This window comes from Garra rufa, chromosome 22 (genome assembly GCF_049309525.1).
Source record: "Garra rufa chromosome 22, GarRuf1.0, whole genome shotgun sequence".
NCBI classification, from domain to species: domain Eukaryota; kingdom Metazoa; phylum Chordata; class Actinopteri; order Cypriniformes; family Cyprinidae; genus Garra; species Garra rufa.
Window position 1 is genome coordinate 10,928,599 of NC_133382.1, and position 232,433 is coordinate 11,161,031.

Sequence of the window (232,433 nt, forward strand, 5' to 3'; positions counted from 1 at the left end):
TGTGTGCTCACCTTTGCTCGTGAGGAGTTGATGTTCTCCATGTTCTCAATGCTGCTTATGCAGTTATTGGGCACTTTACTGCAGGCTAGGCGGATGAAGTCCCAAAAACTGCGCTGACCATCAAACCAGCTGCCAGAGCCTGCAAAAGACACAATGTTACATCACTGGCTTAAATATGTCCTTAATGTTCTTTTCATGTTAAAATGTAACACTAGTGTAAGTATACTAGTAATAGACGTTCTTACCTTTAAAACGGTGGCTGAGTATGTGTTCCAGAATAGCAGCGAAGTTAATGAACTCCTCAGATGAGTCATCGATGGGCTCTGCTGTGTACTTCTCCAGCAGTGTCTTCACAGAAAACCTGCCATACAAACACAAAAATAAAATGCACTTCAATATGGAAAAAATGACCTGGTTTCCATTTGGTTTTAAGACCTACAGTACGCCACTGATATGGTGGAGGGTTTTTCTGGTTGATTTCATCTTTATCCAAGAAATTGTCTTTCTTATTACATTAACTTTAACTGTGTGTTGTCTGTATTGTGGATCATGATTGAAATCCAAAGTGGAAATAAGTGCTCTTTAGCATACTTTCAAAAAGAGTATATACCTAAGTGTGGACTAAATATATTGTTTTCAGACACTTAATTAAAATGTTTTATAGTAAATGTGTGACCCTGGATCACAAAACCAGTCTTACAGTAGTACGTGTATATTTGTAGCAATGGCCAAAAATACATTGTATGGGTCAAAATAATCTATGTTTCTTTTATGCCAAAAATCATTAGCTTATTAGGTAAAAATTATGTTCCATGAAGATATTTTGTAATTTTTCTACCGTAAATATATCAAAACTGAATTTTTGATTAGTATACATTGCAAAAACTTCATTTGGACAATTTTAAAGGCAATTTTCTCAATATCTAGATTTTTTGGCCACCATCAGATTCCAGATTTTCAAATAGTTGTATCTCAGCCAAATATGAATATAATATTATCATACCAAAGATTGTCCTATACTAACAAACCATACATCAATGGAAAGCTTATTTATTCAGCTTTTTGACCCTTATGACTGGTTTTGTGGTCCAGGGTCACATTTATAAAACAACATATTGAATGAAGTTACACAGAACAAGCTTATATTTACATGTAATTTTACAGTTAAGTCTATGGTCTTCGAAATATAGTTAAAGTGTACTGTTATGTTATGTTATGGAAACTTGACTGTCATGTATTTAAATATATTTAAATATTACATATTTGTAATGATGAAGTTGAATTTAGTTAATTTAAATTATGTTAACTTTAAACATACTTTCAAATAACATTATAACATAACATCTTGCATATGCTTTAGTGTGTTAATCAACACATAATATAGATATTAAAACATTTGAAAATTAACTTTTTTATATTTTATTTTGACATTATTACAAAGTGAACTATTTAGAAGTGCTAAAAACATGATCATGAAAATGTACTTTCTCTAAGTACATTAAAGTGGCCATTTACAGTATTATTAAGATATTATCTGCAAGTGCACAGTCAACACAATCAAGTGCACTAACTTCTCACAAGGGATAATTAAAAAAAAGATTGGTTTCACAAGGTAATCTATAGGTAAAGCGTTACCACAATCTATATTAAAGAGCATTGTAATATTTGTCCGTACTAATACATTGTATCATCTCAGATAGAAAATCTTTGAAATCTTTGAAATATACTAAGTCTGCTCATTGAAAGCCTTTTGCAAGAAGCAATGGTGAGATAATAGCCAATGATGATATGATGAGTGTGTTCCGCTGAGCTGTCTGGATCAATGCACTAAATGAATCTTTCTGATAAATGACTAAACCATTTTCTACTTAACTATTTACTGTACTTACTGTACCTCATCCATAGAAAGGTCACTTATAAATGCTTCCAACTGAGGTATTATGGTATTATTTTGTCATGTTGTTAACATAATAATCATCTTTATAATGTTTTGCAGGACCGAATATCACCGGCTTTCTTGGCATGAATATTTTTAGGCAAAATATAATAAATGGTGCTTTTTAGAATTAAATCTGGGTTACGTATATGTATCACACTTTTAAAAGACAGTACCTGCATTTACCCTGGGTTATGAAGCACCTAGTATTAGAAAAAAATAGGTAAATAGAGGGAATCCATTTCAGACCATTCTAGAGTTATCTAACCTGAACATGTAATTGTTCCAATTACAAATAATTTGCTTCTACTTAAATAAGCATGATGGTTCTTTTAATTCCAATTAACTCTGTTTTTTATTCTAAACATCTGATCTTTTGCTTAGCCTATGTACGGTCATGACAATGCTGGAGCCTAATCTAATTTTTGGGGCTGAAGGTAGGGAAACACCATGGGTGGGTGACTTCAAAAAATAATTGTGTTTAATTAATAATATTTCTGTTCTGTTCTGTTGCCATAATTTTAGTATCATTTACAGTGTCCCCAAAACTACACAAAATATAATTTTATTGAACGCATAATATGGCATAGTCATACATGGAGCAATGTTATTCCCTGCCTATTGCAAAACCAGTAGTGACTTCACCATCAATTGTTCAGATCACAACAATGACTCTTTCAGTACAGCCCTCCACAGCAGTACAATAGGCAGAGTATGAGATGACAGCCAGAAGCTGGAGGGAAAAACCTTGGTCATACTTTATACTGGGTGCCGTAACTAACATGTAATTACATTACCGGTCAAAAGATTTTTTATGTTTTTTGAAGATTTATTTTTAATGTTTTTTGAACATTATAAATGTCTTCATCATCACTTTTGATTAATATTAAGCTTCCTTGCTAAATAACAGGTTAGTGACTCCAAGCTTTTGCATGCTATAGTGTAGAATGTTACAACAGCTTTTTATTTCAGATAAATGCTGATTTTTGGATCTTTATATTCATCAAAGAATCCTAAACTAAATTGTTTTAAATATTGATAAAAAATAATAATAATACATGTTTCTTGAACAGCAAATCAGCATATTAGAATGATTTCTGAAAGATCATGTGCCAATTAAAAATTTTTATTAGTTTTGATCACAGGAATAAATTATATTTTAAAATATATTCAAATAGAAAAGAGTTATTTTAAATAGTAAAAATATTTCAACATTTTATGGTGTAATAATATGTGTAACTACAGAAATTAATTACAAATTTTAATTACATGCATGTATTTTTTAAAATATAAGTACAATGTAAAAAAAAATGTCACGATGGACAACAAAAACAGTAATAAGTAGCACGGGTATATTTGTATCAATAGCCAAAAATACATTGTATGGGTCAAAATGATTGATTTGTCTTTTATGCCAAAAATCATTAGAATATTAAGTAAAGATCATGTTCCATGAAGATATCTTGTAAATTTTCTACTGTAAATATATCAAAACTTATTTTTTGGCTAGTAATATGCACTGCTAAGAACTTAATTTGGACAACTTTAAAGGTGGTTTTCTCAAAATTTCGTTTTTTTTTACACCCTCAGATTTGAGATTTTCAAATAGTTGTATCTCGGCCAAATCCTAACAAACCATATTAATGGAAAGCTTAATTATTTAGCTTTCAGATGATGTATAAATCTCAATTTAAAAAATTTACCCTTATGACTGGTTTTGTGGTCCAGTCTCACAAATGTGTACAATAAATGTTTTTAATTTAAATTATTAAGTACATTTTAATATAAAGAACTCATATAAAGTAAATCCAAAACCATCAATGATTTACATCTGAATTTTTATAATCAAGTATTTTTTTTTTTTTTTTTGTGTGTGTGTTCATTGTGACCCCTATTCTCTGTAAAGCACAGTAGATTCCCAGCGGCCCCCTGTCAGCCCTGCTGCCCTTCGCGGGAGGAAGGTTGTCGTCATAGCAACGACATCATCCGGGGAACAGACATAAATCACATTGCGTGCAATGTCCGGTTTTAAAATATAATTGTGTACACACATTTATTAAAACACCCTATCAAAAAGTAAACAGTACACAACCAAACATTTTCAGCAAACCAGACCTCCCTATTCAGTGTTTACGATGTATCTCGGTCATAAACCTGACGAAACAAAACTCTAATCTACAGATTTCTTTGGGAGGATGGTGAAACGTGACATTTACTTGTGGCAAGCCTCTCTATACATAACTGACACGTTTTCTAAAGAAATAAAATGAACAAATCAAACAGAAAATGCAGATTTTCTGACGCGCCCCTGTTTACGACTAAGCTGCAGGCCATAAACATTGCAACATACATACATACAGACATACGTGGCTTTTAAAAAGCTTCTCACTCACCTACAAACAGTGATGAGGTTTTTTCTTTCCACGGCGATGCTCCTGGAGAAGCCTTTCTTGGACTGTGCACCCATAGCCATCGCGGACTGCATGAAACTCTGCTCCATCCCACTGGACCCCTCCCTTTCGCCACAAACACACACACAACCGCATTCAGAGATGAGGCACGAAAGATGAAGACAGTCGGTTTGAAAACGCCATTGTCCACTATCAAAGTGCAGGTGAACAGAGGCTTTCTCCTTGAGCGCTGTTAAAGAGAGACACTGATGGCGACCGTCTGCACCCCTCCTCTATACTGACCTCATCATGATCTCAGCATTCACCGGATCAGCAAAATCATTTTAGGATGATTCACATTTCTTTCAGCTCCGCGAGGAAGCACTTCATATGAAGCAATAATGAGGTTAAATTCATTACATTGATTAACTGGAAATGTTATTCCAAGTGGGTCATATATAGAGCTGCAGGGATGCGCATGAAGGACGCGCAGACCTTTCCAGCGCCGCTGAGACGCAGTGAACCAAAATGGCCGCTAGATGGCTTCAGTCACAAACTAAGCGCGTTTGAAATCAGAATATAGCATGACGTATTTTTGTAGGCCAAACCTCATAAAAGAGCATCCTGTTCCATAGTCCTGAAGTCAGAGTTTTTAGTTAAATGCATTGTATGTGGTTTATTGAAGCTAGATATTTTCACATTTTATTCTACAACATAAAATACATAAATAATTCAACTCAAAATGTGAAACTCTTGTATTAAATAAATTAAATGCAAACAGACTGAAGTAGTTTAAGTCTTTGGTTCTTTAAATTGTGATGATCTGGCTCACATTTAACAAAACCCCACCAATTCACTATCTCAACAAATCAGAATACGTCCTAAGACCAATAAAAAACATTTTAGTAATTTGTTGGCCTTCTGGAAAGTATGTTCATTTACTGGATATGTACTCATTAATATAATAATTGGCAGAGGCTCCTTTTGCTTTAATTACTGCCTCAATTCAGCGTGGCATGGAGGTGATGAGTTTGTGGCACTGCTGAGGTGGTATGGAAGTCCAGGTTTCTTTGACAGTGGCCTTCAGCTCTTCTGCATTTTTAGGTCTCTTGTTTCTCATTTTCCCTATTGACAATACCCCATAGATTTTCTATGGGGTTCAGATCTGGTGAGTGTGCTAGCCAGTCAAGCACACCAACAATACCATGGTCATTTAACCAACTTTTGGTGCTTTTGGCAGTGCTGGCAGGTGCCAAATCCTGCCCTGCTGAAAAAAACAGCTAATACCAGCCTAGGCTGGTTGGCTGGTCTTAGCTGGTTTAAGCTGGAAGTGGCTGGCTTTAGCTGGTCTCCCAGGCTGGTTTTAGCTGGTGGTTTCCCAGCCTGACCAGCCTGGCCAGGCTGGAAAAGTGGACATAACCCCTCTAAAACCAGCCTGCCTTCCAGCTATGACCAGCTAAAACCAGCCAACCAGCCTAGGCTGGTTTTAGCTGTTTTTTTTTTCCACCAGGGTGGAAAATAAAACCAGCATCTTTAAAAAGCTGGTCAGCAGAAGAAAGCATGAAGTGCTCTAAAATTTCTTGGTTAAAGGGTGCAGTGACTTTGGTTTTCAAAAACACAGTGGACCAACACAAGCAGATGACACTGCACCCCAAATCATCACAGACTGTGGAAACTTAACCCTGGACTTCAAGCAACTTGGGCTATGAGCTTCTCCACCCTTCCTCCTGACTCTAGGACCTTGGTTTCCAAATGAAATACAAAACTTTGCTCTAAACTGAAAAGAGGACTTTGGACCACTGGGCAACAGTCCATTTCTTCTTATCCTTAGCCCAGGTAAGACGCCTCTGATGTTATCTGTGGTTCAGGAGTGGCTTAACAAGAGTTAACAAGAGTTCCTGTACTCAGGAAACCTTTGCAGATGTGCACATGTAAGTAGGCCTAAGATCTACATGGTTTTCTAAGCTTTTACTTGTAGCACTAATATATGGCTAAACTGGACTACAGAGGTAGTCAGAGGTCATACAGTTGAAGTCATCTACTCACAAGTCAAAAGGTGTTTTATTTCTAGTGTTTGTCTTTATCTTTATGCGTCTTTAAAGGAATGGTTTAACTAAACATTAAAATCAAAATTTACTCAATTCAATTCAATATGTGCTTTATTGGCATGACAATTGTTAGTGTATTGCCAAAGCAGAGTGTTTACATAAAATGTAAAACAGATATATATGCAACAGAAACATGCATGTATATGCATTTAAAAAGTAGAACAAATAATTAACATTTTAGAATTCAATGAACAATTTAAAATTCAATGTGGTGTGTGTGTTTGTGTTTGTGTGTGTGTGTGTGTGTGTGTGTGTGTGTGTGTGTGTGTGTGTGTGTGTACCTGGTATTCATCACGTTGTGGGGACCAAATGTCCCCACAAGGATAGGAATATCAGTAAATTGTGACCTTGTGGGGACATTTCTTAGGTCCCCATGAGGAAACAGGCTTATAAATCATGCACAATGAGTTTTTTTGAGGAAGTAAAAGTATGCACAATCTCCTGTGAGGGCTAGGTTTAGGTGTAGGGTAGGTGTAGGGCGATAGAAAGTACGGTTTGTACAGTATAAAAACCATTACGCCTATGGAATGTCCCCATAAAACATGTAAACCCAACGTGTGTGTGTGTGTGTGTGTGTGTGTGTGTGTGTGTGTGTGTGTGTGTGCGCGTGTAGGTGGGCGCATCACTGATTTGTTGACTCCTCCCTCTTTTTGTGACAGGCATCAATGTATCTTGCTGCTAGTAAGATACAATCTTGCTTTTCACCTAATAAATATTGAAGTTGTGTTTTCTTGTTTAACATTTTAAAGTCAGGGCAAAGTGTTTCAAATTTTGGATAAAATTTTGTTCTAATTTCTTGATAGTTAGGACAGCTGGTGAGGAAGTGTTGCTCTGTCTCCACTTCCCCATAATTACAGTATGGGCAGATGCGGCTCTCTTTGGGCAGCCAGTGCTGTCGATATCTGCCCGTCTCTATAGTCAGAGTATGATTGCTCAGTCTGTACTTCGTCATTTGTCTTCTTAATTTACACTGTACTCAGATAATCTGCAGTGCTCTCTATGTAGGGCCAAATAACATTCAAGTTTACTTTGTTTTTCTGTCGTTTCATTCCAATAGGATAGATAATTTTCTTTGTTTGCTTTTATAATTTGGTTGGGCTGAATTTTGTGAATGGATATTTTATTGTCCTGATTCTGGATGTTGTTAGTCATCCAGTTAGCTTGTTTTTGCAGCTTCAGGAGCATCTGAATCAGGGGACTTTTTTCAGGGTTCACTTCATGGTTTTTAAGGGCTTAAAAATGGTAAGAGTTGGGGTCACTCATTTTTAGGTGTTTCCAAAATTTGATGGCTCATTTTTCATTAACGTTACTTTTGTTTTTGAATAGAAAGTGTCAATCCCGATCTACATATGTGTCTATGTTCATGCAGATTGTTCCTGATGCAGCTTTACGCAAGTGAATATAAGGGTTTTTTATGCATCTTTGCAAATGGCCTTTCTTAATAATGTGCTTATTGGCAAGCTTCACCACTAAACGTGGCTAAATAAAGCTAAAGTTAACATTACGGCTCACCATCCCAGGCAGAGAGGGGCGGGGCAAGCAGAGCTCATTAGCATTTAAAAGCCCATGCAATAAAATTTGTTGATTTTTTGCAAAGCTGATTTTGACAAGGAAAAAGAGTGTTTTTTACACTACTATTGAGAATTTTTAACCAAAGTATATTGTAGACTTTCCAATAAGTGATTATTAAGCTTCGGCCATGTCACGGCAGTAAACTTTCTTGACTATTAAGCCGGAATGGGAGTGTAATTCCTAATCTTATTGGCCTAGAAAATCGCAGCTTTACATTTCCCACCAAAATTAGTACAAGATATATAACTACAGAAGAGTCAAGTTTTAAATAGGACAAATACTGAAACTCGTTGGTCATTTTTGAATGCAATGCTATATTGGTCTCATAGGATTCAATGATCTATGCTAAGCTATACTAAAAGTGATATCGCCAGAACAGGAGAACAGCTGAATGGATTTCAAAACGGTAAAACTCAACTTATTAACTTGGGGGGAGTTGAAGAATGAGCCTATTTCTAAAAAAAAAAAAAAAAAAGTAGAGTGGTCCTTTAAGCTCAGTGTACAATCAAAAACAAAAGTTCAAAATAGTTCTAAACAATAATATTATTATGTTGGTGAATTGTGAGGTGAGAGGACAACTAGGGATTTTTGTTTACTGGAGAAAGCTATGTTATGGAATACAAACTGGTATTTTGGCCAGAAGTAGCCTAATGGTTAAAATGATAAAATGCCCTAATAATGGATTGTCTTTAATACAAACACGCAGCTTTTTGCTTCTCAAGATAAAAATTGGACTACATGGATTACTTGTGGATTGTTGTGTTGCTTTTATCAGCTGTTTGGACTCTTATTCTGACAGCACCCATTCACCAGGATCCATTGGTCAGCAACTTCTCAAAATATGTTTCAATGAACTATTCCTTTTTATACTCAAAGCCCACATGTTTATATCAATCCAAAAACTTGACTGAGATGCAGTTACCAATATATCCACTAGAGGTTCTCTTGTCAGCATCGTTCGAATTGGAAACATACACCAGCTTTTTTTGTGAGATGTACATATGAAAATGTGTCAGTTATTGTTCACTGGATGTGCATTGGAGATTCATAATGCCAAAAGTATTACAAACAATGCATAGCAGACAAGTTTAATGTGCTTGCACATTTGTATGAGGCAGGCCGAGACTGTCCTGGTCTAGGTTTGGATCTGAAGCTCTGCTGTGAAATTCCTGACTGCGACGAGAAGGCATCTAGGCCAGACTGCTGAAAGAATGTGAAATGTATAGTTTTAGAGTGGACGAAAGACTACAAGGGAAAGAACAGATTCATAATAGGACAAAATGTTTTGAAGCAAAAAATGTCTGTCAGTCGAACACATGCATCATTTCACATCCATTTCAGAAAATTAATATCTTCACTTACATTATGGACATTTTGTCACTGATTTGCACAGGTAATTAATATAAGTACTGGTTTAATTGGTGAACTTGTTTACTGTGCTCATCTTTAAGTTTACAATGATGCACACATTTCAGTGACATAACTAAAGCATTTAATAGCAATTACAGTTTTTTACAGACGCTAGGACACATTTCTCAATACTTAGGTCACTTTTGCAAAACTCTTCACACAATTCTCCTAACCGACTTTCAGCTTGGCAAAGCAGTTCATTTCATATTCAAAATGCACTACAACTACCAAAACACTTTATTCAGGTCTCAAATAAACTCATTCTTCCAGAACACTAGCAAAGGTTGACAGCTGACAAACACACTTTGTCACCCACAAAACAATGACCTAAAAAACACTAACAACATGTAGCATTACACAGTGTTTTCTTGTGTAAAACAAGGAAACATCTGTTTATAATTGCAATATATATTGTTTATAACTGCAATATATGCTACTGGAATGAATCAGACATGATGCAATATTTTATGTTGTTTATTTATTTTTATTTTTTTGCACTAAGTCATTTCCAAAATACAAGAATTTGTATACACACCATCCACTGATACAGATACAATAGTAATGCTAATCTACTGCATTTTTAGATTTGAAATATGTTTCAATAAAATATTGCTGTTGAATTTTGCTGTCTTATTCAGTTTTGCATTATGTTATTGTTTTGAACATAAGTTTAACAGTTTTGAAAACAGTATGTAAGCATGTGCAAAATGTCCTGTACGTACAAAGATTTTTGGCAGTTGTTGTGTCTGAGTGAGAAAAGAATTCATGAAATTTGAGAGATGTAGTCATTGAATGCATTTTGTGCCAAAACAATGATAATTGACCCTCAGTTTAGCCCACATAGACTTCTGTTGTGCTCACTGTGTCAAGAGTTTTGCAAAAGTGACCTAAGTATTGAGAAATGTGTCCTAGCATCTGTAAAAAACTGTAAAAGAAGATGATAAAACATGTTCTAAACATTCCAGATTTTATCGAACACACATTTTAAACAATGACATTAATAAACACAGCATGGTCCACATTTGTCATAAGTAGGTGTATTTCTAAATATAATATTACTTTAGTTTATGGAAGAAGCAAAAATATTTCAAGCATGTTCATCACTGAGAGAGAGTGTATGAAAGAGGAGTATGATCTTCTCTTGTTACCCAATACTAATCAAAGCAACAACAGCAATCCAGCATGCTAACAAGCATCACTTTAAAAATATGTAGGCCTAAATTTAGAATGTATTTATTTGATTTGTATATAATTTTCCATGGATTACATATTTTATATATTAATATTTTTTGTATATACACTACCAGTCAAAAGTTTTTAAAGAAGTCTCTTCTGCTCACCAAGCCTGCATTTATTTGATCCAAAATACAGCAAAATCAGTAATATTGTGAAATATTTTTAATATTTAAAATAACTGCCTTTTATTTCAATTAATTTTAAAAATGTAATGTAAAAGCTAAATCAGCATCACTATAGAAATTAATACTTTTATTTAGCAAATATGCTTTAAATTGATAAAAAGTGATGTTGTCACGACCACACACAAAGGGAGAAGGTGAGTATCTTTCAAGGTATTTATTAACAAACGTGCACAGTTCAACACACGTGCAATCAGGTGAGTAAAGGTCTCTGTGGTCTAATCTTCAAACAAACACAACAGGTGAGTTCAAGTTCATAAGGATCATAGCGTTAGCAATAGTCACTTCCCTCTAACACGATTCACGTGTTTCACAGGAGAACATCAGAGCAATCCACGAGGAGCACAGGAGAACATCGGAAGAATCCACGAGGAGCACAGGAGAGATAACAGGAGGGGGAGAAGATCCACAGAGAAGCATCCATGCAACTTCGATACCAGCCGGTGAGTGAGTGGCAGAGGTAGGTATATAAAGGGTGTGGTGATTGCTGGTGCAGGTGACGGTGATTAGTATTCTGGTGATGGTTCACGGGTGTGCTGTGGTGGTGATTGGCTGGTTGGTGGAGGATCGTGGTGATTGGGGCTGAGGGAACGTGCAGAGGGTGTGACATCACCCCCTCCTCCACGGGTGACTCCTGGCACCCAAGAACGGCGACGGGGACGACCACGACCTCTGGGAGCTGGGCGTTCGGGATGTTGGCGGTGGAATTCCTCGAGGAGAGTCGGGTCCAGGATGTCGTCACGGGGTATCCACGATCTCTCCTCGGGTCCGAACCCCTCCCAGTCCACTAGGTACTGGAGCTGGCCGTTCCGCCGCCGGGAGTCTAGGATTTCTTGGACTTGGTAGATGTTATCTCCAAGGATCTCTGGCGGGTCGGGAGGAGGAGGTGACTCCGATTCTGTGGAGGAAGGGAACAGGGGTTCAGTGTGGCGTTTGAGTAGGGAAACGTGAAACGAGGGGGCGATTCTGTAATGTGGAGGTAGGTTTAGACGGTAGGTGACAGGGTTGATCTGTGAGTGCACGGTGAAGGGCCCTATGTAGCGGGGACTCAGCTTCCTACTGGGCAGCCGGAGGCGTATGTCTCGAGTGGACAACCATACCTGGTCCCCGGGGAGGTAAACTGGGTTGGGTAACCTACGGCGGTTGGCATGTTCCGTATGCCTCCGTACTGCCCGCTGGAGATGGACGTGCGCTGAGTCCCACACCCTCTCGCTCTCTCGGAACCAGTGATCTACCGCGGGCACCTCGGAGGACTCTCCAGTCCATGGAAACAGAGCTGGTTGATAACCTAGAATACATTGGAATGGGGTTAGACCAGTAGAGGTTTGACGGAGGGAATTTTGCGCATACTCAGCCCACGGTAGATACTGGCTCCAGGTGTTTTGATGTTGGGAACAGTACGTCCGAAGGTAGCGGGAGATTTCCTGAATTTTCCGTTCGGTCTGCCCGTTCGTCTGAGGGTGATATCCGGATGACAGGCTGACTGTGGTACCCAGAAGTTGGAAGAAGGCCCGCCAGACCCTGGAAATGAATTGGGGTCCCCGATCGGACACGATGTCTTCTGGGAGTCCGAAGTTCCGGAATACATTGTGGAACAGTGCCTCTGCGGTTTCTAGTGCTGTGGGGAGACCTTTGAGAGGTATTAATTTGCAAGCTTTCGAGAATCGATCGACTACCACTAAAATTGTGGTGTAACCCTGAGAGGGGGGCAGGTCTGTGGCGAAGTCAATGCCCAAGTGTGTCCAGGGTCGGCGGGGAATAGGTAACGGTTGTAATTTACCTTCGGGTAAGCGGCGTGGGGTTGTGTTGACGGCGCAGACCGAACATCCTTGGACGTACCGTTCCACTTCCCTGCTCATGTTGGGCCACCAATATTTCTGCTGGAGGAGCGAGAGGGTTCGCCTGCTGCCAGGATGTCCTGAGCCGGGGGACGTGTGCGTACTATCCAACAGAAGGGGTCTGAGACGGCTTGGGACATAGACACGACCCGGGGGAAGCTCCGGTGGTGCAGGTTCCTCGAAGGTGGCGGCCCGTATATCTTCATCCAGCTGCCATAGTATGGGTGCGAGAAAGACAGATGGGGGTAGAATTGGATCAGGATCGTCAGAGGTAGGTTCAGGTGAGTGCATACGTGATAGGGCGTCTGCTTTGGTGTTTTTATGGCCGGGTTGGTAAGTAATGTTGAAATTGAATCGGGCAAAGAATAATGACCAGCGAGCTTGGCGGGCATTTAGTCTCTTGGCGTGCTGAATGTACTGGAGGTTCTTGTGGTCGGTTATTACGGTGAAGGGGAACTGGGCTCCTTCCAACCAGTGCCGCCACTCTTCGAGGGCGAGCTTTATGGCCAGCAGTTCGCGGTCTCCAATTCCATAATTCTGCTCAGCTGGGGTGAGTTTTTTGGAATAGTACGCACACGGATGGAGGGATCGGGGTTCATCAGACCACTGGGACAGCACAGCTCCTACGCCCACGTCCGCCGCATCTACCTCCACCACGAAGGGCCTTGAAGGGTCGGGGTGCTTGAGGATGGGAGCGGTGGTGAACATTAGCTTTAGACGGTCGAAGGCTTGCTGAGCCTCTGGAGTCCACTGTAGTACCCGGCGTCCTCCCTTTAAGAGGGAAGTGAGTGGAGCCGATAGGAGGCTATAGTTCTTTATAAAGCGTCGGTAGAAGTTAGCGAAGCCTAAGAAACGCTGAAGCTCCTTCACCGTCTTGGGCTCCGCCCACTTGGCCACTGCGTCCACCTTGCCGGCTTCCATGCGAACTCCCTCCGCAGTGATCACGTATCCGAGAAAGGAGATGGAGGGCTGATGGAATTCACATTTTTCTAATTTTAGATAGAGTTGGTACTCACGGAGGCGTTGGAGAACCTGACGGACGTGGTCTTGATGTTCTTTGAGGTTACGTGAGTAAATGAGGATATCGTCAATGTAGATGATTACGAATCGATGGAGGTAGTCGCGGAAGATTTCGTTCATGAAATTCTGAAATACGGAAGGACTGTTAGCCAGGCCATAGGGCATCACCTGATATTCATAGTGACCGGTGGGGGTGATGAAGGCGGTCTTCCACTCATCTCCTTCTCGGATACGGATCAGGTTGTATGCACTGCGGAGGTCGAGTTTGGTGAAGACGCGGGCTTCCCGTAGTTCCTCCAAGGCAGCTGGCACTAGAGGAAGTGGATAGGCGAATTTCACCGTGGCGTCGTTGAGCACCCGGTAGTCTATGCAAGGTCTGAGCCCACCATCCTTCTTGGGGACGAAGAAGAAACTGGATGCTGCTGGGGACGTGGAAGGTCTGATGAACCCCTGTTGGAGAGCCTCCTGGATGTAATTCTCCATGGCTTCCTGCTCAGGACGTGAGAGGGGGTAGATCTTCCCGTGGGGTAGTTTGGCGCCTGGCAGCAGGTCGATACTACAGTCCCAGGGCCGGTGCGGTGGTAGTTGTGTGGCCCGTTCCTTGCTGAAGACATCGGTGAAAGACTGATAGACGGGGGGAATGGCGGTGGCGGATTGAGTGGCAGGGCTCTCTATGGTGGTGGCGTGCAGAGGGATAGGACGGTATGGAGACTCTGCATCTGACGAGGAAGGACGGTAGCCGTGGTCCTCACACGTCTTGCCCCACTCCAGGACTTCTCCTGTGCTCCAATCTATGCGGGGTTGGTGCTTAATGAGCCATGGTCTGCCCAGGATGACATCCACGTTGGCTCGCGGGAGTACCAGGAGGGTCAGATGTTCACGGTGGTTGTGTTGGGAGACGAGGGTCACTTTTCTGGTCCGGCGAGATATCTTACCATCGCCCAATGGTGAGTTTTGGATTGTGGTAATTTGGTATGTGACCTCATTTTGAACGGTGGGAATTCGATGTTTAGCAATGAAGTGTGATGAAACAAAATTGCCAGCCGCTCCGGAATCCACGAGCACATAGATGGGGAGAGTACGAGAGTTTACTATTAGTTCAGCGGTAATATGGGGTAAGAGAGACATGGTCGGAGTAATAGATACGGTACTCACCATTGGACGAGGCGGGCGGACTGGACAGGCACTGATGAAGTGAGAGGCTTCTCCACAATATAGGCACAGACGATTATTAATTCGTCGTTTCCTCTCCGCAGGATCCAGGCGATAGGAGTCAGTAATCATAGGCTCTTCCGCATCTCGTTGGGGTGACGGTGTTCGGAGTGGAGGGAAGCTGGGTACAGACTTTGTAGAAGGACACGCTGAGAGATGTTGAGAAATGCCTACTGCCTTCTTAATAAAGGTTTCCAGCGGCACGTTGTCATCGTAAATAACCATATGCTTGCGGATCTGGGGTTTAAGCCCCTTACGGTAGGCTGCTAGGAGAGCTACTTGGTTCCAACCACTGGTGGCCGCTAGGGAGCGGAAGCGCAGGGTGTATTCATGGATATTGGACGCACCTTGATTCAGAGTGATCAGTTCGTCGTGCACGGAAAGGGGAGTGAGCGCAGCTCCAAACACGTCCTTGAAGTGGGCAACGAAAGCATTATAGGAGATTAAAGCGTCGCTCCGTGAATTCCAGAGTGCGTCTGCCCATTGGAGTGCCTGCCCAGTGAGGAGGGAAATCATAAAAGATATTTTAGAAATTTCGTTAGGAAACTGGTGTGCGTTGGCTTCAATATAGAGGGAACTTTGCAGGAGGAAACCATTGCAACCACCCGGGTCTCCGGAATAACTCATGGGGCGAGAGAGGGGCGTGTTGGAAATCGTCGTTGGAGCAGCAGGTAGAGATTGACGAAGGACGTTTACCATATCCGCAAATGGATCGGGGGTGTCTTCGGTGATAGCGGCGCTCGCCTCCATGAGTGACGCGGTGAGTTAATATTTTATGGGCTGGTATCCTGTCACGACCACACACAAAGGGAGAAGGTGAGTATCTTTCAAGGTATTTATTAACAAACGTGCACAGTTCAACACACGTGCAATCAGGTGAGTAAAGGTCTCTGTGGTCTAATCTTCAAACAAACACAACAGGTGAGTTCAAGTTCATAAGGATCATAGCGTTAGCAATAGTCACTTCCCTCTAACACGATTCACGTGTTTCACAGGAGAACATCAGAGCAATCCACGAGGAGCACAGGAGAACATCGGAAGAATCCACGAGGAGCACAGGAGAGATAACAGGAGGGGGAGAAGATCCACAGAGAAGCATCCATGCAACTTCGATACCAGCCGGTGAGTGAGTGGCAGAGGTAGGTATATAAAGGGTGTGGTGATTGCTGGTGCAGGTGACGGTGATTAGTATTCTGGTGATGGTTCACGGGTGTGCTGTGGTGGTGATTGGCTGGTTGGTGGAGGATCGTGGTGATTGGGGCTGAGGGAACGTGCAGAGGGTGTGACAGATGTAAAGTAACATTTATAATGTTACAAAATATTTTTATTTCAGAAAAATGCTCTTCTTATGAACTTTCTATTCATCAAAGAAACCTAAAAAATTCTACTCAGCTGTTTTCATGATAATAATAATAATAATAATAATAATAATAATAATAATAATAATAATAATAATAAATGTTTTTTGAGCACCAAATCAAGAATATTAGAAGGATTTCTGAAGGATCATGTGACTGGAGTAATGCTAAAAATTTAGCTTTGGAATCACAGAAGTAAATTACATTTTTAAATATATTCAAATAGAAAACAGTTATTTTAAATAATACAAATATTTCAAAATTTTACTGTTTTGATGTACTTTGGAGCAAATAAATGCAGGCTTGGTGAGCAGAAGAGACTTCTGAAAACTTTTGTGTTATATTCATTTTTCCATCACATATTTCTCTGTGTCATACATAAAACGTTAGATTTCTGCATTGAAAAAATGTCATCTATTTGATTTTATTAATATAATATTTTCAAGTTTCACATTATCCAAATAATTTAGAATCAGTTATACATGTTTTAATTGTAAAAATAATAGGGGTGGGCATAGATTATTTTTTTTAATCTAGATTAATCTAGATTAAAATGGCTAATTTGAATTCTGCTGAAGGCATTCAGAATATGTGTGCTACCCAAATAATGACTAAAAGTAAGTCTTTGAGAATGGATCATAAAGCTCATAAAGCTGTTCTATGATAATTTGTTGATGAAAATAAATTATGTTCAATAAGATGTACTGTTTACTAACTAACTAACAATGAAATTATTTTTTCTACCTATTAGATTGTGTTTTTTTAACGTCAACCCTACCCAACCCTAAATTTAGCCCTTACTGTAATAAAAAAAAAACAGTATTATTGTTGTACAGTGTGATAAAAATATACATCTACGTATGTATATCTATGGTAGCCAGTGTTTCCCCTACGTTTCCACTACTTCTACATTCATGTTACACCGTACTTTTATTTTGACAGGTTGCCGTGAAGTTTCTGTGTATACAGTATGATATGATGCTAGTTTTCTCAAATGAAACGGTAAAAGTGACACTCACAGCAGTTTTGGAGATTGAGTTTATCTGTTCATGTGAGATGCAAATGCCAAAAATTACCGGGAGCGTCACGTGTGTTTCAGTATGTGTGTAGTAAAAGCTCGTCTCCATCATTCATACATACAGCTAGGCAAACGGAACATACCGGATTCATATTAAAACGGTCTTTTTGCATTTCAGTTTTCACATACACTAGTCCATATCGCGATTTGAATTAAGTGACAGACCAACATTTGATTTATGAATCCAAAAAACTACGAATTTACGTGGCATTTCGTTATAGTAGATTCGGTTTTTATGAATGGAGGACGACGCGACCCCGTCTGTGTTTTGGCGGAGGAGACTTGAACGCGCGACCATATTCTATAGTCTTCGCTCTTCGGTATACATCCGCGTTAAACTATCAAGGTGAAAGTCATCATAGCTTGCGTAGTTTAGACCCAGCTCCCAACCCAAATTTGAGAATAGATTAACGGCGATATTTTTTTTTATCGCACGATAAGAGTCTCACGTTAACGCAGCACGTTAACGCCGATAACGGCCCACCACTAAAAAATAATCAAATTTATTAAGTAAAATTTTCAGATTAAAGTAAACTGGATTGATTGATAATAAATAAACCTAGTTATAGTGTTCACATACATTTAGTTTAAGTACTACTACAGAAATCTTACCCGTTTAATTTATATATTACTGACAAGTATGCTTTACATTATATTGATTAGTTTGTTAAAAGTGTGTAATCCAAACGGATGAAAATTTTATATGCAATTCAAAGTCTTTGATTGTGTGATAAACGATTGTCATGCTGAACTGATGTAGTTAGTAGGACTGATTGGTCTCTTATGACAAATTCTTTTATCGTTATCATTAAGGAACATTTAGAGACCAAACATTTAGAGACCGAATTCTGAGATTTAACACAAATAATAAGTGAAGGTATGTGTATGTTTGTGTATGAAGCACAGCGATTGACCAAGTGACAAAATATTAAATTATAGGCATCACAGTCTAATGAGTTTGGTTAATAATGCATTTATATGTGGAAAAATGTCATTTCAGACATAATGCCTCTAAAATTAGAGCTCATTTTCCAAATTCAGATTAAAGTAAGCATCATACTATGTAATCCTGATGGCTTGGGCAGACATTTGAAGAAATATTTTTCTGTTTATGCTGCCTGTATGTTATCTGTCAGGTACAACATAAACTGTGTTACAAACACTGAAGCAGTTTATTATGAGATTCTTACTGAGCATTACCTAGACACTGAGTAAAGTGAAAGATAGATTCAGAAATATCTGAAATGTTAAAAGAGGCAACTGATATTAAGCATTCACTTTTACATTACATTCCAAATGTTTTTCAAATATGCAATAGGTAATAACAACTTAAAGTCTTCTAGTGGCCTACTTGTTCATTACCTGACTTACTAAAAGGTTACATGTTCAGACCCAAAATGGAATGAGACAGGACCTAAAAAATACTTTAATGATCCATTGTGCCCTTTAATCCTTTAAAGGGCACAATGGGTCATTAAAGTATTTTTAGTTCACTTTGAGAATAAAAAAAATCCTGACAATTTACTGACTCCTATGTCATCAAAGATGTTCATGTCTTTCTTACTTCAGTTGAAAACAAAATGAAGATTTTTGAGGAAATCTTTACAGGATTTTTCTCTATATAGTTGAACAGGTTGTGGTTAAAAAGTATACCTACTTTATTTTCGGAAAATTGCCAATCGTTTTGCTAGATAGGACCCTTATTCCTCTGCTGGGATTGTGCAGATCCTTTTAAAGCTTCACTGAAACCGCAATTTGGACATTCAACCCATTGGCCACCACTGAAGTCCACTATATGGAGACAAATCCTGGATTGTTTACCTTAAAAACCATCATTTCTTTTCGACTGAAGAAAGAAAGACATGTACATCTTGGATGACATGAGGGTGAGCAAAGTATCAGAATTTTTTTTATTCTAGAAGTGAACCAATCCTTTAAAATACTGTACAAACCTTTCGACTAATGAAAGTATGAAGTGGAAAACATCAAATTTTAGAATTTAAATTTTTTTTATAAATTATCCCTTGTAGTTTCTAACCGTAGCCATTTATCGAGCCAGGTGACCATCAAAGCATTGTTTCCAGTTCTTTCCATGACACGGAACCAGACAGTTCATCATCTGCTACAAAATATGGCTCAAAACTATGTTCACTTTCTTCTGCATTCCTGCTGGTCTGCTTGGAGAGAGACTCTTTCCCATTAGCCTGCCTCAGAACCAGCTCATGCTGCTGCACTGTATAAAACACAGTCTCTGTGTCATGAGGCGCATCGCCAGGTAAGTTTCCTGAATGGTGGAGACGTGATTGTCCTTTTGCCCCTATGATCCCCAGAGGCAGGCCTTTAGTGCCACTGACACTGAGACACACGCTCTGTGTGGTGGTGTGTGACATCATGCCTCCATAGTATCCGCTCCCACATCCCGCGCTGCTGTTGACACGAGCCTTCTGCTTCAAGTCTAATGCAAGACTGCGTCTCAGCCATGCCTTCTTAAGCTCTGCCTGCACCTGGTCATGATGGAGAGATATGAAGAGAGTGAGAGAAAGAGAGAAAACGGACCAAGATAGTGGAACAAATACAAATTTACAGGTGATGTGTGTTAAAATACCCTTTGCTACTCATAATGCATGCAATGGCATCTTTGATGACAGTATTCTAAAAATGATTTGTATTCCAATTTGACATCTAAAAGCACAACAATACATTTTCTCTCTTATTCCATAAATTTTACCCATTTCCCTCCACTTGTTACCAGTGTTTTTCTGCCATCACAATACATGTGCAGCTGTGAATTGAGTGTTTTTTCATGACATGTCTGAATGTACTGACCTGAAAGTAAACAATGCCACTAAACCAAATGGAACTCACAAATTTAGCTGATTACTGCTGTTAAAAATGGTCAGTTATTGTCATGTTTTGGGCTGTACTAATCGGTCGGACTGGACAAAACAATTGAAGTTTAATAGACTGGCAAAAGTTGTCACGCCCCGTTGGACTGTCTGTGCAACCCTATAGCATTACATCAGCTTCATACTGTGTGCATGTCGTTCAGCGTACACAGTAGGCAAAGCAGAGGATGACAGCAACCTCGTTTGCAGCAAGACCCAGAGACCAGCCAACCCACACCCCGACTCACGGAGCCAGAGCCAAGCCCACCGTGGAGGGAGAGCCAGAGCTGATTGTGACAGAGCCATCACCGAAGGATGTGACAGCGTGTGAGATCGCTACGGAGCCTGAACCCATGAAGTGTGACCAGGTGTCGGCCCACCAGCTCCACCGGGCTTCTTCATTCCTCCGGCTCCGCCTTGGTCGGTCTTCGTCCCGTCATCGCCTCAGGACTCCTCTCCTCTGACTGCACCGGCTCTGTTGGGCTCCTCCCTCCCTCCGGCTCCACCTCAGACCTCTGTCACTCCAGGTCCACCACGGACCTCTGGATCTCCACCTCGTCACCAGAGCCTTGAGCTCCGCCTTGGCCCTTCGAATGTCGATGTCGATGTCGCCCAGGATCATTGGCTCTCTGTCTCCACTTCTGCTCCGCCTTCGTCGGTCGGCCCCTGGAGTCATCCTCCACCATGGTTCTTCCTTCCATTGGTTCCGCTGTGGGCTACCACCATGGCTGCGGCCTGGGTCTCCCCTGGCTCTTCCTGCTCTGGGTCCCTTCTGTGCCCCTTATGGCTCCTCCCTCTTCTGTCTCCTCCATGGCTCCTTCCTTGTTGGAACCACCCTGGACATTGTTGTTGTTCTTCCTCCTCCCGGATGTCTGTCCTCCACCAAAACCTCCTTCAGTACAGACTTCCTGATTCCATTTCACGTCCATCTCCAACGTCGTTCTGTCATTTCCTTCCACCAACCAGGAGACGGCATCTGGTTGTCCACCCGGGACTTCCGCCTCTGGCTGCACAATAAGAAGCTACTCCTCTCCGTCCATCCATGTCTCTTTTCCACGGCACAAGGTCACGCCTTCCAGGAGGGGGAAGTGATGTCACGCCCCGTTGGACTGTCTGTGTTGGTTTTTCCCATTGTCTCACCCCTTTGGACTTTTCATGTTGGTTTCTCCCTCTTATGCCCATAATTGGTTGTTCCTGTCATCATTAGTTATCACGCACACCTGTTGATGTCTGATTACCCTGTCTATATTAGTTGATCTCTGTTCAGTGTTTCTTTGTCCAGTCACAAGTTTTCTTTGATGTGTCTTTACCTACCCTATTAGGATTTATCTGTTTGGATTTAAAAAAAGACCTGCCGTTTCATTCTTGTCTCTGTGCACTTTCCTATACACACATCTGTGAGACTGTGACAGAAGAGTGCAAAAAACTAGGAATAAAAGACGTTTGTGGTTGGCCAAACTGAACCAGGATTTCCAGGGCAAGAATCTTGACAACATAGTGCTTGTTCTTATTATTTCTGGTCAGATTGGTAAAATATTAGGCTAATATCTTAAATAATACTACTTGTACGTATCTTTACCACATATTAACTTTAGTTTGTCAAAATATTGCGTCCTTCTATATAAGGTTTAACAACTTTTACTGTCTTTGTTCCACAGTTTATACCGCATAAATTATCAGAACAATGTAGTACATCAACTGTGCAATCAATGTTGTTGTTTACATCTGCGTATTTCCAACATGGCCGCTCATCCGAGTAACTGACCAAACCATGACGTAAGTGCAAACCCTCTATTAGGCAAATAGTTTTTGTTCGATTGTGCATATAAATACAAACAGTTTACAGAATTATTAGTGAATAAGACCTATTATTTTTACATTTACAATATGTCAGAAATTACACTCTGCACCTTTAAACACACACTTTTCAATAGCCATGAAAGCCTATTGAATTGTTGAAGTTCACAACAATCAGAGCCACACTTTTAAGTTTTACAGTACACAGATATATTATTAAAATGTTAAACACTCACCTCTCCATTGCAGAAGCAGTAAATAAATGCCACAAAGAAACCCTGTGGAAATAAAATTCATAATTAAAGAAGCGTACACAGTTTTTCAGGGCAGCAGCCATGTATGATATTTCATAGGGCCTAGCCAGGATCAAGTTCCAGAGACAAGTCATTTGTATGGTTAAAGTTGTTTTTGCTAATATTATATAACGGACCTGAGACATGCAGTTACAATGAATAGTTATTAACTGATGTTAACAAAGATGAACAAATACTGTAACACATATATTGTCCATCGTTAGTTAATGTAATGTCAAGGTAATGCATTAACTGATGTTAATGGGACTCAAATGACCAATTCTGATTCAAAATTAATTATTCGGGTTGCCTTGTCCCCAGTGTAAATCACTGACACTGTGAACATAGCCAATAAAATATCCTTGGAGAAAACTGGTCAGGTCTAAGGAAACCTGACTTCAGCTGGCTGGATCTGTTTTTACCTGTGAAGAGTTGAAGAGCATCTCATAATGCATCTGAATTTGCCACAGCAGACCTGTGACATCAGTGTATGGAAGGGCCATAAACAGCATGTAATGAACTCCAAACAGCGGCATTAGCACCAGGGTTGACTTTAGCAGCTTCCTATACAGGCCACAGTAAACAAATCACTACAAATCACAAGTGTATGTGTTTACATGTGAATGTGTGTGTAGTAATTTATAACCTGTACTGCTGTCTAGGGTCCAGTTTTCCTGTGTTTGTTTCCCACAACTTAGAGGCCAAAACCCTGATGATATTGAGGAAGAGGAAGAAGTTTACCTAGATGAAGAGTTTTAAGGAAAATACATGATTTTCAGCAGGATGTTTGTGTAATTTAAGTGTTTATAAAATAAGGATTATATATTTTGTATTTTATGAAGTACAGTTTTTTGTAACCGCATATGCATATACAGTGCATTGCGAAAGTAATCATACCCCTTCATTTCACATTTTGTTATGTTGGCCTTGTGATGATGTTAAACTGCTTTAAATTACTTTTTTCCACATCAATCTATACTTCATACACCATGATGGCAAAGCAAAAAACAGGTTTTTAACATATTTGCAAATATATTAGAGATAAATATTTAATTGCATAAGTATGCATACCCTTCTCTGGAACAGGTGAAATTTAGCTCAGGAACATTCTTATTGCTTGTAAATGTTACTACACTTTGAGTGAAGTTAACCTGTGGCAAATTCAATTGAATGTGTATGATATGGAAGGGCACATATGTACTGTAAAAAAGGTATAACAGCTGAAAATGCATATCAGAGCAAAAACCAAGCCATGACATAAAAACTGCCCATAGAGCTCTGAGATAGGATTGCATCAGAGATAAGTTTAGAAAAAATTCTGCTCCACTGAAGACTTACAGAAGCATAGTCTCTGTTTGAAACAATTATGACTCTTCTAAGAGCTGGCCTTCTGACCAAACTGAGCAACTAATTGAGAAGGGCCTTAGCTAGAGTGGTGACCAAGAACCCAGTCCAAGCTTTCTGGAGAAACCTGAAAATGTCTGCCAGACCCCATCCAAGCTGACAGAGCTTGAGAGGTGAAGAGGTGAGGAGAAGAATGGCAGATAATTACCAAATGTTGATGTGCAAATCTTGTTGCATCATACCCAAAAAGACTTAAGGCTGTAAAGGTGCATCAGCTAAGTATGCTTATGCAATGTACTTATGTTTTTTATTGTAATAAATGTATGAATTTGTTACAATTCTGATTTGCTTTGTCATTATGGTGTATGGAGTGTAGATTGATGTGGGAACAGTTTAACATAAGGCAGCAACATAAAACGTGAAAAAAAATGAAGGAGTATGAATACTTTCGCAAAGCACTGTATTATATTTAAAGATGTAAATTAATCAAATGATCAAATTCACAGGAGGAAAAAAAAAATCTTACAACAATGGCTGCCAGGATTGGTACTTGATAGATCCATTTCAGATTGCCTGCACTTATATCCCAGCACCTAGAGATGAAGAAATCCAGCCTTCAATGCTAAAATGACATGTTTAAGTATTAAACTGTCACAAGGAGGAGTCAGAGACGTGCGGATCCATTTGCAAGGCTTTATTAGAATAGTCAACAAGCAGGAGTAAACGCCAGGAAACAGGAACAACGTAGGTAATCCGGGAAACAGTTCAATAATCAAACAGTGGTCGCAAATGGCAGGCAGCAGGAATCAAAAACGGGGTACACAGTCCAGAGTCATACACAGGCAATCCAATCCAGAGAAACACGCTTAGAATAATGACCATGGGAACAATTGACTTCGCAAGGTGGCTGTGTGTGTGAGTGGCTTAAATGCAGTCAGAGTGATGAGGTGCAGCTGTGAGAACTAATCAGAGCAGTGAAAAACAAGGGCCAGGTGAATGCAGAGATTAGTGCAGTGGCTGATGGGGAATGAAGTCCATGAAGTGTGGTGCAAGAGTTTATGATGACAGGGAAGACCAGATACATGACAGAGCCCCTCCACAAGGAGCGGCTTCCAGACGCTCTAACCACCTATACAATCTTGAGGGTGGTGGAGCGGAGGCGGAACAGGGGAAGGGATGGAGGGCCAGGTCCATGTAGTGGTACTGGAACCACGAAATGAGGCGGAGCCGACGGAGGGAGAAGCCATGGTGGAGGAAGGGTTGGCTCCTGCATGGGGCCGACCGACGGAGGTGGAGCCGGTGGAGCCCGAGGCGGAACCGGAGAGTCGATGGTCCTGGGCGACACAGAGGATCCGGAGGGCCACGGCGGAACCCAAGGCTCTGGCGACCCCGGCGGAGATGGAGGTCCGGAGGTACGCAGCGGAGCCGGAGTGACAGAGGATCGAGGCTGTGCCCACGGGAGGGAGGAGGTCCACAGAGCCGGCAGGACGGAGTGACGAGGCGCAGCCGGAGGAGTAGAGTCCAGAGGCGAAGGTGGGGTGACGACTGACCGGGGCGGAGCCGGAGAGACGATGGAGCCCGGAGGAGCTGTTGGGCCGATGGCCGACAATGGAGACGAGGGAGCACAGAGCCGGGGTGGAGCCGCAGGGTCGGAGGACCGAGGTGGAGTCCAGGACTCTGAGACTGGAGGTGATGGTGAGGGATCCTTCAGTCTGAACACCGATGGAGACTGGCAGTCCCACGGCAAGTCCTCTGCACCGAAGGTGGGATGTGGGTGAGCAGAGGGACTGTCAGGAGACAGAGGTGGCAGGACTGGAGCAGTAGGGAGGGTGGGTGGGAACAGTCCATGCATGAGCTCCGTGACCAGAACCGGGCAGACAGGAATCTCAGGACGACTGGATGTAACCAGCGGAGTCTCTGGAAGGCTGGGCGGAACCAGCGGAGGCTCTGGAAGGCTGGGCTGAACCAGCGGAGGCTCTGGAAGGCAGGGCTGAACCAGCGGAGGCTCTGGAAGGCAGGGCTGAACCAGCGGAGGCTCTGGAAGGCGGGGATGAGCCAGCGGAGTCTCTGGAAGGCAGGGCTGAACCAGCGGAGTCTCTGGAAGGCAGGGCTGAACCAGCGGAGTCTCTGGAAGGCTTGGCGGAACCAGCGGAGTCTCTGGAAGGCTGGGCGGAACCAGCGGAGTCTCTGGAAGGCTGGGCGGGACCAGCGGAGACCCTGGAAGGCCGGGCGGGACCAGCGGAGACTCTGGAAGGCCGGGCGGGACCAGCGGAGACTCTGGAAGGCCGGGCGGGACCAGCGGAGACTCTGGAAGGCTGAGCGGGACCAGCGGAGACTCTGGAAGGCCGGGCGGGACCAGCGGAGACTCTGGAAGGCTGGGCGGGACCAGCGGAGACTCTGGAAGGCCGGGCGGGACCAGCGGAGACTCTGGAAGGCCGGGCGGGATCAGTGGAGACTCTGGAAGGCTGGGCGGGAGACCAGCTGCTCGAGCCGACAGCAGCGGTGGGTCCTCCACGCTAGACATTAATCTTTGCCACCCCGCGGTAAAGTGTGGCTGCTGTGGTTCTGGGCTAGCAGACCTCTTGTGCTGTGGCTCTTTTAAAACATCCACAGTTAACTTAGAGCCACATAGCAGCAACGCATACTGCATATAGTCCTCCACTGAACATTTAAATTCTCCTCCTGGCAACATTGACTTAGTGGGCTCATTAAGTCCCCGGCGGAATAAGTCCTTAAGGTAAGCTTCATCACGAAATGGTAAATTAAGTGACAACTCACAGAATCTGTGGACATATTCCTTAATGGGGAGATTTCCTTGTCGGAGGAGCAGAAGCTGGTCGACTGGGTCCATGTTGAGATGCTGGTGGATAAAGCCGCTGGATCCGGGTGTGGCGAAGTCTTCTGTCACAAGGAGGAGTCAGAGACGTGCGGATCCATTTGCAAGGCTTTATTAGAATAGTCAACAAGCAGGAGTAAACGCCAGGAAACAGGAACAACGTAGGTAATCCGGGAAACAGTTCAATAATCAAACAGTGGTCGCAAATGGCAGGCAGCAGGAATCAAAAACGGGGTACACAGTCCAGAGTCATACACAGGCAATCCAATCCAGAGAAACACGCTTAGAATAATGACCATGGGAACAATTGACTTCGCAAGGTGGCTGTGTGTGTGAGTGGCTTAAATGCAGTCAGAGTGATGAGGTGCAGCTGTGAGAACTAATCAGAGCAGTGAAAAACAAGGGCCAGGTGAATGCAGAGATTAGTGCAGTGGCTGATGGGGAATGAAGTCCATGAAGTGTGGTGCAAGAGTTTATGATGACAGGGAAGACCAGATACATGACATAAACATAATATTCAAAGCTTTCTAAAAAACAAAACTGGTCCGAGAATAGAACCATGTGGCACACCACTGCTTAATGTAACCAATTGATAAATACATGAACTATTAAGCAATTGCTTGCTCGCATCATAAATATCTTGATTCAACTTACTGGTTCAGCCAGAGACTATTTTTAGAAAGACATTAGGTCATGCTGGAATTTTCTAAAAATGATGTGACAAAACCTCAACCTTTTGGAAGAAAATATTGTGGTCTAATAGGACCTTTCTGGCCTGAAAGTGCAAGCCAAAGCCAAGCAAAGTTCAAAACCAATGTGATCATACATTCTCTAAACCACATGCAGGGTCATGGGATGTTGGGGCCTATCCCAGCATCTTGGGCCAAAGGCAGGACACAGAGGTGATCATATTCCAAAGTGTTAACATTTAGAAGTTTAACAGAAAGCTTTACATGTTGGCGTTGAATGCATCTGTGCCACCTGTTTGTGTGTGTAAACCTACTGTGTGTCTGCCAGAGACACCCGGGCACTGACCCATATGGATACAAACACTGCCGGTATCCCTATGAGAGAGGAAACAAGAGAGACTGAAACAGGATGTTAAAGAAAACCCTATTTACAAACTTTGTCACATTACTGTCAGCTGCTATTTTCAAACAAAAGTGCCAACTCACCCCAGCCTATGATTGTTAAAGCCCACAGGCAGTTCTTATCAGACAGGAAGGCCATGAAGATCAGACTATGCAAGTACAGACCCTCCACCAGGATCCAATAATGATTGGTTGCCAAGAGATACAGGAAGAGGGTCACAGCAACCTTGCAGCCCACCTGATAATAAATAACAGGACTGATAAACTGATATTGAGCTCTGAAGAATAATTCATGTGTATTCATGTGCAAATGTGTCTTTGTGAGTACCATATAGGGTCTTTGTCCAACGGCCCCATCTTCTAGCTTGCCCTCATCTGTGACACCATAAAGAACAGCGTCTTTCACAAATATACTAATTGCTCGGAATATGAATGAGGTGAAGAGGTGGATGTGGATGTAGTTACGGGTGCAATGGAGACGTCTAGAGAAAAAAAAAAAAGAAAGACAGTAGAATCAGGGAACACATAACTCTATAAAAGTATACATACACCTTGCAGAATCTGCAAAATGTTAATTATTTTACCAAAATTAGAGGGAACATACAAAATGCATGTTATTTTTTATTTAGTACTGACCTGAATAAGATATTTCACGTAAAATAGGTTTACATATAGTCCACAAGAGAAAAATTACCCCATTCAAAAGTTTACATACTCTTGATTCTTAACACTGCATTGTTACCTCAATGATCCACAGCTGTTTTTTGTTTTGTGTGTGTGTGTGTGTGTGTGACAGCTGTTCATGAGTCCCTTGTTTGTCCTGAACAGTTAAACTGCTCGCTGTTCTACAGAAAAATCCTGCAGGTCCCAGAATTTTTGGGGGGGGGTTTTCAGTATTTTTTGTGCAATTGAAGCCTTTCCAACAATGACTGTATGGTTTTGAGGGAATGCTTCAGGAGGAAACACAATGCATTAAGAGCTGGGTATGAAAACGTTTTGAATTTAAAGGTCAGGGTAAATTTCACTTATTTTGTCTTCTGGGAAACACCATGATATTTAAGAAAATTAAGAAAAAAGTACCCATCTTCATTCTGTTCAAAAGTTTACACCTCTGATTCTTATTGCATAATTTTTCCTTCTGAAGCATCAGTGAGCATTTGAACCTTCTGTAATAGTTGCATATGAGTCCCTCAGTTGTCCTCAGAGTGAAAAAATGGATCTCAAATTCATACAGTCGTCGGTTTGGCTTCATATACATAGAACAATGGGCAGTTTGTTTGTTCAGGACAAACAAGGGAAAAGCTTTCACTAAACAAAAAACCCTCTGGATCATTCAGATAACAGCACAGTATTAAAAATCAAACGTATGTAAAGTTTTGAATGGGGTCAGTTTTATATATTCAACTGTTATTTACTCTTGTGGACTATATTTAAACGTCTTTAATGTGAAATATCTTATTCAGGTCAGTACTGCATTTTTTACAATCCCCTTACTTTGGTAAAATAATTTACATTTTGCAGATTATGCAAGGCCAAAAGTCCATCCACTGTGATTTGACAGTTACTTACATTGTCTTTGAAATATGGTTAAAATTAATGTAGTGCAAACGGAATGTACTGTTTGGGTTCTGAATGTGAAACTGAAACTGCAAAAATCTTGATGCATTTATTCTCAGTTTTTTCCTCAAACTACAGAGAACCTGCTGACAGTCTGATAAGATCATAGCAAAGATATCTAAATCAACAAAAATGTGCTATCTGTACACATGGGCATCACATGGATGCAGATTGGCATCAAGACACTCATCAAAATAAATCATCCACAGACTAAGAGGACATGGAAACGTAGCATCCTGCTGGATTAGGTTTGTGTGGATATTTTCAGTGCTACTATTATATTTAAAAATGTGATATCTGTTTTGTTGAAATGTTCATTTTTCCTTACTTACTTGAAATAGCAAAGGATAAAGACAGCCACCAGTAATGCCGCTAGTGATATGGAGTATCCAATAGTGTACATGAGGTAAAGACGCTCAAAGACCTCCTGATTAAACACAACAAAATTGTACACAGGTTTTACACAAACGTTAATACATTTCAGTCTATTCTCTTGTTCTAGACTTTCAGACAAAAAAATATATATTTAATTTTCACCCATTTTGTCCATCTGCAGGTGATAAAAATCTAATCATTCAGAAAATGGTGGTTGTACTGAAGTTTAGCACTTACAAATCAGGATATGTTTGAATCACTAGCCTGGTGTATGAGAAATAGTACAAGAAATATATGCCACCAATTACATAATGAGTTATGAAAAATGCCCACACCTCCTGATTGCTGTGGTTGCTGTGCAGGTAAGTGGTGCATTCTGTGTAGTTGGCCCATGTGCGATTTAGTGTGGACACCTGCTCCCAGTTTCCTGATGCATCACAGTAGCGATATGCGTGTCCTAAATCCATGTAAAACAGGAAAATCAAAACCAGATTATATCTTATCAGATATATACAAAATTATAAGAGTATACTTGGCTGAAGTTAAGGTTTTTGAGGAAAACATTCTAGGATTTTTTTTTTTTTTTGTTTCATCTGACCATAAAACAGAAGACCAAAAGTCTTCTTCTTTGTCCAGATGAGCATTTGCAAAAGCCAAGCAGGCTTTTGTGTGCCTTATCTGGAGAAGTAGTATCCTCCTTGGTCTGCGTCAGTGGAACCCAGTGGTGTGCAGTGTCCGTTGGACTTTTTGCCTTGAGATGTTGAAGAGCCCAGATTCATCAGGATGGCCTTGGTGGTCATCCTTTGATTCTTTTTATCTTTCTCACTATCCTCCTGGCCAGCACAGGTGTCACTTTTGGCTTCTGACCAAGTCCTCTGAGATTTTTCACAGTGCGGAATGTCTTGTGTTTTTTAATAATACTTTGTACTGTAGCCACTGGAACTTCAAAACTTTTAGATATGGTCTTATAGCCCTTTCCTGACTTGTGAGCAGCCACAATGCGCAGCCGCAGGTCCTCAGTGAGCTCCTTTGTCTTAGCCATGACTGTCCACAAACCAACAGCAGAAAGCCTTTTTCACCTGTTGGGTTGATTAAAACAGCTGTTCCCAATGAATCAGGGTAATTAGGATGCTTTAGAACAGCTTGGACTATTTGGAATGGTATAGAACTTTGGATTTTCCCACAGACTGTGACAGTTTGCAAAGGGTATGAATAATTTTGGACATGCCACTTTTTGTTCAAATGTAAATAAAAGCTGAGAAATATATTTTTCCACAATGATGCCTCTTGTACATTGTCTTACTATCTTTTGGGAGAAGCCTGGGTCATTTCCAGTCAAAAAAAAAATAGCTGGTTGAATAAAAGTAACTGTAAGTCAGAATTTGGCAGGGGTATGAATAATTTCGGGCTTGACTGTATATATATATATATATATATATATATATATATATATATATATACACACACACACACACACACACACTATTTTTAGAAAATGACGGATAGTTTTGTTGGATAAGACCCTTATTCCTCAGCACGGGATAATGTAGAGCCCTTTGAAGTGGCATTGAAACTGCAATTTGGACCTTCAGTCCGTTGGTTCCCATTGAAGTCCACTATATGGAGAAAAAAAAATCCTGGAACGTTTCCCTCAAAAACCTTCATTTCTTTTCAAATGAAGAAAGAAAGACATGAACATCTTGGATGACATGGTGATGAGTAAATTATCAGGATTTTTTTTTAATTCTGGAAGTGAACTAATCCTTCAACACCAGAAAGATACACACCCTTAGACAAAAGAAAATGAACCTGAAACATACAGAAGAAAATGAACCTGAAACTTCAATAAAATTCAAGTATACACGTATTTTCCAAGTATACTTTATATAGTAAGTAAATTAAAATTGGTGGAATAGTAGTACTTGAATTTACAAAATTCTGTTACTCCAAAAAAAGTAACTAATTCTGTTACTTAGTTACTTTCCATGGAAAGTGATGTACTATGTTACTTTTGCATTACTTTTTGTCACCTGGGCTGGGCTAAAGATGTATATTTGGCAACTGTAAAGGCCCTTTCACACCAAAAGTAAAAATATTAACCTTCAGGCTAAAGGAAGAAACAATATGGCCTCTGCAAATCACTCCTGATTTCTCTTAAGATAGGAACAGGAAAGGTGTCAGTGAATAAATGTGAAAACAAAGTTACTTGTGTCACTTCTTTGAAAAAGTAACTTAGATATTTTGTTGTAAATGTAAAAGTAATGCATTAATTTACTAGTTACTTGAAAAAAGTAATTAGTGTCACTTGTAATCCATTGAAACACTGCTTGTCAGTAAACTGAGTACAGAGCTTTTTTACATCTAAGATTGTAAAAAACTATACTGTGAAGGAGTGTAGTTGAGGGGCTTAACAGACCTCTGTGGTTGAAGTCATAGATGTACTCAGGACACAGAACTGCAACCATCTGACTGGGTTTTCCTGAGGGCCAACAAATGATCCCATCCCACTCAGGAACACAGTGATCCTCTATCAAAGAACACAAACATCAGATTCATACATTTTTACATGACATGGTATGACTATGGTATGAATCCTGAATATTTTCCTGTAACCCAACAGCAGTGAATCCGTAGGATATTCATCCCATGGTTCTGGGTTCTTTAGTATCCTGCTATAAAGTGACTCATCCCTATGAATAACAAAGGAACCTGAGCTCAAATCGATACACCTTATCGTAAAATCTTTATATAAACAGGGCTGCAGTCTAATTTACCACATTCATAAATCCTGCTGTCGTCCGGAAATTGAATCTGTAAGGGGTAAGAAGATGCAAGCTTTTGATTGTGTCTGTAGCTGTTGGTTTGCAGCAGATATTTTTGTTAGATTTATATTATGCCCAACATATCACGTTTAATTTAACTGGTAGAGCTAGATATCAGCACATATGTGTCATATGGAATTTTTCCAATTTTTCCATTCATCCACCAGGTGAAAATTCTTTAAAAGTAATAGCACAGTTTTCCTCAACAAGCCACATAAATGGATGTGTCTAAGCTCAATATCTAAGGTTGGGTTGTTACTGATAATTATGACATTGTATAATGGCCCTTCACACACAAACGATATGCATTTCTTAGCAAAGCAGTCACAATGAAGTCTATCTATCAAGCGGAGATATACATTATAATACCTCTGACCACATCTAACTGTGCACGGATGGTTCTCTCACACCTCGCCCGTGCACCAATCAGAAGGAAGATCTGCTCATCTCTGGTGATGACATCATCAGAGTCAATCTGTAAAAAGAGCAACAGACAATTCTTTTATAAACAACTAGCTTATATAATGCAGGTCACAGTACTACATACAGTTAAAGTCAAAGGTTTACATACACCTTGCAGAATCTGCAAAATTTTAGAGGGATCATACAAAATGCATGTTATTTTTTATTTAATAATGACCTGAGTAAGATATTTCACATAAAAGATGTTTATATATAGTCCACAAGAGAAAATAATAGTTGAATTTGTAAAAATGACCCAGTTTAAAAGTTTACACACACTTGATTCTTGCTACCTGAATGATCCACAGCTGTGTGTGAGTTTTTTGTTTGTTTGTTTTGTTTAGTGATCGATGTTCCTTGTTTGTCTTGAACAGTTAAACTGCCTGCTGTTCTTCAGAAAAATTCTTTAGGTCCCACAAATAATTTGGTTTGTCAGCATTTTTTGTGTATTTGAACCCTTTTCAACAATGACTGTATGATTTTGAGGTCCATCTTTTCACACCGAGGACAACTGAGGGACTCATTTGCAACTATTACAGAAGGTTCAAAGTTTCACTGATGCTTCAGAGGAAAAAAATGCATCAAGAGCCAGGGGTCTAAACTTTGAACAGAATGAGCATATGTACATTTTTCTTATTTAGCATAAATATCATAGTTTTTTGTTTCCCAGAAGACAAAATAAGTTAAAACTACCCTGGTCTTCAAATTCTAAAAGTTTTTACCCCCTGGATAATGCATAGATTTTCCTTCTGAAGCATCAGTGAGCATTTGAACCATCTGTAATAGTATGAGTGACTCAGTTGTCCTTAGTGTGAAAAGATGGATCTTAAAATAATATAGTAATCACTAGAAATGGTTCAAATGCACAAAAATGCTCAAAAATTAAATAATTTGTTGGACCTGAAGGATTTGCTAGAACAGTGGGCAGTTTAACTCATAAACAACTATCACTAAAAACACACACACACACACACACACACACACACACACACACACACACACACACACACACACACACACACACACACACACAGACAGCTGTGGATCATTCAGGTAACAGCACCGTATTAAGAATCAAGTGTATGTAAACTTTTGAATGGGGTCATCTTTATAAATTCAACAATTATTTCGTATTGTGGACTATATGTAAACCTCTTTTATGTTAAATATTTTATTCAGCTCAAATCAACATGCATTTTGAAGGATCCCTCTTATTTTGGTCAAATAATTAACATTTTGCTGATTCTTTAAGGTGTATGTAAACTTCTGACTTCAACTGTACTTAACCCAGATCAGTGTTTTTGAATGCGGTAATGGCACACAAAGTAAAAAACACAGTTGACACAAAAGTCAGTGTTTTTAACATTTCATCTTCAGTGCAGATGAAATGTGTGTGACACATCAGATCATAACCTCTCTTCATTTCTAAGCTTATATGTGTTGGTTTTTCCATTTTCCACGATCTCAGCTGAAATCATTGACATATCATCCATCCATCACCACATCTGGCATACCTTCTTTTAGGCTGATGTGCTGCCTCTCAGTGTTGTGAAATATTTGCACTGTCCTGTGGTATGTGACGAGCTCTCTTCAACCTTCAAGATGAGAGAGCATATCCATTCTTACACACCCCACACCCATGCCCATCCCTCACCACCATCCCACATTATGAGCCCTGATGGTTGGATCCTCACGAATGAAGAGCATTTGTGCCCTGAATACATTCATAACCACCAAACAAAACCTCAGCCTCTCACACCTAAAGTTACTGACATAGAAAAGAAGAAGAAGAAGGTGTCTAAAACGAATGATCATGCAGACAAAATTAGAGAACAACCAATTTTTCTAAGTGGTCAAATATGGTTTTAGCTAGTGGTACACCGAAACTCATAATATTTAGCTGAAAATTTAATTTTGTTTTAAAGGGCTGAAATCATTAACTGAAACAGTCATGCTTAATTAGTGATTCTCTGACTGTCAGTGTCTATTTCATGCACACAAGGCGGGTATGCTTGTGATGCTAGATTTGTCATATTCAGTGGCTGATTGCATACTTGCTAGTTAGCCAGACTAGTTGTTAAGACACAGTGTTGACATACACTGTAAACAAAATCTGTAGAAATTACAGTATTACTGGCAGCTGGTTGCCAGTAACTTACTGTAGATTTAAATTTATGCTATTTACTGGCAACAGTTTGTTCAAAGTTAATTGAACATTAAACATTAACAAGTCTTTATCTTTACAGAATAAAACTAAAATAACAGCCTCATGCAAAGCATTCTGGGAACCAAAATCTGAAGGAAAAAAACAGAAAAAGGTTGATGAAGGTTTCTGGTTCCCAGAATGCTTTGCAGTAGGTTGTTATTTTATAGTTTTATTCTGTAAAGACAAAGACTTGTTAATGTTTAATGTTCATTTAACTTTGAACAAACTGTTGCCAGTAAATAACATAAATTAAAAATCTACAGTAAGTTACTGGCAACCAGCTGCAGAACTACAGCAAATTTTTTACAGTGTAGACTTAAAAACGATCACTTTTGATGTGAATGTACAGTATAAACAACTTACTAGCAACCTTCCTGAACAACCAAATAACCACTTAGTGACTCCCTAGCAGCCATTTAAAACACCCTAGAATATTTATTGTGAGTTCTGCACAGACAACCCTAAAATGTAATTGTTTTAATATGATAAATGAAGTGGTGCTCTGAAATCAAATAGAAATTCAGGTCCCATTTTTTGGTTTTACACTATCCAAAGAAGCAGTTCTATTTTATATTTTTACCTTAATAATGTATTTAATAGTATGAATTAGTGTTTTGATTTTTTTTTTTTTTTTTACATGTATTTCAAATAATAACTCAAAGCAATAACAATTTAAGCTATATAATTTATTTCTGAACTTATGTCGGGCTATTCTTTTCATAATTAATTTTTAACTTTTTTTCTTGGATCATCAGTCATTAAACTCGATAAATATTGGTCACAGACATGGATATTCACTCACTAAAAACTCCCAAACATTATGTTTTCAGGTCTGATTTTGTCTAATCAAAGTGGTTATATCTAAGTTTTAGTTAGTTTTTATATTTTGTGCATTCAGAACAAGAACCCATCACAATATAAAAAGTAATATCCAATCATATCACAACAGAGGTACTTTTTAATGTTATATATTGTAATATTAGGTTCCCTTGCAGGCACTGGACATCAGTATAACCTCAGATTGACATGAACCTCCGACTTTGGAAAGACGTTGCATTTTGGTTGAAAATGAAAATCAGATTGATGTCAGAATCCTGCTTCAGATTGACGTCTATCTCCAACGTTGGACAGACATTGCATTTTGGTTGAAAATTAAAATTGTGTTGATGTCAGAACCCAGTGTAGGATTGATGTCAACCTCCGACGTTTGATTGATGTTGCAGTTTCATTGAAAATGAAAACTGAGTTGACATCAGAACTCAATGTCAAATTGACATCAACTTCTGACGTTGGACAGTCAAGTCAAGTCAAGTCGAGCTTTATTGTCATTCCACTACATGTGTGGACATACAGTGGAATGAAATGTTGTGTCTCGCAGGACCATGGCGCTACATAAATAAATATAACATACAACACTAGACATAAGAGCAATTGTTTAGACTTATACATAGCTAACTAAGTGAAACGGTAATCTAACTATACATATACAGTACTATAAATAGTTGACAAATAACTTGAGACAGACTATAGTACTTTACATAATACTATAAGTACTTTACATAATACTATACAATATTGTGCAAGATATTGTGCAAAAGAGGTATTAAGGTTAAAGAAGCAAGTAGTGCAATATGACTTGTGGTGCATTCACAAGTAAACATTTGTGTTATCTTGTTGAGTCTTTGTAACATGGAGTGTTTGTAAGAAAGTGTATGGTGCATAAAGAGGGGAAAGATTGTGTTTTCTACAGGTGGTTTGTTCAGCCCACTCGTGTGTAGCACACTCAGAATTGCACTAATGTTTTTGAGGATTTTCAACAGTTTTCATGTGGTGGGGGATCCTGGTTTAAGTAGGTAGGGTTGTGGATGAAGGTTGACAGATGTTGCACTTTGGTTGAAAATAAAAATCAGATTGATGTCAGAATCCAACGTCAGATTGATGTCAACCTCCGATGTTGGATTGATTTTCATTGAAAATCGTCAAATTGATGGTAACCCTTGACATTGGGTCGGTCATACCGACATACAGCACCATTACGCTCCAGGCATCCTGTGTTCGAATCCCGACTTGAGGACCTTTCCTGATCCCTGATCCCTGATCCCGTCCCCTATCTCTCTCCCACTTCGCTTCCTGTACTTTCTGATCTGTATCACAATAAATGCAAAAAAATAAATAGTTTGATAATAAAAAATCAGTTTGAAAATTAAAATCTGTTTGATGTCAGAACCCAATGTCAGATTAACACTAACCTCCCATGTTGGACAGATGTGGCATTTTAGTTGAAAATTAAAATTAGATTGACTTTAGAACCCAATGTCGGATTGATGTCAAACTGGGATGTTGGACATAAATTGAATTTTTGTTGAAAATTAAAATCAGATTGATGTCAGAATCCAATGTCAGATTGGCGTCAACCTCTGAAGTTGGACAGAAGTTGCATTTTGGTTGAAAATGAAAATCTGTTTGATGTCAGAACCCAATGTCAGATTAACACTAACCTCCCATGTTGGACAGATGTGGCATTTTAGTTGAAAATTAAAATTAGATTGACTTTAGAACCCAATGTCGGATTGATGTCAAACTCGGATGTTGGACATAAATTGAATTTTTGTTGAAAATGAAAATCAGATTGATGTCAGAACCCAATGTCAGATTAACACTAACCTCCCATGTTGGACAGATGTGGCATTTTAGTTGAAAATTAAAATTAGATTGCCTTTAGAACCCAATGTCGGATTGATGTCAAACTCGGATGTTGGACATAAATTGAATTTTTGTTGAAAATGAAAATCAGATTGATGTCAGAATCCAATGTCAGATTGGCGTCAACCTCTGAAGTTGGACAGAAGTTGCATTTTGGTTGAAAGTGAAAATCTGTTTGATGTCAGAACCCAATGTCAGATTAACACTAACCTCCCATGTTGGACAGATGTTGCATTTTAGTTGAAAATTAAAATTAGATTGACTTTAGAACCCAATGTCGGATTGATGTCAAACTCGGATGTTGGACATAAATTGAATTTTTGATGAAAATTAAAACCAGATTGATGTCAGAATCCATTGTCAGATTGGCGTCAACCTCTGAAATTGGACAGAAGTTGCATTTTGGTTGAAAGTGAAAATCTGTTTGATGTCAGAACCCAATGTCAGATTAACACTAACCTCCCATGTTGGACAGATGTTGCATTTTAGTTGAAAATTTAAATTAGATTGACTTTAGAATCCAATGTCGGATTGATGTCAACCTCTGACGGATAGATTTTGCATTTTCATTGAAAATGAAAATTGAGTTGACATCAGAACCCAACCTCAAATTGACGTCAACCTCTGACATTGGACAGATGTTACATTTTGGTAGAAAATTTAAATCAGATTAATAACAGAATTCAACGTCAGATTGGCGTCAACCTCCAACATTGGACAGATGTTACATTTTGGTTAAAAATTAAAATCTGTTTGACGTCAGAACCCAATGTCAGATTAACATTAACCTCCCATGTTGGACAGATGCTGCATTTTGGTTGAAAATGAAAATCAGGCTGACGTCAGAACCTAATGTCAGATTGACGTCAACCTCCGATGTTGGACAGACATTGAATTTTGGTTAAAAAAAAAATTGGATTGATTTTAGATTCCAATGTCATATTGACGTCAACCTCTGACCTCCGAAGTCAACCGATCAGCATCTAATGATGTTGTAACATTGTGTGGACGCTACCATTACAATGTTTAGGAGACGTTGGGCTTTGGTCACCATACCGCATGACTAACTGTATGTGTTTGACGTCAATATGACGTAGCTTGACATTGGATTTTGGTTACCTTGCAACACAACCTAAAAACAATGAATATCAACACCAGCTATTGTCAGTATTTGACGTCAAATTTACTTTGTCATTAGATATTGAATTGATATTGAATTTTGGTCACCTGAAGTTGCAACCGAAATTAACCAAATATCAACGTCTTATGACGTTGTGTTCCTGCTGAGACTGCTTACCTTGCCTCCTGGGAAGTAACAACCCTGGATAAATGAGATGTTCTGGTTTGCAGTGCTCATATTTCACATTCCAATAAACAAACATCTAATTTTACACTCATTTGTTCTTATTAGTTTTCTAAAGAATAAAACTTAACATCACAATGCATAAATGTATGCTCCCTCTTGCTAGCTTTAGTCACTGAATGAGTGGTGAGTGGCGACAAGGCACAAAGATGCTTTCCAAAACCTTTTTTAACATGTTGCTATGTGGTTTCTGAGATATTACGTTTGGTTGCTTGCTGGCCCAAGTCAAGAGCCCACCTCCGAGTCTCTATGATATTGACAGCCACTTTATCAGAAAAAGAGAAAATATCCATCGAGCAGCAGTTCATGGGCAAACCCGCCTTGTTCATACCAGAGGTGAATGACCTGACTGGTTTGAGTTGATACAAAGACAACAGTAACTCAACTACCCACTCGTTACAACCGAGGTATGCAGAAGAGCATCTCTGAATGTGACTTTAAAACTTGGGCTACTTAAGCAGAAGACCACACAAACAACATGAAAGCATGGAACATCCTGCTTTGTTGCTGGTGGTTGTGGTGTAATGGTTTGGGGGATATTTTCCTGGCAGACTATGGGTCCCTTATTATTAACTGGACATCATTTAAACACCACAGCCTATTGCTGTTGACCATGTCCATCCATAGTGTAGCCATTCTGGCTACTTCCAGCAGGATAAAGTACCATATCACAAAGCTAAAATCAAGTCAAACTGGTTTCTTGAACATGATAATGAGTTCACTATGCTCAAATGGTCTCTACAGTCACCAGATCTCAATTCAATAGAGCTGTTTTGGCATGTGGTATAATAAATTGTGGTAATAAATTGGCCAGTGAGTGTATTACAATAGATTACAGGTGAAATCCTTCCACTGAAAATGCAATAGTCAATTAACTGTCTCCTTTGATTTGTAGTTTTTAATCTGGGAAAACACTGATGAACAACACTCTCAGATGCTCTAATGTCATTGATTTCTAATAATTGGTTTGTGTTACTGCCCACTGTTCTAACAATTGTAAGGATGTCAGGTAGATATAGATGAAGATATAAATGCAGGTTGTTGTTTTTTTATTTCACATTTCATTTCTTTTTTTTTTCGGAGGGTTATTTCGTTTCAGTAGTCCATAAGTACACTTATTAAAATTCTTTAAAATCTCTTTAAAATATTTAAAATCTTAAAACATCTAAAATATATTGAAAATTTATTTCACTAGGATGTTCAAACAGCTGTCTTCTTCAGTGCAATTAAAAGTGCAATTAGTGGCATGACAGTCCTCTTGATCAATGGTGCATTCAGGGTCATCTTAATGCGCTTTCTAAATTGTCTGTTATCAAGCGTTCATCTCTCACTGACCAACTCATTTTCTGATTCAATGAGCATGTGCTTGCATTAGCCAGTAAGTCTTTCTGAGGGTGACAGCACAAACAAAGAGACACACTTTCCTTTTTTCATTGGCATGAAACACAGTACATGCACACCCTTGAAAAATACATATCTACAAACTGAAAAAAGGACCAAATCTGTACATTATGTACTAATATATATCTTTAATTATTAATATGTACCTTTAAGGTACTAATAATTTTTATGTAGGGGTAAGTAAAATACAAAAGTGTACTGCTAGCTTTTGTAGGGTAAATTTTGTAAAGGTAAATTTCAGAACAGAATTTCTTAAAAGAATTGAGCTTGCTTTTCACGTTTTTAGTTTGCAGATACCAGTTTAAACAAAAGACTAAGGTTTGCTACCTATAATAAAAAAGGAAAAAAAGAGTGAAAGGTGAAAAGGGTATTTTTTCCTTTGCCTGGGTGATTTCTTGGCTGGGGAATCTCACACACACACACACACACACACACGGCTCTGTCTGTGGTCTTCTCACTGGCTACTCAAACCAAACAAATCTATTACTGGCTGATGAAACATCGATCCAACTAGACAATTGGGAAAGCTGATCAAGTAAAGATGATCACCTGTGTTCAACTAATCAATAACTTTGAATATAATGAAATAAGATTACGTTTAATATATTTTAGCATTTGTTTATATTGATTACTATTTTTTTGTAACCTGTGATAGTTTTTTCAGGATTTGATGATGAATAAAATGTCCAAAAGAACAGCATTTATTTATTTTTGTACCAATATACAAAAACTTTTAACGTTTGAGGGTCATTTTTTTCTTTCTTTCTTAAAAAGAAATAATACTTTTATTCAGCAAGGATGTGTTAAACTGATCAAAATTGATAGCAAAGACTTATATTGTTTAGAAAAAAAAAATCAACATTGAATAAATACTGTTATTTTAAACTTTTTTTTCAACATGAAGTTAAATTAGCCTATTAGAATGATTTCTGAAGACCGGCATAATGGCTGATAAAAAATTCAGCTTTGCATCACAGGAATAAATTATATTTTAACGTACGTTAAAAAGAAACCTTATTTTATATTATTTTACTTTTTCTGCATTCTTGATTAAATAAATGCAACTTTGATGAGCACAAGAGACTTCTTTAAAAAACATAAAAAAAACTTTTGAACGGCAGTATATTTGCACTTATTTTGGTCTTATCACAACATTTTCTTTTTATTTCACATATACTAATAGTATAGTAATTCTGTGATTATTTAGGCGATTGTATAATTCAGAACTGTTATCTATATACAGTATATTTAGAGAAAAGAACAAATAGAAAATAACCACTGTTTGATTTCATTTTTAATAATAATGCATTCGGTTTGATCGGCCGTTAAACAAACGTTATACAACTCTGGTGAAAAAGAAGTACACTTTTGCATAGTTTTAAAACGAGTACTTATTACAGAAAATGATATACTTCATAAGAATTCTTAAGTATAAATTAAAAAGTGTTACAGTTTAAATCTATATTAAGTGCAATTAGTTGAAATTAGTAATATTTATAATTACTTCTATCATCCTAATAGTATTACAACATGCATTCATGAAAAATTTAAATATGTTTTTATGTAATTTCTGTTTAAACTTGTCATGTATTTAAATGTGTTTGCAACTGTACAATTGTAATATAGTATTTAGTACATTTAAAATATATTAACTTCAAATGTAATATTAAAAACACACTACAGTTCGAATTAAAATCAAGTACTTCACATGTTAGTGAACACACCAAAATAAGTGCATTTTCTTCAAGCGTATATAATGCATACAATTTTCAAATGTACTTTAAAGTAAACCTTTTAATTTGACGTTGTTACAATGTACACTTTTTAAAAGTATTCTCGCCCTTTTATTTTATTAACATTATCTATCTCTAAAATATATTATATATATTCTTTTAAGATCTGAAGTACACTACAAGTGCGCATTCATCTTTTCACGATGGAAAGATTAGACAAATGTGTCCAAACTGGCCCCAGTGTAGATAAGTTAACATTTCTGCTGTAAATAAAGCGTATGTCAGTAGAGAAACACTCACCAGAGCTCTGGCTTTCATCAGCACACTGCACAGCACAAAAGCCACAGAGACCTCCACTGACAACATGCTTAACCCAAGACCTTTGACCTCTTCCAGAACTTCTGCTCACCAGAGAGCTCCTGTTTCTCTTCAGGACATGGCGGTCTCATCGAGGTGCAGAGAAGTGAAGTATGTAGCCATTATTGCTTTGTTGTGTTAAAGCTGTTGCTATTCTGATGTTGTTGCGTCCACCAGCAACTCATCTGTTGGAACATGACAAGTAATTGCTTTAGATTAATTTATGGAGTATCTGGATATTTATACGCAGATTTCAAAAAGTAAAATCCTTTGTTGTAATCTTTTTAAAGTTAAAAAAAGTGGAAGATGACAATTAAATGCTGTTTACCCATCACAGAAGATCATTTTCCATTTCTGAGATTCTTAGTCTTTTTTCTAAACTCTTATCCTTAATTGAAGATGAGACTTGGTGGTCCATTTGGAGATCTGTTAGGAAGAAACTTGTCTGCCAGTGTAGAGCTGTGATCTCCTGTGTGTGAGTATGTGTGTTGTGAGAGTGTTCAGCGAGGTTAGTAGTGTGATGGTCATCACTGGCCCTCGGCTCTTGGGCTCCACCACTGTTTATCGTGTGGGTTGGGCATGAAGGATGTTAACCCTTTACTGGCATTAACACTTCCGTAAATGTTATTTTTCAAGCCCATTTGAGCACACACATTTTAAAAGTATTTATATGTGTCTCTGTCATATAAGATTATGATTGGTCTGTCATTGCATTTAAATATAAATTGTATAAGCGAGTTTGTTGTTTTGCTGCATGCTCCCAATCTGTAATGAATCAGTTTAAATCCTAGAACATATTTGTATATATTTGGTAAACTTAGCAGTGTATTGTAACACATGAAACCAGCAACCTTCCCTCTATTTTGCAATTATAACTGGCTTACAGTACCTGCATTATCATTTATCATGTATCTTAAGAAAACAAGACAAATCAAGGTAAACATAATTTGAGACTAGAACAGAACAGTTTTCTAAGTGTTGTTGAGTCAAAAGTTTTTGAACAGTAAAATTTCAGAGATTTTTAACGGATTTTCTTCTGCCCTCCAAGCCGGCATTTATTTGATCCAAAATACAGCAAAAGCAATAATATTGTGAAATGGTTTTACTATTTAAAATAACTTCTTTCTATTTAAATATATTTTAAAATATAATGTATTTCTGTGATCAAAGGTACATTTTCGGCATCATTATTCCAGTGTCACATAATAACTCTTCAGAAAAAATTCTAATATGCTGGTTTGCTTTTCAAGAAACATTATTATTATTAATATTTAAAACAGTTAAGTTTTTTTTTTTTTTTTTGATAAATATAAAGATCCAAAGATCAGTGTTAATCTGAAATAAAAAGCGTTTGTATTGTACTGTACACTATTTCATATTTTTTTTTGGGGGGAAAAATTATAGAAATAATTACTTTTATTTAGCAGGGATGCTTAAAGTTAATCAAAAGTGATGATAAAGGCACTTATAATGTTACAACAGATTTCTATTTAAAATAAATGCTGTTCTTCTGAACTTTCTGTTTATCAAAGCAACCTAAATCTACTTAGCTGTTTTCAATATAATAATAATAATAATAATAAATGCTTTTTTAGCAGACAATTTGAATATTAAAATAATTTCTGAAGGACCATGTGACGGGAGTAATGATTCTAAAATTTCAGCTTTGAAATCACAGGAATAAATTACATTTTCAAATATATTCAAATAGAAAACAATTATTTTAAATAGTAAAAATATTTCAAAATTGTACTGTTTTTGCTGTACTTTCAATCAAATAAATGCAGACTTGATGAGCTTCTTAAAAAACATAAGTAATCTTACTCTTCAAAACCTTTTGACTGGTAGTGTATAGTTTGTATTAATATTATGAATTAGTTTTTATTTTGAAATCTTTATGTATAAGTAATATTAAATACAATTATTTTAAATATAGTTTTATTTAGTTTTTTAGTTCAGTTTTAATTATTTTAGTACACCAAGTTACACTAAAAGAAATTAAGAAATGTTATGGCATCTGAATACGATAAAATAAGTTCAATTTAAAATAAGTTTAATTTCAGGTAATATTATTAACAATTTTTTATTCTTTTATATATAGTTTCGGTTAACTAAAATAGCCCTAGAACAGAAGAATGAATATATCGTATGTGTCATCAATCAAGTGATAGTTTTATCTAATTGTCTAATAATTATGCACAATAGCCTTGAATAAAATTAGTTTTGCTAGGACAAAGTTCACTTTTGTAGTCCATTTTTGTACATTATTAATAGACCAATTAAATACTATAGGGCTGTAAATAGACTTTGAAGAGAGTGTGTGCTTTAAAAGCCCACAGGTCCGAAACTGCTTAGAGTTAAAGAAACACTCACATACTTTAAGACTTCAAATTTTTTTTTGAAAACCTCAGAACGGTGCATATGATAATAATGCTTTAACGACTTTTATTTTGGCATTCGTTCGTTCACCGGTAATGACGCTTATAGTGTAGCTGTCTGTTGGCTCGTGTGGGGTAAATTAGCCCAGAGTCACAGAAGAACTATGGTATAACTTGGTAATTTGTCGCAACCATTTTGTTTATTTTTTGCAAGAAACGAACACGGGATATATAGAATATCGTTTTTGCAACTCCGCGGTTAAAACGTGCATGTTATGAACTAAAGACAGCATGACATTTTAAAATGTGACCTAACGTTAGGTCATTTGCTAACTGAGCATATATCTATAGTGAGAGAAGTACAATGTTAGGAGATATGATTCTGAGGGCTTTCAGACTGACAGCGAGGGTGTCTGCAGTGGTTCAGAGCCGCTGTCAGTGTCCAGCCGTCCATTCGTGCAGAGCACTGCACTCCAGCCCTGCGTTTTGGGCAGGACACAACAAATGGTCCAAAGTTAAGGACATTAAAATACCCAAAGATGCTGCTCGAGCCCGGATGATTGGCAAGTACACCATGATGATCAGGATTGCAGTCAGAGGTAAATGCATAAGATTTGACAGAAGAATTTAGATTATCCAATCTGGCACTGGCCAGCAGTTAATATCCATACCAAGGTATTGTAGAAACCCAAGATAAAGGAACCTAAGACTTTGTGTTTACCTTGAGATTTCTCTGATACTGTCACTGTACCATGTTACTATTACTACTACAAAGGTCAGTAAGATTATGTGTATGCGACCCTGTGTTTATGTTTCAGAGGGAGGAGCCAATCCAGAATTTAACATTGCATTGGCACAACTTCTAGAGCAGTGTCGGAACAAGAATCTACCCAAAGCCACCATAGAAGGAGCTATAAAAGGAGCCGTAAGACTTTACAATTCTAAATATCTACTACTAATGAAACTGTAATTTTTACATCGTTTAAGATTGTAAGATTTGGAATGTTTTCAAAGAATCTTCTGCACACAGAGCCTGGATTTATTTGATCCAAAGTACAGCGAAAACAGTGAGATTTTGAAATATTTTTACTATACAAAATAACTGTTTTCTATTCAATATACTTTAAAATGTAATTTATTCCTGTGATTTCAAAGCTGAATTTTCAGCATCATTACTCCAGTCTTCAGTGTCACATGATCCTTCTAAAATCATTCTAATAAGCTGATTTGCTGTTCAAGAAGTACTTTTTTCAGGATTTTTTGATGAATAGAAAGATCCAAAGATCATTTATCTAAAATAAAAAGCTTTTGTAATGTTATGCACGATACCATACAAAAGTGTGGAGTCAGTATACATATATGTGACCCTGGACCACAAAACCAGTCATAAGGTAAAATTTTACAAAACTGAGATGTATACATCATATGGAGGCTCAATAAATAAGCTTTCTATTGATATATGGTTTGGTAGGATAGGACAATATTTGGCCGAGATACATCTATTTGAAAATCTGGAATCTGAGGGTGCAAAAAATCTAAATACTGAGAAAATCACCTTTAAAGTTGTCCAAATTAAGTTCTTAGCAATGCATATTACTAATCAAAAATTACATTTTGATATATTTATAGTAGGAATTTTACAAAAAAAACTTCATGGAACATGATCTTTACTTAATTTCCTAATGATTTTTGGCATAAAAGAAAAATCTATAATTTTGACCCATACAATGTATTTTTGGCTATTGCTACAAATATACCCCAGCGACTTAAGACTGGTTTTGTGGTCCAGGGTCACATATTTTTAATTAATTAAGACATTTATCATGTTACAAATGCTATTTCAGATAAATGCTGTTCCTCTGAACTTTCTATTCATTAAATTAACCTGAGAAAATCTACTCAGTTGTTTTCAACATAATAATAAATGTTTTGTTTTTGTTTTTTGTTTTTTGAGCAGCATGATTTCTGAAGGAAAACAGTTATTTTAAATAGTAAGATTACTTCACAATTTTACCATGTTTGCTGTACTTTGGATCAAATGAATGCAGGTTTGTGAATAGAAGAGACTTCTATAAAAACATAAAATCTTACTGTTCAAAAACTTTTGACTGGTAGTGTATGTACACAAACACACACACGCAAACACACACACACACACTTCTGTTACAAAATTGTAGAATTCTTAATATTGTTTAATTTTTAATGTTTCACCAAGGTTACATTTATTTGATCAAACATACAGGAAACTGTAATATTGTGATATATTATTAGAAATTTAAAATAACTATTTTCTATTTAAAATGTAGATTTTTTTCTGTAATGCAAAGCTGCCAATGTTCAGTGTTAAATGATCCTTCATTTGAAAAATTGAAAAAAATTTTTTTTTTCGATGAACAGAAGGTTCAAACAAACAGAATTTAATAAAAATAGAAATCTTTTGTAAATGTCTTTTACTGTAATTTAAAAAAAAAAAAAGTCTTACACCTAACTTTTGAATAGTAGCATATCAGTATTTTCACAAAAACATTAAGCAGAAAAAAAACTAATGTTTTCAACATAAAAACTGTTTTCAACATCAAAAAGTGTTTTCGACATAAATAATAATAATAAATATTTTTTGAGCAGCAAATCAGCTGACTGCAGAAATCAGCTTTTCCATCACAGGAATAAATTGCATTTAAAACTATTTCAATAGAAAACCATGTTTTGACTGCTTTTATCACTTTTATACTTTCCATTCTGTCGTGCATCGATGAAATGTCAGTATTATTATTTTTTCTTTTTTAATGAATAATAGAAGTTAAAGCCAGGAGCACAGTATATATATGAGGCCACGGGACCGGGTGGATGCATGCTTCTCATTGAGGTTTTGACTGACAACAACACACGTTCCCATCAAGACATTAAACGCATCATGGTAAAACATGGGTTAGTACTAATGAGTTGTGTGCTCAAAAAAAGTATTTAAGATGTAATAAAAATACTCATGCACAACTAAGTGCAGTTTTTTTTCTGTTTGTCCACAGCGGGGCGCTGTGTGAAGGAGCTCGCCGGAACTTTGACAGGAAAGGGATTGTGGCAGCAACCAGAGATGGGATCTCTTCTGAGAAAGCTCTAGAGCTGGCCATTGAGGCAGGAGCTGAAGATGTGCAGGAGATGGAGGACGAGGAGGAGAAACCCATACTGCAGGTCTGAGCGCACTTTCTTAACTGGATTGGGCAAAATTCTGTGTTTAAAGGGTTGAATGTTTATTCCATAATAATTTCCTGATAATTTACTCACCCCCATGTCATCTAAGATGTTTATGGCTTTCTTTCTTCAGTCAAATTAGGGTTTTTGAGGAAAACATTCCAGGATTTTTCTCCATATAGTGGACTTCAACAGGGACCAACAGGTTGAAGGTCCAAATTGCAGTTTCAGTGCAGCTTCAAAGGGCTCTACACGATCCCAGCTGAGGAATTAGTGTCTTATGTAGTGGAACAATCACTCATTTTCCCCGATAAAAAGAAAAAAAATCTATACTTTATAACCACAAATGCTCATCTTGCACTAGCTCAACTTGGCGCATTATGTAGTTACTTTGGACGTAGGCAAAAGTACCGACCCAGTGTTTACAAAGCAAATGTGCAAACAGTCAAACACCCTTTACAAAAAAGGTAAAACAGCGATGTTGGGCAGTTTTTAAAGTTGCAGGAGAAAATGAGATGGGAGTTTTTTACCCTACCCTACCTTTTTGAACTGTAGTACACTGACAGGGGTGATAGCGTTCCGGCACCACGCCGGATTTCCGGCGTACTGTGGCTGTGGGGGAAAAAAAAATCAGGTTCGCGGATATTGCTCTGTCATTTCTCTAAATCTGAGATGTGCAGGTCAGAGAGCAGCTTTAACGCTCAACGACTCAAACAAGTCACATTCTAGCCGATGAGCCAATCAGAAGTAGGGAAGGGGCGGGTCTTGTGTCTTTGTCAAATAGATTGATACAGGTTAAGGCAATGCTCCATGCGCGAAGGTGTTTTTAGCTCCCATACTGTACAATTGTCTCCTACTGGCAACTCAAACCGTAAGTCATGGCTATGTTTATGAAGCCAGGGGAAGACATTAAGGATTTCGATAAAGGCATATTTACAGGGCTCGCAAAATCGCTAGCCCGACGTCCCGGAGCTATTGGGTTTTCCAGTCGGGCTACCAACATTATTTGACCGGCTGCCCGACGGGCTATCCTGAAGTAGAGGGCTCATGGGGTCCTTAAAACTCCTCAATTTAGTTGTATCAAATTTAAGGCCATAAAAAGTGGTAAATATTTTAAATAGTAAAAGAAGAGGATTAATTATTTTAAGAGGTCTTACAGTTGGGGACGGAAAGACGAGAATCGCTATAGAGCTGGATTAAACTTTAAGAGGCAATGATTTCATTGAATAAATATGCTCACTGCACGTTTCAAAGTCAAAACGTGGCACTGTTGTCTTTATATGAATGTATCTGAAGGGAACCGACTGTCCTCAGAAACGTGTCGTTGGCATTTTCATTTCATGACTGATAAAACAGCGTTAATGCTGCTTTGCTTTCAGCCATTCTTAGGGAAACCGTAATATTTCAGCGCTCCTAAAGCGCCCCCTCGTGACATAGAATTAATTTGCACGTCCAAATTTTTAGCTGTTTTAGGTCAGATTATTGCAAATCTCGACCAATGTTTTTTATGCAAACACAGAGTTGTAAATGTGAAAGAAGTTAATGTGCTTTCTAAAAATCTAAACAATTAGGACATTGTTTTAAATAAATGTTATGCATTATATACTTGATTTATTCATTTTAATGGGATAAAGGCTGAAATGCCAATCTATAAGCTTTTTTTGTGAAAAACCTTTATCTGACTGAACTGAACCAACAAGTTATGTGTAAAAGTGCGTCGCATACATAGTATCTCCACCCCACTCACCTCGGGGGCAAGGGAAAAAAAAGTTCAGGCTCAGGAATTTTTTCCACTATCAGGCCTGCACTGATGAAGAACTAACCATCTTTTAACTAACTGAATAACCAATCGTTTTGCTAGGTAGGACTATTTTCCCTTGGCTGGGATAATGTAAAGCCCTTCAAAGCTGCATTGAAACTGCAATTCAGACGTTTAACCCATTGGTCCCCCGAGAAAAATCCTGGAATGTTTTTCTTAAAAACCTCAACTTCTTTTTGACTGAAGTAAGCCCTGAACATCTTGGATAACATTTGGGTAAGTAAATTATCGGGAAATAAAAACTACTCCTTTAAATATTTAATTCTGCCTTTGGGTATTTCCGTGTCAAATCAACCAAATTTCAGAATCTTCTCCGGCTCAAATTTTAGATTTTGCTAATATTACACATGTATAATGATGAAAGATACACATGTATAGTGACGAAAGGCAAAATCTTAAATGCCATGGACGAATATTTACTGAGTAATCTACTATTTTGTAGAGGGAGGTCAAAATGGCAATTTTCACCTGAAATTCAAAGTCAGAGTTAGAAGCACACAAATCTTGGAGAAAAAAAAATATTTACGAGACTCAAACAAAGTGATACACATTCTATCCCTTGATAGAGGGAAACAAGATATAATTCTAATTACAACATTATTTTTTCATTGTTTAAATAAAATAACCATCGGCTGCATACAAAGTGACCAACATTTGGTTTTCAATCACTGAAAATGGATAATATTCAACAAACTGAAAATAAAAGATTCCAAAAGAAATGTTCATGAAGACACTAGAATCTAAAATCATATTGTGAATACTTCTTAAGTTATAGGGACGCAAACTTTGGAAAAAGAATATTTATGGCACTCAGACTGGTATTTTCAGTGCAGTTTTCTTGACAGAATGAACCGAGATACATCTCTAGTTTTAACATTATTTGTTACCCTGAAGGTAACACTTTATAATAACGTTCAGTTGTAAGTCATTTATAAGTGGTTGGTTAATGATAAAATAATGATTTGCAAAGCATTCATAAATGTTTAATAAGTGATATGCTAACAATTTGTGTATGTTTTGCTAATTCATTTACAAGTTATTTACAAGTAATTAGTTAATGATGAACTAATCATTTACAAAACATCACTATGCATTCATAAGTGATTAATAAGTGATATGTTAGTATTTTTATATATGTTTTGTAGATTAAGTTATAAATAATTTACAAGTGATTAGATAATGATGAACTAATAATTTACAAAACATGATTATACGTTCACAAATGATTATTAAGTAATAGGCTAACAATTTACAAATCTGTCGTAATTTATCTTAAAAAAATAGCATCATGAAATAATCAAACAGATCCTTAGTAAGTGGTTAATCTGTTACTAGTTAATATGTGACCCTGGACCACAAAATCATATGAAAGTTCAATAAATAAGCTTTTTATGGATGTATGGTTTGTTAGGATAGGACAATATTTGGCCGAGATACATCTATTTGAAGATCTGGAATCTGAGGGTGCAAAAAAAATCAAAAGACTGAGAAAATCACCTTTAAAGCTGTCCAAATTAAGTTCTTAACAATGCATATTACTAATCAAAAATTACATTTTCATATATTTATAGTAGGAATTTTGCAAAAAATCTTCATGGAACATGACCTTTACTCAATTTCCTAATGATTTTTGGCATAAAAGGAAAATCAATAATTTTGACCCATACAATGTATTTTTGGCTATTGCTACAAACATACCCCAGCGACTTAAGACTGGTTTTGTGGTCCAGGGTCACATATATGATTTGTCACTTAAAATAATTAAAATGTCAATCATTTAAATGGTTATCCTTCACTGAAGATCGCATCATGAATAAATCATTTACAAATCTTTCTGCATCCCCTAATCTAAAGTGTAAACAATTCATCAGCTGTAAATGTTTTACTCATTATTCAAAGATCTTTCACCCAGTGTGTATACCCACCTGATACCCAAACATTTACAACTGATGAGTATTTTACACTTTAGATTAGGGGATGCAGAAAGATTTGTAAATGATTTATTCATTATTTATTCATTAACAGCTTTTAAATACTTTGTAGTGTGTACTGCAATGTAAGGGCTGATTGGTGAGGGTAAAGATGTTTTCTTTGGCAAACATGATCTGCGCCCCAAATGACGCACTATACACTTATTCACTATGTACTTATGCACTAAGCACCATGTAGTGTATGAATTATATAAGGTTATTTAGTATTTTATTACGCCCTAAACAAACTTTCACAGGAACTTCAAATTTGTTTTCATATCAACTTCAAATTTGGAATAACTTCTTTAGATGTAAGACTTCAAATTGATATCAAATTTAGGACAAAACCTGTTATATACAATATGTATTTTATGTAAAATATAATACCAATTGTAAAGTGTATTATCTTTACAGTAAATTTTAACTTCTGTAATTTGTTAATACTTTTTTTTTTTTCGCTTCTGCAGTAATCTGCTGATTGTTTTCTTTAAAAAGAGACCTACCTTAGATCCAAAGTGTTCATGAATTACAATTTAAGTTTGGATAAACTTAAAAAATGGGGGTGACAGTTAAGGGGTTAACTAGTAATTTTTAACCATTTACTAAGGATCTGTTTGATTATTTCATGATATGCCATTTTTTTTAGATAATTTACGACAGATGGGTAAATCGTTAGCAAAGTACTAACAATAAAATGAACATATCACTTATTCATAATTTATAAACACATAGTCATGTTTTGTAAATAATTAGTTCATCATTAACTAATTACTTGTAAATTAATTAACAAAACATACACAAATTGTTAGCATATCACTTATTAATCATTTGTGAATGTTTTGTAAATGATTATTTCATCATTAACTAATCACTTATAAAATACTTCGAACTGAACGTTATTATAAAGTGTTACCCTGAAAATTTGTAAAAATGAAGATGCTGTTTTCCCCATGTTTGAATGGTCATCATTAGGACATAATGCAACAAAGATAGCTAAAGTCAACAGATTTAACTAATAGAACTACCAATCTCTGTGTAAAAATAACATTATATTGCTGATATCTTTCTGAAGTCATTTTTACCCCCCTGTAACTTGACTGATTTGCCATTTTGACCTCCCTCTACAAAGTAGTGTATTACTCAGTACCTATTCCTTGACATTTAATATTTTGGATTTTATTACTATACATGTATATCTTTATTCAGAAAAAAATATTAGCAAATTCAAATATTTGCACAGGGGACCTTTCATTTAAAACATCACACAACAGAAATTTTGTATATTGTAGTTTAATGACAAAACAGAAATATTGTCGATTTTGATTTTGTCTTTGATTAATTATTTCTATTTATTCACTGAAATGTAGAATGCAAGCCTTGGTTTAATCAAATCTGATCAGGCAAGAAACAAGTTCCGTTTTGTATAAAAAAAATAACACCAAATCAGATTTTCACAAAATGTCAATTACTTTAGTTTCAGATAACTTTATGAAATACATTTGTTGATTATATTAAGCCATAACCTCATAGATTAATTATAAAATTGGCAAATTAAATACAAATCTCATTTGTAAATGCCGTGTTTGTAGCATTTTAAGTATTAATTTTTAATGTCTAATGATTTTTGGCATAAGAGAAAATATTATCATTTTGACCCATACAATGTATTTTTGGCTGCTGCTACATACTGTATATACCCATGCTACTTAAGACTGGTTTTGTGGTCCAGGGTCACATAATGTGACATTTTATTACAATTTAAAATATATTTTGAATATATATATATATTATCATGTTGAAGAGACATTTCAAAATCATGAAAACTTAAAATGTATTCCAAACTTGATCATCAGTGTCCATATTTTTTGTCAATTTCATTTTAGTTTCAGTAAATTTAAATTCATCATATACAGTTCAGTTTTACAGTATGCATTAAGTTCAAGATCAAGAATCTGAATAGTGCATAATGTTGCTTTGTTGTTATTGCCAGCAATTAGACAACTGTGTAGACTTTTACACAGAATCTCTTTGTGTGTAAAATTATGTATGAGAAATTGTCTTATTGAGAAGTTCCTTCTTTCCTTTCAGTTTATCTGTGACATTACATCCATGAAGGCTGTGCGGAGTGCTCTAGAAGATTTGGGGGTTCACACGTTTTCAGCTGGTCTGGAGTTTGTTTCTCATACCCCATCTCTCCTAAATCAGACTCAGCTAGAGACCGCATCCAGCCTGCTGGAGGCTCTCAATGACTGCCCTGATGTGGTCCGGGTATGGGATAACATCCATGCGCAAACCTAAAGTTCAACTGGAACGAGTTGACAATTGGATGAACACTCAGATAAATGGACTAATTAACGATCGACATGCCTTGAGAGCAGCTGAAAGAAATGGACCTGCTTGGGCAAATTTTATTGGACTTTACTTGGGTTTTTGTGTGATGGTAAATGCTTGATTAACCTTGTTGATATATCTTCATCATGAAAATAAAGAAAATATGTTAGTCATAGATGTGTATCACTTTGAGTATCATAAACACTTTTTTTTATACAGATCTCGATCAAAAGTGATAGCATTTCCCACATCCTGAAAAAACAAAAAATTAAAACATAGCTACTCTGTGCAAATGTTTACTGAACACTGAGAATCAGGGTCAGGAATTAAAATTTTAAAGGGTAGCTTTTTTTTGACTCTCGGTTTCACTTATGCCCTGAGCCACAATTAAGTGTGGGGACAAAACGTCCCCCAGCTGAATTACTTACTTGATATATTTTATGATATTATTGGCCTGTCTAGTTATGGGTTTAGTAACTCAGCAGACACTGTAGGAATATGTAGTTTTTCAAATATATAATTAATATGAATTGTTTTTTGATGAGCTAAACTCTAAATCCACTGAACATGAAAAAAAAAATTTCAGGGTTCTTTGATAAATAGAAAGATCCATATATCAGGATTTATCTAAAATAAAAAGCTTTAGTAGCAATATACACAATACCATTCAAAAGCGTGGAGTCAGTACCTGAACCTGAAAAATTATACTCGGCTGTTTTCAACATAATAAAAATAATAATAAATAGTAGACTGATTTCTAAAGGATCGTGTGACTGGAGTAACAATGCTAAAAATTCAGCTTTTAAATCACAGGAATAAATTACATTTTAAAATATATTCAAATAGAAAACAATTATTTTAAATAGTAAGAATATTTTTATTTTTTTTTTACTGTTTTTGCAGTACTTTAGATCAAGTAAATGGAGGCTTGCAAGAAACGTCGCACACACGCCCTGAAGCCTTCTTAACAAGAATTGAACCTCTTTTCTTGAAGTTCTTGGTGATCCTATAAATTGTTGATTTAGGTGCAATCTTAGTAGCCACAATATCCTTGCCTGTGAAGCCATTTTAATGCAACGCAATGATGGCTGCATGCGTTTCTTTGCAGGTCACCATGGTTAACAATGGAAGAACAATGATTTCAAGCATCACTCTCCTTTTAACATGTCAAGTCTGCCATTCTAACCCAATCAGCCTGACATAATGATCTCCAGCCTTGTGCTCTTCAACATTCTCACCTGAGTTAACAAGACGATTACTGAAATGATCTCAGCAGGTCCTTTAATGACAGCAATGAAATGCAGTGGAAAGTTTTTTTCGGGATTAAGTTAATTTTCATGGCAAAGAAGGACTATGCAATTCATCTGATCACTCTTCATAACATTCTGGAGTATATGCAAATTGCTATTATAAAAACTTAAGCAGCAACTTTTCTAATTTCCAATATTTATGTAATTCTCAAAACTTTTGGCCACGACTGTATATTAAAACAGACTTAGCATCCTGTACATAACCAATGTCATGGCTTTAGTTCTTAAAAAAGTCAACCAGTTCACATAAAAGCCTGTTTTATAGATCAACCCCACTTACTGTCTTTAGTCACTGACCTATGGATAATTCATCATAATTCTATATACAAGCCTTGAGTTAAATCTATATGTGATGTGAACATTGATCATTGATCAACCTCTGACCCTTTTCCCATAGGCATATTCAATTTTTTCCTGATAAGAGTTTGGCCCTGAGGACAAAAGCACTCCGTTGATTCAAAAGTCTGAAATCGCCAATAAGAAATAATTGCGCCTTCATGAACGCATTTGATTGTAATGTAATTGATTTGTTTAGGAGTTTCCTCCACTGCTGCAGCTGTCTGGTTCACACTGACAGGGTTTTGTCCACGTGAGGGTTTGTTTGTCAATGTTCTGGGTCGAGTCATAAGAGGACGACCCTATCAGACATTTCAATGTGTTTTCACAGGAAGGGCGTTTGGATTATGTTCCATATGAAGCTGGGCCTGTAACAGATTGCCCTGGCGGGAAACTCAACGAGAACGGACAAAATGCAGCACTTGCACGGTAAGAGAGAGTTTATTATATAACATACTACTGTGCAGCGTCTCTCAGTTCAGGTCAGATGTAGAAGCAAAGCAAGGATGGAGACCCCAACAGTGATGTAAGAGAAGCTTCTACATGTCAAGACAATGTTTCTTTAACGGATATCCAGTGGATTTTTGGTATGTTTTGAAAACGTATAGCAAGAAAACTGAACAGCATTGATGCGATGACCCCAAATAGAAAATCTCCAATAAATGGACATATAAATTGCTGAATCAAAGCAACAGATTTGCATCAGAACATCTAAAGAGCTAATTAAGAACAAGACTGCACAAGGAATTTTAATTGCATACGGACAGGACACAAAAAAAGTTATTTTTGCCTGGAGTCACAAACCACAGAACCAGTTGAAGGTGTTTAATGTCTGTTTTGTTTGTTTGAATGAAGCTACTTCATATTTTGGATACCAGGAATTTGCATTACAGGATTTGCTTTCATGAGTGGATATTGTTATTGTTCTGTTAATATTCGATGTGAAGGTAACCTGGTAAATAACACTCTATAGAACAAACGGCTACTATTTGGATTACAAAGCAAAATAGATTTTCTTCCATAAAGACGAGCAGTCTGGATCCTCTTACGGTTTATTCATGTGTCTATAGGTTATTTCATATATAAATTAAAAAAACACTCAGAGATCTCCATAATATCTCAAATGTTTCTCCTAGACAGCAATGAGATTAAAAGGAGAGCTAAAGGAGAGCTTCTCAGCTGTTTTTTTTTTTAAAGAATAAATCCCCAGTAATCTTATGTGCATCCTGTAGAGTTTCAGAAGATCATAATTTATTAAAATATGCTCAGATTTGCCAAGCATGTCTCATCTAATTCTTTTAAGATCATATTATCTGAGATCATACTAAAGTAGCCATGCGGTCTACATTAATGTTACTCTGTGCTACAACTGTATATCAACAGTTGACCCGTATGTTTACTGTACTGTTACTTCTGGAGAAACTTCTGAGACAAATTTGATATTTAAATGAAACAGCTGTGAACTAATTTTGCATCCTGACCTAATTCATTTGTACTCTGCTTTGTTCTTTCTTTTTTATATAAGATTTATGTATCAAAGTATAACGTTTTTGAGGAAAAAAGGATTAAAAAGTTTATTTTTTATACATATATGTTTTATATAATTTATATATAAAATATGTTTTATAATAAACATTTATATATTACTGTAATTACTGTATTACTGTAAATATTACTGTAAATTGATAAGTTTATAAAAATTATATGTAATATAAATGTAATATAAAATATATATTTTTTTGTTGTAAAATGCCATCCATTGAAACACTGCTCTGAATTCTAATCCATTTTCTTTTTCTTTTATCATAAAGACTTTAAGTCCAGTTTGTGGAACTCTACCTCCAGTTCTGAGCGGATGAAAGCGTTAAACCGTTTCTCTTCATTCAATCTAAACCTGCGTCGACCCACACGATTCAATCACTCCACAGCAGCTTGCAACATCGAGCTTGTTACTCCGAGGGTAAAGGAGCGCTCACAGAACGTGACAAAGAAGGTCACACAGGTAAGATACATTGTTGGCCTTTCTTTAAGGCCTTAAAACAGATTACTCTGTTCAATTGTTTAGTGCAGTGGTTCCCAACCATGTTCCTGGAGGCCCCCAGCACTGCACATTTTGCATCTCTTGTTTGTCTGACACACCTGTTTCAGGTCTTGAAGTCTCTGCTAATGAGCTGATGATCTTAATCAGGTGTGTTTGATTAAGGAGACATGGAAAACATGCAGTGTTGGGGGGCCTCAAGGATCGTTGTTGGGAACCATTGGTTTAGTGTTTAACTGACTCTTACATTTTTTGAAAAAACTTTAAGCTATTGTACTGCCATACAAAACATTCAGGTTCTCTCAAATCCCCAAAAATTGTAAATTGTAACAAAATATCATATTGAGCACTTGAACGTTGATGTGGGAATATTTATGGAAGCTGTCACATAGAAAACAATGTGGCCAAAAACCACTTGTGGAAAGATCGTTAGGACAGAGTCATGAACTCTCAGTGCAACAGCAAAAATCCATAACCCCTTTGGCACTTCTTTTCATCTCTCTGTTTTCAAAAATATCACAAACCTGTCACATTCCAGAGTGTTCAATTGACCATTTGACCCCTTTTTGAGGTTAGAATGCTGTCATAGTTTGGCAGAGCTTTATTCGATAGTAATATGAAGTCACTGCACATGCATAGATTGTAGTAAGTTTGCCTTTTACCTGTTTACACACATCTACTAAAGATAGAAAACATGACATAAAGTTCACTTTCGGTGGAATTTTATTGGACAGAGGCAAGCTATCAAGTCTGGGCTGACATAAACTCGCTACTGGCTTTTCAGTTAAAAGAGAAGTTCACTTCCAGAACAAAAATTTACAGATAATTTACTGACCTTCTTGTCATCGAAGATGTTCATGTCTGTCTTTCTTCAGTCTTAAAGAAATTATGTTTCTCAAGGAAAACATCTCTATGGTGCTCGTGAGTTTGAACTTCCAAAATGCAGTTTAAATGCAGCTGCAGAGGGCTCTAAACGATCCCAGCCAAGGAAGAAGGGTCCTATCTACAGTAGCAAAACGATCAGTTATTTCCTAAAATGATGTACAATTTATATACTTTTTAACCTCAAATGCTCATCTTGTCCAGCTCTGCGATGTGAATGCGTACTCTGTGTACTCCAGTTCAATACAGTTAGGGTATGTCGAAAAACTCCCATCTAATTTTCTCCTCCAAATTCAAAATCGTCCAACATCATTGCAGAAGTACCAACCCAGTATTTACAAAGTGAACATGCAAAAAAGGTCAAATGCCCTTTACAAAAAAAGGTAAAAGAGCGATGTACGATTTTGAAGTTGGTGGAGAAAATGACATGGGAGTTTTTCGGCCTACCCTAACTGTATTGAACTGGAGTACAGAGTACGCATGTACATCACAGAGCTAGACAAGATGAGCATTTGAGGTTAAAAAATATATAAATTGTAATTCTTTTTAGAAAACTGATTGTTTTGCTGGATAAGACCTTTCTTGGGATGGGATCGTTTAGGAACCTTTGAAACTGCATTTAAACTGCATTTTGGATGTTCAAACTCACGAGCACCATAGAAGTCCACTATATGGAGAACAATCCTTTACGACTGAAGAAAGAAAGACGTGAACATCTTGGATGACAAGGGGGTGAGTAAATTATCTGTGAATTTTTGTCCTGGAAGTGAACTTCTCTTTTTAGAAAACTGCACTTGACAAGCCATCTCACATAGACTAGAGGAATATATTTGGTTTGATTCAAAAGCTTAGCACCAAAATTAGTTACAACTCTCAAAATTTGAGCTTACAGTGAGACACTTTCAATGAAAGTGCATCCCTTCTCTTCTCTGAAGACATGTTTACCAGTGCGAAGGGAGGACAATAACCTCTATGACTTTTGTTTGAGTTTTTAAATTTTATAAAACACATTATTTCTTTTTTTTTTTAAAAATATTATTTGAGCTGAAAAGCTGTTATTTTTTTTTTAAAGCTACACTCTTACTTTTGGCTCTCTAAATAAAACACAATACATCTTACGCTTAAAAATAGAGGTGCTTTAAAAGGTTCTTCACAGCGATGCCATAGAAGAACCATTTTTGGTTCCACAAACAACTTTCTGTCAAAAGTTATTTAAAGAACCATCTCTGTCTTACCTTTTTATAATCGAATGAACCTTCTTTTGCCACAAAGAACCTTTTGTGAAACAGAAAGGTTCTTCAGATGTTAAAGGTTCTTTATGGAACCATTTAAACAGAAAAAGGTTCTTCTATGGCATCGTGAAGCACCTTTATTTTTAAGAGTGTACATTAAATTTACACTGCAAAGGTGGCACAAGAACTAGTTAAGTGGCATTTAGGTGTTTAAAGGGATAGTTCACCCAAAAATGATAATTACACCATTATTTACTCACCCTCAAGGCATCCTAGATGTATATGACTTTCTTCTTTCAGATGAATGCTACAAGAATAAGAATATTAATAGTAATAGGCTCTTCCAAGCTTTATAATGGAAATGAATGGGTGTTGAGATTTGAGAAGTCCAATAAAGTGCATCTATTCATCATCAAAAGTACTCCACACGGCTCTGGGGGGGTTAACTAAGGAAATGAAGTAAATTGATGCGTTTTTGTGTAAGAAAAATATCCTTATTTAAAACTTTATAAGTCTTGAACGCGGAAGCGCATAAAAGAGAGCAAAACAAAACACCGGAGACGTATTAGAAGTAGTATGTTGGAGGAATTTAATATAAGCCAAGAGGAGACTGCTCTTCCTTTGCTGTAAACAAAACTTGATTCGTCCAACAGTTATTGGAAGCTATAGATGATTAAATATGGATATTTTTATTACACAAACTCATCGATTTGCTTCAGAAGGCCTTAACCCTAACCCCATCCACTTCTATTCAAAGTGCCTCACTGGAACATAGTGGCTGTTGAGTTAGTTTAACTTGTATTGAACCCAAAATATCCCTTTAAAAACATAAATCAGCATAGACACCATGAAATTCCATCTGATCCTTTTATTGAGTTTAGCTTGGAGCAAAAGCATCTAAATTACTGCTTTTGGTAGCATTTTTTTTTTTTATATAAATTCTTGCTAAAACCTATTACTTCTTTTAATGCACAGGTGTGTAATGTACTGTGTCTTGGTGCTGATGTTTTACCCGAGTACAAGCTCCAGGCTCCAGACGTCCACAAGTGGATCATGCTTCACTACAGTCCTTTCAAAGCCATGTGGGACTGGGTCATTCTTCTGCTAGTGCTCTACACAGCCATCTTCACTCCATACTCAGCTGCTTTTCTCCTCAATGAGCTGGAAGAGGAGAAGAGACACATCTGTGGTTATACCTGTAACCCTTTAAATGTAGTAGACGTGATAGTGGATGTTCTGTTCATCATAGACATCGTTATTACCTTCAGGACGACATACGTGAATCGTAACGATGAGGTGGTCACCCATCCCAAGCTCATCGCCATCCATTATATCAAAGGCTGGTTTCTCATTGACATGGTGTCCGCAGTTCCATTTGATCTGCTCATCTTCAGGTCTGGATCAGATGAGGTATAATGAACTGGTGCCCTATCTAACTAGTGATCTAACTAGCACTTTGGTGAAATTTATAATAGTTATCATTTGTCTTGTTATCTCTCTGTATATTCTCTCTCTATATTTTAGTTGACACTATGCAGTTAAATATGCAATATAATATGGTATATGCAATATAATATGGTCTTCCCATCATCCAATTTGCAGACGACAGCCACTCTCATTGGCCTGCTGAAGACAGCCCGTCTGCTGCGCTTGGTCCGAGTGGCCAGAAAATTAGATCGATACTCAGAATATGGAGCTGCAGTCCTCTTCTTGCTCATGTGCACCTTTGTGCTGATTGCTCATTGGTTGGCTTGTATCTGGTATGCCATTGGCCATGTGGAGAGGCCTTACATGAAGACAGGTTGGCTGGATAATCTGGCCGATCAACTGGGGAAGCAATACAACGACAGTGATGCCAGCTCAGGACCCTCCGTTCAGGATAAATACATCACTGCACTCTATTTCACCTTCAGTAGTCTGACCAGCGTGGGCTTTGGGAATGTCTCACCAAACACAAACTCGGAGAAGATTTTCTCGATCTGTGTCATGCTCATTGGCTGTAAGTAACCTCATAAAGCTTGTTTTCTTAGTTTAAGGCTGAAATATGTAATTTTTGTACCACTGTCTTGAACGTTCCTACTGATCCTTCTTTAGACTGGCTAGTTACATTTTGACCTAAAAAGCTAATTTTGGTGACCTACTCAGAGTTGTGTAAAATCTTAGCCTAGTTGTCTCTACTTGAGGAAGTTTTTTTGATTATACAGTGCCTTGCGAAAGTATTCATACCCCTTCATTTTTTTTCACATTTTGTTATGTTGCTGCCATATGTTAAACTGCTTTAAATAGCTTTTTTCCACTTCAGTCTACACTTCATACAACATAATGGCAAAGCAAATTATTAATTAATTAAAAACCTAATGATTTCCTTGAATAAGCGTTCATAGCCTTATCTGGGACAGTTGAAATTTAGCTCAGGAGCATTCACATTGCTTGTAGATGTTACTACACTTCGAGTGAAGTGAACCTGTGGCAAATTCAATTGAATGGGTATGATTTGGGAATGCACACAAGTCTTAATAAAATATAGAACAGCTAAAAATGCATATCAACACAAAAAACCCAGTCCTGAGGTAAAAAAACTGCCTGAAGAGGTCAGAGACAGGACTGTATCATGCCACACATCTGGGGAGGAGTTCAGAAAAAAATCTGCTGCATTGAAGATTCACAGAAGCATTTAGTCTCCGTTACCCTCAATGGAAGAAGTTTAAAACAACCACAAATTTTTCTAGAGTTGCCCCCCTGACCAAACTGAGCAATTGATGGAGAAGGGCCTTGGCTAGAGTGGTGACCACTGATGGTTGACTTGATGGTCACTCTAGTTGAGCTCCATGATCATATATGCAGATGAGAGAAACTTACAGAAGGACAAACATCACCGATCTGGGCTTTATGGTGGTGTGACAAGACTCAATTCTCTCCTCGGTGAAGACATGAAAACACTTGAAATTTGAAAAAAGCATCTAAAGGACCCTCAGACTATGAGATACAAGAATCTGTGGTCTGATAAACCTCAATTTCAGGCATCATGTTTAAGGGAAACCAGGCACTGCTCATCACCTGCAGAGTACCATCCCAAAAGTAAAGCTGGTAACAGCCTCATGCTGTGGAGCTGTTTTTTAGAGGCAGCGACTGAGGGACTCATCAGAGTAGAAGAAAAGCTCAATGCACCAAAATATTGAAATAGCCTTAATGAAAACCCAGTCCAGAGCACCTTCCAGTGGCCCAGCCAGAGTCTGGGCTTGAACCCAATCAAAAATTTCTGGAGAAACTTGAAAATGTCTGCCAGACCCCAACCAAACTGACAGAGCTTGAGAGGTGAAAATGTTAGGCGAAGAATGGCAGATAATTGCCAAATGTTGATGTGCAAATCTTGTCACATCATACTTAAAAAGACTTGAGGCTGTTAAGGTGCTTTAGCCAAGTACCAATACTTATGCAATGAACTTCTTTAAGTTTTTTTTTAAATACATTTATGAAGTTGTGACAGTTCTGTTTTTGCTTTGTCAAATGGTGCATGGAGTGTAGATTGATGTGGAAAAAATAAACTGTATATAATCTTATAATAACCGTCTTCTTACCTCCATGTCAAAAAATGGTGCTGTTAACTAAATATTCTCTTACTGACTTTATCTTAGCTCTCATGTATGCCAGCATATTTGGAAATGTCTCTGCAATAATTCAGAGACTTTATTCGGGAACAGCTCGCTATCACACCCAGATGCTACGTGTTAAAGAGTTCATCCGCTTCCATCAAATTCCTGGAGAACTGAGGCAAAGACTGGAAGAATATTTCCAACATGCCTGGTCCTACACCAATGGCATTGATATGAATGCGGTAGGTCACATATTGAGCCAGAAAAAGCAACTCTGTTGTCTATATTATAGATTATTATATTATAGATTAGTGGTGTCCAAACGTGCTCCCAGAGGGCCACTCCCCTCCAAAGTTTAGCGCCAACCCCAATTAAACACACATGAACCAGCTAATCAGGGTCTTCAGATGTGTTGCAAAGAGCTAAACTCTGCAGGACTTTGGCCCTCCAGAAGCAGGTTTGGACACCTTTGCTATGGAAACCCAGTCATGTATCTTTTTTTTTATAACTATAGGTCCTGAAAGGTTTTCCTAAGTGTTTGCAAGCTGACATTTGCCTGCATCTGAATCGTAGTCTGCTGCAGAACTGTAAAGTGTTCCGTGGGGCGAGTAAAGCATGTCTGAGGGCTCTCGCCATGCGTTTCAAAACCACCCACTCGCCACCTGGAGACACCCTCTATCACCATGGTGATGTGATCAAAGCCCTTCATTTCATCTCTCGTGGTTCCATTCAAGTGTCGCAACATAACATTGTGCTGGCCATCCTGGGTGAGATTGATATTAAACCTGAGCAAACCACTGTCTGATCCACATGGTTTGAGGTTTTTTAGATTGATTTTCTTTCATAAGGCCTAATAAAAACTTCTTGTTTCACATACAGGAAAGAATGATGTCTTTGGCGAGCCTATAAATTTGTATACAGATCCTGGTCGCAGTAACGCTGATGTTACTGCACTTTCCTACTGTGACCTTCACCGTATCCAAAGAGACGACCTTCTAGAGGTGCTGGACATGTACCCTGCATTTGGAGAGAGCTTTTGGAGGAACATAGAAATCACCTTTAACCTACGAGATGTGTGTAAACCTTACATCCCACACACATTTATAAATATCCCTTACTTATTCTTGAGTATTGAGATAAAACAGACTAAAATCATGAACATTTATGAATCAAGGATTTGGTTCATTGACTATTCATTTGAATCAATTCATGGTAAATATGTTCACCTCTTCCATCTTCTCACAAAATTAAATGTATTATAAACACTGACAAATCGAACATTCACACTTAATAATGGATGAATTGAGAATACAGGATGTTTTGATAGCTACGAATAAAAACCCAAAACTTCTTTACACACAATTGGCACAATTATTTAAAAAAATTCCTGACAATTTATTTACCCCTATGTCATCCAAGATGTTCATAACTTTCTTTCTTCAGTCGAAAGAAATTAAGGTTTTTGAGGAAAACATTAAAGTTTTTTTTTTTTTTTATCCATTAGTGGACTTCAATGTTGGCCAATGGGTTAAAGATCCAAACTGTAGTTTTGGTGCAGCTTAAAAGGTCTCTACACAATCCCGGCTGAGAAATAAGGGTCTTATCTAGCAAAACGATTAGTCATTTTCTTAAAAAAAAAAAAAAAATGTATATACTTTTTAACCACAAATGCTCATCTTGCATTAGCTCTGTGATTTGCATGCGTGTCTTCATACATTGCATAATCACTTTGGAAAAGTCGCGCGCGGTTAGTTCTTCGTCTGTGTACTTAAGGTTCAAAAAAGGTAGGGTAGGGCAAAAAACTTCATCTCGTTTTCTGCTCCAACTTCAAAAAACGCCCGACATCGTTGTTTTATTTTTTTTTTGTAAATGCGTGAGGTTGAGCTAGTGCATGATGAGCATTTGTGGTTAAAAAGTATATACATTTTAATGTTTTTAATAGAAAATGACATTGAAACTGCAAATTGGGCTTTCAACTGTTGGTCCCCATTGAAGTCCACTATGTAGAGAAAAATCCTAGAATGTTTTCCTCAAAAACCTTAATTACTTTTCGACTGAAGAAAGAAAGACATGAACATTTGAAATGACATGAAGGTGAGTAAATTATCAGGAAATGTTTTATTGTTAAAGTGAATTGATCCTTTAAAAGGGGCATAACACACACAGTTTCACCCAATCTCATGTTAATCTTGAGTACCTATAGAGTAGTGCTGCAATCTTCATATCTCCAAAAAGTCTTTGGTTTTATCATATTTACAAAAGAAAGATACAGCTTTAAGATTCTCTCCGAGAAACAGCCAAGCTCTTGAGGCGCACCATGGGCGGAGCTAAAGATTGATGAGAACTCGCGCACCGATTGCCAATTCCAGCGTTGAACTGGGACTTGTTTATAAAACGTTTGTCTACAAACACTCAGTTTCTGCTCCAGAAAAACAATCTGCATCCACTGTTCACATAACGCTGGTATCTTCGGAAAGCTGAGCAAGGTTATCTTTGCCTTACAAAGAAAACCACACTTCTTTAGAGACATTCTTCCCGAGTAAGTCCCGTGCAGCAGTGCAGCTGAATGAAGCGCGTTGATGGGTGCGCGCTTGCTCTTGCTCTGGTCGATGTGTGCGCAGGCGCGCTCTTCAAGGAGAGATGCCCATACTAGGAGTTCCCCCCTTTAGGACATCATGAAGAGCCATGATCGAAAGAAACTTGTAAGAAACCCGGAAGTGTGTATTCGGCAAGGAAATACTCTGCTTTATGTCCAAATCAGTTTTTTTTTTTTTTAACTTTGGCCATGTTTAGAATGAGAATCCAACTCTTTAACAGTGTAAATAACTTAACATGCATGGAACAGTATTGTACCTCCCCTTTAGTAGGAGCTATTCTAAAACATTGAGACAAATGCTCTCTGTACAGTAATCATTGTTTTAATTTACATTTAATCAGGCTGAGGAGATGATGCCCAATGAAAATTTGGACTGTGGATACCATGTGAATGGCATACGACACCGGCAAAACTCACTAGACAGACGTAACAGGCCAGGTGAGTAGAAGACTCATAAATAAACTGAGATCTGTTGAGATTTGTGTCCAGAAGTTTACATTACTGCAATTTTTTAAAGTGAAAAGACTTTAATTGTAGCAAAGAATAAAACTAAACCATATTGCAGAATAAATTAATTCACAGTTTGCCATTATTCACAGAAACATAATTTTTTTTTTGAGTCAGACTTTTGACTAAATTCACGGAGGACATGTCAGAGGCATACTTTTATCACTTAATTCAGTCAATTAAATTATTAAAAACTGGAGGAATTCAGGATATACAGTCATGGCCAAAAGTTTTGAGAATTACATAAATATTGGAAATTGGAAAAGTTGCTGCTTACGTTTTTTATAATAGCAATTTGCATATAATCCAGAATGTTATGAAGAGTGATCAGATGAATTGCATAGTCCTTTTTTGCCATGAAAATGAACTTAATCCCGAAAAAAATGTTCCACTGCATTGTTAAGAAGGCTTCAGGGCGTCCAAGAAAGTCCAGCAAGCACCAGGATCGTCTCCTAAAGAGGATTCAGCTGTGGGATCGGAGTGCCACCAGTGCAGAGCTTGCTCAGGAATGGCAGCAGGCAGGTGTGAGCGCATCTGCACGCACATTGGGGCGAAGACTTTTGGAAGATGGCCTGGTGTCAAGAAGGGCAACAAACAAGACACTTCTCTCCAAAAAAAAACATCAGGCACAGATTGATCTTCTTCAAAAAGTATGGCGAATGGACTGCTGAGGACTGGGGCAAAGTCATATTCTCAGATGAAGCCTCTTTCCGATTGTTTGGGGCATCTGGAAAAGGCTTGTCCGGAGAAGAAAAGGTGAGCGCTACCATCAGTCCTGTGTCATGCCAACAGTAAAGCATCCTGAGACCATTCATGTGTGGGGTTGCTTCTCATCCAAGGGAGTGGGCTCACTCACAATTTTGCCCAAAAACACAGCCATGAATAAAAATTGGTACCAAAACACCCTCCAACAGCAACTTCTTTCCACAATCCAACAACAGTTTGGTGAAGAACAATGCATTTTCCAGCACGATGGAGCACAGTTGCTTAAGGCAAAAATTGATAACTAAGTGGCTCTGGTACCAAAACTTTTAAATTTTGGGTCCATGGCCTGTAAACTCCCCAGATCTTAATCCCATTGAGAATTTGTGGTCAATCCTCAAGAGGCAGGTGGACAAACAAAAACCCACTAATTCTGACAAACTCCAAGAAGTGATTATGAAAGAATGGGTTGCTATCAGTCAGGATTTGGCCCAGAAGTTGATTGAGAGCATGCCCAGTCGAATTGCAGAGGTCTTGAAAAAGAAGGGCCAACACTGCAAATACTGACTCTTTGCATAAATGTCATGTAATTGTTTATAAAACCCTTTGAAACGTATGAAGTGCTTGTAATTATATTTCAGTACATCACAGAAACAACTGAAACAAAGATCTAAAAGCAGTTTAGCAGCAATCTTTGTAAAAAATTAATATTTGTGTCATTCTCAAAACGTTTGGCCACAACTGTAGATACTGAGAGCACATTTTCTGCAGAATTTGATTTTTGATTAAAATTACTCTTGTCTTGCTATTCAAGATGGAATGGACCAGAATGACTCATACCCATCTCGGATGTGTTCGGCCCTGGGTCGCCATCATTCTCCAACCACTCACATGCACTGGGAGGAGCTGTGTAGCTGTGGAAGCTCCACATTGCAGTCCAGTGAAAACCTCAGCAAATCTCCCATCAGCCACTGTGAGCTGTACACCTCGGATGTAGATCATCTAGACTACCCCTCTCCTGTTGTGAGACTAATACCACCGCGTGGTGCCTCTGGGGTTAGCAGAGAGCCCAGCATGGATATCGGGCATTTGGGTGGGTATACAATATTTATGGAAATATTAGCATTAAGGGATGCTCAAAATCTTCAAATGATATTTAAAGGTGCACAGTGTAATTTGTTGTTTACATTTTTGTCTTGGACTTTATCTTGACATCTGTTGGTGGGGATGCAGCATTACTAAATGCAAAATTTCATGTGGATGCAAGGATGCTGTATTTCTGCAGGTCAAAACTATAGACTGTAAAAAATATGGATGTAGTGTCCGTGACGTCACCTGTAGGATTCTGAAGAGCATTTTTGAAGCTCATAGTGGGTGGGAGTCGGCCATCGCCATCTTGGCATCATTGTGCATCACTCCCCGATAATCGAAAATGGGCAAAGAGGCGGGATGTGGGTGGAGCTGGTTGCTGAAACCACGCCCACCTAGTGTGACAGTGGTGACAGCAACAGCAATCCACATGTCACTCAAATGGCCACAACCTTAATTATGCAGAACTTTAAGGCTTAATATAACTTAAATGGATAAGTTATTTAAAAAAATCACCCCCCTTACAGTTGACATGAAGGGCAAAATTAGCTATGTAGACCAAAACCACTTTTTGCACCAGGCTGTAAACATATTTTTTTCTTCTGTAAAGTCGGGCATTTTAACATGGGGAGTCTATGGGATTGACTCCCTTTTGGAGCTAGTTTCTAGCGGCCAGTTAATGAATTGCAGTTTAAAGGAACACTCCGCTTTTTTTTGGAAATAGGCTCATTCTCCAACTCCCCCGAGTTAATAAGTTGATTTTTACCGTTTTGAAATCCATTCAGCCGTTCTCCTATTGTCACTTTTAGCATAGCTTAGCATAGATCATTGAATCCTATGAGACCAATAGCATCACGTTCAAAAATGACCAACGAGTTTCGATATTTGTCCTATTTAAAACTTGACTCTTCTGTAGTTATATCGTGTACTAAGACCGGCGGAAAATGTAAAGCTGCGATTTTCTAGGCCGATAAGATTAGGAACTACACTCCCATTCCAGCGTAATAGTCAAGGAAGTTTGCTGCCGTAACATGGCTGAAGCAGGCGCAGTAATATCACGCAGCAAACTTCCTTGACTATTACACCGGAATGAGAGTGTAGTTCCTAATCTTATCGGCCTAGAAAATCGCATCTTTACATTTTCCGCCGGTCTTAGTACACGATATAACTACAGAAGAGTCAAATTTTAAATAAAACAAATACCGAAACTCGTTGGTCATTTTTGAACGCGATGCTATTGGTCTCATAGGATTCAATTTAAAAACGGTAAAACTCAACTTATTAACTCGGGGGGAGTTGGAGAATGAGCCTATTTCCCAAAAAAAGTGGAGTGTTCCTTTAAGTCACTTCTGTGTTGGTTTCAATAGAGAGAGCAGAGAGAGCTTGTGTTTTTAATATAGGTTTTTGGTTAAATGCCTAAAATATGGTCTGTGGTTAAAACAACCTTAATATATTTTTATATTTTATGCCTTGACATAAAATACATCAGTAATACCACTTGTGATTTTTAAAACTATTACTTTTCTTTAAAAGGAGGTTGCTAAACGGCTGTTGGGGGCAGCCGTGGCCTAATGGTTAGAGAGTCGGACTTGTAACCCAAAGGTTGCAGGTTCGAGTCTCAGGTCCGGCAGGGATTGTAGGTGGGGGGAGTGAATGTACAGCACTCTCTCCACCCTCAATACCACGACTGAGGTGAGTCCCTTGAGCAAGGCACCGATCCCCCAACTGCTCCCCGGGCGCCGCAGCAATGGCTGCCCACTGCTCCGGGTGTGTGTTCACGGTGTGTGTGTGTTCACTACTGTGTGTGTGCAATTGGATGGGTTAAATGCAGAGCACAAATTCCTAGTATGGGTCACCATACTTGGCCTCACTTCACTTCCTTTCCTTTCCTTAAATGGGACTTTGTGTGAATATGTTGATAATCTTGCTCTTGTAAGCTATTCTAACTCAAACTTTCATGGTAAATTTTTTTGGTTGTGGTTGTGATGTTGACGTCATGAAACCGTAGTGTAGTTCCATTGTATTTAGGCTTCAAAAATCATAAGCTCATGATTAAGAAAATTTGTAAGAATCATAAACTTGTTGGTCACAGAGATAATTTTGGAAAATTGGAAAATGCTAACTTCCCAGGTTGGCCTACAAAACTACACCATCACTGTAGCACTATATTGGAGATTTGGATCATTTTATGTTGTTTGTTTCAGTAGCAATGTTTTCACAGTTGAAAAATGACTTAGTACATCTTATCATACATTAGAACTTTAAATGGCATTCTTTAAATACAAATGCATTTCTTTTTGAATCGTTAGATTGTTATTATTCAATATCTTCTCCTAACACAAGCTCCTCCTCCATCTGGATTGTACCATTACTGGCCTGACCATCAGGCAGCTCATTTCGCTGAACAGACTCAGCGCCCCCTATCTGTCAGGACCTCATTCCCACCACCACTGTTTGACCATCAACCCAACGAACTTGAGTCTAGACTAGACCTCCTACAGAGCCAACTCAACAGGTAGGTTGTGCATCTTAAAGAAACAGTTAAACTAACTAAAACTGGCAGAACTGTTGCCACTATTGCATGAAGAATAAGAATGAACAAGAATGTAAAACGGTTTGTTAATGTACTCTTTTTTTACATTAATGCTTACAATGACCATGGGCTCTAAACTGATTGTCTAGCAAATAATTACTTATATGCTGGAGTTTTCTGCTCCCTTTTTCCTAGGCTGGAGACCAGAATGACAGCAGACATTAATGTGATCCTTCAGCTTCTCCAGCGACAGATTGCTCCTGTGCCCCCAGCATATAGCTCCGTATTACCTGACAACCACACTCCTGATCCTGCTATACTGTACGGAAGCAGTGCACCAGTACTTCACAGCATGTACCCCATCCCAAACATACAACTGGATAGTAGAAACACTGCCATTCAGGTAAAAATGCTGTCTAGTACAAGTGGTTTCAATGCTGGACAAAAAGATGCGTTTATTTGTATTGAATGTGCACTTACAGTATACTTATTTTGAAAAATTATTTTAACACATTTAAGTAAATTTTTAAATAGTGAACTTTGTAATGTCAAATTGTTAAAATGTGAATTTGTTACAGTTAATTATTACAATCAAAAGTCTACTTTATCTTCAACTCTGTGTTTCCAGAGTTCGACCCAGCCAGATTCCATATTCAAGTCAAATTCCCAGAATTCTCTGTCCAGTGGTGTTCACATGGGAGCTGCGTCAGATGACTGTGTACCCGATAAACTGGAAACTAATACTGTTTCAACTCCAGCGATGCAGCCGATTTTGATAGACGCACCGCGGCTTTGTGCGTCCCTCCGATTTCCCTCATTGCCTGGCAACTTGGACACTTCATCACACCAAGAAGAAATTCCAAAACACATGTCTGACCCTGCCTTATCAGTCAGTTAAAATCACAACACACTATCAACCGGCTTTATCATATAACTACGAAAACACATCAAAACACAATCAATAAATACCCTGCTGATGTCACCAGCTTTATTGTTTTGTGGATGTTACATCTTGGTTAAACAAGTGTTTCTGCTTATCAGCTAGGGCAGCCCTAAATCAACACTCAAAAAAAAAAAAAAAACCTCAAGATGAATGTCAGTGACCATCAATGACATGTTCTACATGCAGTGAGACTCAGGAAAAACAGTCACAATACAGTAGCTGATAATGTTTTGTAATGATACAGTAAACCTATCTAAAGAATGCCTCTGTATGTCTGGAGTATTCTGTTACTGTAATTAAAACAATATTCAAACCCTTTTTTGTAGACTTGTCTTTACAGAAAGTGTTTTTAAAAATGAAAATGAAAAGAATGAATTTAGAATAGGTATTTAAGTATTTTCACTATTTCAAATGAAATGTTGCTTTAGATTACTGAAAAGGCTACTTTTCAAATGAAAAGAGAAATAGGACCATTGCTGGTGTTCTTTAAAGATCCACCAGATTTATTGGTTTAACAGATTATTTACAAAAAAGAATCTGTGTGGTTGCTAAGGTGTTGCTATGCAGTTGCTACTTGTTAGGTTGTTTAGATGGTTGCTAAGGTGTTTCTATGCAGTTTGCTGCTTGTTAGGATGTTCTAATTGGTTGATCAGGTGTTGCTATGCTGTTGCTACTTGTAAAAGTTTGTTGGATGGTTGCTAAGGTGTTGGTATGCAATGTGTTCTGGATGGCTGGTAAGGTGTTGCTATGCAGTTGCTTTTTGTTAGAGTGTTCTGGGGGGGTTGCTAAGGTGTTGCAATGCAGTTGCTACTTGTTAGGTTGTTCGGGGTGGCTGCTAAGGTGTCGTTTTCATTGCTATTTGTTAGGGTGTTCTGGGTGGTTGTTAAGGTGTTGCTATGCAGTTGCTACTTGTAAAGGTGTTTTTGGTGGTTGCTAAGATGTTGCTATGCAGTTGCCACTGGTTAGAATGTTTTGGGTTGTTCCTAGAGTGTTGCTATGCTATTTGTTAGGGTGTTCTAGAATTGTTGCTATGCAGTTGCCACTGGTTAGAATGTTTTGGGTTGTTCCTAGAGTGTTGCTATGCTATTTGTTAGGGTGTTCTAGGCGGATTCTAAGGTGTTGCTTTGCCCGCTGCTACTTGCTGGGGTGTTCTGGGGGTTGTTAAAGTGTTGCTATGAAGTTGCTATTTGTTAGGGTGTTCTGTGTAGTTGCTTAGGTGTTGCTATGCAGTTGCTACTTGTTACAGTCTTCTGAGTGGATGTTAAGGTGTTGCTATGCATATGCTATTTGTTAGATTGTTCTGGGTGGTTGCTAAGATGTTGCTTTGCAGCTGCTACTTGTTAGGATATTTTGGGTTGTTAAGATGTTGCTATGCATTTACTATTTGTTAGGTTGTTCTAGGGGGTTGCTAAGGTGTTGCTATAAAGTTACTATTTTTTGGGTGTTCTGGGTGATTGCTAAGGTGTTGCTATGCAGTTGCTATTTGTTAAGCTGTTCTGGGTTGTTGTTAAGGTGTTGTTATTTGTTAGGGTGTTCTGGGGGTTGCTAAGGTGTTGCTTTGCATTTGCTACTTGTTAGGGTGTTCTAAGGGGTTGCTATGAAGTTGCTATTTGTTAGGGTGTTCTGGGAGTTGCTAAGGTGTTGCTTTGCAGTTGCTACTTGTTAGGGTGTTCTAAGGGGTTGCTATGAAGTTGCTATTTGTTAGGGTGTTCTGGGGGTTTGGTATGGTGTTGCTTTGCAGTTGCTACTTGTTAGGGTGTTCTAAGGGATTGCTATGAAGTTGCTATTTGTTAGGGTGTTCTGGGGGTTTGGTATGGTGTTGCTTTGCAGTTGCTACTTGTTAGGGTGTTCTAAGGGATTGCTATGAAGTTGCTATTTGTTAGGGTGTTCTGGGGGTTTGGTATGGTGTTGCTTTGCATTTGCTACTTGTTAGGGTGTTCTAAGGGGTTGCTATGAAGTTGCTATTTGTTAGGGTGTTCTGGGAGTTGCTAAGGTGTTGCTTTGCAGTTGCTACTTGTTAGGGTGTTCTAAGGGGTTGCTATGAAGTTGCTATTTGTTAGGGTGTTCTGGGGGTTTGGTATGGTGTTGCTTTGCAGTTGCTACTTGTTAGGGTGTTCTAAGGGGTTGCTATGAAGTTGCTATTTGTTAGGGTGTTCTGGGGGTTTGGTATGGTGTTGCTTTGCAGTTGCTACTTGTTAGGGTGTTCTAAGGGATTGCTATGAAGTTGCTATTTGTTAGGGTGTTCTGGGGGTTTGGTATGGTGTTGCTTTGCAGTTGCTACTTGTTAGGGTGTTCTAAGGGATTGCTATGAAGTTGCTATTTGTTAGGGTGTTCTGGGGGTTTGGTATGGTGTTGCTTTGCAGTTGCTACTTGTTAGGGTGTTCTAAGGGATTGCTATGAAGTTGCTATTTGTTAGGGTGTTCTGGGGGTTTGGTATGGTGTTGCTTTGCATTTGCTACTTGTTAGGGTGTTCTAAGGGGTTGCTATGAAGTTGCTATTTGTTAGGGTGTTCTGGGAGTTGCTAAGGTGTTGCTTTGCAGTTGCTACTTGTTAGGGTGTTCTAAGGGGTTGCTATGAAGTTGCTATTTGTTAGGGTGTTCTGGGGGTTTGGTATGGTGTTGCTGTGCATTGCTATTTGTTGGGCTGTTTTTGGTGGTTGCTAAGGTGTTGCCATGCAGTTGCTATTTGTTAGGTTGTTCTGGGTGGCTGCTAAGGTGTTGCTTTGCATTGCTAGTTGTTAGGATGTTCTGGGTGTTTGCTATGGTGTTGCTATGCAGTTGCTACTTGTTAAGTGTTCTGGATGGTTGTTAAGGTGTTGCTACGCAGTTGTTACTTGTTAGGTTGCTCTGAGTGGCTGCTAAGGTTTTGCTTTGCATTGCTATTTGTTAGGGTGTTCTGGGTGGTTGCTAAGGTGTTGCAATGCAGTTGCAATTTGTTAGGGTGTTCCGGGTGGTTGCTAAGGTGTTGCTATGAAGTTGCAATTTGTTAGGGGTTTTCGGGGTGGTTGCTAAGGTGTTGCTATGAAGTTGCTATTTGTTAGTGTGCTTTGGATGGTTGCTAAGGTGATGCTTTTTGTTAGGCTGTTCCGAGTGGTTACTAAGATGCTGCTATGCAGTTGCAATTCATTGGGGTGTTCCGGGTGGTTACTATGGTGTTGCTATTTGTTAGGGTGTTCCAGGTGGTTACTAAAGTGTTGCTATGCTGATTCTACTTGTTAGGCTGTTTTAGGTGGTCGCTAAGGTGTTGCTATGACAGTTGCTTCTTGTTAGGGTGTTCTGGGTGGTTGCTAAGGTGTTGCTATGCAGTTTCTACTTGTTAGGGGTGTTCTGGGTGGTTGCTAAAGTGTTGCTAGGGCTCTGGATGGTTGCGTGTCAGTTAATAGACTGTACTGAAGTGGTTGTGTTGATGTTCTGGGCAGTTGCTAGGGTGTTCCTACTATAATAACATTAAACATCAATACCAATAAAATGAACATGGCATATTTTGTTTATTCCTTTGGCAGTAACTTTGGCATTCAGCTCCATTTCTGCTAAAACAACATAATGTTGAGCTGCATGAGAATTATGTAATGGCCAAAAATGGTAACTTTTTAGTTTGAGCTTAATTTTTGTCTGCCTTCTTCAAGTCTTTAATATTTTCTCAGCTGATTTCATGTGGTGCACCTGGGATTCTTTTAAACAGTTCTGAGGAAATAACATTTATATAATTTATAATATATATTACATATTTATCACTATCCAATCCAATCATAAAAAGTAAAGCAATTCATATGCATGCATTTAAATGTAATACCTCTTTTTTATATGCAAAACTATATTTTTAAGCTGGCGATTTTATAATAAAACATTTTTTTACAGCAATACGATTTCAGTAAAGTGTGTCTGCTGGACACTGACCTCTGTGTGGCACTGTCTCCATCAGATCACTACAGCAGGAACAGCACAACATTTGCTTAACATCCCCTGACTTACTCTTATCATTAGTTAAACATGAACATTATCTTCTTGGTGTTTAGGAATAACTGTCTGTATTTTCCTCATCATGTAGGTCGATGGCCATATGTTCATGTATTCATCACAAGGTCACAGATTTTAGAGTGAGATAAATCAGATCAATAAATTCATTGTATATTTACCTTCTGTATATCAAAAGCTAAATTAAAATGTTATTTTTTTCATAATAAGACCTTTCATAGTGAAACAGTTAATGCAGGATAATTTAGGATAATTTATATGTAAACTGGCAACTTATAAACACATGGATTGGAGTTTATCTCCGATTTCATTTCATTTTATTATCTCAGAACAGTTTTGTTTGGTAGAATGTTTGTTCAACCCAATTTTAGGCATCAAATATACCTCTTTACAAGTAATATAGAAATTGATAAAAAATGACCCACTTGTCAAAATCTGGTTACCCAGAAGCTCTGTTTAAAATATCTCTCAAAAGATTTTTGCACACTGGTACCATTAGAGTTTTCAAAGTGAAGCGTCCAAATCACAATGCATCGAGATTACTGTGTACAGTATATTTGCAATTTGTTGGCTCACAAGAAAAATTGCATTTTTTACATCAAACTCAAGAATTACCATTCAACCACTAGCTAAGATCTCAACAGTATGTATATAAAAAGTACAACATTCAATATTAAACATTCAACGTGTATATTTTCGTTAAAATCATGGCAATAAGAGATTTTACAGTTCCTTCAATGTGCTTGCATAGACTTTGAAATCTGAAATAATTTTAGTCGGCATCATTGTTGATTTATAGCATTACAAAAGAAGCTGAAACTAAAGAAGCTACTGGTGCTTATGTCCATTGTCAAACTTCCTGTAAATGAAGGCATTTACTTCTAAAAAGGAAATATGGAAAATCTTTTCTTATGCATCATGGGAAAAGTAATAAAGCAAACATGCAAGTATAGATTTGTATACCAAAAGAAGGCAACTAAAAAGACGGGAGATAGTAGTGGCATCAAATGCAATTGTTAAAACAAGTTGGTTGGAAAACTAAAAAGAAATTCAGCCCCCCAATGCTCAGGATGTTCAAACAGACTGCTACTGAATGATTTCTGTATCTATTTCTACAAATCTGTCAAACTGAACCAACAGGCTAGACCAAAAAAACTGCGTAGACTGTGTTGGCTATGCACAGACAAGGAAGAAATTCAACAAACAGTTTTTTCCCCATCTCCTTATTCTAAAAAACAATCACGTCATTGTTTGAGCCGATGTCGAAACGCACTGGAGTGCCATTAGCACACATAATATCACTCTCTCACTCCAGCGACTCCATTCACTCACAGTTCATCATCTGTGACTTTTGTTTCACACACTCCCAAAGCCGAATTTCTCATTTCAGAATATTCAACAAAATCAACTGCTAAAGCTTGACAGATTTTCAAACATCTGGAATTTAAGATGTGGTTTAGTGAAAATAACTGCATAATGCCACCAAAGAATGCGCATTGGCATGGCAAGGACAAAACATTCACGTCTGTCCTCAAAGAAGTGACATATTAACTGGGCGCTGCAGCCGGGTAGTTAACAAAAGGCACACGTTGTGATTTGGAACAATGGAGGCATTGAAGGGGTGTTCGTCCAGCCGGAGGCCACAGCTGCTAATATATGGAAATCAGACCACATTCTTAAACATGAAGTATTTACTCCATAACACTGTGTTTAGTGTTAACCGTCTTTCTGCGTACATGTGAGGCAAATTTAAATGAGTAGGAGGTGTCGTGCCTAAAAGAAGTTCTTATAAAATAATAACAATAGACATTATGAACATGAATGATCACATCTGGGGTTAAACATTGATTTCAACATTTTATTACAAATAGTGCTGTCAAATCGATTAATCGTGATTAATTGATCCAAAATACAAGTTTGTGTTTACTTAATATTGTGTATATTATACATATATATGTAGGAAATATAGATTTGAGGTCAAAAGTTTACATACACCTTGCAGAAGCTGCAAAATTTTATTAAAATAAGAGGGATCATACAAAATGCATGTTTTTTTTAATTTAGTTCTGACCTGAGTAAGATATTTCACATGAAAGATGTAGTCCACAAGAGAAAATAATCGTTGAATTGATAAAAAAATGACCCCGTTCAAAAGTTTACATACACTTGATTCTCAATACTGTGTTGTTACTTGAATGATCCACATCATTTTTTTTGTTTGTTTTTGTTTAGTTATAGCTGTTTATGAGTCCCTTGTTTGTTCTGAACAGTTAAACTGCCTGCTGTTCTTCAGAAAAATCCTTCAGATCCTACAAATTATTTGGTTTTTCAGCATTTTTGTGTATTTTAACCCTTTCCAGCAATGACACATGGAGGACAACTTAAGGACTCATATGCAACTATTACATAATGTTCAAACATTCACTGATGCTCTAGACAGAAAAACTATGCATTAAGAGCCAGGGAGTGAAAACTTTTGAACAGAATGTATATTTTTCTCATTTTGCCTAAATATCATATTTTTTACATTTATTGCCTTTTAGAAGCTACAGAAGATAGTTACACGTTTCGCAGAAGACAACATAAGTTTACCTTGATCTTCCAACTCTTAATGCGTTATGTTTCCTTCTGGAGCATCAGTGAGCGTTTGAACCTTCTGTAATGTTTGCATGAGTCCCTCAGTTGTCCTCAGTGTGAAAAGATGGATCTCACAATCATACAGTCATTGTTGGAAAGGGTTCAAATACACAAAAAAGAATTTGTAGGATTTTTCCTAATGGATTTTTCTGAAGAACAGCGGACAGTTTAACTGTTCAGGACAAACAAGGGACTCATGAACAACTATCACTAAAAATAAAAATAAAAAAGCTGTGGATCATTCAGGTAACAACACAGTAAACTTTTGAACGTGTTAATTTTTATCAATTCAACTATTATTTTCTCGTTTAGACTATACGTAAATGTCTTTAATGTTATTCAGGTCAGTACTAAATAAAAAATAAGGTCACAATTTATATTAGGTGGCCTTAACTATTATGTACTGACATAAAAAAATAAATTTGATGGTCATATTGCATTGCAAAACACTTTTTCCTCATATAGGTGGGATATGGGTAAGGTTAGGGACAGGTTTAGTGGTAGGGGTAGGTTTAAGGTGGGTTAGGGTGTAAGGGATGGGTCAACAGTGGTAATTACAGAAATTAATTACAAATGTAATTACATATAGGTTTAAAAAAAATATAAGTACAATGTAAAAACATGCATTTTGTATGTTCCCTCTTATTTTGGTCAAATAATGTATGTAAACTTTTAACCTCAACAGTATGTAATATATATTTATATTTATATATAATCTAAATTATAGAAATATTTTATTTTGGATGTGATTAATTGATTTGACAGCACTTATTACAAATAAGTCGGTTTGATATTAAGGGCCCCTTCACATCAATTAACCCCATTGTATTCATCACTGCAAAAAGAAATTCCGTTAGATAACATTAAAAAGTATAATAAAAATATACAGGGAGATAAACATATTTACCTCAAGATATATCCAGGTCATACTTCAACCCAAAATCAAAAGGGACGAAAATAAATCATATTTTGCCTAAAGTACCAGTAAGACATTTTGCATTGTGGCATTTTAATTTAATTAAGAGCTCCTCCATTTATGCATGAAAAAAATGATACTGTATGTATAAATATATACACTACTGTTCAAAAGTTTGAAAAAAAAAAATCTTAAAAAAGCTCTTCAAGGCTTCATTTACTTGATCAAAAATACAGTAAAAACTATATATTGTGGAATGTCATTACAAATGAAAAGAACTTTGTTCTATTTTAATATTTAAAAATGTAATTTATTCCTGTGATGCAAAGTTGAATTTTCAACATCATTGAAAAACATCTTCACATGATCCTTCAGAAATCATCCTAATGTGCTGATTTGCTGCTTTTTCATGTCAAAATTTTTTGCTGCATTTTTATGGATTTTTTTTTTTTTTAGCATTTATCTAAAATAGACTAAGTACAGTCACTTTTGATTCAGATAATGCAACCTTGCTGAATAGTGTTCATCCAAACTTTTGAAAAGCAGTTCATATGTACACTAAAGGGATTCTCGGGAGGAAATATGGCTAATTATAATAAAAATAATCAAATATCTTAACACAAGCATTAGAATTTATTTTATGCACATTATGTAAAATCAGGGCGCAATATGACCTGGACACCCTTCGCTTTACATACATCTGTACAACTCTTACCCAGCCCATAATGAAGATAGTCAATGCTCAAACAAGGAATTTAAAAAAATACCCAAACAAATGTGAAAACCTGGATATGTTACAGATGAGAAATGTTGATGAATCTTCAGAGCCAGTTGCATCACTGAACACACTACGCCCGCTTCGTACGGCAATAATGTCAGTCTTTCATTCACTGGCACTGTAGCTGCTCACCCAGGGCCGTTACACAGAACAGAGCGGCTTTGATTGTGTCCGACTCTCACGCAGCGCTCTGGAAAGCAGTGTGTACGGCCCTGGCTTGGAATTGAATTGAATCTCCAGAAAAGGTAATGTTTTTATGAGATGACCAAAAGCAAAAGTCTTAAGTGTACAAAGACATTATCCAGTGTTAACATCATTCAAGCAGTCTTAAAAAAAAAGCGTACCATGTTTTTGTCAGATGGCAGATTTTTTTTTTTTGGCAAAGACTGGAAATGCATTCATTTTCAAGTTCCAACTCCAGTACAGAATGCTACATAGGTTTGCATGGTAATTTAGTAGAAAGCCATGAGAAACCATTCCCATTGAGAACGTCCTTCACAAAATACATCTTTTACTCACTCATTGTCTCACTCACTCACGCTTACACACAAAATGTACCGAAGGATCCCTCTCAAGTATACTCCATCTGACCGCTCCATGTCTCTGCTAAGCCCAGGTACTCTGGGTTTTCTGCTGTGGGGGTCATGTAGCCATTGGGCTGCCTGTGAGTCGTACCTCCATTTATGGACGCCCTGGCGACTGCCTGAGCTTTAGCTGCAATATCATGATAGTAGGGGTTGTCGAAGGCGGGCGAAGTGGGTGCGATGCTGTGCATTGGCACCAGGTACTCTGGGTTCTCGACGCTGTTCCCTGTATAAAGGCCGTTTATGAATCTCCTCTCGCTCGCTTTGCGTGGAAGTGTGCTGGGACGCTCACATGGGACGTCCTGGTTCACATACTCTGCGATTAAAGAAAACACATTAAGATACTGGGTTGAAATCATGTCATTAAATGTGTTGAAGTTAGTGTAACTTTTACTTCTCTAATGTACAGTATCTCACAAAAGTGAGTACACCCCTCACATTTCAATCATTTTAGTCATCTTCTCAAGAGACAATACTATAGAAATGAAACTTGGATATCTTTTATAGTCAATGTGCAGTTTGTATAGCAGTATAGATTTACTGTCCTCTGACAATAACTCAACATACAGCCATTATTGTCAAAATAGCTGGCAACAAAAGCGAGTCCACCCTAAGTGATAACAGCAGTATGTTGTTTAACCATGCAAAGCCACATGTCCTATTCATCATGTTTATGTTTTGTCTGCTTGACAGGACCATACAAAGTTGTGTATCTTGTATTGGAGCAGTTAAAATTAGGTGATTTAAGAACAATTCTCTCATATTGACTACTGGATGTTCAACATGGCATCTCCTGGCAAAGAACTCTCTGAGGATTTGAGAATTTGAATTGTTGCTTTCCACAAAGATAGCCAAGACTATTAGAGGTTCAGTAACACCCTGAAACCGAGTTAGACTACAGTGGTCAGGGTCATACAGAGGTTTTCCAAGATGGGTTCCATTTGGAACAGGCCTTGCACTCGTTCTGTGTGTCAGGTGCAGAACCTGGCTTCAGAAAACAGATGCATTAGTGCTGCCAGCATTGCTTTGAAGGTTGCAGAAGTAGAAGGTAAGCTTGTCAGTGCTCAGACCATACGTCTTGCCTACAGTCAAGCATGGTGGTGGTAGCATTACGGTGTGGGGCTGCATGAGTGCTGCTGGTACTGGGGAGCTGCAGTTCATTGAGGGAACATTGAGGGCTTTTGTAAGTAAAGTAAATCGATGCATTTGTGTAAGAAAAATATCCCTAGTGTAAGCTCCGGTGAGAATATGTTAATCTCGCAAGAACCAAGTTTTGTTTACAGCAAAGGAAAACCAGTCTCCTTTTGGCTTATATCGAAATCCTCCAACATTTTTCTTTACAAATCCACATTTATTACTTTTAATTTGTGACCAGTGTTTTGTTTTGCTCTCTCTACTGTGCTTTCACATTCAGAACAGTTAGCAGAAGCTAGAGATTATGGGTTATTAAGTTTTGAATATGGATATTTATCTTACACAAACGTATCAATTCACTTCAGAATAGGGCTGTGCAATAAATCGCATGCGATTGTCATGCGTATCTCATCAGTAAAGCCGGTTCTGTGATTAATAGTAAATCTCCATCATCTGCGTTCAGATGGCGCGGCATTTAAACCACAGAGCCGTAGATCACTGAAAAGCTATGCAATATTGCGTTCAAAATCGCGGATGAATCGCATTCGATTTTGAACGCGATATTGCGTAGCTTTTCAGTGATCTACGGCTCAGTGTTTTAAATACCGCGCCATCTGAACGCACGTGATGGAGATTTACTACTAATCACAGAACCGGCTTTACTGATGAGATACGCATGACAATCGCATGCGATTTATTGCACATCCCTACTTCAGAAGGCCTTTATCTACCCCCCAGAACAGTTTGGAGCTCTTTTTATGATAGATGGATGCACTTTATTGGACTTCAAAATCTCGACACCCATTCACTGCCATTATAAAGCTAGGAGAGCCAGGACATTTTTTTATCATAACTGTGACTGTATTCGTCTAAAAAAAAAGAAAGTCATATACACCTATGACTGCTTTAGGGTGAGCAAATAATGGGGTAATTTTCATTTTTGGGTGAACTATCCCTTTAATTAAAATAATTGTTCGCTAAAGTTGTTGGAATGCACAATATATTGGTAAAGTATCCGTGAATGGCCGATAACAGAAATGTAATGTTTTATTTTTTATTTATTTAGATACGATAATATAATATAGCATTTTAACATCTGCCATTTATTAATTATTGGACATTTTGAGGTGAATTTTCATGAAATTTCATGTTAAAAGAAACATAAAATTAGCCAGGCGCCAATTCTTTCAGTGCATTTGACTGCATGGTATGTCTGGATATATGTCTTTACAGTGGTGGCCAAAATTATTAGAACACTAGTATTTTCACCAGCTAAAATGGTTTTAAGTCAGTTGTTTCTATTTTTTGCTGTATTGTGTCAGTAGGAAATATCAGTTTACATTTTCAAACATTCATTTTGCCAATAATTGTAATAATCCAGTGAGATTTTTGTTTGCACAAGGAGTCTGACAACAGTCAGTGCTCCACACAGAGATCTGGTCTCATCATCATCATCATGAATGCAAAAATGATGTTTGGAATGTTTGGAAATGTAAACTGATATTTCCTACTAACACACTACAGCAAAAGATAGGAATAGCTGATTTAAAACCATTTTTTAGCTGGTGAAAATACTAGTGTTCTAATAATTTCAGCCACCACTATATAATATTTCATTAAAATTTAATCTGCTTCAAAATGACTTTCTTTTGAATGACTTTACCAGTCTCTCTTATTCTGCAAAATACTATTTTTAACCAGAAATATGTCACATTATCTTAGTAAAATGGGTTGCTCTCACCAGGTTGTGTGTGTGCTCCACGTGGCAGTGTGTGTGAAAGGAAACCGATAGGACCATCAGTCTCCAGCTCTCCATCTATGCCATTGGGGAGGGTGGGGTCTTTAGAATAGCGACACGGACTGGCTGGAGGGCCATTGTCCTCCACATAACCATCCAAAAACACTGAGTCTGACTGGCCTCCAGCTGAACGGTGTGATATACTCCGTACCAGAGGTGGGTATTGTGTACCAGGCCACATGCCATTGGATGTTGCCCTCATAGGAAGAGTTGGGTACTGACTTTGTCCCAGCGTGCTGATGGAAGAGTACAAATCCCTCCCGCTTGGCATACCATCCACCTCTAAGCCCTGGTCTGTACTCTGGAGAAGAAAAAAAATAATAGAACAAGCATTACACTAGTGACCCGAAACAACGTAATTAAACGAGTTCCAGAACAAACATTTACAGATGATGTACTTGTCATCCAAGATGTTAATGTCTTTCTTTCGTCAGTCGTAAAGTAATTGAGTTTTTTGGGGAAAACATTTCAGGATTTCTCTCTATATAATGTACTTCTATGGTGCCCGTGAGTTTGAACTTCCAAAATGAAGCTTCAAAGGGCTCTAAACGATCCTAGCTGAGGATCTACCGAAATGATTGGTTATTTTCTAAAACAATTACAATTTATATCTCATCTTGTCTAGCGCTTCATGAACTCTGTGTATTTCCATTCATGACAGTTAGAAAAGATGAGTTAAAAGGTTTATAAATTGTAAAATTTTCAAACAATAACTGATCGTTTCACTAAATGAGACTTCTTTATCAGCTGTATCGTTTAGAGCCCTTTGAAGCTGCATTTAAAACTGCATTTTGGAAGTTTAATCTCGGGGGCACCATAGAAGTCCATTATATGGAGAGAAATGTTTCCTCAAGAAACATATTTTCTTTACAACTGAGGAAAGAAGGGAGTGAGTACATTATCTGTACATTTTTGTTCTGGAAGTGAACTACCTCAACAACAATATTAAAATGTCCACAAACAGTTTCAACTGCTAATTCCCAATTTCCAGCCCCTGGTCACTAGAGAGAGCAGCGTGAACATTCTTTAAAACTTCTCCTTTTGGGTTCCACGGAAGACAAACTGGTTTGAAACAACCAGAGGGCATAAATAATTATGATCTATTATTTTATATTATTATGCTATTAATTATCTCTGACCCGGTGTGAGTGGTGTCTGCTGGGTCCGTTGGCTCTCATTTCTCCTTGTGTGTTGAAGATGCCGCCGGGCTGGGGCACCAGGTATTCTTCCGCATCCAATAGCTCCTTTACATCCCCTCCCTCTTCTGCCAGCAGCATGCGGTAGAACTCACTATCATCAGGACTCGACAGACTCATCTGATCATCATTCTGAAAAAAACAGGAAAAATGTAAAACACATACAATTGATCAACAACAAACCTCATTACTGCTCAGTTTGCACTATGCATGAAAACATCAGCACTCTAAAACGCTACTTTTAAACCATTTTTGTAAAGTATACATTATATATACATATTTTTTTTCCTTATTTATATAATTTTTTGAAGGAGATCATAGGGCAAGAGATGGAAATAATCATATATAATTGCTTTTTAATTTAGTTGTTAGTTGCAGCCCTTTATTATTCCATATTGTTCATGAGTCAAAATTTTTAAAATGCACGCACCATAATGACGACATAATGTGGGGGATCGCGTGCCATTACAGTGAACTCCTCCACAAGTTCCTTAAATCTTGGTCGACTGTCAGGATCGATCATCCAACCTGGCATATAGAGTCATATGGTCAAAAAAGTTTCCTATATATTCAACACATCTTACCGATTATCATCAGTTTTTGAAAAAGCAAGTCACTGTGCAGAAATTATGAAGAGAAGTAACAGAAAAACTCAATTTTAACAGTACAAGAACATCTGAAACACAAATTTGAATCAAATACACTACCAGATTTTTAAAGTTTTTTAAAGAATTCTCTTCGGCTCACCAAACCTGCATTTATTTGATTCAAAGTACAGCAAAAACAGTACAATTTTGAAATATTTTTACTATTTAAAATAATTGTTTTCTATTTTAATATATTTTAAAATGTAATTTATTCCTGTGATCAAAGCTACATTTTCAGCATTATTACTTCAGTCTGCTGTCAATATGCTGATTTGCTGTTCAATATACATTTATTAGTATCAATATTTAAAACAGTTGAGTACATTTTCAGGATTCTTTGATGAATAGAAAGATCCAAAGATCCGCATTTATCTGAAATAAAAAGCTTTTGTAACATTATACACTTTATATATACCTTTCAAAAACTTGGACTGGATACATTTTTTTTTTCGAAAAGAAATTATAGAAATTGATACTTTTATTTAACAAGGATGCTTTAAATTGATCAAAAGTGATGATAAAGACATTTATAATGTTACAAAAGATTTCTATTTCAGATTTTCTACTCAGCTGTTATTAATAATAATAAAAAATGTTTTTTGAGCAGCAAATCAGAATATTAGAATGATTTCTCAAGGATCATGTGACTGGAGTAATGATGCTAAAAATGATAAAAAACAGGAATAAATTACATTTTGAAATATATTCAAATAGAAACAGTTATTTTGAATTGTTAATTGTTATTTTTTATTTTTTACAGTTTTTGCTGTACTTTGGATCAAATAAATGCAGGCTTGGTGAGCAGAAGAGACTTCTTTAAAAAACATGAAAAATCTTACTGTTCAAAAACTTTTGACTGGCACTGTATACACACAAATGTCTATCCTCATCCTTATTATCATTAGAAATGAACACTAACATTTGACCATGATCATGTATACATCCGCGGTGCAGATCAACGGTTGGGGGAGTCTATCTCCCCTCTCCAGTAGGTCTGGAATATCCCGCGCTGGTATGAGGTCATATGGCTTCATGCCAAAGGTCATCAACTCCCACACAGTCACCCCTGAGAGGGAAAGAGGCAAGCCTCAAAGGTTATTTTAAACCAGAGGGTTATCAATTATAGCAGAGCAACTGTAAACCCATGCGGAGACCTACCGTAGCTCCATACGTCACTTTGGTGAGTAAACTTCCGGTGTAATATAGACTCCAGCGCCATCCACTTGATCGGCACCTATTTAACACATACACATAATTATATACTCAATAAATACAGGGTAGTGGTTTACAAACAGTTTCCAAATTCACTTTAAGCAGTTCGACCAAAGAAACATGTGAACACACCTTTCCTCCATCAGCGTGGTACTCTTTCTCATCTATGTCTAGCAATCTGGCAAGCCCAAAGTCTGTGATCTTCACATGGTTTGGGTTTTTGACCAGAACATTCCTCGCTGCAAGGTCTCTGTGAACCAGCCTGACATCTTCAAGGTAACTCATTCCCTGGGTACACAAAAAACCAGACATGAGAATATGAGCACAAGTGGCTTGGGAATAGCATAGTGGTGAGTTACAGTGGTCATGTTGCTGAGAAGAGTCTGCAAAAAAATGAACGTAACTGCAGTGTTTCCAATTAAACTACTGACTTTCATTATTAAGTAACTAGTCCTGCCAGAGTTTCATATTGAAACCGAAAATATTTTTACACTTCTCAAAATAAGATCTCTAATGTTGTATTTTGTGCTATTGCATCTAAAACAGAAATGGTGATGTGGCCTAGTGTGTGTATTAAATTGCAAAAGTCTGATAATTTGAAACATTTACAAAATTATTCTCGTAGATGTAGATTCTCGTTCACTCCCCGTAGTCTTACAAAATCTTTTGGAAAACACAGAATTTATATTCTGGCACCAACTAGGGATGCAACGATATCATAATCTCACAATACGCTAATATCTCAATATGAAGTCCATAATACGATATTTATCGTAATATTTAAAAAAAATACAAATAAAGACTTGGAAAAAAACTTTTGTGGATTTTAAAGTTTAATTATTCTATCTAATGCACTCTCAAAATCAGGAGCTCCAACTCATGTTCTTAACTAAGAAAACTTAAGTCAGAAAAAATCTTTAAATTAACTTTTACCTGTACTTTAAGGCGAGACACTGCAGGTAAACAGGGTAAAACATTAACTAATAGTTATCACCTTACTCATCCAGTTAATTAATTACATTGATAATTGCAAACATTATTTGTATTACAAGTTTTCTAAAATGTTAGGTTTAAATATGCAAATTAGGCATTATTTAATGAAATATGCGCTAATTTGCATATATTTCTAGTACAAAAATCTAAACACTGGATGAAGTCAGTTTCAAAATTCTTGTTTAATTTTTTTGACATATTAGAGTCAAATGTTTTTACAGAGGGGATTTTGGGTATCTCATTTTGTCACAGAACAGACAGAAAACAATGTATTTTTTTACCATTTTTGGGGGAATAAAATGTATATAATCATGCAAATTATATATGAACAAATCCCTCTGTAAAAACCTTCAGAATATAGACAGGAATAAAAATGTAAAGTTTGGTGTGTGTAAGTGCTACTAAAGTGGAGATTTATGGCTCAGTCAGTGTAGGAGAAAAAAATAGTTTTGAGAAAACAGCCTTTAAAAATATGGATTGTAATTGAAATCTATTGACACAAATAGATAAAGTGCTTTAAAAGAAACATTTAACAGTGTCTTTTGGGTGTTTTCTTTCCACTAGTCTGAAAAAACACTTGACAGGAGCATGAAAAAATAGTGTTTTTGCATGCAGTGTCTCCCTTTAAAGGAGACTCAACCCTCTTTGTATTTGTATTATACTGTCTCAGTCTAAATTACATTCACACTGGTGTTTTAGGAAGCAAATATTCATTATCAAATTAGAATATAACAATAGAAATAACAACTATTTTAAATTATTGTTATTCCTATGACAGAAATTGCCATATATTACAAAACAACTGCACTGTAAAAAAAAAAATGGAAATGAATATTTTATAGGTATACTACTTTTGCTTTACACTACAGTAAGGAAATTACAATACTTCTTTTTAATTTCTAAACTTGAAAAAGATATTTTGAATTTGGAGCGCTAGCAGTCAGCAATTCATACTGCACTTTTAAGCTTTTATTTAGATGAAAACGACAGTAGAGCTTTTATTTTGATGGAAAACTCCAGCTTCAGTGAAAAACAGGCTTGCAAAAACACGTCTCATCACAAATCTAGTAAAACCCACATGGAAAGAACCTATATGAGGATATATGCGCATATATGAAACCTATATGCAGTATATATGCACATATATGATAATATATATGCGTATATATGCCACATATAGGCAAAATTGAGGTGCATATATGTGCATATACAGGCCATATAGGTCTCCTGTATTGCTTCTTTATATCCACATATAAGCCCTATATGTACATACAAGCCCACATGGAAAGAACCTATATGAGGATATATGTGCATATATGTACGCATATATGTACACATATATAAAATTGGCCGTTTTCCTATATTATATGTACATATATGCACATATATGTGCATATATGTACATATAATATAGGAAAACGGCCAATTTTATATATGTCACATATATTAAAAACCTATATCAAAACCTATATTAAAACATATATGTTTATATAGGTTCTTTCCGTGTGGGAATGCTGTAATCATCTGCTGCAAAAATAAAGCATAACTGGCAAAGCACAAACAATAAACAAGTTTCACTGTGAACTGAGGTGCGGAAAACACCGGATCACGAGCTAATCGCCTAAACGAAGTGCGCACTTCGCTTTGAAACGTGCAGCAAAAACAGACTTGATAAAAGGATTAAGCCATATTGTGCATTTGGTTTTAGTTTGTTTGACAGATACTGTGCCAAAGCATAATGGCCCAAAACACAACTTTAAAAACCTTTTATGTTAGAATAAGGAGTTTAAATATATTTTAAAAACTACACTTATCGTTTCATATCATCATGTGACCACGATATCACAATACTGCTAATACCGTTACATCCCTAGAAACAACATACCACAAGTCTGCTGCCATCAGCACAGGAGACATTCTGTAGATGTCTTACCTTAGCAATCTGTACACACCAGTTGAGAAGGTACTGAGAGCCTATGCGGTCCTTGTTTTCTTTGACGTAGTCCAACAAGCACCCGTACGGCATGAGCTGAGTAACCAGCTGAACTGTTGACGTCAGACAGATACCCAGCAAACGGCAAACATATGGGCTCGCAACACCCGCCATCACATATGCCTCCTGTGGATAGATGCACATATACAGAAAAAGTCACACATATCCACATATGAAATGAACCATTATTATAAGGAAGAAGAGTCTTCTTAAAGAGGTAGTTCACCCAAAAATGAAAATTCTGTCATTAATTACTCACCTTCATGTCGTTCCAAACTCATAATACCTTTGTTCATCTTCGGAACACAAATTAAGATATTTTTGATGAAACCCGAGAGTTTTCTGACCCTGCATATTCAGCAATGCAACTAACATGTTCATAGCCCAGAAAGGTATTAAGAATAAAATAGTCCATGTGACATGAGTGGTTCAACCATAATATTATGAAGCTATATGAATTTTTTTGGTGCACAAAGAAAATAAAAATAAGGACTTTATTCAACGGATTCTTCTCTTCCAGAAGACCCAGATAAGAAGAAAGCTTCATAACATTACAGTTGAACCACTGATATTTTAACAATGTCCTCACAACGTTTCTGGGCCTTGAACATGGTAGGTCCGTTGCTTTCTATGGATGGTCAGAAAGCTTTTTGATTTCATCAAAAATATTTTAACTTGTGTTCGGAAGATGAACTGTCTTACAGGTTTGGTGAGTAACTAATGACAGAATTTTCATTTTTGGGTGAACTATCCCTTTAATCTTTATAACACAGATGAAAATAATATTACAATGTAAGGAATATGACAATGTAAGGAACACACTCACATCCAAGATTTCTTTGTTGGCTTTGGGAGAGGTGTTCTCACGCAAAACTTTGATGGCCACTGGGATCTTGACGTTCTCCCCATCAGGAGCCCAGATACCCTGGTGAGATGAGAGAAACTCTGCATGAATAGGGTTAAACTACATAAAGAATGTAAAGGTGATGAGAAGCTAATAATTAATTATATCAAATGTAAAATGAAAATAAATAAATTCAGACATAGCTTAGTGCAACTATTATCAATTCGAAAGCAACAATTTAATTAAATAATGTACAGTCTGATGCACAGCATGTTTCAGAGTGAAGCAGGGTAACTTTCATTTGTACACAAGAAGCTTACAATCCAGTGTTTTTAGCACGAATTTGCAGTGTTTTTTCACAAATTAGAATCCTTACTAAAATCAATTAAAACTTTTATCTGGCTACTTGCATGCAGTGTTGGGGAAAGTTACTTTTAAAAGTACTGCATTACAATCTTGCGTTACTCCATAAAGTAACACTGTTACTTGTTACTTTTTATGAAATGTTTTGCGTTACGTTGCTTATTGTCATCGGAGCTAGGGTTTGCTTACTTATTTTTAATTTATTTTTAATTAAAAAAAAAAACTAAAGTTATATTTTTGGCAGCTTTAAAGGTCCTTTCACACCAAAAGTGAAATGAATAAGCCTAAAGCTGAAGGAAGTGCCTCTGCCTCTGCACTTACTCCCGATTTCAACAATCTCAACATGAGGAGAGGAGAGGTGTCAGGAAATAAATGAGAAAACAAAGTAACTGATGGTACTTGTTTGAAAAATTAATTTAAATTTGAAAGTAATGCGTTACTTTTCTAGTTATTTGAAAAAGTATCTGATTTATCTGTATCTGAAAGTATCTGATTACATAACTTGCATTACTTTTAATGCATTACTCCCAACACTTCTTGCATGTCATGTGACCATTAACCAACATCAGAGAACCATGAACATGCAAATGTGTGTTAAATTATTGAAATATTAACTTAAAGTATCAGGGGGTACATCTAAGAGGTTCAGCTGACGAAAACATTTGGGAACCACAGGTTAAATGTTTAAACCTCTGTTTAATTCCTCTGTGCACTGCTCATATAAAGGCCTTTTTTACATCGATGGACATTGAAAAACATTCTACTTTGCCAGTGCACTGTTTCAGAGAGAAAAAACTTATGTAATATAATAAAAATATATTTTCCTCATCTGCTGACTTTGTATAGGCATTAATGAAGGGTTGAAGACTATGGGCCAGGTTTACTAAATAGCACAAATTAGCGTTGGAGCACAATTCCATAAAAGCACAGATGGGAGGGGAAAATGTGCACATTAAAAGAACCCAAATGCAGACAGATCATTTCCATAATGACCAGCGCAATCTACAAGAGCACAGCAAATTAACGCCTGCTTTAAGACATACTTTTTTGGGGCGTTAAATAATGGCGTAAATTCCAGTAATTTGACGAGCACAAACGTTAGTAAATCACGGTGCGTGATTCATTTTAGGGAAGGTAAAGGCAAACTCCTACAAATGCATATTCAATATGGTCAGGTGCAATAATAACTGTGTCCGCGCCTTTTCAGAGCTAATTCTTCACTGCGTGTCTTTAGTAAATCCTGACAGTACTATTTTAATGCCAAAAGGCGGTTTGCGTTGGTCTAAGCTCTTAGTAAACCTGGCCCTAAGAGTTTTTGTGGCCAGTCAGCACTGTCATGTAGTCATTTGCCAGCAGCTCCATAGGTATTAGTTAAATTGCATTCTTTGCTCAGATGACTGGATAAAAAATGTGTTTATGAGCAAAGTGCCAGCTGAACAACTAATTTTGAGATGTTGAGGAATGTTAACAGATAGCTGACCTTATAGACTGTGCCGAAGGCTCCAGAACCCAGCACTCTGAGTTTCTTTAGCTCTGTCTCCTTGAGAATACGCATCTGAGCCTGGTTTGGCATCGCTCCACTTGGGGTCAGGGGTTCCACCAGCTTCAGGAAAAAATAATTAATGCCTTAAGACTACGGTACTAAACATGTGAAGCAGTCAAATCAAACAGACAGCGTAAACAGAAGAAATAATCATCCAAATATTCACTACATTTAATAGGGCCAGAGCATTCCACATTTTACTCTTACTGTTATTTATTAAAACTCCACAACCTAGTCAGCTGCCTGCAGGCTTTTATCGAATCATTGAAATTTGAAAAAAAAAAGGTAAGCAGCATACTTATGCTGCTTTCGAAGATGCCTTAATTGGCCATATTCCATAATGCATTGTGACAAGCTCAGTGAAAATAGCCACCAAATATGCCAGATGAAAACAGAAAAATGCTAATGTTTTACTTTACTTTACGTAAATATTTAGTAAAATGTAAATGACATATAATTTTAAAAGTTGCAACATGCTGACGTCAAACTCAAAATCAGCTGTTTCTAAACACAGAATAGGCCCTTTGCTGTATAAATGTTGGCAGACAAATCCTAATGCATTCATCTAGTTGATTAAAGAAAGTTTAAAATAATAATTTTTGCCGCTTATTTTCAATAAATGCTCTTTTGTACTGAGTTTGAGTTATGAAAGTTACAGTATGTAACAATATGTATGTTTTTTGTTTTAAAATAAGCACTGAAAAGCAATCTACATGCAAATGAAACACACTGCAGAGATCTGACCTCATGCTCCTGTTGAATTCTCCTCCTGGTTTCTTTCCTTTTGTGGTGTTTCTGTCGTCGCAGGTAAAACACCAGCAGCGCCACCAAAATGATGAAAAGAAACACTCCACCAACTGTGACTGCGACTGTTGTCCCAGGCCTGCAGGGATTTTGCAACAGATTTAATATTTAAGCAAGACTGCACAATCATTAGAAAAACAGTCCACCTCTGTCAAAAAGTCACATTCTGAGTCTTTTAAGACTTTTTTTTTGAGATTAGAGGTTTGTTCAAACTGTAAGCAGAATTAAAAGTGGTGTAGGTACTACTAATGCATGTAAGTATTATACATAAACACTCATTTGATAAAGTCTTACCCAGTTTTCTTTTGGATGGGGCACCCTTTATCATCCAGTGGACACCTGATGGTAAACACCAAACAGAAAATGAATTCCAAATTTTAAATTGTTGAGCATGAGCTGAAATAAAAAAGTGGGATCACAGTCCATGGGCTCAGTGAGGTACTTACGAGACGGTGCAGTTTGTCTCACAGGGCAGACAGTGTCCCGTAGCATTGAAGTACTTCCACACAGTATGCTGGTCCTCTTTCACCCCACTGGGACAGCGTTCAACACACACATCTCCATCTTGAAAGTGCATACACTCCTTACAGTGATCTGGACCCTGCACAAGAAACCCAATGTAAACCTTAATGTAAAAGTTTTGAGATTTTTAAACTTTTTTTTTTGGTGATATATATGACCCTAAAGCACAAATCCAGTCATAACTTGAGATTTATACATCATCTGAAAGGTAAATAAATAAGCTTTCTACTGATGTATGGTTTGTTAAGATAGGACAATATTTGCAGATTTGAAAATCTGGAATTTTAAGAGAGCAAAAAAATCTAAATATTGAGAAAATCGCCTTTAAATTTGCCCAAATGAAGTTCTCAGCAATGCATTTTACTAATCAAAAATTACATTTTGATATATTTACTGTAGGAAATTTACAAAATATCTTCATGGGACATGATCTTTACTTAATATCCTGGCATAAAAAAAGCATGGCATAACAGAAAAATTGATCATTTTGACCCATACAATGTATTGTTGGCTATTGCTACAAATATACCCATGCTACTTACGACTAGTTTTCTGGTCCAGGGTCACATATTATTTAAAATATTTATGTTTGTGTGCATGTTTATCTGGTATTCCCTACATTATGGGGTCCAAATATGGTATAGTAATACCAGTATTGTGTTTGTGTAAATATTTATTAAATATTATGTATATTATATATTTGTTTTAGCATTAACATCTTACTGGGCCTGTACAGGAGGCAGAGTCGTTGACTGGTTTGCACTCTGAATGGCAAGGGACACAGTTTAATCCATCCACAAACTCCCGCACTGACCTGTGGGAAACGCATTAGATGTACAGATAAACAGTAAGAGATTAAAAACCATAACAGCATATGAATCTATATTCTATTGTATGACATAATCAGTTATTGATATATACAAAGTCTGAAACTGAAACAATGGAAATGCCCTGTTTATAAAATTCAGCATTCTAATGATCCATATGAACCCCTTGTGTATTTTAGTAAGTAAACATAAAGCACGAAAAACAAGAAAAAGAGAAAATCTGCTTATTCATACAGTACTCACCCCTGCAGGACATTACATTGTTCCACACACTCCGTCCCACGTTTGTAATTCACACATGACACACACTGACTGGGTCCCGGCCCCCAGCAGCCTGCATCCGCACACAGGGGGTCACATACTCTCCCCTCTGAAACTACACAGAGAGAGAAGAATTTCCTGTGTTTGATTCTATAGTAAAGCATGTAATGGGATATTACTCATTCTAGGAAATAAAAAAGTAGGAACAAATACATTTTTAACCTAAGCTGAAAAATAAATTCAGACAATGCATAAATACAGACAAATCTGATTGATTTTGTTTTTGAGAGCGGTTGTAAACGAAATAAATAATGTATGAAATTAAGTGTCAAACAATCAAGATAGCACTTTTTTGAGTATCATTTGATAAATCGAAGAAAACACCATTTTCTTTAAAAGCCTAAACTAACCATTTGGTTTAGTTGCTAATATTTATATGGCCAAAACAATATTAAATTAATTGTAATGTAAACCAATGAGATCTTTATAACGTTTTATATCTTTAAAATCTTTAATATCTTTTAAAATCTTTATAACTCTATATTTCCCAATAATATATCTTAGTAAGATTATATTTACATGCTTAGATTTATAAAAAATGCTACATATTCATTACAATAATAACTGAATAAACATTCCTGGTGAACAAGCCTGATGTCTCATATTTGATAAAAACATTTTAATCTAAAAACTATGTATAGACATCAAGCAAACCTTAAATGGCTTTAGTCCAGTAAGTGTTTAAATATTCCTAAGAATATAAAAGCTATTCTTACGTATCTTAAAAAAAAATCAGTAAAGATTTCACAGCAAAATGAAATACTGGAAAAAATACAACATGAAGGTGGCAATTTCAGTATTGTACTAAAAGGTGACAGAAGGCGTTAAATGGATAGTTCACCCAAAAAAATGAAAATTGGATGTTTATCTGCTTTCTCCCAGGGTAGCCCTGGATGCATCCGGCTGTTGTGAACGCGCTCAGGACAGATGGACATTGCGGTGGATCAGAGGTAAAAAATGATAGAAATACTGTTCAGTTTCTTGCACAGACAGATTGTTTCGTGTGTTAAGACTTCAATGTATCGTCACGAGCCGCAGGGTTTAATTTGGTTTTGTCTGTGTATGTTTTTTTGACTCTCAAAGCCGTGGGTCCAATTGACTGCTATTATATGACAGACAGACTGCAACGGTTTGAGTTAAAAATCTTTGTTTGTGTTCTACTGAAGAAACAAAGTCACTTACATCTTGGATGCCATGGGGGAAAGCAGATTTTCATTTTTGGGTGAACCATCCCTTTAAGAAGACTGTGTACAACAGGTCTGAATTATCTATCAGTGATAATAGATCATTCAGAGGCCTTAGAAAAGTACATGATACAGTAGGCTTTATAGGGTTTAAATGCTACTGTTTAATGGACATTTGTGTACATAATACTTTAATTATGTTGCTATGAATACAGTCAATCTGCTATGTGGCATGCTTAACAACGCACTGTATTCTTGACTGTATTTAAAATATAGCACGGCTTGTTGTACAGTACGATTGCTTTAATCGGACAAACATAAGAATGAGCTTTTACCACATGTTTGCTGGTCTTGGTTGTTACTGCTGATAAGGTTAGGTCCCTGTGTAGGGTGGAGCAGCGAGTTCCAGGGCAGAGAGGAGGTGTAGCACAGTCTGGAGTTGTTATGAATCAGTACTATGCCTCCACTGACACTGCGCAAGGAACGCAACCCGAGAGACTCGATTTTCAAAGACTGAACTCCCAAAGAGAAAACACCCCTGCAGAGAGAGAAAGATGATTAAATATACGTTTATGCAGAAAAACAGACCAGTTTGCTTGTTCAAATGTTCTTGCTATGATGCTGAATTGTTCTTGGTGGGTTTCAAGTGGAAAAGCTACTAATCTATCATAGCCCCATTTGTGCGTGTAAATCTTTATTTTGACTTCTAAAGTGTGAAAAATAACCTATAGTTTTATAAAAGAGCTAATTGCATTCTTTTCTCACATTTTGCTAGTTAGATTTGACTTGAAGCACAGAAAGGAAAGAAAACTGGTCTTGCAGCAGGTGAACAGGATAATCATTAACCTTTACAACTAACAGGAAACTGCAGGTTTGATAAGTGTAACTAGACATCAGACAAACAAGAAAAGTGGGTAAATAGTCTAGCAAATCACATGTGTTTAAAGAGAATTAGGAAATAGGAAATGGGACAAAAACAAGAGTTACATTTAAAGTAAGAACAAAAAAGAAACAGACAATACTTACTTGTAAAGCATTCTTCCTCTGATCACCTTCAAGTTCTCAAAAACACTCAGATCAGGCAAATAATCTGGCCATGCATCTATGTACAGATATCCTAAAATACAAATATAATGTTATTGCAAATGCAATTTCATTTAATGATTGACTGGTAGAGCTAGTGGTGTTGTGTAGATTTTAGTTATCAAAACACAGCTGAGGTCAAACGTTTACATACACCTTGCAAAATCTGCAAAATGTTAATTATTTTACCAAAATAAGAGGGATCATGCAAAATGCATGTTATTTTTTATTTAGCTTTGACCTGAGTATGATATTTCAGATAAAAGACATTTACATATAGTCCACAAGAAAACATTATAGTTGAATTTATAAAAAAAAAATGACCCTGTTCAAAAGTTTACATGCGCTTGATACTTAATACTGTGTTGTTGCCCGAATGATCCACAGCTTTTTTTTTTTTTTGTTTAGTGACAGCTGTCATGAGTCCCTTCTTTCACTCAAATTCTTTGGTTTTTCAGCATTTTTGTGTATGTGAACTCTTTCCATCAATTTTGAGATCCATCTTTTCACACTGAGGACAACTGAGGGACTCATATGCAACTATTACAGAAGGTTCAAACACTTACTGATGCTTCAGAAGGAAACACAATGCATTAAGAATTAAATTTAAAGATCAGGGTAAATTTTACAAAATCTTATGTAAGATACTTATGTAGCTTCAAAAGGACAATACTAAACGAAATAAATATGATATTTGTGTGATATCTGAGTGAGTCAATTCAAACTGTGTTCTTCACCTGTGATTTCTTCTATTGTCTTTAACTTCTCCAGGTCACTCAGCTGTAGTCCAGATGAATTGGTAGCTGCATTTCTGTATGAACAACAGATTTTAGTACAATAAGTGTAACAATAGATACAACAATACCACAGTCATGTATGGAAAAATTGAAAATAAAAGAAAGAAATAGTCAGCTACTTATTTACTCTTATGTCATTGCAAACCCATATGACTTTATTTGTTTAGTGAAACACAACAGGGGAACTTGTAAAAAACGCTAACGCTGCTCTTGTCCATATAATGAAAGCTTAACAGGGGCTGTCATCTCTAAAAAGTATTATAAAAACATATACATATTCAAAATTGGCATGTCAAGACACTTCATACCAAGTTCAGCATCAAACAAGGTTTCCATTAAAATTTCAGAATGAAACATTTGCAAATAAAACACTGTTTCCATTACATGTATTTAAGAGAACAACGTATTCACTTACTAGGAAACTGGCACAATGCATAAGTAATAAAATAATAAAAAAGTTCTTCCAAAGTTCTGGGAAAGCCAGTGATGCTTAATAGCAGAGCAGATGAATTGTAATAATAAATGCTCTTATGAAAGACAGTTCTGGGATGTAATTATATAATTTTGATGACTTAAGCTCAGGCATTTCAGAATGACAACAATATTTTAGATGGAGTGAGACTGATCTGCTGGTTAGTCCAGTTATTCAATCACATGATCTCTTGAAGCAAAGTCATGTGAGTTTTTTGTTGGAATTTAGTCTGTAAATGCTTCCATCGTAGTTTACGCACATTTCCTTATTGAATTTTTTTTTTTTATATTTTGCATAAAAATATGTGGATGCAAACAGCAAATGACAGTTTGAGAGCTACAGCAGAGGGAAAAAATATCTCTATTGTATGAATATAGTGTATGTATCATATGGATCACTTTCATACTATTTTGTAGCAAAATTTTCTTAAAATCTTCCAATTGAGTTCCACAGAAGCAAGAACATTTTTAGGTGAACAAGTGTCCCTGCTTACGCTTTGAAGGAGTCTGAAAGAAATGCCAAACTGCCGTAGATTTTCTCACAGCCGAGGAACATGCCAATGTTGGTGGCATCCACCACTGACACCCCTTGAAGGTTTCCCATTCCTAGTCCATAACACACTAACAGACAACACATGTAAATTAGTAGTATAAGACAAGAATAGGAGAAATGATGCTGACATATGTGACCCTGGACCACAAAACTTGTCATAAGGGTCACTTTTGAGATTTGCATTTCCATAAGCTTTCCATTGATGTATGATTTGTTAGGGTACTACAATATTTGACTGAGATACAACTATTTGAAAATCTGGAATCTGAGGCTGCAAAAAAATCGAAATATTGAGAAAATCACCTTTAAAGCTGTCCAAATGAACTTCTTAGCAATGCATATTACTACTCCAAAATTTTTACCCATGCAATGTATTTTTGGCTATTGCTACAAATATACCCGTGCTACATAAGACTGGTTTTGTGGTCCAGGGTCACATATATAGTATATGTGAAAATATACACAACAGTTATAAAGTGCCTTTTCAACACATTTTGGATCTCTTAACACTTAAAGAGAAGCTCACTTCCAGAATGAAAATTTCCTGATAATTTACTCACCCTTATGCCACCCAAGATGTCTTTCTTTCTTCAGTCAGAAAGAAATTAAGTTCTTTGAGGAAAACATTCCAGAAATAAAAATTTTCTCCATATAATAGACTTCAATGGTGGCCAGCGGACTGAATTTCCAAACTGCAGTTTCAATGCAGCATCAAAGGGGCTCTACACGATCCCAGCAGATCCCAAAAGGTAGGGTAGGGTGAAAAACTAATTTTCTGCTCCAACTTCAAAATCTGCGACAATGTTGTTTTACCATTTTTTTGGTAAAGGGTGTTTGACTTTCTTTGCACATTCACTTTGTAAACACTAGGTTGGTGCTTAGAGCTACCTCAAGTCGAGATAGTGAAAGACAGGCATTTGTGGTTAAAAAGTATATACATTTGTATTTTTCTTAGAAATGACAGATCGTTTCATTAGATAAGACCCTTATTCATTGGTTGAGATTGTGTAGAGCCTTACAAAGCTGCACTGAAACTGAAATTTGGACCTTCAATTCCACTATATTCCACTATATGGAGAAAAATCCTGTAAAGTTTTCCTCAAAAACCTTTCTTTTCGACTGAAGAAAGAAACACATGAGCATCTGAGATGACATCAGGGTGAGTAAATTATAAGGAAATTTTCATTCTGGAAGTAAACTTCTCCTTTAAAATTGCAACTCGAACCATTAGCTACATGTAGAAGCATATGTAGATTTCAGCAAAAAAACATGCACATATATACAAACTAACCTTTTGGACACTCTCCTTCACACTTTTCACATTTCTGTGTTTCTTGGCCATCTGGCTCAACAGTGATGACTTCCTTGTTAGCTTTGGGACAGACCATTGTACATGCCACTTCCATTGCCAAATAGTTATCTAAAGATGGAGAAAGAACAGCATATATCATATACACACACAGAAAGGAAAACCGCGGCCTGTGGACATACAGCATGCTATCATTTTGTTAGCAAGTTTGACATACGGGGACACTGTTTAACACATGTGGCTCCAAAGCTGAACTTTTTGTCCTTGTTGGGTTTGGACTGAAATGTGTTCGGGTCATAGATGGTGGGTGGGGGGCAGTTGTCTTTACATGTCCCACTGTCATTGAAGTGACGACAAGCCTACAGGCGCAATAACAAAATGTGGTAGAACAGATCATTTAATTTCAGTTACACATAAATGATAGAATGATATAGAATGAATAATTATGATCTTTTTACCAGACAGTCAGTGTCTTTCGGCCCCGTGCAGCCAGCAGCACATTGCACATGACAGCAGTCGTTGGGTTTCGGACCCTTACAACGCAAACACCCAGATGAGCAACGTACAGAGGTCACTGTAGAAAAAGAGGTACAAATAATTTAGTCTCAAATAAAGAATTTCATTACGTTTTACGACAAAACACAAATAATTACAAAAATTTGGTCAAATTGTTTCTACTTAGTCCCTGACAGGAGAGTAGCATTGAACTGATCATTAATTTTCTCTCGTCTAAACTAGATTTGATTTGAAAACAGATGTTAATTTTGCCATAGAGTACCAAAAATGTATTAAATAATTAACTATAAAAATAAAAAAAATAAAAAAATTGACAACAAAATTATATGATTATGTAATATTCTGCCTAAATTAGACCATTCTGGGACACGAAAGCACAAATCAATTCTAAGCACATTTTTTGTTATTAAACCCAAAAAATGGGCCAAATTGCCTGTGACACTGACATGTTTGGCAGTCCTGATTTGTTTCTCCCCAGCATCCACCATCTGGTTGACAAGCTGAAGAACAAACAGGACCTGAAAATAGATAAATATTATTAAAAAATAACAATGATGCATTAAACGGTTTACTGTATTATGGCAAAGTTGTCTAGAAGTGAACTCACAGTTCTTTGGGATGTCTTGGAGATGCAGCAGTTTGTTTTCAACTGTAGTTACAGTGTCTTTCCAGTTAATATTCCGAGGAAAGCAAAGTTGAGGATTTTCCCAAATATAAACTCCGCCAAGCAAGATTTCTGTGAAACATAGGCAAAAATTTTTAAATTAATTTATAGCAAATGCACACATATAGAGCAATTAAATAGAGCTCAGCATAAAAGTGATTTGCTTTGTGAAATTTCACAATTGAAACCCAGTCATTTCGATTGGAATATGTGCAATAGTAAGTTTCAAGAAGGAAAGAAAGAAATTAAAAAAAAAGAAATTCCCATCGTAGATTTTAAATCAGGGTCAACTTAGTTCAAATTTACTGTTTTGACCAAAAGAAAACTGCTTGATTTAAATTGACCACTTTGTGAGCTGTTCTTCGTGCAATGCAAGACAAATTCTTGTAGAAAATTCTCTTTGCCAAAAATTGGCTTTAGAAATTTCATGACTTTTCTTAATATTACATTCATTTCTATGACCTTTCAGGCCTAGAAATCACAATTTTAAAATTGCCTTATATTTTAGAATTTTCCAAAATCCTGGGAACCTTGAACAAATGACTAAATCAGGGTTCCCAAACTATTTCACCAATAAATTTCCATGTCTTTTCCATGACATTTCAGTCATTACTGACGTGATGGATAAAGCATTTTTTTAAATCATTTTGTAGCGATAGCAGAGGATTGTTAAGTAACAGTCAGTGCAATGCATTTATTGATTTCATTAATTCATTCAACTATGCCTAACGTTTATAATAAGACAAGTCAAGTCACCTTTTTTTTATATAGTGCTTTTTACAATTAAGATTGTGTAAAAGCAGCTTTACTGTATTAAACAGGAAAATAGTGTATCGATAATGCGAAAGGACAATAGTAAACACTTAATTTTCAGATAATTTAGTGATGTCATGGTCCAGCTCAGTTCAGTTCAAATAGTGTCTGTGCAATCAAGTCAACGATATTGTGGAAAAAATAAGTGTCCCCAACTAAACAAGCCAGAGGCAACAGTGGCAAGGAACCAAAACTTCATCGGTGGTGAAAATGAAGAAAAAAGCCTTGGGGGAAAACAGGCTCAATGAAAAAAAAACATCTAGTAACCTAATAAGTTCTAAGACCTTTAAAGAAAGGCCACTTTGTGTGTATAGGAAACAGTTACTAGCTCGTAACATTTGCCACCCAATGAATCACACGCAATTACTCTCAAGTAACAGACAGATGTTATCATTTGAGCAGGATTTACTCAATACACAAGTACTCACAAACAGCATGAAATATTTTAGACCTGAGCATAAAAATGTACATTATGTATATTATAAAATTTCACTTACAGAGTGAATATAAGATTATTTGCGGCATCCCCTGGTCACCATTCAAATTTTGACTTTTTAAAAAAAACTCCAGACTCCTTACCCGTAAGACTCCTGAGGCGTAGGTCTCTTAGGCCGAGTCCCGTCTGACTGTGATGAATGTTGTTATGTACAGCGAGAGCGTAGCTGGAGTTATAAAGCTGACTGCCTCGAATGATTCGCAGATTGTCCAGAGGAATTGAACGCACTGAGACATGAGCTATCAGCACATACCCCTGAACCTCCACAATCCCCTAATAACAAACAAACAAGTGAGTGGATTAAATGAATAGCAATAGCATATCAGTTTTTTGGGGGGGATTCGGAATGTTTTACTTAAAGTAGTATGTTAAGTTGGGTCATTTTTTCAAACTAGCTTTTCTCTATAAAAGAGTATTGCAGACTTATAGAAATATGCTATATATATGGGTCAAACATGTTAAAATGTTCACATAAAAAAAATACAAAGGTGATTTTATGTCTATAGAAAGAACATTAAATGTAAATAAAGTGTCTACTTTTAAAGTTTTAAATAAGTTTCTGGTAATAATATTACATTCAGTGTAACAATATATATCTAAAAATTCAAACAACATGCATATTCTTACTTGTACAAATTAAAATATATTAAAGAATAAAGGAGCATGTTAAATTTTATTGTATTTAAAAATTCTTCTCATTTCTGACAAATGGGCAAAACCTAGTATCGTGGCAAATTTTAGAAATGTAGAAATACAACTTATTAGTATTTGGGGTGAAAGTAATTCATTTCTTAATGTGTCATAAATAGATTTTTGTTGTAAATATGCCTGACAAGATTGTTACACTGAATGACATTTTAGTGGGTGTCTTCTGTAAATTGCAAAAATGCAATTAAATTAAACCGAAAACGTAAAAATTTGCAAAAATTTTGGAAGTGGTTAAAATGCTTAAACCCTTTTTCATCTTTGACCCATATACACTATAGAGACACACACAATCACACGACAGTCCTGTACCTGCAGAAAGGAGAGATCTGGATTGCCCTGCAGGTGTGTGATCTCCAGGTTACCATGTACCACCTGGCAGCCCGTGTACAGCAGCCTGAGCATTTCATAATGATTCTCAAGACTGGAAGGTAAAGCCAACTTCATATCGGTTCCGAGACATACTGAAAAATAAAACAAAGATGCACAATCAGCAGGGTTGTATGAAATTCTATGGATTTATTTTTCTTTCCCAGATTAGGCCAATTGAAGTAATTTTGTTTGTCACACTGGCCTTTATGGAAGGATTATTTTCAGCATTTACAGGAGGTAGTCGGTAAGTTTATTGCCGTCCAAATCCAGAATGTCGGTGTTTGCCGGCCGAATTACCTACTGTTTTCTGACAAACGCCAAGATCGGGTGGCAATTGAATTGCCATCTGAATCCAGTTTACAAGACATCGATTCAAAATTCAGTGTTTAAATCCTTTTTGACCACTGCTAAACACTGTACAGTAACTGTTGTACTTCGCTGTAATTTTCATGCTTATTTATTGTAATTAAACATGCAAGAACAATATTTCAGAACTGCTCCATCACAGCGAATGTGAGCAGAAAGTAAAGAAAAGCACGAAAACACTCCAAATGGGTCTTTATTATGGCAGCAGGTATGTAATACAATTTTAAAATGTGTATTATATAGTTATACATAATTATATTCAACTATAGCACATCTGTTTTCTTATTTTTAAACAGGAGATTGAAATAAAAATAAATATGATTATATATAGTAAAATATGCTTGGAATAATAAGAATACATTTTACATAATAATAAGCAATTTTTAACGCATTTCACACATTAATAAGTAATTTGAATACATTTTACACATTAATAAGAATACATTTGTATATATATATATATATATATATATATATATATATATATATATATATGTATTTTTTTTTTTTTAGCAGACAATCAAAGATTCGTTCAAATGCAGAGTGTTGCTTGGAGGATGTACTATACTTCTACTGTAATCCTTGTTTGGAACTATTTTCGTTGGTGAAACAGAACAAAACAGTAAATATTCTGTCTAAATTGTAAGTAACTTAATAACTACTTGACTAACTACTTGTTTATTGAACTAAAATCAATGTAACATTTGCATTTGTGAAAATATTCAGCAAAATACCTCCCTTGGTACGTTACTGAGCTACATCATGTTATAAATAAACTACACATTTTGAATTTTTACCTCAGTGCGTTTCTTCAGTGTTTATGTGTGCTGCTACACTTATTTGTTTTGAAGTCTCTCACAAAGAGACAGACAGCATGACCTTGATACCAAAAACTTTTGGTCTGTCCAATGATGTGCACAGATGTGACCCATCAAATCTGAATTTAAGACATTTGAAAACTTTTTAAGGACCCGCGAACACCCTGGCATTAATATCAGTTCAAATGTGTTCAAAATATCACCTTAAATACACACACATATATGATTTAAACAGTCCTGAATACTGCCCTCCTGTCTTTCGCTTTATCACACTGCTACTTTGCTTAGGATACTGTAAATAGATGTGTTTGGCACTCACTGTGAGCGTCCATGTCATGACAGAGTGTGTGCATGTGGTGCAGCACTGTACTGAGATTTGTGCATGTGTGTGGAGATATTTGGCAACTTGTTGCCCTCATTCACAAATGATTTCCTGTAAGGTCACTTTAGATTCAGTGCACTGTAAACTGCAGGGTAACATTTGACTTTTGACTGTAAACCAAACTTCTCTCTGTAGTTTCAATTGTCTATCTGTTGATATTTTGATATTATTTAAAGCCAGTTTATTCCAGGTTTTCCTGTACATAATTCATAAATCACTACACATTATTTCACAGATCTAAAATGTTTTTGTTTAAATATATGTCAATGTTAGATTAAAGAGCTGCGGTGACACAAATTAGCATTTAAGGGAGATTAAATGTTTAATCCTTTAATGTGTTGACATATTATTGAAAGAGCTGTTTTTCTGTACTAACATGTATGCATGAGGATGGGACTGAATAATAAGTCACTGTTTTCTCTAGTTCACACATCCTTTCCAAGTTCCGTTGGTCCTCTTTCATCATCCTAACATTCCCTCGTCTGTGTGCTTGAGTGTGTGAGGGGCGGCTGGTGGTCTTGAATAGAAAACAAATCTATTAGTCTATGTTTCTGCGTCACTTTCTCTTTCTCTCTTTCACTGTACTTCTGTTCCTACATAATCATTTTTTAACTCCTACTCAAACCTGATTCAGACTGGCTGAGGTGCAGCTGTTTTACACCACAACGTATCACCAAAGACATCCAAACCAACAGGTTTACACACACACACACACACACACACACACACACACACACACAGTTCCTCTGACTTTTGCATAATAGTTTTATGTTGCTGTCTAAATCAATATATTGTCCAGGCCAATTAAATGCTTGAGAAACAGTAGCAGTAGACTTTACTTATCTGCATTGGGAAATTGTGTTTCAGTGGATGTCAACAATAACCAACATACAAAAAAAGTTAGGTCAAATCAACTACACTGTACTACACTTAAAACTTAAAATTTTAAGTTGAATCAATTCAAATATCTAAGTTATCACTTAGTACAACTTAACGTTTTAAGTTGACTAAACTTTTTTGAATTGACTAAGCTTAAAATTATAAGGCAGCCCAGGTAACCATTTTTTTAAGTTGATTCAACATATTGTTTTTTACAGTGTACTCACTAATAGCTTATAACTAATAAGTTAACTACATGTGGCGTACTCCTATAAAAAAAATCAGTCAAGTTGTACTTTAAAACCTGCAATAATACACTGACATAGTAAGTGATGTATGTATGTCCCTAGTAGGGATGGCGAAAACTAAAAAATTTCTTGACCGACCACCGAGCCTCATTAGCCGGTTGAAACCGGTTAACCGATTAGTTTAAAATATGGTACGCTATTTGAAATAACAGCCATTTCCAGCCGCGCCTGCAATTTCGCAACTCTGTCGCATCTCTGCCGCTCTGCCTCCCGCACACACACACACACACACTGCCACTCACGTCACTTTTTTAAAATCCCCTACAGCGCGAAACATGAGTCCCGCAAACGCGGCGCCGAAGAGCTTGTTGTATGTAATCGTAGGACAAATGGCTTAGTTTCAAATGGTTTGGGTACAAGGTGATCGCTTTGAAAATAAAGGCGTTTGTCTAGGTTAGAAGCTCATTTGAAACATTGCCACGGCTCATTTAAGAAAATGACAGCTCCGAAGAGACGCCGCTTTAGTTGAGGTAGTGCTAACCATATAAAAGAAAGATGATGATCATCATCACCTTATCGGTTACCACTGAAATGTAGATGTAATGTATTTCCAAATCTAAGCCCATCTTATGCTGAATGTTGCCTAATAGACTGCAACATGATAAAACCAATGGATAAAACAGGCACCTTCAGAATGCGTAAAAGACGCACCGGCACTTTTTTTTTTAACCGACTACCGACAACTTTGACCGGTTAACGTTGATACGGTCAACCACCGGTCAAACGGTCATCGGTTAACATCCCTAGTCCCTAGGGTTTCTGCAATGCAGAAAACATGGACAAAATCAAGAATTCAGTAATAAAACATGAATTTGCAGTATAACACAGAGTTTGGCTAAATTTGGAAATATATCAAAAGCATGGATGTACTAAGCCCTGAATTAGGCTCTGTGAATATTAAACCACAAAAACAGAAAAAAGATATTTAAACATGCCTGTTTGGTCAGTGTGTCTTAGTGTGAATGAGTGGTGCAGTTTCATCTACTACAGTTGCTAAAGCATGCATGACGCTCTAGTGTTTTCAGTCTCACTATGAGAACGTCAAAACATGAACAACTTCTCCACAGCTGCTTTGGGAGTCACTTCACAAGTATTTCAAGATTTTGATTTCACAAGAACTATTGTCAGATACTTAAAAGTCTACAAATACTGATAGGTACTGAGTCTTCACTAGACTACAACTGATTATAAATTTATATTAAATCATAAATCTAGACAAATTAAAAGACAACACAGCATTGCTGAAAAATTAAAACATGTTATATTATTGTAGTAGTATTATAAAAATTATGGAATCCAGACATAAAACATAGAATTTACTGTATAACGCGAAATGTTGGTCAAAAGTTGGTCAGTACACTTAAATCAAAACACGATATGGCTGCAACAATGCTATTTAAATATGAATCCTGTCTTTATGAATGAATGTGAGAAAAAATATTTTCATATCATACACAAACAGAAACCTGAAGGTCCTCAAAGCAACCCGTCAAAACAAAAGTTAGGTTTTAAAGGTCATTGCACACTGTTTTCACACGTTGAAAAAAATCCAGTTGAAACTCTGCCTCCGAAACTTTCCTCTATCATAAAAAAAAGGGATCAGGTTAGATTTTCTTAATTTTCGCATCTGTAGGAAGCATTTTGATAGGAAATGATGACAAATATGAAAAAAAAAATGCGTCTGAAAATTTTGTCTGTTTAATATTGTAAGTTTTATGATTTATGAATAAAAATGTAATTTAGCGATAGAGTCTAGAACAATTTTAATAATAAAAAAAGAAAATGAAATAAATGGAATATGAAAATAAATAAATAATTAAACAGAATTTGGGAAAAAATAAAATGGATTTCAATGGGACCAACAACTGGCATGCTTTTTGATTATTAAAATTCAATTAAATCATTAAGTCAAAATTTAAATCAAAAACAAAATATGGGAAAAAACAAAACTGGTTTCTCAGGGGCCTAGACATATTATTTAAATTAAACTTTTAATAAACTGTTAAATTGTATACATTTATTATTTTAATTAATTAGACATGATTTAATTCTTAAAATTTAATTTAACCAATAAACCAGCCAAAAATTTAAATTCTGTGATTAATTACTAACCCTTTTTACACAAAAAGTAATCCTATGTTGAACCACTGATCATATGGATGAACGTCATAGTTGCGTTGCTGTCTTTGCAGGTTCAGAAAGCTCTCGGATTGAATCAAAAACATCTTAATTTGTGTTCCGAAGATGAACAAAGGTCTTGCATGTTTGGAATGACATGAGAATGAGTAATTAATGACAGAATTGTAATGTTTTGGGTAAACTATCCCTTTAATTTATTTTCAAACATTAAACCATCAAGCTTTTATTTTGCTGGAAAATAAGTGCCTCTCAATAAGCGCTACTCATTTCAAGTTGGGGAAGATGGTTAGCACATGTATCGTTCCCAAAAGGACAATAAACTGACCCAAGATTCAGAGTCCATGTGTAACAAAAAAGAAAAAAAAAAAAAGGAAAAAGAAAACAAAATATGTGAAGAAAAAAAAATTTGAGCTCCATGTAGTACCAAAACAAGAGACCATCGCCTACACACTAGTGTAGACACATTCCTTGTGTCACTGGAAACTTGTGTCACAAGGCATAAGAGCTGCTCTCGGTCTCTAGGGCAACAGCACAGGAGAGACAGATTGAATATAAATCAGTGCTCTTTACCTGTGCAGTGAGCAAATTCGCCACACCTACTCTTGGTGTGTGGCCAGACAGGAAGTGAAGTGTGTGCTTCACTAGTGTGTTCTTTCAATAGGATTTCAGCTGCCAACTTCTGTTAACCGCTGCTGCCACGGAGACTGATCTCGCAGACAACAACAATACAAACAACAGAGTACGAGCTGAACATTTACAGCGACTAAAGATCAACTGCTGCCTACCAGCTCCTGACCTCGGCTATAATAAGAGAAACAGCAAAGCTTGTCCCAAACACATCCCTTATGATCCTTTATCAGTGGCCACAGGAACAGTGTCTCCAAGGGGTTTCATAACTTTGCTTGTGTCCTTTGGTCATTGACCTCAAATGCTCCTCAATGGACTAGCCAGTGGATTCAAATCGATAAAACTAACACAGCAGTGACAAAAACACTCAACTAAAGGGAACCTTTTAGTGCATATAATGATTTCAAATTCAATTTGTGAACCATGGGCATTAACAAAACAGTCTTAGTTACATACAGTGCATGGAAAAATACTTGAATTTCATAATTCATCTTCATTCTCAGCTTTTTACAAAACATATCAGTGCATATTCTATTCTTGCTCTCTTGCACGTAGTCACACAACAAACAAGAATTACTCAACCGACGGGAAGAACAGGATTTGGACCAGACCTTGTGTCTCTGTGTTTGTGAAGCGTGTATTACTCCGTTCTGACACACTGCTCTGTGCATACCAAAATACTAGTGCTGGACTAATGCAAGCATTCCTGACGAGAGAATGACCTTCCACATACTTAACATATAGAAACCTTCTTGCAGGTAAACAAACACAAAAACAGCCTCAGTTAAACCACTGTTTATAGCTTGATTCGACTTGATTATCTAGATTTTTATTTTTTTTCCCAGGTCTAGAATATTGGTGATGCTTTAGCTGTTCAGTTTGCACAATGAAGCCCTTTTGGAAAAGGGATTTTTGTAACATTCAATATTTATCTAGTTATGGGTTTAGAGCTTCTACAGAGAGCATAGTCACATGAAGCTGTGAATGTAAATACATAAAAAACTACTGTGATGGAGGACATAAACTTCTATTCTAATGGTGTTTTGTGCATTATTTATTTAATTGTTCAAAAAATTTGAATTCATTTAAATATACTGGGTCATTGGTTGTTGTGCGACACTGTTTATGTCTCTCAAACGTTTACCCAAAATGAAAATTACCCCATGATTTACTCACCAAGTCATGCTAGGTGTATATGACTTTCTCCTTTCAGATGAATACAATCTCAGTTATATTTAAAAATGTCTTGGCTCTTCCAAGCTTTATACAGTAAAGGAAAAAATGATTTGATCCCTGCTGATTTTGTAAGTTTGTCCACTGACAATGAAATGATCAGTCTATAATTTTAAAGCTAGGTTTATTTGAACAGTGAGAGACAGAATAAAAACAACAACAAAAATCTAGAAAAATGCATTTCAAAAAAGTTATAAATTGATTTTAATTAGTGAAATAGGTATTTGACCCCCTCTCAAAACATGACTTAGTACTTGGTGGCAAAACCCTTACCGGCAATCACAGAGGTCAGATGTTTCTTGTTGTTGGCCACCAGGTTTGCACACATCTCAGGAAGGATTTTGTCCCACTCCTCTTTGCAGATCCTCTCCAAGTCATTAAGGTTTTAAGGCAGACATTTGGCAACTCGAACCTTCAGCTCCCTCCACAGATTTTTTATGGGATTATAGGAGATATACATCTGGAGACTGGCTAGGCCACTCCAGGACTTTACTGTGCTTCTTCTTGAGCCATTCCTTTGTTGCCTTGGCCATGTGTTTTGGGTCATTGTCATACTGGAATACCCATCCACAACCCAATTTCAATGTCCTGGCTGAGGGAAGGAGGTGCTCACCTAAGATTTGGCGCTACATGGCCCCGTCCATCAACCCTTTGATGCGGTACAGTTGTCCTGTCCCCCTAGCAGAAAAACACCCCCAAAGCATAATGTTTCCATCTACATGTTTGATGGTAGGGTTGGTGTTCTTGGGGTCATAGGCAGCATTCCTCCTCCTCCAAACACAGCTTTGAGTTGAGTTGAGTTGACAACGGAGTTGAGTTGATGCCAAAGAGCTCGAATTTGGTCTCATCTGACCAAAACACTTTCACCCAGTTCTCTTCTGAATCATTCAGATGTTCATTGGCAAATTTCAGACAGGGGGCCTAGCAGGCCCTGCAGGATTTCAGTCCTTCACCACGTAGTGTGTTACCAATTGTTTTCTTGGTCCCAGCTGACTTGACATGATCCTCCTGTGTAGTTCTGGGCTGATTCCTCACCATTCTCATGATCTTTGAAATGCCACAAGGTGAGATGTTGCATGGAGCCCCAGACCGATGGACAGTTATTTTGTGTTTCTTCCATTTGCGAATAATCACACCATCTGTTGTCACCTTCTCAACAAGCTGCTTGGCGATGGTTTTGTAGCCCATTCCAGCCTTGTGTAGGTCTACAATCTTGTCCCTGACATCCTTGGACAGCTCTTAGGTCTTGGCCATGGTGGAGAGTCTGGAATCTGATTGATTGGTTGCCTCTATGGAGAGGTGTCTTTTATACAGGTAACAAGCTGAGATTTGGAGCACTCCCTTTATAAACCATAATCTCTAGCTTTTGCTAACTGTCATATGCGAGGTTACGAGAGAGTGGCATTCTAGTGGATGACATAGGACGTAGGTGAGCATGGTGACGAACACAGAAATGCAGAGGACAGGGCAACAGTCGGTCATGAATGAGAAGTACAAAACTTGTAAAGAAAATGTAGTAGGAATTCGATATAAGCCAAAAGCAGACCTTTGCTGTAACAAAACTTGATTCTCGTGAGACTAACATATACTCACAGGAGCTTACGCTACTCCCTACGTCCTACATTATCTGCTGAAATGTGGATATAAAGCCTTCGGAGCTGCGTAGAGTATTTTTTTATGATTTTGCTTCAAATTCATGACCACTATTTACTGCCATTATAAACCTTGGAAGAGCCATATCTCTGATTGTATTTGTCTGCAAAAAAAAAGTCATATACACCAAGGATGGCTTGAGGGTGAGTAAATCATGGGGTAATTTTTATTTTTGGGTGAACTAACCCAAAAGGCCTGTTCACATCATAACTGTAATAATAATGATAACTATGTTAGGTGTTCACATCAACAGTTAACAACATTCTGTTAATTTTAAGAGGGCACTGCAGTTATGCCATCTGCTGCTTTGATTGCTCAAGCTTTTTAAAGTCAAAAACATTCATTTAAGGGTATAGAGACCATAGTGACCTAAAGCTGTAAATGTAAATATATGATACTGTGATGGTGGACAGAAAAGTATATTCTAGTAGAGCTACTTTTGTATTTGATCATTATTTATAGGTAACAGCCACAATTCAAATGTATTGGGAAAAAGACTTTGACACGAATATGACTTTATTTATTTACTTTAGAAGAAAGAGGAAAATCAAATCCGTACACCACATTCATGTCCCAGTCGCAGAAGAAAATAAAAACAATTCTATTTTATATTTTTGCATTAATCAATTTTATTTATTAAACCCAAGTATGAATCTCATTAAGTTAGTGTTTTTAAACATTTTACATTTATTCCAAAATAGTTACTTAAGGCAGTAACTTTAGTAAATAAATTTAGACAATATATTTTGTTTGTGAACTTATGTTCAGCTATTCTTTTTAATAATGAACTATTTTTTAAATTTTCAGATCATCAGTCAGTCATCAAAGCTTAGTAAATATTGGTCTCAGACAGAGATTTACTTTAAATTTCATCAAGCTGATTACTCAGTTATTTTGACGTAAAAAGTGGTTGTATCTAAGTGTTTGTTAACTTACTTTTTTTAATTACTGTTCCCATTAACACAATTATATTGTTCACTTTGACTGATTCACGAACATGGAATGAGCACAAACACAAGAGGCGGGATTTATCACATCAACCAATCACAGCCAAACATAACCAGTAATATTCAGTCATATCACGATGGAGGCATTGCCTCATCTCACGTGAATTTCCCCCATTTATTCTCAATTTCTCACACTCCTGACATGCTTTGAAGGGTCTGTTAAAACTCAATGGGCTCTGGGGAGGCGAGTTGTAATTTAGAGCCAGTGTTTTTCAATTAAGTGAAATCTAGAATCTTAAATGATTTTCGATATTTTAAAGCCATGGCTGACCTTGTTTCCTTTTGATTTGATCTGGTGTTATAAAGGGATTTTGTGTGAGGTTATTGAAGACAACCTGTTTTTGCAACCTTCCTAAGATTATTTTTGCTTTTTCTATGTGTTTAACAGTGTGTTGATTGGCTAGACAATGTTTTAGAATGTGTAATAAAGGGTCTTTGAAATTAAATTTTCTCTCTATATATAATATAAACCTAGTTATGCCATGAAACTTGGATGACGCAGGCTGACGGGCAGTTAATGTACTGATGATATCACAGAGTTATACGACTTGGCACAAGCTGATTGGTTCAAGTTGCGTGCGCAACCAATAAGCTTGCAGCTATTTAAATGGCTGGTAGCTTCATTTCGCAGCGTGCTTTAAGAGTTCCTCTGAAACCCTCCACCTTCCCCAGCTCCCCCTGTATAGATCTCTTATGGGTTATTTTATGCTATTTGTGCAGCAGCATGTGTTAAATACTCACAGCACCGTATCGCCATATGCTTTGCCAGTAGCAAGTTCTGTACTAGCTTGCAACTGCAGCAGCAGCGTAGCAGTTCTATTTCGCCAAGACCAAATACATTAACATTGTCATATCCATTACCATGCTAAACTTTTCCGAGAGTTGTCATGACAGAAATATTGTTTGTGTGTCTCCTTAAAAGCAATGCCACTATGGCTATATGTCTTTTGTTGTTGCATTATGCATCAAGCTAATTATGAGCATATTGTCATAATGATTGTATTTCCAGATTTGGATTGTAAGACACAAATAAAAAAAAAGAAGTAGTTTTAGGACAGTTTTATGCTGTTTTTTTTTTTGTTATTTTTGTAGCTTAACAGTGTCATGATCTGGGCTGTGGGGTTTCCCTTAGCCACCTGAGGTCGCTGTTTCCCCTTTCCCTTGCACTGCACTTCCCTGATTGTATACACCTGTCTGTGATCGTTAGCACTCATCTACCTACACCTGTCTTGTGATCGTTACACTCGTCTCAACTCACACCTGTTCACAATTATACGGACTTTAAAGCTGCTCATGTCTCACTGCTCATTCTGGCTGCATTGTCTTTGTGTGTGTTTCTCTGTGTTCCTGATCCTCCTAGACCGTGTTTCCTGTTTTGTTTATTTGATCTTGTATTCTAGTCGTGTTGTGCCGTGTTGGCCTTTGGTTTGTTTATTCGTTTGTTTATTTGTGTTAATTTAATAAATTCTCTACCTGCATCTGGACTAGAGGATGACACGGGAGTGGATTTTCACTCCTGTCCCGTCCCACTCCCATATAAAGAAATCTTGTCCCGTCCCACTCCCAGACCAAAGTTTAAAAAATAATCCCGTCCCATCCCGCTCCTGGTAAAATGACTCCCACTCCCATCCCGCTCCCGTTTAAAATGACTCCCGCTCCTGTACCGCTCCCATATATTTTTTTCTTCATTTAGTGTTTAGGTAATACATATGATTTTATCTGCTTCCCATCTGTTTTAGACCAGCTGCTGGGCCCCTGTTTCTAGATTTTCTGGAGAAAATCTAGAAACCGGAGACAGCAAATAAAAGAAAACAGTAGTTCACACCTTGTCTACAATAGTTTAATAAACCCAAACAACATATAAAGCTGCATTTTACTCATTTTTTGTTGAGTAAAATATACATTTATAGTTTACATTTATAAACACTTATATGCTGCGTCCCAATTTGCATACTATCCGTCCTAAATAGTATTCGAAAATAGAATTAGTATGTCCCAAATCGTAGTATGTTTTAAAAAAGTATTCCAAAGTGGATGGTCTATACTACTTAACTTCAGAATTTGAAGTGCAGATCAATGCGCACTCTAATGGCTAATATTGCCCACAACAAATTGCGAGGTGAACGAGAATTTGATTAGAACTACAAACACGCATAAAAAGTGTTAAAAAACTACAAACATGGCGGATATGGGCGACCAACGGACAGGTAGAGAAAGGGGTTTAAGTGATAAATAATCAATGTGTAACCTAATAAAAAATATTTATTTAATGTTATCCGTGTTATATTTCATGTGCAGCAACATTATGGAATTTTATAATGATAGGTTTGGTCATTAACTTTTTAAATGCATATGCAAACACGAGCAGAGTTCTCGGCATGAAAGACTCCCGAAAGAAAATGCCTCTTCATTTCTCTCTAATATGGTAGGAAATCAAATTTAACGAAATGTAGATGATGTTAACTAACAGGGCAGTTTAAACAGTGAAAGACGAAGTTGTATGTCCCAAAATCTGCCTACTATTCTGCTACATTTCCTTTTTTCTTTTTTTGTCGTCTTTCCTATTGGTTGATTCCCGCTCCCGCTGGCTCCCGTTAATATTTTATCCTGTACCGTCCCAATCCCGTGATTAATAGCAAAGATGACTCCCATCCCTCGGGAATCCAAAGGGAATCCCGTGACCCGTGGGATTCCCGAAAAAATGTCAGCCTCTAATCTGGACCCAGACCCCTTCCTTCTCCCAAATGTGACAAACAGCCTGTATTCACTATCACTTCCATTGTATTGTAAAGAGCAGTGTGAACATTCTTCTAAACATCTTTTTTTTAATGTTCCATAAAGTCAAATGGGTTCAGAGTAAATATTACACTGTGCACTGTGTTGCCTCTGCAAAAATCACAAGACAAACTACTGAAGAAAATCAATAGCATACAAAAATGTTTTGTCTTTGCCTAGTCAGTAAACCAAGCTGGCTGTACCAGTGGTTCTCAACCTTTTTGACTCCAAGGCCCCCAGTTGTTCACAACAATATATGATAATAATGAGGCTTAATCATATATCCTGGTTTTCCAAAAACCAAAGAAAAAATAGTTGTTGAGGGAGCAAACTAAAATAAAATAAAAATATTATGATTATTACTTGTTTTTATCTAACTTTAATTCTTGTGTTGTCTTATTTAAAAAAAAAATCAAGTTATCCCTTGAACGTTTCCACTCTCATCATGTTAATTATGAGCCAACAGTGTAAAAATGATTGCAACCCTTCAAAACCTATGCCAAAGTTAATTTGAAAATAGTTCTAATGAGTTACAAACCTGACTATTTAGGTCTGTCCACACCAAGAATGTTACAGTTATTGTTATCATAATAATTGTGGTGTGGATGCCTCTATTCTTAAAGAATTAGACTGATTATTTAAACTTTAGATGTTATCCTTGGTGTGAATAGGCGTCTACGTTGATACTAAATGTCAATACAGCATGTGAGACTGAAGAGCAGCAAACGTGTGGTGACACTTTCATCTAACAGCATTGCTAAAAGCCACCATTACCGGCTCCATAACACTCAACAATGAAGCATGTAAAGCATATCTAAGACGGCTTTGCACACCCACAACAACTGATAACAGGGACAAGCCCACCAAGCAGCAATGAAACGACTAACTGGACAATGCACAACATGTACACTCTTAAAAATAAAGCTTCCAAAAGGGTGTTTTTGCAGTGATGCCATAGAAAAGACCCTTACCGTGAACAGTTCCTAAAAGAACCAGTTTTAAAAAATCTAAAGAACTTTTCTGACTATAAAGAACCTTTTCTGCATTTGAAAGGTTTCATGGATGTTCAAGGTTCTTTATTTTTAAGAGTGCACTTTTGCATATGCAGAATCAGATGGCAAAACTTACACAGGGATTGATCTTGCTTAGTTTTGAGAATGGGAGAGGCAGTCACATTATATAAGGTCCCATGCCAACAATGTCCCATGCAAATGTCTCAATGCCTTTGTTTATGGATTCAGCTTGCCAACAAGACAGAATACTTCTCCAGGCTGTTGACAATCTGAGTGCATCAAGAATGCTTAAGACAACAGACTTAAGTGTGCTGAAAATATTTACAGAACATGAAAACATTAGACACGCACACGCAGACACGCATTCGTTTAGCTATGTGTGTAATCATACACTGACACAGTTACACAGAACTTTAAAACTAACGACCTTTGGAATAACTTCATTCAGCAAACAGGAAGAAGTGTTTGATTTTCTAAGAACATGAGTTCTTCCTCCAAATAAGTGCACAGAGAAGAATGAAAAGAAAGTCAATGTGTAAATCTGAACAGAAAACAAATAATAGTTTACGACAGTGTTATGCAAAAAAATTAAAACTACAAAGCTTAATCCAGCATATAACAGCAAATCGTTTTTTTTTTTTCATTTTTGTAAATCTCTGTTTACTCTGTTGAGTAAACTGCTTTGCGCACTCATGGATTTTAAAGAGAACTTTCCTGCTATATATTGCCATATAGCAATAGCCAACAAATGCATTATATGGGTCAAATACAGATTTTTACTATAATGCCAAAAATCATTAGGATATTAAACAAAGATTATGTTCCATGAAGAAATTTTGTACATTTCCTACATAAACATATCAAAACTGAATTTTTAATTAGTAATATGCATTGCTAAGAACTTCATTTGGACAACTTTAAAGGCGATTTTCTCAATATTTAGATTTTTTGCACCCTCAGATTTTCAAATAGTTGCATCTCGGCCAAATATTGTCCTGTCCTAACAAATCCATACACCAATGGAAAGCTTATTTATTTAGTTTTCAGGTGAAGTATAAATCTTAATTTCACAAAAATTTACCCTTGTGACTGATTTTGTGGTCCAGGGTCACAAATGTTATATAATAATAACACACTATTATTACTATGGTACTATGGTGTTTTAGACATGATACTAAAGTAACAATTTAACAATACCATGTTTTTGAGCATGTACCATGGTAGCACCATGTAGTTCTTTCACTTATAGTCTAATGTGAACGGTTATTACTCAGTATATATCTCAAACTACCTTATTATTATTATTATCATCATCATCATCATCACTATCTTTATGTTATTGTTGTCTTGTCGTCATGACCAAAATAATTGCTATTGTATTATGAACTATTTTTATAATAATAACATATGCATCATAGCTATTATCATGTTGTTGTTGTTGTGATCATGACCCAGTTAATTGTTCTTGTATGATTGCATTTAATCACAATTGTAGAACTACATTTTGGTTCAGATTTGGCTGTCATTAATATTAAATTTAAAAACTCCACCGTTCTTTGTGTGTGTGTTTTTGAGTGTGTATTGGTTTGATACTAAGATATCAGGAGTTGTGCCCATTAAACTCCTGAACTCTGGGCTGTCAGGTTTCAGCGCTATTGTTATGCAGAAGTTGCAAATCAAGTTTGTGTAACATACTTCACCTACGACTAATGCGCCAACAGTGTGAGAAAAAAACACCCCGACGGGATTTTCTGAATTTATCCACTTTATATATTAGTTTAAGTTAGGTACATAAATACAGTCTTAAATGTTAAATCTGTACTTTACTAAAACAACTTATGAAATCTCAAATTTCACACTCCGGCTATATTTCAAGCAAGCGGCGCGGCAAAACTAAACGCTCCAAATCTTGGGCTCGAAGAGTGGCGTGAAAGCGCAGTGGGCCCCGCCGGTCGCGTCGCGACTTTTAGCAGTGTAAACGGGGTGTCAACCGCCTGAGTAGCAGAGTTTCTTCACAAGAATGTGTCCCGCTGCTGTTTGTTCGTGTTAAACTCTCTATCTGCTTCGTAACTTTACATGAACGTTGTTTGTAATAGTAGCCTGTAATACGGGAATTTGGGAATAGTGTGGGAATGTGGAGATGACCCACCTTCTCTCCCTGTCGTGGCTGTAATACCCAACAGCAGCAGCAGGACCCAGACGAGCCCAAAACTTCTGTCCGTCTCCATCGATTAGTCCTCCATTAGTTAATAGTACTCCAGCTCATATCCGGATCCCGTACACGTTACACAGATCCCTCTCGTTGAGTTTCGATGCGTTTAATGTACCTGTTTTCGTCTCTTTGTTATTTCCCGAATACCAACTTCCTGGCAGGAGCGAGTGCGCCCGACTCTCCAGTCAGTGCGTGTGTGCGTGTGCGTGTGCCATAATACGCGCGCTCCCGCGGAGGAGTGGCAGTACAGATTGACTCCAGTAGTACAGCGGCTCAACTGCAACATTAATGCAGACCAATTATGGAGTCGGGAGCAGTTTTAACAAGTCGAAGGCTAGTTTGTGAATATTTCTCATATTTATGTTTAAGTACCTCAGGCCTTGATAACCAAAAAAGTTCAATTTCCAACGTTAGTGCCCAGGAAAAAAAGTTACTCTTCACTGGAGGCATATGCGGGACATGTTGTTTACTATATGGGGTAAGTTGTCACAATATGAACTTGCATAAATAACTTAAATAAAAGGGATATGTTTTTTGAACAAAGTTTGAACAATTATGACACAAGTATGCTATAAAAATATTAAACATATATAAATGCCAACCAAAACACTAACCATTCAACAATTGTTTGCCTAATAAAAATGTGGCAACCTGTCCTAACCTAAACACATTTCAACCTGTCAGTTCTTATGTCAAAACTTTTTTGACATACTTTGTTTTTATTGAATTCACTTAAACAACAAATAGGTATGTTACGAATATGATGATACTGATACAACTAATACATATAGGCCTGGTTTCACAGACAGGGCTTAGACTAAGCCAGGATTAGCCCATGGTTCAATTAGGACATTTAAGTTATATTTATAAACATGCTTAGAAAAACACATTACTGGTAAGCATCTTGAGACAAAACAAAGGCACTGATATAATTTAAGATTAGTCAGTGCAAGTTTCTTTCAGTTGAAACAGTTCAGACTTACATTTTAGTCTTAGACTAGGCTTAAGCCTTGTCAGCGAAACTGCAAGATAGGGATAGAATTAATAAAAATGTTCTAATTTAAGACAGTTCTAAGGTGTTTTTAAACAACATAAAATCACTTCTATAAAAAGTACTTACTAAGATATAGCCTATGTGACAACTAGCCCCACTCTAGTCATTATTCCAGTTATTACAGACTTTTCCATTTATAATTAAATTTGACTGGTCACCGTCATTCAGATATTAAAGTATTTGCTTTAGAATAGTATCTGTTACAATTTTAGTAATAAGACATTTAATTTAACTTTGATGGTAATTACAAAAGATTAGGGAAAAAAATCTTTTAAAATTGTTAGTAAGAATGGAAATGTTTCAGCCTATTATTAGGCCTAAAGAGTATTAGTATCTAATAAATAGTTACTAGAAAAACTGGAAAGGGAACCATTGACAATTACATAGCTGATTACTATATCAATGTATTTAGTGAATAAGGATAACAGTTTCCATTAAAGTTAAAATAGATATAGACTAGGTACTAGTGGTTAAAAAATAAGTATTTAACTTTGAAATGGTTATTTTTAAGTCTTTAGAAATAATCAATATCAGACACAACGTTTCAAGAAACAGTTCACCCAAAATTGAAAATTTGCTGAAAATGTACCTCAGGCCATGCAAGACGTAGATGAGTTTGTTTCTTCATCGAAAAAGGTTTTGAGAAACTCAACATTACATCTGTTTCTCACCAATGGATTCTCAGCAGTGAATGGGTGCTGTCAGAATCAGAATCCAAACAGTTGATTAAAAATCTAGCTGTTTAGACTCTCATTCTGACGGCACCCATTCACTGCAGAGGATCCACTGGTAAACTTCTCCAGATCTCAGAACACATCTACATCTTAGACGGCCTGAAGGTGAGTAAATCGACAAAATTTCATTTTGGGTGAACTATAAATGATGAAAACTATAATTTAGAATTTTAATGATTGATTTTTTGTTTCTCAAACTGCTATTTGGGGAGTTACTTTAACACTACGAATTTCTACGTGCAGTGGCTGTTTTTCTCAAAAGTCAATAGACTTGGGGAAAATTCCAGAGAATGGCATGTGTTGCCAAAAGTGCCTTTTTTCTCTCACATTGATAGTGTTTGTACCCCAGGCTCAGACTCTGAGATGTAGGCAGAAAGAGGAGGAGGAAGAATAAACCTCTTTCATTCAAAACTATCCAGCATCTTGTCACCTTCATGACCCCTCTTAATACAGTCTGCGAGTAAGTAAACCTTAGTTTATCATATAGCTGAGTATTTAATGTACTCAAGCTGTTTAACAAAGATTATAAGAAAAAACACTTTTTTTTTGTAGGCCTACCCTGGAAATCCAGAGGTCTAGGAGAGCACAATTTGAATTGTCTCTGCAAGACACTCTGGTATCGAGCAATGATGCACGTTACTGCATTACGTAAGCAGTTCTGGGAACCAATCAAATCGGTGTATCTGATGTAGGCGGGCCAGAGGCGAGCTAAGCTGATGACGACAGCACTGTGACGTCCGGAATCATTTAGTAAACAGATGAACACCAGTTGTTTGAAACTGCTTTGGCCCCTACAATGAACAAGTTAGACTTGGCTTTTCATATAAAAGAGGAACAGAAAACCGCGCTCGAATCGTTCCTTTGCAAGAAGGACGTTTTTACTGTTTTGCCGACTGGATACGGCAAGAGTTTAATCTATCAGTTAGCTACGCTGGTAGCTAAGCGTATGGGGCACACCGTGTATTGTGATTGGTCGTGGCGTTATCCAATTGCGTGCAGTGAGAGTTTCAAATGCATGCTTGGTGCCGCCCCTCATTGTTTCATCGCTGCTCCTTTTCATTGCTCGATGCCAGACCCTTAATCTTAATAGATTAGGGTCTGGATTTTTTCCAGGCTACTGTAGGCCATCAGGTTCAAAATAGCATGTACAATACAATTTTTTTCAGTATATAGTATGTAAATTGTGCTGGATTACTTTTTGTTGTCAAATTGCCATCGCCTAACAATGCAATTCAATTGATTTAATGGGTTAGTTCACCCAAAAAAGAAACTTAGCTCACAATTTATTCACCCTCAAAGCATCCTAGGTTAAGTCGAATCCAATTGGAGTTACATTAAAAATGGTCCTAGCACTTTCAAGCTCTATAGTTTTTGTTCAGCAGTCCAAAAGTTGTCCAATAAAGTGCATCCATCCATAATAAAAAGTGCTCCACACAGCCCCGGGTGTGAATAAAGGTCTCCTGTAGCGAATCAATGTGTTTTTGGAAGAAAAATATCTATATTCAAAAATTTAAAATCACTTTTCTCTACTCTGGAAAAAGTTTTCACCATTTTCAACTTAAAAACTTAAGTTAAGCAGCTGCCTTAAAATTGTAAGTTAAATCAACTTAAGAGTACAAGTCATGTTAAATAATTTTATTGTTGTGAGTTGAAAGGACTTGTAGTTTTAAGTTGATTTAACTTAAAATTTTAAGGCAGCTGCTTAACTTAAGTTTTTAAGTTGAAACTGGAGAAAACTTTTTGCAGTGTAGCTTGCGCAAACTGTCATGCGTGCAAGCCATTCTGGGTGGATGACGTAGGACATATGCGTTGAACATGTGCCACTGATCTCACGAAAACCAGCGTTTGTTTACAGGAGCAAATGAAGCAAAGTTTTCTTACTTTAGTATAGGAAAACCAGTCTCCTCTTGGCTTATATCAAAATCCTCCGACATTTTTCTTTATAAATCCTCCTTTTGTTCTAGTGCAAGAGAGAGAAGGGAGATTATTATGTTTTAAATATGGATATTTTTCATACAAAAATGCATCGATTTGCTACAGTAGGCTTTTATTCATTTATTATGGATGGATGCACTTTATTGGATTTCTTTTGGACTGTTGAACAGAAACCCACCCACTGCCATTATAAGGCCTGGAAGAGCTAGGACACTCTTTAATGTAACTCAGATTGGATTCATCTGAAAGCAGAAAGCCATATACACCCAGGATGCCTTGAGGGTGAGTAAATCATAGGCTAAGTTTCAACTAACGCTTTAACTTTCCTCTATTAGCGTGACAACAATGTTAAAAGGATAGTTTTTTTGTCACAAGTGACTTACAATCATGTTGCTCCGAACCGGAGTTTCTTTTTTTCTTTTGAACACAGAAGAAGTTGGTAACCAACACTTGCTGGTAGTCATTGACCTCGATAGTATTTTTTTCTCCATACTATTAAAGTCAGTGGCTACCATCAACTGTTTGGCCACCAACATGAAGTACCTGTTCAGCAGCGTCCATAAGACCAACTAATAACCTTAGTTTACATGTCAGGTGCTATATGAATTTGCTTAGTAAAATGAAAAAAAGTTCTTTACATTTTTATGATATAGTAACCATTTCATAAAAGCAATGATGTGCATTAATTTATTCATGTTACTGAAATAAACACATATGCATAAAAGAATTAATAGAGAACAGTTTTATTAAGTTCTTCAAGGTTTCTTTATACACGTTTGGACCTGTGTACAGTTGGTGGAGAAAAGTGCAATACAATACCAAGACAAAGAAAGAGAGTAAGAGAAAGGGACAGATAGAGTGAGAAGAGAAAGTGAAGGTAAGAGAGATATACAGGGCAAGTCTATGTTGAGCCTGTGGATGGCCACAATCAAACTGGCCATTGAAAAAGGGAGAATTTAGAAGTCCAGCAGGACATTAACAATTAGAATACCCAGAAGCCACCTCTGGTGTTTGGCCTTATGTTACATTACATACAGACAACAGTGTCAAAAAAGTAAGAAAGAAATGCTCTTCAGAAAACAACCTGTTACCAGTTACCATACAGTGAATCTCATTCCATTTCTTTTTAGTTTCTTAAACATGAAAAAAGTTTACATTCAGCATGCAGGTTATTTTACAGTTTTATTTTGATGGATTTGCAGACAGTGTATTATATGACCTTCCTTCTGTTTAAAAAAAAAAAAAGAACAAAATATGAATAAATGTTTTAAGGGAAGGTGAAAAGCATTATATAAATTTTTATAGTTGCATCCATGAAAATGATCTGGCATTAACTGATTAAAGGAATGTTCCAGAAGCTTCTGTCAATCACCACAGAAACAATATTTAAACTCCTCCCTCAATTTGTATAAACAAAGAAAACATTTGTGTTGAGAGATATTTACAACTGAAATCTATGGGGCAAGATGTGACCACATGGACATCATTTGTAAGAACCCAACTACTGTATATGGATTTTTTAGCAACATTTTCATCATGTTTTGTTTTTACAAACTGTGGTACATGTCGAAATTTCTCTGGGAAATTTGTTGAATTTTCTGTGATAATGGACACCTTGCTACAGATGCTGGTTGTAGAACATCAGCTGTATATAACTTTCCGTTACAGTCGGCATAATGTATAATTTATCCTATCTACTATCTAAATGCATGTTAAAAAATCGTGTTGCAAAAATGAATCCATGCATATGTTTAATTTTTCAAAAAACTGACCATGTAGAGTTTCGAAATGGAACTTCCGGTGAAAATGATAGACTTATCTCTGGTGACATATACTGGACTTCTCCAATCATAAATACGATTAAACCCCAATCTCATGTTCATCCTATCCAATTGTTGAAAGCAACATCTCAAAATACAATCAACAACCAATGCGTAGAACCAAGTCAAAATTTTTTCCTTTCCGATAATCCGCTAAACTCAGATATACGTCACAATACAGAAGAAAAGATCTATTGCTACTTCCGTTTGATTGTGATTTTAAAGGGTTAGTTCAACCAAAAATGAAAATTGTCAAGAATTACTTACCCTCATGTCGTTTTGATATGTTTTTAAAGATATTTTTGATCAAATCCGAGAGCTTTCTGATGCTGCATAGACTACAATGCAACTACCACGTTCAAAGCCCAGAGAAGTAGGAAGGATATCATTAAAATAGTCCATGCTATAAAGATGAAGAAAGCTCTTACAGGTTTGGAAAGACATGAGGGTAAGTAATTATTGGCAGGATTTTCATTTTTGTGTGTACTATCCCTTTAAATAAACTGGTTTAAAAAGTACTAGTTAGTGGATAAACTCCCTCACAGTTGTAGAAATACTGTAGCATTGACTTTCTGCTCATTAAGACTCTCAAAAGACAGATGCAATGAATTGTTGAGTCTGTTCAGCGCCCCACGCCATCACTGTTCTGGATACCCTTGTTGTCCCCTCCCCCTCTATACCGCTTTTAGCCTTTCTAAATGGCTATATTTACCCTCCAGGCCGATCATGCTTGCACTCTTGTTCTGACACACACACACACACACACACACACACACACACACACACACACACACACACACACACACACACACACACACACACACACACACACACACACACACACACACACACACACACACACACACACACACACACACACACACACACACACACACACACACACACACACACACACACACACACACACACACACACGCGCGCGCGCATACACGCACACACACACATAAAGTGCACAAGTGACGATATGGAACAAAGACATGTCAGGCAATTCGATTGTGGTTTTGGCTCCAGTCGCAATAACTCTAGAATCTGTCAAAGTGTGAATTTGCTTTAAAATGATATGAGAAATAGAGAACTATTCTGGCATGAGTGAGTAAGAGTTTAAGGATGGTGAGAGATTTGTGGATACTCACGCATGGAGGTGTGCTGCCTTGTATGAACAATAAAAAGATTAAAAATGTAAGGCATAGTGTGACAAGTGTTCTGAAGAGAAGGAGCTTAATAACATTGCTAAGGATATAAGCTGTGGTAGCCATCAGGTTGCTATAGTAATAAATGTGTGTAAATGTGATGCACTACAAGCTCAAATTGCACAGCAACTAAACACACACACACAGAATCACACACACAAATCCTTCTTTATCCCTTTTCCATTACCTTCTGTTAAAACTCAATTCTATGTAATATTTTCATTGCAAAGGCATTCTTGGTGAAAATCAAAATCAAACGAACACGTGTCAAAATAAAGCACAAAGTGATCAGATACATAAAAAGCAGAAGGAAATGAAAAACACACATAAAGCAGCAACATACAAAAAAACCATGCTATTCAATTCCAGTCAAAGGGATAAGTAATTTCTTTGCTTTTACATATCATGCCACTTTTTAACTCTTTCTGCCATATAGATCAAGTCAGTATTTTATATTCAGGCAACAGGTAGCTCTGTGGTGCTGATACTAGACATTCCCCCTAGAGTGATAAATGAAATAGTTGTCTCAATAATGACAAACTTACTCATGATTTTCCTTTAAGTAACACTAAAGGAGATGTTTAGCAGAATGGTCATGCAGTTTCCATAAGATGGAAGCACATGTAACCAAAAGCTACAGTATCAACCTACAAAGTGGCAATAAAGCACCATATTTTATCATAAAAACAGTTTCTGTAAATTATTACTGATAAATAATTACTTACATTTAGATCTACCAAGACACACAGAGACTTGAAACAAGGCCCAAGCACACCACGAAAAACAACTATTGTGATAGTGATAATATAACATTTATTAAAGCCTTAATATTGCTTCAATATAACTCTACCCTTATCTTGTTTAGTATCAGTCAACCAGTTTGGACTACAGTACCTGTTCCACTTTAACTTGGTTTGCTGAAGTAGTAAATGCTACACAATGACAAGTGGTGATACTGGATTAATTCAGCCATATGTGACCATAAAACCAGTCATGAGGGTCAATTTTTCGAAAATGAGATTTAAACATGATCTGAATAAATACGCTTTGCATTGATTTATGGTTTGTTAGGATAGGACAATATTTGGCTGAGATACAACTATTTGAAAATCTAGGATCTGAGGGTGCAAAAACTTCAAAATATTGAGAAAATCGGCTTTAAAGGAGAAGTTCTCTTTCAGCAAAAAATATTTACAGATAATGTACTCACCCCCTTGTCTTCCAAGATGTTCATGTCTTTCTTTAGTCATAAAGAAATTATGTTTTTTGAGGAAAACATTTCATGATTTTCCTCCATATACTGGACTTCTATGGTGCCCCGAGTTTGAACTTCCAAAATGCAGTTTAAATCAGCTTCAAACGATCCCAAATGTGGTTATAAATGATCCCAGCTGAGCTAGAAGGTCTTGTCTCTCTCTGCGATGTACATGAGTAGTCTGTGCACCTCTGGTTCAAAACAGTAAGGGTAGGCCGAAAAACTAATTTCATGTTCTCCCTCAACTTAAAAAAATCGCCCCACATCGCTGCACCAGAAACGACCAAATGTTTGCAAAGTGAGCATGCAAAGAAGATAAAACACCCTTTACAAAAAAAGGTAAAACAACGATGCAGGGCGATTTTGAAGTTGAGAAAGAAAATGTTTTTCGACAACTGTCTTGAACCGGAAAAAAAACTGTTCAGGCGGAGCAAGACAAGAGGAGTGTTTTATGTTAAAAAGTATAAATTGTATATATATTTTTTTAAATAACCGATCGCTTCACTAGATAAGACCCTTCTTCTTCGGCTGGGATCATTTACAGATGTATTTGGGATCGTTTGAAGCTGCATTTACACCGCATTTTGGAAGTTCAAACTTGGGGCACCATAGAAGTCCACTATATGGTGAAAAACCCAGAAATGCTTTCTTCAAAAAACATAACTTCATTACGACTGAAGAAAGATAGCCATGAAAATCTTGGATGACAAGGGGGTGAGCACATTATCTGTAATTTTTTGTTCTGGAAGTGAACTTCTCCTTTAAAGTTGTCCAAATGAAGTTCTTGGGAATGCATACTACTAATCAAAAATTAAGTTTGATATATTAACGGTAGGAAATTTACAAAATATCTTCATGGAACATGGTCTTTATTCATATCCTAATGATTTTTGGCATAAAAGAAAAATCGATAATTTTGTTGTCCAGGATCACATGTGTGACCTTGGACCACAAAACCAGTCTTAAGTCGCTGGGGTATATTTGTAGCAATAGCCAAAAATACATTGCATGGTTCAAAATTTTTGATTTTTCTTTTATGCCAAAAATCATTAGGAAATTAAGTAAAGATCATGTTCCATGAAGATTTTTTTGTAAAGTTCCTACTGTAAATATATCAAAATGTAATTTTTGATTAGTAAAATGCATTATTAAGAACTTAATTTGGACAACTTTAAAGGTGATTTTCTCAGTATTTTGATTTTTTTGCACCCTCAGATTCCAGATATTCAAATAGACGTATCTCGGCCAAATAGTGTCCTATCCTAACAAACCATACAAAAGAAAGCTTATTTATTGAGCTTTCATATGATGTATACATCTCAGTTTTGTAAAATTTAACCTTATGACTGGTTTTGTGGTCCAGGGTCACATACATGTTTGAACCAGAAACTGATTCTGAAGACAAAGATTAGATTTCCAAAGACTGGTATCATTAGTCTTTGGTTTGACTACATTATCAAACAGTTAATAAAGTGTAGCTAATGTAATGTAACACAAACCATGCTCCTATTCGCCATTTTAGACAGCTACCTTCTAAAAATCTACATCTTTAGATAAAAACGCTTTGATAATGATATAAAAGCCCCACGCTGGTAGTAGTAGGAAACGGGCTTTCAAACTGCATTTTTGATACTGTCTTTGATTATACTGCAGTTTTAAGGAAAACATGCTCTGCAATGGTGTTAACTGATGAATTTGCACATGGTTTGTCTTTAAGCATATTAAAAACCCCTGACAGACATGTAAACAACATTTTATAACTTAAAATGCTTAAGCTCTGTAAAGCAGGGTGGATTCTGATTGGCTGTCTGTTTTTTTATTATAGTGATTCCAATGATATTATTCCTCTGTGCTGTTTTTGTTTACAGTGATGTGGACTTTTTTATTCTCACATAATTAGAATGATTATTAAAACGCCACAGATATCGCTATTGTAATTGTTCTTGGTGTGAACGGGCCTATATAGAGCAAAATCATATGCGACCATGGACCACAAAACCAGTCATAATGTTAAATTTTTTGAAATTGTGATTTATACATCATCTGAAAGCTGAATAAATAAGCTTTCCATTGATGCATGGTTTGTTCAGATAGGACAATATTTGCTGAGATATAACTATTTGAAAATCTGGAATCTGAGGGTGCAAAATTGTCTTTAAAGTGGTCCAAATTAAATTCTTAGAAATGCATATTACTAATCAAAAATTAGGTTTGCATATATTTACGGTATGAAATTTACAAAATATCTTCATGGAACATGATCTTTACTTAATATCCTAATGATTTTTGGCACAAAAGACAAATCGATTTTGGCTATTGCTACAAATATACCCATGCTACTTAAGACTGGTTTTGTGTTCCAGGGTGACCACTTTTTTGATACTTTTAATGGTGCTTTTTGTCATGTTTGAAGCTTGACAGTCCCTTGTCACCGTTTGTTTTCATTATATGAACATTCTGCTAAACTTTGTGTTCCACTAAAATCATCATGAGTAAATATTCATTTTCATCTGTGCGTAGACTATTCCTTTTAAATCTACAGTGATTAAAGTGAGTGATGACTAGAAAAACAATGGGTAACTTGATATGCACTGCTACAACAACAAAACATCCAATCCATCACAAGCCTATGCTGGGAATTCACAAAACAGCAAACAGTGACTTCCCACACTGCTGGTAGCCACTGGTATTGCACCCTAGTGAGGTAACCGCCACACGTCTCAGAAACAGAGCATGCTGCTCACTCATAACCCCTTCTGATATTCAGCACGCTTATAGTGAACGGATGTTTCAACCTAAAACTCAATCTACTTCTATCTCTGAAATACTTTCACTTCAGGGCCATAAAATCAAGCACCACAAATATAGACGGATATGAATGGGAGATATGTACAACTTTTGTGAAGATCTGTAAAGATGCTTATTATTCAGTGCACCTTTTTAAAAGAGTGCTGTGTTGATAAAGGCTGATTTACTTCTTAATTGAAGGCAAAGCTCAAGTGAATGCAAACATCAATCAAGTTTCTACTACAGTACAGTGGCACATCTTTAAAACCGGACCAAACGACAACCCTTCCTGTACAACGCAAAAATAAAAAAAAGTTATGGTAAAAAGAAAATGTAAACACAAAGAAAATGATGGAATTCAAAACTTCAGCCCCAGGACACGTGCCGGAAGCCACTGCGTTTGAGGCCTGGCTCAATCCGGCTCGCACTTGCCCTGATGGGAAGGATATCAGAAGAGGGATTTGGGTTCTGAGACTGTTTCCTCCTAGTCCAGTTTCACTCCAGGCTTCTCTGTGTTGAGGAGGTGAAGGCTGTCGTCTATGAGAAAACTAGGAGAAAAAAACCCCCCGGAAACATACAAAATTTTTAAACATTTCTATTTAAAATGTGCATGTTTATTTTAAAGGTAACTTGCCAGTTTTCTATTTATTTGTGAAATTTAGCAGCAATTTCTGACTGAAAATAGTTTCAAAGTACATTCCACTCCCGTTTCTATGGAAATTTCATCAATTTCTTCAATTTTTGAGGAAAACATTTCAGGATTTTTCTCCACATAGTGGACTTCAATGGGGATTAACGGGTTTGAAGGTCCAATTTGCAGTTTCAGTGCAGTTTCAAAGGGCTCTACATTATCCCAGCCGAGGAATAAGGGTCTTATCTAGTGCAAGAATCTGTAATTTTTTTAATCGTCTGACATCGTTTTACCTTTTTTTGTAAAGAGCGTTTGACTTTCTTTGCATGTTAGTTTTGTAAACTTCCGCCTACGTCACACATGATTTTTCCATCTCAACTACATAATGCATGAAGTCGAGCTAGGGCAATATAAGCATTTGTGGTTAAAGTATATGCATTCAGATATTTTTTTTTAAATGATCGATTGTTTTGCTAGATAAAACCCTTTTTTCTTCCTTACTCCAGATTGTGTCGAGCCCTTTGAAGCTGCATTGAAACCGCAATTTGGACCTTTAACCCGTTGGTCCACTATATGGAGAAAATTTCTGGAATGTTTTCCCCCAAAACCTTAATTTCTTTTCACCTAAAGAAAGAAAAACATGAAAGACTTTTCATCTCGGATGACAATGGGGTGAGTCAGGGGCGTTGCTAGACCCTTTTTACTGGGGCACGTGCCCCAGTAAAAATATGCTGTGCCCCAGTAAAATCTCAAATTTGAGTTATAATTTACGTTGATGATCCCAAAATAAAGACATTAAACTGCATGCAACAACTGAATTAACGAGTAATGGGGGCCTGTGCCCCAGTAGAGCTTTAGGTCTAGCAACTCCCCTGGGGTGAGTAAATTATCAGGACATTTTTATTCTGGAAGTGAACTAATCCTTTAAGAACAAGTAACTAAATTATTCAAATTTGTTCCTTTATTTTATTATATCGTGGCCACGATTTACTTATTTGTTCCTTTCACGTGGTAACAATTTAAATAAAAGAGGGAAGGAATTCTTAATTCATGGCCACAATGTGTGTTTGTGTGTGAATACAGTGAGAAAAAAAATGTGATCCCCTGCTCATTTTGTACGTTTGCCCACTGACAAAGAAATTATCTGTCTATAATTTTAATGGCAGGTTTATTTGAACAGTGAGAGACAGAATAACAACAACAACAAAAAATCTAGAAAAACACATTTCAAAAAAGTTAGAAATTGATTTGCATTTAATGAGTGAAATAAGTATTTGATCCTCTATCAATCAGTAAGATTTCTGGTTCCCAGGTGTCTTTTATGCACGTAATGAGCTGAGTTTAGGAGACTCTCTTAAAGGGAGTGCTGCTAATCTCAGTTTGTTAACTGTATAAAAGACACCTGTCCACAGAATCAAATAATCAATCAGATTACAAACTCTCCACCATGGCCAAGACCAAAGAGCTGTCTAAGGATGTCAGGGACAAGATTGTACCTACACAAGGCTGGATTGGCTACAAGACCATCGCTAAGCAGCTTGGTGAGAAGGTGACAACAGTTGGGGTGATTATTTGCAAATGGAAGAAACACAAAATAAGTGTCAATCTCCATCGGTCTGGGGCTCCATGCAAGATCTCACCTCGTGGAGTTTCAATGATCATGAGAACGGTGAGGAATCAGCCCAGAACCACAGCGGAGGGTCTTGTCAATGATCTCAAGGCAGCTGGGACCATAGTCACCAAGAAAACAATTGGTAACACACTACACTGTGAAGGACTGAAATCCTGCAGCGCCCGCAAGGTCCCCCCGCTCAAGGCCTGTCTGAAGTTTGCCAATTACCATCTGAATGATTCAGAGGAGAACTGGGTGAAAGTGTTTTGAGAGATGAGAATCTGACCTCAAAATCAAGCTCTTTGGCATCAACTCAACTCGCCGTGTTTGGAGGAGGAGGATTGCTGCCTATGACCCCAAGAACACCATCCCCACCGTCAAACATGGAGGTGGAAACATTATGCTTTAGGGGTGTTTTTCAATTGCACAATTGCACCACATCAAAGGGATGATGAAAAGAGCCATGTACCATCAAATCTTGGGTAAGAACAACTGAAAATGGGTCGTAAATGGGTATTTCAGCATGACAATGACCCAAAACACACGGCCAATTAACAAAGGAGTGGCTCAAGAAGAAGCACATTAAGGTCCTAGAGTGGCCTAGCCAGTCTCCAGACCTTAATCTCGTAGAAAATCTGTGGAGGGAACTGAAGGTTCGAGTTGCCAAACGTCAGCCTTAAAACTTTAATGACTTGGAGAGAATCTGCAAAGAGGAGTGGGATAAAATCCCTCCTAAGATGTGTGCAAACCTGGTGGCCGGCTACAAAAAACGTCTGACCTCTGTGATTGCCAACAAGGGTTTTGCCACCAGGTACCAATTCATGTTTTGCAAAGGGGTCAAATACCTATTTCACTCATTAAAATGCAAATCAATTTATAACTTTTCTTTGTTGTTATTCTGTCTCTCACTTTTCAAATAAACCTACCATTAAAATTATAGACGCAATCATTTCTTTGTCAGTGGGCAAATATACAAAATCAGTAAGGGATCAATTTTTTTCCTCACTATATACACACACACATACATATATATTCCTATATGTCATGTGCAGGGCTCTTCGCTGTGAGCCCTGCTACAACAGCAGAAATCTGGGCTAACAGTGGATCATTTTCCATTGCTTTGGTACAAAATGTATTCAATGACTATCTTTCAAATATCGTGAATTTACATTTCCACAGTAATAAAATATATTTCAAATCTAAAAAATGAAATACTATCAAAATGATAGACAGCTGATCTTTCAATTTTATTACCATCTATTCAAAAGGTTTTGTACTGCAATGTAAACATGGACAATGTAACAAACTGCAGTGAATTCTAAACAGTAGACTGCTGTCATGCTTGTTTTATAAAGAAATTTGACAAAAGAAAACACTGTAAAATGCTACCTGTTAGTGTTTTTAGGTCATTGTTTTATGAGTGACAAAGTGTGTTTGTTGGGTGACAATCTTTGCTATGTGTTATGGAAGAATGAATACATTTGAAACAAGTGTTTTGGAAGTTTTAACACAGTTTGGATAACACAGTTTCAGCTGTGCCAAGCTAAAAGCTGGTAAGGGCACTAAAATGAATATTTGCAATTTAAATTCTGCAGACACATGATAGAGACATACAGACTGTGCATGTGTACCTGTAGAAGAGGAAGTGGACGGGCACGGTGCTGAGGTGCCAGACGGCATGAGCGTCTAGAACCCAGAAGAGTGGAGGGAAATCCAGCAGCTCCAGCAGGGCAAGGCCATGCAGTAACAGCACCACCATCCCACACTTCCACCAGTACGGCAAAATCCTGCGGTTCAGCCAACACCAGCACAGCCACCATAATAGGTTTATCATGCCTGTGACAGAGAGAACCAAGACCAGAGGGAATGAAATATGAGTGAGAAACTAATACCAAATGTAGGCTATTAGTGTATTAGTAATATTCCCTCTGTAAAAACATTTGACTCTAATGTCAAAAAAATTAAACAAGAATAAAAAAAATTAAAAAACTGACTTCATCCAGCGTTTAGATGTTTGTACTAGAAATGTATGCAAATTAGCACATATTTCATTAAATAATGCCTCATTTAAACTTAAATAAGGTGATAACTATTATTTAATTTTTTTACCCTATTCACCTGCAGTGTCTCGCCTTAAATCTGAAATAGGGTGAAATGTCAAGTAAAGACCTGTTTTGTACTTATACAGACATTGTATTTACACAACACTAAGTGTATTTACATATAACAAAATGCTTAAAAACTACCAAAAACAAGCACTTTGCAAAAACCTTTTTTTAGAGTTTATGTAAATAACAAACTAACAATGCAAGAAAATCTGTGTTTACATGAGATTTTGAAACAACAGATACAATCAAAAATGTTACAAAGCTGACAGAACCACTGATGCATGTATATGCATGCAAATACCTGCAGTGATCAGTACATTGATTGTGCTTTGATTACAGTCAATATGAAACCACATATAAAACTCACTCCAGAATGTTTCTGAATGAAACAGAATATTAAAAATATAAGTCAGGACTTGATTTTATTCAGGATGATTTAATTCAGTGGAAACTGATGGCTTGTAAAACGCAGCTATTTGATTCAAGAGTCAGACCTCAATATTTTGCAGTGGATTATGCAATATGCTGATGAATCATTTACACAATAAGCAACAAAGATAGTAAATACAATCCATTCATAGCCTTTTCCAAAAAAAAAGAAACAACATTAAACAGCATTTTTACATGAACTTACATGTTATCAGTTTATCATAGCCACTATAAAATCATGTATGTAAACACTAGTGTATTCACAGCACTTACCTATGGTGGCATTGGCTGCCATGTTGTACCCATAGTCAAAACTGACAAAGGTCAGATAAGACACATGAGATGTGAAGGCCAGAATGAGCAGAACTCCCACCATACTAGAAATTGCGGGCCTTCGCAAACCCAATGTCCTGAAACACAAATAGTAATCCAAAAATCATCATCATCATAAACAAAAAACTTAATGTTTAACAAGCACTACATACAGTGGTGTGAAGAAGTGCTGGCCCCCTTCCTGATTTTTTATTTTTTTGCATGTTTGTCACACTTTAATGTTTCAGATCATCAAACAAATTGAAATATTAATCAAAGATAACACAAGTAAACACAACATGCAGTTTTTAAATGATTTTTTTATGAAGGGAAAACAAAATCCAAACCCACATGGCCCTGTGTGAAAAAGTGTTTGCCCCCTAAACATAATAACTGGTTGGGCCACCCTTAGCAGCAACAACTGCAATCAAGCATATGCGATAACTTGCAATGAGTCTGTTACAGCGCTGTGCAGGAATTTTGGCCCACTCATCTTGGCAGAATTGTTGTAATTCAGCCACATTGGAGGGTTTTCAAGCATGAACCGCCTTTTTAAGGTCATGCCGCAGCATCTCAATAGGATTCAAGTCAAGACTTTGACTAACCCACTCCAAAGTCTTCATTTTTTCCCAAAAGTCTTGGGAATCATCAAGATGTTTTCTGGCAAAACTGAGACGAGCCTTTATGTTCTTTTTGCTCAGCAGCGGTTTTCGTCTTCGAACTCTGCCATGCAGGCCATTTTTGCCCAGTCTCTTTCTTATGGTGGAGTCATGAACACTTACCTTAACTGAGGCAAGAGAGGCCTGCAGTTCTTTAGATGTTGTTGTGGGGTCTTTTGTGACCTCTTGGATGAGTCGTCGCTGCGCTCTTGGGGTAATTTTGGTCAGCCGGACACTCCTGGGAAGGTTCACCACTGTTCCATGTTTTCGCTATTTGTGGATAATGGCTCTTACTGTGGTTCGCTGGAGTCCCAAAGCTTTAAAAATGGCTTTATAATCTTTTCCAGACTGATAGATCTCAATTACTTTTTTACACTTGTTCTTTAAAATTCTTTAAATCTCCACATGATGTGTAGCTTTTGAGGGTCTTTTGGTCTACTTCACTTTGCCAGGCAGGTCCTATTTAAGTGATTTATTGATTGCAAACTGGTGTAGCAGTAATCAGGCCTGGGTGTGGGTAGAGAAAGTGTGTATTGTCAATCAGCAATTTATGAAGAGTTCCTGTTCACAAACCTGACACAGCACAAGTAGATAGAGTAAAGAATGACAGCTGATGCACAGAAGTAGTCCATCTTCTACAAAACAAAGACAGAAAATCTCTATCAACACTTTTGATCTGACTATTTTGGCCATGACATCCATTACTCCTAATGCAAGAACATAAGAAAATGTTTAGAATCTGTGTTTAAGGTTACCTCTGTTAGATAGGTGTCTCTCGTGTGAAACACTGTAGACCAGAACCATGCATTCAGGGAAACCTGCAGAGAGATGCAAACGTGTATTAGTATGTGTTTTGTACCCTTTTGCTTTAATGTCAACTGCACGAGATGCCATGAACAAAACTGATAACCATGTGATCCAGCAAGATTTCAGAATCCAAAGAGTATCTGACCATCTCTATAACACTATCAACTTCACTAATTTGATTAGTGACCTAGAAATAGCACAAAATCCTAATAAGTATTTTTTTGTTTATGCCATATATACAGTTATGGTCAAAATATTACATACACCTTGCAGAATCTGCAAAATGTATATATATATTTTTTTTAGTGAAAGTAGTTCATGAGTTTGTTTGTCCTGAACAGTTTAACTGTTTGCCGTTTTTCCGAAAAATCCTTTAGGTCCAACAAATTATTTGGTTTTTTAGCATATTTGTGTATTTGAACCCTTTCCAACAATGACTGTATGATTTTGAGATCCATCTTTTCACACTGAGAACAACTGAGGGACTCATATGCAACTATTCCAGAAGGTTCAAATGCTCACTGATGCTTCAGAAGGAAACACAATTAAGAGGCAGGGGTGTAAACTTTTGAACAGAATGAAGATGTGTACATTTTTCTTATTTTGCCTAAATATATATATTTTTTCATTTAGTATTGCCCTTCGGAAGCTACAGAAAATACTGACATGTTTCCCAGAAGACAAAATAAGTTAAAATTTAGAAACTTTAATGCATTGTGTTTCCTTCTGAAGCATTAGTGAGCGAGTCTCTCAGTTGTCCTCAGTGTGAAAAGATGGATCTCAAAATCATACAGTCAATGTTGGAAATGGTTCAAATACACAAAAAAAACTTCTAAACAGGGTCATTTTTAAAAATTCAACTAATATTTTCTCTTGTGGACTATATGTAAATATTTTATTCAGGTCAGTACTAAATAAAAAAATAACATGCATTTGTACGATCCTGACCTTATTTTGTTAAACAATTACCATTAAGCAGATTCCGCAAGGATTTATGTAAACTTTTGACCTAAACTGTACATTTAGAAATTAAAGAAATAAAATACAAAAACAATAAATAGGGGTCGACCGATTATCGGTGCCGATATTAAGCATTTTTATGGTTAGCAGTATCTGTCTTTTCAAAACTGATTTGCAGATAAAATTATTTAAAAGCATTTAAAGAAAGTTTTTGTCAAAGCCCTTGTTATTCTTAATTTTGACATTAATTTTAATTTTTACACCAGACATATATATATCGGTTCAAAATATCGGTTATCAAAATCTGTAATAATTGGTATCGGCCCTGAAAAATCACATATCAGTCAAGCCCCTAAAACTAAATATAAAAAAAATTTAAATAAAACATGACTTTAAAAATTAGAATTTTAATATGTTTTCCTCTTTTTTATTTGCAAATCAGAAATGAAGGAATTTAACAATACTGGATCCATCAGTTTTGCAGCTTGTTGCAACAAGTTGAAAAAAAAAAATAGTGAGATTTCAGTCTTTTGGTTCAGTGTCAGCTTTGATTTAACCGAACCAATATTTCATGAGTCTGAGACTGGTTTATACGTCATCTTGACTGATTCATTAAACCAGAGCAGAAAAGCAAATGTGATTACACTGTTTGTGCAGTATGTTCGCTTTTGTCTGCAATCAGTGAGAACATCAAAATAGCTAAACACATCATATATTTATTGCCTTACTTTGCACAACTAGGACTGCACGATTAATCATACTTAAACATGATTTATGCTTCTCCATTAATTAAGCTCAACCATCTGCGATATTGGCCTGCTGTTTTTGCTTGTTTTTCATTTGACATTTCTGTTATCGTCCATTGGTAATAAGCTGCTATGAGCTTTCAGGCTTGGGGTTTTCAGATGTCAAGAGTTTTAATCCCCCAGTCAGAGCTTTTCTCTTAATCAATCCCAACCTGGCACCCATGCACACATCCTCCCTCTGCACTCACTGTAAAAAAAATTTTTTGCGATTGCTGAATAAATGCACTTAAAATGCACTTTCAACTACAATACAAAGTCTTCTTATTGTTCTTTTTTTTGAGGGAATAATTTGTAAGTAATATGTGACCCTGGACCACAAAACCAGTCATAAGGTTAAATTTTACAAAACTGAGATGTATACATCATATAAAAGCTCAATAAATAAGCTTTCTATTGATGTATAGTTTGTTAGGATAGGACAATATTTGGCCGAGATACATCTATTTGAAAATCTGGAATATAAGGGTGCAAAAAATCAAAATACTGAGAAAATCACCTTTAAAGGTCTCCAAATTAAGTTCTTAACAATGCATATTACTAATCAAAAATTAAATTTTGATAGGTTTACAGTAGGAATTGTACAAAAAATCTTAATGTAGCATGAACTTAATTTCCTAATGATTTTTGACATAAAAGAAAAATCAATAATTTTGACCCATACAATGTATTTTTGGCTATTGCTACAAATATACCCCAGTGACTTAAGACTGGTTTTGTGGTCCAGGGTCACATATTAAGAATTTTATAAGGTAAAATAAACCCTGCATTTGATTCATGACCCTGGATTACTAAACCAGTCACAAGGGTACATTTTGAAATTGATTATTCATCATCTGAAGCTTTCCATTGATGTATGGTTTGTTAGGATAGGACAATATTTGACAACTATTTGAGAATCTGTAATCTAAGGGTGCAAAAAATGTTAATATTGAGAAAACCAACTTTAAAGTTGTCCAAATGAAGTTCTTTGCAATGCATATTGCTAATCAAAAATTAAGTTTTGATATATTTACAGTAGGAAAATTACGAAATATCTTCATGGAACATGATCTTTACTTAATATCCAAATGATTTTTGGCATAAAAGAAAAGTTGTATAATTTTGACCCATACAATGTATTTTTGGCTATTGCTACAAATATACCTGTGCTACTTAAGACTAGTTTTGTGGTTCAGGGTCACATTTGATAATCTCTTGATTAGTGCTTATAATAATTCTGATGTAATGTAAAAATATACTTCTCAAATGAGAACAATCATGATTATTAAATGTGATTATTTCAGTTTACCCATTATTTTGCAGCACACTATCCTGTATTTCTCTCATGACACTGAATAATAGTACTGTATGAATGTATGAGTGCAAGAGTGCAGAAATTCTGGAATCATTAACGGAAATGATTGTCAAGGAAGTCATTCGGTCGCAGCGTTTTTACAAAAACGAAACCTAGTTATTGAATAAGAATGGTTCTCAGTACTACAGCAGGCAGACACTGTCTCACCAGTGAGAAGGCGGTGATGGTGTGGTACATGGGGCTCTGTCGAGGGACGGCGCTGCGATATCTCAGCAGCATCAGCAGACATGCCAGACCGTTGAGCAGAGACGCCAGCGCAGACGCAGGCTCCTCAAAACACAGGAAACGAGCAAAAGGCCACTAGACAAAGTTAGAAGCAGGAAAAAAAGATGAAGAATCAGGGTTGAAAATACATACATTTCCATAGTGATGACCATTAAATTGATTAAATTAATTAAATTAGATTGGTCTCTTTTCACATTGGTTGACAGTTCTGACACTAACCTTCCCATGAAACTGTGGTATGCTGTAGCCCTCTGCCTGGTACAGACCCACGGTGGTCCACATGCACTGATACCTGCAGTCATCCCGACACGTCCAGCCTGAAAGATCACAGACTTCAAATGATCGATTGTACAGGAAAGGTTGCAGGACACCTTTACTCTTGTAAAGTAAATTTGGCATTTCGTAGATCTACAATACTCATATCTCACACAGAATTAGTCAGAACATAGGCTACTTAACCGAATTCATGCAATTCATGCTCTTATAAAAATCTTTTGACCTAAAGGTTTATGCTTAAATATATGTTGTGTCTACACAATAATTCCTTTACAACTTTAATTATTTATTGCAAGATAGTGAAGTAAAAGCAGTCAACAAAGGTTCAGCATACACTACTATTCAAACGTTTTTTGAATGTGAGTTTTAAATGTTTTTTAAAGAAGTCTCTTCTGCTCATCAAACCTGCATTTTTTTTAATCCAAAGTATAGGAAAACTGTAAAATTTAGAAATATTTTGACTATTTGAAATAACAGTTTTCTAATAGAATACATTTTAAAATGTAATTTATTCCTGTGAAAGCTACATTTTCAGCATCATTACTCTTAAGAAACAGAAATATTTAAAACAGTTGAGTTATTTTGTTCAGTATTCTTTGATGAATAGAGTTTATCTGAAATTAAAAGCTTTTGTAACATTATACACATCTATGTATATTATGAAATGCCGTTCAGGAAATAATTATATTTATAATACAAAGTTTGAGTGTATGGAACGAAAGTCTGAATATATAGAATGAAAGTCTGAATATATGGAATGAAATCTGAATATATAAAATGAAAGTCTGAATATATAAAATAAAAGTCTGAATATATGGAATGAAAGTCTGAATATATGGAATGAAAGTCTGAATATATGGAATGAAAGTCTGAATATATGGAATGAAAGTCTGAATATATGGAATGAAAGTCTGAATATATGGAATGAAAGTCTGAATATATGGAATAAAAGTCTGAATATATGGAATGAAAGTCTGAATATATGGAACGAAAGTCTGAATATATATATACAATGAATGTCTGAATATATGGAACGAAAGTCTGAATATATATATACAATGAATGTCTGAATATATGGAACGAAAGTCTGAATATATATATATATATATATACACACACACACACACACACACACACACACACAATGAAACGTAGCTATTGAAGGAAATCTAATGTCATCAGCGCCATCTTGTGTTATTCATTTGTGATTGTTTAGACACATTTTGAACAATGAGCCAGTCTGCACAAAATTTAGTAGCAGCAATTTTAAGTACTGATGATTTAATTACCACCCTGGCGAACGCATGCACGGGCCCAAATACTGGTAACCATACTCAGCACCGTTCTACTCTCTCTCTCTCTATGTTCTCTTGAACATGATTGCCCATAAGCACCAAGAATGTTGCAATAATGGAAATATGATCCTCAAGATGATGCGATGTAGACTCCAAACTGTTTGTGTTGTTTGGAGTATGACCAGCTGCTGCAAAAAAGTCTTGTATCTCAACAAAGTATTGGGAAATTTCAGGGAATGACATTTTTAAATGAATCACAATTCAAAAAGCTATTGCCCTGATAATGAGGATAAAACAACTCAGTGAGAATAGTAAAATTTTCACTTTCTTTCCATTCATTCACACTTTCATATACATTCAGACTTTCATTCCATATACTCAGATTTTCATTCTATATATTCAGACATTCATTGTATATATATATTCAGACTTTCATTCCATATCTTCTGACTTTCGTTCCATATACTCAAACTTCGTATTATAAATATAATTATTTCCTGAATGGCATGCCATAGTATATATGTGTGTGTGTGTGTGTGTATATATATTATATATATATATATATGTGTGTGTGTGTGTGTGTGTGTGTGTGTGTGTGTGTGTGTGTGTGTGTGTATATATGTGTATATATGTGTGTGTGTGTGTGTGTGTGTGTATATATGTGTGTGTATATATATGTATGTGTGTGTGTGTGTGTGTGTGTGTGTGTGTGTATATATGTATGTGTGTGTGTGTGTGTGTGTGTGTGTGTGTATATATATATATATATATATATATATATATGTGTGTGTGTGTGTGTGTGTGTGTGTGTGTGTGTCTCCGATTGTTTGGGTCATCTGGAAAAAGGCTTGTCTGGAGAAGAAAAGGTGAGCGCTACCATCAGTCCTGTGTCATGCCAACAGTAAAGCATCCTGAGACCATTCATGTGTGGGGTTGCTTCTCATCCAAGGGAGTGGGCTCACTCACAATTTTGCCCAAAAACACAGCCGTGAATAAAGAATGGTACCAAAACACCCTCCAACAGCAACTTCTTCCAACAATCCAACAACAGTTTGGTGAAGAACAATGCATTTTCCAGAACGATGGAGCACCGTGCCATAAGGCAAAAGTGATAACTAAGTGGCTCAGGGACCAAAACGTTGAAATTTTGGGTCCATGGCCTGGAAACTCCCCAGATCTTAATCCCATTGAGAACTTGTGGTCAATCCTCAAGAGGCGGATGGACAAACAAAAACCCACTAATTCTGACAAACTCCAAGAAGTGATTATGAAAGAATGGGCTGCTATCAGTCAGGATTTGGCCCAGAAGTTGATTGAGAGCATGCCCAGCTGAATTGCAGAGGCCCTCTTTGCATAAATGTCATGTAATTGTCGATAAAAGCCTTTGAAACGTATGAAGTGCTTGTAATTATATTTCAGTACATCACAGAAACAACTGAAACAAAGATCTAAAAGCAGTTTAGCAGCAAACTTTGTGAAAACTAATATTTGTGTCATTCTCAAAACTTTTGGCCACGACTATATATTTTACATAGATATAAATTAAAAATTAGAAATTATAAAAATGAATACTTTTATTAAGCAAGGATTTTAAATTGATTAAAAGTGATGATAAAGACATTTATAATGTTAAAGATTTTTATTTCATATAAATGCTGTTCTTCTAAACTTTCTATTCAAAGAATCCTGAAAAATCTACTCAGCTATTTTCAACCTAATAATAATAAATATTTTTTGATCAGCAAATCAGAATATTAGAATGATTTCTGAAGGATCAAGTGAAATCACAAGAACAAATTACATTTTAAAATACATTCAAATAGAAAACTGTTATTTTATATAGGACAAATATTTCAAAATTTTATTTAAATACAGGCTTGGTGAGCAGAAGAGACTTCTCTAAAAAAACTTTTGACTGGTAGTGTACATCCTTCAAAACTGAAGCCAGGATGCACCTTTAAAGTTGGTTTTAAAGAATCTCCAGTGACAATGCCTCAACTTTACCTCTATGTTTGAACATGAAAAGTCGAGTCAAAAGTGATTTTTCTGATAATCAACCTTTTGGCACAAATGCTGTCAATTTAGCTTGATATTGACACCAGAACATTCATTAAGTGGCATTCTTCCACTAGAACAATGATTGTTTTTTTTAAACATGAAACTATACAATATTAAATTAAAAATCAATGTTGAGTAAATGAGTAGGTGTGTCCAAATGTTGCCTGGTGTTGTATAAATACTGAATGTGATACACAATGTTTCCTCTCAAGCAGCTAACCAGTCATAGGCTGCTTTTTCTGTGCTCTTCTGAGGGAAAAATAACACCACGAGTTTATGGTGGTTGGCTGATTGTAGTTTAACCCGTTTATTGTGCTTAGCTGGTCTAGCTGGTTGGCTAAGGCTGAAAAGTGCCCAAAACCCCTCTAAAATCATCCAATTAGAAAAGCCAAGTAAGATAAGACCAATAAAACCAAAAGTTTTTGTTTGTTTTGTATTATTTTGTTTGTATTAAGGGCTTGGGTTTTGATTAGTGTTGTTTTAATTATTTTACATAAAGTACTATTGTGGTACCATAGCACAGCGATGGAACAAAATAGAATATGCCTTGACATATGTGACCCTGGACCACAAAACCATAAGGGTCAGTTGTTCAAAATTGAGATTTATACATCTTCTGATAGCTGAATAAATAAGCTTTACTTTTTATATGGGCCATTTTTATATGGACCCTTCTATTATCTATTGAAACTCACAGTAATATTCAAGATATCAATAAGCTTTATATATATATAAAATCATCATTTACAGAGTTTCAACTGGGAGGCGGCTGTCCCGAACCCTATCCCCTAAATTTCAACTTATGAACATTATAATGAACATTTTTTTTCTATTGTTGTTTTTGAAAATGATCTTTCAACTATTTGAAAATCTGGAATCTGAGGGGGCAAAAAAAAAAAAAAATCTAAATATTGAGAAAATTAGTCTTTAAAGAAAGAAAAAAATATTATTTTGACCTATACAAGGTATTTTTGCCTATTGCTAAAAATATACCTATGCTATTTAAGACTGGTTTTGTGGTCCAGGGTCACATATATCAAATTATTGCTGTATTCATATAACATGGTACTTGCATGGCACTCCAGCCTGCTTCGAACTAAACCATAGCAGATGTCTAAAAAGTAATGGAAGTACCATGGTATTGATGTAAGTTAAGAAATAATAACTTTAGGACCATCGTCCTGTTATGAAAAAACTATTCTGATATTATGGCAATTGACATTTTGGAATCGTAGAATGTATATCAATGTATAAACAAAAATGTTTGTATACAGCTCTGTGTAATTTTGCATAAACACTCATATTAAAATATAAATAAACTATTTATCAAATAAAATTGTCATTAAATAATTTAGAAGTTCTAATAATTTAATCATTAAGATATTTTCTTATGCCACCTGTGAAATAAATTCAGTTTGCATTATACTCTACTGGGTTACTAACACAAATAGGTTAGCAGAGTACCTGTGATTGCCATGTATGGTGGTTGAGTGGACTGGAATCCACGCAGTCGGGCCCCCGTGCAGTTTGTCCGGACGCATTGTTTGACACAGTCGCGATAGACGGGCTCTTTGTCCCCCTGAGAGGCGCTCGCAGGAGCGGACAAGAGAATCACCGCGGCTGCTAGAAACATCAGGCGCGTCATACTGCTGTTAGTCCGTCCGGTCATAAGGCACACCAGTGCAACATCAGGCCATTAGAGCGAGTCTAGTGAGAGTCTCATTCGCCCTGCATGACAGTATTCACCGCCACTGTTTCTTTTCTATTTAAATAACGTGTCGCTTTCAGTAGAGCTAAGCACCTTTGATTCGCTATCCGGGCAACAAGTTTCATAGATACATCACAAGCGAAATGTTACATTTCAAACCCGGAAGTGTAAATGTAGCGCACATGCGCAAACCTCACTTTCTCTCTCACAGATACACGCAATTATCTGACAAATCAATGAATGAATAAGCCAATTGGTAATTCTTACGTTCATTTACAGGGTGCGATCTTTTTTTCTTTTCTACATTTTCAAAGCTTTACTTTTTATATGGGCCATTTTATATGGACCCTTCTATTATCTATTGTAACTCACAGTAATATTCAAGATATCAATAAGCTTAATATATATAAAATCATCATTTACAGAGTTTCAACTGGGAGGCGGCTGTCCCGAACCCTAACCCCTAAATTTCAACTTATAAACATTATAATGAACTTTTTTTTTCTATTGTTGTTTTTGAAAATTATATTTAAGATTCTTTTAAAAAGTTTAGTTATTTGTAAATTAGGAAACTTTATGGAACAAATGTGTCCCCCATTTTTCACGTCACTACCGAAACAGTGTATATTTTAGTCTATTGGCTGAGACTACTTTTAAATACACCCCTACATTTATGTTTAGGAAATACTCCTGCGTCCCCCTTTCTCATAGCTACAAGGTAACAGTAGATATGCCCCATCATTCTGAGGTAAATGTGATCAGAAGTCTGAAAAATCTGTGTGCAACTTAAAGGGGTCATCGGGTGCAAAACTAACTTTCACATGTTGTTTGCACATTAATGTGTGTTGGCAGTTTGTGTACACAACCACCTAACAATGATAAAAATCCACCCAGTGGTATTATCTTTAAAAGTAATATCCCCTTTTTAAAATCAGGTCATTCTTTGCTTCTTGTCATTGTGAGAAAACACATTGGATTGACATGAGCATTTTACCTTAGACCCGCCCTCAATGAGCTGAAACAGTCCGAATACAATTGCCATTGTGTGACTCAGGTGCAGAGGAAGACTCTAATTGAGTGATTGAGGTGTTCTGTTGTTGGATGTAATAATGAACATAGCAGTAGTCATTTACTACGGACATCTGTGCCGCTTAAGATGCAGATGTTTTAACATTACTTTTGTTTTTAAATGGAAAGCACCAATCCCAATCTAGATATGCATCTATCTTCATGCGAATCGTTCCTGATGCAACTTCACCCACAGCAGAAGTGAGTATAAGGGTTTTATATGCATCTTTGCAAATGGCCTTTCTTAATACTGTGCTTGTTGGCAAGTTTCGCCGATAAATGCGACTAATGTAAACATAATCCCAGAGAGGGGCGGGGCGAGCAGAGCTCGGTGGCATTTAAAGGGGCCATGTGTTAAAATGAGCTGAAAGTTTGCAGAGCTGATTTTGACAAGGTAAAAGGGTGTTTTTTTACATTACTATTGAGAATTTTTAACCAGAAGTATATTAGAGACTCTTCATTAAGACCCTAAAGAATCATATGAACTTGTGGAAAACGGGCATCAGATGACCCCTTTAAGGAACTTCACTACAGAACACCTTTTTTCTGCAATTAAGCACACTTTTTTTGGTAGTCATTTCATAACATTTAGTTTCTATGTGGGTACAACTGTTCAGAACTGTGCTAGGTAAACATGTACTGATTAGCATTTTTGAGCTAGGTTCAATAGTATCTAAAATTGTCACTACCGAAACATGTCATTGTTTCGGTAGCGACAAAAGGGAAATAAACAAAGTTTTAGTACAGTTATACTTTTTTTTTTTTGTATTTTAGTATGTTTCAGTATGCAAGTAAAAATACTGTCACTGCTGAAAATGTGCAGTCACAAATGAAACAAAGTATACTGAATTATCAACTAAGTTTTTGGTTCAATGTATATTCGAATAATCCTTAACTTTAATACATTTACAATGTAGATGTATGCAAAATCTTGATAGGTCAATATAACCCTTCAAATGACAAATATTCCAAAACTTCCTGAAAATACAAAATGAGAATTAACTGCACAATTACTAGAAATGTTTACATTGGATATTATACAATTTGCATATGTACAAACATTTTTGGAAAAAGAAATTTTCCATGACATTTCCAGTGTTGACTTTGGACCAATTCTGTAGAATGGCCCATATATTGAATATTTGATATGTGCATTTGTGTACATCTGCTTAAAAAAATACTCACTACATACTGTTTGGTAGTGTTGGGTAAGTTACTTAGTTGCTAATTAATTACTAGCTACTAATCAGTGTAATTGGATCACTGTACTAATTACATTCTCAAAGTATTGCATTACTCGGTTACTTTCTAAATACAATATCAACTTCAGCTGAACAAAATGATAGACATGAAACTGCTTGTAAAGTGTAAAACTGCATAAATGATTCTTGGACTGACCCACATATTTAAAGCAAAGTTACATTAAAAACATCCACTATTAAAAATCCACTATTGATTTATATAGAATGGTTTTATAATCTAAACAGTATTTTAATGCAATTATATCAGAAGTAACTGTCATTAAATTACAGAAAAAAGCATAATTCCCAACTTTTTCAACAGAATGCTTAAATTACAGTAATTAATTACTTAGTAATGCATTATACCCAATATTGCTGGTTGATTGCACTTTATGATCTCAAATTACCTAAAACATGGAATATTTGTATTTTAAACAGTAATTTGTAACACTTGTAGGAGCATTTAAAATGAACTGAAGGCAAAAAGGTAATAAAAATGCTGAGAAACAAAAGAAATGCACAAAGATAAAAGACATATTTTCCCCTACACACTGATAAAGTTAAAAGGGAAAAAAGTAATGGAAAAATTGATGGATGATAGTAGTGTTCCCTACAGAAAAACAATGTCCTAACAGGGCATTTCCTAACATACAGTGAAGAAAAAAAATGATTTTCTCACCTGCTGATTTACTTTGCCCACTGACAAAAAAAAAAAAAAAAAAAAAAAAAAGACCATTCTATAATTTTAACAACAACAACAACAAAATACAGGAAAGGCATTAAAAAAGTTTTTGCTTTGATTTACATTTTATTGAGTGATAGAACTATTTGATCCCTTAGCAAGTTTTCTGGCTCCCAGGTGTCTTTTATACAGGTAACGAGCTGAGATTAGGAGCACTCTCTTAAAGGAAGTGCTCCTAATCTCAGCTTGTTACCTGTATAAAAGACACCTGTCCACAGAAGTAATCAGATTCCAAACTCTACACCACGGCCAAGACCAAAGAGCTGTTCAAGGATGTCAGGGACAAAATTGTAGACCTACACAAGGCTGGAATGGGCTACAAGACCATCGCCAAGCAGCTTTGGTGAGAAGGTGACAACAGTTAGTACGATTATTTGCAAATGGAAGAAACACAAAATAACTGTCAATCTCCATCAGTCTGGGGCTCCATGCAAGATCTCACCTTGTGGAGTTTCAATGATCATGAGAATAGTGAGAAATAAGCCCAGAACTACACGGGAGAATCTTGTCAATGATCTCAAGGCGGGCGGGACCATAGCCACCAAGAAAACAATTGGTAACACACTACGCCATTAAGGACTGAAATCCTGCAGTGCCCGCAAGGTCCCCCTGCTCAAGAAAGCACATGAGCTCTTTGGCATCAACTCAACTCGCTGTGTTTGGAGGAGGAGGAGGAATGCTGCCTATGACCCCAAGAACACCATCCCCGCCATCAAACATGGAGGTATTAACATTATGCTTTGGGGGTGTTTTCTGCTAAGGGGACAAGACAACTTCAACACATCAAATGGACGATAGACGGGCCATCTACCGCCAAATCTTGGATGAGAACTATTGAAAATATATCGTGGATGGCTATTCCAGCTTGTCAATGACCCAAAACACATGGACAATGCAACAAAGGAGTGGCTCAAGAAGACGCTCCATAGAGGGAGCTGAAGGTTCGAGTTGCCAAACGTCTGCCTCGAAACCTTAAAGAGTTCTGCAAAGGAGGAGTGGGACAAAAATCCCTGAGATGTGCACAAACCTGGTGGCCAACTATGAGAAACATCTGACCTCTGTGATTGCCAGCAAGGGTTTTGCTAAGTCATGTTTTGCAAAGGGGTCAAATACTTATTTTATTATTAAAATGCAAATCAATTTATAACGTTTTTGAAATGCATTTTTCCTGGATTTTTGCTGTTATTCTGTCTCACTGTTCAAATGAACCTACCATTGCAATTATAGACTGATCATTTCTTTGTCAGTGGGCAAAAATACTTTTTCCCCCTCACTGTATAGGTTGTAAACTCTGAAAGCATTCAGGACCATGGAGAGAAAGAAAACCTCATGCTGAACAACCTAAAAAATAAATATGATACTTTTGTATTCTAAAATATATCTAAACATGTTATGTGCTTAATGACACTAAATCAAAATATGCGCAAATATATTAGAACACATTTTTATAAATGAAATTGAAGACTATGCACAATAGTAGAGTGGAAATACACTAATTTCAAACATATCCTGGTTTTGTGGTCTTCACTAACAATGTAATTTATAATTAAAAGCAGATGAAAATACTCACACACAAGATGAACAATACTTTATTGGAAATGGTATTTTGCAGCATTTTAATGGATCAAATAAAAATGTTTTGACAATAACTTATCAATTCAACTCTTTCCAGTAATATTTTTTCTTATAACTACCTTGTGTTATAATAAACATATCAAACATATATGAAGCGTACAATGAGCTTTTTCATTTAGAATCCACACGAATAAAGAAATGTAAAAAATATAATGTCATAATTCCAAATAAATCACTGTATGTGATTACTAGTAACTTTTACAAAACAGAACAGTCTTAAAATCAAATTGAAAATGTTCTATGATATAAACCACAATATCACAGCAATTGAGGTTCATCCTTTAGGGCCACTTGACAATCCACATGGTTGCCAATCAATATTTCATAACTTAAACAAATTAATTAAATAGTTAACCCAAAAACTAAAAAAGTTCAAAATATGTACTCACCCTCAGTACATCTAAGATGTAAATGAGTTTGTTTCTTCACAAGATGTTAATTCGTGGATTAGATCTGTGTGGATTACTTGCGGGTTGTGATTCTGACGACACCACTTCACTTGGTCAATGATGCAACTTCTCCAAATCTGTTCTGATGAAGAAAAACTCATCTACATTTTAGATGGCCTGAAGGCGAGTAAACATTCAGCAACTTTTTATTTTTGAATGAACTATTATAAGTTCAACACTATTGTATTCACATTCAGATAATATTCTTCAATATTTTATCTATCGTAGAAAAAAAAATAGGCTCAAAGTATCTCTACAATGTCAAATGTGATCATCCACAACACCACGTTCATGCATAATAGCATTTGTGCAGTTTAAGATTCCTAGGATCTGCATATCTCTTTCCACATTTATCACAGATGTACTGCTTCCCTCCTCCATGTACGTGGCGTTTGTGAGTACGTAGGTGACTACCTTGACTGAAACACTTGCCACAATACTCACAATTGTATGGCCTCTCACCAGTATGGACCCTTTGGTGCAGCTTTAGACTGTTTGTATTGTTAAACCACTTATCGCAGTAATTACAGCCAAAGGGTTTTTCTCCAGAGTGAGTGCGGCCGTGTGAAATGAGGCTACTCTGCTGACTAAAGCTCTTCCCACACTCCTTGCAGCTGAAAGGTTTTTCACCCGTGTGGATCCGTTTGTGGATTTTTAGATTCACAGCCTGCCGGAAGGTCTTACCACATAGGTCGCAACTAAACGGCCGTTGGTCCGTGTGGATGCGCTCGTGGTTTTTAAGATTAACGGCGTGTCGAAATGCCTTCCCGCAAGACACGCAAGAGTACGGTTTCTGACCTGTGTGGATAAGTTGATGCGTCTTTAGTGTTACAGCCCGTGTGAAACTCTTCTGACAAATTGAACATCGAAATTCCTTTTCACCTGTGTGGGTGAGTTGGTGCCTGGCAAGATTTTGAGCAATGTTAAATCTTTTTCCGCAAATGCTACAGCTGAATGGTTTTTCGCCAGTGTGGATTATTTCGTGGGTTTTGAGGTGTGCGGCTTTCCCGAAGCATTTGCCGCAGACTTTACAAACGAATGGCTTTTCTCCTGAGTGGACTCGTTGGTGGTCAGACAAACTTTGTTTGTGGGCGAAAGCCTTGCCGCAAAGAACACAGCCGAAAGGCTTTTCTCCAGTGTGAATGCGCTGATGAGATTTGAGGTTGCTTTGAGAAGAGAAACTCTTGCCGCACTCTGAACAACTAAAGGATCTCTTTCCAAAGAGTGTAACCGAGTCTTGAGGATCTTCACTGCTGTCTTCTGGCAAAACAGATGCTTCTGTGTCTTCTGAAGATGCGTTTAGGTGACCTGATAGGAGAGCAATTAAATAATTGTCATTGCCTAAATATAATATAACGATCTGATCAGTCTCTGGGTCAGAATTTAAAGGAGTAGTTCACTTTCAGAACAAAAATGTACAAATAATGTACTCACCTCCTTGTCATCCAAGAGTTTATGAGTTTCTTATTTTAGTCATAAAGAAGTTATGGTTTTTGAGGAAAACATTTCAGGATCCCTCCATATAATGGATATGTATGATATGGCCCCAAGTTTGAACATCCAAAATGAAGTTTAAATGCAGTTTCAAAGGGCTCTAAATGATCCCAGCTGGGGAAAAAGGGTCTTATCTAGCGAAATGATCAGTTGTTTTCTAAACAAATTGACAATTTATATACTTTTTAACCTCAAATGCTCATATTGTCTAGTCTCTGCGATGCACAAGGGTAGTCTGAGTAATCTGGGTCAATACAGTTAGGGTATGTCAAAAAACTCCCATCTCATTTTCGTATTCAACTTCAAAATCGCCCTACAACGCTGTTTTACCGTTTTTGTAAAGGCCGTTTGATCTTCTTTGTATGTTCCCTTTGTAAACACTGGGTCGATACTTCTCCTGCGATGTAGGATGATTTTGGAGTTGGGGAAGAAAACAAGATGGGCGTTTTTCGACATACCCCAACTGTATTGACCCGGATTACACAGACTACATATGCGCATCAAAGAGACAAGACAAGCATTTGAGGTTAAAAAGTATATAAATTTAAGTTTAGAGCCGTCTGAAGCTACCCTGGAAATCCAGAGGTCTCGCGAGACCACAATTTGAATTGTCTCTGCAAGACACTCTGGCATCGAGAAATGATGCAGGTTACTGCAATACGTAAGCAATAGTGGGAACCAATCAAATGGGTGTATCTGATGTAGGCGGGCCAGAGGCGAGCTAAACTGATGATGACAGCACTGCGACGTCCGAATCATATAGTAAACTTTGAAAGATCGCTGTCGCTACAGATGAATAACAAGTTGCTTGAAACGGCTTTGGCCGCTACAATGAACGAGTTAGACTTGGCTTTCCATATAAAAGAGGAACAGAAAACCGAAAACTCGAATCGTTCCTTTGCAAGAAGGACGTTTTGGCTGTTTTGCCGACTGGATACGGCAAGAGTTTAATCTATCAGTTCACGAGTTCACGCTTACATATAATTAGCCGGAGAATAGTAGTGCATGTTTGGCGTGCTGTCCGGTGAAGGGCTCCGAGCTCGGGAGTGGCCCGAACCCAGAGTACATTACACCCCAATAGGAGTAACGTTAGCGAGAACTCGGAGTGATGAGATGGGGTGGTGGAGGTTTACTGATAAACCATCGAGTGAATTGAGGTGAGTCAGCTGTATTTAAACCTATGGCGCTGATTGATTTGTGATGTTTACGCTAAGCATCTGACGCGCTTCTCCCGAACTTTGTTAATGAAACATCATTTAGCTCTGCTGGTAGCTAAGCGTGTATTGTTGTGATTGGTCGTGGTGTTGTCCAATTGCGTGCAGTTAGAGTTTCAAATGCATGCTTGGTGCCGCCCCTCGAGTTAGGCAGTTTTCATTGCTCGATCCCAGACCCATAATCTTAATAGATTAGGGTCTGGATTTTTCCAGGCTAGTCTGAAGCTGCATTTAAACTGCATTTTGGAAGTTCAAACTAGGGGGCACCATACATATCCATTATATGGAGAGAAATCCTGAAATATTTTCCTCAAAAAACTATTTCTTTATGACTGAAGAATAAAAGACATGAACATCTTGGATGACAAGGGGGTGGGTGCATTATCTGTAAAATTTAGTTCTGAAAGTGAACTAATCCTTTAATTCAATAAAATTCTAATGGATTCAGAATGCAATTCTATACACTTACAACTTGTCTTTTGGATCAATTTATTAAACAGATAATTCTTATCTCATTCATTAGTAATTTAACATTCACATACTAGTAAGGATGGAATTCAAGTCAACTTTTCCAAAATCATCTCGGATTGTCACAGCCAGCACCAGTGGGGATTCTGGACGGTCTTCTGTAGCCTCATCAGACTGCGAGCATAGAGTGGTTATATAGTTAATCATAAAATAGCCAAGCAATTTAGAGACTTTATTTTTTCAAAAACTTACACTACTGTTCAAACGTGTGGAATAACAAATGTTTTTGAAAGAAACTCTTATGCTTACCAAGGCCACAAATTACTGTAGATACACTACCATTCAAAACTTTTTGAACAGTAAGACTTTTGAGGGTTTTTTTTTTTAAAGAAGTCTCTTCTGCTCACCAAGCCTGCATTTATTTGATTCAAAGTACAGTAAAAAAAAGAATTTTTTTTACTATGTAAAATAACTTTTTTATTAGAACATATTATAAAATGTAATTTATTCCTGTGATTTCAAAGCTGAATTTTTAGCATCATTACTCCAGTCACATGAATCTTCAGAAATCATTCTAATATTCTGAATTGCTTCTCAAAAACATTTATTATTATTTTGAAAACAGCTAAGTAGAATTTTTTCAGGTTTCTTTGATGAATAGAAAGTTCAGACGAACAGCATTCGTCTGAAATACAGTAGAAATCTTTTGTAACATTATAAACGTCTTTATCATCACTTTTGATTAATTTAAAGCATTCTTGCTAAATCATTTCTTTCCCCCCAAAATAAAACCTTAACTCACTTATAAGCTTTTGAATGGTATAGTGTATAATGTTACAAAAACGTTTATTTTAGATAAAATGTTGATCTTTGGATCTTTCTATTCATCAAAGAATCCTGGAAAAAAAACTTAAATATTGACAATAATAACAAAAACAAAATGTTTCTTGAACAGTAAATCAGCATTAGAATGATTTCTGAAGGATCATGTGACACTGAAGTTTGCAACTTATTTGAATTTCTTAATTGAATAATAAGAATCATTGTTAATACAAAAACACCAATAATTAATAATAAATGAGCACCAAATTAGAATAGCACCATAGGAATGCTAAAAATTCAGCTTTGCCAAAATAGTAAATGGCTATTTTAATTTTGTAGAATTCAACAAAGAGCAAAAAAATCAATTCTTAATTTTTTTTTTTGTTGTGTATTTAAAAAAAAAAAAGGACCATCTCTGCATGTAATCCTTTTATTTGGATACACTGCAAATTAATTTTGCTCTGATTTACTCTCGCTATTATACATAATATAACATAACAAACAAGGGACTCATGAACAACCATCACAAAATAAGTCGTAGATCATCCAGGTAACCACACACACAGTATTAAGAACCAAATCTTTTGAAGGGGTTTATTTGAATAATTTCAGCTTTTTTGTTAGCCTTGTGGACTATATGTTAACATATTTTAGGTAAAATATCTTACACAGGACAGTAAAAAAAATAACATGCATTTAGTATGACCTCTCTTATTTTGTTAAAATAATTCACATTTTCACAGATTCTGCAAAAGGTTCCCAAACATTCGCATGAGACTGTACAAGCCATTTAGCTTACCTCGTTTCTTGTTCTTGTTTCCAGGCTTCTCGCACTTCCATCATAGGAATGCTCCTCTTCTAAAATTAACATATGACAGTAATTAAAAAAAACAACTTATATTAAACATTAAATACTGTATGCTTAAAACCAGCGAATGGGATTTTTTTACCAAGCCCTCCAACAGAAAGAATATTCAAGATGCTGCCAGGCCGCTTTGCTCTTTTGCCTGAAAATGTTTTGCATTCTAGATCCAACAGAAATTTGGTTTCATCAACGAGTTTGATTATTTTCCCAAGAGCTTCGTTGCCCAGTATCTCCATAATGGATGCAAACTGCTTCTGAAAAACATAAATGATTACAAATGACTTGTTATGCACCAATACAACAGCTGATTAATCAGGCACTGTGTGATTATTTTGAGATTATTGGCAAGTCCATTCCACCTGTTGTCAGTTTCGAAATCTTTCACAGCCTTGTCAATGGATTTAAAGAAAATGTCGTAGAAAACAAGTTTACATTTAATCCCAGCTATTATAAAATTGCATTATCTTTTAAAACCGCAATATCAGTTAAGCACAAATTACATTTGATATCTTGACGGCAGCTGCGCAAACTGCGCACTGATCTTTATAGTATCTGCACACACGCGTTTATAGGGATGTGAACGCGTCGCATGTTTAACGTTACAGGCCGCAGATCTCTAAACAACATCAACTTATAATCTTACCATTTTCTCCCCCTTTTCCATCTTTATTCTTGACTCAACCTCTTCGTTCCCACAGTGATCTCTAGAAACATCACTGCTCAGAAAAGAAAGCGTCTCCTCTTCCATAAGTTTGCACATTTCAGCAATCGCTGCGTGAACTAACGCCTCCACCACGGACGCCAGATGCGTCTGTAACGCAACGCAGCCAGACATTCTGCCTGCAACTAAAACTCACACGACTGGAAGTCGCGCTGGTGTCCTATGCTTAGTTAAAAAACTAAACTCTGCATTGAGAGTTCATTAAAGTGAGCAAACGACGGTAAACATACTTTAAGAAACAGTGGGCTGTAATAAACGGAAGTACAACAGCGTGCGACAATTACAATCCGGGTCCTAGAATGCATAATAAAAGTGCATTGTTGACTATTTTATTTGCACAGTGTATTTTATAATTGTCATACACACGTATGTTCAAATCGATCCAGGAACAACAGAAAAATAGCCATTTTGGTAATAAATTTGTCGTTTTAAAAATTAAATTTAATTAATAGCTATCATACGTCATGACGTTTGTGACGTTTACACAAAGCGCCAAAAATTTTGGCGCGACATGCTACTAGAAGCCAGTGCTGTTGTGTGCTGAAAGCGTCTCACTAGCATATGTGAACAGTTTCTAATCACTGTCATTTGTCAACGTTACTGTTATCTCTCTGGTAAGATGTTTATGAAACATTAAGTTACATTTCTTTAAACCAACCTTGTTATTTTTAAGTTAGAGTGTTTGTTTACTAACGTATCTGTATTTCTGTATTCGTATTCGAAACATTTAAGCTCAATCTTAAACGTATGTTGTTTATGACAGTGACAAATATAAATTCAATTCATTTTTAATATTTAGGGTTCATATAATATAACATTAATTTAACAGTTTTGACAAATTGTTTAGCATTATGTTGTTTCAGTTAATATATCAGTGGATAATTTGGTGTTTTTTCTCCCTCACAGAGTTATGGGTTTACTGGAGCAGTGTGAGGAGCTCTTCAAGACCTCGAACCTGTATGAAGTTCTGGGTGTTGCTAAAGAAGCATCTGACTCAGAGATCAGACGTGGATATTATAAAGTCTCTCTGCAGGTTCATCCAGATAGAGCTCCTGGTGATGAGTTAGCCACCACCAAGTTCCAGGTTAGCAATGTACAGTGTGTACAAAATTATTAGGCACGTTGATATTGTGGTCATATTTTTTTTCCAAGCACATTTGACCAATTCCAAACCACATCAATTCTGAATAACTACTATTCATTTTGTATGTAATTATTTATAAGTGATATGTAATTGTCCATGAAGGCTTGAAGTGAAAAACTCCTTATATTCAGGTGTGCAGAATTGAAAGAAAGAAATAATGTTAAGAATTGGATATGAAGCCTATAAAAAACATTCTCAATGTATTTCATAACACTTCAGAATGTTATTCTTATTAATTGAGGGTCATTTTTTAGGATTTTTTGCTCAAGCAAAATCTCTGAGAACCTGACACATTGCACTTCTGGAGACTCAAGGTAGGTTGCAGTTCTGGAAAACGGTGGCGCTAGAGACTAAATGGTTCCTGATGGTTTTTTCATATCCAATTCTTAACATTATTTCTTACTTTTTTTGCAATTAACATGCATCTTTTCTCCTCCACCTGTTTTTTCTGAAAATGCAGATGCAACGAGCGTTTTTCTGTCCGGTGGACATGCCTTAACTTTAAATTCCAGTATTGCATTAGCATTGCATCCTTCTCATGGGCATTTAATAGTTTTTGACATTTTAGTCTGAGGTAAATCTCTTTTTTGGCTCATTTTATCTGTAAAAAAATGTGCCTAATAATTCTGCACACCTGAATATAAGGATCTTTGCACTTCCAGCCTTCATGGACAATTATATATCACTTATAAATAATTAAATACAAAATGAATAGTAGTTAAGATTGATGTGGTTTGGAATTGGTCAAATGGAAAAAATATGACCACAATATCAATGTGCCTAATAATTACGCACACAGTTTATTTCTAATGCAACACTTCTGCTTAGTGATCTTCAGAACCGTCTTGAATGGTCTGGTGTTGTCTAATAATTAAAGCAGTAGGAAGGCCTTTGAAATGTAATCAACATTAATCCTGTGATGTATCTAACTCACAGGTCACTCTTGTACTCCTAGACCAGGAGTGTCAATTTAGTTTCTCGAGGGCCTCTGTCACGCAGAACTTCACTCCAACCCTAATTAAACACATCCATAAATACATCCTTAAACGTTCAATATTTCTACAGGTGCTGGGAAAGGCTTATGCCGTATTAGCTGACAAGGACCAAAGGGCAGTCTATGATGAACAGGGAATAGTGGACGAAGAGTCTGACACCCTTGATCAAGATCGCAATTGGGAGGAGCACTGGAGAAGATTGTTTCCCAAGGTATTTTTTTCTACCATGTCTTGTTTAATGTTGGTTTTTCCAAAGGCAGTTGTTAAAATAACAATTATCTGCTATAGATCACATTGCAAGACATCTTGGACTTTGAGAAGCAGTATAAAGGCTCTGATGAAGAGGTAGAAGACTTGAAGAGACTGTACCTACAACATGAAGGTGACATGGATCTGATCATGGAGTCTGCGCTGTGCTGCTCTCATGAAGATGAGCCACGCGTCAAAGACATGCTACAGAAAGCCATTGATGCTGAAGAGGTGCCAGCCTACGAAGCCTTCACTCATGAGAGTACCAAAAAGAAGAACACCCGCAAAAGAAAGGTGCTGATTTACTTCCACAGTTTTGCTGAAATAAATCCTTGTTTAAAGGAGAGAGTAGAGATTTCCTGGTAATTTACTCACCCACTTGTCATCCAAGATGTTCATGTATTTCTTCAGTCAAAAAGAAACAATGGTTTAGGAAAAAAAGCATTTTTCTCTATATAGTTGAAGGACAAGTTACAATGCAGCTTTAAAGGGCTCTACATGATCCGAGCCGAGGAATATGGGTCTTATCTAGCGAAACAAGCAGTCATTTTCTGAAAAAAATTAAAATAAAACACGAAACAGTTTAAATATTTTTTTAACCACAAAAGCTTGTCTTGCAGTAGCTCGACTTCACACATAGTCAAACTCCCTTTATAAAAACGGTAAAACAACAATGTTGGATGATTTTGAAGTTGGAGGAGAAAATCAGAGCCAGTTTTTTTTTTTTTTTTTACCGTACCCTACCTTTTTGAACCAGAGTACACAATGAAGAACTAACCATGCATGACCTTTTCAGCATGATTAAAAAATGCATGAAGTCATGGATTCAGAGCTAGTGCAAGATGAGCATTTGTGGTTAAAAAGTATATACTTTTTGTTTTTCTTTTTGATTACCAATCATTTCCAATCAACCCTTATTCCTCAGCTTGGAATGGATCATGTATAGCCCATATAAGCTGCAATTTAAGCCTTGATCCCCATTGAAGTCCACTGTATAGAGAAAAATCCTGGAATGTTTTCCCTAAAAACCTTAATTTCTTTTTGACTGAAGAAATAAAGACATGAACATCTTGGATGACATGGGGTGAGTAAATTATCAGGAACTTTTTATTCTGGAAATGAACTAATCCTTTAAGATTTAAGCATTTTTGGTTCATTATTCTTACTTCCCAGGCGGATAAAGAGCGTAAGGAGGCAGAAGAAATGCAGAAGGAGATGGGCTTGAACAGTGAGGACAGCCTGGTAGCTATGATACAGGTAAAAAAAAAAAAACATCAAGATGCAACAAGCTGCATTAATTTGCCAAATGTCTATTCTATTTGAATATATTTGAAAATGTAATTTGTTCCTGTGATGGCAAAGCTTCAGAAGCTATTACTACAGGACCATTTGGATGGGATTAGATTTTGAAATGACATTTTTAGTCAGTTATTAGTGTAGTTTATATTTGACAAATGACCTATAATAACATCTAGTTTCTATCAGAAATCAGTATATAACCATGTGAAAATTTGAGTAATAGATTTTCTGAAATAAAAGGGGTTAGGCTCATCAAAATGTGTATTATATAGGCCTATTTTGTTTCATAATTAGGGGTTCAAGCACATTTACCTATTGTAATTGTTCGAATGGCCAAGTATCAACAATCTCCACGTAAAACTGATCGAGCAGACCAAACCACCAGTCAAAGAGATTTGAAAAATGGAGGGATGGTAGTACTCACACTGCCTACAACTTCACAAAGGATTGCCCCAGTCGGCCTGACAGGGGTACTACAGCGATCAAAAGTATGAAATCAATCATACTTAATGTTCGAACTCTTAAATCGTCAGTCTCAGGCTTAAAGGGATGGTTCGGAGTAGAATTGACTTCATTGCTATGCACTCCGAAGCCCATGTAAATACCCCATCCAAAGTTTTTTTTACCTTAGTCGAACATTTATGAAGATATTAGAGTTTTTCGAATTGCTTGTTAAAGGAGTGAATGGTACATGTAATGTATCTCGTAAATTGCACCACTAAACGTGCAAGTAATCTTACCAAACTTGTGCAGTAGTGTAAATAGGTTATGTACTCACAAAACGCTGCATCGGAACATTTGTAAGTCCACCATGAGTGTTTTAAAATCACGTTTTAGCCGATCCCTATTAGTCTCAAAAACTACAAATGGCGACACGTCGACGTCACTTCCCTGGTTTGAAAAAAGCACGTAAAAGTCCTCCTACAAGTTGACATGCAGACAGATGTAGTAGGAGGACTTTTACGTGCTTTTTTCAAACCAGGGAAGCGACGTTGACTTGTAGTTTCTGAGACTAGTAGTTCTCGGGTAAAACGTGTTTTTAAAACACTCATGGTGGACTTACAAATGTTCTGATGCAGCGTTTTGTGAGTACATAACCTATTTACACTACTGTACAAGTTTGGTAAGATTACTTGCACGTTTAGTGGTGCAATTTACGAGATACATCACATGTACCATTCACTCCTGTAACAAGCAATTCGAAAAACTCTATCTTCATAAATGTTCGACTAAGGTAAAAAAAACTTCGGATGGGGTATTTAGATGGGCTTCGGAGTGCATAGCAATGAAGTCAATTCTACTCCGAACCATCCCTTTAAGTGTCTTGTATCATTGAAATCCTTGGTTGACACCGGACAAAATGCATGCCTCTGGAATTTTTTGGTATTTTGCATTTTTTAAAGAATTTTTTCACATTTCTTTCTCCCGATTGGAACCAAACCAGTGCAGAAAGATTCTCTGGAGAGTGAATATCAATAATTATCAAAAAGTCTTGAACTTTCGGCCCTCCATCACAAACGGATGCCAAAATGTTTGAAAGGGGCAGAGCTGCACTTACTAAAACAGCTGTAGCTTTTAAATGGAATGAAATATCTTCGGCAATCTCACAATGCATACAAAAGAGCTGAATCTGAGTTCACATGAGGGCAAAAAAACAAAAACTACCTTAAAGTCCCCCTGAAATCAAAATTAAAGTTTTTTGGCTTTTAGTATGAATATATTAGCCTTAAGGTTATATATAAGCTAGTGTGCTGCAAAACAAAGACAAAATTCGCGTTTACAAGATATGGGCATTCAAAACTTACAGTCTCATCACTTCCGCCAATATGAATCAAGGATTTGGATGATATCACCGTGCACTTCAGTTTCTCATCAAACGTTCTGTCCAATCAAATGCTCTCTAGAGTCAGTAGTGTCCCGCCCCCTACACAGAGACGCGGAGCAGATCATATGCGCTCATATGTGCAGTCGGCATGTATTAAACTACACAGCCTTAGCATGATAATGATCACTATTTCGTTTTAGCAAGTTTCATATTGAATTTGTGGGGTAATTTATAAGTCTGTGGCTGTCATAAGCTCACAAATGCGGCTTTACCGAGCTCAATGACTCTTCCCCGAGCAGATATAAATGGAACGCTATTGGCTATTCAAAATTAGTGGTAAGGGCTGGGCGATATGTTTTTGTTTCAGTTAAAAGTACTTCACCACATAGAATAACGCTGCGTGTTTCAAGGCACTTCAGTGGACCTTTAACTACCTAACCATTTGTCCTATTGAAATGAAGATTGTTATGCACACTCTTGGTGCAAAATGCCATAAGTGGACATTTGCGTATTTTAAAAAACATGGCCACCATAGGCCCGATTAACCTGTTATGGCGCTTTTCCACTACACAGTACCAGCTCGCCTCGGCTCTGTTTGGTTTTCCACTGTGTAAAAGTTGTACCTGTACCTCTACAATAGTACCTGGTTGTCACAGCGACGCTGCAAGAAACTGCCGTGATGTAATCTTCTACGCGACACACTCCCGCTGTCTGCACCTCCTCGTTTGACCACGGCGTATTCTTCCGAGTTGCCATAATATGTAATGGATTGGATATGTCACGCAATCTCTGGCCAAACTTTTTAAAAAATGGCGGGGTTATTCTGGATACTTTTGCTGGCGCGTGCAATGATGACGCAGTGAATAGTGACGATTCTCTCTGACCAATCAGCAGTCTGCTGTGTTTTCACGTCCCATTTTAGTATCGCCTCAGCTCGCTTGGAACCTTGCCGGAGGTGGTACGAAAAAAAGTACCTGGAAGCCGGTACAGGTACAACTTTTACACAGTGGAAAACCAAACAGAGCCGAGGCGAGCTGGTACTGTGTAGTGGAAAAGCGCCATTAGACAAACTTAACAGAGGTCGATTGGAAAGAAATTTTCTGGGCCTGTTTGTCTCACTGAGCGCTGAATCTGAAGTCACATGAAAAAAGTAGTGGAGCTTGGCCATTTGATGGTGCTATAAGAGGGGAAAAAACATAAACGGCCATAACTTCACAACTGTTTGTCCTATTGACAAAGAAACGCACGCTCTTGGTCCAGAGTGCCACAAGTGGCTTTAAGGACATTTGCGTATCTCAAAAAACACAACCGCCATAGGCCGATGAACTTTGAGCACTTATTAGACAAGCTTAACGGAGGTCGATCGGAACGAGACTTGGTTTTAGGGCAAAGTTTTAGGGAGGTCAGACCACAACTGGCACCATAGCAGTCATAAATATTTAAAAAATAATAATAATTGACAAAAATGCTTTTTTTAAATCAACAATTTAGGTGATTGCAGGCTTGCAAAATAATTCATAATGTCTTTTTTCATGTATGCTTAAATGTCTTAAATCGCTTGAAGCTATATTACATTTGGGTTATTTTTTTCTGCTGTTATCAGATGTGTTCAAGTTAAGTATTACAATTGACATTCTGGCTTCTGTTTGTTATTTAGCAAAGACAAAAGTCCAAAGAAAAAGGATTCAACTCCCTCATCGCAGATCTGGAGGCAAAATATTGCAAGAAACCAGCAGCAGGAAAGAAGGGCAAGAAAAAGTAGACATTTACCAAACTAGGCTGTTTCTACCAAATGTTGTAGAATTCATCTTGTAAATAATAATCAAATGACACTTTATAATGGATACTGACCCTTTCTTAGCCACAAAACACCTGTTTAAGGATGCATATCGAGACCAATAACAGGTGACACACACTCATGCATTTAATACAGTTGTTCAGACCAGCTTGTGGATCAAATAAGAATGTAGTATTTTAAGTGTTACCTCAACAGTTTTTTTGTATATATGTTTTCCTGTTTCGTATATGTTAGATGTATTCCCGTTCATGATTATCTGAATATAATAAACTTGTTTTGATCTATGTATTCCTGTACTTCTTTTTGATCATACAGAATTGAACACTAAAAAGTATAATGCAACCAGCACAATGTCACTTCTTTTAAAGTCACATTTATTTTCAATAAAAAAGCATTTCAACTGGGTTTAACAACACTACACTGTAGTAACAACTGATTACTTGGTGACACAGAGGATATCTGAGGAAAGCTGGGCTGTCCGAACTCTGCGTCGTGAAGTATTTTTTGGATTTGAAGCTTCACCAAGGACTGCTTTGAAGCAGGTAAGCGTCTTAATGCAGGTGCTAAGCTCCGAAGAAATAAATCGACTTCATCTTGCTGTTCGTCTTTCTCTTTGTCTTTTGAATCTTTAGATGCCAGATACCTCTCCAACAGCTCTAATGTCTCTGATCGCCTTCTCTTTACAATGTCAGACCGAATTGCTCCTGGACTTGTCACTGATGTTCCCGTACTGGTGCTGGCTGGTTCGGCCCCGCTGTCTTCATCTGGCTCATCATCCTCGATTTTGCTGGGAATGCTGTCCAATATGACACTGTACACCAATAAAAACATTGTAAATAAACATGAGCTTTCTTTCAGTACAGATAAATAACAACCTATTGCTAAAAAATGTACATACAGTTAAATGTTAGTTAGTTATTAAAAATCTGTTGGAAATACACTCACTGGACATCCAAGATGTAGATAAGTTACTTAATCAGAATGAATTTAGAGAAATTTAGCAATACACATCACTTGCTCACCCATGGATCCTCTGCAGTGAATGGGTGCCATCAGAATGAGTCCAAAAAGCTGATAAAAACATGCAAAAAGTTGCCAAGATAGAGACGTCTTTAACTTGAAACGGTTGCTTCCTGCTAAAATTAGTCTTGTATTGTTTCAATCGGTCACCTCATCTGAATCAGGAGAGAAATCCTAAATCAAGTAAAGTTTACAAGCAATAACAGTTCAAAACAGTTCTAAACAAATCTGTCAGTGGATTTTGACAAGAGGGAATAGACTTTTTCCACTGGTTAATGTGTTATTATTGAGTGGTATTTTGAACAGAAGCAGGAGTTTAAATGTTGAACTGCCTTAATGGATTTACTACAAATACACAGAGTTATACTTTACAAGACTTTAATTGATGGACTGGAGTTGTTTCGATTACTTGTGGATGATTGTGATGTTCTTAGCAGCTGTTTGGACTTTCCTTCTGAAGGCACCCATTCACTGCAGAGGACCCATTGAACAAGTGATGTGATGCTAAATTTTTCCAGATCTGTTTTAATGAAGAAACAAACTCTTTTACATCCTGGATGACCTGAGATTTTCAGTTTTGGGTTAACTACACTACCAGTCAAAAGTTTTTGAACAGTAAGTTTTTAATGTTCTTTTTTTGTTAAATCCTCTTTTGCTCACCAAACCTCCATTTGATCCAAAACACAGCAAAATCAGTAATATTGTGTAATTATTTTTGCTATTTTAAATAACTGCTTTCTATTTAAAAACATTTTAAAATGTAATTTATTCCTGTGATCAAAGCTACATTTTCAGCATCATTACTCCAGTCTTCAGTCACATGATCCTTCAGAAATCATTCTAATTTGCTGATTCCCTGTTCAAGAAACATTTATCATTATTAGGGCCTGAGCCCAGAATGGGCGAAGGCCCTCTTGTTTTCCTAAGGATTCTTATTAGGGCCTGAGCCCAAAGGGTTCTTCTAAGGGTTCATTTTTTTTTTTTTCAACCTTCCGGGCTATTATGGGGGCCTTAACATACTCAAAAACTCTTGAAAATTTGCACACAGTGGCTGGGACCCGGGCGTGGTTCAGGGCCTCTACAGCGCCCCCTGGAACACAGTTTGAAAACTTGATGTACTGCGCACACATACTTACACGTATTCATATGAAACTCGGTACACATATAGATCTCACAACTTTTGTACTCTATGTCATAGGCTCCACCCAACAGGAAGTGAGATATTTAGGGCTGTTTAAAAAGTGCATGCTCTGGGATTTTATATACTCCTTCCAGGATTTCCATGGGATTGTCACCAAACTCGGTCAGCATGATCTCAAGACATTGGGGATGCTAAATTGCGAGGGGATTTTTGATATCTCGAACGGTTTGGTCGTGGCAAGGATGAGCGAGTACAGCATTATCTGTATCTGTATCTGTTAACCATATGAATTATCTGTATCTGTACTCGGAGTGGGCGGGGCCTAACCCAGAAGTGGGTGGGGTTTAACCTGGAAGTTGGTCATGTTGTCTTGAAATGGGCGGGGCTTTAACCGGTATGTTATTTTAAGCATGCAATTGATATGGGTTGATCAGAAATTGTTATATTTATTGCTGATTAGAAAACTATTTACATGACAGGATCAGCATTGAGCTTCAGATCAGTGGTTTTGATCATGATAACAAACGAACCATATACAGAACAAGTTTTGCAACAATGAATACAACACATGCGGTTGCAATTATGAAGTAAAATGTAATGAACAAGAGTTTTCATTTCAACATAACTTTCTTTTTTTAACCTTGAGCAGTTTGATTTTTTATTTATTTGGGTTCCTTTTTTTCACACCAGGTATGTGTGTGTGTGTAGCTAATTCATGTGTAATATAGTTTTTTTTATACCACTACTTCGAACCAGCAGAAGGTTTAAAAAAAAAAAGAACTCAAACGGCAGAGAGAGAGAGAGTGTGTGTGTGTGTGTGTGTGTGTGTGTAACTAATTAATTTGTAATACCACTACTTCCTTTTTTTATTTATTTATTTATTTATGAAATACAAAAAAGAAAGGGTCAGACACTCAAAAAAAACTGGTCAGAGCCAATTGACGGTTTAAAAAAGAAAAAAAATTCTCCGACAGGCAGAGACGCGAGTCGCTTTTACCAAGCACCACGTCTGAACAAACCCCACGTTTACCAAAACTCTACTGGTTAAGTAAGTACTACAAACAAACCAAAGTAAAAAACAAACCTGAAGCTGAAGAAACCCTAAACGTTAACGGAAAAAACCCACAAACCTGAGTGACTGAGGGAGAGAACGAGAGAGAGCGCGCTGTTCTCTTCTCTTCTCAGTGTTCTGTGTGTGTGTGAGCAGAGCGGGACCGTTCACATGTCGCGCCTAAAAACGCGTGGAAAACGCTAGGCGCGCCGCTTTCTTCCTTATCAACAAAGCGCTCGGGCGCTTGCGCTCCGGAAGCATCTGCCGTTTCTAAGCAACCATCAGCTGAGCTCTAGCTCCAAGCTTCGGTGCGCTTTCTGCATTCTGAAAAGTTGATTTGTTTCGCTTCCATTATGCGCGCGCAAGCCGCGCGTCTACATTTAAAATAACGAATTTGAGCATGCAAAAGACGTTAGATGTGCACGGCCCCTAAATCTGTATGTGTGTAGGGGAGGGGCGCTGTGATTAGTCTATCACAGAACGCAGACACAGTAAACTACCCAATGAGAATTTTTATTTAATCCGAGCACAGATATTGACTCGTAATACTCGTATGATACTCGTACTCGGCAAAAGTGCTTTATCCGTGCCGGATACTCGTTTCAGTCGAGTATCCGGCTCAACTCTACTAATAACTGTTGCACACATTGCCTGATTCTGATGAAACCAGTTTGTTCATTGTATGATGTCGATTACATAAACGTGACTATTATGTGTCAAAGTTATAGCGCCACCAACTAGCAGCAGGAAGTGTGTCATTTTCAAAATGCTTTGAAATCAGCCTCTTAATTTTACTCGATTTTCTTTAAACTTCATCAAAATAATGTCAAAACACGGGCGATGAGAATATGTAAAGGGGTCGATGATAAATCAAATGCTGTTGCCATGGCAACGTGTCAAACTTTTAAATTAGGTTCCTGTCTTTTCGAGGCAGATAACATGCTTAGAATTTCATGAAACTCAACACACACATCAATATTAATAATAGTTAGACACTGGCGAAAGGCCATAAATGGGTGTGGAGCAGGCACTCTATAGCGCCATCTTTTAACAAAAGTTAGGGGGTTAGTTTTTCCTACAGTCACCAAACTCTGTACACATATTGTTCACATCTGGACAACTTTCTAAATTAAACTCATTAGCTAAGACCAACAGGAAGCCGGCTATTTTGATTTGAATGTGGATTTTTGGAAAAATCAGGCTGTAAACAAATTCATACTTCTCCTAAGAACAAGAAGCTGTTCACACCAAACTTTTTTAACATGAAGAGAAGATTCTGAAGATTCTAAATTGCGAGCGGATTTGGGATATCTTGAACAGTGTTGACGTGGTGACTTTTTAAAGATATAGTAAAAAAGATAAGCGTAATTTTTTAATATATTTAAAGTGCAGCATCCAAACTCTTTAAAACTTTTTTCACACAGAGATCTAATCATTCTGAACAAGTGCTGTTAATATCAATTTTATACAAGCTTCTATGAATTAAAAAAAGAAATCAGAAACCTGCTCTCACTCTGCCTGACAGTCTGTGTTGAGTCACTACAGAGTGACTGAAGAGTGACTAAAGGGGGGAGGGGTGAAAGGGAGAGAGGGAGAGAGAGTGGAACATGCTGTTTTGCAGACCATCTTTGAGGAAGAAATGCACATTGATGTAGTGTAATCTACATAAATATGTCTGATCTTTGAGAGTCTAATCTTTGAGAAAATTTAAAGGGTCACTAACTCTTTCATTGTTTGTATTTTGCAGTTGTTGTTTTTTTAATTTATTTTTTTACTGAACTGTACCATGAACTTGTCCTATTCAGTCACATAGCAAAAGATTAAGAATACAACTTTTTAGCATGAGCGATTTATCTTCATAGATAGACATTTATTTTCATAGTGTTATTTATTGAATATAAAATTTAAATTAACAATTTCAAGACAAACTTTGACAACAAAACAAACTTTGCTGTTATCTGTTCAAAACATCTGAAAATTGTACCATTTTAAGATGAGTTATATATATATCGCCCCATAACAATACTCAGTTGTTGATTTTTAAACTTGATAAAGTAAACTTGATGAAACTTGATTTTTAAAGATATTTTGAAAGAATGAAGCGTTTACAGAGCACTTTATTGTGTATTGCTGTACACCCACAGGAACTGTGTTCATGTTCATGTTAATTCACAGTACATAAACTAATGTTAAAAGATACTAATTTACCTTTAAACAATATATGAATACTTTTTTAATATTAATTAACATTAATAAATGCTATTTAATTATTGTTCATGTTAACTAATATAGTTAATGTTAACAAATTAAACTGGATGGCAAAATTTTATATATTGTGTGTATGTGTCAGTGTGTTGATTTTAAAGTTTAACCCTTTCAATTCTGTAAACTATAAATCCAAACTGGCAGAGGGTTACTGTGAATGCATGTGCCCACTGGGCACAGTTTTCCTGATGCTATTGGGATGGCGACTGCGCAGATGGTGAGTCGCCATTTGACATTTCGCAATGGACATAGAAGTTGTTATAACTCAGCCATAAAATGTCCGATCTGCCTCAAACTTCACAGGTTTGGCAAGAGTCCTGGCCTGAAGACACCTAAAGGCCAATATTCAGATATTATCATAGCACCACCTGTTGGAAGCAGGATATATCATATATTTCACTAACTCAAACATACCAAGGCCAATCTGCATCAAACTTCATATATTTGATAAAAGTGCTGGCCTGAACACATCTACATGGAAGTTTGGCACATATAAATGACTTTGACATATTTCACCTATATTTACTGTATTAAAAGCATACTGCCCACCGTTCGCTGTTGTCATGAAGCCACCGGTCGGCGGTGAGCCCGGGTGCGAGGGCCCTTTCCTCGCTGCTTGCAGCTTTAATTATTATTATTATTATTAATATTTAAAAATTCTTTGGTGAATAGAAAAATCCAAAGATCAGCATTTATCTGAAATGGAAAACATTTGGAACATTATACACTATACCATTCAAAAGTTTGGAGTCAGTATGATGTTTTGTGGAAAATAAATTATAGAAATCAATATTTTTATTTAGCAAGGATGCTTTAATTTTTGATCGTAAGTGATGATAAAGACAAAGAATTATATTACAGATAAATGCTGTTCTTCTGAACTTTCTATTAATTAGGGCTGGGCGGTATACCTTTTCATACCGAATACCGGTGTTTTTTTTTTTAATGATATTCATTTTTCATATACCCCAATACCGGTGAGTGTGTGCGTACAAAGCGCTGGGAACACGTATGTTGACGCAAACAGAAACCGCAGCTTGCACGTGCTTGTCTGAAGCAACACATCTGAGGTGTGGACGTATTTCAGTATATCTGAGAAAGACCCAGGGTTAGCGATTTGCAAAACTTGTAATGCCGAAATTTCAAGAGGGGGTGTGTCTGCAGTGATGAGAGCAGAGATCGGCGCATTGTGCGCAGACAGATGTAGCTTTCAGTGAGAGAAAAACAATGGCTTTACGTTGGTGTTACGTCGCAATATTTTAAAGATGTCTTTTCTATATACTGTATTTTTATTAATATTTATGCTTTAAAGCCAATGGATATCACACAAGCAACGTGGAAACTGATCAATATGTTAAAGTGAAAGTAAAAACTGACTTTCAGCATCTGATGTGCATTCTTTCAGACAATGAGAGACGATTATACTTCATATGCTGATATTAATTTAGTCCCTTAATATTTTTCTTGTGCCCCGAACATGGTGGGAAAAATAAATAAAAAAGAAACGTATTTTGTGTAAGGTTTGTTTTTTAAGTCTTAAATAAAGCTCTTAATTTTCATTGATGACTGCAGTGTTATTAGGGGGTTATGAAAGTCATAATTATGATTTCAGGTGGTCTAAAATGTGGGGACTGAAAGACAAGAATTGCGATGAAACTTCAAAAGGCTATCCATTGAATAAATATGAGCGCTGCACGTTTCAAAATCATTTGTTGCGCTACTTTGTATACTACCATTCTGACAGCGCCTCCTGCTGGAAGAGAAACGCGTAGACTTGTAAATGTGAACTTGTGAAGAATGCACAATAAAGTGTTGTGTATTTTGACTGCAAATCATGAATTCTGATTTCTTCACCTCATTACAATTATGAGTGCCACTGTCACTTCTTTGTGAACAGCAGCATTTTGTGAGACCAATCAAACCTGGGTTAATACTAGTCCGGTCAATGTAAGCCAATATACTGCAGTAATTATTCTCTAATTTATTAGGAAATGTGGTTAACACCTAGTCATGCATGAAAAAAAAAAATACCGTCATATACCGTGATACCGTATAATTTTGAAAAATACCGTGATATAAATTTTTGGTCATACCGCCCAGCTCTACTATTAATCAAGAAAACCTGAAAAAAAAAAAATCTACTCAGCTGTGTTCAACATAAATGTTTTTTTTTTTTTTTTGAGCAGCAAGTCAGAATATTATTGATTTCTGAAGGATCATGTGACTGGAGTAATGATGCTTAAATTCAGCTTTTAAATCACAGGAATAAATTGCATTTTAAAATATTTAAAAATAGAAAACAGTTAGTTTAAATAGTAAAAATATTTTAAATTTTTACTGTTTTTGCTGTACCTTGGATCAGATAAATGCAGGCTTGGTGAGCAGAAATGACTTTTATTTAAAAAAAAAAAACATTAAAAATCCTAACTTTTGACTGTTAAGAGTACTTCTTTCAAAATGTCTACAAAAACATGCAAATAATGTTTGTATTACACTTAAGCAATGTGACACTTGTGTTCAGAGAAGAATACTAGCGTACTCCGCAGTATACAGTGTAAGAGTACATTATTACTATAAAACAGAAATGTGGAAGCATGCTGAATATTTTAAAATATGTGACCCTTGACCAAAAAACCAGTCGTAAGAAGCACAGGTATATTTGTAGCAATAGCCAACAATACACTGTATGGGTCAAAATGACCTATTTTTCTTTTATGCCAAAAATCGTTAGGATATTAAGTAAAGACCATGTTCCAAGAAAATATTTTGTAAACTTCTTACTGTAAATATATCAAAACATAATTTTTGATTAGTAATATGCATTGCTAGGAACTTAATTTGGACAACTTTAAAGGCAATCTTCTCAATATTTATTTCATTATTTATTTTGCACCCTCAGATTCCAGATTTTTAAATAGTTGTATCTCACTAAATACTCCTAACAAACCATACATCAATGAAAAGCTTGTTCAGATTTTAGATGATGTATAAATCTTAATTGACTGGTTTTGTGGTCCAGGGTTACATATTAGTATGCTACATTGTGTATATGTTCAATTCTGCATGCAGCATCAGGTTGTCATTTCCAAAATTAAAATGTAATTTATTTAAAAAACTGAATCTAATTTTATACGAAAATGTCTGAATACTTGCCAGCACAATCAACTAATAAACTAGTAAAAAGATAAATTTTTCACACTAGAAATGAGAGTTTTAGTCCACTGTATTTAAGTGTGACCTGCTTTGATGAATGTAATTTTTTTGGAGAAAATGCATAACTTAACTTGAACAGCAACAACAGTATTTTAACCAATATTTTAAGGATTAATATCACATGTACAACATGTTACACCGACGTCAAGCTGTCAGTTGGATTCGAAAAGCAAACCTTTACTGAAATCGTGTTTTTTGCAAGCACTGTTACAATAACACAGCTTCATGTGTATATAGACAGGCTTAAATTAAACACACTCGACTACCTTCTGTGTTCTGTGGAGGGATCGAGAAAGTCCATCACTCGCATATATTTCCATTGCTTCTTTTTCTTAGCTGCCCTTCCACTCCGGCTCCCATCCTGCTCCAGTCGCTTTTTCCTAGTGTACGTGTCTCTTAAATTTTTCCATTTAGCTTTCACCTCTTCCACTACACAAACACACAAGCGTTGATGATGCTGGGTTAGGCGCGCTGACAGTAACGGTACATAACAAGCGACACCAATGAAACTCACCATCGACTCCCATTTTGTCTGCTATTCCTTGCCAGAGAACTTCTTTCCGCTTCGTGTTTTTGTACTCACTGTGGTTTTTATCATATAATTCCTTGTTCTCAGAAACCAAAAACAACAACAGCTCCGCGTCCATCTTGACTACCATTCTTCTTCTAACAAACTACTGCAGGATTTAGTGCTTCAGCGCCACCAAGTGTGGAGGAGAGGCGGGATTGGACGCGTTAAGGAAAGGCCTGAATCTGATTGGTCGGTGAGTTTTTCCTCTCAGTCAACTAAAAAAATACATTTATCATCGTAGGCTACACACAGTATTATAAATGTAAGTATAAATGTAAATGACATAATGTACATTAAATATGAAACCCTAAGTTTAAAAAAAAAACTACAGTTTTTACTGTAAGACATTTGAAAATCATAAAAAACTTAAAATTTAAAAACATAAGTTTATTAAAATGTTTTCTGCACAAAATGTTAGTGTACTGAATGATTAGTACTATTTGAGGTAGCGCAGTGTGCTCTTAAAATTCGAATGCTTCTTGATGCAATCCATTAATACATACAAATATAATTATTTATACGTTTAAATATTTATAAGTATAATATATATGACCCTGGACCACAAAACCAGTCATAAGATTCAGATTTTTGAAACTAAGGTTTATACATCTATTGATGTATGGTTTGTAAGGATATGACAATGTTTGGCCGATATACAACAGAATTAAATAAAAGTTGTCCAAATAAGGTTCTAAGCAATGCATATTACTAATCAAAAAATTTACAAAATATCTTCATGGAACATGATCTTTACTTAATATCCTAATGATTTTTGGCATAAAAGAAAAATATATAATTTTTACCCATAAAATGTATTTTTGGCTATTGCTACAAATATATCCTTGCTACTTAAGAGTGGTTTTGTGGTCCAGGGTCACATATATGTATAATAATTACTTGATATGAAATCATAATTATCTTCTTATTCTATTATCATTCTCAATTCGTCACATTTTGTCATACTGCAAGTGTAGTAAAAGTCCTTCTCTGAATATTACTGAAGGTTCCTTCAGAGTCCATGTCAAGTGTATTCTGGTTATCACAGGAAATACATCTTGGGCAAGTTTTCATGTCTAATTTATCAGTAAGTTCCTATATTAGTGGTAACCAAACACATATCGATGCATAATTACTTGAGTCCATGTAATTTTCTTGATAGCTGCTGCTGATTGGCCCATTCTTGAATGAGCTGATTGGCTATGGCATAAGAAGGCGGGACCCAGAACGCAGGCGGCTTTCTTCTGGGGTCAAGTGGCGGATTCTGTAGAGCTTCTGATATTTCTTCATAAGTGAACCAGCGAGCATCCTCAAGTTCTGCCTTGTCAATGTTCATCTGTTCATAAACACAGCTATAGCAGTTTAAGTTTATAACAAATTTATTACAACAGCAATGCCTCTACTCTTTAATAACGGAACCAATTCTCATCCACGTTCTATAACTGGCAGAGAAATATTGTATATACATTTTTCCAAAATCGTTAAAAAGTTATCGTTATAAAAGCAGAGACTGAATCTAGAGAGTCCTACATGTGTTTGAAAGCATTTATTTATTTCAGTAAAAACATATTCGCATTTCACACAAAAAACATGTTCGGCATGTTTTGTAATAGTATCCCTAATTTATTTATTTTAAATACAGTGTCCTCAATAATATACAGCTGGAGTCAAAAATTTACATACACCTTGCAGAATCTGCAAAAATGTAAATTAATTTACTTAAATAAGAGGGATCATACAAAATGCATGTTACTTTTTATTTAGTTCTGACCTGAATAAGATATTTCACATAAAAGATGTTTACATATAGTTCACAAGAGAAAATAAAATAGTTGAATTTATAAAAATTACCCTGTTCAAGTGTTTACTTACACTTCATTCTTAATATTGTGTTGTTACCTGAATGATCCACAGCTGTGCTTTTTTTGTTTAGTGATAGTTGTTAACAAGTATCTTGTTTGTCCTGAACAGTTAAACTGCCTGCTGTTCTTCAGAAAAATCATTCAGGTCCCACACTTTTTTTTCAGAATTTATGTATATTTACACCTCAAATGCTCACTGATGCTGCAGAAGGAAACACAATGCACTTTTTGAATTTGAAGATCAGGGTAAATTTAACTAATTTTGTCTTCTGAGGAACATGTTAGTATCTTCTGTAGCTTCTGTAGGGCAGTCCTAAATTAAAAAATGTGATATTTAGGCAAAATAAGAAAACTGTACACACTTCATTCTGTTCAAAATTTTACACCCCTGGTTCTTAACGCATAGTTTTTCCTTCTGAAGCATCAGCAAGTGTTTGAACCTTTTGTAATAGTTGCATATGAGTCCCTCAGTTGTCCTTAGTGTGAAAAGATGGATCTCAAAACCATACAGTCATTGTTGGAAAGGGTTCAAATACAAAACATGCTGAAAACCAACGAATTTGTGGCACCTGAAGGAATTTTCTGAAGAACAGCAGGCAGTTTAACTGTTCAGGAAAAACAAGACTCATGAACAACTAAAAAAAACACAGCTGTGGATCATTCAGGTAAAAACACAGTATTAAGAATCAAGTGTGTGTAAACTTTTGAAAAGGGTCATTTTTATAAATTCAACTATTATTGTCTCCTGTGGACTATATGTAAACATATTTTATGTAAAATATCTTATTGATGTCAGTACTAAATAAAAAATAACATGCATCCTTTTTATTTTAGTAAAATAATTAACATTTTGCAGACTCTGCAAGGTGTATGTAAACTTTTAACTGCAACTGTATGTCTCTAATCTGTAGCATCTCACTATAATAACTATTTTAAGGGATCAAAGTCTCACCTGTGTTTTGTCTGGATTTACAGTTGCGTGGCAGGCTAACATAAAGGAGCTTTGAGGGAACGGCCAGTGCTGTGATCCAGAGTACTGCAGGTTCTCCACCTCTAGACCCACCTCTTCTGCCACCTCTCTGTGTAAAGCTTCCTCCACTGACTCTCCTGCACAATGTTTTTATAGAGCAAAATAGTTAGGTAACTCCACAGAGTGATATGGTGTGCACAGCAGCTTGTAATAAAGTGTGACTCACCCATGTCACAGAAGCCAGAGAGCGCGCTGTACATGCCTGGGGGAAACATGGCCTGGCGCGCCAGCAGACATCTGCTCCCATCAGACACAAGCACGATTACAACAGGTGCCATCTGCAAGTCAAGGACAAACAGTTTCATGCTAATGCTTTCATTGTGTACTGTAATTTTAGAATAAGAAAAAGCATTCGCAATTCACTGGAAAAATGGATTCATCTGGAATTAATTGGGTTGTAGGTGAGCATTCCACTGTAGTTTGCTGATATTGAAAAAGCTTTCATTATTAATCCATCCATCTATCTATCTATCTATCTATCTATCTATCTATCTATCTATCTATCTATCTATCTATCTATCTATCTATCTATCTATCTATCTATCTATCTATCTATCTATCTATACTGCTGTTTAAAAGTTCAGGATCAGTACGATTTTTAATGTTTTTAAAGAATTATTTCATGCTCATCAAGGCTGCATTTACTTGATCAAAAATACAGAAAAAACTGTAATATTGTGAAATTTTATTACTGTTTAAAATAATGGCTTTCTATTTTAATATATTTAAAAATATTATTTATTCCCGGCAAGCAAAGCTGAGTTTTCATCCAGTCTTCAGTGTCACATGATCCTTCAGAAATCATTTGTATTTCTAATATGCTGATTTATTACTTTTATTATCAATTTTGGAAACAGTTGTGCTGCATAATTTTTAGTTTAGAACCTGTGATTCTTTTTCAGGATTCTTTAATGAATAAAAGGTTTAAAAGTACAGCCTTTATTCGAAATAGAAATCTTTTCTAACAAACTCTTTGCTATCACTTTTTTTTTTAGCAATTTAACACATCCTTGGTGAATAAAAGTATTAATTTCTTTAAAAAATGACTGACCACAAACTTTTAAATGGTATTTTATATTGTTACAAAAGATTCCTATTTTAAATAATTGCTGTTCTTTTTAACTTTTTATTTATGTAAAAAATCCTGAAAAAAGTATCAGAGGTTCCAACTAAATATTAAGCAGCACAAATGTTTTCAAAATTGGTAATAAATCAGCATATTAGAATGATTTCTGAAGGATCATTTGACACTGAAGACTAGAGTAATGATGCCGAAAATTCGCTTTGCATCACAGGTATAAAAATTACATTTTACATCTATCTATCTATCTATCTATCTATCTATCTATCTATCTATCTATCTATCTATCTATCTATCTATCTATCTATCTATCTATCTATCATCTATACGTTCAGTTTTTTAACTACTTTCAACTTAAAACTGCTATTAAACCTTAAGCTACTTCAAGCTTGAAACCTTCAAACCTCAAGCTTTTTAAATTATTTTAAACTTTATGGCTAAACTTTGTATTGAGGAAGTTTTATCTAGTTAAAATCTATCGTTGTTTGGTGAAATTGCTATAGCCTTTTTTATGTTATTTTTAACATTACTGTATAAAGTACTATATTACACTTTATTACATACAATAGTAGCCTAAAAACAATGTCTAAATATCTATTTAATTACTGAGAAAATTATAATATGTGACCATGGACCATAAAACTAATCTTTAGTAGTATTTGTATATTTGTAGCAATTGCCAAAAATACATTGAATGGGTCAAAATTATAAATTTTTCTTCTATGCCAAAAATCATTAGGATAGTAAAGATCATGTTTCATGAAGATGTTTTGTCAATTTCCTACTGTAAATATATCAAAATGTAATTTTTGATTAGTAATATGCATTGCTAAGAACTTTATTTGGACAACTTTAAAGGCGATTTTCTCAATATTTCGATTTTTTTGCACCCTCAGATTCCAGATTTTCAAATAATTGTTTTTTTTTTGGCCTAACAAACAATACATTAATGGAAAGCTTATTTATTCTGCTTTCAGACGATGTACAAGTCTCAAATTCAAAAACCTGACCCTTATGACTGGTTTTGTGGTCTATGGTCACATGTACTATTATTTAATTAGTTTTTCAGAATAGAACAGTATATTAATATTATTTAAATTAAATCTGCACTAGTGACACAAGAGTTAGATAAAACAGAAATTACAGTATTTGAAACAATCGGACAATACGTCAAATGCCATGTATGTGTATGATGTGGCAGTTGTAGTGTTGTCTGACATTGTGAAAAGCACCTGCTTACTTTGGGGTAGTAGGTGATGCCACTGCTGTGGCAAATTCTGAGACTTCCTGATTGGTTCCTGACAGTAGGCTGCCCAGTGGCACTGCAAAAACAATTGGTCTGGTGCCATCGGAGGAGAGCTTGTCCCTAAAACAAACACCAAATTGAAATATTTTTGTACTGATATCTTTTTAGAGACAGTCTACACACAAATAGCTGTAACTTTATTCATATAGCAGATCTTTTTAGCAACAGACCTTTTATTCTGTATTACACATAGCCAAGTGAAACAAATTATTGAAAATGCAGGGTCTTGGTTCTACACATCGGCTGTTGATCATAGCAGTCAGTTCAGTTGTAAGAAAGTGGTGGAGTTTTAGCCAAGTCATTTCACCAAAAGATCCAGTTATAACATTTTGGTTAAAAATGACGATCAGAATAAGATCAATAACATGCATTTAGGAAATCAATAGGGCGAATTTTCCTTTAATGCTGAACTTATGTAAGTTATAACCTGCAACCTGTTTTCTCAAACCATGTTTACTAAAATCAAAAATCAGTCACAAAATCAACATGACGTTTCAAAGCAATTGCAATGCACTAGTTTACTGAGCATTTGGAAACCTAAAATACATACTTTGGCCGCAAGAGGAGACTCTGGTCCAGGTAACATGAAGAAAGCTTTCCTGAGGTCCACAAACATACCTCTGCATTCCTTCTCCAATGCACTGCGGTCTAAATCACCTACAGTGAAATGAGACCTGCATGAGCAGATATATATATAGTGTATAATGTAATATACAGTTTACAGTATAGTATAGTAAATAGGCTTCCCATGGTCACCTGGAAATAATAACATTGTTTTCCAGGCCTGGAAATTAATAAGAACTTTAAATATACATGTGCTGGTCATATAATTAGAATATCTTCAAAAAGTTTTATTCATTTTATTATTATTTTAAATTTATTTCACTAATTCTATTCAAGAAGTGAAACTTGTATAATGTATACATTAATTCCACACAGACTGAATATTTCAAGTGTTTATTTCTTTAAATTTTGATGATTATAACTGACAACTAATGAAAACCCCAATTCACTATCTCAGAAAATTAGAATATTACTTAACGCCAATACAAAGAAAGGATTTTTAGAAATCTTGGCCAACTGAAGAGTATGAACATGAAAAGTATGAGCATGTACAGCACTCAATACTTAGTTGGGGCTCCTTTTGTCCGAATTACTGCAGCAATGCAGCGTGGCATGGAGTCGATCAGTTTGTGGCACTGCTCAGGTGTTATGAGAGCCCAGGTTGCTCTGATAGTGGCCTTCAGCTCTTCAGCATTGTTGGGTCTGGCATATCGCATCTTCCTCTTCACAATAACCCATAGATTTTCTATGGGGTTAAGGTCAGGCGAGTTTGCTGGCCAATTAAGAACAGGGATACCATGGTCCTTAAACCAGGTACTGGTAGCTTTGGCACTGTATGCAGGTGCCAATTCCTGTTGGAAAATGAATTCTGCGTCTCCATAAAGTTGGTCAGCAGCAGGAAGCATGAAGTGCTTTAGAACGTCCTGGTATACAGCTGCATTGACCTTGGACCTTAGAAAACACAGTGGACCAACACCAGCAGATGACATGGCACCCCAAACCATCACTGACTGTGGAAACTTTACACTGGACCTCAAGCAACGTGGATTCTGTGCCTCTCCTCTCTTCCTCCAGACTCTGGGATCCTGATTTCCAAAGTAAATGCAAAATTTACTTTCATCAGAGAACATAACTTTGGACCACTCAGCAGCAGTCCAGTCCTTTTTGTCTTTAGCCCAGGCGAGACGCTTCTGATGCGGTCTATTGTTCAAGAGTGGCTTGACACAAGGAATGCGACAGCTGAAACCCATGTCTTGCATACGTCTGTGCGTAGTGGTTCTTGAAACACTGACTCCAGCTGCAGTCCACTCTTTGTGAATCTCCCCCACATTTTTGAATGGGTTTTGTTTCACAATTCTCTCCAGGGTGCAGGTGTCCCTATTGCTTTTTTCTACCACTTTTTTCTACCACATCTTTTCCTTCCCTTCGCCTCTCTAATAATGTGCTTGGACACAGAGCTCTGTGAACAACCAGCCCTCCTTGTGCAAGGTGTCAATGGTCGTCTTTTGGACAACTGTCAAATCAGCAGTCTTCCCCATGATTGTGTAGCCTACAGAAGAAGGCTGCATCCGAAATCGCCCCCTATACCCTCAAATAGTGCACTACTTGAGGGGACAGCCATTTTAAGTGGTGTTCGAAACCATAGTGGACATTCCCGAGTGCACTCATTCAATCCCACAATGCACCGCAAAAACGAGTGTACAACCGATGTACGCTCAACAGCTAGAGATAAACCATAATGCACTGAGAGAGTCGCGCGCCGACTGAATTCCCGCGTATCGCCAGACGATGGCGCCCGCAGCTGAATCATCCATCCATTCATTTTACAATGCGCTGGTTCATGGCGTAATACAGCGTACAACACCGGTACCAATTCGTTGTAAATTGATTATTATTATTTTTTAACCAGGGTTTATACGTAAATTCCTTGACATAGTTCAAGATAAATCCTTTAATCTTACTACTCGAACTGTCTGTTTTAAATGATTGTTAAACAGTAAGCAATAGTATGCAAAAGCAGCAGTCCTTACGGTGCACATAGTGTCCGAATTCACTCACTCGTTTTCATTCACTCCTTCAAGTGAACTGTACTAGTGGACTAATGTAGGGAATAGTGAATAGGGTATAGGGGGCGATTTCGGATACAGCCCTAGACTGAGAGACCATTTAAAGGCCTTTGCAGGTGTTTTGAGTTAATTAGCTGATTAGAGTGTGGCACCAGGTGTCTTCAATACTGAACCTTTTCACAATATTATAATTTTTTGAGATACTGAATTTGGGGTTTTCATAAGTTGTCAGTTATAATCATCAAAATTAAAAGAAATAAACACTTGAAATATATCAGTCTGTGTGGAACGAATGTATACATTATACAAGTTTCACTTCTTGAATGGAATTAGTGAAATAAATCAACTTTTTGAAGATATTCTAATTATATGACCAGCAATCAAACACACACTCACAAACAGTAGAGCATAGAGCTAGCAACACCAAAACAATATATTATAAGTCAACGAATGCAAGATAAAAGCACTTGCCAGATGTTAAAACGCAATTTCATACTTTTTAGATTTTACAGCTGTAGAATGTTCAGCTTTCAACTTTCAACTTATATTTTCATAGTATTTTGTAGTAATAGCTGTATTAACTGACCTACTTCCAGTGAGAACTGGGGTTCACCCGTGTCAGTGCATCCCAGAAGAAAAGATTAATTAACAAAGTGTTTGTCCTTTCCAACCTTTTCCAGTATTGGTTCCAAATCTAGAGAAATGGGCATAGAGCTTATGAGCATATGCAAAAATCAATTTATTCATGTCATGGAAGAGTTTAAATGGTGTTGTATTGAAACCTGAGGTTTTTAGAGAAGCCAGTTTGCAAATGCCACTGCTGGTCTTTCGCAGTAGAGGAGAAAGCTGATGATACAGTAAAAAATTCCCAGACTTCAGTGCCTCTCGACAAGCCTCATCATCTTCCTTTAATCTTGTAAGGTACCTAAACAGGAATATTTTGTTTTTTATTGAGATATTAAGAAAAAATACTTCAACTGTCTATAATTCATGCTGGGAACTATTAAACATAACACTTAATAATACTTCCATTTATGATTAATTATTAATAATAGTAGTTTAAAAAAAGTTTAGGTTTATTAAAAAAGTTTAAAACAGTATGGTAAGAAACCAGTCAATGTTTCATGGATTTTACTTTTTTGTTAATTAGGTAATGCACATCAAAATACACATGAAAAGATAAAGAGGAAAAAAAATGTTTTAGGAATGTTTTGCCTATTTGTGTACAGATGTCACATTGCAAACTCTTTTAATTTTCTTATGTATATTATAAAATATATAAATAAATATATACATATTTTTTTGTCTTTCTTTTCATTTTGGAGTCAGATATGACCGACATGTTCTTGACAGATTTGGAAAAATTGACAGTGCTTCAGTACATTCTTTTTCATATTATAAATAAATGTATTTTAAAGAAGACAGACCTCATTCGAGACACATATCCAGAGAAGGGGCGTGATAGCACCAGGTTACAAAGCCTGAATGACTGCAGCATGTCTAAAAGGTCCACAAGATAATGCCTGTATGTTCAATAGAAAGGTTTTAACCAATATTTACATTTGCTCGACCTAAATGAAACTTTAAATAGTTCAACAGTCATGCAGGGTGTAAAAGACAGAACTTGCCCTTGAAACAAACGTAAACTGTCAGTACAGAATCTTCTTTCAGTATCTGGATTTCCTGTAAATGACAGTTTCTTTGATTTTGTTGGTGTAAAGGCAAAGCCAGGTGAAAGACACAAAAATACTTTGTAACAGAACACACTGTACTACACCTCAACTAATTCAAAGAGTCTGTTTCGTAAAACTGTATCGCTCTCCACTTCAGTAAGCTTTCCGTTTACATTACATATAACACTCTACGAAATATCCCTTCATATATAAACATACATGATTGTTTGTATAGTCCTCCAAATGACGCCTGCGCGTAATATGTACGACGTCAGTACGTCATCAAGAGCGGCGATGGAGTCAGTGTGGAAACAGAGCCCTCTGTCGATGTAGACTTGTGATTATACAAAGTTTTTTTTTTACATTATTTGTGACCAGTCATAAGTAGCACAGGTATATTTGCAAATTTCCTACCGTAAATATATAAAATTGTATTTATTGATTTGTAATAGGATATGCATTGCTAAGAACCTCATTGGACAACTTTAACGGCGATTTTCTTAATATTTAGTTTTTTTTTTCAGATTCCAGATTTTCAAATTGTATCCTGGCCAAATATTGCCCTATCCTTACAAATACATCAATGGAAAGCTTATTTATACAGCTTTCAATAAAAAAAGACCCTTATAATTTTATGCCTGCCCTGTAGTGTGCTTAACTGTATTTTGTGTACAATTGTAGTGTGTGTATTTATAAGTTTACTTGCAAATAATATATTGAATCAAATAAAACGGCCCTTAAGTACACAATGCATTTGTAATAATGCCAATTTAAAAGTTTTGCTTTAACCCTGCTAAAAAGAAACAGCTAAAACCAGCCTAGACTGGTCATAGCTGGTCAGCAGGCTGGTTTTAGAGGGGTTTTGGGAGACCAGCCAAAACCAGCTACTTCCAGCTTGTTTTGGGTGTTTTTTTTTCAGCAGAGAAACTTTTTGTTTTAATTCTGTCATTGATATTACATTTAAATGTCATATATTTTAAATGTACTAAAGTTAACTTAAATTCTATAATATACATTTTATTTAAGTGTAAATCACATGCAATTAAGTCTCAAAGTATATTATAAAGTATACTTATAAAGTATAATATTTTGCTAAAAGTATTGAGGCATGTGATAGTTTTATACAACTTTCATTTATATGTTTTAAACTTGTACGTATGGGTTTTGGTCAGTGCTCGAATTGAGGGGGGACTGGGGGGATCCGGGACCCCCATAAGGCATAAGGGACCCCCCATAAGAAGTAAAAAATAGATAGTATAGTAAAGACAAATGATATACCAAAATTTGATATACCAAAATAATACTAAGTTACGGAACTAGATTAAAATGTTTCAAAATATGATTACATTGTTTTACTTTTTGTGATTAAAAAACTAATATTTTGTCGCTCAAAATTTCTTAAAAATAAAATTTTTATATTTTCTCATTCTAGTGAACCAAGTGTCTGTATTTTGTCTCATCTCATGAGCTAAGTATATTGTCACATCCTTAAGTGTCTATGAGTGTGCATAGCTCATACTTTTCCAATGGTACCTAATCACAGTAAATGGCATTGTCACAAACGGGACGACCAAGAGTGAGGATCCAAATGCAAGGCTTTATTTTGATGATCGTAGACAGGCAGACAGGGTCGAAAACACCAGCAAACATGAACAGCGAAGATAATCCAATAGCGTAATCCAATAAACAAGCGTGGGTCAAAATCCAGGTGGGCAGTCCAAATGAAACAATGAAATGAAAACAAGAAACTAGAAAACTATGACTAAGACTGGGAAAACAAAAACAGAATGAAACAATGAAATGAAAACAAGAAACTAGAAAACTATGACTAAGACTGGGAAAACAAAAACAGAACTATGGCTAGGGAAAACAACAAGGAGACTGGGAAAACCTGGGAGCAAGGAATAACGCTTGGTAAAGTCCGCAAATGCAAATCAATACTTCGCAGAGTGTGTGTGTCCTGAGCTTGTATTTATGGTAGACAAACAGGAAGTAACCATAGAGGCAGCAGAGGGAGCAGCAACAGTCAGTGGGGGTAAGGGCTCCCTCTGCTGGCCTGGCGTAACATAGCCCCCCCCCAAGGAGCGGCTTCCAGACGCTCCAAAAAACAACAGGAAGAAACAGTCCAGGGGAGCGGTGGGGGGGCCAGGAGACTGAGGCAGAACAGGTTGGGCAAAGGCCCTCCAGAGCAGGGCAGGAGATTCAGGAGCCCTCCAGGGCAGGGCTGGAGGCAGAGCAGTCCTTTGAGGTGGAGCAAGAGTCTTAGGAGCCCTCCAGGGCGGAGCAGGAGGCTTAGCGACCCTCCGGGGCGGAGCAGGAGGCGGAGCGGCCCTCCAGGGCAGAGCAGGAGGCGCAGGAGCCCTCCAGGGCGGAGCAGGAGGCGCAGGAGCCCTCCAGGGCGGAACAGGAGGCTCAGGAGCCCTCCAGGGCGAATCAGGAGGCGCAGGAGCCCTCCAGGGCGGAACAGGAGGCGCAGGAGCCCTCCAGGGCGGAACAGGAGGCGCAGGGGCCCTCCAGGGCGGAACAGGAGGCGTAGAAGCCCTCCAGGGCGGAACAGGAGGCGTAGAAGCCCTCCAGGGCGGAACAGGAGGCGTAGAAGCCCTCCAGGGCGGAACAGGAGGCGTAGAAGCCCTCCAGGGCGGAACAGGAGGCCGCATCATGGACTGGGACCTGGGGAGAACAGAGATAGAGGAGGCAGACAGAGCAAGGAGAGAAGTAGAGAGTTCATGGGAGAACGTGGCCTCCATAGCCGTGACCAGGCAGACGAGAACTTCAGGAACGACTTTCGTGGCAGTTCCTGGGCAGACAGAGACTTCTGGAACGGCCCCAAACGCCAAGACAGAGATGACAGGGAACCTAGGCGGTGCAGGCAGAGCAGGGAGTCTTGGCGGGGCAGACAGAGCAAGGAACCTTGGCGGAGCAGGCAGGGCAGGGAATTTTGGCGGAGCAGACAGAGCAAGGGACCTTGGCGGAGCAGACAGAGCAAGGAGTCTTGGCGGAACAGGCAGAGCAAGGAACCTTGGCGGAGCAGGTAGAGCAAGGAGTCTTGGCGGAGCAGATTTAGCAGGGAACCCTGGCGGTGCTGGCAGAGCAGGGAGCACAGGCGATGCGGGCAGAGCGTGAAGCCTTGGCTGAGCGGGCAGAGCGTGAAGCCTTGGCGGAGCGGGCAGAGCGTGAAGTTCCGCTATGTACGCCACCTCCGAAAGAGGTATAGGCGCAGCGGACATGCCTGTAGATGAGGTCTCCAGAACAAACTTGTGGGCAGACTCATGGGCAGAAGAGGCAACTGGGGCGCAGTGTGCAGCCCACACACTCAAAATGGCGATTGCCATAACAGTTGGCAGAGGAATGCCCTCCGGGTCATTGGGCGTGGGGCTTGGGAGCGTTGGCTCTGTGTGACTTGGGAGCGTTGGCTCTGCATGGCTTGGCAGCGTTGGCTCTGCATGGCTTGGGAGCGTTGGCTCTGCATGGCTTGGGAGCGTTGGCTCTGCATGGCTTGGGAGCGTTGGCTCTGCATGGCTTGGGAGTGAAGGCTCTGGATGCTCAGGGGAGATGTGACTTGGCAGTGAAGGAGTAGCTATGACCTGACTCGTCATGACAGGAGCAGCAGTGACTTGATTTGGCGTGAGAGGGACAGCTGTGGCTTGGCTTGGCTCGGAGGGAACAGCTGCTTGACTTGGCTCTGAAGGAACGACTGCTGCGACATGACTTGGCCTGACAGGAACAGCAGCTGTATCTTGACTTGTCCTGGCAGGAACAGTGACTGTGACGTGACTTGACTCGGCAGGGACAGCAGCTGTAACTTGACTTGACTTGGTAGGAACGGCAGCTGGTGCAGGTTCGAGAGAAGCAGATATGACGTTCACAGGCAATGGCTTGGTTGACGTGGCGTGAGCAGACGCTGGCTTGGTTGACGTGGCGCTAGCAGACGCTGGCTTGGCTGATGTGGGGTGAGCAGACATTGGCTTGGCTGACGCTGATAGTAAGGGATCAACTGAACGAGCTGACAGCAGTGGTGGGTCCTCCAAGCTTGATATTAGTCTCTGATAAGTCCTGGAAGGGTGAGAGTCTGATGCTGTAGCCACCATGTTGATAGCAGACTCAGGTATGGCGGCCATTTTGTGTGCAAGCTTGGGAGTGGCGGTCCTCCTGGGTGCAGGTTCTGGCATGGCGACCATCCTTGTGGCAGGCTCTGGCGTGGCGGCCATCTTTGCAGCGGGCTCTGGCGTGGCGGCCATCTTTGCAGTGGGCTCTGGCGTGGCGGCCATCTTTGCAGCAGGCTCTGGCGTGGCGGCCATCTTTGCAGCAGGCTCTGGCGTGGCGGCCATCTTAGCAGCAGGCTCTGGCGTGGCGGCCATCTTACGGGAGTACTTGGGCGTGGCAGCCATCTTGGGCAGTGGTTCTGGAGGTACAGACATCCGGTGAGAAGACTTGGGCGTGACGGTAGCCATCTTGAGTGCAGACCCTGGAGTGGCGGCAGCCATCTTGTTAGCAGGCTCAGGAAAGGCGGCCATCTTGTGAGCAGGATCTGGAAGAGCGGCCATTTTGTGAACAGGATCTGGAAGCGCGGCCATTTTGGGTGCCGACTCAGGAAAGGCGGCCATCTTGTGAACAGGCTTGGGGGTGGCAGCCATCTTGTGAACAGGCTTGGGGATGGCGGCCATCTTGTGATCGGGCCTTGGGGTGGCAGCCATCTTGCGAGAGAAGTCAGACGTGGTAGATTTCTTGTGAGCTGGGTCCAATTGGGTGACCATCTTGAATGCGGACTCAGGAAGAATAGTCATTCCGAAAGCAGATTCTGGAAAGGCAGCCATCTTGTGAAGGGGCTCTTGAAGGGCGGCCATCTTGTGAACTGGCTCTGGAGGGACAGCTGTCTTTTGAACAGGCTTTGCAATGGCGGCCATCTTGTGAACGGGCTTTGGGATGGCAGCCATCTTGTGCTGTAGCTCTAGGCTGGCAGACATCTTGTGCTGAGACTCTGGGCTAGCAGACATCTTGTGCTGAGGCTCGGGGCTAGCAGACATCTTGTGCTGTGGCTCAGGGTTAGCAGACATCTTGTGCTGAGGCTCTAGGCTGGCAGACATTTTGTGCTGTGACCTTTTGAGTATACCCACAGTGAATGGAGAGCCACAAAACGATAACACAAAGTCAATGAATTGTGCGAGGGTCCAACTCGGGTCCTCATCGGGTAAACTCAGGCTGATATCAGTGTCCAACCCGCTCCAAAAACATTCCTTTAACATCGATTCGTTACAAGGTGCCAGGTGACTGTACGTAAGAAATTCCTCAACATAACATTCGATGGGACGGCCATCTTGAAAAATGGAACAGAGTGAACTTACGGGGTCTGCTGAGCTCATTCTTGGAGGGTACTTCTGCTGGTGGGTAAAGCCGCTGGATCCGGGTGTGGCGAAGTATTCTGTCACAAACGGGACGACCAAGAGTGAGGATCCAAATGCAAGGCTTTATTTTGATGATCGTAGACAGGCAGACAGGGTCGAAAACACCAGCAAACATGAACAGCGAAGATAATCCAATAGCGTAATCCAATAAACAAGCGTGGGTCAAAATCCAGGTGGGCAGTCCAAATGAAACAATGAAATGAAAACAAGAAACTAGAAAACTATGACTAAGACTGGGAAAACAAAAACAGAATGAAACAATGAAATGAAAACAAGAAACTAGAAAACTATGACTAAGACTGGGAAAACAAAAACAGAACTATGGCTAGGGAAAACAACAAGGAGACTGGGAAAACCTGGGAGCAAGGAATAACGCTTGGTAAAGTCCGCAAATGCAAATCAATACTTCGCAGAGTGTGTGTGTCCTGAGCTTGTATTTATGGTAGACAAACAGGAAGTAACCATAGAGGCAGCAGAGGGAGCAGCAACAGTCAGTGGGGGTAAGGGCTCCCTCTGCTGGCCTGGCGTAACAGGCATCATGAAAAAGGAGCAATACATCAAAATTCTCAACAACAACATCAGGCAGTCTAAAGAGAAACTTGGCCTTGGGCACCAGTGGACATTTCAGTATGACAATGACCTAAAACACACAGCAAAAGTGGTGAAGAAATGTCAGCAGACAAAAACATTAACGTTTTGCAGTGGCCCAGCCAGAGTCCTGACTTAAATCCAATTGAGACTCTGTGGAGGGAGCTAAAGATCATGGTGATGGCAAGGAGACCCTCCAACCTGAAAGAGTTGGAACTCATTGCTAAAGATGAATGGGCAAAAATACCAGTGGAGACATGCAAAATGCTGGTCAGCAATTATAGGAAGCGTTTGATTGCTGTAATTGCCAATAAAGGCTTTTTTACTTATTATTAAAAAGTGTATGAATAATTTTGGACATGCCACTTCTTGTTCAAATGTAAATAAAAGATTTAGAGTAATATTTTTTTCCACAATGATGCCTCTTGTACATCATCTTATTATCTTCTGTGAGACGTTTGTGTCAATAAAAAACTTGCAGGTTGAATGAAAAAAATAATAATTGGGGACCCCCCATTTAGCTTTGTCTTACACCTCAAATCTTAAAATGTTAAAATCCGTTATGTGCATATGAATTACCCCAAACAAATAATTTCAAAAGCCTTATTTAATGTGTGATATTTATTTATGTATTTATTTATATTTTACAAAAACATGACTGTCCCTCGGTTGGACCATCATTTTCACCACAACAATTTTGTCACTTAGTGCACTTTTTTACCACTTATTTTTTGCATCAGTGAAGAGCATGATGAATATAAGATATATCACCGACAGGACTGAGTTTCTTAAAATTCCAAAGTATCAAAGTACCATCATTCCAAAGTAAATCTGTATAATTTAAAAAGTAATCAAATTAAATACAGTACCAACAACTTTCAGAAGAGTACAAACAGATCATCTTTATGAGCAGCAGATGGCGCTGGAGTTCAATCATTTGTCCTCTGTAGCTGTTACCCTAGTTCAGATCTTCACAGCTCTGTAGCAAACGAGCCGCTGAGGAGCAAGAGAGGCAGAGGAGCTAACCAAACAACATTTCCCTATTTTACAGTATCGACTCATTTCAGGGAGGATCAGTAAGTAGATCTGATTATTACGCTCCAGTTAACATATCTAGAGATGATCGCATGACTCCCACTATACTCTCGCAGACACAGGCTTAAGACACTCTAGAAATTTCCCCGCATATTTTCATAGTTTTCCCGTTCCGTCTGTGCTACCAGTGCTCGCTTTACTTGTAAAATACCGGTTGTCAACACATTTTCCTATATTTGTTTTATTTTTTTCACGTGGATTTGAGGGCGTAGATTTTATGAGTTGATAAAAAACAATCTCGCATTCTGATTTGAAAAAACTGCAAACATAAAATCACATACATTACTTATCCGGAGATTTTCTAACGTTACAGTATTACATGGGATCGAATAGTTATTGTTACGTGAGTATAACATATGGTGATAATAAAGTCAAGTGTACTTATTTTTTAAACATTAGTAATAGTTAAACAAAAATGTGTTTAGTTTCATTCTATTAGAATCAATTGGATATAAAATAACAAGAGTTTCTTATATATGTCTCTCTTTATATCTGCTCTGAAAATATGAACAGGCCAAAGTTCATTTGCAGCGGTAAAAAGATACAGAAAAACACTTTTAGAAGTTGTAACAATGAAGTAAGAAGTCAGTAGTAGCCTAAAGATAAAGTTTTTGGATGATGTACTGGGGGAGGGGAAGGGACGTGGCACTCAATCCTCCTCCGTTTACAAAAATCCCGCTTACTGTAAAACACTGTAATAATAACAGTTATTCGTCTGTTATAACCTGTTATAACAGCCTAAGTAATTTTGTCACTCGGGTTAACTTTAGAGCACTTTTAGATCTCTATAAGTGCACTTACTTGTACTTAAATCACTCTTGTTGTACCATGGTATTACCGTGGTACATATTAGAAAATCTGACCAAACCAAAACATGCTCATTTACACATATACTTTTTGCTAGTGTTATGGACACTGAAAATGTATTTCTGTCTGACTGACCTTTATAATTAGACTCTAAAAAGTCTAGTTCGTTTGCATGCATGATCATATTAAATAACAGGCTTATTTCTGACTGATAATTTAGTTGTTACAATGTAAAGCATGTTTTAGATTACTTGACAAGTAGTATTTTCACAGTTCCAGTACACTGTTATCAAATCCTATATGATATATCAAAAGTAAAGCTGTATGATCTCATACAAAATTTGACCATGCTAATTATATTCTATTAAAATACTACTAACTTACTTCAGCAATTGCATTAATGTCATAAAAATGTTTTTTAATGAATTAAATATTGTCTTACTGAACTTACTTTTGATTTTACTTGCATTTTACTGAATCCTTACTACTGCAAGGGGTGTTGTCCTTCTCTGTTATGGTGACCACATGCGGTAACCTTCCCTGATTTCACCCCAGGCTGTTGCTTTTTTAGTGTATTCACTGCTGGATTTTAGGCGAGCCTTTTCTACAAGTTAACACTAGTTCCTCAAAGGTTTAGTCGAGTCACATGTTCTGATCACATTCTTGTCTTTTTGACTTAGGAAACAGCTTAACCTTTTTAAAAGGCACTTGTTTTCACAGGAGGACTCTAAAACGGTTTGCTCGCTACTGTTTTCAGGTGTTATTTGTGTTTATGTAAATTCCTGTTGTGCTTGTTTTAGCAGCTGTTTTACACCCAACAGATGGTTGAGTTTTTGGGAATGGCTGGGAAGTCCATTCGTAACCATTCATTTTCTGCATTCTGCATTCGTTTTGTTTTTGTTTGCTTTTCTGACTTTTTCTGACACCAGAAGGCTGAAGTGAAGTTCAAGCAACGGTCAGAGCACAGTTTTTCCAGATTTGCATTTTAATGATTGAGGGACAGCTGTTTTGCCTTGTTTCAGTTAACAATTTTGGTTTGGAAAGTTAAAAGAAGCCTGTATTCTTACAGACCCACAATCTGACAGATAAAGTTGTCAGGGCTTTTTGAAGAGCTAAAATGAGTGATGTGAATAAAGTGGGTTATTCAACCCAATCAGACACCCATTTAGGGCTGCAACTAACGATTATTTTAATAATCGATTAATCTGTCGATTATTTTTTCGATTAATCGATGAATCGGATAAAAAAAACCAAGGGATTTACAACCCTTTATTCAAAAACAGAACTAAAATCTTTAGAAAGTGCACGAACATGTTGCTCCTTGAACTGTTATAATAATAATAATAAAATAAAAATGGACTAACACAAAAAACATACACATGTATGCTTTACATCTGCCAAATATATAGACTAAATAAACTAAAATTACTATCCGTCAAGACAGCGGATTGCTGTGGTGTACATGCTGCATGTCCCATCAAGAAGCCTCTCAAATTAAATTCCTCAGTGCGCATTAAAAAAGTCATGTGACTTTGCACGCTGGAACGGGATAACTTGACTAACTTTCTGCTACATTCATTCTGCCATGGCGGTGTTTAGTGTCCTGCCATCAGCAGCGACCAGCTGGAAGAGTTCCGCATTCAAATGCACGCAAAACTGGCCTCAAAGCCCCAGCAAAAGTAATTACCATGAATGTGTCAAGGCAAAAATTAAGAAAATATTCGAATTACTTATTAATAAACTAGTATTTTCTGATTCAGTGTTGCAAAGATGAAATTGACGATCCTGCCATCTGCTCATTAATGCCTAATGCATTTTTATGGATTAGCTAATGAAAGAGTTTTGTTTTCGATTTTAATTATTTCGTTTTATAGTAAAATAATAATTTAAAGCTTTCTATAGATATTGTGTTTGTGAGGCAATTACCTGGGTTTCGGTTAATTATTGTGAAGCGCTCCTGTTTAAACCAAAGATATCAAGCGTATTCTGTTTGTTTTCTTTAAGAGCACATTTTGTTGATACTGTGAGTACACACAAACTAAGGTAGACCCTTTACAGTTCCGACCCCGGTGGTAAATTACTCTTACCTTTATGAGCAAAAAAGAAATTCCACATTGCACTGGCGTCTCCATGCGCTGCAAAGCGCGCTTCTCTCCGCACAAACTTTGGATTTATATTGATTGAATGATTAAACTAATATTGTGATATGTTTTAAGTTTTTTATATCAATGGATTTAAATCGCGATGAATTAAGCAGGCTTTTGATCTGTCTGCCGCTGTTTGCTAGGTATAACTTTAAAAAACAAAAACTTGAATTTAACAAACAAAAAGTGTTCCAAATATATCTCTAAATTAACTTTATAAACTAAAGGAACGAAAATAAATGTAATCACTTTGCTATTAAAATCAGCAGCTGTGTAATGAGGAAGAGAAAGAGAAAAAAAGACAGTCGGACTGGAAATTCAGTCGGCCAAAAATTGATGAGCTGTCGGACATTTTTACAAGGAATGTTTGTTTAATAACCTATATAATATTCTTAGGCTACTTTCTTAATTAAATATATTATTTCTTTGATTTATTTTAGCGTTTTTAGGCTGCTTGTTTGCTGACTGAAGTGTAGGCTATATATAAAAAAACAACGTGCCACCGTCACAGCCCTATTCAAAACTGAGACGATTTCACCTCAGCAGAGCTCCTCTTTCTCCTTACGGTTGTGGTATGTTTTCGACACATTATACAGACAGACAGTGTTACAAAAACTATAGAAGTAGTTTTCTCCATCTCCACTATCCAACGACCTGTACACCAGCTGTTTTGCGATCAAGCATTGGCTGCTGTGAAAGACATGTTTGATATAAATCGGGGCAGCATATATATATATAATGTAGAAACGGTGCTTTATGCTCAAATGTTCCAGTTTTGCGCATAAGTTAAATTCGCATTTTTGGATGGAAACACAGCTTATGAGGCGCCGAACTCTGCTGGCATCAGTGCGGGAGAGAGACCGAATGTGTCCACTCCGCTCTGCGCTCATTTTTTTTTAAAATATATATAATAACAACCAAATGTCTCTGCGTCGCGCGACACAACGAATCGATTATGAAATTCGTTGCCAACGCTTTTAGTAATCGATTTTTATCGATTTTATCGATTCGTTGTTGCAGCCCTACACCCATTGTATGAGTAACCTACTAAAACACAATGATTTGTTTTTAAATACAATGCTGAGTCTCTATTGTGCTTGAAACCAAAAGTAAATAGAGGTCATACTAAACTAGCCAGCTAAACTGAAAGTGATATATGAGCAATGTTTGCATGTAGAAAACCTGAGGCATGATGCTAGGATGAGTTACACTTTAGGTTTAGGTTCTGTTTAAATGCCTTAGCAAACAGCACTAACAATTATCCCCCAAAATGGTTTTGAAATCATCTGTTGTGAAATTCCTCATGCAAAATAATTCAACGTGGTCCTCAAATGACATCTAAAAGCAAAAACAAAAACAATGTTATCCAACAGTAGCTTCATCCCAATTTACATACTGAAAGTACGCACTGCACTCCTGAAATAAGAGTCTAGCTAAATTAACTGCGATTCAATTTTATTCAGTTTATCAGGGCTCAACAAGTGTTAGAGAAGAGTTCATAAAACTAACCTGTTGTGTTAGAAATCAATGGTGTCTATGATGTCTAGCACACTTCAACATTTGGATTTCTGTAATGTTATCTAGTTGTTTAACATAAGTGAGGTTTTGTTGCAATTGCAGGATAGTTTTGAAAACATCAGGAAGACTGTGCATGTTGCATATTCATTTTTATATACAGTTGCAGTGTAGGTTTGCATAGAATCTGCAAAATGTTAATTATTTTACCAAAATAAGAGGGATCATACATATTTATCGACTAGACTGAATAAGATATTTCACATAAAAGACATTTACATATAGTCCACAAGAGAAAATAATAGTTGAATTCGTAAAAACAACCCCGTTCATAAGTTTACATACACTTGATTCTTAATTTCATTGTGTTGTTACTTGAATGATCCACAGCTGTTTTTTTTTTTTTGTTTTTTTTTTAGTGATAGTTGTTCGCCTTTGTTTGTCCTGAACAGTTAAACTGCCTGCTGGTCTTTAGAAAAATCCTTCAGGTCCCACAAATTATTTGGTTTTTCAGCTTTTTTGTGTATTTGAATCATTTCCAACAATGACTGTATGATTTTGAGATTCATTTTTTTCACACTAAGGACAACGGAGGGACTCATATGCAACTATTACAGAAGGTTCAAATGCTCACTGATGCTTCTAAAGGAAAAACAATGCATTAAGAGCAAGGGGTGTAAACTTTTGAACAGAATAAAGATATGTGCATTTTTCTTATTTTGTCTAAATATCATATTTTTTCCATTAAGTACTGCCCCTCAGAACCGCAGGACATATGTGTTTCGCAGAAGACAAAATAATTAAATTATTCTGATCTTCAAATTCAAAAAGTTTTCACCCCTGGTTCTTAATGCATTGTGTTTCCTTCTGAAGCATCAGTGAGCGTTCAAACCTTCTGTAATAGTTGCATGAGTCCTTCAGTTGTCCTCAGTGTGAAAAGATGGATCTCAAAATCATACAGTCATTGTTGGAAAGGGTTCAAATACACAAAAATGCTGAAAAAACAAATATTTTTTGTGGAAACTGAATGATTTTTCTGAAGAACAGTGGGCAGTTTTACTGTTTAGGACAAACAAGGGACTCATGAACAACTATCACTAAACCAAAAAAAAAAAAAAAAAGCACAGCTGTGGATCATTCAGTTAACAACACAATATTAAGAATCAAGTGTATGTAAACTTTTGATAATTTATTATTATTATTATTTTTTCTTGTGGACTTTATGTAAACATCTTTTATGTGAAATATCTTATTCAGGTCAGTACTAAATAAGCACTAACATGCATTTTGTATGATCCCTTTTATTTTGGTAAAATAATTAACATTTTGCAGATTCTGCAAGGTGTATGTAAACTTTTGACTTTAACCTTGAATTTATACCGTTTGAAAGTTCAAGAAGTCTCTTCTTAAATACTGCATTTATTTAATCAGGAAGTACAGTAAAACAACAACAACAACGTAAGATATTATTACATTACTAAATCAATTATTATGTTATTGTTTTAATTAATGTTGTGATCAATTTAATGCATCAGTGCTACAAAAACGTTTTTTTTCCTTCGGCATACCATTTTCAAAGTATTGTGATTTGGGATCCTTATATTGCATACTATTTAGTATCTTATGGAATGCAAATTAGGACAAAACAAAAAAAATATTAGGGAAGGAAGAAGTTTGTGCAGTCTGCTTGATTGTTCTGCTCTATTTATAAATTGAGCTCGAGGCTAAATGAATGCAGTGAAGCTTCTGGTGGTGAGCTAGCAGCCCTTTCTTGTTTCACAGTGCCAATGGGCTTTTGTGTGGTCAATCTGTCTGGCTCAGAACAACTCTCGTACGCCTCACTGCTGAGTAATAACTGCTGAAATACATACAGCAGCTGTGAGAAGTTTATTATTCTGTTTAGGCATTAAAGGGGTAGTTCTCCCAAAAATTAAAGTTCTGTCATCATTTACTCACCCTCATGTCTTTCCAAACCTGTATGACCTATTTTCTTCTGTAGAACATAAAAAAGATATTATGAAACACGTCTCAGTGGTTTCCCCTCACACAGTAGAAGTCAATGTTATGTTTTATTTCTGCAGAAGAAAGAAATGCATTCATATTTGAATTGAAATGACATAAACTTTCATTTTTGGGTGGACTGTCTCTTTAATGAACACTTGAGCAACTTACACATGGTTATAAACTTCCTTTTTTGTGAAAATGATCTCAGTGTTCTTTGTCAGTTCCTGATTTATTTCTAGTATTTCGGTGTGTATGTTTGTAGCTGTGTGTACATTTCACTTTACAAGCTCAGGAACAATATTTTTTATGCAGATGTTATGATTTTAATTCTTCATTTACATGTAATGTGCCCATCTTTTGCATAAACTATTAACCACTTTCACTCCCAAGCCTTTTTCCATAGGAATTTGTTATTTGACTTGTAAATTCAAAGTTCAGTTCCCTGTGGCTATGCATAGTTTGCTTTACTATCTGCTAGACGTTTTACTTGCCTCACCAACATTTTTACTGGCTCCAACCCAAAAAATAATGTTTTTATTTGTAGCAATGCATTATTATATTTTGTAAGGAGCGTTATTTTAAAGAAGGTTCTGTAAGTACGATGCGCAATTTCTAAATGTCTAAAATTAAACCAAAAATTCTAAAACTTCTGCTGGAAAGTGATAGTAATATTCACAGCATTACAATTTTTTTCTTGTTGTTGTTTTCAACACATTCAACAAAGTCATTTATGTAAATTTAACCAAACTTCATCTTGACTGTGAAGATCAATCAGAATTTTCAACAACAATGTAGAATGCAGAAAGTCAAATCAAACTTTAATGTTTTCAAGGTATAAAAATATTATATGATAGACTTGAAACTTTGTATGTTATGGATAGTTACAAGCTGAGGTTGTACTGAACTTTACACTTACTAAACAGCAAACAAACCAAACAATATAACAATGAACACAATGTACTTAATAAAGAAACAGCATAATAAAAAAGCCTAGAGCGATGATACTGCACACATGCTGACCCACCTGTCTAAACAGAAAATACCTGGGATCAAACTGCACCTACATGAGACCTGGACAATAGTAGTGTTATTAATATGCTATTATAGTTTTGTATTAAATTATTAATTAGCTTTTATTTTTATATCTTTCTGTTTCAATTAGTAACCCTGGACCACAAAACCACTCTTAAGTAGCCTGGGTATATTTATAGCAATAGGAAAAAATACATTGTATGGGTCAAAATTATTGCATTTTAGTATTTAGATCATGCTTAATGAAGGTATTTTTTAATTTCCTACTGTATATATCGTAACTTAATTTTTTATTAGTGATATACATTGCTAAGAACTTCATTTGGACAACTTTTAAAACATTTTTATCAATATTTTGCATCATTAATAGTTGTATCTCAAGCAAATATTTTCCTGTCATAGCAAATCATACACATCAATGGAAAGCTTAATTTAGTCAGCTTTCAGGACTTGTATAAATCTCAATTTCGAAAAATTGACCCTTATAAACTGATTTTGTGGTCCAGGGTCACATTATAATTTTAGTCTAATGTTCTGTTCTTTTAAAATATTATTTACGTTTAATTTTTATTTTATTGCAGTTGTAGTTTTTATTTATTTTCAGTTAGTAATTTTAGTTATTTGAAATAAACTTATTTCAGTTATTTTTTAATAGTTATTTATATTATTTAATATTTATTTAATATTTTATTTAAGCTTTACTTTAATGAACAAAATTAACACTATTCAATAGTTTTAGTTGTAGTAAGCAATAACCTTTGGAACATTCAAAGATACCATTTGCCAGTCATTTTACAAAAAATATTGGGCCTCTGAGTAGCTGCATTTCCATTTCCCTTTAAATTGCACAAATTGAAATTTTGTACGCTCACATGAGGTGGTTTTTCAGGCAATTCGAATAAGGAATATTTTGCAAAACAGCAATGGAAATGTTTTTTTTTTTTTTTTTTCGCATTTAATGTCACATTCGATTAAATATAGCCAAAATACCACAAAAATCCGTTGCCATGACTTATTGCGAAAGGAGAAAAATTAAGTTTCAGTCGCATAACTTCAGTTAATGGAAACTCCGTCATTTCGCAATACTTTTTAATCAACATTTATAAAATAGCGCCAAAGTTTTGCGCAAATCTGTCATGGAAACACAGCTACTGACACTATTGATCAGTAATAATCAAGCTCAGAGGGCTATGTAACAGTTTATAATCTAAAAAATTTTTTTTTCGCTTTTAGGTCTCCTGTGTTGAAATTGGTAAAGATGGGAGTTAGGAGTGTGTGCTGTATTTTACTCATCTCACTGCTAAAGTCTTCCTCTGCTCACAATGACTTCTTCACATCTATTGGTATGCAACCTTTTCACCTTTTTATAAATGTATGTTTGAAATGTTTCTACAGGTTCTAACAGGCAACATATGCCTCTAAACCTCTGTCCTTATGAATGTTTACCAATGTTTATCAAAGCCATAAGCCCCAAGAAGCCATGGAAGTTGACCCAAGAAGTCAACGCAAAGCAGAGTGCCTAAAACCCTCTTAGCTGTTATTAATTCACTGTAAATCACGGTTTCACGGGGCTTATGCTTTTATAAAACATGTATTTCATCTACGTAGTAAGGTTTCACAAAATAAACAGAGCAAATAAAGTGTAATGACAGTAATAAAGACATTACTCTTTCGCGAAACAATGTAGTTTCTCAGAAACGGTTGTGGTTGCAACCATAGATATGTATAGATGCCCCATTCAACCATTCCAAGCATGTAAAAGCATCCGCCACTTTGGAACGGACAACCTGATGTCATTCAACATACAATAGGTTCGCAGACCAATGGTTGCTCAGGATTGTGCCATCTTCGAAAGTTCAGTGATTACAGTGGTGAATGACGTCAAGTTGGCCATTACAATATGGCGGACGGTATACATATAGTGGCCCATAGAAACAGTCACTAATGAGGCATCTTCGTATATATATCTGTGGTTGCAACACACAGATGTAAACAATGGTGTATGTTTGTAGAGTAATATACAACAGCTGAGAACACGGCTCAACCAATTAGACTCAAGGACCGGAACTATTGCTGCGTCCGAAATCGCATACTGCTTCAGTAGGTACTACATTTAAATTTGAACATACTTCCCCGTTAAAAAAGTATGTTCTATATAGTATGAATGAGGATAATATGAATGGAATCTCCACTTGCACCATTATTCGAATATGACGACTCCTTTCCCGGAGCCTCATGGAATAGGAAAGTGTCCATGGTATGCGTACTGCAGAATTCGGGCGGAAGCAGTAGGTCATCCAGGTACTTCTCACCCACTGTATATCAAATATTATAAATTCGGACATACTACTCGCCCACGCATACTGTTTTCGCATATTATATAGTAGGGAAGTATGCGATTTCGGACGTAGCTTATCTGTTTTATAAACATTAATAGAACATTATAAAACGGGTAGTTCCGGTTCTTGATTCTGATTGGTTGAGCTGTGTTTTAAGCTGTTGTGTAGACGTTTTTCCTGAACACGGAAGTAAGTCCGACTCTTAACTGAAAGAATGCTTTGCATTTCCGGTCTGCATTGTTTCTAGTCAAATTAGGGTATATTCCGAGCTAATAAACTAATGTTAAACCTATTAAAATGTTTTTTGTTTTTGGCAATGTCGCAATGACCGTCATTTGTCAGTGCCTCACTTTAATGAGTGTGTAGATGACACGAAGTAGCGGACGTTAGCTACATTAAAAACAGATGGACGCTATTTAAATGGGTTCCTATTGAAACCGGAACAGAAAAGCATTCAACCTGACGTTAGAATTCATAATGGCGGGGCTCATCGTTTACTCAGGAAAAAGGTCTATACACTACAAACCTACACCCTTGTTTACGTTTGTGTGTTGTGTGGCAACCACTTTGTTGGAACCGCAACAAAGACTATAGAATACCCAAGACGTGACACTTGTATAGTTTTGAATGAGGAAAAATGCATATTTTCAAATATGAAATTTTATCGCAAACTTGGTGAACAGTTTTGGAGAATTTGATGTTTTCCCATTCAAAGAGATAGGAGCTGCACTTGCATGCCCAAGAGGCGTTTCAAAGATGGCCTCCTAGTGAAAATACTTGCCTTAAAGGGACTTTGCTTTAAGGCAAGTCATTCCACTTGGCAGCCATCTTTGAAACGTCTTTCAGCCTCTCAAACATCAAATTCTCCAAAACTGTTCACCAAGCTTTAAATTTCATATATGAAATCTGACAAGAACTGCCTCATAAATATGGTTCCTTGTGCTCCAATAGCACTAAAAAAAGCGTATTTTTCTGGCTAGATCAGCCAGTGCGCATGCGCAGTACTGAGCGCACATCTTAGAACGCTAATTGTTTCTATACCAACCGGGACTTCTAACGGCAGCTGCAGTGACGGGCTGACTTAACTAATCAACGATTGGCACGTCATAGGCAGAGACACGTCTTGGGTATTCTATAGTCTTTGCTTAATGGGACTTTGACCACAACTGCTTCTGAGGAACTTCATTATTTGGTGGAAAAAAATGGTTTTATTTACATCATTACACTTTTTCTGCTCTGTTTTATTTTGTGAAACCTTACTTATGTACATGAAATAACTGTTTTATAAAAGCAGTAAGCCCTGTGAAGCCTTGGTTTGCAGTGAATTTATAACAGCTTCGCGTTGTGCCTAATAACACCCCTTAGCTGTTATAAATTCATTGTAAACCACGGCTTCTTGTTTTATTAGAAGATGCAGCTGACAGGTGTTGTGGAAAACTAGGCAGGTCATTCACTAATCACTGATGCTCGGTTTAACCTGTGTTCTTTGTTGGCAGGCCACATGACAGATTTGCTGTTCACAGAAAAAGACCTGGTGACGTCATTGAAAGATTATATCAAAGCAGAGGAGAGCAAACTGGAGCAAGTGAAACAGTGAGTAACAGTATCAAGAGACATATAACACGATATAACAGGAGCCATATAACATGCATAACAAGTATATGTAACAAGTATAAGATTCCATTAACATGTTATTTTTGTATCATTGACATACTGTTTACACATTTTTGTTTAATTTTAGTCACATTTTTAGTACAGTATTTTGTTGAGTTATTATTTAATATTTGATCATATGGATTAACAACTTAAAAAAATTTTTTTTAAACCAAAGTACATCATTTTTCTGTTTATGTTCTAATGGAGATATTAGATCTAGATGCTGTAATCAGACAAAAAAGAGTCATATTACCATATTATATGTTCTTTTTACTGTGTACAAGCTGTATGTGATTGAACTGACAATAAAGCCACTCTGACACTGTGTGTATGTGTGTGTGTGTGTGTGTGTGTGTGTGTGTGTGTGTGTGTGTGTGTGTTGTCAGGTGGGCTGAGAAGCTAGATGCTTTAACAGCGACAGCCACACAGGACCCAGAGGGCTTTTTGGGTCACCCTGTCAATGCCTTTAAACTCATGAAGAGACTAAACACGGAGTGGGGTGAAGTGGAAGACCTCGTGCTCAAGGACATGTCTGACGGTTAGTATCAGTAATTCAACCTATGAACTAGGACTGTCACGTTTCCTCGATTCAATTCAATAAAAAAATCCTTGATTGCATTTTGCCAGTGTCGATTAACCAGCAAAATACCAGAAGTTGCACATTCCACAGATAAAAATCAATTAAACACATTATTAGACGATGCATGTTTAATATATGCGCTTTAATTATTTACATGCATGTAGGTTACGTACTTAAGTCTCAGAGCAGCTCTTTTCACAGTAAATGCTGCTCCACACAAACTGACTTATCATTTACATGTGTGGAGTGTCTCAAACTCCATCTCTTCATATTGTTGTGAGTTTGCCTTTATTATAACGTTCATCTGGCAACGCAACATGCACCATTTCATCAAATTTGTAAAGTAAAGCATTTATAAACCTATGCAAACACAAGAGAAGACATCAGTATCTTTCTCAATATGCTAACTGTTCATTGTGATTTTGAAATTTAAGTTTAAACCCTCACTCTTAGTTTCCACATTTTGATGTCTACATATTCAAGAAATTACAGTGACTGTAGCATTTCCGTCATAAAGAAATGGTCAGATTAAGATTAAGTGGACATTTGAAATAAATGTTGTTGTCAATATTAAACAAGGAATAGATCGCACAGTAGTATTTAAAACAATGGTCAGGCCATTGGTGCCCTCAGCAGTCATTTGTTATAATGCGTAATGTACATTAACTTTTAATTTTAACAGTTTTGTTCAATAAAACCATATGATTACTTGCTTTTGATACTTTATTTAAACTAATTATTATTGCCTTATTTCTATTATATATGTATTTGAAGTAATTTTAAAGGCTATTGTTCACTTGGGTCTATTTTTATTACTACAAAAATATATAATTATAAGATTACTCGATTAATCATCAGAATAATTAGTTAATTACTCGATTACCAAAATAATCAATAATGATTAATTAACATCTATTTATTTAGTATTTAAAACTATTCTCAGATATACTGAAAACATCCAAAGAACACCAAACAAAGTTTCAAAGTAATTTAAGCAATGCCTTGCAACATTCTTTACAACCAATACAAGACTCTGTTTTACGACGCCTAATGAAGTTTTCTGATTTTCTGAGTAGAGTGGTGTGAAGGTGGGTCTGTTTATGTTTATGAGTCTTAAGTAATTGATGTGGTTTCTTTGGGGCCTGCTGAGGTTTAACGTGGTCGGAAATGGTTTAATATGGCCTGTTTTGTGTTTTCATTGACCTTTCTCAGAATTTTTTCCCAACTTTTTCATAGCTTTTAAACGACTTTAAACTTTTAGACAAGGCTTTGTCAAGCCAACATCAAAGTCGGTCTTGTCAAACTTTACTACTGCTTAGACTATCTAGTCATTGCTTGGTATTTTTTGAAGCTTGACAACCCCAGTTACTGTACATTTTTGTTGTATGGAAAAGTCAAAAAAGTTCAAAATGGTTAAAATGTAAATTATGACAAATTCTCATATTTGGGTGAACTGTCAGCTTTTTTATAATCACTAGGACCCATTTTTAAGCACTTAGGTCACTTTTCAAAATTTCTATAATTTTAGAACAAAAATTTTAGATACTGTGAAAACAGTTAGCTGTAGCTGAACACCTATATACACACTAGATATTGATCTTTCAATTTCATTACCATCAATACAAAAGGGAAAAATAATTTTGTACTATAATGTAAACATGGACCATGTAACACCTCAGAGAGATAGAGAGCTGTCATTCTTGTTTTGTGAAAAAAACAAAGAAAAAAATAAAACATAATACAATATATATAGCATCAAGAGACTGTTCGTTGGATGAAAACCTTTGCTAGTGTTATGTTAGAATGAGTTGATTTGATACATATGAAGTGTTTTGGATTTTGGATGCAAAATTTATTGCTGTATCGAGTTTTAAAAAAGTATTGAGAAATGTGCCCTAGCGATTGTAAACAGTGTTTTTTTTTTCTTATGAAAAGATAACCACATTGTCTTCTAGGTTTTATCTCAAACCTGACCATTCAGCGTCAGTATTTCCCTAATGATGAAGACCAGACCGGTGCAGCCAAAGCTCTTCTCCGACTGCAGGACACCTATCAATTAGACACACAAACCATCTCTTCTGGAAATCTGCCTGGTAAGTGTGAGCTCTCCTCTTCCCAAACATCCCTTGTATTTGTATGACATCCCATTGAATGTTTTCTTGTAGGTGCTACTACTACAAGCTTACAGTTTAAAAGCACCCTGACGGCAGAGGATTGTTATGAGCTGGGAAAAATTGCTTACACCGATGCAGACTACTACCACACAGAGTTATGGATGACCCAGGCACTAAAGCAACTGGATGAAGGAGAGGAATCCAGTGTTGACATTGTGACTGTGCTGGACTACCTCAGCTACTCTGTCTACCAGCAGGGGGAGCTGGAGAGAGCTCTGGAACAAACTAAGAGACTGCTGAGTGTGGGTTAGTCTGCTTTACAATACTGCAATTTAATATTTACACTAGGGCTAAAATCAATATCGCAAAATGGCTTAGTGTGATTGTAAAATAATGCTTTACCTGTTACAAGTGTGGCATTTACACACATATAGTTTATAATACAGTGTTTTAATGTCTGATAACAGTAAGTAAACCAAGCTGTTCTGAGATACTGATATGATGGGCTTTATGTTAGTACTTTTTTTTTACTGATTTTGGATCAAATAAATGCAGGCTTGGTGAGCTGGAGACTTCTTTAAAAACATTTAACATCTTACTGTTCAAAAACAATTGACTGGTAGTGTATGTATGTAAATAATAAAGAAGATTCCTGCATTTGTCATATATATTACAGAAAAATGAATTAGTGCAATGTCAGTATTTTTCCAGTGCCATGCAGCCCTAATTTAAACACAGTTTGCACATACATTAAAGCAAAGAGTGAGCCTTCAACTATTGCTTGAATTTTGCCTATTAGAGATATTTGAGACATTCAGCAGTTGCCTAAACTATTGCAAAATGTTTAACATATTTATCTCTGCTGTACAGATTCTCAGCACCAGAGAGCACTTGGGAACCTAAAGTATTTTGACTACCAGCTAGCCAAACAGAAGAAGGCTGAAAATGAGCAGAGTGCCAAGGAAGAGAACAAAAAAGAACAAGAAAAGACGGCTGGGAAAGGGGACTATCTCCCTGAAAGGAGGAAATATGAGCAGCTATGTAGAGGACAAGGAATCAGAATGGTGAATAATGAAATACTCAACTAAATTTAACAGGAATACCACATAAGCACGAAATGCTGATGCATTAGCTGATGTCCACAGCCACCTAATTGAGCTGTTTCAGCTATTTTTTACTTTGCATTGATGTAACTTGACTTATTTATAAAGTAGTGATTTCTGTATATGAGGTAATTAAATATTAAAGACAAGACTTTGAATTATTTATGCACACCCACGGTGGTAATACGGCTGTAACACAAAGCTCTATTTTTGTCCATTCAGTCCACCAAAGCTTAAAGTATACTGCAAACATAAGTCATAAAAAACTCAAATGCTTTAAGATTGACTGACACTTATGCAGCTTTAGGGATTCAGTGAATGAGTATTTTCATGACAGTGCCAGTCTGTTTCATCACATTGAAGCAAACTAGTAATGCTTTGAAAGCACATGAAATATCAGCCAATTTCATTTATTTGTCATGCACAATATACAGTTGAGATTTAAAAGTTTACATTCACCTTGCAGAATCTGCAAAATATTTATTATTTTAGTAAAATAGGAGGGATCATACAAAATGCATGCAAATAGTTGAATTTATAAGAATGACCCCATTCAAAAGTTTACATACGCCTGATTCTTAATGCTGTGTTGTTACCTGAATGATCCACAGCTGTATTTTGTTTAGTGATAGTCCCTTGTTTGTCCTGAACAGTTAAACTGACCACTGTTCTTAAAAAATCCTTTAGGTACTACAAATTCTTTTAGCATTTTTGTGTATGTTAACCCTTTCCAGCAATCAATGTGTGATTTTGAGATTTATATTTTCTGAGGACAACTGAGGGACTCATATACAACTATTACAGAAGGTTAAAATGCTCACTGATGCTCCAGAAGAAAATCGATGCATTAAGAGCCGGGGGTGAAAACTTTTTGAATTCGAAGATCAGGGTAAATTTAACTTATTTTGTCTTCTGGGGAACATTTAAGTATCTTTTGGCTTTTGAAGGGCAGTACTAAATGAAAACAAAAAAAAGATAAATAAGAAAATACACACATCTTCATTATTTATTATGCATTAAGAGCCAAGGGTGTAAACTTTTGAACAGAATGGGGGGTGAAAACTTTTTGCATTTGAAGATCAGGGTAAATTTAACCTATTTTGTCTTCTGGGAAACATGTAAGTATCTTCTGTAGCTTCTGAAGGCTAGTACTAATTAAAAATATATATACTTAGGCAAAATAAGACAAATGTAGGCTACACGTCTTCATTCTGTTCAAAAGTTTACACCCTTGGCTCTTAATGCATCGATTTTCTTCTGGAGCATCAGTGAGCATTTGAACCTTCTGTAATAGTTGCATATGAGTCCCTCAGTTGTCCTCAGTGTGAACGAAAAAGGATCTCAAAACCACATAGTTTTTGTTGGAAATGGTTCAAATACACAGAAATGCTGAAAAATCAAAGAATTTGTGGGAACTGAAGAATTTTTCTGAAGGACAAACTGTTCAGGACAAACAAGGGACATGTTTTATGTGAAATATCTTACTCAGGTCCGTAGTAAATATAAAAAGAACACACATTTTGTAAGATCCCTCTTATTTTGTATGTAAACTTTTGACCTCAACTGTATAAATTAAATGGTTAATATATATACAAATATATATTCTCACCCTTACAGAGCCCTCGCAGACAGAGCCGTTTGTTCTGCCGCTACCATGACAACAACAGACATCCTTATTACACGATCGGCCCAGTGAAACAAGAGGATGAATGGGACCGTCCACGTATCATCCGATACCATGAAATTATAACAGAAAAAGAAATGGAGAAGATCAAGGAGTTGGCCAAACCAAGGGTGAGTACCTTCAAATTCATTGATCAAGGTACACACATAGATCACATCAAATATGTTAAACAGAAGCTCAGATGGGCATGCATTTTTTTTTTTTACATAATAATATATAGGCTCAATCCCAATTCTACCCCTTACCCCTACACTTAGCCCTACCCCTCCGTTTGGCGCGTTCACGTGAAGGGGTGGGGGTGTCTCATTTCTATTTTGGTTGGAGGGGTAGGGGTAAGGGGAAGGGCCAGATAGCCCACCAAAGGAAGATTTTCAGGACCTCACTTCAAACGAAGGGCTAAGAGAAATTTCCAACATGGCTGCTCACTCGAGCAAGCAGACTCATTAATATATAAGCAATTTTTGCCTTTAATAAGGATTTTCATGACAATGTTTCATTATATGTATATTACCTTCAATCTTGTGTTTGTGTTTATGGTGTTGTTTTGTAAACTAATGCACCTGCGCCCGCTCCGTCTCCCGCACCAGTAATTTAAGGGCCTGTCCACACGGAGACGCGTTTCGCTGTATACGCATACATTTTTTATCGTATTGGCGTGTCATCCACACGGATCCGGCGTTTTAGGAGACTGAATCCGCTATTTTTTGAAACCGGGTCCCAAAGTGGATAAATCTGAAAACGACACCCTCGCGGTTTCGTGTGTACAGCCAATCCGTATATTTTCTGAAACGATGATGTCATCACATCACGTGTCGGCTTCGTCACACGTAACAGCAACAACAATATTGGGGGACTACATGATTGTGTTCGTGTTGCTACTAAGCCTGCTAGCTTTATTACAGCAAAATCTATTGCTTCTATGCAACTGTTATGAGCAACAAGCGATACTGTTCACATCTTCGTCTTCTTCTTCTTAGTACGAATACAGCGCGCAAGGTTATGCGCATGCTCAAAGTCTTCTTCTCCGTGTATAGTGTATATCTATGGCAGAATTACAGCACCCCACACTGGTCTGGCATATATACTACACCGTTTTCAGTGGTTTCGTGTGTACGGAACTTTTTTTTAGAACGAGGGAAAAAAAAAGATCGGATAGGGCACGCACCGGCTTCGTGTGGATGGAGCCTAAATCAGTACATAATAATAAAAACCATACCTTACAAATAAAAAGAAGCAGATTTTTAAAATTAGAAATTTCTTAATCCAGTAAACCCCTGTAAACATTTTAGTCCAAGGATCCAGTAAACGAATGCGTTTAAATAGAAAGTTCAAAACGAAATTCACAAATGAAGCATACCCACTTCTCCCGGCACCACTACACTGATTAGCAATTTGCCTCGCATGTGATAACACGTTGTTTGTTTTGCTTACGGCCACATGTGAATGACCGGTGCGTACACCATACATTTGTACTTTTTGCAACATGACAAAATTTTTGACATCTTGGAATGAGTGATAAACATCGGCGCATGTCCTCTGTCGTAACATTAGGAACTAGCGACAACGTACGATGACGTATAACAGTGTTGTAGTGGGCTGTGTCCAAATTCAGGGTCTGAGTCCTCCTTAGGATCCTTCCTACCCGGTTGAAGGAGGAGGGGTCCTCCGACGACCGCAAAACCCAGAAGTAGGTGTCTGTGAATTTGGACAGCCTACCCTTCTTTCAGTTCCCTCCCTTACCCGTTGCTCGTATCCTGTCACCTAGCAACCGTGACAGCATTCGGTCTGCTCTTTAGCAAAGTCCTTTTAAGACAAGTCATGTCACTCGGCGGCCATCTTTGAAACGCTTCTCTGGCATTCAAGTGCAGCTCCTATCTCTTTGAATGGGGAAACATCAAATTCTCCAAAACTGTTCACCAAGTTCACGATTAAATTTCATATTTTAAATCTCCAAAGAAATCCAACAAGAACTGCCTCATAAATATGGTTCCTTGTGCTCCAATAGCGTTAAAAAACGCTTATTTTTCCAGCTAAATGAGCCAGTGCGCATGCGCAGTACTGAGCGCACGTCTTAGAGCACCGATTGTTTCTATAGCAACCGGGACTTCTAACGTCAGCTGCAGTGACGCGCTGACTTTACTATTCAACGATTGGCTCTTTCACTAAGAAGGCGGAGCTTCGCGGGCATGATGACCGTTGCATTTTTCCTCATTCAAAACTACACGAGTGACATGTCTTTGGTATTCTATAGTCTTTGTCTTTAGTCCCTAAAAGCGTTAAAAAAACCTTCAATCACTAACAAGAAATTAGCTGTGTGTAAGGGGATATTCACACAGGCAGTAAGAAAGAAGCTAGTTTATGAAAGTGATGTTTTTTTAACATATAAACGTACAAATGTAAAAAAAAAAAAAAAATGCTTAACGCTAAAACCAAAGGCCTAACTAGACAACCGCTGTAAAAAAATATTTTTTGAAACACCAGTTTTTTTAAAACTTACATCAAAAAGCATATTCCTCTAACGCTCGCATCGTCCGCCATTATTTGAAAATTCTGGAAGCGCTCTGCCGAAAGGAATTATGGGATAGGTAGGACGGGAAAGGATCCACCAGACCCATCCTTCCAATTCGGGGAAAAGGAGGACGTATTTGTTGGCCGCATTTGAAGGATCCTATGAATTTGGACAGCCTTTGTCGCGGCGCTGTGACGTAGCATCCTTCAAATGAGTCCTCCGAAGGATGTAGACCCTGAATTTAGACACAGCCGTGGTGTCCCATTTCTTAGGGGAAATATTTTAGCCCTTCCTCTTTCCACTTTGTTTCAAGGGACAAGGGGAAGGGGCGAGGGGAAGGCGAAGGGGTAGAAAATTGAATTGGGATTGGGCCATATCCTTTACAAAAACATGCATTCCTGAAATAATTTAAAGGTGTGCAAGTATTTTTCCACTGTAACAAATTTTCATCTCTAATAATATTTTTGAAAAATATTTTTAAAATGAAAGCATTTTCTTTTGTGTGATGCTTCATCCATGTTAGTGGTGACAACCGTGAGCTATAAACCATAATTTACTTTTTACTTATTCCATCTTGAAATTCATTTGGTCTGTTAGGTACATACGCACTTGTTTAAACATGGCAGTTCAGACATTTTCACTTATTTGGTATTAATTTATTGATAAGGATCACATCCTCTGATCTGTCATTATTTGGGGCCTTTAAAATTATTACTCTAGAGGGTAATCAAGGGCTCATATGGAGTTAAAAGGCAGGTACTAAAGTTTAGTAGATATGAAGGAAAACAGAACAAGTGTTTTAGTCTGTAGTCGGTCATTGAGACTACAGCTGCTGTGTACCTTGTTGACTCTTGGCCGGTTGGCTCAACAGCTGCGCAGAGCCACCATCTCCAACCCCATTACTGGTGTCCTAGAGACCGCCCACTATCGCATCAGTAAAAGGTAAGTCACCTGTTGGCCTGTAGCACTGCCAACCCAACAGTTCCCCCTGCTGCATGCTGGAAAAGCAACAAGAGCCCAGACAAAGGGGATTTATATCACATATTACGACCAAAGTCAAAAGTTTGGAATAATCCTATATTTTTGAAAGTATATAGTAAATACATAGATATCCCTGTTTGTTTTGGAATTCTTAGGAATGTTGCTTTTCCACTGCTTATTTACGCACAAGAGGTACATAATCACTGTAGCAGTTCGATCCGGGAAGAAGCTACGCTCCACGATACATATACACCACCCTCGCAGTTCAAATCCGCAGCTGGTGTAGTTCAGTATAAGCTGTGTATCAACAGCATATAGTGACAACACCTTTCACCTCTCTCTTTCTATTTCCTCTCTTTTTCTCTGTGCTGGCTCTGTAGCTCAGGCGCGCCACTGTGCATGACCCTCAAACTGGCAAACTCACCACCGCCCAGTACAGAGTCTCCAAGAGGTAAGAGGTCCCTCTTTGCCTCTGTACCCAGAATCCTCAGATAGTTAAATATCAGTTTGGTATTCTTCACTGATGCTTCAGAAGTAAACACGGTGCATTAAGAGCTGGGGGGTGAAAACCTTTTGAATTTGAATATCAGGGTAAATGTAACTTATTTTGTCTTATTTTAGCTTCTAAAGGGCAGTACTAAATGAAATATAATATTTAGGCAAAGTAAGGAAAAATGTCCACATCTTCATTCTGTTCAAAAGTTTACACGCCTGGCTCTTAATGCATTGTTTTTCCATCTGAAGCATCAGTGAGTGTTTGAACCTTCTGAAATAGTTGCAGATGAATCCCTCAGTTGTCCTCAGTGTGAAAAAAAATGGATCTTTAAATCACACTGTCATTGTTATAAAGGGTTCAAATACACAAAAATGCTGAAAATACAAAGATTTTTCTGAAGAACATTGGGCAGTTTAACTGTTCAGGACAAACAAAGGACTATCACTAAACAAAAAAACAGCTATGGATCGTTCAGGTAACAACACAGTATTAAGAATCAAGTGTATGTACATTTTTGAACGGAGTGATTTTTATAAATTCAGCTATTACTTTTTCTTGTGGACTATATGTAAACATCTTTTATGTGAAATATCTTATTCAGGTCAGTACTAAATAACAAATAACATGCATTTTGTATGATCCTTTTTAATTTGGTAAAATAATTAAGATTTTTCAGATTCTGCAAGGTTTATGTAAACTTTTGACCTCAATTGTGTTGCTCAAAATCATGATAATCTGTCCTTAACATCTGAAATAATACTATGGACTGCATGGGTGCTCTTAGAAAAGTCTACTTGACAGGTTACTTTTTAAAGTCATGCTGCATTTGTAAATTATTTATAATGTTTCAGTAACCCCGACCATCTCATCACAAACTTACTTGTTTGAAACATCAACCAAACACTGACTCATTTCTGTCAATAACTCACAGATTGTTTCACAAGTTCATGGATATACAGTATCTCATAAACCCTATTTCTAAGGATGGGCAATTTTGACATGCTTGGCGGTGAAGAGTTATGCACGGGCAAATCGAAATGTTTTTATTATGAGAATGCTTCATACTAACAATACTAAAAGTTCTATCACATACTAAACATTGCTTTGCTTTATTACTGAACTCTAATTCTGCAGCTGGATTTGTTCTTTTTTTGAAACATTGTAATATGTGACCCTGGACCATAATCTGAAACCTGAAAAAATAAGCTTTCCGTTGATGAATGGTTTGTTGCAATATATGGCCGAGATATCTGGAATCTGAGGGTGCAAAAAAATCAAAGTATTGAGAAAATCACCTTTAAAGTTGTCCAAATTAAGTTCTTAGCAAAATTACTAGTCAAAAATTAAGCTTTGATATATTTATGGTAGGAAATTTATGAAATGTCTTCATGGAACATGATCTTTATTTGATATCCCAATGATTTTTGGCATAAAATAAAAATATAAATAATTTTGACCCATGCAATGTATTGTTGCCTATTGCTACAATTATACCTGTGCTACTTATGACTAGTTTTGTGGATCAGGGTCACATATGTTAAACTGATTAAAGCAGTTCTCAGTAGGAATACATAAGTTTATAGATTATTAATGTATTTTCTCTCAGTGCGTGGTTGGCAGCCTATGAGCATCCAGTTGTGGATCGCATAAATCAGCGCATAGAAGACATCACAGGCCTCGATGTCAAAACAGCAGAAGAACTACAGGTAAGGTTAATAAATTCTTAAATGCTAGACTAAAAAGAGTTAGGTTCATTTTTTGGAATTTGTAATTTTTTTTTTCTCTCTTAGGTGGCAAATTATGGTGTTGGTGGACAATATGAGCCTCACTTTGACTTTGGACGGGTAAATACAAAGCTTTTTAATTGTTATCCTGTTACGTTGAGTATAAGGTGTGGATAAGCATGCAAGTTACACCTGATATGTACCATTTTATCTTGTTTTTCCACCAGAAAGATGAACCAGATGCCTTCAAAGAGCTGGGCACAGGAAATCGAATAGCGACCTGGCTCTTCTATGTAAGTAGGATTTGGTCTGTGTTAGGATTAGCTCTTCTACTCTTTATCACATGGTAAAAAATTCACTGTGAAACATGGGCTTTGTTGCAGATGAGTGATGTATCAGCAGGGGGCGCCACAGTCTTTCCAGAAGTTGGAGCTTCAGTAAAGCCAATGAAGGTGCCGTTTGTTTTATGTTTGAGGGTATAAGATTTTATGAAAATGTTATGAATCATTCTATAGGTTAATTTATTTACAATTAAAGAAATAGTTTAAAATTATGGTTTCTGTGTTCAGGGTTCAGCGGTATTCTGGTATAATCTGTTTGCCAGCGGAGAGGGAGATTACAGCACGAGACACGCAGCTTGTCCAGTACTGCTGGGTAACAAGTGGGGTAAGTGTTTTAGACACAATTTATTATTAAGCGATTTTCTGCATGCACTGAATGTGTCATACTTAGTTTAGTAATCTAGGTATTTAGATCTAAAAAGGGATCCTCTTAAAGAGATAGTTCACCTAAAAATTTTAATTCTGTCATTAATTACCCAACCTCATGTCTTTCCAAACCCTTAAAGGAACACTCCACTTTTTTTGGTAATAGGCTCATTCTCCAACTCCCCCCGAGTAAATAAGTTGAGTTTCGCTGTTTTGAAATCCATTCAGCCGTTCTCCTGTTATGGCGATATTACTTTTAGCATAGCTTAGCATAGATCATTGAATCCTATTAGACCAATAGCATCGCGTTTAAAAATGACCAACGAGTTTCGGTATTTGTCCTATTTAAAACTTGACTCTTCTGTAGTTAAATCGTCTACTAATACCGGCGGAAAATGTAAAGCTGTGATTTTCTAGGCCGATAACATTAGGAACTACACTCCCATTCCGGTGTAATAGTCAAGGAAGTTTGCTGCCGTAATGTGGCCGAAGCAGGCGGAGTAATATCACGCAGCGCCTGAAATGAGTTCCCAGCTAGGTTAGCATTTGCACATGTGCTGCATGATATTACTGCGCCTGCTGCGTCCATATTACGGCAGCAAAATTCCTTGACTATTACGCCGGAATGGGAGTGTAGTTCCTAAACTTTTCAGCCTAGAAAATCGCAGCTTTACATTTTCCGCCGGTATTAGTAGACGATATAACTACAGAAGGGTCAAGTTTTAAATAGGACAAATACCAAAACTCGTTGGTCATTTTTGAACGCGATACTATTGGTCTCATAGGATTCAATGATCTATGCTAAGCTATGCTAAAAGTGATATCGCCAGAACAGGAGAACGGCTGAATGGATTTCAAAACGGTAAAAATCAACTTATTAACTCGGGGGGAGGGGGGAAGGGGGGAGTTGGAGATTTAGCCTATTTCCAAAAAAAGTGGAGTGTTCCTTTAAGACCTACGTTCATCTTCAGTACACAAATTTAGATATTTTTAATGAAATCCGAGAGCGTTCTGACCCTGCATAGACAGCAATACAACTAAAACCTTCCCAGGCCCAGAAAGGTAGTAAGAATATCATTAAAATACCCCATGTGACACCAGTGGTTCATCCGTAATGTTATGAAGCTACGAGAATACATTTTGTGCACAAAGAAAACTGAAATATTGACAAAAATAATGCATGCATTGGTACTCTCAAGAATGGCGGCAGAAACTGATGGAAAAGAAGAAATTGTTGAATAAAATTTTTGTTTTCTTTATGCAGTAAAGTATTTTTACAGCTTCATTTTTGGGTGAACTAATCCTTTAATGTATATTAAAAACAATTAGCTAACACTAGTTTTTTACAACTTATTATCATTATAATAGACAATTTAGAAACGTATCCTTGTTTATAAGTACATTTTAGATGGCACAATCCATAATTTAAATGTATTGAAGCAGTGTTGTGTTTCAACCCTGTTAGCATCAAAATTATACCTTGTTAAATACTGTATTATTCCATAAATGGACAAAAACCTCTACATCATTATTTTTTGATGGAAAATACCTCAGATATAAGTCTTCTCTTTTTGTTACTATGTTGTTTTAAATTTATTATTCAAACATCAACATCAACAATTCATTTACTTAAGCAAATAATGTTGAATTAATCTGTCAACTCTTTTTTTCTTCATGAGTATTTCCTGCTGTATTAACAAACAACCACATTTTAGCTGAAAATCTTTAATTTAAAAGTCTTGAAAACCTGGTGTGTCAACCCTGTTACCATCATAATTATTGCTTAATAAATTAATAGATAATAAATAAATTGGCACAGTCTTACAATATAAACTGCTACTATCAGCATTACATTTCTTTTTTTAATAATTTATGCACTTTAAAGTCTTGAATTTCCACGATTTGTCAACCCTGTTACCATCATATTTATCACTTTTTAAAATAATGTATTATTTCTTAAATTAAAAAAACTTCTTTGATGGAAATTACCTCAAATCAAACTCTTCTCTTTTTGTTACTATATTGTTTTAGATTTATAATTTTAATTTGTCAACTATGTTACCATCAGCATCAACAATTTATTCATTTTTCCGCTGCATTCTGAAAAAAACAAGCACATTTTAGCTGACCATTTTTTTTATTTAAAAGTTTTAAAAACCTGTTATGTGTCAGCCCTGTTACCATCATAATTGTTTTTATTAAAATAAAAAATTATTCCAAAAATTAAAAAAAAAAACGCATAATGATTTCATCATCATTTCAGGAAGTGAGCACAAACACATTTTTGATGAATGTATTTTATATTGCGTTCAGTTTGTCACAATCTTACAATATCAACTATGTTACTATCAGCATTGCATTTCTTTTTTGATTAATTTATGCACTTTAAAAGTCTTGGAGTCATGTTATGTGTCAACCCTAGTATTTATCACTTTTTAAAATAATTTATTATTCCATAAATAAAAAAAACAAACAAATAGAAGTCTTCTCTTTTTGCTACTATATTGTTTTAGATTTAGCATTCAAAATAGTCAACTATGTTACCATCAGCATCAGCAGTTCATTCACTTGAACAAATAATGTCAAATTAAATTGTCAACCCTTTTAGTATATTTTAGCTGACCATGTTTCGTTTAAAAGCCTTCGTTATGTGTCAACCCTGTTACCATCATAATTATTGCTTATTAAAATAATAAATTATCCAAAAAATGTAAAAAAAAAAAGAGAAAAGAACGCATAATGATTTCAACATTATTTCAGGAAGTGAGTACAAAAACAGTTTTGATGAATGTATTTTATATTGTGTTAGGTTTGTCACAATCCTACAATATCTTCTGTTTCCATTAGAATTACATTTCTTTTTTTATAATTTATGCATTTATACAAGTCTTGAAGTCTCATTGTGTCAGCCCTGTTAGCATTTTATTTATCACTTTTTAAAGTAATGTATTAAAATTGTTTTAAATAATGTTTTAAATAATATAGAAATTAGTAATGTCAAATTGAACTATCAACAATAATTTTAAAGCTTCCTAAACTTTACTGTTATTTTTCTGAAAGCATAGTTATAAATATATTAACATATGTCACAATTTATTGGGCTTGAAATGGCAAAACGGATTTCTTACAGAAATTTCTAAGATCAGCCCCCCTAATGTTTTTTTCATTCTTTCTCTCTGTCATTGCTTGTCCATTAGTGTCAAATAAATGGATCCACGAGAGAGGTCAGGAATTCAGGAGACCATGCGGCCTGAAAGAGAAAGATTGATCAAACACCTCCACCATCTTCCTCATGCACTCCTCCCCCTAAACTCTGCAAAGACTCTAAAACACAGCACCTTCCTGCTGTTCATGTCCACAGCAGACAACATGTGACCCGTCACATTTATTTTTAACTGAAGAGTATGTGTGTGTGAGCCACCCTACAGTTACCTTACTTCTGTTAGTGCCTTTTGTCGTTGCACACCAGGGCTTCAAATGATGGAGCTATTCCTGACAACACTCCCTTACAAACAGGCCTTTAACTATTGAGCTGTAAAATGGCATCATTTCAGCATATCTTCAACACTTATTCTGACTGACAGCCAGACCAAAGTGATAAATGCCAGAAAGAACACAAAATGCTTGTTCGCAATGTTCACAAAATGATAGGAGACAGTCTTAATAAAAATGTTTTTTCCAAAATGAATCTTTTTGTTTCTGTTTTGTTGCCCTTCTTCTTTATAATAACTTATATATAACTGTATGCATATATACATACAGTCATTTTATGTTGCTGCCTTATGTTAAATTACTTTTTTCCCACATCCATCTACACTCTAGACACCATAATGACAAAGCAAAAACAGAATTGTCAGAACTTAGTACATTTATTAAAAATAAAAAAACTGAAATAAGTACATTGCATAAGTATTCAAACCCTTAACAGTATTTAGCTGAAGCAACTTGGGCCACTCAAGGACATTCAACGAGTTGTCTATAAGCCACTCTTGTTGTGTGCTCTGGGTCATTGTCCTGTTGGAAGGTGACCATTCTGCCTAGACTGAGGTTCTGAATGCTCTGGACTGGGTTTTCATTAAAGGGGTTATCAGATGCCCATTTTCCATAAGTTGATATGATTCTTTAGGGTCTTAATGAGAAGTCTATATCATACTTTGGTTACAATTTCTCAATGGTAGTGTAAAAATACACCCTTTTTACCTTGTCAAAATCAGCTTTTTAGAGCGAGCTATTCTGTTGCATGTTCCTTTAAATGCTAATGAGCTCTGCTCGCCTCACTCAATTGCTCAGAGACATTCTTGTCTTCCCCGCACCTGAGTCGACACAATGGCGATCGGAGTCTAACTGTTTCAGCTCGGTGAGGGCGGTCTAAGATAAGGCGCTCATGTCAATCAACTATTGTGGGAGCGGCCTTTGTCCACCGACAAGAATCTGCGAATGACCTGATTTTAAAAAGTAGATATTACTTTTAAAGATTAAAAAATACCACTGGGTGTATTTTTATCATTGTAGGGGGTTGTGTACACAAACTGCCAACACACATTAATGTTCAAACAGCATGTAAAAGTGAGTTTTGCATCCGATGACCCCTTTAAACTTCATTTATAGCTTTGTACTTTCTGCATATATAGTATATTTTGCATATATCTTTGGAATTCATTTTCATACAGGAATAAAATAAACGGGATTTACAATTTTACATTTAGAATGGCATGATGGCCTTAATGATTGCAGCAAGTCAATATAACAAAAAAGAAACCAAAATCATAAAAATAAATCCTGTGATTTATGGATCTGGCATTTTGTAATCTGGCTCATGAGACCCCTCACGGACCCGTCCGAAGCAGCTCAGTAACAGATCCACAGCAGCGTTTACTGTTGATTTAATTTCATCCTCTGTTTTGCCAAGCTTTGGGTTCACTTCCACCATGTCTACAGCAGAGAGAAGTCCTGGAGAGACGTGAAGAGCATGTTATACTGTGTATTAATTTATTAACTGGGTTGTTAGGAAATTTTAAAGGGATAGGTCACCCAAAAAGGAAAATTTGATGTTTATCTGCTTACCCCCAGGGCATCCAAGATGTAGGTGACTTTGTGTCTTCAGTAGAACACAAACGAATATTTTTTAACTCAAACCGGTGCAGTCTGTCAGCCATATAATGGCAGTGGATGAGCATCAAACTTTTATTGTAAAAAAAAAAACATGCACAGACAAATCCAAATTACACCCTGCCGCTTGTGACGATACATTGATGTCCTAAGACACGAAACGATCAGTTTTAGTGAGGAACTGAATAGTTTTTATATCATTTTTTACCTTTGATACACAGCCACGTCCAACTGTCCTGAGCACGAGCTCATCATCCGGCTCGTTACATGTGTACGCACTCTGGCGTATCATACGCAAACGCCGGAAGCGATCTGTCGCATGTATAGGACACTCTACGGTGGCCGAGAGAGGCCAACGCGCTGCAAACAAGAAAACACATGCAAACAGAAAAAACAACAACAAATTAAGAAAACATCTTCATCAGTTTGACAACACAGGCGCTGCAAATCCTCGCAACGCAAACACAAATACGGAAACGCGCTGCAAATTCTCACAACACAACCAAACTCAGAAACGCGCTGCGAACACACGAAGGCGCTGCGAACACACGAACGCGCTGCATATAGCACGGTCCACAACGGAAATGTTTCAGGGGGACCTCAAAAAGTGACGAACCCATCTGGGACCTGATTATTTTTTCAGTGGCTGTTGGTCAGAGCAGAGGTGTTATCGGTAAACTATCGCCTTTTAGTGATAGTATAGTATCACTTAAAGGTGATAGTGATATAAATAATCAGGTAATATAGTGATATAAATAATCAGGTCCCAGATGAGTTCGTCACTTTTTGAGGTCCCCCTGAAACATTTCCGTTGTGGACCGTGCTATATGCAGCGCGTTTGTTAGTTTGCAGCGCCCTCGTGTGTTCGCAGCGCGTTTCTGAGTTTGGTTGTGTTGTGAGAATTTGCAGCGCGTTTCCGTATTTGTGTTTGCGTTGCGAGGATTTGCAGCGCCTGTGTTGTCAAACTGATGAAGATGTTTTCTTAATTTGTTGTCGTTTTTTTCTGTTTGCATGTGTTTTCTTGTTTGCAGCGCGTTGGCCTCTCTCGGCCACCGTAACACTCATTGTTTACACAGTGCATAGAGATTGTGGGTATAGCGGCTATTCAAAATGGTAATTACTTGCGCTTATCCTGATTGTTCAAACCGATTTAAAGCTAAAAGATTAAGTTTGCTTGCCCAATCTGGGACTGTTGACTTTTCACCGATTTCCCCTTACGGCGTTTGCGTATACTACGCCAGAGCGCGTAACGTTACACAGGTAACGTGCCGGGTGATGAGCTCGTTCTCAGGACAGTTGGACATGGCTGTGTATCAAAGGTAAAAAATGATATAAATACTGTTCAGTTTCTCGCAAAAAATGATCGTTTCGTGTCTTAGGACATCAATGTATCGTCACGAGCCGCAGGGTGTAATTTGTATTTGTCTGTGCATGTTTTTTTTTACTTTTAAAGGTTTGGCTGACAGACTGCACCGGTTTGAGTTAAAATCTTTGTTTGTGTTCTGCTGAAGAAACAAAGTCACCTACATCTTGGATGCCCTGGGGGTAAGCAGATAAACATCAAATTTTCATTTTTGGGTGAACTATCCTTTTAAAACTGACACAAGAGGGAGCTCAATCATTTGTTAATCAGCCAAGTGGGTTCAGATTTTGGGTTAATCGTTTCTGAAAAGCTGGTTTGTTAGCCTGGAAGTTTTATAAATCTCTCACCAATTAGAGATGTACACATCCTCATGTTCTCACCTGTCTGACAGATGTGTTCAGTGATGTAAATCCCCTCTCTGTAGGTCAGTCCTCCAGCTACAGGTGTGCCTGTTGCAGGTGACACTGATGGATCCAGTGCATCGATGTCAAAACTGAGGTGGATGGGTTTTTTCACCCTGATTCAGAAAGTGTAGGAATGTTTATGCTTATTGAGACTTTTTCAATATTATGTAACGATAATATTGGTCATGCACTTACTTTGAAAACATGTGATCGCATGTCTGCTCCATGACTTTTGCTATTCCAAGTCGATCAATTTCTGTCATGGAGAAGGCTTTGATTCCAAGGTGCTTCATGATGTAACTGTGATGTAAAGTGTGATTTTAAGTCAGTATTCACTTTTCCATTCCCTACATTTAAAATACTGTATTGGCTTGATTGTGTGTACATTTTGAGTTGATAAATCATGAAATAGTGATATAATGCATGTATTATTCTGTAGAATCTACAAACTTACTGTTCTTCTGGGTCTAGATCTCTGAGCCCAATGAAGACAATATCCTTAGCAGACACACAAGGCTTTACCCATGAGAAATTTGGAATTATGGGAATCTAAGAAAGATTTTAAAAATCAAAATATTATGTTTCAAATCATGAAATGTCAACTCAAGTAAAGATAAAGGACTGAAACCTATATACACTACCAGTCAAAAGTTTTTGAACAATATGTTTTTTTTAAAAGAAGTATCTTCTGCTCACCAAACTTGAATTTATTTGAAGTACAGCAGAAGCAGTAAAATTGTAAAATATTTTTACTTTTTAAAACAACTGTTTTCTATCTGAATATATTTTAAAATGTAATTTATTCCTTTTTAGCATCCTTACTCCAGTCACATGGTCCTTCAGAAATCATTCTAATATTCTGATTTGCTGCTCAAAAATATCTTCGCAATTGTTGAAAACAGCTGAGTAGAAGTTTTTCAGGTTTCTTTGATGAACAGAAAGCTCAAAAGAACATTTATCTAAAAATATAGTGCCTTGTGAAATTATTCATACCCCTTCATTTTTTCACATTTTGTTATGTTGCTGCCTTATGTTAAACTACTTTAAATTACTTTTTTCCCCACATCAATCTACACTCCCTACTCCATAATGGCAAAGCAAAAAATAGGTTTTTAACATTTGTGCAAATTTATTAAAAATAAAAAACTGAAAAGATCCTGTTGCATAAGTATTCATACATTTCTGGGACACTCGAAATTTAGCTCAGGAGCATTCATATTGCTTCTAGATGTTACTACACTTCGAGTGGAGTTAAACTGTGGCAAATTCATTTGAATGAGTATGATTTAGAAAGGCACACACCTCCCAGAAAAGGTCTAACAGCTGAAAATGCATATCAGAGCAAAAATCAAGTCCTGAGGTCAAGATAACTGCCTGTAGAGCTCAGTGACAGACTTGTGTTAAGGCAATGATCTAGGAAAGAGTTCAGAAAAAAATCTGCTGCATTGAAGGTTCACAGAAGCATGTAGCCTCTATTATCCATAATGGAAGACGACTGGAACCACTAGGACTCTAGTAAATTTCTGCCAGCACTGACATCTGACAGAGCTTGAGAGGTGAAAAGATGAGGCAAAGAATGGCAGATATTTGCCTAATGCAGATGTGCAAAGCTTGTCACATCATACCCAAAAAGACTTGAAGCTGTAAAGGTGCTTCAACTATGTACTGAGTTAAGGGTATGAATACTTATGCAATGTACTTATTTCAGTGTTTTATTTTTAATAAATTTGTCAAATTTGCATATCTGGCAATTTTGCTTTGTCATTATTATGGTGTATGGAGTGTAAATTGATGTGGGGAAAAAACTAATTTAAAGCAGTTTAACATAATGCTTCAATAAAACAAAATGTGAAAAAAATAAATGAATACTTTTGCAAGGCAATGTAAAAAATCTTTTGTAACATTACAAATTTATTTATCATCACTTTTGATCAATTTGAAGCACCCTTGCTATATAAAATTATTCATTTCTATCATTTCTAATAAAAAAAGATACTGACTCCAAGTTTAGTAAGATATAGTGTACAATGTTACAAAGGCTTTTTATTTCACATAAATGCTGACCTTTGGATCTTCACATTCATTAAAGAATACTGCAAAAATGTTCTCAATTCTTTTAAATATTGATGATAATAATAATAAATGTTTCTTAAACAGCAAATGATCATATTAGAATGATTTCTGAAGGATTATGCGACACCAAAGACTGTAGTAATGATGCTGAAAATGTATGTTTGATCACAGGAAAAAAATACATTTTAAAAACAGCTATTTTAAATAGTAAAAATATTTTAGATTTTTATTTTAGATACAAAAAAAGACATTAAAATCTTACTGTTCAGAAACTTTGTATATAAAAGAGAGTTTTGTGAAATTTTCTATGAATATTTCAGTAAGTTAGTTGTTAATGTTTATTAGTTATGAGCGCGCTAAAGGCACAAATACTGTCATCTGTGTCAGCTACAGTCTCAGACAGTAGCATAATGATTGTATAACACATTACACAAACTTTAACACAAGGTGTTGAACCATCGGTCACCTTTGATTGGAGTTCATGGATGAGGTACGACAGCGGTTGGCCGTGAATGTTTCCCGTTGGTGTGGTTAAAGGTGTGTTGATGTCTGCATGTGCATCCACCCATAAAACACTCAACTCATTTCTTGAGGCAGCATGACCAGAGATCGAACCAATTGCCAAGCTATAAAAAACAGCATTTGTACAAGCTCAATAATGATTTCCTACTTAAACTGAACAGAACTGGAAGCACACAATGACCTGTGATCTCCTCCCAGCATCACAGAAGTGTTGCCGTCGCTCTTGATCTTCTGCACAGCTCCTGCGAGCAGCTCATTGGCACGGCCGACTGCTCTCGGAGCCTTCAGCATGCCAATTGGCTCATCATTGGGAATGTCCTCAAAAGTCAGATTCCCATAATCCTTCACTACACAACCTGGAGAGGGACAGAAGGCTTTCTGTTATCATTTACACATAACCACTATCATTTTGTAGTTTTAACATGGAAAACAAAAGGAAAGGTTTACTGGACATTCTTTTTTATACAATTGAAAATGAATAGGGAGAGAACTTGCACTCAGAAAATAAAATATCTAAGTCTAAGATGTTAATGTTTGAATGGCATATAAAATTTGAATCCATTTGGATTACACATAATGTCATGCGCATTTTCCACTCATATGTACAGCTGAAGCCAAAAGTTTACATACACCTTGCAGACTCTGCAAAATGTTAATTATTTTACCGAAATAAGAGAGATCATACAAAATGCATGTTATTTTTTATTTAGTACTGACCTGAATAAGATATTTCACATAAATTATATTTTAGAAGATTAGTCCACAAAGGAAAATTAGGTTGCGTTTTTTTTTTTTGTGTCCCGTGTTTGTCCTGGACAGTTAAACTGCCTGCCGTTCTTCAGAAAAGTCTTTGGTTTTTCAGCATTTTTGTGTATTTGAACCCTTTCCAACTATGACTGTATGATTTTGAGATCCATCTTTTGACACTGAGGACAACTGAGGGACTCATATGTAACTATTACAGAAGGTTCAAATGCTCGCTGATGCTTCAGAAGGAAACGCAATGAATTAAAAGCCAGGGGTGAAAACTTTTTGAATTTGAAGATCAGGGTAAATTTAACTTATTTTGTCTTCTGGGAAACAAGCATCTTCTTTAGCTTCTAAAGATCAATTCTAATTGAAAAAATATATATAATATTTAGGCAAAATAATAAAAATGTACACATCTTCATTCTGTTCAAAAGTTTACACCCTGGCTCTTAATTCATCTTTTTTTATTCTGAAGCATCAGTGAGTGATTGAACCTTCTGTGATAGTTGCATATGAGTCCCTCATACATCCTCAGTGTGAAAAGATGGATCGCAAAATCAGACAGTTACTGTTGGAAAGGGTTTAAATTCAAAAATTCAGTAAAACCAAAGAATTTGTGGAACCTCAAGGACTTTTTTGAAGAACAACAGGGTAGTTTAACTGTTCAGGAAAAACAAGACACAAACACACAACAAATAAACACAACCGTGGATCATTCAGGTAACAACACAGTATTAAGAATCAAGTGTATGTAAACTTTTGAACAGGGTCATTTTTATAAATTCAACTATTATTTTCTCTACACTACATGTAAATGTATTTTATGTGAAAGATCTTATTCAGGCCAGTACTAAATAAAAAATAACATGCATTTTATATGATCCCTCTTATTTTTGGTAAAACAATTACCAATTACTTTAACTGTAGTACTACAGTATCTAAAACCCTGGAAGGCTGAACATTCACTTAGGGAGTTTCAAATTATTCAATTATTAAATGAATGCTGCTGAACGCATCCTTCAAATATGTAAAACTCCTGGAATGAATATTTAAATAAATCACTCATTTCAGACAGTCTGTCACTGATTTAACTTTTTAGACCTGCAGAGTTTGTTCTATCTTCATATGAAGACTTAAAGCAACATCATTAAACATTACTGGGTTTGTTTGAGTTTAGATGTGCAAATACATGCTTCACTCTTATTCAGTAACAGAACTCTATCCAAAATATTGGGATAGACACAGACAGGAGAGTGGTGCAATGTCAATGTTACTGCTCCTATGAGGTCACATCTTAGGTAAATAAATATAAACCACACATGGCAGCACTGATCTAATGACCTTGCATGGCATCAGTCTGTTTGTTTAAAGTTTTTGGTTAAAACATTTGTGCAACACCAGATATTTGGACATCAAATATAGGACATGACGTTAAACACTCTAAAGCTCTTTTTACAAAAATGCCAATGATAAACAATGACTGCATGTTGCCTTAAAATACCTTAAAATATACATTAGCAGTTGCAGGTATTGCTTAATGGCTAGTTGACAAATAACACATTACCATTTTTACGTCAAGTTATAAGTTAAAGTTTAAATTAATTAATATACAGTACAGCCTATAGTTTTAGATGCTATAACTAGACATGATTTTAAAAAAATCCATTTTAATCACATTTAACTTTTTAAAACAAACATTACACTCACTTTTTTTTATATAAGCTGCAAATACAGTTGAAGTCAAAAGTTTACATACACCATGACCAAAATATGTGGGATCATACAAAATGCATGTTATGTGAATTATATATTTTACAAAAGTTTACATATAGTCCACAAGAGAAAATAATACTTGAATTTATCAAATTGACCCAGTTCATAAGTTTACATACACTTGATTCTTAATACTGTGTTGTTACCGGAATAATCCACAGCTGTTTTTTTTTTTTTTTTTTTTTTTTTTTTTAAATAAGTTAAATTTACCCTGATCTTCAAAACCAAAAAGCTCTTAATGCATTGTGTTTTCTTCTGGAGCATCAGTGAGCATTTGAACCTTCTGTAATAGTTGCATATGAGTCCCTCAGTTGTCCTCAGTGTGAAAAGATGGATCTCAAAATCATAGTTATTGTTGGAAAGGGTTTAAATACACAAAAATGCTGCATAACCAAAGAATTTGTGAGACCTGGCAAAATCAAGCATATGTAAAATTTTAAATTGGGTAATTTTTTATAAATTAATTAATTTTAATTGTATTAATTTGATCATTTTTATAAATTACACATTTTTTCTCCTGTGGACTTACATGTAAACATCTTTTATTTGAAACATCTTATTCAGGTCAGTACTAAATAAACAGCAACAAACATTTTATATGATCCCTCTTATTTTGGTAAAATAATCAACATTTAGCAGATTCTGCAAGGTGTACATAAACTTTTGACCTCAACTGTATAAAATTAGGTAACACTTTATTAATGTCCTTACACATGCTTACTATAGTAATAGCAAGAAATCATGCATAACTACAGTACATGCAACCCTAAACCAAATCCTAATTCTAAGTACATGTTATTAATTAGCTTTATTTAGTACCTCAATGTATAATTACTACTATTGGCAACTAGAAATGAAAAAGCTGTTGCTTAAAAGCATTATGTAATCAAACGTTGATAAATGCAGTGTAAACATCAGGGGGTATACGGTACCTTGCCCTTTAAGTTTTTGCACCAATCCAGCAGCTCGAATGTGGTCTGGTCCTCTCTGCACACCATCCCTCCGCTGCAGTAACAGACAATAACATGAGCACTGGACCACTACCATACTGCATCATGCATGGATTTATATTCATACATTTATTTGATAAATACGTGATTAGCATTATATTATTTGAAATCAGAAGATGACATTTTGGGCTATATATCTCACCTGTCCTTTAGAGAACGGTGCACCTATAATTCCCACACTGTGATGATGATGGAAGTCCCTTCTGAATATGTGAAAAGCGGCTCGTAATCCGCTGAAGCTCTGCATCACTGTCATAATTTACCCAGCAGCAGTCTGGAATAAACGGCTCTAAACTCAAAGCAGATTACAGGACGTGTGACGACACGCAGGCAGGGGACAGTCATTGGGCTGCTCGCGCTCTTCTGTCTTAACCTGGGGTTTCTTTTCTGTTTTATTCAAGAAAAAGTAAATGGGAAGAACTAAATTAAGATGACGCCTTTGTCTAATTTGAATGCGAAGTGTTTGATTAACAACAACAAAAAAGCGCATATGAAAATATAAACAAGGCTCAAGAAATGATATGATATTATATTATTATTTTCTTATTCGTGTTACTATAGGAGTTTAAAGAAGTAATCTTGGCTCAGTACAATAATTCATTTAAATTTTATATACATTTATTTTTTGTTTTGGAATTGTTGTCTGTTTCTTTTCGTTTCGATTATTAGATTTATTTTATTTTATTTTAGTAGCCTACATCAAGTTGAAGAAAATGAGCAGAAAGGAAAATAATTTAAGGTTATTTTTAATTTATTTCAGTTAACACTTATTTTATTTTAAGAAATAAAAAAAGATTTATGGTTTTGACTTTTGTTAACTGTTATTATAACCAGGGTGCGTTTTGTGAGCTTTTGAAAACTTCTGACCAAACTCCTGTAAGGCTATAGTCTAACCTAATGTTAGTGTATGTTAACAACGCACATTATACCCATCTTTTTAGGCAAATACCAGAGTCATTCTACCAAACGGGTGCCATTTGGGTCCGCAACGTTTGATGAGATGACAAAAAATGTCCTAAAGTGTGTTTTCAAAGCTTAAAGTTATTAATTCAAGTGTAGGCTACTTGTTAACATGATATATGACAAAACACTATTCTTAAAAAATAACATACTATTTTGTAATCATTTTTCATTAGTACATAGCCAATTTCACACGTCTGTGTTGACCAACATGATATTTTCATCTAAAATATCACCAAATAAGTTATAGATTTTTTTCAAACTTTTATTTTTTTCAGCATTTTATGTGTCCCTGTTTACACAAGATATATTTATTCAAATGAAACATTTTTTTTGTAAATATTTGTGTGTGTTCCGCAGTTTAACTTACCACCCCGTCACGCTAACTTGTTTTATCTATAATTAATGTACTGTTGCTTTAAATGACATCACAAAGAGGTAGTGACATAATTTGAGCCTTACAGCAACCAAGAACAAAAGCAGAGAAATACTGACATTTTTTTACATTGTTTATTTGATGTTTTTTTCATGTTAGACAGGGTCCGTCAAGCTTAACCCTACCACCCCGTCACGCAAAGTAGATAGGGAAAACTGTTTTTTATTAATTCTTTTACATTATTAATGTAAATAAAGTCAAATTTCAGATGAAATGCATGCATGCTAGGTGAGAAACTTTACCACATGGGAGATCTGCAGCCATTTTGGGATGAAATTTACCACGGGGTGGTAATGGATGTGATGGTATGGTTCTGCTTCCTGTTTGAATGAGAAGATGTGTGAAACTATTCTAATATAGGATTCTAATATAGGTATAGGGTGACCATACAGGTTTTTTATTAGTGTGCAGCGACGCTTCAAGTCAAATGAACACATGCCCTTGTGAAATGTATGCACAAAATTTAAAACCAGCCGTTCATATAGAGAAACACTTTGTCCATACCCCGTCACATCGCTTACCATCCCGTCACAGGGTCATTTTGTAAAAAGTGTATATAAATAAAATGAAATGTTACTTGATTTAATGTTTTATATGATATTCTTATTGTGTGGACTAATTAAATAAATGCCACTTTATTTGTATTTTTTGAGTGAATTTGTTTTTTTCACTACAAACAGTGAGGCCATTGAAATTTCAAATTCATTTTTCAAGATTAAAAATCTAACAATTAAAATTTTTATTAAATTACAGCCTCTCTATTGATGGTTTGCAAAAAAGAGACAATTCATTATTAGGAAAACATAAAATTTAAAAAATATATTTCATGTTTTACTACTCTAATGGCATACATATCGTCCATAATGGGGTGGTACAAAAAAGGTGCCCTTGCCTGAAGAAAAAGGATAATATTAAAAAGGAGTTTGTGCCTGAGGTGGGAAAATATGTTTTTTGGAGGTTTAACTTGTCTTTCAAGTTGTAGTCTTTTTTATAGCATGTTTGTTCTAAATGAATTTATTGACAATTGCAAAGTGGAAATGGCACCCGTTTCGTAGAATGACTCACCAGATCAGCGTCATGTCGTGAAATGTTTTTAATACGAACGAAACTTTTTCTGACGTGATCACAATTTCATAAAACATTGTAAGTTAGGCCTATTAATTGTAAGGATTTCATTCCAAACAACGAATAAATTATATAGAAAAAGCGAGTAAAGAACACATCAACTGGGCTTTTAAAACCCAATCGAATCGAATAATTTGATTCAGAACGGGACTAGGAGCGGGTTCGAGGGATGTTTTTCATCAAATAATTAGGCAGAGGCAGGGATGCATAGACCAGTGATGGGAAATTCCCCTCCATTACCCCAGCAAATCGCACGCAGGTTATAACCCCTATGTGCTATAGTTAATGTTTAACAGTTTTTACATGTTTTTTTTTTTCATATATGTTTGGGTAGATGACTGTTTTACAAATTCTTATGATTATTTGCCTTTTTAAATGAGATGTGTTCATGTTATTTGTTCCCTGCTGAAAAAAAAACAGCATATGCTGGTTAGGTATGTTTTGGTGCTGGGATGCTGGTTTTAGCTGGTTTATGCTGGTCCTTTGCAGGATTTGCTGGTTTTTGCTGGTCCTTTGCTTGCTTATGTTGCTCCTTGACCAGCAACATGACCAGCATAAACCAGCAAGGGACCAGCATTAATCAGCTATGGATCAGCATAAACCAACAAAGGACCAGCAAAAACCAGCAAAGGACCAGCATAAACCAGCAAAAACCAGCAAGGGACCAGCATTGACCAGCTATGGACTAGCATAAACCAGCAAAGGACCAGCAAAAACCAGCAAAGGACCAGCATAAACCAGCTAAAACCAGCCTCCCAGCACCAAAACATACCTAACCAGCATATGCTGTTTTTTTCAGCAGTCTTACTCTTTCTCAATATATGGTTACATATATTACAAGTACACTACAGTGTCAAGTCACCTTTATAGCACTTTATATATACTGTATTACAGACTTTTCAAAGCAGTTTTTACAAGGATAAAAAGGAAAATATTTATCATCAATTATGAAAGGAGTTTAATTCAGCTGTAAAGCAGCCCTTAGTGAAAATAGCATATTTTCTTGGCGCAGATGCTATTTACACTAAGTGCAAATAACAATGGGTTCTTTTTACAAAAGTGAAAATAGCTAGATTCTATTTACACTATGTTGAAATAGCAGTATTTTCTGATATTTATACCTATTGCAAATAGACGCAATTATCTGCACATTTCACATATCTGCAAAATGGTACCTCCCTATACTCTAACCAATACTTTCTTTTCAACTTTTCAATTACGTCCTTCATTTTTATTGGCAAATAAATGCCTTTCTGATATGAGTTTTGAAAAGGGAGAAAAAAAGTTTGTCAGAAGGGGGATTCGAACCCACATTGGTCGTGTAGAAAAGAGTAATGCACACAATTTATTCTCTGCACCACTGCAGCCAGCGATGGAAGTCACACATCACAAATTGGTGGGTGAAGCTAAATTCTGAAATACTCAATCTGTTCTTGTGTAAGTGAGATGAGCAAATATAGTCATATTAAGTCTAGAACAACAGTAACATGTTGACCCAAGCACAGGCCTCTGCATTTATTTTTGATTTCTTTCAAAACGGGAACAGATGAGCTGTCAGCTGTCAGTCAGTAAATGGGAAAACAAAGTAACTCAGATATTTTCTTGTAAATTAAATATTACTTTACTAGTTACTTGAAAAAGTAATCAGATTTTTTGACTTGCGTTACTTGTAATGCGTTACACCCAACACTGTCTATCATTAAGCTTCTCTATCAGTCCTCTGAAGCCTTCAAACTGACGTCATCAGAGAAGGAATGCCATTCCAGAGCAGAAGCAAATGTTAAGATTTTGATTAAAGATTATTTTTGTATAAGATTATTTACAAGACTTTTTTCAGTGGTTTAGTTTGCACAGATTAATTATTAGCCATGTGCATTAACAGGGTATATACAGAACTTCTTAAGTTGAATTTAATACCTTTTACTACCTTTTTAATACCTTAAAAAAAAAAAATGTTAATACCAGCGCAACTTAGAGCTGCAACTGTAGTGGCGTAAATTAAATATCTTTCCAAATGGAATAACATATTGCATCACAATGTAACAAGGTCATTATAACTTATCAACACTGGACTCAAATTGCCCAAAGATATAAAAATAGAAATAAAGACAGAAGAGAAAGGAGACATCTACTTTAAAGATCATTAGTCAGTAAGTCTGATGTGTAAGCAATCTAAAAGAGGTGGTCGTAAAGTAAGCACAGGTGTTATTAAAATAAATTAGGCTGATACATTTAAGTAAAGCAGATGGATTAATCAAGATGTCACAATGGGCCTTTGTCCATAGTTTTTAATCAACGTCAAAAAGTAACAATTGCATAACAATGTTGGATATTTGAATGAACAGTGGTTCAATTAGGGCCTTGAAAAATAAAAAGAGGAAGCAACCAGATAATAATAAAGTGCAACTTTACACTGTAATTATCTAAGTATGTGACAGATTTTACTGCCTGTAAATGTGGGCACATGTTGACCAGTCATTGGCATGTTTACTCATTTGGCTCTTAGTAGAATAAAGTGCCTTAATAGTAATTAATAAAGTGCAGAATATCTCATTAACTATGTGCCAGTCGGTTCTCTGCAATCACACTTCCATATACAACCTCCACTTTAGGCTTCAACGTAAATCACCCTTTGAAATGCTGGATATTACAATTGACGAGCAAACCAACTTATGCAACTTAATGAGCAATTCTGATACAGCATGACTTCAGGGCTTGCAAAATTTCAAAATCTCTGGTAGCCCTTTGGGCAGGTACTCTTCAGATTTTTGTAGCCCGGAAATTTTTTTAACTAGCCCAAATAATTTTTTTTTTTTTAAATATAAAAAAATTAGATAGGAGTCTAAATGTCAATCAAAAATATTTTAAATACACAAATATTATCAAATATCAATGAATGAATTTTATTTCACTATTTACAGTGTATCTGCAGAATTTTTAAATATCAATTTAAGGCAATTTATGACCTTTTTTAAGAGCTGCACAAATAAAATGAACAGCAGAGTGTGGTTGGACGATGTACGACATATTAAGCCATAAAATTACATGATTTACAATTCAGATACAGGTTTTCACAAAAGCAAAAAATCTTATACAATGGCATGTCAGCCTTTATACCATTAAAAGGGATAAATCAAGCATATAATGCATTATATTTATTAATAATTAAGATTTTTAGAAAGCACATTAACTTCTTTCACATTTACAACTCTATTTTGTTGTGTTTACTGCATAAAAACATTGGACGATATTTACAATTATCTGACTAAAAACAGCTGAAAATTTGGACGTGCAAATTCATTCTCAATCACGAGGGGGCGCTTTAGTAGCGCTGAAATACTACGGTTTCCCTAGTAATGGCTGCACACAAATGAAATCAGCATTAGCGCTGTTTTATCAGGCAAGAAATGAAAATGCCAACGACACGTTTCTGAGGACAGTCAGTTCCCTTCAGATACATTCATATAAAGACATCCGTGCAGCATTTTAACTTTAAAACGTGAAGCATGCATATTTATTCAATGACATCATTGCCTTTTAGTTTTATCCAGCCCTATCGCGATTCTCGTCTTTCTGTACCCAAATGTAAGACCTCTTAAAATTATAATTAAGCCTCTTTTGATATGGAAAGCTGCTCGCTACTTCCGCGCATCCTGGCTTGGTGGCTATTTGATTCCATATGCGATCTGAAGCGAGCTCGCTTAACGTTACATGTTTGGCAGCAAACCAGCTGGGTGCCCAGTTTGTTTCAGCGCACGCACGAACGAACATCCTCAGGTCCTACTCTCAACATAAAAATAAATCCAGCAAATTTTAGAAAAAAGGCCTGCATTTAACACAAATACAAAATTTATCTACAAAACATAAAATAAAAAATGGGCTCGAAAATTTAATACCTCGTCAGATGACGTTTATTACTTTTTAATACTTTTAATGGCCTTAATTTTGGCTAATTTCATTTACTACCTTTTACTACCTTTTACAACCCC

At 36.7% G+C, this 232,433-nt stretch overlaps 12 protein-coding genes across 13 annotated transcripts in view; 4 read left to right on the top strand and 8 right to left on the bottom strand.

Moving 5' to 3' along the window:
• Window positions 1–4,821, bottom strand: part of rundc3ab (RUN domain containing 3Ab) — a 21,851-nt gene extending 17,030 nt beyond the window's left edge. Inside the window, exons 1-4 of the mRNA XM_073828214.1 lie at window positions 4,630–4,821; window positions 4,330–4,452; window positions 246–361; window positions 12–139 (exon numbers count right to left, since the gene is read on the bottom strand). Of these exons, the coding sequence (XP_073684315.1) occupies window positions 12–139; window positions 246–361; window positions 4,330–4,452; window positions 4,630–4,637 (375 nt within the window). The 5' untranslated portion in view covers window positions 4,638–4,821. The remainder of the gene's footprint in view (window positions 1–11; window positions 140–245; window positions 362–4,329; window positions 4,453–4,629) is intronic.
• Window positions 4,822–19,406: 14,585 nt separating this feature from the next.
• On the bottom strand, window positions 19,407–42,634 carry pth3r (parathyroid hormone 3 receptor). Its single transcript, XM_073828736.1, has 13 exons — window positions 42,569–42,634; window positions 32,770–32,875; window positions 31,995–32,105; window positions 29,914–30,035; window positions 29,536–29,630; window positions 27,915–28,068; window positions 27,671–27,824; window positions 27,499–27,559; window positions 24,186–24,252; window positions 22,962–23,056; window positions 22,738–22,879; window positions 22,259–22,300; window positions 19,407–19,844 (listed from the first exon to the last, which is right to left on the bottom strand). The coding sequence occupies exons 1-13, from the start codon at window positions 42,632–42,634 to the stop codon at window positions 19,407–19,409; spliced, it is 1,653 nt and encodes a 550-aa protein (XP_073684837.1).
• A 2,473-nt stretch (window positions 42,635–45,107) lies between these two features.
• taco1 (translational activator of mitochondrially encoded cytochrome c oxidase I) lies at window positions 45,108–54,487 on the top strand. The gene is made up of 5 exons (XM_073828536.1): window positions 45,108–45,602; window positions 45,822–45,928; window positions 47,801–47,931; window positions 48,030–48,192; window positions 54,070–54,487. Exons 1-5 carry the CDS (start codon window positions 45,368–45,370, stop codon window positions 54,277–54,279), a joined length of 846 nt encoding a protein of 281 aa, XP_073684637.1. The 5' UTR covers window positions 45,108–45,367; the 3' UTR covers window positions 54,280–54,487.
• A 1,884-nt stretch (window positions 54,488–56,371) lies between these two features.
• On the top strand, window positions 56,372–72,386 carry kcnh6b (potassium voltage-gated channel, subfamily H (eag-related), member 6b). Its single transcript, XM_073828854.1, has 12 exons — window positions 56,372–56,387; window positions 57,770–57,951; window positions 61,086–61,520; window positions 61,713–62,109; window positions 63,746–63,945; window positions 64,218–64,470; window positions 64,583–64,776; window positions 66,641–66,737; window positions 68,323–68,601; window positions 70,941–71,112; window positions 71,326–71,533; window positions 71,759–72,386. Exons 1-12 carry the CDS (start codon window positions 56,372–56,374, stop codon window positions 72,026–72,028), a joined length of 2,703 nt encoding a protein of 900 aa, XP_073684955.1. The 3' UTR covers window positions 72,029–72,386.
• Window positions 72,387–76,582: 4,196 nt separating this feature from the next.
• Window positions 76,583–119,704, bottom strand: erbb2 (erb-b2 receptor tyrosine kinase 2). The gene is made up of 27 exons (XM_073828841.1): window positions 119,472–119,704; window positions 104,063–104,214; window positions 103,129–103,318; window positions 101,680–101,808; window positions 101,519–101,590; window positions 101,015–101,130; window positions 100,774–100,915; window positions 100,539–100,667; window positions 99,189–99,315; window positions 98,164–98,237; window positions 97,370–97,460; window positions 96,679–96,881; window positions 95,082–95,214; window positions 94,735–94,825; window positions 93,936–94,090; window positions 93,784–93,828; window positions 93,430–93,568; window positions 92,623–92,745; window positions 90,762–90,860; window positions 89,876–90,061; window positions 87,082–87,237; window positions 86,896–86,971; window positions 86,657–86,803; window positions 85,521–85,618; window positions 85,034–85,222; window positions 83,838–84,195; window positions 76,583–81,278 (listed from the first exon to the last, which is right to left on the bottom strand). Exons 1-27 carry the CDS (start codon window positions 119,548–119,550, stop codon window positions 80,950–80,952), a joined length of 3,828 nt encoding a protein of 1,275 aa, XP_073684942.1. The 5' UTR covers window positions 119,551–119,704; the 3' UTR covers window positions 76,583–80,949.
• Window positions 119,705–130,814: 11,110 nt separating this feature from the next.
• On the bottom strand, window positions 130,815–145,668 carry pgap3 (post-GPI attachment to proteins phospholipase 3). The gene is made up of 8 exons (XM_073828982.1): window positions 145,327–145,668; window positions 140,453–140,550; window positions 140,156–140,308; window positions 136,837–136,899; window positions 136,655–136,716; window positions 135,384–135,520; window positions 134,205–134,409; window positions 130,815–130,878 (listed from the first exon to the last, which is right to left on the bottom strand). The coding sequence occupies exons 1-8, from the start codon at window positions 145,529–145,531 to the stop codon at window positions 130,815–130,817; spliced, it is 987 nt and encodes a 328-aa protein (XP_073685083.1). The 5' UTR covers window positions 145,532–145,668.
• Window positions 145,669–150,136: 4,468 nt separating this feature from the next.
• Window positions 150,137–156,535, bottom strand: LOC141297289 (uncharacterized). The gene is made up of 5 exons (XM_073827693.1): window positions 156,212–156,535; window positions 155,654–155,822; window positions 155,503–155,561; window positions 153,956–154,055; window positions 150,137–152,013 (listed from the first exon to the last, which is right to left on the bottom strand). The coding sequence occupies exons 1-5, from the start codon at window positions 156,401–156,403 to the stop codon at window positions 150,995–150,997; spliced, it is 1,539 nt and encodes a 512-aa protein (XP_073683794.1). The 5' UTR covers window positions 156,404–156,535; the 3' UTR covers window positions 150,137–150,994.
• A 254-nt stretch (window positions 156,536–156,789) lies between these two features.
• On the top strand, window positions 156,790–163,885 carry dnajc9 (DnaJ (Hsp40) homolog, subfamily C, member 9). Its single transcript, XM_073827696.1, has 6 exons — window positions 156,790–156,903; window positions 157,196–157,373; window positions 158,499–158,639; window positions 158,717–158,971; window positions 159,851–159,934; window positions 163,459–163,885. The coding sequence occupies exons 2-6, from the start codon at window positions 157,200–157,202 to the stop codon at window positions 163,561–163,563; spliced, it is 759 nt and encodes a 252-aa protein (XP_073683797.1). The 5' UTR covers window positions 156,790–156,903; window positions 157,196–157,199; the 3' UTR covers window positions 163,564–163,885.
• A 71-nt stretch (window positions 163,886–163,956) lies between these two features.
• Window positions 163,957–172,941, bottom strand: LOC141297294 (uncharacterized). Its single transcript, XM_073827697.1, has 3 exons — window positions 172,804–172,941; window positions 172,556–172,718; window positions 163,957–164,410 (listed from the first exon to the last, which is right to left on the bottom strand). Exons 1-3 carry the CDS (start codon window positions 172,934–172,936, stop codon window positions 163,996–163,998), a joined length of 711 nt encoding a protein of 236 aa, XP_073683798.1. The 5' UTR covers window positions 172,937–172,941; the 3' UTR covers window positions 163,957–163,995.
• A 641-nt stretch (window positions 172,942–173,582) lies between these two features.
• Window positions 173,583–182,659, bottom strand: nudt13 (nudix (nucleoside diphosphate linked moiety X)-type motif 13). The gene is given in 8 exon segments (XM_073827694.1): window positions 173,583–174,193; window positions 175,672–175,826; window positions 175,916–176,027; window positions 178,071–178,196; window positions 178,687–178,793; window positions 181,353–181,460; window positions 181,549–181,691; window positions 182,194–182,659. Coding segments are annotated over 8 exon segments (1,026 nt in total). The 5' UTR covers window positions 182,265–182,659; the 3' UTR covers window positions 173,583–173,989.
• Window positions 182,660–189,381: 6,722 nt separating this feature from the next.
• p4ha1a (prolyl 4-hydroxylase, alpha polypeptide I a) lies at window positions 189,382–216,573 on the top strand. Of its 2 annotated transcripts, none has more exons than XM_073827691.1 (15): window positions 189,382–189,505; window positions 198,260–198,369; window positions 200,862–200,958; window positions 201,408–201,559; window positions 203,557–203,694; window positions 203,767–204,021; window positions 204,586–204,779; window positions 206,436–206,612; window positions 209,883–209,953; window positions 212,095–212,194; window positions 212,279–212,332; window positions 212,440–212,505; window positions 212,596–212,664; window positions 212,782–212,878; window positions 216,117–216,573. In XM_073827691.1, the coding sequence occupies exons 2-15, from the start codon at window positions 198,285–198,287 to the stop codon at window positions 216,185–216,187; spliced, it is 1,626 nt and encodes a 541-aa protein (XP_073683792.1). In that variant the 5' UTR covers window positions 189,382–189,505; window positions 198,260–198,284; the 3' UTR covers window positions 216,188–216,573. The 2 variants fall into 2 exon arrangements, with proteins under 2 accessions (XP_073683792.1, XP_073683793.1); XM_073827692.1 differs by lacking the exon at window positions 209,883–209,953 and adding an exon at window positions 210,373–210,443.
• Window positions 216,574–216,769: 196 nt separating this feature from the next.
• arg1 (arginase 1) lies at window positions 216,770–226,230 on the bottom strand. Its single transcript, XM_073827695.1, has 8 exons — window positions 226,066–226,230; window positions 225,846–225,918; window positions 222,572–222,746; window positions 222,335–222,494; window positions 220,250–220,344; window positions 219,991–220,095; window positions 219,772–219,908; window positions 216,770–217,869 (listed from the first exon to the last, which is right to left on the bottom strand). The coding sequence occupies exons 1-8, from the start codon at window positions 226,177–226,179 to the stop codon at window positions 217,706–217,708; spliced, it is 1,023 nt and encodes a 340-aa protein (XP_073683796.1). The 5' UTR covers window positions 226,180–226,230; the 3' UTR covers window positions 216,770–217,705.
• Window positions 226,231–232,433: the final 6,203 nt, after the last annotated feature.

Excerpts from the sequence above, each read along its gene's own strand:
- arg1 (XM_073827695.1), bottom strand. The coding sequence starts at position 226,179 with ATGACAGTGATGCAGAGCTTCAGCGGATTACGAGCCGCTTTTCACATA. Across the intron at positions 222,747-225,845 it reads GCAAAAACTTAAAGGGCAAG|GTTGTGTAGTGAAGGATTAT; the intron begins GTACCGTATACC and ends GTCCCTCTCCAG. Across the intron at positions 220,096-220,249 it reads GATCTAGACCCAGAAGAACA|TTACATCATGAAGCACCTTG; the intron begins GTAAGTTTGTAG and ends TTTACATCACAG.
- kcnh6b (XM_073828854.1), top strand. Across the intron at positions 57,952-61,085 it reads CACAGAACGTGACAAAGAAG|GTGTGTAATGTACTGTGTCT; the intron begins GTCACACAGGTA and ends TTTAATGCACAG. Across the intron at positions 71,534-71,758 it reads GTAGAAACACTGCCATTCAG|AGTTCGACCCAGCCAGATTC; the intron begins GTAAAAATGCTG and ends CTGTGTTTCCAG.
- taco1 (XM_073828536.1), top strand. The coding sequence starts at position 45,368 with ATGTTAGGAGATATGATTCTGAGGGCTTTCAGACTGACAGCGAGGGTG. Across the intron at positions 47,932-48,029 it reads CGCATCATGGTAAAACATGG|CGGGGCGCTGTGTGAAGGAG; the intron begins GTTAGTACTAAT and ends GTTTGTCCACAG. Across the intron at positions 48,193-54,069 it reads AGGAGAAACCCATACTGCAG|TTTATCTGTGACATTACATC; the intron begins GTCTGAGCGCAC and ends CTTTCCTTTCAG.
- erbb2 (XM_073828841.1), bottom strand. The coding sequence starts at position 119,550 with ATGGAGACGGACAGAAGTTTTGGGCTCGTCTGGGTCCTGCTGCTGCTG. Across the intron at positions 97,461-98,163 it reads GACAATAGAAGAAATCACAG|GATATCTGTACATAGATGCA; the intron begins GTGAAGAACACA and ends TTTGTATTTTAG. Across the intron at positions 85,223-85,520 it reads CACATTATGTCGTCATTATG|AATGATGATCAGATGAGTCT; the intron begins GTGCGTGCATTT and ends TGTTTTTTTCAG.
- pth3r (XM_073828736.1), bottom strand. The coding sequence starts at position 42,634 with ATGTTGTCAGTGGAGGTCTCTGTGGCTTTTGTGCTGTGCAGTGTGCTG. Across the intron at positions 32,106-32,769 it reads ACAGTTAGATGTGGTCAGAG|AGGATCACTGTGTTCCTGAG; the intron begins GTATTATAATGT and ends GTTCTTTGATAG. Across the intron at positions 22,880-22,961 it reads GACCCTAGACAGCAGTACAG|GAAGCTGCTAAAGTCAACCC; the intron begins GTTATAAATTAC and ends TGGCCTGTATAG.
- dnajc9 (XM_073827696.1), top strand. The coding sequence starts at position 157,200 with ATGGGTTTACTGGAGCAGTGTGAGGAGCTCTTCAAGACCTCGAACCTG. Across the intron at positions 157,374-158,498 it reads TAGCCACCACCAAGTTCCAG|GTGCTGGGAAAGGCTTATGC; the intron begins GTTAGCAATGTA and ends ATATTTCTACAG. Across the intron at positions 159,935-163,458 it reads GCCTGGTAGCTATGATACAG|CAAAGACAAAAGTCCAAAGA; the intron begins GTAAAAAAAAAA and ends TTTGTTATTTAG.
- LOC141297294 (XM_073827697.1), bottom strand. The coding sequence starts at position 172,936 with ATGGACGCGGAGCTGTTGTTGTTTTTGGTTTCTGAGAACAAGGAATTA. Across the intron at positions 172,719-172,803 it reads AGACAAAATGGGAGTCGATG|TGGAAGAGGTGAAAGCTAAA; the intron begins GTGAGTTTCATT and ends GTGTTTGTGTAG. Across the intron at positions 164,411-172,555 it reads CCCTCCACAGAACACAGAAG|TGTCATATTGGACAGCATTC; the intron begins GTAGTCGAGTGT and ends ATTGGTGTACAG.
- p4ha1a (XM_073827691.1), top strand. The coding sequence starts at position 198,285 with ATGGGAGTTAGGAGTGTGTGCTGTATTTTACTCATCTCACTGCTAAAG. Across the intron at positions 198,370-200,861 it reads TGACTTCTTCACATCTATTG|GCCACATGACAGATTTGCTG; the intron begins GTATGCAACCTT and ends CTTTGTTGGCAG. Across the intron at positions 206,613-209,882 it reads AGGAGTTGGCCAAACCAAGG|CTGCGCAGAGCCACCATCTC; the intron begins GTGAGTACCTTC and ends TTGGCTCAACAG.
- LOC141297289 (XM_073827693.1), bottom strand. The coding sequence starts at position 156,403 with ATGTCTGGCTGCGTTGCGTTACAGACGCATCTGGCGTCCGTGGTGGAG. Across the intron at positions 154,056-155,502 it reads AAACAAGAACAAGAAACGAG|TCTGATGAGGCTACAGAAGA; the intron begins GTAAGCTAAATG and ends CTATGCTCGCAG. Across the intron at positions 152,014-153,955 it reads CTTGAATTCCATCCTTACTA|GTCACCTAAACGCATCTTCA; the intron begins GTATGTGAATGT and ends CTCTCCTATCAG.
- pgap3 (XM_073828982.1), bottom strand. The coding sequence starts at position 145,531 with ATGACCGGACGGACTAACAGCAGTATGACGCGCCTGATGTTTCTAGCA. Across the intron at positions 140,551-145,326 it reads ACCATACATGGCAATCACAG|GCTGGACGTGTCGGGATGAC; the intron begins GTACTCTGCTAA and ends GTGATCTTTCAG. Across the intron at positions 130,879-134,204 it reads GTCCACTTCCTCTTCTACAG|TTTTCTCATAGACGACAGCC; the intron begins GTACACATGCAC and ends TTTTTCTCCTAG.